We start from the raw sequence: 214,327 nt of genomic DNA, 5'->3' as shown, positions 1-214,327 counted from the left end.
ATTTGTATTTAAGCACCATTAAAAAGATGAAAGCAAGAGCTTTGTGTTTACCGTTATACGCTTCGTTTTATGTGTACAATTGGATTTGTCCCTTTTTTTAGTAAACAGAGCTAAGCACTTAAGTCGACTAGGATATACTCACACCCAAATTTAACAGACAGCTTTGTTATATTTGGGTATTTAGGTCTAAATCAAATAAGCTCATGATTTTAAATCGCTTTAGAATGAAATGCGAAAAATATCTGTACATACAGTGGCTCACAGCTTATTTCAATATAAATGTGTGCAGATTCATATAGTACATGGGCCTCATATACCCCACGCCATTTGAGTGGGACGGGTATACAAAATTAACTGTGCCTTTAATGAGGTGCTGACTTGTATGCGACGGCTTATAACTCCTTAGGGGATATTCAATGATTCATATTTGTTTCCACTTAAACATATAGTTTGGCCTGTAATTGTTACACAAAACGAATAAATTCGTGGGCTAGTCCTTATCGCATTCGTTGCCTGGGGAGATAAGAAAGTACAGTTATGCCAATCGTGCATAAACCTGATAAGTCGCGTGTAAAATATGAATTATGGCAGCTGCTTTGAAATGTGAATTATGCCACATATTGGTTTATATTTGTAATCAATATGTATATAATTAATGTATTAATCATACGAGAATGTGCACAGCACCTGTTAGGCGACGATTAAATACCCTACATTTTCATATGCAAGAAAATGTGTAATTTTTGTTAAAGAAGTATTATAATAAATATTACAAAATTTAATTTAATTATTGCCAAGGCCTACATTTCAACAAATATTCCCACTCAATGGATTTTTCTAACTTGCTTGGCTACAAAAATGTCCCGTTATCGCAATTGCAACGGTAATACCAGACATTTCCACATAAACAAGTCTCAATTGCCGACAACTTAAATACACTGCATATATCCCGCTGAATCCAGTTTTTGTTTAATTTTTGCATTTAATGATTTTGTAATTACCCATAAGTACAATATTATTTCAATGGCACTTTCTGTTTTTATTGTGCGCTATTTAAAAATGCAACGCTGCTGGTCGTCGGAGGGGGGTGGGGCGGATCGGCGGAGAGCGGCGGGCAGAATCAAACTGGGCTGGGCTTTTATTTTTTTTTAACACCACTTTGGCGTTACGTGCTGCGAAACCCTTAAAATAAAAAACTGTAAAGTGTTTACATGTAAACTGGAAAATTACGAACACACACATATAGATAGAATACACGTGCGCACACACACACCTACACAAACACACACAGAGACAACATGCTGTAAAATTTTTGCACGGATTTATTTCTTTTTTGCAATTTTTGTGGCCTGCTTTTGGAATATGAAAAATGCCTGCATTTCTTTGTTGCACGTGTGTATATATATATTAATATATGTGTGTATTTGTGTGTTTGTGTGTATTTGTGCTATTCGTGTGTGAATATTCGCGCTCCAATAATCGCGCAAAGCGTTGGGCTATTTACATGTATTGACCGTATGACTATAAAGTATGTTAGTTCAGTCTCGTTTTTACAAATTAATTTTTGATAGCAAGCATGAAAAAAAAACTTACACACACATTGCCCACAACTAACTGGAGGCTTGACTGTATAGAATTCTGATTCACACATGCATTTAGAAGAGGTTAAAGGGCAACGAGAAAAAACTGCTCTTGATAATTGCTTTACAGTGGCTGAGATAAACTAAAAATGTCAAAAAATTATACATTTTTCGACCACGGCAATATACATATAACATATACATATATATATACATATATAGTTCCTCAAGTATACATATATATATCTAGCGTATATTTTCTGAATTACTTTAAGCTATATTTTAATTGATATATAAATATATATATGTAATTATATACTTACGCAAAAATTAACGCAAAAATATTTTGAGTACATTGCCAATACAACTTGTTAACCTAACGAAATCAAAGCAAGGAAACAAGTAAGTACATGAAATCATGAGAATCGCATAGTAGGGAAATATTTGAGAATTAATTGTTGCAAAGTTGAGAACTAAAATTAGCCCATCGTAGGTATAAGATATGTATGCATATGAGCATATATGAGCATATTCACACACATATGTACATACTGGCATACACATGCACACATACATATTTTTCATACATTCGTGCACCGAAAAAAGGTTACTACTGTCTTTGATCTTGCAGCTGGGCTGTGCATTGAACATCCGTCAGTCAGTCAATCAATCAGGATTGTAGTAGCATTTTAACTGATATTAGAAGAGGTCACAAACCAAATGTTGTGGCCTTAGTTCTAATAGATCCTGAGATCGGAGAGGAAAATATAGTTGCAGCGTTTTGTTGGTGTTTGCTTCATAAAAAAACCCCGAGATGCGCTCAAATCTAGATATAAGTTTTGTATTCCGGAATTACAAGAACTAGAACGAAATACATGAGCTTTGAATATTTGTTTAAAATATATTTTATACAAAGAAAGGTTAGGTTCTGCCCACAGTGCGTGCTTCATATGGAGCCGCCAACAAGTCTGCGAGCTCTCAGGGTCACAATTGATCCGTTGATTTTGTTTTATTTGGTTTTTTGCAGTCTCTGACTGTGACTATTCCGCTAATTTGCAGTTGCTTGGCATTAGAAACACGAGCCAGGTGCCCGCCCAGTAACAGCTTGTTGCGGACTTCTACTATAAATATGAGTTGCAGCACGAAAGAGTTAAACAGTTGGTTGGCAAAATGCCCGAGGAGAGCATACACTCGCCGTTTAGTTCCGAAATACCGCACGCGTTCATCTACAATGATACCAGAAAGGGGACAACCCTCTATTGTGGACCCTATTTGAGGTCCATTGAGAGTTTTGCGCAGAAATATAATTATCAACTGCAGCTGGAGCACGTGGAGAACTTGCCAAAGAAGTCGCTGATGCTGCAGCAGATAGCCGAGGGCTATTACAATATGTCCGTGCACGGTGTGAACATCCGATCCATGTCCGAGGATCCCTTGTCGAATTTAACGCAGTACAGTTATCCCATCGAGGTGATGAAGTTCTGTGTGATGGTGCCGCTGGCACCGGAGCTGCCCAAATGGATGTACATGGTCTGGCCGCTGGGTCGCTATGTCTGGACATCCATCTTCTTGTCCATATTCTATGTGGCCCTGCTGCTGCGTTACATACACCGACGGGAGACTGTCACCCGCTCCTATACGCGGAATCTGCTGCATGCCCTGGCCATACTCATGTACAGCCCGAATATGAATATGCAGGTGCAGCTGAGTCAGCCTCCAGTGCGTATGCTGATCTTCTACACGCTGCTCTACTTGCAGGGCTTTATATTGTCCAATTACCACATCAGCCACATGACCTCCTTCGACATGAAGCCGGTTTTCGTGAAGCCCATTAATACGTGGTCGGACCTAATAGAGTCTCGGGTGCGCATTATTATACCGGATACGCTGCTGGAGGAGCTGCGCATTTTGCCTGTGGTGGACGTTTCCTTGCTGGATCCCCAGTTCGAGCCACGCATTTGACAGGACTATCAGCAACTGCTGGTTAAACCGCCGCGCAAGTACGCCTATGTGGTTACACAGGATGCGTGGGAGTTTTTGGATCGCCAGCAGCGTGTGCTGATCCAGCCATACTTTCACATGTCCCAGGTCTGCTTTGGTGGGCTCTTCAATGCGTTTCCGATTCAAAAGAATGCACAATTCGCCGACCGCTTGGATCGCTTCCTTATGCATGTGCAGCAGGCGGGCCTGTGGGATCACTGGGAGAATATGGCCTTCATATATGCGGTACGTGCGCGTTTCGCTCAGGTCTTTCTGGACACCTATCCCGTAGAACCATTGAACTTGGAGTTCTTCAGCACCGCCTGGATTGTTCTGATCTGTGGCCTGCCCATAAGTGCTGTCGTTTATTGCCTGGAACATTTGTGGAGCCGCTGGAGAACAATGCGAAGAAACTACAGGATCTATAAAGAGTTTTAAATTTAATACTAATACTATTAGTATTAATTCCAGTCAAATTACAGGGTATTTATTGGCCGTGCACTTTCGTGTAACCAGCAAACTAGCTTAATGGGAATGCATAAACATTTACATATGGGAATCCCTGTAACAAGCCCAACATTTGTCGCTTGTTCTTAATTATTGTGCTAATTGTTGTGGTAATTTATGATATGAATCGGAGATTAAGTTAAAACAGGGCTTAACGTTGTTATAATTGATATGTAATCGATGCTCAGAACATGTAATCCCTGGAGAATAAGTCTGATACACTTAAAAGGTTACGATCCTAGACAAAACGAAGACATTACGCATACGCCCCGCGAACGTCTTGGAGCACTGTCATATGTATATGCCGTATATATTTGTGTTGTTCCTCTTGCAATGGGCTTGTGCCTGGAATTTGAGGTACATTAGCACAATGCTAATGGGCTTTAACAAATTGGGTCAGTTTCAGGATTTGGTGTGGTTCGTTAGCCCTCAGCTGAACAGCGAGCATATGGAGAATGTGGACAAATTCATACGCATACTACACGAAGCCTTTGGCCTGACTCAAATAGTTATCTTCAATAACTCGGATATGCGCATGAGTCTGTCGGCTGTTAGGCGCAATCAGGTAAGCGTCGTCTTCACCACCGGCCCCGACGATCCCATCATGCAGGTGGCGGATAAGGTGCTGCTGGGCAAGCACTATTATCTCTCGGTGTTCATGATAATGCCCAAGGTGGACGATATGGAGACGGTGTATGAGATATGCCGCTTCCTCAACGACAAACAGTTTGAGAACTCTCTCCTGTATTTCGAGTCAGCGGACGGCATTAATCAGCTCTTTGGCACAAATCAGTATCCCGTTGTGCAGTTCGAGAATCGCACAGATCTGATGAAATTCATGCGGAGCCGAGCCAAACAGGTGCTCAGCGCCGTGCACGATGTGGGCGGATATCGTTTTGCTACGCCCATGCGCGAGGATGCGCCGCATCTGTTCAGAGTTGGCGATCGGTACGAGGGCAGCACATACCGCATCATCGACACCTTTGTGCAGCATCTGAACGGCAGCTTCCAGGAGTGGGCACTGCCGCCGGATGAGCTTGGCGGGCGTGCGGTCAACATGAAGCAGACCCTGCAGCTGGTGCGTCAGCGCAAGGTTCAGTTCTCTGCCCATGCGTATGCCCTGTTCATGCCGGACGATGAGCTCGAGAAGAGCTACCCACTGCTGGTGGTGCGCTGGTGCCTGATGGTGCCGCTCTACAACAGCGTCTCCACCTACTTCTATCCGCTGCAGCCCTTCGACTGGACCGTCTGGTTTTTTGTGCTCGGCGCTTTTCTCACGCTCAGTTTGCTGGAGCTGATCTGGCTGTGGTTGGGTGCGGCCCATGCGGCAGCTGGACCCACAGCCGCTCTGCTTAACTCCTTTTGCTACATCATTAACATAGCCACTGGGCGGCAGCTCTTGCAGCCGTCGTTTTTGCGTCTTCTGCTACTTTTAGCTGTCTTCTTTCACGGCTTCTTTTTGTCGGCCAACTACACATCCACGTTGGGCAGCATTCTGACCGTGAATCTGTTCCACGCACAACTCAACACAATGGAGGACATACTGCGCGCCCAGCTGCCCGTCATGATCATTGACTATGAGCTGGAGTTTCTCTTGCAGCTGCACACGGAGCTGCCGGCGGAGTTCAGGCAGCTGCTGCGACCTGTGGACAGCGGCGTCTTTGCCCAGCATCAGCTCAGCTTCAATAGCTCCTTTGCCTACTTTGTCACTGAGGATAGCTGGCAGTTTTTGGATGAGCAGCAGCGGCATCTGAAGCAGCGCCAATTCAAGTTCAGCGACATCTGTTTTGGCTCCTATCACCTGGCCTATCCCATGCAGAAGGACTCGTCGCTGTGGCGCGACCTGGAGTACTATACGTTCCGCGTGCATTCCTCGGGACTGCTTTACTATTACGCCCGGCTCAGCTTCGAGTCTGCACTTCATGCGGGCCTTGTGCAGCGCCTGCAGGAGACCAAGGTCTACACATCGGCGGGTCTGCAGCATCTAGCCATAGCATTCATATTACTTTTGGCCATGTCTGCGATTGCAACTATCGTTTTTGCTTTCGAAGTGTTTTGGGCACGCATTTGGCGCCCGAGCACGGACCAAGTGAGGCCTTAAATTGACCATTACCTCAATTTGGGCGCCCGAGCAGATACGGGATTCAAGTATTAATTAACCTCAAAATTAATTTGCACTTATTCGCGCAAGAACAGGGTCAATTTGTGTTATTGATTTGATATTGACCTCGAAATAGAGTCGTTTTTAATTAGTCGTCAAACTTCAAGTAAAGATTTTTCAGGCGTAAACTATAAATTGAAAACTGAATACTTTCAAAATAAATTTGCTTAAAACAAATAAAACGAGAAAGAAGGGCTATCTTCGACACGCCGAAGATTTAATACTCTTGCAGACCCAACCTTTTCATAATGCTCATAGTGATTTGCCCGTATCTTAGAAGCACATGGAAAATAGTTAATGCCGAGTTTGGCCAAGATATCTTGAAAAACAGAAAAATGTTCCATACAACTTAATTTTCGACCGATCGTTCTTATGGCAGCTATATGATATAGTAGTCCGATGTAAATAAGATTTTTCATAAATGGAGGAAGCATAGTAAAACTAATAAATGGCGAGGTTAGTCACGATATCTTGATAAACCAAAATGTTTTTCATATAACAACTTAATTTTTGACCGATCGTTCCTATGGCAGCTATATGATATAGTGGTCCGATGTTGATAGGATTTTGCATATATAGAGGAGCATAGTAAAACTCATAAATGCCGAGGTTGGTCAAAATATCTTGATAAACAAAAATGTTTTTCGTACAAGAACCTACTTTTTGTCCGATCATTCCTATGGCAGCTTTATACAATAGTGGTCCGATCCAACTGGTTTTGACATATGTACAACAGAAAAAGGCACTTCTGCAAAGTTTCATAAAGATAGCTTAAAAACTGAGAGACTATCGATTCGGCTGTTAAACCTGACCATGAATATATATACTTTATGGGGTCGGAGATGTCTCTTTCTATGCGTTACACATTTCACGACAAAAATATAATACCCTCTGCAAGGGTATAACAATGACTAAATCCCAAAGAAAAAAAATCTTTTTGCCCGATCACGCTCTTTGAAATTTTCAAAAATTTTTAAATCTCATAAGCTTAAATATTATATTTAATTACTCATATAAAAAGGTGAGAATTCATGAGATTAATCTTAATAAAATTGTTGTATTTATATAACTTAATATTTAATAATATAATTTTACATTTATTTTCTTCTAATGCTTCTGCGCCTTCTTAAGATCCTGCGCAGCCTGTTCCACAGCTTAAGGCAGTATTCTTTGAGCACAAGCTGATGCCACTTCATCTCGAGCACAAAGACGAATCCGGCGAGCACCAGGCCTATGCACCAGGTGCGCATCATGCTGGAAAAGAAACTCATGCTGAGTGGCTGCGGCTGCTCGATCACAATAATCAGCCGTATGAAGCCCATGTACAAAGCCTCCCAGAAAGCCTCCCACTTCCAGTGAAGGCCCAGGCCAGATTCCTGGGAGATCAGAATAAAGTTCTGAAACGGCGAGCGCAGATGCGAGTCCAGATGCATGGGAAAGACATGATAGAAGGGACCCGTACATATCTGCGTCAGCCGAAAGACGGGCACACGCAGATGCTTCTGCAGCATGACAATTGTGTCCCAACGATCGGTGGACACAAAATAGCCAAAGGTGGCGTTCAGCAGGTCGCGATGCTGCTGAATAAAATTCGCATCCGCGATACTCACTTGCTTCAGGAAACGCGTCGGAAACTGTTCCGATCGGCTACTAAGTGCATTGTACTCAAATGTCTGCGCCAATATCCTCAGATTGGTATCAATGATGTCCTGCACAGTATTCAGCTGTCGCTGTGGCGGCGCCGAGGTGAAATAGCTGGTCATTTTGCTGATATACATATTGGAGGCGACCAAGCCCATGATGCTGAATACCACGTACAAATAGCGCATGCGGCGCGCAGCTGATCGAAATATAAATATTGGCGGACTGTTTGTCAGACTGCAGATGCACTGCAGCAGAGCGGCGCCCAGATCACGCGGACGCTGCGGCGTGCATAGCCAGATGGCAAAGCTCATGTAGAGCATGGTCAGGATCAACAGCAGCCAGATATTGTCCTGGAGTGCTTCGCGCAAATAGAGCTCCTGCAGCGAGTCATTGCGATAGGGCACCATCAGGCACCAGTCATTGATGCCAATGGGATAGCTGAAGCTCACCGAATAGTTGCCCACGAGATCCGTGTAGGAGTGTATCAGCGTCTCGTAGACGCCCTGTGCCACCAGCTCCAATAGATTGGGCAAATCGAAGGTCTTTATGGTCAGATTGGCGCTCGTGTCCAGCATTGTGGCATTCACATACTGCAGAAAGCCCTGAAATAATTTTGCACTTGTGCCGTAGACAGTCTTCTGATCGGCTCCCTTGAAAACCCGTGGCATATCATACAAAATGGGCGTGCTCAGCGTATAGCCCATCATATTGTTGTTGTACTGCCTGTAGAAGTCCCAGGTGCGCCAGTCTTGAGTTTTATTCAAAATGCTAAGTTTTGGATACGGCGCCAGTTGGTAAACATTGTCGTTGATGGTCAGCAGGAATGTGTTGATGAACTGCTTGGCCCAGGCCCAGTGCAGCACATCCCGGAATATGTTGGAGAACTGGGTGAAGGTATCGAAGTTCTCGTGATACTCGCTGCTGGTCAGATTGGGAAAGAGCACAAATATGGTTTTCAGCCAGCGCATGCCCTTCAGTCCCTGCGAGGCCACCTCCATAATGGGATCCGTGTGATGCGTTGTGAAGATCATGACCAGAGACGGCGTGCTTATGAGACTTCTTATCGACGTATTCGAATTGGCCGAGCTGTTGTTGTTTCTCACAATTATGCGCGGCACTAGCGGAAACTTCAGCCAGAACCGATTGAAGAAATCTGTGCCTCTGGCACTGTTCAGATTCAGTTTCTCGGATATGTACAAGATGAGATTGTGAAAATGGTAGACATTATCGATGCGTTGCACAACGTTGATCACAAATTTATTGTTAATCGATTGCAAATGCTTCACAATTGTCGCATTCACGGCATCCGCCGCTGCCGTCGGCGTCGGGTCCACCGTTTCCTCTGACGCTGGGCGCAGTATGAGCTCAGCTGCCAGTTTGTCCATTTTCATGGAACGATTGTCGATTCGCAACTGAAAGCTGAAGGTTCGGGCACAGGCCAAGGCGCAATCGGTGCTGCCTTGCGTGTGGTCCACTTGTGGTTAGGCATTGGCCTATGGTCCGAGTGTTGGCTTTGATTATTGCATTCCAACGCCAACAAGTTTGACATTTTGGACAAATGCGCAACCAGCAACGAGCATTTTATTGGCTGGCAATCAAATTGTTTACATTGGATGACAGCACCGAAGACACAGGAGCGAAGCAGGCTTGCAGAGGCCTAATTAAAGGGCGCATATTATGACAGCATTTTAAACAGCTCGAGAAATTGGTTTTAAAATAATAGAGTTAAATGTTAAAACAGACAGGGTTCGAACCCCCCACAAACGGAAAAAGATGAAAACTATTTTGTGTAGCCTTTAAAATTCGCAATACTTAAGTTTTTATATGTGGCCCCTTTTTGGGCGCCAGCTTGCAGCGCGCCTGTGTAGAAAAGTCCACGCGCTGTTTAGTGTACATGTTTATTGACACATAAAAACCGAAAACCCCTTTTGCTTTTATCTCAAGTGCAAATCAGTCATATTCGCTATTTAGCCGTATTTATGCGGAAAGGTCCATATAATTGGACAAATCGTTGTAGGACATGCGATGGCGGCCCGCCGGACGGGGCCGCAGCGACTTAAAGCGCGCTGGCCCAGGTTTAAAGTGTCATTATTGTGCCGTTTGGATTTGTGGCCGTTGCAATAGCAATTAAAAATCACGCATACGCAACTTGCAACACATAGCACGCACAGCACGCACAGGCATTTGCGGCGCACACATTTTGTGTTGCCTACTTTTCAGCGCGCTGCTTAAATGAGTTAAGGTTGCGGGTTTTAAGTTTCTAAACGTTTGCTCGCCTTGCTGTCGACATCGACTATCCGTTGAAAGGTCGTGCGTTGCATTCTTCATTAGGTTTTAATTGCTGTGAAATTTCATAATTGAGCCAAATGCCAGCAGACATGGCCATAAGCATGGCATAGCTTATCGAGTTACGTCTTGGTTTTTCGGCCAGCAAATGCAATTAGCCACACAGAGCGCACACACACAATACACTCCCAATGCACACACACACACACACACAGCAGATAGATACAAAGTCATCCATATTGTTGCCGGCTGGCAGCTTAAAATATTTATGATTGATGCTGGCTAAGGTTTTTCGCTTGAGATTGTCCCTAATGCCATATTGGCAGCCTTTGCTTTTGTGGCTCGGCTTTTGTTTGCTGGATGATTTGTCAAATATGGCGATTTGATGCTTACGTAATTGTAATGCGCATTACTGTAAGTCAATTCAATTCGCAATTGTTGTCACATTTTCACACACAAACATACACACACACACATAGTTGGGCTCAAGTATCGTGCGAACTAAAGCAGCTGGCCAACACCTGAAGCCACACTTGGTGTGGGGCGACTTGAGGGTGGGACATGTGTTTCAGGAAAAAGGCATCTGCTTAGGCATAAGACAGCACTTCAGCATTTTATTTTTCTTTTATTCTTTTTTGTTGGTGGTTTTTAATGTGTGCGCCGCAAGCGCTAAAACACATTAAGCCAGCTTGTTGAGCCGCATTCGCCTTTTATATATATTATTTTTCTCTTTTAAATGCTGCTCTGTCGCACAGTGTACGGAGTGTCTTATGCCTGAAAAGTCATGGAGTGACAAATAAAATTTTTCAATTTACAGCCTTGTAAACATACAATAAAAACAAGTTTGTTTGCTTGAATTAAATTAATGCTTTTGTCGAGCGAGAAATGTTCGGCATGGATCTAAAATGTAGCAACAATCTTTGATTAATTTATTTATCTCATTTTTTTGCAACTACATACTCATAACATTACGAACATGAAGCTTAACTAAATATGTTTTTGGCGATCTTTCTATATTTAAAATATGTAATCACATGTTTTAAGTAATATACAAGTACTATCGGGTATACCCTGTCTAGCCCATGCCAATTTTTGTGCTTACAATTTTTAATACATCTTTTCAGTTCAGTTCCCGCCCGTGAAACATTTTTATCTGCCCGTACTATCTTGAACTCCACATTTGAAAATATATTTAAAGCACATCGAATAAAGAACTAAAAGATGGAATTAACGGTTTCCGGTCATGGTAGTCTTGTGGTGAGAATATTGAATCCCAAAAAATAAACTTGCGTCCATTAAACCATTTAAATAAATAAACCAAATAAATTCTCACAAAGATCTTTGAAAATGAGTTTCATCCCGATTATATACAAAAAAGTTGTAAATATTCTTTGACCCGCATTTTGCAGGTCTCAAATGAACTTTCTTAAAGATCATTGCGAATAGGCTTCCACCCGAAACTTTGCCCATTCCACCTTTGCTCCGCGTTTATCATCCAAGAAGAGTGGATTTCACGAAGAATGTGAAACATGTTTCAGGTGAATTTTCACTCAGATCTTTGAAAATGATGTTTAACCGATCGGATGTAAAACAAAAAACTTGCATGCAACCATTTTCCGCTAATTTACCACAGTTGCGGGTAGAATTTCCAAAAAAAGTGGAAACACTACTCATTAAATTCTTGAGTAAGGCTTTGAAAGGGAGCTTAAAGCCGATCGGACAAAACTTAAAACTGTCCCTCAAAAGATCTGTTAATCGTATTTTCCATTGAGGAATCTTGAATTCTGCGAAAAGGTAAATTACGTCTCAAATGATTTTTTATAAAGATGGGTTGAAACCGAAACTTCACCCTCCGAATCCTTGACCTTAATTTCCACCCTTAGAAATTGATTTCCCAAAATGTTTTAAGCACCAATAACTCAGTCAGTCAGGACAAACAGTTTTCTATATAGAGACAAATATATATTTGTTACTTCGTACTCACCATTAAATTCACACGTACGAATATTTTAGTAGGCGGGAGACGAACTTTTATATAAACACTGAAACAACAAAAAAGCAAAGATAATGAAAATTATGTTTAAAATGCAGCTTGCTTGCTTACTTGATTATATGAGATTGAGGTAGTAGACCAATTTCTCAGCACAACATGCACACATATTTAAAGTCGCAGTCTCCTCCAGAGTTGAAGTCACTTGAAATGTAATCTAATGGACTTACTTGAATTCATGAGAATCGCGTAGTAGGGAATTCATTTTGAAAAAGTTATGTATATGCATACATTCACAAACATAAATGCATACATAATGTTTATATAAATACATGCATACACACATGCATACATACTAACATACATACACACATATATAAAAACACACATATATACACGCACACATACATACATACCTACATATATAAACACACACAAATTACATATATACATGTGTGTATGAGTGTATACATATATACATACATAGATCCACAATCCATACACATAGGCATACATACGTACTTAGATAGAACAATTTAAAAGAAACTAAATTTTTTTTTCGCCGCACGGAAATATGTCGTTTCGAAATGTTATATCTCTGCGCGGAGATGTATTGTTTTTAGGTCGTTGGAGTTATGACGCTTTAAAAAGACATAATCTCGCTATGATCACGCCGGCGGAGTTATGTCGCTGTCAATCGTCATAATTTCGCCGGGAACAAAGCGACCTAATTTCACGGAAAACATTAACAGGGCGGAGATATGTCGGCGGAGTTATGTCGCTTTGCCTTTATATTATACTATATATTATATTGTATTATTATATTTTTTTTTTTTGTTATTAATATTTATATATAAATAACTTATTTATCAGATATGATGAATGCATTAAAGAAAATCCATATGAAATATACTAAATGTAACTTAGAGTTTTTCTCCAAACTTTGCTTTTAGAAATAAGTTTCTTTTAACATATTTCCAGCTCTGACCACATTTTGTAAATCTCACAGCTATAAACTAAATGTTCTAGTGTTATATCCACCCAGTCTAACGGACTCAAAATTGAGTTATAAATTTGCCAGCTCCATATACATTTTTTTTTATACATTTCTATCTGCTTTATTTTTGTGTTTTTTGTTTGCATGAAGTATCTTATTTCAAATTGTTTTAGTTACACTTTTTTTGTGCCAGCTCCAAGTCTAAATGTATCATGTGTAAATGTGTTGCTGCATGTGTGTGTGTGTGTTGTGTTGTGTGTGCTTTTGCCATTTCGTAACGGAAGCAAAATGTTGCGAGTGTGCAAAAGTAGTTGAACGAAGGCCCTCGAGTTGTTTCGTTGCCCGTTGCTCATGTCAAGTGCCAGCTGCTGGCCTCCGTGCTGTGTCCTTATGTGCTCATGCCCTCCATCCGACAGCTGGGCTGCACTCTCGACATTTAGCGCCGCCCACACGCTTACCGCCCCCAGAGACCACCGCCCAGCCGTCCGACCGCCCAACCTCCCAACTGGCGAGCAGGTGTGTTTGACTGGCACCGCAGCATGTGTCGAAACATTGCCAACCGCTGGTCGCGGTGTGTGTGTGTGTGCGATGGTGTGTGTGTGTGTGTGTGTGTGTGTGTGTGGCAGCAACTAACTGTTAAGCGAAATTACCGCAATCTCCGCACGTCGAACAATTTTTAATGCTGAAAAATGTATTTTCTAATTTTCTCGCACCAGAGTGTTTTTCCATTTTTCCCCTGACCAAGTTTATTTTGGCTTTGTCAGTTTTGCGGGCTGTGCGAATGGACAACAGGTGTAACTAATGGGCGTGTGTGTGTGTTTGTGTGTGTGAGCCCTCTGAGCACACCTGTAATATTAATGAAAAATAATTATTTCACCATTGAAACTTACTTTTTGCCAGCATGGCAATAGCTTTAAGACTTTTTAGCTTCGCATGTGCAACATCATTTTTTATAATATTTCTTTTTTTCACCATTTTTATTGAAGCAAATTTTTCTTGCTTGTTTTTTTCTCCACCTGGTGGATGCGCATCACTGGCAAATGCAATTTGCACATTAATATCTGAGCGCAGCTAATTTTCAATATGAAACCGACAAACTTGCAGCTTGGAAAGGCTTTGGAAAAAAGGCAATTTCCGCTTTTTTGATGCATTCTTTAATGGGCCCCGTTGAGCTCGGATAGGTGGCAAGTGGTTGCTGGTGGGGCTGGTGGGGCTGGCGGGGCTGGTGGGGCTGGTTGAAATGTGGCGGCAACGTAGCCGATATGCCATTATGGTAAAAGTTTGTGTGCCAAGGAAAATGTGCGAAAGAGAAAAGCACTAATAATGTTATTCGATACGAAGTGTGTGGGGCCGAATGTTAAACGGGACTAGAAATGACGTTGTGGAATTATGTATGATATATAACAGGGAGTCTAAACTTTCAATATGGTTGGATGAGGTTAATATGTAATCAAAATGAGAGAAAGGTTACGCTTACGCTGCCAGAGGATGTCAGGAAGTGTGCAAGAAGTTCGAGTTTCCCATTGGAGGTCAATGAATGTTAATCGTGACATAATTATAAATAAATAGGAAAAAAGTGTATACATATAAATTCATTAATTGTAAAATATCCTGTTTTTTTAAAGGAATTAAATGTTCACTTATATTTCATTTATTTAACTCATAATCTAAACTTTAAACAAACATAAACTAAAGGAAAATAAATCGGGGTATAATTTAATGATTATTAAGTATGCCCTAATTAATGAGTCTTACTAGTCACAGATGGATGTATATAGAATAAAAAAAATAAATACCTAAAATAATTTAAATAAAATAAGTAACATAAAAAAAATAACAAAAGTAAATAAATGAACAAAAATATATATAAAATGAATAAAATTTAAAATATTTCTTTAATTATGATCAGATGTATATCTTTAACGGGCTTTCTTATGCAAAATGTATAATATAATTATTTAAGGGCTGCTAACTGTATGAAATATATTTTAAAAAAAATAAACCCTCCTCCATTCTCAACTCTTAATTACATAACCAAAGGCACCGTACGAGCTGCTGCTTAACTTTATTATTATAAGCAGTTGGAAAGTTGTTAAGTTGTTGTTGCTTTGGCAGCTGCTCTTTTAAGCGGCTGGCATTTTTTTAGCATCTGGCAAAGATTTCTTCTCCGGTTGCCTTTTCTTGCTGCATAATTTAGCCATTTTATGCAGCAGCGAAAAATGTGAAAAAAGAATAAGAGGAGCAGGAAAACGTGGCTGTGTTTTCACGCCATTTTGCCAGCGTTTGCCTCTTGCCTCATTATCTCTTTTGGCCAAGCAACAATTGTTGTTTGCAGGCAGTCAAGAAATGTTTGTTAAATGACTGAAACTCAACTTTTTTCGGGGTTCTCCTTTTTTAATTATTTTTTTTCAGCATGATTTCTCGGCTGTTCGGTTGCTGCAGCAACGCGCTGCCCGCTCATTTAAGTGCAACTTTTTGGCTGCACTACAAAAATTCTTGTAATTAAACTAATGAAGTCATTTGCTGCTGCTACTCACTGACCTTTGCCCCTCGACCCCACATTTACGACTTGCAAGTCAACATTTCAACTATGCGAAGTTCAGCGCTTAATTGTCTAGTATTCCATATCAGGCAACAGCTAATGCAATTTGATAAACTAGTCTCAACTTTTCCATGTGGTCGCAATTGCCGTTCAGATTTTCCTTTTTACTTTTATTTCTATTTATTACGAGTTTGCAATCTGTGCGTTGTTAAGTGTCATATTTTGACATTGAGTAATATTAATTGAGGTTTCTTTTGTTCCTGTCGGTTTGTTGTTGCAGCCAAACTGTCAAATAAAATAGAATGCAATAAAATGATTTTACAAAAAACAAAAGCTGTGGTCATCTCCATCACATGTTGTATAATAAAGAGAATTATCGAACTGAAAAATTAATAAACTTAAATTTAAATAATTACAAAAAATATCTTTACGCGATAATAAACAAATTATCGGAAACGATGGTTTCTAAATGACCTGTATGCTGGAGAGCTTAAATAACCAAGATCTTGAAAAATGCGTAAGAACATGATCAATAACTGTTCTTTTTCTTTCAGCATTCAACATTTTTTGAATTGTGCTCTAACAGATTGTAAGTCAAAATTGTGATGTGCACATTTTTAAATGCCAATTGATAGCTGGGATCCGTTCGAGTTTGAAAAGGTGTACTCGAAAATCGGACCGTAATTAGCCGAGATATGCGAAAAAGTTGAATATTGCACAATTATAACGGCATCGTCTTTTCCCTGATAAACGGGATTCGATAGTCCTGGTTCGTATGAGTTACCGAAATAGGACAATATATATTCGAGATAGTCTATGTTCAATATTATTAAAATCTGGACGTCGCACAAATCGCATGCCTATGAGTATGCAGTGTGATTTCCTAGAAGTTTCTTCTGCGTGCGGAATATTAATATGCACTGGTATTCTATATTTGGATGCTCTGCAAGTATTTGGCTACTGCTTGTCAATGGAAATTTCGGGTTAAATAACTTTCTGATATCCATCATGAAAGTGCCACCAGAGAAAGCAAAACTTACCACAGCATGTTGCTGTCAGCAGCACAGATTGTGCAGCAGCACCTTGAACATGCAACATTTGGGAACTATGCAACAGAAGGCGGAGTTGAGCCAGCGAGTTGGCAAGTCGGCGAGTCGGCGACCACCCAGGGTAAATAAAAGTTTTCAATTTGAATTTAATATTTAATTTTAATTGTTATTTATTCGCATTTCGGTTTGCTTTTACAATATGTTTTCTTTTGTATGCATAAAGTTTGCTTTTATAACTTGCCACGGCTTACAATGCTGTCATATTACTCTGGTAATTGTTATTATTGTTTGCTGTATTTAAATGTTCTGGTTTTTGGTTATTCTTCGCACATACGATATTACGAGCACGAATACGATTACGTGTGATGTATGAACATTTTATATTTATCTTTTCTTTGGGGGGTTTTCCTCGGCTTTTGCTTTTGCTTTTGCTAACGTTTATTGTTGAGTTTTCCTAATTGTTGCCTGTAGATTTTATAATTGTTTGTTTTGTTTTGTTTTGTTTCGTATCGTTTTAAAGATTAGACAACATTTCTTGGGCCTCGAAGTAAACGTTTACCTTGCTTGTGTTTGCTTATGTATTTTTTTTGGCATTTCAATTTTATGTTTATGTTTTTAGTTTTTGTTTTTCATTAAAAATTAAATAAAATCTCATAATTTTGTTAACAAATGTCGCAATGCGCTTAACTAAATTGTGTTTATTTTGTTTTTGTTGTTACTTTTGTTTTTTATTTTTCTTTACAATTAAAATTTGCGCTAACAGTTAAAAATGGTCTCTTGTCGTTAAAGAGTTGTCTTTATCAAGCAATTATTTGTATTTAATTTATTTTTTTAATATTATAATTACAATATTTAGCTAATTTGACACTTAAAGCGGAAAAACTTAACAACTTTTTGTTGGTTGAGTTGCCTTTTTTTGTGTTTTTTATTTATTTTTAAATTTCTGCGATGATTTTCAATACACACTTAACAGCTATATAACATTTATTTATTTTATATATTTTTTGTATTATATTTATCATTTATTATATTCATTTTAGCTTGTATTGTATGTAGTCGTTACCGTTAAATTTTGCTACTAATAAAATATATTTGATGTATGTATATTATTATTATTATTATTAGTTTAATTAATGCTATTAAATTGTATTTACTTGATGTTCTTTTTGTTTTTGTTTTTCTTTTTTTGCATACATGAGCATCGCCTTGGAGTCCTACAGGCGGCAAAGTATGCTGTATATGCCACAGAGACAGTTGTTACGCTTTAAAATATACTCAAGATTTCTTTAAGTTTTAGTTTAAGTTTAAGTTTTACTTTTCATTTAGTTTAATTTAAATATGGTGGTATTTCTGCAGTCAGCGTTGAGAAGAGCATCTCTTGTAGGTGATGGCAAACATGTCTTTAGATATTGATATACCCTACATAAGGTAGCATTAAATATGTATGCATATCAATTTGCATTGGAAAAGGACTTGTATAGTTTTTTTGTCTGGTTTGTTTGTTTTTTTCTTTGCATCTTGTTGGAAGAGCAGCTGGTGGGTAGTTCTAAAACATGATAGATACAAAGTTATAGATACATCTATGAGATACTGGAATGCTTGAGTGCTGTTTGGTTGGCTTGAAATTAACTATGAATTCCCAGGCATCAAATGCAAGACTTGCTCAAAATGTACACACTTAACGTCCCAAATCATTAGCACCCGATAAGTTAGCAATTTTTTTTAATCAAGACTTGTGCCAAAAAGTTCTTTGGTAATACGATTGAAGCAGCTGTTAGCCTATTGCTTGAGACAGTTTTGCATGGCTTGTTAAATATTCTCTTAAAGTTGTTCATTTTGTTTGTTTTTTTTTTTTTACTTTTATACTCGACCAGGTTGCACCACAAACACTTACAAATCGTCTACTTACAAAGTTTTGTTACACAGTTTATTTATATATTTTGTTGTGGTTAGTTACTTGTCGTTTGTTGTGTGTGTTCACTGTATTAGCAACATCGAAAAATTTGTCCAAAAAGGATTTTTGCATATGTATATATATAAGATTATCCTGTATAAGTACATATGTGTATATTCTCTATATAGTATATATAGTATTTAATAGTTATTATGTATAATGTGTATATGCTGTATATAATTATCTTTTAGTTACAAGCACGAGTACATGCCGGGTACTCGAACTGTACGTTTATCGAACTTTCATGTCGTCTTTAATGTTAAATGTTCTTCTTCTTCTTGTTGTTTTTGTTGTTGTTTTTTTATAGTTACATTTATTTAGCATAGACACAATTTGTTCACAATTTTCTCTAATTTACTTTTATTTTGTTTTTTTCTATATTTTTGTTTTTCAGATATAGAGGCGGTGGCTTTTATTTGGACTCCATTTATACATTTAGTCAGTGAAATAAAAAATAAACAAAAAAATAAAAATAAAACACAATATATTTATAGAGCTAATGAACTGATCAAAATCAAGTCAAAGAGCTGTGTTCTGAATTTCACGTTCCCACTAATTGCAACAAAATTTAAGCGACATTGTATACTAAAGCTCCTTTAGAACTTGAGCATATCCGAAAAGTATGCTATATATATTTACGTGATTTGCATGTGAATTTGAAATTCAGAACATGGAATTAGCCTAAGAGTATGCTACAATAAACATTTACTCAATAATGTTTGCTTTGAAAAACAAAAATAACAACACACACAAACAAGAGTCAAGTAAATTGTACATAGTTAAGTGCATATGTGTTGTATATATATAAATCTTTAAATATTTTTCTTTATATATATATATATAAGTACATATATATAGCAAAATCACATTTGATTTGGTGACCAAAAAAAACTACATCACGCTTTTCGAATCGTTTTGTTAAACTTCTTCTTCTTTTTTTTTAATACAAATGTAAATTGAGTTAGGCTTGCCAAAGCGGAAGTGAGTGACTGTGCTTGTGTAAGAGTGTATGTGTGTGAGAGTGAATGTGTGTGTGTGTTCTGGAATTGATTTCGCAGCAATTTACGAGAAAGTTTCTTTTTGTTTTTATGTTTTGCAACTACTACATAAAGTACCTTTGTTTGTGGCTAAAGTAACTCTTTTTGCACATCGAATTTTAATTGTTTTTGGCTTAAATATTTAACTGTATTTTGTTTTTGTTTGTTATTTGTATACATATACATACATATATAGTATTTATCTATATATATATATATATATGGAGTATATAATTACACAACTACAGTTAAGTTTAACTTGAAATTGACATTAGGATCGTTTGGTTCGCACGCATCGGGAAATGCATTCAATCGAACTTCTTGTTGCTTAAATACACAAAATTAGATTTCTAATTACACCCGAATTTGTTGTAAATGATAAATAGTTGTTAGTGCATTTAAATCTATGCGTATGTATACTGTTAGTATGTATTTACCTTATTATATAATTGATTATTGTGCAGTTCTTGCTACGTTCGACCGAAAATAATTGAAAGACAATTGACACTAAGCTAAGTTTTAATTGAAGTGCGTTTACATTTAATTGGTGTAATTTATTGTTATTGTTTATTTATATATGCTTTAAGAACTAGGCTTAAATGTAAGTTTTACTTTTATGTTTACTTCTTCATGTCACAAAGAGAACGAAAACTAGTCAACCACATGGCAATTGGATCTATGAGCAAATTGTTGAACCTTTCATTTCATTTCGTTTCACATCTTTTTCATTTCCTAATCTGGACCTTTTCGACTTCTTTAAATGTAAATTATTGTACCCATTTTTTTTTTATATTTTGCAATATTGCTTAGTTTTTATATCTTTTTTTGTTCTTAGCGCAACACATTTATAAAAATATAAAACAAATACGAAACAAGCAAAGGAAAATAATACAAATTTGGTTTTCAATTGCCATATAAAGTTATATAAATATTTTATAATCTCTATTACATTAACTTTCAACTAAATGTTCAATTTTTTCAATATTTTTAAACACATTTTTCCATTCTCCTTTTTTTACAGTATTTTCATATACATATGTATGTATATACTTTTAATATTTACACTATGACGCATTTTATGGAATCGTGTGAGTTTTTTAAGTCTGCTTTTTATTTGAATATATTTTCAATGTTTTTTAAAGTAAGTTCTGCAATATCTTTTATCAAGGCTATATGTTAAATTTTATATTTTATTTATAAAGTATTTTCATCTCATTAAATATTTTTTTATTATAGTTTTACACGAAGCAACAAACTGGCTAAAAAGCTAAAATCATAGCAATTTTTATGAGCAAAACGTTGTATAAAATAAAAGAATTTATTTAAAATTGTAAACAAACTTTATGTGTAAGCAACAAAAATTTGGTCCCTTTACTTTGTGAATAATTAGAACTGTTTTCAGTAGCCGAGTCGAGACTCGGTACAGCTCTAATTATTCCATTTATATTACAAATCAGCTGAAATTGAAAAGTTTGTATCAAGATATATATATATATGTTTTAGGTGTAGTTGTAGTAAATAAGCTCTTTCAATATTTTCCAGCAATTTTAATATTTTTAATGCATTTTTGAATGACGAAATAAATATGAAATGGAACCAAACAATAGGGAGGGGAACAATAGATAAGTTAAATTTTAAATAAAAATTCAATTTAAAATCTAAATAAATAAATAAATTAAATGAATTTTTTAAATAATAATTGACTGCCCCTGAATTGTAATTTATTATATTTGTATTTAAGTTTTTATTGCATGGGTTTGGGTTTGGGTTGTCATTCAGATTCAAGCTAGAGCTGAACGTTTTTTTTGGTTTTTTTTCGTGTCAAATTTCGTGCCGGTTTTCGTGCCTACACGAGCTCATCTCTAGCGCCGACTGCTGCTGCTGAATGCCATCAATCAATGGTCAACGAGTTAGACACATACGACATGCAATTTAACGCCAACTACAATAAAACCAACCAACTAAAAGACAACAAAAAAAAACTATCTAAAGCATAGAATAAGCCAGCGAATAAATAAGAAAACGGCAGCCATTGTTGTGGCAACAAATAAATAAAATAAAAACTAAATAAATAGAGCTAAGATAAATATAGCATAGAAAACGGACTCAAACGGAATGACAATGGCAGTCGAAATACCAGGGATAAACCTTTAGCCACACCCCCAATCGCCCCCCTCCCACACACACACACACACACACACATACACACACACTCCTAGGCGGCTGGCCTGCATTTTAAATGGAATATTTATGTAAGTCGGTTCGGTTCGGTTTGGTTTTGCGTTCGCAAATGAAATAATAGACAAAGGATTACAAAACGGTAACAATGCAATATCTGCTACTTTACATAAAACTTAGGCTTAAGTAAATTATTTATTGAGCCAGACAGGGCTTAGGCTCTAAGGGTTGTGGCAACTGCGGGCACACGTACGCAAACATTCCAAGAGGTAGACAGACAGACGAACAGACGGACGGACAGTCGGACGGACAGTCGGACAGACATATGTCACAGCCAGTTGATAAATTGGGCAAATTGAACCCTTTTGGGTGCTCGTTAGGCGCCAGCTCAGGGCAGCTGGTTACGCAAAAAAGTTTTTTAAGTTGAACCCCAGGCTTTGGCCAAACTTAATTAAACAATATTAAACGCAAGTTGCCCCAAGAATAAAGAATGCATTCAAGCGTGCAGCAATTTTTACAGATCTAAACTGAAGTTTGGCAATTTGGACAAACTTGTTAAGTTGGCCAAATCGAAGCGAAAACGTGCTACTTTTGGTTCGGCATATGTTCTGTCAACTTTCTGGCTGCCCTTTAATCTCTGACACATTCGAGTGCCACAAAATGTTGCACATCAAGCGCTTAATTTGCTTTGTGACCAAATGACCAGCGGCTCTTTTATGTTCAACCTTTTTCAATGCATTCGCCAAAAATGTTCGCATCGCATTTGAATTACCCTGCACAGAAATCAACATAAGCAAGGGGTATGTTAACTAAGGCAACTTAAAGTGAGAGCTAACTTCGCAAATACTTGATTCTGCAGCAAAACTAACTCTTATTTCGATCTCAGCATCTCAGGACCTGTGAAAGTCAGACATATCCTATCCTACATAGCAGATCTATTACTTTACAAGTGCTCCACGGAAATGAACAAAAATATGTAAGCAATGAGAAATATGGAAGGACTTATTTGAAATTAATTTAAGGCTGCACTTTCGAACTTTATACAGGGTAACTCTTAGTCGTTGCCTTAAGCTGTTGCCGCCTAATTTTTCGCATCGCTTTTCTGCTGCTCTGTCACGCGCATTTTATTATTGTTTATTTGTTTGGTTGTTTTTTTTTTGTTTATTAGTTTTGGGCGTGCACTAAATTAAATTGTTGAGGTTATCAAATTTAATTTCATGTGGGTTCGGATTATTTACCCCTATTTTCTTTTTTGGGTTCAATAATAAATTCGATTACAAATGAAAATAATTTAATTTTACAATTCAATGCGCTCCATTGATTATCAGCCAAACCCCATGTGGGCTTAAATCTAAATAAAGAGTTTAGGCATTTAAGGCCGGAACTGGTTTTTCGTATTTGTTTCGATTTAAGTGAGTTTTGTTTTGGTTGGACAAATAGAAGCTCTGCTAAACAAATGTTTGCCTATAATGTGATTAGTTTGCTGTGAGGATAAACAAAAGTTATGTACTTAAATTAAAGTTATGTCACGTTAGCTACTGGCATTACTTACCGCATGCAGCAGGCAAAATTAGGTTTAAAAGAAACGCGCACTCAAGAATTTTGGAGTTGGTTTTGGCTAATTAAATATTGGAATATTGAAAAGAACTGAAACTTTTGTGAATGATCGTCTAGAACTTAAGCAACATGTTTGCATCTGAGCGCTGTTTGGATTGGTTTGTATAGGAAAGATCTACAACTGCATGAAATCTTTAAGGGTGATAATAATATTTACTCTAAAAAATATTTTAAGAAATTATTAAAAACAATTTCAAAAAATAACTTTGTAAAAGTGCGCAAATTTTAAAACTTTTTGAATACGGAAGTTTCCAAATGTTTAGAAAATATATTAAACATTATAAAATATTGACAAATTTTTCAGAAATTATATATAATCTATAATAATATATCTATAATTGGAAAATTTTCTTTGGAAATTAAATACTTTTTTTTTTAATTTGAAACTTGTAGTAGTTTAAAGTAAGTAGTAAATATTAAAAAAAAAACTTTAAAAATTTGCGCAATTTTTATTTTAAATTAAATTAAATTTAAATTAAATTTAAAAAATTAAACATATTTAAATTTGAAATTTGAAATGTTTCGAAAATATATAAAACATTTTTAAAAAATTCTTAAAATATTTTAAAGAATATTTTTGGGAAATTTTAAATTGTTGTTGTTGTTCTACATAAGATCGTATATGACTAGGAATACTTCGTCGGTTGTACATTGACTAGTTCTTGTAATAGAGGTGGTTCTTATTGTTGTTGTTGATGTTGTATTTGGTTGTATTTGAAGATTGTTTTTGGACTTGGTGACTGACTGTGGTGCTTGTAGTTGTTGTTGTTGTTGTTGTTATGCGGCCACTAACTGTACTTGTTGTAATGTTGTTGTTGTACTGCGTTTTGTTAACTGTAAATATGATAAAAGTATAGGTGAGTTTTTTTGTTTTTTTATGTGATTAAACATAAGATTTTGGTTTTTTATTTCTCGCTAATTTGTGGGAAATAAAACAAAGTTTTTTTTTGAGTTTTTTTTCTTTTTTTTTGTGTATAAGTTTAAGTATTTCATTTATTTGTTTCGCTCAAGATCAAAGAATTGTATTATGTATTGTTTTTTTGTTGTATTGTTGTTGTGGTTGTTTTTAATGTATTTCTATGAGATATTTCGTTTGCATCGAATTTCTCTTCGCTTTTGTTTTTGACTGTATTTGCGCTTAAATTTAAGTAAAGTTTTTTAATGTTTTGCTTACAATTTTTTTCGTTAATTTTTTTTGTGTTTTTTCTCTTGTCTTTGCACTACAGCGTTTTTTTTTTTTGTTTTTTTTTGTTTTGTTTTGGAAATGCTAACAACATTTAATAAATAGTAGTTTTTTAATAATTGTTTATAATTTGTCATACTGTGTGACTGTGTATGTGTGCGTGACTGTGTGTGTGTGTGTGAGTGTGTGTGTCTAAACAAATTTGCTGTGCAATGATAGAATTTTGAGGTAAGTTTCTAACTTTTTTTTGTGAGTTTGGTTTATTTAATTACCTTTTGTTATACGCTGAATGAATGCTATATGTGTTAGTATTCGTGTCTATGTGTATGTATGTGTGTGTGTGTATACGAGATGCAGAAACGTGTTTTTTGAAAAATTGTTCATAATCATTGAAAAGTTGTTATCAAAAGTTTGCTTTATTAGTTTCTTTTTAGTACGGATTTTGCGGCATTTTGTTTGTATGTATGATTGTATGTGTATGCTTGTTTATATGTATGTGTGTGTATTAAGTTTATAATGTAATGTTATGTTATCATATATATGCATATATATGTGTATAAATATGTATGAAAATGTTGAGTGTAAGCTTTAAGTGTAAGTGTTGTATTTTTTTTGTTTTGTTTTTTGTCTTGTTTTTGTTTTTTTTTTCGCTCTAAATAAATTACGTTACGCGTTTTCCACTAAACACTTAGAAAATTCAATTTAAATTTGTTGCTATGCGGTTGTTGCTGTTTTTTTGTTATTGTTAATATTATTAAGTATTCTGAACGCACACGCAAAGGTATGCTGTACTATTCAGCGTGTCTTGACAGTCGCGGCATAAATATTAGTACTACTCAAAACACAAATACGGTAAAAGCAAGCGGAAATAGTTGAAAGTGTTTCGTTTTCTTTTGTTTTAAAATTTAATTTAATTAAATTTAGTTAATGAGATTGTTTTTATTCGGTGGATTAGTTTAACAAGTGGCTATGTGTGTGTGAGTGTGTGTGTTTGTGTGTGTGTGTGTGTATTCGTATCTGTATGTTGCTGAAATTATAAGAACTATTTCCGCCATATACAATCGAGTCTAAAATTAAATTAATGCATTAACTAAACTAAAACGTTCAACGCAAATTCAACTAAATTGCATATTAACATTGCTATTATTATTATTAGTAAGATGAATTTGTGTTAACTAAACACAAGTCAAATTATATATTTATTGCACACGCCAAATTAAACAACTTTTCTGGGACTTCACGCTCTCTCTTTCTAGCTCTATATCTAAAGTGTGTTTGTCTTGTGTTCCATTATGTTGTGAGTGTGTGTGTGTGTGTGTGTGTGTGTATGAGTCTCTGTGTGTGTTAGTTTACAACCGGTCGATGTCCTGTGCTTTTGGAGTCACATAAATCTAGGAGTCGGTCTGCTGCTCGTTTTCGTCCACTCTGCTAAATTGGATGCCAAATATATCAAGTGAGCAATTGTTAACTAAAGCGCCTAATGCTTCTATTTGCGAGCTGTACCTACGTAAGCGACGCTACTGTTGCCGTTGGCTGCGATAAGATAACTTATCGATACTGTCGAAAATAGTTGGCTTTATGTCGAAAAGTTCTATAAGCGATTGCTTACTAACGCTTTAAATAGCCAAAGGTATAAATTCGATTCGCTCGTTTGATCGATATATTATTTGCTATCGATTAATATCGATTTGCTAGCCATATTTGCTTTTCTTTATTGTTTCGCATCGGAATTGCTTTAATTGTTAGTGAAAATATGTTCTTGAAAGTTTCTTAATTTAAAATACTCGCTCTTAAGTTTTAAAGGAATTGAAGTTCTGTTATCGATATATAAATCGGTGCTCTTTAAAACACTACAGTGTCGCTAAGGGAGTTCACATTTTGCAATTAAGCGCAATGAGACGTTAACGCACACCAACAAATAGGCGCCGCAAATGTATGCAATTATTACCATGCCAGACGCGCGCACAGCTACACGCACACTCGCACGCACTCACACACACACATGTAGTGAAATCGCCTGCGATTAAAATGAAACAATAAATTATTTGAAGAGGTTGCCTTAAATCGCAAGCAGCTCCCAAATGAGAGACACAGATGCGCAAAAGTGCGTGTGTGTGCGTGTGCGTGTGAGAGCGAGTGAGTGTTCGTGTTTGTGTGTGTATTTGGGTTGGTTTATGTGCACATATTGCAATTATGGGTAAAACTAAATACTGTTTGCTAAATTCCATGCCTAATACGCTAATACACTGAACAAAATTCTCTTCATTTTCGAATGCCTATGCTTCAAGTTTTTAATTTCCTTTTTTGGTTTGTTTGTGCACGAAAACTTGTTTGATAATTACTTGAATTAGGAAAGTTTCGGAATATATTATATATATGCGTGAGTGTGTCTGTGTATGTATGTGTGTGTGTATGTTTATATATAAATCGTATATTTAGTATAGACATCTATTTGGAGGGGGAAGTGGGGACAAAATTCATAGCTGCTAAGATTACGTAGCAATTACAGTACGTTGTGTAAGTTAATGTACGAGTATATTTTTTTTTCCATTTTTTTTTGTTTTGTTTTCTTTTTGGTATTTACTTGTTAATAATATGTTTTAAGATTTTTTCAAAATTATCACCAGTAATTACGCGTACGACTACACTATGCAGTTGTCCTTTTCATTTTTAGTTTTAAAACTTTGTCTGTGTCTGTGTCATGTCTGTCTGTGTCTGTGTCTGTCTTTGGTGTAGTTTGTGTAATTTGTGGTGTAATTATGTAAACGTTTGGTTATGTTTCCTCAACATGCCAAAAGCGAATCAATTTACGCTTTTGGTTTTTTGGGGATTTAATTTTAGCTTGCATTTAAAATTGACACGCGCTGCTTCTTTTCTTGTTTATTTTAAAAACTATATATAGGCATACATTTATATATATATATATATATATGTGAAATACGTATATATATATATGTATATATATGTGTATGTACATATATGCCACATATGTATGTGTGTATTGTATTACTATGCGTGTGTGTATGTACTCTGTTATATAGTATATAGTTTATATGTAAATATTTGTTTAATGTATATATAAGTACTTGTATGTATGTGTATGTATGTAAGTATAAACTATAAGCCTATAAGAATATAGTTGTAGTTGTATCTTTTATGCATTTCTCATATGTAGCATTTCGTTTGTTTATTTGTTTTTTTGGATTACTCTCAATATGCATATTCATCATAGATTATTATGAATTCGTTTCGGTGTACAAAGTTGTTGGTTTTGTTTTTAGTGTTTTGTTGTTTTATTTTCATTTGCTTCAATTTGTTTTTCGGAAAAACCAAAATCATAGCAAAATGTTTAGCAAGTAAAAAGTTCATTCATAGAAAATTGTTTTTGGCTTAATTTTTTGTTTTTTTAAGCAAATAAAATGTTTTTCATTGTTTAGCTTTGTAGTTGTAACTCGTGTAAGCAGCATGGTATTGGAATATTCATATAAAAACCGCCAGTGCGACTGAAAACGATTTCAAAACAATTTCCAAACATATTTTGTGGCATACTTATAGGCGCGGCAGCTAAAAGGTATCTGAAGGAGAATGCGGGGGAAAGCTGATCTTTTCCCTTTTCGGCACTGCAATCTGGTGAACTTTTTGTTATCGATAACGACTATCGATTACAAATATTGATTACTCGATAATTTGCGAACGTTTTAAAATGCATTCAAACGAATTCTGTTAGGCAAAAATGCCAGAAAAGAGAGGGCGGAGGGAAGCCAGATTCATTTCCCTTTTCAGCTCTGCAATATGTAAGAAATTTTCGTTATCGATACATATTGATTACCATTATCGATAAGTACCATCGATTGCTCGATTTTGAATAGATAATGAGCAAAATGTATATATCAGCAACTTGCTCATTTGGCGCTGGCAAACCGATAATTTATCGATAACTGCCTGAAGTAATTATGTTTTCAAAACGTTTCCAGTCGCAACAGGCAGGTTGTTTCTTTTTCTTTGTTAGCAGTTTTCAACTCGTGTGTACGGTGTCTGGTGTTGTTTGTTGTTGCTGTTTAATCATATTTGGACGGTTTCATCAATTTATATAATGTATATAATTTCTCATTTCTCTTTTATTTGGTTTTTGATTCTTGGTGGTTGTCAATTCAATGCTGAATAAACTGGTCCATTTTCTTGTTGTTGTTGTTGTTGTGTAATTGGTGTGTAGTATGCGAATTACAAGAACTAAGTAAAACCGTGTAGAGCATACGATTTGTATATCGCTCGAGTCAAACGGGGGATAAAAATATCGTTCGAGTTATTTATGTATAAACAGCACCTACCTTGTGCCCCATGCGCATTTGTTTTTTTTTTAGAGTTGAAAACTACGCGGCAATACAAATCGAAAAGGATTTAAACGATTTGCAAAAAATTGCTACAAAAAGCGCTTAAAATAAAATGCAAAATTGTGCAAACTTAGGCGGGGGGCGGGGGGGGTTATCTTTTAACAAATTCAATTCGCTGACAACCTTAATTTAACATAATTAATTTTCTTTTAACGAAATTTAGCTAGTCTTTTAATATACGATTTCCAATGTTTTTAAATAAAATGTGGAAAAATTGTTACTAAAGTTGGTAAATTTAATTTTTTTTTTTTTGGCTAATTCACGAACTGTTAACGCAGGCAAATCAAATGAAAATAATTTGGCTAGGACTCATTTAGTTTTTGTTAGGTTTGTTTATCAAATGATCCACACTTATCTTAACTCAACATTGCTTAGGTCTAGCATTGCATATTTTACATACAATTTTTTGCTGGGCGTTTTTTGTCGCTTATTTTTCTTTTATTTTATATTTTATCAGGGTTCGTTTTTGTTCTTAACAAATGGATTATGTTTTGTTAGCAGTTTTGTTGTTCAGTGAAAGTATTCTGGGTTTTTACCATTTTTCATTTTCATACATTTTTAATGCCTAATTTGTAAAATCGTTTTAACTTAAGCGGCCTTATAAATTTCGATATGTTAAAAATTCAGGATTTACGCTTTAACAATTTGGCATATCTTTTGGTATAGTTTAGTTTATTATCGTGTTTATCATTTTGTTGAAATAAAAAACGAAAGAGGGCTTAGGGCTGTGCGTTTGCTAGGATGTGGCTTGATGCGAGTTTATCTATAGTTTTTTCATTAAGCAAATTATTTGTCACGTTTCAATTCCTGTAAAAACATATAAAAAACATTCTTCCATGTCGTTACCGTATAGAGCTTGAAGTAAATGAATATATGAGACAAACAAATAGAATTGCTAAATAATTTTACATATACATATATATATTTATATCAAAAAATCGAGCGCGCATATTACAAACTTTGGGCACACAATAAACGCGTTAAAAAATAACAACAAAATTTAAATATTAAATAAAACAAATTATACATATAACTATATATAGATATATATATATATTTTGTTTTCGCTTTAACTCATAAGAAACTAAAAATAAAATGTTGCAACGATGTAAATGTTGCATTTTTTTAAGCATTAAATTCCATATGAATGGTTTCTGATTTTATTATATAAATTATATAGCTACCAAGTTGAATTGTTGCATTATTGAATTAGTTTATTATATTTTTTATTTTAGATTATTATGTTATTTATTTGTTTATGCACTAATTAGGAGCTTCAAGATCGTTGTTGCTTTAGGTTCTTAAGAAAATAAATTGTATGATTTAATTAACGAGATTTGCTTCTTTTATCCTCTGTCTATAAATCAATATGCTTTAATTGTTTAAATTAAGTACAATTATACTTAATTATAGAAAAATATTTTACAATTTATACGATTTACAACAATTTACATAAAACTAAGACGCGTTTAAAAAAATTGAAATAAAGATGAAATAAACGAATGAGCAGAGAATTGCAAATAAATTAAATAGAATTAATGAAGTGTTTGTTTTTATTTAATTAAAGCAATAATTGCACGTAGTAATAAAAAATGAAATATATATGTATGCGTGTGTGTATGAAAAATTCGTTTAACGGCTCTATATAGCATATAGTATTCGTTGATTTGCATTTAAGAACAAAGGTGTCATATAGAACTTCGCCCTGCCTAATATACAGACTCTAAAAATAATAAAAAATTCATTTTATAACTAGCTGCAGTTGCTTTAAAATTAAATGAAATTAAATGTAATTTATTTGTTTATTATATTTTTTTTTGTTATTATTCATTTAATCTAACATACGCCTTTGATATGGTTGTTACTGTTGCTTTTATTGCTGATATTTGTTTTTTTTTTAATTTATTTTTATTTATAGTTTTTTATGCGTCACGCCAAAATTATTTGGAGTTTTGAAATGTTTGGCTCTCTTGTCTTCTAAGCTTAAAACGCCTCAAAAATATTTGTATTATTTATTTTTTCTCTTTTAAGTTTTATGTATGTTTCTGCCTGTCTCAATTTCGCTCTGCACTTAATTGTAATTTATAATTTAATATGCTTTTTATGCATTAATTGTTTTAGTTATTATAATTTTAGTTTGTTTTAGTTTTGTTGTCGCTTTTTACATTTAGTGTAAAATTATAATTAATATAAATTTAAATACATATACAGCTCATACATATAAATTTATGCCTTTTTCAACCTTTGTAAATTAAGCACATAAATTAATGTTAATGTTCTTGTCTTTTTGTCGTTTTGTTTTTGTTAATATTTAATTTAAAGAAAAAATCATAATAAAAAGAAACATTGGCTTGTGCAAGTTTTTCCTTTTTTCTTTTTTTAGTTTTAGAAATTTGCTGAAATTTGCATAAACTAAAGTTAATAAATTTGATTTAAAATTGCTAAATTTTTGGTTTAATTTTACACGTTTTGCGCTCTCGCATTATTTTCCTCTTTTTTTTTTTTAAATATTTTTGATTCAATAAATATTTTGTTTTTAGCATCAGATTTTTGTCTCACACGTGAATACTTGTCGAAATATTGTCCAAAGAAATTTTGTTGTTGCATTTGTGTTTTTTTTTGTTTTGTTTTCATCCCATATCGTACATAAGTCTAAATGATATATAATTAACTAAAATATATATGTATATATATGTAGTTGAAAGTCAGTTGATTTCTTGTTTTTAATTTTTGCTTTTGCGTTTTTTGTGTGTGTTTAATATATGTTTTTATTATAATATATAAATTGCATATTACATTGTTTACAATTTGTTGTTTTGCTATAATTTCATCAAGTGCAACACACACACGAGAAACTTTACAAACTCAAAGCAAAAAAAAACTAAACATTTTCGTTTGTCAATGTTTTGGTGTTTGTTTTGTTTTCTTCTGTTTTGTTGTTTTGTTTTGTTTTTGAATGCAACTAAACAATTTTTTAACCTAATTTTTTTTGCTATTCTTCCACACAATTTCAATAACATTTCTTGTATGTTTTTTCTTGTGACGCAAACGCATGTAAAAGTGTTTCAGTTTAATTGTGTGCGATGTGAGTTCGGGTGTGTGTGTGTGTGTATGTGTGTGTATGTGGCTGTGTGTGAGCGTGTGTGTAGCTTTTGAACGCCGCCATTTTGTACATGAATGTGTAGGGATTATGTTTCAATTGTGATTCGATTTTTTTTAAATACAAGTAAATGGCGCGTTTAAAAGTTACATGCGTTTGCGTGTTGTGTTTTTTATCCATTAATTTTCTTTTAGTTAAAGTTTAGTTATTAATTTGTTAGTGTGTTGGGATTAGGTGTGCTTGTGTGTGTGTGTGTCAATAATTTAATTTTATTATTTATATATGTAATCAGTTTTCTTGTTATTCTTGACTACACTCAGTATGTTCGTTCCATCAATATTTGAATTTAATTTGTTTGTGTTTGAAATATTTAATATGCTTTGTTGTTGTTGTGTACGTCTGCCTCTCTTCTCATCGCGATCCAATATGCTCCACATAAATTCAGCTCCTCCAGTTCTGTATGATTTGTATATTTGTTATTTGTTGTCTGCTGTTGTTGTTGTGTAGTTGTTTGTTGTGTTGTTCAGCTGGTTGTTGGCTGCTTACACAATGGTAATCAAATCTCAATTGTAAATCTCCACCTTGACATCGCCGTCATTCTCCTTCTCGATCATGCCCTCATTGGCCGCATTGTTCCAGGCGCCGTTCATGCTCTTCGAAGAGGAGAAGCACAGCTTCATGATGAATGGGAATTTGGTGCCTAAAGTGTCAGAGTTGGATAAAAAAGAGGGGCAAAGAAAATTGCATAGTTATAGAATAAATGGGGTTCCTTCGTTGCTAAAAAGCTGTTTTTTATAGTATTGTTGTAGTAATGTGTATAAGTGTTGTATATCTGAATCAAGTTATTTGCTTTTCGCAGAGTTTCATGATGGGACGGAAAAATGAAAGGAAGCGTGGGTGGGGAGTGGTGAATAGGAGGGGTGTGTATGGGGGTGGTTGATAAAAGGAAATAGGCATTTAATTTCCACTTTGTTGCGCAATCAGAAAAGTTGGCCATGTTTATGACCGAAGACCCAACGCGGCCCTGATTTTATACGACGCCGCGTGCAATTAAAATCATTAAGTTGGCAGAAATGTACGTTCAGCAGCTTGATACCCTGTAAACTGTAAACAAAGAGCCTTCTGATCGAAGTAAAAAGTTCATGTTGGGTCTTTATTGATTAAGTACTTGAGCTACGTTTTTTTCATGAGAGCCTATATATAGGCCCTTCATTTTACCCTATTTCCATCATTAGAGGGTATTATAGAAAGGGGCTAGAATTGCCCGATAGATCGTTAAGGTACTTGGTAAACCGACTAACCGAACAGCCTAAGCGTGTTTTATGTGGCAATTAAATGCGGGAGCCATCATAAAAATGCTTTGGGTCCGATGCAATCAAAACCATTCAGATGTAAAAATTGCCAACCATCAGCAGAGCACACGCATACGACCACATAAATCTATGCCTGTGGTTGTGTGTGTGTGTATATATTCCCATAAACACACCTACACAGAGAGAGACAGCGTGTGCGAACGAGGGCTTGCAAAATATTTTGCTAGATGCATAATTTTTACAGCCCGAAAGTATGCAACGGCAGCTGTTTGCATTTAACATTTGCACTGCGTGTGTGTGTGTGTGTGCGTGGGCGTGCGCCTGTGTGAGTGTATTTGCATTCCTTACATTTTTAATTACTATTTACCATGCACTCGAGCGGGCACTCGATGCAGCAGCAACAGCAGCAGAAATGCATCAACAACAAATATGCAAGCACCCACCAAAATATTGACAAAATACATATACACGCACACATACACACACGTCTCCTGCTCGTTTACCTGCTTAAGCTTCACCTCGCAAGGCTTTCGTTGCGCTCAGGTATTTGCATAAAAGATTTTTACGCAAGGTGTAAACAATGATAGGCAGAATACCCTTGTGCAGGCAACACATTTGCATTACTCGGCAATGGCAACACCTGTGAAAAGGTGTGCCAATGCCAGGCCAATGCATGCCAATTATTCGGGGCAAGGCATTTCGCATAGACAGCTACAGCACGCAGCAGGCAACTAGGTTGAGTGAACGAATGCATATCACTGGAAACGATTGATTGTTATCGATTGTCGATAAGCATTCCATCGATTATTTGATATTGATAATAATTTAATTGGATTTTGGGAAAATGGAAATGGACCTATTTTATTTCTGATACATTGTAAAATCCAGTTACTAAAACAACGACCTCGACTGTGTTGCATTAGCCGCAACAAGAACTTTGGCATTGAATGCGGCTCAGGTGCCAATTTTCTAGAAATAATTCCCATAAATGTAAGTGAATGGGCAAATCGATTGGCAATCAAATGTTGATTATTTTGTGAACAGTTGCTGGAAAATGTTGTAGCCCATGTTGACAAGGTAAATAAAAGCTAAATGTAAACATGAAAATAATAATAATCGGAGCTTGCCGACAAAAATTGCTCTAGAGTATTTATGGTAAAAGTTTAATGGGTCGTCTAGCTAGAAAGGGAGCTACTGAGCAGATGTTATAATAGCTTTTGCCGCAGGAGTGGCTGAGGGGGGTTTGGGAACCCATAAAATAAAATAACTGGCTACCGAAATTGTTTATCTTAATTACCAAATTAAAATTTTCAACGCGACTCATAACTAACAACTTTTGCGCAGCCAAAGAAAATGAAAGAGCAAAAGTTTGGCGCGAGGCTCTGTTATTTGGTTGTTTTGAGTGGTTGGGTTTGGGGATTGGGGGTTGGTGAGTTTGTGGGTTTGGGGTTGGGTGTGTGCTGGGTTGTGTTTTGGTGTGATGGTTTAGTGGGCCGGCAGCAAATGTCAAGAGGCCATTGCGAGAATGGTGCCCTAACTTTTGCATATTGCCTACTTTTTGGGGTTGTGGTGGTGTGGGAAGTTGTGGATTTCTTTTTTTTTTTGCGAAAATTTTGTGTAACTTTTTTCTCAAATTCTTTTTATATTTACTGGCCATATGCACAAAATTTTTAAATAGCCGAATTTTTGATTTGTTTCGTTTTTTGAAAAACACTTAAACACAACACTATCTCACCTTTACCCTCAATAGGCAGATGGTTGCACTTCATGATGGCGAGCACGGCCTGCGAAATGTTGGGGAACTCGATCAGACCCGAAGACGAGCGCTCTGTCTTCAAGGGGAAGAGACGCACAGATGTGGCTGGCACTTCCTTAATGTTAAATATACCAATAAGCTGGTCCTCGGTCAGACCGGGCGGTGTGTTAAAGAAGTGCAAGATCTAATAGGAATACGAATATATATAAATAAAATAATTGAATTAAAATCTCGTTTAGCTTGCACTCACTTTGCTCGGTGGTTGAATGCGATTCTTGCTGGCCTGTGCCGGTGATAGGAATCGATTGTTTTTGGAGCCAGTGTACTCCTTGAAGCTGGGTGTATGATCCGGCAGCAAGAATGGATTAATCACCTCCGATAGGAAGTTCTGCTTTGAGAATGCAATCTGTATTTTGCCGCCAGTGCCAACGGGAATGTTATTCAAGTGCTGCACGCAACGTTCAACGGCAACCGAATCGCCCATTTGTACCATGGCGGTGCCCTCCTTTGTCTTCAAGAACTTGATCTGCAGAAGGGAAAACAAATACAATTATTTATTAGATGTTAATTGGGGTTATCCGTCTTGTTTGTCAGCTTAAAGGCTTCCTAACCATATTCTTTACCCCGAACTCAATTAAGAGCTTTAGCCCGAACTCTACCATGAGATTTAGCCCGAACTCTACCATGGGATTTACCCCGAACTATACCAGGAGATTTACCCCGAACTATACCATGAGATTTACCCCGAACTCTACCATTAGCGTTTGCTACAGCTTCAGCTTCCCAGTTGTCATAATTGCAACCGTCACCGCAAATGTATGTCGCAAATGTTATTAAATGCAATTGTGGCAGGTGCATTTACGTGTCTTGCACGCAATTCTGACCAACAATCATATTGACACTCATCGAATGTGTAGAGCTGTCTGTTGTCATTTGATTGAATTTTCTTGCAGTGTCTACCTCTTTACTCTTACTCAGTCCTTGGCCGGACCTCGTATAAGCCCGAACGTGGGGCAAATTTAGCTATTTTTTTATTGAATTCAATTTAAAATTTATTTCAAAATGAAATTATCTAATTGAATGAGGCCCTTAATTTCGCAGACATTGTGTTATCCCACGATGTGCCACATTCTATGAGTTTTGTAGAATATATATATTATGGTATATTTTGTTGTACGTGACAAATTACCAAAAATAGCGATAGAGTTTGAATGTCCTGTAGAAATCGGTAAATGCGAGTAGCATATGCTTATATTTAGCTATTGGAATTTGTAAAATTTAAACCAACCTATGGTTTTTTAATTTATAGCATAGCGGCATTTGAGTCCAAACACGTGTCAGTTGGATATACTTAAGGATGTGGTTGCGAAAATTCAATGGGCTCAGTTTGAACATTTTACAGAGCGTTAAACCGCGTTTTAAATTAGTAAAGTTTTGGCAAGGTTTTAAGTGCACTTTCCAAACTAATTGTTAGCATAAATATGTATAAGCCCTCAATTATTTGCGGCCAAGCCTTTTGGCACCTCTTTCGGCGGCGGCGGCAGCCATAAACTTAATTAACCAATTCGAGTGCAATAATTACACGACGGTGAAAGTGAAAAATCTATGGAAAATGTTGCAGGTTGGTCGTTTGGCTGTTTCGGCTGCTTGGCTGGTCGGTTAGTTAACTTGGCCGTTAGTTAACTTGGCAATTGAATTTGCAACGCGGCCAGCTACTGTTACGGCTGCTGCTGCGGCTGCTGCTGCGGCTGCTGCTGCTGCGAGGCATTGAACTCAATAAGTGAAAACGTGTTTTTGCACCTGCAGCACCAAATTGGCAGTGCGCAATATTTTGATTTTCATTTTGTTTTCAAATGCCGCCAATTTGGTGCATTTAAGTCAAGTTTTCCATAAACAAAAAAAAATGCGCTCACACAAATGTCATTTTGTACTGCGTGGCTTGTTTTTGTATTGTGATTTATTTGTTGCAGTTTAGCGGCTGAAAATTACCCAACTTGGCTTGGAGCTTGGGTCAACTGAGTTATAACTGCAGGCGGCATTTTGGCCAAATAATTGCAGGCTGTCTTAGTGTTATGGTCTTGGGCCAGTTTCCACTTGAAAGTGACAGGCAAATTGTTTGTTGGTTTTTGTTGCAACCAGCAGCAGCAGCAGCAGCAGCACAAACAACTTCTCTCATTCAACAGCAGCAACAAAAACAAACTATGGCAATCAAGTCAAGTGCCGCAATATTTTCTCAACAAGACATTTTTTATTAAGCTGAAGTTGTTAAGCGAAGCGAAAAAATATAGAACATTTGTAGAGCATAAAAATTGGGAACAATACGCAAGAAATGTTATTTTCTTCATATTTTTTGCATTCTTGCAATTTTAAACGAATATAACTTTTTTCTACCGTTTGCATTATTTCATCAATATGTTTAATATTATTTTCAAATTCTGTTCAAGCTAAAGCTAAATTTCCTCCATTTCTATGCATATTTTATTTTTAAATTATTTTTTTTTCAATTTATTTATTTTTATTTTTGTAATCTACCAATTTAATATATTCAAGAGAGATAATTTCAAATCAAATAAAATTAAAATATATAAATACACTATGCTCTAAAGGAATTAACTTATCTTGGCTTGTACACACACACACACACACACACACACCCTGTGTTTGACCAGCCAGTAGACTATTACAATTGTTTACATTACATAAAATTTGGATCTGCTTAAACGAGTTTATCCTTCCATAAAATATTCATTGTTTAATTTGCAAAAACAAATTTGCACATAATTAAGTAGTAAATAATTTAAATTGAATAAAAGTTCCGCTAGCAAAAACCGAAGGCAAACAGATTACAGTTTATGGTTGGAAAAATCATTGTTAAAATTTTAAGAAAGAAGCTTAACGTACAAGCGAAATATTGCTATCAAATGAAAGCAGACACGAGGCAGCTGCAGCTTATGCTATGCCATATATAAGCCCATATATTATATACCATATATATTATATATTTATTTATGTATACATATCGAAGCGCATACGCTTGACTGGCAGCAGGAATCCGAATGAATACGAATAAAACATGGCAGAGAGAGAGTGAATGAAAACTAAATGAGGCTTATCGAAAGGTAGGCGCCCCACACAATCCAGACACGAAAACCCAAAATAAAATTGTATATATAAATAAATATAGACCATAAATCAGTGAGGCAGAAAGCGTGCAGATAGCCCGCCAATTCCCAAGCAGCAAACAGCTAGCAGCTAAAACAAAAGGCATTTATGAAATCTGTGGCAAATGGTTAGGAGGGGGGGCATGCCCCATACGGCGACGTACGGGACACACGCAAAACAGGCGCCAGGACATTCACAAATCAAAGAGCGCTCTTCATGGCTCACTGGCCACTGGCCACCGGTCAGAGCTGGTTCGCATTGCGAGCGAAGCGACAAACATTTGGTGCGTGCCTAATGAGCTGTGCTGTTGCCCTTTGCCCTTTTCTGCCTCTCCTCCACAGCCCACCTAGCAGCTAGCTACCCGCTCGCACTTGCCACAAAATTGGACGCCCAGCAACCAATTCCCTATCAGATACTTGAATGCGTATGTTGCGTTAATTAAAACAATGCGTACAATTTAGCGAGTGTTATGATGCGCTGCGTGATACCCTGCACAATTTTTTTTTATTAATTTTACTAGTCGTTCTTATGCCTGGCTCCTTTATTAATTTTAGTAGATCAAAACCTCTTGAGCATGTGGTATATGGAAATAATTTTAGTTTCTTACTACGAGTTTTGTGTTTATTAGTTATTCTTATCATAGATGAAAGCATCTAAAACTGGTACGTTATTGAAAATATCTTTCTTTAGTTGCTTTGTACTAGTTAATCCATAGATCAAAGCCTCTGTCTTGGCTTTTTAATAATTATTTTGATATCAATCCTATCATATATTTAAGTCTATTCTCAAACGATTCAACTTTTTCTCTCAAGCTTAATACACCTCATGGCTATCCTCTATTTGTGTTTGCTGCTCAATGTGGCGTGGCGTCTGCTGCTGTTTGATTTAATTGCTCACGCGCTGGGCGGAAACAACAACAACATCAGTGGCTACAACAAAAACAAACCCGACAACAATAGAAAGAATATTGGCTGCAATGGTTGCCCAGGATTTCCACCAAGCCCAAATACGCACATCCCCAATTCCCAAGAGGGCAACATGACCCCTCCCCAAACGAGCCAAATGCCTTTTTAATGCGCATTTAATTGAGTGCGTGTGATTGTTGTTGTTTTTGCTGCTGCTGCTGCTGGTTGTTGCCAGCTGTTGTTGTCGCTGCTGTCTGCGTTTAAAGATATTACCGCTTTTGGCTTCTTGCCTCGCTTTTGTCAAAGCCATTTAACCTGAAAATCAATTTGGCCGATGACTTCATCGCAGCTGAAAAATAATTAAATCGATTTGCCAGGCGTTGCTCGGCACTTTCGTCTAGTTTAAAGCAAAATCAACACATCAGCAAAAGGTAGCTGGATAACCGCCTTGATGTGTGCTTTGACAATTACAGTCAGAAAATTGGGTCAGAGCCTGGACGCGGGGTACACAAAACATACTCCCGGGCTGTTCCTATCATCTACCTCATCTGTTGGTTGATTGCCCCTAATTCACTGGGATAATCGAATCTCCTTTTTTTTGCTTTAAGGCTGGGCAAAATGAATTCAAAATTTGATCAGGCTTGCCTTATGGCAAGCACAAGCTTTACATCAAATGCTATTATAAATTTTATCATAAGACCTTGTTCGAATAGGAAGAGTATTTCCGTTTCGTTATGCAATGCACACAAGCGGTATATATTTTATCGCTAATCTACAGCACATGCCTTTAAAATGAGATGCGCCTGCGATGTGGCTGGGACGCACATTAACACCAACAACAGGAGCCTCAAGTTCAGGCAGCGCACTTTGATTGAGTGCCCATCAATTTCTCATTCGCAATTCAAACATGTCGGACATAAACTGATGGAAAGCATACACACACGCGCACACATACATGCACACATATACATATGCACACAGACATGCTAGTTTATAATGAGGTTGGCATAGCACGTGGCTGGCTTCTTTAGAGCTCAATGTAAAAGAGAAAATGAGAGTGGGCGGAGCAGCTAGAGATTGGCCTGTGTCTCGAGAGTGGAAGTGGAAGAAAGAGAGAAGGAGCGTGAGAGAGAGAGGGGGCAATGCATGTTTTGTGGCTTAGCGAGAGGAGCCAGTGAATAATGTTTGCGCATAATCATTTTTAATGGCTAATGAGTAGTTTCCGTCTCGGACAGGAAGTTTGTTATAAATCTCAGCTGGGCGTCGGCCACCCTAGCGAACTAAATTGCCTGTGCCTTGAATTATCCTAGCCAACTATCCCGACTTCAATCCCTACCCCCAAGCACCACTGACCAAACATGTTGGTGACTGTCCGCTGTTTGCTTTTGGTTTCAGGTCAAAAGTTTTCTGCTTTTCTTTTTATTTTGCGCGTAAATTGCATTTAATTGTGGCTGGGCGTGAACAAGCACATAAGGCGGGGCGGAGTGGAGCGTGTGTGTTTCTGGGGTGCCCCACTGTGTGCGTGTGTCCGTGTTGTAAAGCGCCGTAAAGGCTAATGTAGCGCAATTGTTGAAAAATTGGCTAGTGGCGAATGCTGAGATTTATGAAGTGGAAACTACGCTTTAGATAAAAATGGTTCCATATGGTCAAAGATAAGCTAACTACAGTTACTATGTGACGTTGCCATATGGTCAACGAAACGCTGTGAATGTGAGAACTATAAAATTATCTGCTAATAAAAGTGTTGCGATATGGTTTTATACATTGGCGTTGCCATATAATTTGAGTGAATTTTGGAAAACGTTGCCATGTTGTATATACTTCTTTTTTTTTTTTAACTTTAAAGAGCAACAATTTATGTAACCTTTCACCTATTCCCAAGTCTAAAGATTTTAAAACAACTCCCCCGTTGTATACATTTATGTTGCATTCCTGCAGAAGCCTCAAGGGTCATGCTCTTTGTTTGAGTGAAAAAAACGAAACTGAACTGACTTCGTTTTGCGTTGTCCTTGTGCCCAGGCGCAATTATCAAAGGACGCATACACAGAGCGAGCGACTTAGTGGCAATAAAGTGAAAGCGAGTCGTCCTGTTGCCAAGGAACTTACTTTTCATTTTTCTTTTTACCATTTTCGACTTTGATGTCGCCGAGCTCGGTTTATTTCCCCCCATTCCTTTCAAGTTTTCTTTTTTATCGCCATTGTTAGTGGCAAGCGGCGGGAGGTGGGCGGCGACTGCGTGGCTCACAATAGTTGCGCTAAATGCTCCCCAAGCGCTCCGCTCGTACAATTGAGCGCCCATTTGAATTGTCATTTGGCAAAGGTATTTGGGTTTATTTTTAAAGGATACTTTCTGTATGATTTATTTTTTAGCGAGCATTTTGTGTTACTCTAAAATGGTATCAATTCTATTCGCATTTTGTGTGGCAAGTTGATGACGCTGCACTGATTGCTGCCGCGGGCGTCTTTGATGCGAGCACACAACCCTCATATAGCCCAACCCTTCTTCGCACATGTCCTCGAATTAATCTAAAACGCTTTATCTAAATGTGCTTTGCTGTGGACCAACTGCCCCACGTTTGTACGGGCCTAGGGGCTGCTTTAGCTTCTTGCCTGGCCTGTGCCTTCAATTTTATTGCCTTTCGTTTTATTTGCACATTTACAAATGGGAGTCACACTCACGAAATGTCTTGTGGTTTTGTAGCTAGCAACACTATTTTTAGGGGCCACGACAAAAATTCTTGCTGACGGCAAAACGAGCGGCGTCTTTTTTTCGTGTCATCTTGCTAAGTGCAAGTTTAAGAGCATTCCCGCCCACTTTTTAAAGGTCAAATATGACACAAGAGCTGTTCCTTCAAAGTAGCAATTCAAGAGATTTAAGTTCAGTGTTGTACTTATAACGTTTTTGTTGCGCAAAGTGGCAACGCCACGTATCAAATTTCGAACTATTTTATCAAACCCTGCTTCGTATTACAGCAATCTATTCTATATTCGAAATTTTTTCGCCTTTCCCTCAATTATCCACAAACAATTAATTAACTTATAGGCTTAACCAGAAGATCTGAACTGTCGCAAGTCCGAGATTTTCATTTTGTCATTTTGTGCAATTTATAACAAATTAATATAGTTTAAAGTTGGGGGAAACTTACCCGGGCAACATTGCCATACAGGCAGACCAAATTGAAGAGCTTATCTGTGTTGGAAGTGTCATGGTCCATGCCATAGACCATCATGACAGCGCCCTGAGGATGAAAGTGTAAGAGAAAAAAATGTAACAACAAATTAATTAAAATGCTGTCCAGATGCAGCAGGAGCAGCTGGCGGGTATTTGTGGGATGTGGCTTTGCCTCTGGCAAGGATTGCAGCGTGCGCAGAAATTGTACATTAAAATTAAAATTATATTTATGAAAAGAAATAAAGCTGCAAGCCAAGACAGTGGAGTCTAGAATGGGTGGAGCTAGGGGCAATAGGGGATATTTCGATACTCACCTGAGCCTGTCCTTGTTGAGCGAAGGCGACTGGCGCATTGCGTCCGGCAACAACGCCGGTTGGCTCCTTCATGAGGCCAGTTGGATGGATGGCGGCGCCCTTCCAGTTATCCGGCTGGGTGGGATGGTATTCGGGTGCACCGAATGGTGGGAAGGCGGTGCCTGGTCCCAAAAGTGGTGGCTCTTTAAATGGAACAAGATTGTGCGTTTGAGCTGGGGCAACAAGTTGTTGTTGATGGTGTTGTTGGTGGTGGTGGTGATGATGTTGTTGGTGTTGTTGTTGTTGGTGGTTGTTGTGGTGGTGGTGGTGGTGGTGGTTGTTGCGATGTTGTGTTTGTATTGTTGCAACTACAGTTTTTGGTGCAATTCAACAATTTGTTATACACATTTTGCATGCAACAACAATTTAAACAAGAATCGAAAAAACCAAAGAAAAATAAAAAAGAAAAAGCACATAAATAATTACGAGTTTATTAATTAAAAAACTTAAAAATATGCTTATATTAATATTACAACTTTTTCTATTTTATTTAATTTTTTTCGTTTTGTTGTTGCATGCAAAATGTTGTGTTTGATGTTGTTGAAGCGAGTCGCTAGCCAGTTTGTGAAAACTCCAATTTAAAGCCGAAAAAAAATTTTTTTGCCTACGCTTTCATTCGAGTCAAAGAAGCAGTAGCCAGAATTGGTAGCTGGGCCTTGGTTGGTTGTGGTTACTTTTTTATGCCAGCTGCGGCTTGGCAAGCCAGTTAATTGAATTTTTTCATTGCAACAAGCTGCAAGCCAAAGTACAGTGCATGAGAAGCGCAAAGAGAGGCGCAAAAATGCGCAGTTTGTAATTGCCAGTAAAAGGTTTCGGGATATGGGATGTCATAGTAAAAGGAATGTATTCGATGAAATTTAAGCAGCAAATGCGCTTTCCTCTCCCACTGTAACACACAATAACAGTATACCCCAATAGCCCATCGACAGGCCAATAACAAGGCAAGTCCAGCAAAGATTTACCGCCCATACAAAACCTCAACATACATATTCGTAACGCCAAAGCCGCCAACCCCCAATTTCTCATTTCGAATAGCGTTACAAACTGTCAAAATATCGCTGGGCAATGTGTATGTAGCATGCTAGCTGGGCACACTATAAAGAAAACGCTCCCAAGGCCTTACTTCATAAACTTTCAACGCATGTACGCAAAAGTTGACGCGATTTAAAGTCCAGATTTCAAACTTTTATCAATGTCACGTCAGTTACTGGAATTTGCATGCCACTTGACTACTGTCCTTCTCTTTGCTTCTCACTTTTCTGCTTTAAGCTGCGCTTTTGTTTTGATTTGATTTAGTTGCTGGGACCCAACACGCCAACGGCAACCGTTTGTTTACGCTGGTTCCATCGTCGGCGATTCTACCTGACAAAATATTTATATAAAAATCCACACAGGGTTGCGCGCTCAACGCTCGCCACTTGCTGCTATTTGTTTTTTTATGCTTGTTAGTTTTTGGCTTCCAAATTGGGTTTCGGCCCTACACAGACAGAGGACGAAGTGCTTAAACCTTGTGCCATTTAGATTGAAATTTCGCAAATATTTCAAATTTATACATATTTTTCAGAAGGATTTTTTACTTTTTCTACTTTTTAAATATACATGGCATTAAATCCTTCGCACCTCGCAGCAAATACTTTTTCTATTCGGTTTTAGTTCCAGTTGCCTGAAGCTATGACTGGGGCCAGTCAAAACTAGAAGTTCCTCCGATAAAATAAGCTTTTAATACGTTTACAGTTTGCATGCGAATTTTACTGCTTTAAAAAACGATGTGGCAAGCGCATCATCAAAAGCTTGCCAGCACATTTCAATTTAAAACTTGGCCTTAAGCAAATAAGCCATAGATAAATTTTTGGGCCACGGCGGCTGCTTCTGCTTCACCCACATGCTGAGCGCTAGTCAATAAATGCTCCTAAACTCGGAACGTGCCACAGCCTGGGGCAAGAGGTAAACATAGTCATTCATTTTAGCTATTGCCCCTCAAAATCAACCTCGCACAGAGCTTTAATTGAAATTCAGAGACGGGTCGCTGATTTGTTGCCCGGCGCATGGGGCGTATGCGTGACGCGAAGCTCAAGTCTTTGGCCAGGTCAAGTGTAAGAGAGAAAGAATTTCATTGCCCCGAGGTTGGGCAGCTGGCAGGCGGAAGCGTGCCTAAAATGTTTAAGCATTTTGCGGTACCGTGGGGCGGGAATTGTTGCATGCAATTGCTGGAAAATGTTCACACGCAAGGCGACGACGCCAACGACGTCGTCTCAGGTGTAAATTTTGCGCGCACACAAAATTATTTTAGATTATGAGCAAAGCGCCAGGTGGAAGTGGAAGTTCGGCGAGAGTTCCGGAAGTTGCAGTTTAGTTTTTATGAAGCGCAAAGTGTGCGATGGCAATTTAACTCCACTTGCTTAGTTGGGTTTATTTGCATGCGAGTTACTCATACGACACGTGGACCACAATTAGGTGCGGAAATTGCAAATAATGTAAACTAATGAAGTTCGACAAGAACGCCAGCGGTAAGTGCAAGTAATTGCTGGAGCTTCTACGAGGAGGTGTTTAGACAAAGTTCCGGCGAAGTTCGGCATCGAGGTGCTTAGAATGTTGCTAAGTGAAGTGAGCTATAGTGAAATTTGGCAACAGCGAGTGACGCAACAAATAGCTAACTGTAATAATTGACAGTCAAGTAAGTTTGTTTCAATGAAATTTCGGAACAAGGTGTAAGAATGTTGCTTGATGAAGTTTGGCGGCAATGCATAGTAAATTTTGCCAACAACGCATTCATGTCCCAAGGCGCTTGTCAAATGCGGCAACAGCGCAATAATGCAACAAACAGCCATAAAATGAACGACAAAATAAACATAAGATCAACCAGGCGCATTTTCAACATTACCACCAACACACAACAAGCAGCTATAAACGCTAGCCTACCCCCTAACCCACTGCCCTTGCAGCTCCTGCACCTGCCGTAGTGCAATGCTGCTTGCAGCTGTTGCTGCTAGTGAAAAATGGCTACGAAACGGGGCACATAGATCCATTAAAACGGGTGCTGCTGCTTCTGCTGTTGCCATTTAGGGGCGGAGGCGTGTGCAGGAGCCAAAAGCTAGAAAAATAAAATGCAACTCGTTCGGCATATGCAACATTTATGTGGCGTTTATTGCAAATGCACACGGAGCAGAAGCAAGAGAAAGAGACTGGGGGAAGCATTGACACACAGTTGGCAGCGTACAAAGTATTTATGCTGCAAATTGTTGCATACTTTGTGGCATATTGGCGCACTTTGTCGAGCGGCAAGCGGCAAATGGAAACGGCTGAAAGTGGGTCGCCCTGTTTGGGGTGTGGATGCGGGTTTTGAATATCGGATAGCTAAACAAAGCATTGTGCAAACGTAGCCAACCTTAATTGCAATTTGCTTAAATGTATGCTACACTATTTTTCACTAAGCCACTAACACAGCAGCCATCCCACACACACACACACACACACAGCCATTGCCATGCATCTTCTGCAACCCCCTCTCGTTGTTGCTTAGGTGCGCATTTTACTTTCGCTGTTCAATGATTTTCAATTTGTCAGAGTCAACTTTGCTGCGCAACTGTACCAAGAGTCAGGGCACACAACCCCTACAGCTATAACCCTACCTCCCCCTCCTTTCCGACCGAGCCCTGCCCTAACTCGACTCGTGCTTGTTTATCTGACTAAAATGCATGGCTGCCACGCCCAGTTGCCCGCCCTCACTTGCGCGCAGCACTCACTCACTCTGCTGTCATGTGACATTAATTTTTCCGGCAATGCGGTGCTGCTTTTCCAACTGCCCTCCCTCCACCCTCAGCCCACACAGTTTGCGCACGTCTTGCATAAACATTTTCATAAGCAGCTTCCAGATTGAATTTGTTTTCATAAGCCAAAACTATTATGGGCTGTTCGTCTTTTTCGGTGTGAGTGTGCCATGATACGACGACTACAACAGACTTTATAAAAAATATATTATAAAACATGTGTGTGCAGCTGTGTATGTGTGTGTTTGTGTTGTGCATGTGTGTGTGTGTGTGTGTGTGTGTGTGTGTGTGTGTGTGTCAGGGCTGATTATGTGACAATGAGCTTGATTGGTTTTTAATGTTGTCGATGCTCGGGGGCACAACAACTTCTTTTTGGCAATAGCATAGATATTGTGGGAGCTTGATTTAGTTGGGAAAAAAAATGGCAAATATTTACCGAGTTGTGTAAGCGCTCATCGAGAAACATGTGCGGGCATTTGCTTTTATAAAATTGACAATTTGGCTCAATTGAATCGGAATTTGGGGAGAATTTTATTCTAGCTTATGTAAAATATTTGTATATTCGATTTTAAAATTTATGTATCCTTTATATATATTATTTATTTTTTTATTTAAATTCTGCACAATTCGAATCTTTAAACCGAAAGCTTCAATTTTCGTTAATATATTCCTCTAAAAAAATTCCCATAATTCAATCCATTCGACAAAAAAGAAATGTAAAATACGCAACAATCAAGAAAACGAGTGAACACTCAAGAAGAATATAAAAAACGCGAAATTGTTATCACCAAAAAGGAAGATGAAATTACGGCAGACAAGAAGCCAGCAATGAGCCAATTTATATGCGACACGCGACCAGAAACCGAACCGAACCGTAGACCGATTCCCCCAAGTATTTGACTAAAGCACAAGCCCCCCGCACCCGCTGCCCACAGAGAAATTAGCCGAAGCGGAGAGGAGAAGGTTAAGAGGTTAGGAAAGGATTTTCGCGTGAGGTTTTTTGTTGGGCGCTTAACGAGAGCTGCGCACTCGTCCGCTCGGTGGCAAAATAAATTTACGTTTAATTCTCATGAGCTTAATTACATTTACGGTCGGATTTGAATACGAATAAACGGGTGTAATTGTTGTGCCACGCAGTCGTATCTCTCTCTCTCTCGGCAAATGCAAACAGGACGAGTTCTTAGAACAAGCTAATTAGACACGCAAAAGGGCATCGAAGTTGTTTCGTTTGATGTCACGTTTTTTAATATAATTCATAAACAGCTAAACAAGTGGTTAACTTTGCGCGTGTGTGTGGTGTGTGTGCACAGCAAATTGACGCAGCATTTGGCTTTGCTGCAGCTCTTTGGTCTGGCCTAATTAACGCATTGGCAAACACTTTCATAGCCATGGTCAACGCTGCACTTTAATGGCATGCAAACACACACACACACACACACACGCACAAACAGAGGGGCTTGTGTGCAATCAATTCACATATATACACACATACACAGCATTTGGGCACATTTGTGCCATCAAAGCTTAAAATTTGGTCCATCAACATTTCTATCCCAACATCATCGTCATCTCCATTGACTGAAGAGTTCTTTACGTATTGCACTTCAATTTTTGACAATATACACTCACTCTTTCTCCCTCTCTCTTTCTCTCACACTAGGCAGCTGTCTCGCCAAAAGATATTTGGCCAAAAGCATTCGAGTGCGGAGCATGAGTACCATATAATACGATACTAGTTTAGGGTCGGTTAGCATAGTCTGGGGATAGATTGTTAGTTGGATGATAACATGGCGTGTGTTGTTTGTTTGGGGTCCCTCCCCCATCCATAGCCACAGTTAGCTGTGGTTGCGGTTTGATATATCGACTTCTGTGGGGTTGGGGGTGGTGCTGCTCGGTTCTTTTCCATTTATTTTTGCCCAGCTTTTGACATTTTCAGCTGTTTGTTTTTGCTACTTAATGGATCGTCATTTGTGCTTCCAATAAAAAATACAGTGAATACTGTGCTACGAAAACCGACTAGATTTTTTATATTTATTATCGTTTAGCGCAACATATTTAAGCCACTACAAAAAACTGAAAACTTGCTTTTGCTATGAAGATTCACAATCCACAAGTTATTAAAAAGCTCGATTTAGGCCGAAAGCTCCCTAGAAAGCGTATGTAATTCACAACTAGTGTTGTATACCCAAACTTGCAATTGAAAAGTACCCTCAACTAAATTGAGATACAAAAACTGAAAGCTCCCTTATAATTCACAAATTATTGAACGTAACGAGTGAATACTGTAGGCAAATACTGTTTTATTTATTAAACAAATTGCGCAGCAACGGTCCAAAAATGGGCGACAATTCGTTTTGGTTGCTTAGTTGGGTCCTCGGTTCGATTTGATTAAGTTGCCGTTTTTTCATATTTTTTTTGTAGCCTGATAAGTGGGCAGATGTAAAAGCGAAAATCGATAATGCCTTTTGGCATTAGCATGCGCTTTGGCTACAAAAACCAGAGGGAGAAATTGATGGACAATTTTGATATTGTAATTTGTGAACTGGCGCTGGCTGCAACAGTGGCTGTGGCAGCCGCCAGCGCGTTGCAAGTGGCAACTTTTGTAAAATGTCAAACGCATTAGTTAAATGCAAAATTAATTGCCTCGAAAAAAAGCAGATGTGAAAACAAATTGTTGCTTACACAAAATCTAGTGCAGTTTTTGCTGCTCAGGCCAGCTGTGAAAATTAATTACAAATTATTAGAAGTAGCTAAGTGAGCAAGAAGAGGAAAAAAAGAGATGCCTCAGCAGCCGCTGTTGGCATAAATTAAGCAAATGTGACCACGAGACTGGCAGATGCGGGGGGGCGCAGTCGAAGGGTGGGCGTGCCTGGTAGTTTGCCTCATGAAATTATGAAATGGAACATTAAGGAAAATCATCAGCAACACTTAGCGGCAACAGCTAGGAAAAGAGGGGTAGGAGTGAGGGTGAGGGCTGGGGCAGGTGGAGTATCTGCTGCACAGTGGGTACATGGTCAATTACTTTCGAGCTATGCACAGGTTGGAATCAGAGGGAGCAGGAAGAGAAGATACTGTGCAAATTGTTGATTATGCGCAACATTTAGGCAACAATTTGTATGTAAATGAAGTGGAAGATGAGATATTGATGTAGCAATATCGAGCGAGCGGGGGCGAGGGAGAGCGAGAAAGGAAATTACTTAATTAATCGTTAGAAACATATTATAGACGACGGAGAGAGGCGGGAGAGACAGCAAGATCAAAATGGGTTATATAAGTATTTCCAAAATGATTTGCCTACTGAAAATGGAAGTTCAGAGAGAAATTTCTGTAAAGGAACGATTTCTGCGAAGAGCTCAACTAAAGACATGAGCAAGTGTCCATATACATTTGCTTTTCAATCCAATATTTCCCCATTTGTTTTTAAAATTTGCTCAATACCAATTTTAATCAATAGCCACTAACCTTTAATCTCTCCTAATGCCCCGCTTGACGCTGATGAATTGAGTTATTTTCGCCAAATACTTGGTAAGTTTAAAGTAAGCGTAGTATTAGACATGATATTATCTGTTGTACGGTCCGGTTGCAGCAGTCATCAATCACGTGCATTTGATTGAAGATAATCGACGCCATATTGCGTGCTGCCCCCAGCTTCAGTTGTGCCCCACCCCCCTTCCCCAACGGCTTGTAAGTCACTTGGAACAATATTTTTGGTTCAATAGTTTCATTCTAACATCTTGAGGCTGGGAGGTTATTGCCCATTAGTGCTCGTTAGTGTTACGGCAAAGAGAGAGAGAGAGAGAGAGACAGCTGGCGCTGGGCTGGCGGAGGGGTGGCGGGACGCGGCGCAGGTTAGTCGAAAAGTTGGTCAGGCGATGACAGAGCGACATTCTTCTTGTTCGACACGCCATCTAGCGACAGGCGGCAGCAGCAGCAGCAGCAACATCATCAGTTGGATGCGTGAGCTGCTGCTGCTGCTTGTTGACAACATTGATTGATCGCTTTTGATTGATTGATGTGAGACAGAGAGAGGGATTGAGACAAAGGCTCACAACTTTAAAGCCATTACGCATTGCCAACTTTTATTGTTTTATCAAAATGAATTTAATTATGGGCCTGTCCACTTGTATTACCAGAGCCCATCTCTCCCCCATTTGGTTAGCGGTTGCTCCAGGCGCATTGAAATGACCGCAACATGACACAATTTGTCATTTTCAATTTTATTGAATTACCATAAAATTCAAGCGACACAATTTATATATGTATTTATATATATATATATATATATATATGCTTTGGGTTCCCTCTTTCTATATAACTGCGGTTATCCAAATTTGTTGGATGTTGTTTCTGTTGTGGTTGTTTCCTTGCTATTGTTGCTTTTGGTATTTCACTATGAATTAATTTATTGTGAGAGTTTTTGCGGGATAGCAAATGATTTACGAGCGACAGGTTCCCAACAGCGTGGAATTGTTCTTTTTTTGGGTTTATTTTTGCGAGAAGCGTGTACGTATGGATATTAGAGTAGAGGTCAACTTTAATCTAGGAATTGTGGAAATAAATTTATGGTTAGGCAAAAATTTAGAAAGAACAGGTAGGTTTTTGCAGAAGGAAGACATTTAGAAAATTCAACGAATATTGTCCAATAAATCCCGAGGAATTTGGAGGTATTTAGAAAATTCAATAGGAATTGTCCTATAAATTATTTCAGATGTAAATTAATTTGGAAAGCCCTTGAAGATAGGTTTTATCTGCTTGGTTTGTATACTAATTAACTAAAAAGCAGTGCTCAAAGGGTTTTCAAGTGATTTATACAAAGAAAAGCTCGCCCACTTCAAAGTTAATTCAATTAATTTCAGCTGGGCCTCTTAATGAAAAACATATTGCATTACGTAAGCAAATATGAATAGCAGGGGTGAAAAAGAAATATGTACAGGAAAAACATAATTGGGAAGAGAACGAACCAGAAAAAGTGGACACACGCTGCCAATCAGCAAAAGTAAGCCACAAAACAAGCCAGAAAGCAAATAGAGGCAGATACGAGTGGGCGGTTGAAGAGTGGGCGGGGCGGACGCTAGAGAACTAACGGCAAACAACTTCACACCTACGTCTGAAATTAAGCAAAGTTGGGCGCAAAAAAAATATGAACACAGTATTATTTTTTGTGCTGGGTCAACAGCTGCGCACAGGCGAGCGGGCGCTAGATAAACAAACACAATTCAACTTTGGCTTTTTGGCTCTCTCTGCCACTGATAAGGCCCGACACAAGCCTGGGCGAGGGAATGCCGAAAAGCAAATAAAGTCGCGCATTTAATTTACATGTATGTGAGAGGGGCACCAGAAAGAGGGACTAGGGGGAGGGGGGTGTGCTTGGGTCAGGGTTGACAGCGACGACTGCTGCTGCTTTTAATGAACACACGCATAAATCTTGCGAGTGGTTTTGATGTTGATCCCTTTTCGGAAAAGCCATCAACAACTGACGAGAGAAATCTTCACACGGTGGCACAGTCATAAATATGCCAAAATATTAACATTCTCCCCTCGAACGCCCACAGATATGGCCCATTGGTATTTTTATGTATTTTTAAGTGTTTCCTTCTTTTATAGATATATAGATTGTGTATATGTGTATATATCACATGTATCTAATATTTTTTTTGCCATCTTGCCACCTGCGACATTTGGCTTGGGGGCGTGGCCAAGCCATCGTATTGGCCAGCTAAAATCGGAACAAAAAATGCTGTCCTAAAATAAACACAAGTGAGGCAGAGCGGGACAGAGAGAGATAGAGAAAGAGTGAGAGGGCAGAGCGAACGCCAGAGCAAGCGCAAGATTTTGGCTATTTATTTTTAGCGGCATTTTCTCAGTCTTGCAATTAAAATTAATTTATTTGGCAATTATTGAGCATTGAAAACATTTATTTTAATTATGGTGCAAATATGTTGGCAACGTGCGTGTGTCTGAGTGTGTGTGCGTTGGTTGTGCCTTCGCACGCGTGTGTGTGTGCGTGTGTTCGTGTTATTATTTAAATGGCCATTTCATATTTTTATGACATACTCTGACGAGTTGGGCGTAAAATTTTGTTGCGGCCTATTAAGAAAATCGTGGCTATTTGTTAGTTGGGCAAAATATGCCGGGGGAATTTTCCATGAGGGATTTTTATTGGAAAATGAAATAAAGTACGCCTAGCTTCGATATATAAATTAAGAACAAAAATGGAGCTCACTTCTACTCACAACGTAGGTCTCCAGTCGAATATTCGCAATGCAAATAATAATATGTCTATAAAGCTTAAATTCTATTACCCAGGCACGTGCGTTGTCTCACCCTAACTAATCGATACTCTACCAAATAATGTTTGTCCATTTGAATTTCCCCCCCTATGAAAATTGCGTGTGCATTGAATATTATGCAAATTGCAACAGGCAAAACGGAGAAAAAGAACATTTTAAAAATAAAAATTGATGGCGTCATGAACTTATATAGAAATTTTATAAAAGTGAAGAAACGTCGAAACTGCAAGACAAGACAAACAAAAGATTACTTAAAATTGCATTGCAATGAAAATTGATAAATTGAGCAGAAAAGTTTTTCCACAAAATTCGAAAATGCATTAATTTTTATGATGGCAGGCTTTTGATCTTTTTTTGGAATATTTTTCTCTATTGGAGCTAAGTAATTAATTGGCATAAAATAGAACTTCACAAACAGCTTCTGGCATTTGGTGTGTTTTAAGTAAATTGTGTATAGAGTGCGGGATGTATGTCCAGATGTACTGATATATATATGTATATAGGTGCAATGTTATAAAATTGTGGTTTAGTTTTGAAATGTACTTACGGCTCTCAAGCACAACAACATTTTCGGGTATAGAAAACAGCGACTTACCTGCAATGAGAATAGAAAAGGGGAAAGAAAGAAAATATCGTTTAGTCATTTTCTTCAAGAGTTTGAAAATTGATAAGATATCGTTTATATATTTATATAGTAAAGGAAGACACCATTCAAACAGTGAGTGAGTAGTAAGTACAAGAATTCAATTTGAATAGCTATTCAATGTGTTTAGCGACAAATGTTGTAAATTGGGAGCACAGAGGGAATTTAAAATTTAAAATATAAGATAAAGACGCTTTGCAACACTGCACACGCGCACGTTATGTAGCTGTCAACACTGCAAGTGGGCAGTGTGGCAACTCTGGCGTGCTTGACATTTGTTGAACAAAAGTTTTTAATTTACTTTTTCTGCTGCATCATCGTTTACAATCTTTCGCATATGAGAAAGCACTAAGAAATATGGCAACTCCCTTACCATTATGTTGAAAGCCACCCGGGCTATAGGCCGTGTTCATCGGCTGGCGCTTGCGATAGCCATTGGGATTGGGCGAACCGAGACCCATTAACTGACCGCCCGGATTACTGGCGCCCATCATGAGGCCAGCGGCCGCTTGTGCCTGACTTTGCATATAATTATAATTGTTCTTGTTACTGGCAAATCGCCGGACGGGCTGTGGCAGGCCGCTTAGCAACGGCGGCGGCGGCTGTTGCGGCGGCGGTGGCACCGAAGATTGTTGCATCAACGGCGACTGCGGTTGCTGCTGCTGCGGCGGATGCCACAAATACGCGCCCGTTGTGTTTGCCTTCAAGTTATCCATTACGTAACAATAAATGGTTAAAGGTTACAATTAACAACCAGGCACAGCAGCTCTTCAGCGTGCAACACACACGCAGTTTACTTTGCTTCTTAAACACACACACACTCACTCTTGCGGAAAATTATTCACTTGTAAATTGCCAAATTGAAAGATTTGCGATTAGCGGGAGAAACCGAGCAACGCGCGCGCACATGTACACAAAAGCACGAGAGACAGACAGTAGATAAGTTGATAAAGATTTTCTTAGATTTAATTTTACTTATTATTTGTTTGTTTCTTTTCTTTTTTTAATTTATATTTTATTTTGTATTGCCGAGATGACTTGAAGGAACTCTATTCAGTAAGCCGTCCCACTGACGAATGAATTGACACTGGCTATGTTCTATAGGTTTCCAAAATTTTCACAGCCTGCTCGGTTACCATTCAGGAATTAATGATTCAGTTCTCTCGTGCATTTCTCGATGTACCAAAAATGTGGCAAGGCCTGCTATTGTTATCGCATTATCGGATACAGATGATGTTTGCTTATTTTTCTTTTGTTTTATCGATAATCGAAGGTCCTGTGGTCTTAATTACTGTTGGTATATTAAAAATACTGTCAAGGCAAGCCTCTAACGGTTACACAGCGCCATGATTTAAAACGAAAACAGTGTTACCCTACTAGTATTTGTTATTAATCAGAAAAATAGTTAAGACTGCCAACAAATTTATATTTTTATGATAGTTTTTGACAAGTTTCGCATTTTTACACCAGATACACACTGAAATATATCGGTGTACTGCTTTTAGATCGTTCAACTTTCCTTCAAAGCAAGCTCTTTTATAAATTTGAGTACATAAGATAATCAATTCCTTTTGATTCTTTAACAGAAATATATAAATATTTTACAAAAATCTGTCTAAATATTTGTCTGTCTACTTAATGAATATATTTTGAGCGCAGGGCAGATGTCTTCGCCGACAATTTGGCTGTTATTTTATTTGAAACTTTGAAAATGCCATTTTGCGTAAATTTAAGTACTATTAAGTACATTATGCACATCAAAAGAAACTTCTTCCTTTTTTTTGTGCAGCCAACTTCCTTTGGAACTAATTTTGAATGCTTTTTGCTTAAATGCTTTTGCCCATTTTCGGAGTTTTCTATGGCTCACGTCGAGTTCCAACTTCGGGATCAGGTTCCTTAAACAAAAAGACACTTTGCCAGAGCGGTTGGCAGTCAAGAAAGAAATATTGCACATGACAAAGCAAAGTTGCAGGAGGTTGTTGCTGCTGCCAAAAAGCTTTAACCATGCCCAACAGATGCGTGTTGCCGCCCCTTTTAAAGGTCCATGGCATGGAACAGTGCACAGAGAGAATGACTCGACATGTGTGCGTGAGTGTGTGTATGCGCGTGTGTGTGTGTGTGAGCGTGCAACGTACCCATTGTGGCAAGCGCCAAAAATACCAGAGTGAGAGAGAGAAAGAGAGAGCAAGAGAGAGGGAGGCAGAAAAAGAGATGGGTAGCTTGGCAGCCAACGCATCGGTAAAATGCTGCAAGAAAATTTGCAATGGCCAACGGCATAAAAAACGAACAACAACTAAAGCAACGCAGGAAACTTTAACCACAATTGCAAATGCAGTTTTATTTTAATTTTTCTTTTTTGTGCTCGTGTTTTTTGTTGAAAATCAACAGCAGGTGACGCAAAAACATCAAAATTGCATTAAGTGCCAGCGCATTACAAGTTTTATAAACAAAATAAAACTGAAAAAAATACCATTAATTGTATTCAAAATTAACACAGACAAGGGGGCAGCTGGGTTTAGGAAAAGGTAGAAATAGAGCAAGAGCAGGAGGGTGCACATCTCGGGGTTCGTAGAGGTCAAAGGTGTGCGTAATGCTGTTAAAGAACACAAAGGAAAAGCACTTTAACAGCAGGTTATTTTACTTTATGCAAGAAAATTGCTTTCACTTTGCGTGTTGCCGGTGTTGCCAGCACGTTCTATGATGACTCGCAGTTTATATGTGTGTGTATAAGTGTTGCCATCACGCATGATAAAGAAAAATAAACTGAGATTAAGGGATTGTGTACTTAGGTCCGGGTAAGCGTCAAGAATTAAAGCACGGCTGCCGACTTGAACAGGTTTTGAATATGGGAATTCAAATTCGAATGGATTTAAGGAAAAAGGTTTTAGGTAAATGACAACTTGATGAAAATAAAAAATCTATAAATCGAAAAGCGTTGCCAACTTGTTGGAAATAAAATAAGTCTGTCAAAGTCTAGCGCGATCTTAACATATTAGAATTTCGGCAATCAATGCGTAACAGTTGCGACCCATTAACGGTCTAGCTAGACTCTAGCATAACTGTACTTCGTTACACACACACACATACACACACAAAGCCTTTGCCAAGTGTTATACCTTTCATGTTTAAATCACAAAATGGCCCGCCTAATGAGAACTGAAATGCATTTCATTAGACGACTACGAAGTGCCAAGCACTTCAAAAACTTCAGTCAGCCCACCGCAGAGGCTCCTGCTGGCAGCCACATACTTGACCTAGTTTATGTAGCTCAAAGTGCGTTAATTGCTGGCATAGCACGGGTGAGGAGCAGGAGAGGGGTTCAGCTGACAAGAGGCGACGAGCTGAAGCCTTTTTCAAGGAGGCCAACGGTGCAAGTGTCACTTGTTTTGGGAAATTTGATGATGAACTATGTAATCCGTTTGGTTAACGCTGTCCCCCCACCACTCCCTCGAAAACCAAGCCCATAGATCACTTACAAGCCATTAGGCAAGCATTGAGCCTCAACAGCGAGTGGCATGCATGTATCTTATAGATACGCAAGATACAAGTAGTTTCTTTTTTTTTCGTGTCACACATTTGTGCCGCTCAATCAACGAATTCCTTGAGCTAGCACGAATATAAACAAAAGGAAACGAAATGCAACAATAGAAGAAACATAAAACAATGGTCAAAAACATATCTGAAACATTTTTAATGAAGTGTATCTTATATAGAAATTAATTAGACACACAGGCAAAGTATTTCGCAGCAGACAAAAGTGCGGTGTGAATTTCAAGATATGTATTTGCCACATGGCCACACTCACTGACTAGCAAAGAGGGCGTGGGGGTTGGGGGAAGGTTGCGATGGGGTGTGGGGGGTCTGTGTTGTCATTGCCTTTACAGGTGACAGCACAAGTTCAACACGTTGAGCGAAAACAGAAACTCAGCTGGTTGCCTCTCGGCTGCTTCATTCATTATGCTTATTAGATTTGCCTGTCAGTATAGAGCAGGGTGCAGGGTTGTGCAGGGGCCGCGGGACGACAACAGGAATGGACCATTGTTATTTTGGCATATTTATGGTGCACACACACACACGCACACACACACACATCTCACAAACTGAGACATAGCACAGCCTCAGCATTCTAGACGCAGTGCTTAAATTTAATTAGTTTAAATTTATTTTCTTCTGCTATAATTTGTGCGTCTGGTATTTTAAAAATGCCTTTGTCTATTTTAATTATATATTTTTCTAGGTTTAACAATGGTCAAGGTTGAGAAACCAGCAGATAGATAATACACTAAGTGTACTAGACTATTTGAAATGGTGCTCGGGCGTAAAAAAATGTGGTCTAAATAGTTAAATTCCTGAAAGTATTTTATATTAAATCAAAAATGCCTAATCAATGCCTAAAATCGATCAAGACATAAAAAAAAGAGTATAAGAGAATCAAAATAAATCAATTTTTAATATTAGTTTTGTCTACAAATGTCCCCACAAATTAGATCCGGAAACAGTTTTTCATTTGAAAAGCTTCTTTTCTTTAAATGAATTAAAATAAATTAAATTAAAAAAATTGTTTTATCTAAATATGTTATATCTAGCAGCTACTATCTTTTTTATCAAGCTTCTTTCCATAAATATATTGAAAAATTAAAGTTCAGAATAAGTTTTATCTGCTAATGCTCCCACAACGTAGATCGACCTGTTTTTCTTTGTCTTTTCAGTGGGTTTTTCATTTTTATAATAAAACTGTCCGAGCCTTTTTTTTAGCATTTTCGTAATTTAGTTTAAGCTGTCGACTCTTAAATATTTATGAAAATTGTGTGAACTCTTCTAAGCGATTTTTCTTCATCTTTCAAAACTTAAGCGCTTGCAAAGTTTCATATAAAATGTTATTTGCCCATTTGCCCAGCTTAAATATCTTTGGATTTTATCCAACACTGTTTTTGGCATTTACTTCACTTCCTTTTCGACCACTTGTGCAGTGTTGGCCAAGACAATGTGCGATTGGCATTTGCTACGTTTGTTATGGCAACCAGCGACATTTATGGCCAAGAGCTGACTATCAGCATCATGACGATGGCCACAGCGACATATCCTCTCTCTCCCCTGCCCACTCTCGCTCCATCCGTCTCTCTCTCTTTCTCCCTCTGTGTGTGGGCTAGGGCAACTTTCGCTGCAACAATGTTTTTTTTGCCCCCATCTCTGTGGCAACTCTTACGCATATTTCGATTTGAGCTGCTGCGAAAATAAACAAATAAAAGTCATAAAGCGCCCCTCGCTGCTTTGCTGCTTACATAAGACGCTAGCTTTGTGTATGTATGAGTGGGGGGACTGGGGGTAGCTTAAGGGGTTTCGGGTTTTGGGATGTGGACATTGGCTTTGATGAGCGTGGTTCAATGGCTCTATGGCAGCGCACATACTAAAATTGATTTCGATTTCGTTCGCAGCAATAACAACAACAAGATCTAAAAACATGTTCAATTGGCGAAAACCACTTTTGCCTGGCTGATTGTTGCTTTTATTTGCAGCAGCAGCAGCAGCCAGACTGGAAAACTTGATTTTCAAGTTGCGGGAAACGCATTTTAGCAATCGCGAGTTTCCCAGAGCTGTCGTCGTCGTTGGTCGTCATCCACTTTTGGTCGCATGTTGCTCTAATTGCATGACAAACTCTTGCCAACTTTCACACACTTTTTGCCGTGCCGAGCTTAAGCCTGAACTGGCCTTTGGCTAGGCAGCTCCCCCTCATCCGGCACTCCAACCACCCCCCCTCCCCCCTTCATAACTGTCACATATCACCGGAAAAAAAGTGAAAATCTCTGCCAGGAAATTGTTGCTGAGCATCTCCCCCCTCAACCAAGACAACAGCAACCCGTATAAATCTCTTACGTAATCTCAGCTTAAGGCGCTCGTTGTCGAGGAAAAGGAAACACGGCCGCAGTTCTAATTGAAAATGGAAACAAACAAAAAAAAAAAGGAAACAAATTAAAAGTATATGCACCAGCGGGGCGAATAAATTCTGCTGTGGCGAACATATTTTTAAATTTAATTATTTTTCTAGTAAATCTTTTCAAAACTAAAATATGTTTAAATAAATGTCACTTGATTGCATAAATTTGAGTAATCTTCAAAACGTTGACCAGATTTGATTGACTTTTGTTTTAAACAGCAAATATGTTAAGATAATTTATTTAAAAATTTCACAGCTACATATTTACGTAACCATCACTCAAGTCCCACACCACAGTCGAGTCTTTAGAAATCTAACAAAATATATTTGAATATTTTATCGAATCAGTTGCGTATATAAATGTGTGCATAAATATTTAGCAATCAACTTGCTGTCAGTTGAAATTAATACATTAATTGCAAAAACAGCAAGGGAAAATGCATAAATATTTTGGTGACATGTGAAAATGCATATGAAAATATTGCCAAGAGCTGCATTTCAAATGTCAGCAACAAATACAAATATATCTGTCTAGATATATAGGTATGTATATATGTATCTATATTATGTATACTTGAGTATATATAGAAAAACTTAGCATACATCATTGCGATTTAAGTGTCTGCATATTTGCTTTGCCGCAAGTAAACAAATGGACAAATAAACAAACGGACAAACAGACGAACAGACGTACGTAGCCCCTTGCATAATTTGCCAATTTTATTTGTGTGAACAATTTCATTGAAATGAGTGAAGGAAAAATGCAAATACGACTAGAAGATACCACGTAGCCGCCTATTAATATAATATTGTAGTTCTGTGTTTCTTCTTTGTTTTATAGGGCAACAGCTTATATTCTTTTCAAATCTCATCTGCTTATGATGAACAAAATCTACCTACCAAAATCCTTACTCTAGCTGCTGTAGTAGCTGAGTTGCCTGGTGTCAGCGCCACTTTGCTAGAGGGTATGGAAAATTATAGTAAAAACGATCAACAACAGCGAATCATATATTCAATTTATAAACACGCGCTACGACCGCGAGCATTTCGAAATTGAAAATTGCTTTTTCACTGCTAAAGATTATATTTATGATGTAGACCAGGCCAGAAACAATTCCAATACAATTCGATGCGATGCGATCTGAACAACACAGAGGCCAACAAAACGGTTTTTCATTAATTGCATTTTCATTTATTTCTTTTAGTTTTCCACGCCGCCAGGGGGCGCCAGCAAAACAATTTGCTTTTACACATTGCGATATGGCAGTAAGGTCAATGTCAGTGAATTATATTTAGTTTGTTCAGCAGCAAAACGTTGCGATGTGAGGTAAACGAACACACAACAAAACCCTATAAAAAAGAAATCAGCAAAAAAAGAAAGATAAATCTCTTAACCCGCAGTTACAATGCAATAAGATATGACTAGCAAGTGTTATATACCTCATATTGGGAACACTTTTTATTATATCATAAGGGATTTCTGATTTGTTATACCAAATAGTCAAGAAAGCCACAATAATCAAGAAACCATATAAAATTGCCATTAAATAGCCTTGAAAAATTGGGGCGCTACGAACGACCGTTTTTTGCTTTCATTCTATACTCGAACACAGCAGGAAGATCACGATAATCTTAGAAGTATTTTAAAGGAGTCACCACAAAGAATGGTAAATTGTTTTACGGTTTGTATGCGCCATCGCAGAGAAATTTACATCCCAACTTTAACCGTGTAGCGTCTGTTACTGCTCCTCATTTTCTTCTGGGGCGGCACAACATACTTTGTTGCGGCCAAGCATAGGAGTGCGATGGAGCATTGCGTGGTGCGAGCCGATAAGGATGACCTTTTGCAAACGGCTGCTCTTGCAGCAGCAAAAACAATTCTTGCGCAAGTGGAACAGTTTAACGATGGAAAGCCTCTCAACACCCAACTGGCCATCGATATCAGTGCGGTGATAGTGAAGGGGCTGCTGGATGGCATGTCGATCAGAGAAATGCTTTGGAACGCAGTAATATGGTGTGACGTTAACAGTCCAGGTGGAGTCGACAATCCCAGCGTTGGAGGAAGTGGACCCGATGGCGATTGGGATGTTGGACCCGAAGACGGACCAGGCAGTGCACCCGCAGGCAATGCACCAGCAGGAGGTGCACCCCCAGGCAGTACACCAGCAGGAGGTAAACCCCCAGGCAGTACACCAGCAGGAGGTGCACCCCCAGACAGTACACCCGCAGGAGGTGCACCCCCAGGCAGTACACCCTCAGCAGGTGCACCCCCAGGCAGTACACCCGCAGGCAGTGCACCAGCAGGCAGTGCACCCGCAGGCAATGCACCCGCAGGCAATGCACCAGCAGGAGGTGCACCCCCAGGCAGTACACCAGAAGGAGGTAAACCCCCAGGCAGTACACCAGCAGGAGGTGCACCCCCAGACAGTACACCCGCAGGAGGTGCACCCCCAGGCAATGCACCCCCAGGCAGTGCACCCGCAGGCGTACCAGGAGGAGGTGCACCAGCAGGAGGTGCACCCCCAAGCAGTACACCTCCAGGCAGTGCACCCGCAGGCAGTGCACCCGCAGGCGTACCAGGAGGTACGCCCGAAGGCGGTGCACCCGCAGGCAGTGCACCCGCAGGCAGTGCACCCGAAGGCGGTGCAGGTGGTACACCCGCAGGGAATGCACCCGCAGGGAGTGCACCCAGTGGCCCTCCCGGTGGTGATGGTGGTGGAGAAGGAGGTGATGGAGAAGGAGGTGATGGAGAAGGAGGTGGTGGAGGTGCACCTGCAGGCGGTGCACCCAGTGGCCCTCCCGGTAGTGGAGTTGCACCCCCCGGCGGTGCACCCAGTGGCCCTCCCGGTGGTGGAGTTGCACCCCCAGGCGGTGCACCCAGTGGCCCTCCCGGTGGTGGAGTTGCACCCCCAGGCGGTGCACCCAGTGGCCCTCCCGGTGGTGGAGTTGCACCCCCAGGCGGTGCACCCAGTGGCCCTCCCGGTGGTGGAGTTGCACCCCCAGGCGGTGCACCCAGTGGCCCTCCCGGTGGTGGAGTTGCACCCCCAGGCGGTGCACCCAGTGGCCCTCCCGGTGGTGGAGTTGCACCCCCAGGCGGTGCACCCACTGGCCCTCCCGGTGGTGGAGTAGCACCCCCAGGCGGTGCACCCAGTGGCCCTCCCGGTGGTGGAGTTGCACCCCCAGGCGGTGCACCCAGTGGCCCTCCCGGTGGTGGAGTTGCACCCCCAGGCAGTGCACCCAGTGGCCCTCCCGGTGGTGGAGTTGCACCCCCAGGCGGTGCACCCAGTGGCCCTCCCGGTGGTGGAGTTGCACCCCCAGGCGGTGCACCCAGTGGCCCTCCCGGTGGTGGAGTTGCACCCCCAGGCGGTGCACCCAGTGGCCCTCCCGGTGGTGGAGTTGCACCCCCAGGCGGTGCACCCAGTGGCCCTCCCGGTGGTGGAGTTGCACCCCCAGGCGGTGCACCCAGTGGCCCTCCCGGTGGTGGAGTTGCACCCCCAGGCGGTGCACCCAGTGGCCCTCCCGGTGGTGGAGTTGCACCCCCAGGCGGTGCACCCAGTGGCCCTCCCGGTGGTGGAGTTGCACCCCCAGGCGGTGCACCCAGTGGCCCTCCCGGTGGTGGAGTTGCACCCCCAGGCGGTGCACCCAGTGGCCCTCCCGGTGGTGGAGGTGCAACCCCAGGCGGTGCACCCAGTGGCCCTCCCGGTGGTGGTGATGGTGGTGGTGGTGAAGGAGAAGGGGGAGAAGGAGAAGGGGGAGAAGGAGAAGGGGGAGAAGGAGAAGGAGAAGGGGGAGGAGGAGATGAGGACGGGGAAGGAAACGAAGGAGGAAATGCATATGATGGACATTCAAGTTATCTCTGCCTAATCGAAAATGATTACCTAAAATGCTACCGTTATGATTACAAGCCAGATGAAGATATATCTGTTATGGAGCATAAGCCAAGAACAAAACCCTCCAAAAAGCCAGTAAAAAAGGACACAAAGACCCGGTCTGGAAAGCAATATAAGAGGAAATCATCAAAATCAAGGAAACGAACCGCAACAAATGTGGACTTAATGAAAAAACTAACCGGTTGAGTAGGCGGAGAGGCCAATAAACGTGCTCTTCGATTTTCAATATATTATGTATAAAAGAAGGTACAAATATTATAAAACTATCAAAAATTGTATGTAAAGTCCACAAAATGAAAGAGTAATAAAATATTGAAAATATGCTGATAAATTGGATTTGCCTAACGTCTTGTACGATCTTCCATTCATTCTTCCAACTTCCTTTGTTTGGATCCATAAAGATAATCCAACAAATATTAGTACTTATCAAGATTTTGGAGCAAATGGTTTTCAAAATAATTATTCGTTTATTTTTCCCTTGTTTTATATCAATTTATCGACAACTGTCTTCTGTATATCTCTAGAAATCTCTGTTAGGCTTTTATCGCAGTCCAGGCTCCATTAAGTGGCCATTTCATAGCGGGCCATTTATCAAATGTACAGCGAATGTGGCCAAAAACGCAGCTTCAGCCAAGACACAAGGTTGGCAAAGGCAAAAAAAAAGAAAGAAATAAAAGCTGGCGCCCTGAACACATGGCACGTAGGCAAAAGCCACGTTTGTCATAATAAAAGTTACTTAAAAATTGCAGCACAAATATCTGGGCGCACATAAATCAATGAATGTGGCGCGAATAACGCGGCGTATGCGTGATTTATGTCTGTAGAGTGTCGAAAAAAGTATGCATAAAAGAATAAAGAGGAAGTAGCATGTGTTTAAAGTAAGAGACAGCAACTGACTAATTACGTATACGCCGCGTGCTGCTCGCAGCTCTTTTGAGATTTTAATTAGCCGCTGCCACTCAGGCCAGAGGCAGCATAGCAAAAATGACGCATTTATTTGAGTTTCACCCGCAAACGAACAAACACAAGTCAAAAGCTGCTGCTGCTTGATAAACATGATGTTTCTTAGTATCACAAGCTGCTGCAGCATGGGCCCAACTTCCGGCTGCTTTTGGGCCAAGTGCAAAAGGCGCCCCACAGTCTGTCTGGGGCCCAATATTTTGTGGGCTAGTGGAAATTTATTGCTGCGTTACGCCTGCGGGCTATCTAATGAGAAACAAGAAGGTGAAGCTTAGCTAGCGCTTCAGGTTGCCGAAAACTAAATACACTTTGCACTTGTTTAAATTTTCATATGTGATATGGAATTGGATAGTTTCATAGATACATTTGTAATTGCCGGGACCCTAAATTATAATTAAATGATTTAAAAATAATTATAACAAAACTATTGGCAGAAAAGAGCATATAAGACTATCTTGTGGCCCAACAGTAGAGCTTTCATGCCAACTTGTTTTTAACACCCATAGTTAGGGTATGGAAAAAGCCTTTGCTGCGTTTTCATATTTAATTGCGTCGTTCTTGTCGTCGCAATGTTTATGAAATATTTTTGTGTCAGTTGCAGCAGCCTCGCCTTGTCAGAGCCAGCAGACCAACAGCTCAGCCCACTTCCCACCACTTCCCCGCCTGGCATATGTGTCAGCGATTTTAATAAATGTTGGCATTGCCAACTAAACCGAAATCTCTGGAGCATTCATTGGCTGCCAGCGGGAAACAAAAGTCGATAAGCCGCAGTTGGATGCAACATTTTTCCTTATTTTTAATTTGTTGATTGCCTGCAACGCTGCAACAGCAGAGAGTTGTGTGTGTGTGTGTGCGCGGGAGGTGTGGGGGTTATGTAAAATGGTAAAAACAAAGTGATTGCAATTTTCACGCTATTTTTGGGGCATGTAATTGACTTTAGCTACGGCCATGTAAGTAGGCAAACCAAATTTGAGTAAATGGCAAGCCAGGAAAGCAGCAATCAATACCAAAGTGAAATATGAGGTGAATACTTGTGAAAAAGAAGCGATCAGAGAAGCATTTGATATGTTTAAAGAGCTATTGAAGAACACACAAAGAGAGCGGATCGATATAATGCGAGAGCATTGCAAGAACATATAAAGAAATCAACGGGAGAAGTGACGACAAAAGTTATTGGACAAATATGAAAACAGATAAGTTGAGAGAAGCATGAAATGATAAAAGAGATAAAAACCCCTAAAAGAAGCGATCAGAGAAGTAAAAAAGATACGGCAGAGGCGAGAGAAGCCTAAGAGGACACAAAAAGAAGCTCAAAAGTAAGAAGAAGTATTCAAATAAAACAGAGCATAAGTACTGACAAACACAATCAGATAAGTGAAAAGCAATTAGAGATTCAAGCGAGTGGCTGCTGTCACTTATCCTTTGCTTCTTTCTAAACAAAGTATATCTACATTTGGTGCTATTTTATACAATTTCTATGTTTACTATATTTCTATTCATGTTTAATTATAGTAGGGGCTCTGTTTGCTGTGCTCAGTTTTTGCACATCGCTTCTCGCTTCGCTTAATTTTAAGACAGCTTTTGAGTGTTCGCGTAAGAAAGCACACACACGCTGTGGTTGTTGGTGTTTGCCACTTTACGCTTCGCTTCTTGCTTTGTGTCTCGCTTCGCTTCTTGCTTTGCTTCTTGTTTTGCTTCTTGTTTCGCTTCTCGCTTCATTACTCGCGCCTACTCAGACATTAGGTTGCTCAAAATGTAATTACTTGCCATATTGTGCGCCAGCACTTAAATTCGTTTAAAATAAAAGCGTTTTCTTATTTAGAATTAAGTTCCTATCACAAATTCCTGTAAATTTACTTTCATGAAATAAGCTGTGCCCCTTGCTCCGACTATCTGAAGGCATTTTCAAAAGCAAATTTGCCAACATATGTAAAAGAATGCGAATTTCTAAGCTGCTGTGCAAATTTGTGGCCAACATTCCGAATAGCACAAAGTATTCCACCAGCAAAGTACTCCCCTCTTTTGGAAAGGAGAAGCTACCCACGCACTTGCTTAAAATCTCATTATGTAAAGTACAAAGAGAGAATATGTGAAGCGAGAGAAAAGAGCAAAAACAAAGAGCTGAGCAAAATGATTACCACTTTTACTTGGCTTGCAGCAAATTGAATTGATTTTAATCTGCATGCACAGCGCATGAAGAAGCTCCTGCAGGAGACAAGTCCCTCAGCGAGCAGTCTGCCTATCGCCAGGCTCTTGTGCCAATAAAATTTGCATTCGAAATCGCTTTTCAAAAAGTGGGAAAAAAATACAAGGGGAATATCCAGCAAGCAGGGTTAGCTAAAGCACACCAAAAATGAAATGCTCTTTTTAGACATTTGATTTGCATATGATGTAGCAGTACATGATGTTCATATTATATAGATTCTATCAATTGTCGAGTTCGCTTAAATCTTGAACAAGTGAGTTTTTCATGAGAGTTTAATTTACGAGTGATTCTTGCTATGGTAACTATATATTATAATCCTCCGATCCGGCCCGTTGGGATTTTATTAACGGGGCGACTACTTTGCATAGTCATAGACAGTCGGACATGGCTCGACTGCTGATGCTGATCAAGAACATATATACTCTATGGACTTGTTACACATTTAATGACAGAATTAAAATACACTCTGCAAGGGTATACATAAACTGGCACAGGCGCAGCAGCTAAATTCTGCGTAGTATCTATTTCATGTGAGTGTGTCTGAGTTAGTGTGTGTGTCTTTTAGGGTGAATTAAATTCTTGCCAATAAAAAAGTTTAAGGAAACAGACAGCAGCAACTTTTATGCGTGTGCAGAAAACGATAAGAAAGCCTCTGCAGCCTAACAGCAGGCTGCTGCCGGCTGCTGGGGATTTTTTCCAGTGGGAGTTTGGGGTTGGGGGCGTGGCTGTTACGCTTGAGCACAAATAAACTTAAAAGACATATGAAAATCAGTTTTTGAATATTGGCACAGGCCAAACAGAGTTTTCTGCCAGCTTTTTGTCTGTGCGTATCCTGCAACAGCAGGAGTAACGCTTCACTTGAGCGCTGGCATGTGGCCAAAAAGGGGGGCGGGGGCGCAAACACTCAAGGGTAGATCATTAGATGGTGTGTGTGTGCGTGTGCGGGAAGGGGAGCGAGTTGGGCGTCGATGTGTTTACTTAACTGTGGCTCTTCTAGTCAAGAAAACAGCAAGTGTAATTCAGATTTCTGGTTCATTACTTTTTTCTAGCTCAACTAATCAATGTGTATATTTTAACGTTTGTAGCACTAGTAGATATGTTCTGTAAATACAGATGTTGAAATCGTGAATAAATATGTAAGGATGTAGTATAAAACAAAAGCTTAGGCCAAACAAGTTTGTTCCGATCTACCCAGAAGAACTCAGAGACTATAAGAGCTAGAGTTGGGAAAATTATTATGTAAGTGCGCATATACTCTACTTATTTTCTAATAACTCGAAGTGCTTGACGACATCGCCAGTCATATCCACATTATTCAGTAATAAAGAACCCTTACAACAAGAGAAAAAACGGCCTCCCTTTACCAAGAGTCGGTTGTAGAGTATCTTTTGCTAGTCGAGCGGACTCAACTGTGGACTTCTTACTAATTTTTAGCACCTGGCCTGAATTTCAAGCATCAATTTTAATAAATTTTTAGCCACACAAATGGCTCAACCTGTTGGCCTGTTGAAATTTCTACTGAAGATCCCCCGACGTGACCATTGGGGGGTGGGGCGTTTAAATGGCTGTGTGTCTGCGGCAAATTCCGGCAGTTTTTGGCGCATTATTCATTGTGCCAAATGCCACTTAAAACGCAATTACCGCAGCCTCACAGAGAGTTGAAATGTTATTGCGAGCAGCCCACGCATCGCTGCTGAAAACATTTTGAAAATCATTTCAGAAGCAAACAAAAATGTTATATATATTAATGCTGAAAATTTTCAATGCAAATTGCGCGTGGCCAAATAATAAAGCAAATGCGCCACAAACTCAAAACTAACTAAAACGAATAAAACTCATTCACGAAAATGAAAATAAACGCATAAAAATGCTTTTCCAAGTCAACAATTTGTATTACTGAGCAGAGACAGGGGCAGGCTTTCAATTGGGGCACAAAACGTTTACGAATGACGCACAAAGAGGAATTGCCAATATGAAATGCCATCGAGCGAGCAGGCGTCCGAGAGACTATAATCATAAATAAAACGTAATATAGGGAATCAGAAGTGAGAACTACACATCTATTATTAAATAAATGCAGAAATATTACTAGATATATTCACTATTCAATACACGTTAAATTTTTAATTTAAAAAATCAATTGCTTAAATCCGCAAAGGTTATATCGTTCACACCGTAGAAGGCGTTTAACCCAAAACACAATTCATTAGTTGAAAATTCCCTTTTCAGTTCATGGAACTAGTTCGTTGAGCGAGAGGGCACGTCATCAATTAAGAAAACCCTTTTGCCAAAATTAGCGCACTCAATTAATTTCCAAACAGTTTTCCCAACGTCGAGCAACGCCAACACCATAGTTCACAGCGGCCATGCCTCCCACGCACACACAGATCGCCCAATATGCACACACACACACACACACACACAGAAACACACACCTTGACAGTGAGTGAAATTTCAATTAATCAAGCTGTGTGCGGATGAGCGAGAACGGGGTAAAATGCTGCACATTGGGCACAAGGTGAAAAGGAAACGCGTTTTCGGTGCTTGGCGAAGGGGTAGGACGAGTAGGGCTAGGCTGGAGGCGGGCGGGGGATGGGGTTAGTTAACCCGTGTCGACATTTAAGGCATAGCGAAATTGATGGCAGGATATGAGGTTGGGCGAAGGCGGTGGAACGCGTAGGTGTATTGAAATGAAATATTGAAAAGCAAAATAGAAGTGAGCAGAACTAAATGGGTATATACGACTAGCATATACTCTCTATCCCTCTATAATATGCCTAAAAATGCATATCCATAGCAAAACTAAAAACTTGTACTTTTAAACAATAATTAAATACAATATTGTAGTAAACAAAACGAATAAAGTAAGCTTTGATCAGCGTATAGCTTGAAATTGACTTGACAGCCCCGCACTTGCCCCTATGCCCGCTTAGACATTTATAAAATTATACGTTATAACAGGGTATCTGTCAATTGATACGAAAATACACTAGAACTAGCTGCACGACTTGCATATTTTTTGTATTTCGGTGGCTGCTGCTGCTGTTTTGCAGGTGGTGATTAGTCATTATTTATTTTAAAATCAATTAGTTTGCCTTGAGAGGGACGCAGACATAAAATTCACGTCTCATTTAGAGGCAAAAAGCATTTTTGCACATTATTTCGTTGGCTTTCATTGAGCGGCAGCACTTTGCGGGTTGCTTTTATGTGCTGAGTAATTTTCTTGCGCAAAAATACAAATACACAACATTTTGCATATCAAATTGGCGAAGTTCTTTACAATATATAAATATATCAAATAACCAAGTTTAACTTTGCACTAATTGGCAATTTAGAAACATTGTGGATCATGCGAACTGAATGAAAAACTAATTAAATTCGACATTCAAAGGAAAATGTTCCTATAGCAGATACCAGCGAGTATTAGTAAAATTGACAGCAGCCGCCAGAAAAGAAATAAAATAGTTCAAAATGTGGCAAACGTTGTGCAATTCGAACGAATGAGGAAATTAATGCTGCTGCATACAAAATGAAGAAATCATCATCAACATCAACATCATCATCGTGAAGACAAAAGTGTGCAAATGCAAATGCAAATGAGAATGTCAAGAACTGAATACTAAGTAAAGCCCCCCGAAAAAAGAAATAGACAGCCAATGAAATGTCAACAATTGGCGATAGAGCAGGAGATAAATAGCTACTAAATAGAGCGGGATGAAGAATGAGAATGCTTTCTCTCGCACACTTTCTCACTCTTTCTCTCACTCTGGTGGCAGCAGCTCACGTAGCCGTAGGCGAATGGGCAAAAATGTAAAACAGGAAATTAAATTTACAAGAAATTGCACGAAATCCAAAATCAGGGGGCGAGAGTAACTGTTGCATATCATTTGCTCAGCCGGGGTCGGGCTCTCGAGTGGGAAAGGACTTTGCTTGAAAGTGCTCACAAATTGCACAATATTGTGGCTAAAATCGAGAATAAACGAATTGGATTGACATTTGGTTGCGCTGCAAAGGACAAATCAGTTGCTACCAAATTGTAATCCCAAAGAAACTGCTGGCATGTCAACTGCAAAGGAGCACAAAACATGCAACGAGACATAAAACGCAGCTAGTTGACAGCACTTTTCAGGAAATTTAAATAGTTTGATATTTATAAAGAGCTATAAAGAGGTTGTCCTGGCTGTGTGTAAGTCAATGCACAGACCAAAGCATAAGAGTAAGATATCTGAACATTTTACTCAAGTTTCCTTTGAGTCGAAAAGTGCGCATCAAGACGTGATTTCTGAAAACTCGGAAGCATATGTGAAATCATGAGCCTGATTAGTGTCTGAGCGTCGAAACAACAAACAAGAAATCGCTGGTTCAACTATAGCAGCAACTATAGCACTTTTTGTATAAGTAACTGCCTGAAGTAACTTATTCTCAACATCATATTAGTTTCTGTGCCGTAATTTGCTCTAGCAAACAACAATTTAAAGAAGTTAAATAACTTTAATGCCTAAATTTATTTATTTGAAGGCGAACAGAGAAGTTGTTCAAAGGTTTGAATTTGATGTAAATGTAAGGAAGCTGCCAGCATGTTGAATTGTCTAAAATGTACTAAACAAATTTAGGCCTAAAAGTAGTAAATAGCTTCATTATATTTTATCGAAAAAGGTAGGCAGTATTCATGTGGTATTGTCATTTTATAAGAACATTGAAATCAAATTATTTAATTTAAGTTAATACTCCCAATACTGGCCATAGCTACGCACTTTATGGCACGTTAAGCTGCCAATCAGATTTCAGACAATGAAAGCAAATATTGATTGCCAAATGCAGCTGCTAGTAGATAGCATCACAATAGAGTGCGTTCCTTTTGAAGATGAAGCAGCAGGAGAGGCTTTCCGAAAATTCCAAATTTTTGGCCAGTTGAGTGGCTTTGAGCAAAGGACAGTGCATTGTCTGTGCCCCTTTCAATTAGCTTGTTAAGATCGAAAAAGTGCAATTTGAGGCTGATGGAAAAATTGTGCAAGTAGAAATTTTGAGAGCAAACCGAAAAGCATCTCGAAGCTGAGCTGAGCACTTGATGCTGTGCAAGATATTCGTCCGGAATGTTGGTAAGGCAATTAAACATGTGGCAACAGCCTTTTTGTTGCAGTCAACAAAATTAATCAAATGAAGCAAGAGTCCACGCTCAGTGGTGTGTGTGTGTGCCACATAAATCAGTCTCGCCCGGAAAATAGTTTTGTTTAAATACTTGCCCCACACCCTCCCTTCCGCCCTCTCTCTCTCTCTCCACCGCACACGCAGAGCAGTGTGCGTTGAGCAGTCAGAAGTCAAGAGTGCAACATATATCAGGGTCTGGCAGCCAGAGTTGCCAGATTGCCAGAGTGCAGTATAATAACGCACTAATTTGCATTCAGCTGAAGGCAAAGCTGGCAAAAGGACAACAGCTGTTCTAGGGGAAAGGCAGGGGGAGAAAGGAGGAGGAGTAGGAGCAACAGCGGCAGCATTTAAAACCCATGTCACATATGTCGACAGACTGTTGCAACAGTGGCATGCCACGCCCCTGCACAGCATGTGGGCGGTTGTTGCAGCAAATGAAGCTGCGCAGCAAATATTATTTTTTAATGAAATTCCATTTAAAACAAAATTTATGCTGCCACACACTGCTGGACGTCCGTCCAAGGTTGGTCTTAGCCCAGCCAACACGAGGAGGCGGCAGGCACAGGGAGACCCAGCGTTGAATCCAGGAACAGAAAGAACAGCGAACACGAACAGCACGAGCAGCAGACAAAATTAGAAGCTTGTGCTATTAGGTCGCGCGTAAAAGTTTAATTGAATAAGTTTTTTGTTGCTAGCCAAAAGACTGTAAAGTGGAGCAGGGAGCAAGGAGGGGGAAGGGAAAGGGTGAGCAAGAGTTGCAGTTCTTGGTTTTCTTTAGTACTTTTGTCACTGCATGCAATTAATTTGAGTAGTTTATAAATGTAGCAACCCAAAGGGCTGCGACCAAGAGGACACCCTGTACTTGAAATGTAAACTATGTAATGTTATAATATCGTAGAAGGGTTGATGAAAGGGTTTGACAATACTTTAATAGACTCTCAGGAATATACTCTGTGCTTGGTTTATAAAATTCACCAATAGCATACTAATCTTGCAGATGGCCACTCTGCGCTTGATGTATAAATTATGCCAATATTATATCAAACTCTTAGGAGGACACCCTGTGTATATTATAGTATCTTGAGTAACTTCTGTATATATTATGCAACTGTTATGGAACCTTTTGCAACCAAAAACTAAGATAAAATAAAAAATTTGTTTATTAAGTTTAATATCAATCACATATTTTTATTTTTATTTCTCTGTAATCTTTAATCTACATATTTTTTTCAAACTTGATCTGTTTATGATAAGATAGTTAGACTTCTATAAACCAACTATTACATCAGTTCGAATACCGTTTTTGCAAATTTTTTTGTCTACAGGGTATTCAAAAGCTCTTAAAGACTTTCAAAATTTAGCAGTTAGTTTTCTAGGGCACTAACTGACGTGACTGCTAACAGCGTTGATTTTTTTATTTTTTACTGCAGTCGCCGTTCGCAGTTTCCCAGCTAATTCAATTTCCTGGCCATTTGGCATTGTGTTCGGGACAAGTCTTGTGTTGTCTTTTGTTACAGTTACAATTTTCCCAACGTCAGCAGTTAAACAGTTAGCATATTGCGCAACAATAACAATCATGAAAAGTAGCCGCAAGGCGGGCTGGGGTAGGGTGTCGAGGGGTGTGGGTATCTATTGCTCTTGTTTCTTGGCTTGTCGGCCACTAAAATTGTCGTCGAAATTAAATGCTTAGTTGAGTTGACAAGCGCCGATGACAGTTGCACAATGTCCGCCACAGTAACAACTGTCAGTTGTGTGTGTATATGTAAGTGTGTGTGTGTGAGAGAGAGAGTCGTAAGCGATGTGGCAACGCCAATTTATGTCGCATGCATCTTTGAACGCTGACAAGTGGCATGATAAAAGCATGAGAAAAGGCAGCATGAGAAAACTTTTTGCAAGTGATTGCTTGGGGGCCTGCATTTTGGGATTTGATATGAGCCCGAGGCTCTTTTTAAAATATAGCGAAAAAGCTAGGTCTGGGAGGGCTAAGTGTGGCATTTAGGGAATTAGGAATTGCATGGGACATGCTTACGATGAGTGACTTTTTGGGGTCATTTGTGCATTTAATGCATACTGTAAGGGCTCACTATTGTTTGCTTGCTTGAGTGTTTTAAGCGAATTCGACAAAGGTATTGTACAATTTAAATTTTCTGTCTACTTCAGAGCTTTAAGAAGTTTACGAATGTGGCCTTAAAATTTAGTGTAAATAAAAGGCTCTTTAAATGTTGTCTGCATGAGAGTCTTAAAACGTTTACGAATGTGACATAAAGAGAAATTGTAAAATAAAAGGCTCCGTAAATGTTGTCTTAAAACTTTTACGATTGTGACAAAAAGGAATCGTAAAAACAAAAGCTCTTTAGTTTTCTAATTTTCAATTTCAACCACAAAGCGACTGAAACGTTTCCGAATGCGCTACCTTAAGTAAATGAAATGCCAAGCATGAATATAATAAATCGAATATTTGTAGTCAAGACTCGATACCATCGAATACACGTGCCTTGATGTATCGATACCTAAGAGGGTAACATTATGATACATTTTCTATCCAAGATCTGAACTCTGAGCTTTCAATTTTGAAAGGATGAAGTTCGTCTTTGATTTATGTGATTAAAACCAACGCTCTAGAGTATTTCCCTGCTACGATTTGCACATGAACGTCTGTTCTATCCAAAATCCATGAGCAAACTTGTACAAATTAGTCACTGGCTGTGCTGTAGATATGACTAAATGTGTCAAAGTCAAAACTTCAGACGAACTGACCACCATTCATTTGCTCACTTTTACAGCAACCGAATGGAGGAGGTTGACATTTATGTATATTGTTTGGTCAATCAGAAAAGCCGTCCCGAGTGGCCAGTCGTCCATCCGTCAGTAGGCACTCAATCAAGTTTTTCAAGGGGCCATCAATGCCACTGAAAGCCACACTCAATTACACGCACTTAACACAATGCCAGAATGCAGACCATAACGATGAGCGATAAGGACGATGATGTTGATGATGATAAGAATAAAATTGCCTGACGATATATGTATTTTTTTGCAACAAGCTGACAATTGTCAATATTGTCAGAGATGAAGATTTTGACACGAGATATAAAAGCCCAAAAGCTGCAAGTGCCAAAAATGCGCCAATTATCGCAGATGCAATAACAAAAGGCTTTCCCCACACAGAGCAAAATAAAATAATAAAGCAAAATTATTATCGGCTCTGAACAACAATGAAAGATGGAAGCAGCTGAGCAACGCGATTGGCTCTGAGCCTGACAAAGAGGCTAACAACAATGTGGCACCAGCAGCAACAAATGTTGCCAATATTTTGCAATAAAATGATGGTCCAAAAAATATGAAGTGCTGATGCCAGCTATACACACGTACACAAACACACGTACACGTACACGTACACATACACAACATCTCATCAGATATGGCAGTTGAGAAACTTGACAACAATTTGAGGTATGTCGGTAGCAATCAGCCCCGCCCACGCCCGAATACTGCCTGCAGCATAGCAATTGAAAAATACTCAACCACTGAAATCGAGCTCAAATAAGTAACTTTTAGCTACAAGCCAAACAAGAAGAATGTGCTGTAAATAATCAAGCATATATACGACGAAATTATGCCCTATTGTTCACTAGAAAATTCTCCTTTATTACATGAAACATTTTTTGCCATTTGTAGATGAAATTTCGTAAGTCATTCAAAAAATTTTAAAAAATTTATAATATAAAAGAAATTTTTATAAAAATGTATAAGATATAGTTCAGCATATCCAAGCAACTATTGAATAAATGTATCTAAAACATATATTTTTCTGAATGAGGCACATTTAATTCGCTGCATCCCAAAAATAATGAGTATAGCTCTTATAATTCTCGAGTTACTTATGGAAAGCGTCTGCAGCTCTGAAACAAACTGATTCACGTTTATGCTTACAGGGTATACGAATTGTGAATTGCAACAGCTGCTGCCACAACAAAAAATGTGAAACAATTTCTTCATCCATATTTCTAGTTCTTTGCTAGTTTTCTTTTCGTTTCTTTTATTTTTTGTCTGATAACTTTCAAATGCAATGCCGCAGGCTGTTATGGCATGGCAATAATGCAAAATACAGCAGAAGCAGCACCAGCAGCAGCAACTGTGGAGATAAAGTTGCGAGTGGAAATGGAAATATAGAGGATCGTGTCCTCCTACAATGACGGTGACTTGACGTTCAATTTCTCATAAAAGTTTCTTTGGCAGCTGTAACAACAAAAGCAGCTGCAGCAGCAGCAGCCGCAGCCGCCTCAACAAAATGTATGACACACAATTCAAACTTGAGAATTGCATTTCATGTTTCTGCATTTTTGATAACGCGCTCAAATCGAAATGGCAAAAATGGGGGGAAAAACGAATTTTGACATGTTTTATAATCAGGCGAAATGTGGCAATAAAAATGTAAATAATCTATTACATTTTTGATATTTAATGTGTTTTGTAAAATAGTTTTGCAGTTTAAAGCAAAATATAGAAATATTTTGTACTTTTATTCAAGAGGCCGATCTGATTTTAATTGTCAAAATTTGGATTAAATTACATTTAAGTTCAGGGAAATTATTTTTATTATTTATACGCTCTTCTTTAATTATTGCTTAATATTTTAAACACATTAATAACATATCAAGCTGAGCTTCAGACCAAAAGTTAAGCTATAACAATATGTCAATGGGTTTGGTTTTTTAAAAAATAACAAAGTCCGTTACGAGTACAAATATGCGCATAAATGAAATAATAATACAAAAATAAAACCGTGCAGCACTTGCATTAAAATTAAAAACATTTCCGACTGCGCAGGAAACAGCTGTAAAAAGTGGCACAATGCGATGTCGCAGTGCCGTTGTCAGCTTCCGGGGGCGGAGGGTGTGGCCGGCCGTCCGGCTGGAGATGGCTGTTGGCCATTTTGTTTTTACAGGCTGGGATTTGTGAGCCCATTCAGACAACGAAACATTTCGCTGCGGCCCATTGAGCCAGTTGGGCTTTGCAGCCCTAACGCGCGCTGCCTCTGGAGTCCCCCGCGGGAGCTACAGCACAAAGGCAGCTGCTGGGGAATGGAGCAGGGGCTGGAGTTGGGGAAATGTGAGCGTTGACAGCTGCAGCTTAAAGGTGTGAATGATTGCTGGGCGAGAGACGGATACGCAACAACAATTGCGCTCGGCATTTTTGATTAGGCAAAGAAAGAGCCCCAGCGTCGCCGCAGCCCATAAATATGTGAATGATAATGAATTGCAATTGGAATTGCGTTGGGGCTAAAAGAACTTGGCCCGAAGCAGCCGAGGATTATTCATTTTGAGTGCGACAAAGAAAAAAAGGAAGAAGAGCTAGTGAATGTGTCTCTTTTCTGCATTTTAATGCAGTCTAATTAACTTTTGGGCAACTTTGCGCATATTAAATTCAAGCAAAAAAATGAGAAAAACTGAAAAAAAAACAACAATTTAAATTTAATTAACCTACGGCGCGCATCTGTAAAGCGAAACCACAAAATGTAAAGTTAACAGCAAGCAGATTAAAAAGTTTACTTTTTATTTTTAATAAAAAATGCAGAAAACTTTTAATAAAAATCACTTTAGCGTTTCATTTGCGACCACCAACAACAACAAGAACAACAAAAAGCAGAAGACAAATATATTTATATATATGTAAAGAAAACTTTGCGGTTAAATTAAAAAATACTTTTCATTGTGGTTAACAGCGTGGCTGAGAAAAAGGCCAAAAGGCAGCAAATGCAGCACAGCTTTGTATAATAAGTACTATATTGAAATTTATTTGTATAAAAAAATAAAGAAAAGAAAAACAAGCAAAGGAGCATAAGAAAAACAAAAGCAAAGCAAAGCAGATTTGCATTTTGAAGCCAGAGCAAAATTTAGAAGATAAGCAAAGAAACTGCAGACAATAAAAAAACATTTGCTAGCCCCAAACAAAGAGCTGCCGCAAAAGTAGCCGAAAAGAAAAACTTATACACAAAAAATAAAATAAATAAATGAAACCTAGCACGTAGCGAGGGGTTGAAGCCAGTTGCACAAGAAACGGATTCACTGGCAAATTAAACACGAAATTGAATTCTGCTCATCATAATTTCCCCAAGGATGCTTATTAGGCCAGGCCAGGCCAGACCAGACCAGACCCGTCAGGCCAAACAAAGCCCCCAAAGAATTCATTTGACGAGTCAAATCCACAAGCTGGCGCCCCAAAAACCGAACGACGCCAAGCTTTGACTGCTGCATTGTCATAAGTGCAACTGAGACCAGGACTTGATATTATTTCCTTGATTAGGCGTGGGAGAGGCAGCACCAACAGCAGCAGCAACGGCAGCAAAGCTCAGAAAAACATTCAACAAAAGTTGAACGTAAGAAAATATCAAATATGCATAAAGGCATTTAGTCGGAGAAAAGCAGGCAAAGCAGGCGCCCCCTATAAAAGAAAATTGAAAATTCACATGGAAAACTGCAAAATTTAACAAACTTTTATGCGTGGCAGCTAAACAGAGTTTGCTTAGAAATTAGAAAAGTTGACAGTTTGTTGCCAAACTGCGGGAAAATGTGTTGGACAAACGTTTTAAAAATAAATATTTTACTGCTTTTGTTAAAGTTGAAAAATAAATGATAATCACATAAGATGACTTAAAGTATATCAATAAAAACGAGAAAGCAAGGATATCTTATTTTAGACATTTCCCTTTAACAGATATATGAGCATAGTGCAGCTCGAAAATGGTGAGTTTTTTAAAATATCTTTGAAAACGTAATATTTTGCCTAATATTATCCTACTATTCCACCGATCCGTCCTATAGCAGGTATACGACATAGTGGTTCGATGTTGCTCAGATTTTGCATATACATATATGAGGATCATAATGGAACTAGTGCATCGAGTTTAATCAAGTTATATAAATACTAGAAAGGTTTTTATATCAGTGTCAACTTTTCGATGGATCTGGTATAATCCGGCCGCCTCGTACGCATGTACTGCGTGCAACAGAAAGAGGGACGTATGCAGAGTTTCAAGACGAAACTTAAAACTGAGAGACTGTTTGCATAGAAACAGGCGAACCGACGGCAGGAGGGACAGATGAACATGGCTATATCAACTCAGCTGCTGATGCTGATCTAGAATATATGTTCTTATTAGGTTTGGAGATTTCTCCTTCTACGCGTTACACATTTCATGACAAAATTTTAATACCCTCCGCCAGGGTAAGAAAATAAAGACACATAATACTATTAAACCAGTAGATAACTATAATCGGATTTTTAAAATTTTTAATAAATAATTTGAATAGATATTTAAATGCTTAAGAATATATTATTAAAAAATAAATCTATATAACATTTATAAAACCAATATGTAATTATTACCGATAAGTAAAATTTTTTTAAATATACATATATTTAAATGCTTAAAAATGACATCAATGAAAAACAAAGCCCATAAAACTTATAAAACCAATAAGTTAAAAGTTAGTAATTATTACTGGACCGTAAAAGTTTTTATAAAATATTTTACTCCTTTTGTTTCAATTCATAAGTCAATTTAATCAAAGCTTACCTCAGAACGCACATAAATCAATAAAACAGAAATAAAGTCAGTTTGGTTTAGTGGTCAGCAATAAAAATGAATTCCAAAATTGAATCTCAATTTTTTGTTGTTAAAAGATGATATATTACAAAAATTGAACTCCCATTTTCAATTTACTTTATTTTAATTTTGCACAACAAGTCCAATTAAAGAGTTGGCTGTTCTTTCGGTAAGCAATTAAATTGTACATGTTCAACAATATTTGTTTGCCCAACCCAACGAAAATTGCTATAAAAAAATATAGACAAGAGTTTGCCGGCAAAACCACAAGCATTTAAAAAAGCTCAAGCATGTGAGCGAAACGGATCCAAAGCAAACAAAGCGTAGTAAAACTAACTACAATAAAGATGCGGGAATGAGAAAAAACCACATGTATTTCATGGAATTTTCAAGAACTTCTAACTTCCAGCAACCCCCCCACCCCCACACGAAAAAGAAAAGTGAAATCAATTGAATTTGACTTAAACTTTGACCCGCAGATCAAACAACAATGGCAAAAGGCGTGGCCGTAGCCAATTATCACACACAAAAACAGCATTGAAGAAAATTTGTGTGCAAAACTTTTCACTTTTGGCTACTATCAAGGAAAATCAAGGAAAATAACTCTGCAAGAGGCAGATGAAATAACATAAAGGCAAGAAAAACAGTGCAAAAGTTTTGCGCAACTCCCCCTAGAGCAATAGGAAAAAAAAACAGAAGAAAACAAACTCCCCACAGAACAACAAATACTTGGCATAGGGGAGCTCTATGTAAGTTGTGCAGATACAACTACAGCTGAGCCATAGATACAGATACTTACGCATAGATATAGCTATATTCCGACCGCCACCCTCTCCGCTCTCTCCCCCTCGCTGAGTTCTAATTGAAACCAACGGCAACGGCAGAACTTAAGTTCAACTTTTGCCTCGAATGCAATTAAAACCAGCAGCCGAGCGGCAGTCAGAGACGGATTTTTGTTTAATCTTTTTACATCAAGAGTTTCTGTCCCCAAAGCACTAGAAACAACAACAACAGCAACAAATTCATAGCACAAACTTTCTACTTGGCTAATGCAAAAGCAAAGCAATGCTTAAAATTGTATTTACGCACAAATTAAAATATCAAGGCTAAGAAAATGCTCAAGCGCAAAATTATGGTACGAGCCGACGTCGCGCCTAAAGGCAGCTTACATAAGTCTCTAAAAGCAGGGGGAGGGGCAACAGCAAGTGGGGGGCCGTGCGGGGTTTTGCGGTTGCCTAGTTTATAGTTTTGCGATTTTTAGATAATGCAAAAGTTGTAACTAGGTGCGGCCTCGAGGCGCTGCCTGGTTTTACTTTTTATCTCTTGGCCTTGCCAAATGAAGCCCAACACAGCAGCGGCCTGTGCTGGGTTGGTTTTGGGATCAATAAATAAAATAAGCAAATTAGTTAGCTGTAAAATGGGCGTGGGAATATAGAAGAAGAGTTTTAATAAAAATAGTAAAACTTGACTATAGTTGAGTGAGCCTCGTAAGCGATTGTTTTTCTTTAAGAACTCTGAACCGAACCTGAAACCGTTTGGGAATTCGAAGCTCAGAGCATGAGCATCATTCATTTAAATATTTAAGCTGTCAATTTTGTTAATTAAAATTTTTTTTGGCAGATTAAGCCAGCTTAAAGCTTTTCACACAGCTTCGAACACGTTTTCCTTGGAAAAAAAAGAGAGCAGCAAACGCAGATCTTAAACCACTTGGAAATTAGAAGCGCCCAAACTAAATTTAATTTCTAATCAAAATAAATAACATTTGCTTAAAAATAAAAATTTGAAATATATTCATTTTAAAAAAATTTTGTGTTAAATATAAATTTGTAAATATAATATTGTAATTAAAGTTTTATAAATTTATTTAAAAAAAAAATAAATATTTTATAAATATTTTTTTATATATATATATTTATTTCGTTTGCCAAGAATTGGCCAGCCATATAAACAAGATTCAGCTCTGTTTTCATAAATCTTGAGCTATATTTAGTATGCCCAAATTCTAAAGAATCCAATATTTATTGAGGAGTCTCTATTTAAAATTTTCACACAATCGTTTCGCAGAGCAGGAGCCCTCCTACTCTGACATTTTGTGAGTAGCCGCAACAAAACGAAAGCCACAAAATTTTACAATCAACTTGAATGCAATTGAATTCGAAGTGTTTGGCTCATAAAAAATCAATTAATTTTGTACTTCACACGTACAGGCACACACACACTCAGATCTGGAAATCGATTACCACATTGGGGGGAAAATTAGTGGGCGTGCGGTGTTTGGCAGGCCACAGAGTCAACGAGAAAATGAATACACATGTTCCTTGAAAAAATATACGTGCTCTCTTTCTAGACCCGCTCACTCTCACTCTCTCTTATTGGAATGTGTTTTCTTGCTTTAGGGTTTTGCCATTTCCTTCAGCCAGTTCTTTGCGTTTGACACAATTTTCGCAAGCCAATTGGCAAATACCAGAGACTTGAGCAATGTGCATGAAATCTGAACTTTCAACCGCTTCACAGCACTCAAATCCCCCGCCCACCATCCCTACCGCCCAACACTTGATCTGCCGACTAGTCGAGCACATTGTCACGTTTAAGGACCTCTATGAAACGTGTGCACTTCGAGTATCTGTGGGCTCTGTGTGGATTATTTTGCAGCTGTTTTTGAAGACCAAAACACAAATTGGGTCGAGTGCTGTACCAATGTTGATTTAAAGCACCAGTTTTACTTTTGGCCAAGTTAATTAGTATTATTTGTTGTTAGCTCTTAATTTCTTTTAATTGCTCGCATGTCACAGACACACACACGTACACAGCAGAAGAAAGTTGCCTGATGGAAATGGGAAGTGTAGGGGCACAAATTGTAATGATTGCAATTTTATGAGGGCTCCTAACGAAAGACACGCTCAAGTGCCAACAATTAGAAAAGTTTACCAGGTAAAAGAAAAGAAAAGAAAAAACTCTCAGAAAAGTAGACTTTTACTCTACGCTACGACTGGAAGAGTGCTGCATTTGACATACTAATGAATTTATGTAGACAATTTGCTAAATGGCATGTGAACTGCTTAAAGAAAAGACGTGGGTAGAGTATGAAGTGGGCGTGGCAAGTCTGACATGGGTATGTAATGGGAAGAGCAACAGAGATGCTTTGAAACAAGAAATTGTTGCACAAAGTCGCACAACTGCACGAAACATTGTTTAATTAATGATGTAATTATATAAAGGTAAATCAATTACTTTAATAATTGTTGGCATATACATACATTTGAAGAATGAAAGTCAACATGTAATTGCTTTTATTAGTAATTGTGGATTAATTATCAGAGTAATTACTTTTATCAAGCATAATTACTTGAGTAATTACTTTGTGTACATTAAGTGGCATGGGCAGAAAATGTTATTCATGCTGTAATTACAGAGTAATTACTTTAATAGAACACAATCACTAAAAGTTATTGAAAATGTAGTGAGTTTTAATGATTATTTATAATTAATTTAAGCTAATCAATTGGAAATAAGGATTATATTCAGATATTTTTGACCCTATAACTTGAGTAATCATATAGAGCACAATTACTCAAGTAATTAAAACTTGTCAATTAATAATTACAAGTGTAATAGCCTAATAATAGGCTCAACCAACTCAAGCTCTGCTAAATGGTCAACAACAGTAACAGAAACAATAACTTCACCTACCTCTATAACCGATCCTAAGCCCACAAGTAGCACTAAAGAACCAAATTGTAAAAACGAAATGCTTAAAACATAATTAAATAAATATTTCGAAACAACCTGAAACGCACGAGCACACCGTATACATTTTGGGGGTATAATGGAAGAAGGCGTTGGAGGTTTTTGGGAAGGGGGTATGCAGAAATAAAAAAGAAAAAACTTGGGGTACAACATTTGTCAGCTAAACAGAAACTACAAATGAATAGGCGCCTTCTACTCACTGTAGGGCTGAGGTCGTGTACCGTAAAGAGGCTCCTGCAGTAATGGTGAGCGACCATTTCCGATCTCCTTAACTGAAATGAGATAAGAGCAAACGGCAAACAATTTGCGCGTGATAAATGTTTCCACAAATTTGTTGAATTTGTTGGTTGTTGGATTTTGTTGGGTTGCTTTTGTTGGATTGATTGAGTTGAGTTTAGTTGAGTTGAGTTGAGTTGGGTGGAATTTAGTTGGGTTGAGTTGCGTTTGTTGTGGTGTGTCTGTGTCTGAGTATTGTTTATTCATGTTGTTGTCTTCTGTTGTTGTACACTAAAATCTAACTAAGAGAAACTGTTTTGAGAGTGTGTTTGTTGTTCTGTTTAGAGAGTTGGTTAACAAACAAACGAAACGAAACAATGGCCAAAAAGAACTAAATATATGTTGTTATTGAACCAGGGGAGCACAAAACCATATTAAAATAAAAAGTTAGCATCACATATCCAAGTCCAGTTCCAATTTTAATAGCTGCGAATTAACATAGAGCGCCAAAATATGCAACACACCACGCTGGACAAAAGAGAGAGACAGATGGAGAGGAGCGAGAGTTGGCCAGACCATAAGAGAGAGAGAGAGAGAGAGAGCTTTAGAACGAGAACTGATGGATGCAAATATATATCTATACATGTATAAAATATTACGGGTCGTTCGCCCGGCTCAGTTGCTGCTACGGTATTCATTGCCTTTTGCATGTCAATGAATCAGTTTTTTTTTTTTTTTTTTTGTATATGCCATATAATAAAGAATATAAAAAACAAGAACGAGATAAAAAGAAGCAAAATATATACGAAATAAAAACCTGACGCAACGTGTAGGCAACTAATTTCTTTTGAGTTTTGAGGCAGGTCAGTACACAAAAACAACAACAACCAGAACAACCATAACAACAACAAATACCAAAAACTTGTGAGCAACGCGTCGTCGTGTTGAATTTAAAATGCGGCACAAATTCTTATATAACAACATTTTGAAGTGAATTAATTTATGACAGCCAAAAACATTTTTAGCCAAATTAAATGAATCGCTGACCATTTTTTTCCGTTTGCGCTCTTTAAGACGTTTATTAGATAAATCAGCGAATTGCTGACATATGAAACCCAAATTGATGATAGAAAACTCAAAGGAGGGGGTAGAGATTAGCTAATTGGATTCAAGTGAAATTGGAAACATGATGATAATACATATACTAACGAACACAAATCAGGCCTCAATTCAATAGTTATATATTTACACAAATCGCAAAGCGTGTTTAGGCTGATATTTATAATTTTCAATATTGCTAGTTGCAAGTTTTCAGGGCCGACGAAACGAACTGACCAACAAAATCGAATGCGACCTCAATAATTGCAGCTTGTTTTAGCTTGAGTTTTAGAACCTGTTCTACAAATGCTTCAACAATTGCATAAAAACAAGAAAAACTTAATTTTTATGTGCAATTATTTGCTGGCAAATAGACTTTTATGGTTAAGTGGGCTAATGTCTTGCATTGAATACGAATTTTAGCGACTTTTAAGGCGAAACATTCAAACATATTCTGACTGACAATTGACAGCAGGCAAACATAGTTAAGATTTAATGCATGTGATAAAAAACAGATCTAATATTATGTAAGATTTAAATTATGTTCACTAACCATGAACCACAAAATGATAGACTAGCTGAGATATCGACTGACGTTTATGAGAAAAGTTAGTTTAATTATTTGTCAAAGGAGACTGAAATTATTGGATGACAGTTAAGGCATTTAATGGTAGACAAGCTAAGATCTGGGGCTGCTTTAGAATACAAATATTTTTGATAGGAAAAGAAAAGTGCACAGTTAAGAAATCAAATCTCTTAATAATTCTGGTAAGAATCGCATAGAGAGATCCAAACTAAGAGATTTGAGCGCAGAGATTGGTTGAAAGCTGTCAAAACTTCTTCATTTATGATATGTTCTAGTTAGATATAATCCATCAAAAATTATTATATCTCAATGTAAAGGCAAGGGATTATAGACAATTTTCGATTTCCTTCAATTCTAACGGGCTGCAGCTAAAATTGAACACATATCATTTTAGTTGGTGCATTTGCTTAACTTATGCTTCTGGTTTAGGTTGGGGGCCTACGTCGACTTTTGCACTTACAAACTATGATATCGTATTTGGTAGGTAGTTATATTTAGTATAGAGTGCTTCAACTGACTCACCTCCGTCACAGTAGTAGCTGTGTGTGTGTGTGATAATACGCGACGTTGGTCGACGTCATCGTTTCTCATGACGCGCTCGCTCTCCACATAAAACGGTGCACGATATATTTATTTTTTTTAGTTTTTCAACTTTTTTCTCATATATGTTTTGTGTACCGTTAAAAACTACATACATATCGAGCGACGAAAACCAACGGGCCCGTACATACAACTTCTCTACATGCCCCAAAAATCGTTTTTATAGCTATATAGTCACATTACTTTGAACAGATCCCAAATGGTAAATGTTTTATATATATATATACATATATTTTTTTTTATTAATATATATATATTAATTTAAATAAAATATAATCGTAGCTTGATTCGAAAATTGTGGTTCATGGCATGATATACAGAACAAAAATTATGTATATATATATGTGGATAGTACCAAAAACTAATTTAAATTTTTTCAATTATTTCGTTATTTTTTATGGATTTGGGCTTTGTCAGTTTCTCTCTGGCAACTCGTCGGATTGTCAACAGCAGTCACAGCAACAACCACAATTGGCAACATTTGATTCCGATAACGATAAGCGGTAGGCGATAGCGATAACGATAGATAAATCGATAAATCGCTGATTTCTGTTCATGTGTGTTATTTTTTGGTTGTTTTTTTCTCTTTTCTCAGTTTTATGCAAAAAATTCAAAAACTTTTCAGCGTACACCGCTCAAACATTTCAAGGATCTGTTCAAATTGTACATTCTATAGCGACTACGTATTGGGGCTGTAGTAGCTGCAGTCGTAGTACTAGCAGTTCTGGTATTTGTCGCTGTAGTAGTTGGTAATATTATGTGATCCGTTCGAGTTTCCAAATTCCAATCCGTATATGTTATGGCTGATCCCGCGCTGTCAACATCATCAGCATTAGCATCATCATCATCATTAACATCTTTAGTATTATCATGATGCTGATGATCATCATCATCAAGTCCAACAACAACAATTCTTGTGAGTGGGTCTGCGTCGCTGCCCGTGCCATGCATCCCTGCACACAGACAAACACAAGCGAGATAGAGATAGATAGTAGAATAGTGTTGGGTAATTGTTTGGTTTTTTATTTCAATTTTTTTGTGAATTTGAGATTGTGATTAGAAAGAGAGAGAGTAAGAGAGAGATAGAGAGTAATAGATACTATGTGAGAAGACATATACTGAGTTCTTGCATTATTATTATTATTATTATTTTTTTTTTTGTAGTATTATATATATCTTGTCTGCGAGTTTTACGTTTATATTTTGTTGTGATGCTTAGTCCTGCCCAGATATAGAGTTTGAATATATTGTCTATATTTATATATATAGACATATATAAAATATGCTTGCATTTTCGTGGTTGGTTTTTGAATTTTTTGTATAGATTGCATAAAATTGAATATATATATATATATATTGTATTTTTTGACTTGCTTAAATTTGGTGCATTCTTTTTTTTAGTTGCATAACTGTTGTTGTTGTAGCTGTTGTTGTTGTAGTAGTAGTAATAGTTGTAGTTGTTGTTGTTGTTTCTTACTGAGGGAATAGATACATTTTTTATCGGGTTTCTTTCTGTTTTGGAACTTACACACGCACAACAAAAATAGTAGTAGCAATAGTTTTATTTTTTAGTATGTTGCTTCTGCTTCTTTTAAAGTTTATTGTTGGGTTAAGTAAGAAGTAAGTAAGTAGTTAGTTAGTTAGTTGAGGTAGTCAGGCAGGCGAGCGAGCAGGCGGGCGAGCAGGCAGGCGGGCAGGCGTAAGGGCGATTTTAATGGGGGGCGGGGGCGGGGATAGCTGCGGTTTTAACATTTTGATTGTTAGTGGGCGCTTATATAAAATATATCGAGCTTTGGGCTTGGTTCCAAGTGTTGTTTTTGTAGTAGTAACTGTTGTTGTAGTTGTTGTTGTTGTTATTGTTACTACCTTTTAAACACTGCCGTAAAAAAGAGAAAATTTAAAAAAATTATAAAACAAAAATAAACTTGTAAGACATAAATTAAATGCATAAATTTGTTAGTGAGCTCTTGACTGGGCGCGCAGTTTATTATTTTTTTTTTCTCAATTTTTTTTGTACAGTGCGAGAGCAAAAAGCTGATTGCATCGTGGATTTCATGTTGTTGTTGTAGTTGTTATTGTTGTTTAATAGAACTGAAATTTTGGTTGTTGTAGTTGTTGTTGTTGCTGCTGCACTGAATTGCTGCTGCGATTTGTTAAAAATTTGCTTAAGAATTCTGTTGCTGGCTTTTTGGGCGCTGTTGCTTGTTGTTCTTGTTCTTGTTGTTGTTGCTGGCTTGATGTTGTTGTTGTTGTGGTTCTTTGTCATATAATACACAATGTTTCTTTGTATCTGTTGTTGTTCTTGTTGTTGTTATATAATACAGTGTATTCAATTTTTTAGTAGTAGCGGTGAAAAGATTTTCAATTTTCATATTTATATTTGAAAGAGTTGTTTTGTTTTTTTTTCGGGTTAATTGTTTTGTTGTTGTTGTTGTTGTTTTTGTTTTAGTAGGCGCTGTGTTGTATTTGTTGTGTGTTGCATGTTGTTGTTGTTGTTGTGGTTGTTGCTGGCTGGCTGCTGTGGTTGTTCTTGTTGTTAAATGAGAGAGTTTTGTGTTGACAGGATAAAGATTTGTACGTTGAAGTCGTAGCTGCTTCTCTTATTTGTTTTCACTAGTTTTATTTATTTATTTTATATTAAATGTATAAATATTTACCATTTGTCGAGTAAGTAAAATTTTGAAATGTTTTGCACAAATAAAAAATATATAGAAAATGTTGGCATTTATTTTTAAAATAAAGTTTTGTTGTAAAGATATGTTTTTCAAAGTTTTTATAGCTGAGAGAAGAGTATTTTTGCTTATCAAGTTAATCTAAGCTTAAGTTATAGATTTTAAAGCTAGGTTTTTTTTTCCGTATATAGCTGTGTGTAATTGAATGAGAGATATTGTGTAAATGAGTGTGTAGAGTGGTTTTATAAATACTTGGGGTTAGTAAAGCCGGAAGAAACATAAAATAGATCAAGCCAAACAAACAGATCTAAAGGCACGAGATTATCAATCATGTGATTCATATATGTGAGAGTTTATCATACACGCGTTTTAGGGTCGGTTTAGCTATATGTGTTTCTTTGAGTGTACAGTATTCAATCAGCTTTGATTGTTTACATACGCTTTCTGATCAATCCATAATTCTATTAGTCATGTGACATATTATTTAAAAAATAATACTTTGTGTAAACTCCTAAGTTTCAGCTCGAGTAATTGAGTAAGTTTACCTACTATAACCTATCTTATCAATCAATCAATGAATTAATCATTCAATTATGCAGTGATCAACTAGTTAAACATGTGATCAAGTTTTGTAGTTTCTTTGTTTGATAGTGTGCATTTATATGACACATAAAAGTCTCATCAAGCACTACATCAATCAATCATAATGCCATGTAAAATACTGGGTACATAAAAATGTTGTATTGAAATAGTTAAACAGACAAAAAATGTGCTTGTCGCTTACTAAATTTTCATAAACGTTGTCAATCAATGAGGTAATCTTAATTCACTTTCAATGATTGAACCCATCGATTGAATGCTGCCAAATATGTGTATTGCCATGCAGGTATTCAATTTTAAATCGTTTCTAAGATAAGCTTTGTGTAATCAATCAACAAAAGTTTGATAAACATGTTTTTGTTTGTTTCGCTGATTTTAAGTTCTGCTCAATTTAATCCAATGTTGGGTGACAACCTCAAGAGTTGACAGCACTTTTGATGCGCCACATTAGGTTTGCGTAAAACAAAAACCATGTAACCAGATTAGATGATGGCCAAGCGGAGAAGAGGACACAAACCCAAAATGTATTCACTGGGCACACACACAGAGCCAAAAATTTGGTCAACACACGCGCAGACACAGGGCGGAAGGAGGGGCAGGGAACTATCATAAAAACCAATTTAATTGGATCCGAATGCTAAAGTTGACGCCTACGCAAAGGCCATATGAAAAGGCATTCACAACAATTATACAAGAGACGAAATGTCCATGGTAGGGGGCGGGGGCTGTCGTAGGGTTAGCCATTTCGGGCCGGCCATTATGGCGAAATGCGAATAAAATCCCCATATCGGAGAGGGTATAAAAGCAAATTATTCACACTGATTACATGAAGTTTGCCGCTTGACATAAAGTAAGCCACGCTGAAAAATAAACCGTTATAATTACGTTGCGTTATATGAGGGTGCGGGTGTTTTGGGGTGGTGGGGGTGACTACAGCCTCTAGCGCAGCATATGGCATATGGCTGAGAGCCGGCTGGGCAAATGTGCCACTAAAAACAAATTGAGGATCCAAAATAGCGCAAGGCTCTAGATAAAACGAAAATAATCAGCAGGCAGCCAGGCTGAAGGACTGCTGGCTCCCCACACTCCCCCCCCCCCCCCACACACACACAGACAGCCACACACCCCCAGAAAATGTCGTGTCATAAAAATAAAGTGGCAAAGAAACAGCGCAGTGCCTTGGGAGCGCTTCTTGGGTTTGGGAAGCACTGCAGGAGTTGGCCATGAGACTATGGCAACGGAGCGGGCAAACAAATGTTGATTTAGGATAAGCAGCCAGTCGTCAGACGGAGGGACGGCGGCCCAGATGAAATAACAAACATGTTTCTTATTCCTTTTATACATCCTTCGATTGCAATTTAAATAAATAACAAGTGGAAATATGCTCAAGCTGTGCTCAAGTTGCGCGACTAGCAGATGCGCAGCAGTAAAATTGTGATGTTGTGGATTAAAATATATATAATATATTTCTTTTGTGTGTATTTGCTCGTCTATATGTGTGGCTTAGAGTTGCCAACTGCCTACGAACACATATACCCCATTTGCATCTTCTGACTGCTTACAGGGCAGACCTAGCTGCCGCAGCAGAAGTCCCTTCGGTTGAATGGCGCTCACAATAATTGAAATCACAGGCGAAAGCACACACACAGACAGGGTTGCCAACGCAACGCATTAGGGTTGCCATTGTCATTTGCATACATAGCCAGACGCATGTGTGTGTATGTGTTTGTCCCACATGAATTATTTATGCTCATTTAATTCGATAGTTGTGTGCCATCGCCTGCTGCTGGTCACACAATAAAGCTGGGCACACCTTTTGTGGCACCTCCCACCACCACCCCCTCTCAAACCAAGCTTCCTTTGGGCATGATTTAATCATAAACGTAAAGTAGTTTTGTCATGTTTTATGTCATCCGCCCTTTTCCTCGCCCCTTTTGCACCGCAGTATTCAAATTGTTCTGTTATGCGACTTTTTAATGTGTTTCATGGTTTTTTTTTCTTTAGTTTGGTTTCTGCTTTTGATGACTTTTGGCATTTTGGTTGTTATTTATATTTGTTGTTTATTTTTTATTGTAATTTCTATATAGTGTGTTATATACCCTGTAGCTAAGGCAAGCTAATGGGCATGCCAACTGAAAGTGTGTATTAAAAAGCTGAGAATCGAACATTTTAAACCCAAAATCCAATTCTCAAACCTAATTTCAGCAGAGTGCAGTGCAACGTTTACGAATGAAGCACAAAGAGCAATTGATAAGCTGACTACTCACGAGAGCAATAAAGTGCATGCCACTCGTTTTTAAGCCAGATAATAATACATATATTAGTTTTATATTTACATTTAAAGGGTATACGGTAGTCTATCTATTTGCAATTTGGGGCTTGTCTGCTTTATTGTGCTGCTTTGTTATTGTTATTGTCATGCATTCATAAATAAATAATGACATCCATTACAATGCAGGTTATTTGTGTGTTGTGGTTTTGTATACTGAAGGCAAAGGGCGCTAGGAGCTGAGGTCGCTGCTGCCAGTTTTGTGGTTAATTATAGCATAGTTTTGGGGGATGGCTTTCTTTTTTTTTTTTTTTCTTTTTGTTAGCTGATACGACAATAGCACAAAATGGTACATGTGTCAGCTGTTATGAGTTTCCCAGACGGAACTTTTACTTTGAACATTCTATAATATAGTTCTATAATAGTGATTGATCGGATGACAAGGGGAAAGGCGCTGCAGAGAAGATTTGAAATTAGAGTTTTAATAATTAGGAATTCGATAAGTCATGATATCCACGAAAATTGGAAAAAATATTTTAGAAATGTTTCTCCGTTAGATAAGTTTAAATAGACGCATTCCAGATCTCAACTAATAACAAAGCTTGACAAGAAAATATTGTAAGCCGCGCAAATTAGGTTATAAAAATCATATCCAAGTTTCTCTCTTTAGTTAAATTCTGTGTTCAATATTTAAAGCCTAACAAAGTTTGGCATTATCAAATTATTCAAGCAATACCCAGACATTTTAAATAGGCTGCCAAATTTTTTATTAGATAAGTTTTGCGCACCATCAGAAACTATGTGAAGGAAAGCCGGCCAAAAATAAATTCTACTTCACAACAGCTATCTTCTCTAATATGGATTGCATTTGATGGGCCTATAAAAAAACCCTTAAATAGCCTTTACGTAGCCAATGGCCGACCCTAATTAGCTGGCAATGTCTAATAGCCCAGAAAAACGACAACTGTCACGATGTGGAATGAGTCAAATGGAAAGCCCGCATTACGTAGACGTAAGCTAGCAGCACGTATTTGTAGGTTTGTCAAGTTAAACTAAAAATCGAACGTCCTTGGGTCAGGAAAACTAAAAACGGAACTCAAGCAACTCAACGAATACAAGAAAGAAAAAAAAAACAATTTGCAGTCAAATAAAGAGAGAAAACACGACGACGAGCAAGTTGCACACAAAGAAGCAAAACGTGGAAACACATCGCGTGACAGCACGAAACAAGAGCCAAATGCGATGAGCATAAGAATCCATCTGAATAGCCGCCCGTCCCTACCCCTCCACACTTAAACTAAACAGGATAACGGAAACGGAAGCAGAGCAATGGCCGAGGGGTTGGCTGGTTGGTTGGTTGGGCGAAACCGCAACTAGGATGCCATGGAAAATGAGTGGAAAATTAACAAAAACGCCAACCGCGCATAGATAAAACATTGCACGTGAAGTGACTGACTCGGGGGCTGCACACAAGCCACTCGTAAATATGCAGGCAACCTGTCCTAACAGCTACCCTGAAAAGCCAGCCCCAATGTAAATATACAGCTGTCTGTCTGTCTGGCCAGGTTGGTTAGCCGCCAGCGTCGACCCTGACGCTTGGCAAATGCAAATACTACACAAATTTACTTAACGTTTAGTTTAGGTTAGTTTAGTTTTTAGTTTCTTATAATACTTGATTTTATGATGGCTGCCGTCTACTCAGGGGTTCGAACCCCAAACTTCATGCTAAGTTCATTTATTTTTCGATGAAAGTGTTTTCTTTTCTAGAACGGGGGTTTGAACCGCAATCTTCGCGGTAAAGTTCGTTATTTTTTATAGCTCATAGCTTGGTTTCTTCTTAGAAGGGGGTTCGAATTCCAAACTTCGCAGTAAACTGTGTTTTTCGTTCTTGGACTGTTGGTTTTTTGGTTTAGTTTTTGGACTAGTTGCAGTTAACTTGTTTAAGAACTACTTTTGGCTTGGCTGCCATTTCAAGGCAAGTCTTCACTGTTTGCTAGAAGGACAGTTTTCTTTTTTGTCGATTGTGAATACTCTTCCCCTCTGCTCACCTCCCATCGCTATAGCTTATGCAAATGTTGTTTGCATTTTTCACTTGATATTTAACTTTTTATCGCTTCTGTTTTGTCTTTTCCTTTTAATTGTCATTTTTGTTGTTGTTGTTATTGTTATTATTGTTATTGTTGTTAGTCATGCAAAATTTATGGCTCCGCGTCAGTAGTGGGCGTGGCCTGTCAGCAACAGCAGCAGCATTTTAAATGAATTCTATTGATTGGCCAGACCCAGAGTGCAGACCAGTTTATAATGGCTGTCGTATAAGGTCGAAGGTCAGCATAACTTGCCACGGGGAGGGGGCTGGGTTTTGTTTAAGGAAGTTGAGCTGCAAGCGAATGGTAAAAGCTCTTTGAACATTTACTTATGGTAAAAGTGGCTAGTTAGCATATTGATTTGCATTCGATTAGCAAGTGAATGGGCAAAGGCAATGGTCTGTCTTAAGTTGGTTGCATAATTTATCCAAACAAAGCAAAGTTTTTCTTCCAAATACACGAGATTAACTTTCAGAGAATTCTTAGAAATCAATTACGGTAAAATCTAACAGACCAGCATATTCATAAATATTTTACTTGCAGGAAATTCTTGGTAATCTTGGTAATTTCGCAGAACTTTAAATGCTAGCAATTTAGATGGAAATTCCAAGTAAGCTCTGTGGAAAATGATTATGATTTTAAAAAATGTTTGTGGAAGCTTAGAAAAAATGTGTATATTAAAATTTCGAATACGTGTTTCAGTGATTTCGGGAATTTCACCCCCAACCAAAATTTCGGAAAACGATTCTATATAACTTTTCTGATTACCTTCCAACTAATTTTCAAAAATCCTTAAGAAAATTAATTTAAGAAAACGTTGGTTTCAACTTTTGATTCTGAATTAGATGCACTTCAAACTCAGTTTCAAATGTCGACGTAAAATATATTCGTGGGATGTGAAGTTGAGGATAGTAACCGGAAATTTCAATTTCTCAATAGCGGGAAATTGATACCAAAAAAACTTGAGCGGCGAAATAACAGCTAGTATATATTTAATTGCAGTGATAGCTAGCAATTATTTAAAGCAGGTCTCATTACGCATTATAGTTGGAACACTCCACTAAAATGCTATGTCAACTAACCAAGTCGAAAAAACACATCAAACAACCAGTGGCCACAGACACAAGCTGCAGCACAGTCGAGAACAAAAAAAACAAGCAAACAGAAATGTGGCGCCGCCTATGGCCACATTTCAGTGTGGCATGTTCATTATACGACAGCCAAAGAGATGGTCTCTATGTGTCCGGTCCTAATTTACACGCCCACATAATGTGGCAAACGGCAGCGAATGCCAACAGATGCTGCAACTACTGACTGCCTGGCTGGCTAGCCAACTGGCTGGCTGGCTGTGCCGCCAAGTTCATTCATTTTGGCATTCATTGATGGCAACTTTTGCTGGGGCAAACTGCTGCTGGACTTGGTTGCAGCTTCATATGTTTGTGGCAAAAACAGACTGAGAGAAAGAGAGACAGAGATTGTGGCAGAAAAAGAGCTGAGTGCTGCAAGCGACGCCAACGCCATGCAACAGACACCGCAGCCTCGCACCGCCCACCTGACGTCTCGGCATGCAAATGCAGTGCAAACAACAAGAACAAGAACAACAACAACAAACAGATAAATCCAAGGGACAGCCCACAGTCAAAAGTTTGTCCAGCTACAGCAACAACAACAACAACAGAATATGACAGTGGGCAATTTGGCTGCCGTCTGAGTTATTGTGGCTTTGGCCACTCCAGCCGTTTGTTCTTGTTGTTGTTGTCGTTGACACTTGCAACATTGCCGTCATAGGAAAAGAGGCAAGCGGGTGTGTGCAGCGGGTTTGCATGTCGCACAGCTGGCAGATTTTCTGCAGTTTGTCGGCCTTTTGAAGTTGCTGCGTCCGTTGTCTGACGACCCAGCTGGCTGGCTGGCTGGCCGGGGCAAATTGCACGACAACGTTGCCGCCGCGCTGTCTGCGACAGCAAAAGAAACAACAACAACAACAGCAACAACTACGCCAAACTGACAACAACGAACCGACGCGCACAACGTTTAATTTTATTTTTATTCAAAGTGAAATATAAAAATTAAAAATGGCATTTAACGCGCGCGCAACTTTGTCGACTGTCATAAAGCGAGACATGTGCCTGGCTAGCTGGGCGCAGGGGGTTGGCTGCTAAGAGGAATTGGGGGTGTGCAGCAGGTGTTGCAGCTTTCATTTGATGTGGCCAATATGGGTGGCGGTGGGTTGGGGTGGTCTGGCGTGGGCGTTGGCTTCTGCTTTGCTAACTTTGACGCCGCGCGCTTGAGCATCATAAATGTTTGATGTTGTTGCTGCTGCTTGTTGTTGTTCGTCGCTTGTGTCAGTTATGCGTTTTGAGCTTGACAGCTTTGACTGTGGCAATTAGAGCTGCCACACGGCGCTGGCATAAGCCATCAAACGGGTTATTATGTATACGACCCCTGCGACAAGCTTTAAGCCGGGAAAAAAGGCTTCAAGCCGGGCAGACGCTAAAAAAACCAACAGATATCAAGCATGCGACATTTAGCTTATGCAGAAAAAATTTAAAGAATGGCAAATAATAATTGCTAAAAAGGAGCAAGCAAAAAACTGCTCGGAATTCAAAGTACTGTAGCCTAAAAATGTATACACATAAAATATAACACATCCGCCAGGTAACACAGCTTCAAGGCAGACCTTAGACCTGCGGGTGTCCTAAGACAATGTATATAAACTACAATTTTCTTTAATATTGCGCATACGTCAAAGCAGCCTTGACGAGGATCAAACTTTCTACGAACTGCTTGCTTTGAAATATTAGGCATACGACAGGTGAGCCCAAAAGGTTGCAGGTAAGCGTTGATAAAGTAGAAAGAAATTTTCTTTAAATAAATAATACGTATACGCAATGTAGAGCGTGCTGCGCATTTTATTTTGCTAGAACTTGGGCATTGTGCGAAAAGTCTAAGTAAAATATTAATCATACGCCAGGTGGCGGCACAGTACTTAACCAGAAATTACGTATGCGCAGCGTTAGCTACGCATAATTGTATATATATGTATATATATAAATATATGTGAGAAAATATTTAAAATGTATATCCCTCGAAATTCTTGGCTATATAATTAAAAAATTGAAAGAAGGTAACAACTAAAAAATAATAATAATAAATAAACATAATAAAAAGACAAATTATAAATATTAAAATGAGTGTTTTTTGAATATTTTAAGATATGTACAATTTTTTAATGTTGTGTTGAATTAAAAAATAAAAATTTAAATTTTTTTAATAATTTAGTGTAAAATCAAAATAAAAATATAATTATAAATATGTTGAAAATTATAATAAAATCAAAAATAAATCTATAAAGCCTGATATCTTAAATATTCAATTGTTTCTGTAAATCTCAATAAAATTACGCATACGCCTTGTCGTACATGATGTTTATATATGTTATTTAGTTATTTTGACACCTGCAATACACGCGTACACACACATTAAACTGAGTGTCAAAGTTTAATCGCTAAATAAATTTTAATCTAAATTAATATATGTTCGTGTGTGTGTGTGTGTGCCTGTGTGGGTGTGGCAATTGAAAAAGTTTACAAAACTTGTATGCTGCCTAAAAGTTGTACGGAAACTAAAAAAAAAACTAATATAAAGCCAACTAATTGGCAAAATAGAGTTTATATATATATATAATTATATATGCATATATATTTTCGCAACTCTCTCCACATGTGGGCAATAAAAAGCAAGTGTATGTGTGTGTGAGTGTGCGGTTGAGAGAGTGTGTGTAAACAGTGTTTATTATGGGGCAAATGCAAATGTTGTTCAGTGTACTCATGATAGAGAGATATAGTTGTATAGTATACTATGTAGGGTGCATAGGTACACTTATAGACTAATAAGAAATAGTAGTAAAAAATGTGAACGCACTTGGTTGAATCTCACCTGTGCTCAGGGTATAATCCCAGCTGGTGTCTGTCTCATTCTTATAAACATTCAATTTCTCCGGCTAGAATATATGTATATATATATATATATATGTATTTTTTATATAAACAGATATAGCTTTCGCACTGATTTTTCGGGCTCACTTACCTTGGCAAAATCAATTTTTAAAGTGCAGCATCCAGCATAGATGTCGGCACCATTGAGATTCTCGCGTGCACGTGTGGCCGCATCGAGGCTATCAAATTCAACCATAGCCTGTACGCCGTTCTTTTTGAAGATGACGATGCGCAGCACTTGTCCATGTGGATTGCAAATTTTATGCAAGACATCCTGCAGAAAGCACAAAAAAAAGAGAATAAAATCAGAGATTGAAGCCATGAGTTAACAACAAATTGAAAGCCTCTGCGCGCTGGCTGCAAATTAAGCGACATTCTGCAGACCCAACTGTCATACGCAGGCCATATACAACTCAACCAAAAATATCCACAAAAACAGCCACCAAAAAGCTGGCATCAACCGTTTTTGCTTTCCCACTCCCGCATTGTCCTGACTAATTAATAAACGAGCAGTGCACACAACAGCAGCACACAGAAAACAAAAACAAAAACCCGAAAATGGCTATGAATGCAGTCACCAACACACACACGCTCAGATACACCACAAACACACATATCATACACACACACAATGCAGTGACTGACATTCCGGCCTAACCAATTTGCAGTCTGACTTTATACCCTAGCAATGGATCAAGCGCAAGGCAGCTACATGTTTGAATCAATAAAGTTTATACTATCCATTAGTGTATATATGTTTATATTTCCCTGTCTTGCCCGTGGAATACATTTTCTACCAAGTATACGCCTGTGCAAAATTTAAATCTACCCGTACCATCTTAATTTTCGCTTCTTTTTATGTGTTTAATGTTTAATGTGGATCGAATATATAAGCAAATGTCAGAATCGACGATTTCCGTATTTTTCATCCAAGATCGGCAAGCTTTACGAAAACCTATCAAATAAATTCTCACAAAGATCTTTGAAAATGTGTTTAAAACCTAGAAACAAAAAATTGCAAGTCTTTCGCCAGATTTCCACAGTTGCGGGTGGAATTGCCAAAATCGCTGAAGACGTTTTCATATAATTTGTATGTAGGGCTTTGGAAATAAGTTTCAGGTCGATCGGACGAAACTTAAATGTACTCAAAAAATATTTTAGCCGCATTTTCCACCGTGAAAGACCGAATTCTGCAAAAGGTGTGAAACACGTCCCAAAAGAATAGCATCTCGGATATTTATTTGCTTGCACCAATTCTTCGATATATATTTTTGAACAAAGATCTTTGAAAATAAGTAAAAGGCCCATCGGATGGTAAGCATAAAAGTTTCCCCACTTGCGGGTGGAATTTCCCAAACCCCTGTGCAGCTAAATTAATATTTATATATTTGCTGTTCAAATAAAAAATAAGAATAAAGGAAAAATATGCAGCGTATTTGAACCTCAGCCATCTGTAGTTAACTGCTTTTTGCGTGCTTTTCTTTTGCTGATGATGATAATTGGAATTATTCGTTTGGCTGGTTTACAGTTTACAGTTTTGGGCCGCCCGAAAATTGTTCTCGGCATTTCGCTGACAGTTGGCGCAGCAAAACTCATTAGCATAATTTAATAAGCAGTTATTGTCTAGGGCCAAGTGCGAGAATTTCAGGCAAGAGCCTAAAAGTACATTTTCCAATTAACATTTATAAATTTTCGAAAATTACGTTAATGAGTTTTCCAGCAGCCCGCCAGGCAGCAACGTGTCTTAAGGCTTAACAACAAAATACATCATTCTATATGTACATAGACATATATATAATTTTATGTATATAGAAGGGGGACGGAGGGTGAGTTTATGTGAATTTATGGCAAATTATAATGAGTCGTTCTTGCCATGGTAATTTATGTTAAATTTAAGCTGCGAAATTTTCGTCTTCGTCTCAATTCGTTGCTTTTCTATTTATTTCATTTAAGAGGCCAAAATATTCAAGAGGATTTTGGTCTGTAATGGGTTAAACGTTCAATTTGTACAAGTTTCCTTCAAGGGGGCGGGGTGGGTCGATGATTGTCTTTTGGCCAAGTGCTGGGCGCATAAATCTTGTTGAGAGCTGTAGCTAAATATATATTTTGTTATTCATGAAATTCATCGATAAGTTGGCGCAACAAATTTTGCGCTCTTGTTGAAAATGTTTGCACAGATTTTCCAATAAGCAGCCCGGGGAGTTGGCGGCCCGGGGAGTTATGGGGATAGGGGCGGTTGGCATGGCTCTGGCAGTAATTGACAGCCAAAGAATGGTTGGGCGTTGCGATTGGAAGCTTGATTAAGTGGCTTATAAAGGCACAGCGCAGCCTATAGAAATATTTTTTGTTGCTTGTTTTTGGTTTTATGTGGGCTTAGCACAAAGTGAAGATTAAAAGCAGCCTTGGGTGGGTCTACGGGTGGGAATTCGTCGTGTGTACGTACTCAATTTGTTGCTTGAAAAGTGGGATGAAATTTATTTTAAAATAACACAGTTCGGCATAGACTTATCACTGAATTATTAATAATAAGCAGCTCAAAATTTTTTTAGCTCTCAGCAAAAATCAATTAAAATTAGCAGAATTAAAAGAATTCTTAATATTATATAGTCAGCTAGTTAACAGAACTTTCAGCCCAGCCTCAAGATATGTATTAAAGCTTGGCTTTAAGAGCTCCTGGCCACTTGCCAGTTAACTTGTTGGCATTCCACAGACATTCCAATTGTTTTGGAGCGTTTGCCATGCCAACGGCATTTGCTTATGCATTAATTAGCGTTGCTTGGCACACACACACACAATCACACACACACACACACACAGAGAGAGAGAGAGCACTTCAGTCATGCTTAATCCTCTCCAATTACCAAGAAACAATGGTTGAGCAGTAAATACGCTTAAGTTACAGAACTGACATTGGCCATACTGATGGGATAATCAGGCGGAGGACAATCCATTAACTACGGCAAAAGGTCGCTCCGAGAAATACTTTTAGCCAAAGGCACGCGCCAGCATCCATTCATTCATTCAGTCAGTCTTTCAATTCGCTGCTCGCTCATTAACAAGACTCATTTAATTCTTTTGCTACTTTAGCACTTTTCTCAGTTGCTCAATGATTGCGACATTTACAATAATTGCGCACATTTTCGAGCATCATCCGGGAGGCCACCCACATGTCCAGCTGCCCAGCGGCAGGTCTAGACTTGCTAACTTGGCGTCTGCTCCACGCAAATTGCAATAAATGCAGGGAAAAATTGTGCAACTTGCCACTGGCTACTGCTGCCCCAGCAGCAGCAGCAGCAGCAGCTACGTGCAACCACTTCCAACAACGCCAAGAAGTGAAATGCATAACTATAAAGCGCACTGTGCACAAAAACTAATTAGAAAAGTTCTGTGGTAAGGACTGGGGGCTGTTAGAGAGCGAAAAACTTGTTTTTCTTCCAATGAAACAAGCTGTGGACATCACCAGCTGGCAAGTGTTAGCTCAGTGTGTGTGAGTCTCTGTGTGTGTTTATCTGTGTATGTCTATCTGTGTGTGTCTATCTGTGTGTGTCTATCTGTGTGTGTCTATCTGTGTGTGTCTGCCTGAGTGTGTGCAAAGCGATGAGCGGGCATTATTAATAATTAAGTAATAGAACACACACTTTAATATGCTCGCAAAGTGTGAGGGTGTGTGTCTATGTGGGCGTGTGTGTGTGCGACTAAATGAAAATGTGGCTCATAAAATAGCGACAAGCTGCGAAAAACCTAAGGCATAATGTGGTCTGACTTTCAAATAACTAAACAGTTGCGATAAAAATATACCAGGCAAAATCAAAGCTACTAAACAAATATAACAATATTTTTCAGGATAAGTAAGGTATAATTTTTTGAGAAAATTAAATAGAGGAGAGCATTGAAAGCATTAAAGAAAGAAATCAATTTAGTTTGATCAAACTGATGAGATATTTAGCCGAACAAACGTATGCCCAAAATATTATTATTGCCGAAAAATATTTAAATTATACTGAATTCATAGTTGCTCAAGCTTTTTAATAAATTATAGCCGTTAAAAGCAATCGCTAAGTTTTGTAGAATAGTTTGTAAGATTATGGCAAATAAATCTCCAAAATCGGATATTGTGAAAGCCAATTCCTGAGAGAAGCGCTGAAGTTTATGGAAGTGTATTCATTTTGTTGAACACTTAAATCATTTCTGCATTTTTTTATTTACGGAGTGATTATTTATTCCCAATCTCTCGCCAGTAGCTGCCCATAAATTAAACGCAATATCAAAACAAAAATTCATAGAAAATAGGCAAACACACAAAAGCGAATGAAAAAAATTTTCAATTTCCATAAAACGGGGCTAAACAAAATATAAACACACTCAATTGCAAATGTTCCGCAGTAGTTAAGGGGGCCGAAAACTTCTGTGACCCACTGTCAAAGCTGCTGGCGAATACAAAAAATAAAATAAAAGAAAAAGTTAAGCACGAGCCACACGCTGAAATTAATAAACAGAACATGAGCAAATCAAAAGGCGTTGAAATAAAAGAACAAAAAAATAAGAAAAACGCGGAAAAATATAAGCGAAAGCGCAAATAAAACGCGTGAAAATTAAAATGAAAATATTAATAACACACAGTACGAACGAATCGAAAGAAAGAGACAGCTAGATAGTGTGTGAGAGAGAGAGAGAGAGAGAGGGGTAGAGCTGTGGCAAACACGAAACTGTTATTTAAAATTAAGTGCTCTCTGTGGCGCGCAGGATAAATACGTACAATTTTATGAGGCACTACAACTGCGTTGCAATAGCCGCAAGGATACGACGAGGGAGTGTGGCCGCAGCAGCAGCAGCAGAAGAAGCAGAGCAGAAGCAGGCAAAATATACAAAAAAAACATACAAAAATAAATTAATATTTTATCTAGTGCAGAGATTCCACATGCAATGCCAGGACCACGCCCCCGGGCACGCCACCCTCTCTCTGTGCCGCCCACATGCATTTTGTTTGGCCATTTTATGGCCATCATCAAAAGCGCATTAAATTTTTACTAAGGCATCAGCCCCCCGTCGACCTCAGCCCACAGGCGCACCCATGGTCAAGCACGCCCCCCCCCCCTCACTAGACCCAGAGGTCTGTGTCCAGGCGTGCTAAATATTAAATCAACCACAACAACAAGGAAAGGGCAAGCGCAGGTGAGGGGCGGGGCTTTAGTGCAACCCGCTCGTGCAGCCAAGCGACAGGCAAACAATTTAAGCCGCTTTACCAGGTTCGTCAACGTCCAGTGGTAAGCCCAGCCCCCGCCCTTTGCCCACATTTCACATTATTGTTTGGTTCTGATAAAAATGCCGCCTCATAAAATGTCCAGATTCTACGTATTCTTCTTCGTTTTCTTGTCTTTTATTTTGGGCAAGCGCATTAAATATTAATAATATTGTGTACTTAGTTCTAATATCAACATTTTAGTGGTCGAGCTTGGCCTTTATTTGATTATCACTTACGAGAGAGACCGGGAGGGAGAGAGAAGGAACCAAATGCCATAAAATTTGCGATTGATGTCATGTTAGGAGCTATATGAGTTCCTGCTCTGAATACACAACAAGACTAAAGAGGTTAGCAAGAAAATGAAAGAAAAGCCTTACGACAAAGATTGCGAGGGGAACGAAGCTATTTGGTTGAGCTTTGAGCTTTAATAAATATTAAAGTCATGCTACGAGCAATGTTAGAGCCCGCTCTGAATACACAACAAGCATTAGAAGATTAGGACAGGTTTGAAAGAGTTAAAAAAGACAGGACAGAGGTTAAAAAAGCTTTACGACATAAAGATTGAAAGGAGAATGAAGCTAGTTGGTCGAGCTATGAGCTTTAATATATATTAAAGCTTAAAATAAAGTTTAGCCAAACTGTAAATATTTATTCATTTGAAATTTCAATGCAATAAACTATGCTTCAATCGGTAAATAATTAGATAAGTTCTTGTCTAATTCTTAACAATAAACCAAGCTTTAATCAGTAAATAAGCTTTAAGCAAGAAGGTCGGTAGAGCTGTTCTTCTTATTAAAGTAAGCTTTAAGTTTAATTAAAATTATTTGTACGCAATAAAGAAGATGTAAAAAAGTAATTTTAGCTTAATGTTTCAGCTTTAAGCTCTCGAGCAACTCAATGAGATTAGTTACACGCGTTTTTTTATGTTGAAGTAAGAAATTTTAGACTGACCGATAAGCTTAAAGTTTTAATTAAGCTCAGTAAGACGAGCTGCACAAGTCAATAAGATTCTCTTAATCTTAATTCATGCTTACTTTTACGCCAGTTAAGGCTTTTATTATTAGCTAAGAGTATGTACAGTTTTTACATCAATGTAATCAATCAAGAGCATGTTTAGGACAACAAGCTGAAAAGTGAAAGTGTTTTTTTTTTTCATTTGTTGTTTAGCTTTTACCGATAGATGCTGTTCAATTTTCTGTCCAATGCTCAATGTGTCGTAATTTGATTTGCAAGAGTTACTCGAATGCAACACGACGAACTTCGCCTTCAGAAACTTGCCACACCAGTTAGCCAGGCTGTCAAGTGGTTGGCTAACGACTAACGGCACTTTGTGCAGGAAAAAAATAAAAGCGAAAAGGAAAAGAAGAAGGCAAAAGCAGAAGAAAAAGCCAATGGCCCAAACGTAGACGCAGTTACTCACGGAGCCATGGCCGAGGCTGCAGAGACTGGGAAGCGACCTTTCTGCTGCCGCGCTGCTGCATTCAGCCAAAAGTGTTGCAAATTACTCGTAACCGGTTTTTAAAGGGCTTTGAACGAACGGCCCGAGCAGAAATGGGTCAATAAGAAATTCAAATGCAGAAAAAACAGAACCCGAAAAAACAAAAAAATTAAAATAAATTGAAGTGCCTCGACTTGCCCCACGCTGCCTGTTGAATTTGTGGTTGCGTCGCAAATTTTAACAGTTCGTTGACTCTAAAAAACTGAAACATGGTCAACAATTTAAGCGAAATTAGTGCAGGCAAGAGGGAGCGAGACTGAGATAGAGAGAGGGAGAGCGATCCGAAACGTGTTTCTCACAATGCAGCTGGCCAAGACAAATGGCATAAAATATCAAGGCTAAAAAGCGCTTGGATCGTTGACAATGCCAAGAAGCTGCCTGGCAGCAGCAGCAGAAAATGCACAATTTATATAGCCAAGATTTAGTGACTATGAAAATCTTTTCGCCTTGCTGCATAAAAAAGTGCAGATAAAATGCAGCTTTGCTTGTGATACACCAAAGCCAGGTATGGGAGCTCGACAGCCTGCACAAGGAATTTGTGACAAGCAGCAAAAAGAGCTTGTGCGAGTTTTATGCTGAGAACTTAGTGTGTGCTGGCTTAATTTAAGCGAAATTTGTGAAGCTACATTTAAAATTTAGACACAAACTTGAAGTGTTTAGCTCATCAAATGCCCAAAACAATAGTTCAATTAGCTTAAAAGGAGCTTTCGATGCAAGTTTTGAAAGCAAACTCAACTGCTTTGGCAGAAACTATCTGGAAGCTCAATTAAGCTGAAAACTCACTTAACATAAGTACAGCGAATTAAACATCTTTAAGAGCAAGAAATAAATGAAGTTTAAAGATCAAGCTCTTCCAACCAGATTAAAGAGCAACACATAAATTGACTTTAAAGCTCAAAGCTCTTCCAATTGTACACAATTCTAATTTCAATATTCTTTACTTACTAGAATAAATTACACCTTAAGTTTCAAAGAATTTATAGCTAAAAATTAGCATCACAAATATATAGAAATATTATCTTAAGTACACAATTAAACTTAATTTATTGTTTCTTTAAGATTTTCAAGGAGCTTTCAAACTCATTTCTCAAATCTGCCCAAACAAAGCACTTGCTTCAATTACACTCAAGCACAGTGTGCACAATTTGTAAGCTCATGTCCCTGGGGACCATTCAGCAGACAAGGAATATATCAATCTTAAGAAGCTCTCAGCTTCTATTTGTATATCTATTAGCACTTAATTGAGCTATCTATGACTTGTAGTGCCGCAACAACCTGGCCCAAAAAGTAAACTTCACACTGCGTTGCCTCAATTATGTGTTAATGTTGATATTTTATTGCCGTCTTTGCAGCTGCCACTCATTTCCATTTTGGCCGGCATTTCTCAATGTAATAGCGCGCCGGAAATGTCTCAGTTTTTTGCCTTCACTTCCTCGCCTATCGTTTTGATCGTTTTACAGGTCTAGTTTCTGTTTCTTGCGACGCTTTTCCTTTGACTTTCCCGGCGCTGACACGTGTTTCCAACAATGTTGCACGCCTCGCGCGGCCGTTCACTTTCTCGGGTGAACATTATTTTATTCTCTCTTTTTTTCAATTATGTTTTTCCTTTTTTCCCAACTCTATTTATGCACACTTTTGTATGGCCTCGATTTTCATTTTTGCCCGTTTTCATAATTTGCATTATGCTAATTTATAGTTAGCTGAAGTTGAGCACAAGAGGCGTGCCCGCGCAAATGAAATGATAGCAAAATACAAATATTTGCTCGCATTATGATTTGTTTGCCATCGTGACTCGGGCATTGAAAATTTTCATTTCATTTTATGTAAATTTGTCAATTTATCGAAAATGCGAGAGGAAATGAAATGTCATCAAGGCTTTGGGCCATTTTAATGGAACGATTTAATGTTTGGATTTGCATATTTTATTAAATTGTTTCAGTTATAGTTTTTTAATGAAGACTTAAACTCATTTTCCCCACTCTTGTGCTCTTGAATCCTTAAAAGTTTCTCTTCTTTGTGCGAAATTCTTAAACGTTTCCCTGGCTGTGCAACTGTAACCCTTCCTCTTGAAGATTACTCTTTTTAATACTACTGGTTACTACTTCGAAATGATAATGTTTGTTCGTAGAATTAGGAATTTGCAATTCTTCATTCCTACAATTGATTTAAGTACGAACTACTGAAAGTTAGTATAAAAATTCTCTTAATACATAAAAAATATTTGTATCATAGAAAAGAAAATTAATTAAGAACTATAACAGGGTTCGCAGAATCTTTATATAAGTTCACTACTCAGGCTTGAACTCTACTAAGAGAATGAATGAAAATATTGTCCTTAAATTTTTATGTAAGTCCAGAGCTCAGCTCGACCCCACTGAAAGCCATAATGAAAACATTTTCTTTACATTTTTTGCGTTGACTTTTGCAACATCATTCACACATTTCTTTTGTGAAGTTCTTGAGTAATTTTCTGAAATATTTTATAGCCTGCTTATTATATTTTAAGGGCTTCCGCCTCCGTTTTAAATATACTTCTCATCTTTTTCTCTTTTGTTAAATGACTTCCTGCGTTTACAGCTCCCCATTGAAAATTTCTTTTTGGCTTTCCCTTGTTTTCTTTTTATATAAATATATTTTTTTCAATTTGTTTTTTAATTAAATTTGAAATGCAAATGACTTTCATGTTGCGACACCCCCTTAAATCTGTGTGTGCGCATGTATGTGTACCCATGAAAATATAGAGTATAAAGCCCAATGACCCGGCGGACATAAAAATAAAATAAAAGAACGCAACTCGTTTAATTTGCCAAATACTTTGGCATCCTTATCGCACCTTAACGCAGCTCTTAAGTAGCCGGGCAAAGAGACTGCTAATTTTTTTTTTTGTTTTTTACACTCCCCGCTCTGCCGACGACGACACCACCTACTGCCCGTCTGCCAAAGTGGGTTTTACAACCAATAAAAAGAATTTTATGACCACAACATTAAAATGTTCAAATTGAAACTGAGCACAAAACAAAGCAGCAACATGAAAAGAAGGCAACTACCAGGACAAGACCACGACCAGGACCAGGACCACGACCCGGGACAGAAACAGCCGTGCCAGAGTACGGCAGGAAAGCGGGGACTAGGGTAAGTGCGCCGCAGGTCTAGTGCTGAGAGTTCGACTAGAGCACAAGATATACTTTGAGCCAAATTTATGTGGCACAAAGAGGCGGGCATACAGCAGAGCAAAGCGTTGAAAGCAAAGGAAACGGAAGTCGGGCTAAGTAAGGAAGGAGATGAACACAAGTTCTGGATAGAGAGCTAAGAGAGGGCGACATGTGTAGCAGTAGGCGGGGGGAGGAGCGCCTGTCAGCAGCAAACAAAAGTCCAAAGTCGGCAGAGCCCGCTTAATGTGTGTGTGTTTGAAGTTGACTTAAAACTGCTTGAAAATTGCAGCACAAGAGGCCAGTTCGAGCGTGAAAATGTAAACAAGCCGAAGGCACAAAAAAAAAAAAAAAAAATTATATGAAAACCTGAAAATGTGTGTCGCAAAACGGATCGACAGAGCAGAAAGACACAGAGAAAGAAAGATGTTGGGGGTTGGGCGAGGTGCAGGGGAAGAGAAGACAGCAAGCAAAATCAACAGTTAGTCAATGAGCCTGAAAGTGGCCAAGACCAGAGAGGGGGCTAGGTGCAAAGGGCAGCAAAGCAAGCTGCTGCAAAGGGTGAGTAACAAAAGCAAACAAGGAGGCAAAAAGACAGAGCGAGAAGAAGTGAGATTTAGGGAAAGGGGCAGAAGAGAAAGAGAGAAGCAAGATCTCACAGATATATATAAAGCGCAACAGCTCCAGAAGAGCGAAAGAGTGAGTAGAGAGCGAGAGAAAAAGAATACACGAGATCTTTGCAAATTGAGATATTTTATAGCTAAATCAAGCTATTTCTAGCTACATTGAGCTGTTAATAACTCTCTCATTCGCTCTTTTATGGGCAAATTTAGGTATATATATATATATATATATATATATTATTTGAATAACAAGTACTAGCAATTATTTTTATCGGTTATCGATAACGAAATTTTATCATCTTTTACTGACACAATCCTATGAATAAAGCTGCCAAGTTAATTTAGCTATTTTTAATATCGATTTTAAAGCGAAAGCTGGCAACACTATTTCTTTGAGCTGCTGTGTGCCCTGGCACAACCCTGGTGGGTTGGGTTGTTTTCCTTTTTTTCCAGCCACATGGCACAGGTGCTGCCACCACAGAGCTGCGAATGGCAGCAGAATGTTGGCGTTGCCCGAAGTTGCACAAGACAATTATAAACGTAATGGCAGTCCAAGTGAAAAAAGGTGAAGTAGACTAAGAACAAGTAAAAGAAGCTAAGGAAGCAGACGAGGCAGAAGAAGAAGTAGAAAAGTATCGTTAGCCGCAGTGGACGCAGGTGCTGAGCGCATAAATTCTGTTTAACAATGCGAATGCGATGGACACGAGCCCAGAGGGGGCAGACTGAGCGGGGGTGTCGTTGGGTTTTCAGATAAAGGTGTTGCCGTCGGTCGTTAGGCTAAAAAGCTAACGCAGTTAATGTGCCAAGGGAGGCATTGGGGGCGTGGCAGGAACGGAAGGTTGGAGTGCGTGTGTGTGTGTACACGACACAAATCTACGACATGGCATTAGAAGCAGCTAAATGTAAACTTCCAGCCAGCTAGAAGGATAGAATATGTGGGTGGTAGATTAAGAGAAGGCAAAGGATTGAAAGAAAATTTTTAAGAAAAACCGAGAGAAAAATTATCTGTTGCGTGGACAAAGCATGCAAAGAGGTTTCTTTGTTTTTTGTTTTGATTCAAAAATCAATTTTCGAAGCAATTGTTTCTATGCGCAGGAGCTCGACATAAGTTCTGAGCGCATCATAAGAGATGGACCATTTACCAATATAAATTGATATATATTAAAGAACTTCAAGCCCGCAAGATCCGTGGGTCTTATTAATAGGACCCGAAACTACTACCGAGTCTCGGAAAATCGAAAATTTCGAAAAATCCCCGAGAGTACTTCCACAAAATTGTGAAAAAAGTCTGAAAACGTTGTAATCCAAATTTAGTGTTTGGAAATAGTTAAAATTCTGTTATTATTTTTTTATACTGAACGCATTGAATAGAAATCAATTTCGGGCGGGATCGAAGCCGACGGATTACATTTCAGAGTGGGATTGCCAAACAACCGAGATGGTATTCAATTCTCTTAACCCAAGCTCACCTTAATTTTACCGCACATTCGAAAATTTTCGCTGCATTGAGTAGTACAGTGCTTGGATAAATGTATTTAGCTTACAACTCTGCGACGCCTCAATCTAACTAGCACTAAAGACCGTGTACATACACACACGTGCGCAACATTCGGCTGGTAACCCCGTTGACTTGTTGTGTCTGTCGTTGACGTGGGAGGCGCAGCTGAGTGAAATTAGCAGGCAGCACGAGCTAAAGAAATAAATAAAACGAACGACAGGCAGGCAAAGGCAGTCGCAGGCCCGACTGTAAAAATAAAGGATAAACTGGGACTATTGCAAGAGCAACAAGAGGCAGAGCATATACTGGCATCCTGGCATCCTGGCTGGCGTCGTGCGCCCAACACTTCTTTAGTAATTCATAGAGAGGGTCGTAAAAGTCGAGTCAAAGTAATTATGCGAGAGGCAACAGCACAGAAACAACAACAGGCTAATAACAAGAAGAAGAAAGGATGAAGAAGAAGAAGCAGAAGAAGAGCAGTACATGGCATCCAGGCTAAGTTCCGGCCGCCAGCTACATTCCCGGGCAGACCCATTTAGAGTGTTCGCAAGAGTTGTTAAGACAAATACAAGCGTGGGCAAACACAGCCCCCATACACAGTCCCCATATCCCCTCCCCACTCCCACCTTTGACGACGCCTCTGATGAGTTGCGTTAATTGAGTGGGCCATGCCTACATGTGTGTGTGTGTGTGTGTGTGCGAGTGGGCGTGCGCCTTCAACTAGGGGCGTGACTGCTGCCTGTGCGCGTTAAAGTGGCAGCTGCTTTCAGCTTTCAACATCAAGTGGCAAATGCCACCTAGGAATATGCAACAATTTGGTGCAGGCCAAGCACATGGATTGCCGTTGGGAGGAGTGTAAGAAAGTGGGCGTGGTTAGCGCACATCAATGTGTACACGTTGTAATTACAGTTCGCTTTTAATTCTATAATTTGCGTTCACTGCCACAAATTGGCCAAGCGCAATCAGCGAGCGATTGTAGAAGATGCGCCAAAAGTATCAGTTAAGGGTTAAGGAAAGGGGCAAGGGTTACCAATAGTTAAGGATAAGGTCCTTCAGCAGCTTGCATAACCAAGAACAGAAAGTATAATAACTAAGATGCTGAACACTTTACTGTATATAGCATAGTTGATGGAGTTCACGGTTAAACCCGGTTTTGGGGAGTTCCACCCGCAAGTGTGGAAAAATGGTGAAAATCATTTGTATGAAACTTTTTTGTATACCATACAATCGGCCTCTGACTAATTTTCAATGATTTTTGTTCACACATTCATTCATTTCTGTTTCACACTTTTCGGAAAATCCATTCCTTCCTAGTGGAAAAGGAGTTCAAAGATTTTTGGGTTAAGTTTTGGTGGGTTAAGTTTCTGGATCAAATTAATTTCTAAAAATCTTTATTCTATATAGATCTTGATCTATATCTAAGATTCTCTTTTGTTTCAGGTATTGGTATACACTATATAAAAAGCTAAGTTAGCTAGCTCAGAAAATTATTTGTAAAAGGAATATTAAACATGAATTTCCCAGAATTAATGAAAATGTTATACTATGTGACAGTATTTAACTCCCTCAAGTACTGTTGGATCTATAAAATCTAATCCAAAATAATGTATTACTTGATTAAAATTCCCATAATATTAAATTGCCAGCTACAATGAATATTTCAAACATAAATTATCTCAAGTCATTAGGAACAGCAATGCTCTCAAATTCAAAGCCGATCCAAAGCCGAAAATCCACTTGAGTTTCTGGCAAAAGCCAATAGTTAATCCGGTAACTCAATTAAAAACCATAATGCAAAGCTAAAATTACCAGCTGCACAGCAAATTTAATTGGAATGCGGCTCATTAAGCATATAGAGATTATTTTGTTGTGCTCGATGCAATTAGGCAACAAAAGGACATGCCAACCGAGGCAAGGGTATACGCAGCCAAATCGAACGCATATTGACATTAATTGAATGAACCAATATGGACAGCTAGTTATTGAAGCCAGGGGACAGGCTGTGGGCGGGGAACAGGCTGTGTGGGGCTTTTCCAGCCGACACATCAGTCAGCGGATTGTCAGAATTGCGCTGCCAACTTGTGAGCGGGAACATTGATTTGCCTTGACATTTGACATTTGGATGCAGACAGGAGAATGGCATATAAAATAAAGAAAACCACGAAGCGTGCCTCAGAATTTGACATATTGGATGGCTGATGAAAGCCGTCCCCACCCCCCGCACAACCGACACACCATCACCTCCTTGTCGCCCAAGCGTGTCGGCTTGTGTGTTTATGGTAATACGCGTAAAAAGCATGCAAATTTCTTAACTACGAAAAAAGCACGAAAAAAACAGGAGGTAAAATTGTTGAATACAAAATTATAGCGCAGACATTGAGTGTCCTTCGGTATTTTTGTGTGTGCTACGTTGCGTTGTCCACAGCCTGGCTAGGATTCATTTCCACACCGCATATATGAATATAAATGTTGCCTTGTTGCGGTGCAACGAAAAAGCCTCCCACAGCTATTGAGCTATAATATAAACTGAGCAGTCGAGCAGGTTGGGGGTCCACTCCCATATATATATATATATATATATAACATTTTTAGGGTGGACCATTCGGCAATTTAGTACATTGTTTGCCACGTGGGCGGGCAAATGGACAGTGAGCACAGCTACAACAACTACAACAAAAACACAAACAATGGCGCTAAATAAACTATGCAAGAAATCTATGCAAATTTTATGCAATGCTGAAGCATTTAAAAATGAGTTGCTGCTGATAGCTGTGTGCGTTAGGCGGGGGGCGTGGCTGTGCAGTCAGCGGGTGTGCCATAATAGTTAAGGCAAAAGCTCAGATATTTCAGATATGCGTGCGCCAGCAAGAAATGACGAGCAAAAGGGCTCTTACAAAATTGGGGTGGAAAAAAAGGGTAAAGTAAAGTCACGAAGATGATACAACGCTTAAGTGCTAAAGATAAAGATGAAAAATTTAAGAGAGAAAACTTTAAAAATATTTAAAACTGTCAGTTAAAGTTTTAATATATATATTTTTATGAAAATTCGATAAATTCTCAAAAGTTGTAAGTAAAATGTTTAAAATTGAAAACATTTATTTCTTATGGTTTAAAATATTATAGTATGACCATAGGATTTAAGCTCTATGTGATTCCAGGATTATATACTAGAAGATAATTCAGCTGAGAGTAACTATAATTTTCAAAATTGGAATAAATCTTCTTATGAAAGAAGATTATAATATTATATTACGACTATATGATTTCAAGATCATATACAAGAATTTATAGAGAGACAAACTATAAGGTAGAGAGAAAGATAAGGCAGATTTACAGCTTATGGCTGAACTTATCTAATAATCCACGACTTTTTATAGTTCCTCATTGCCAGCAATTATTTTCATAGCTTTATATTATTCAAAAGGTAAAAATATATACGAGGTGAGGGAGAGAAAGAGCGAGAAGAATGAAAAGAAGGGTACCCTTATTTACAGGTAACAACTAAATAGCATGTATTATCGGATAAAACTCTCTTTTCACAACATTCATTTCAAGCATCTTTTGTGGAGCTTAACCTCACGTCAGTCACGTAGAAATCACCTTTTGTCACACCTAACCACACTCTCTCTCACTCACTCTATTATCCTTTGTCATTGTCAATTATATAAACCAAGACATAATCAACGAAATGCAAGTGAAGCAACCGCAAATGCAGCCCGCTTTCAGAAGGCCTCTCTTCAACTCCCCAACCCCTTTCAATTCCAATTACGTTGACCATAACAAATGACAGAAAGGGTTACACTTTAACCCTAGATATATCTATTTTGCATCCGACTCTGGCCTCAAGTCATTTACTTTTTCTCTCGCTGTGTGCAGCGATTTTAAAGCTGACCAAGTCAAAATATTTCACTGGTCAACTATTCCGAACTGCGGTCAACCGACGCCCCCCCTCTCTCTCTCTCTCCCTCTTTCCCACCATTCCCTGCCTTATCCACAATACAAACATTAAGAGGGTTTCGCTCGGACTGAGCGGAGAAGAAACCGCGCTTGCTGCTGCGGTTGCAGTGCAATTTGTGTTGCATTGTTGAAAATTTTTGGTTACAAAGACTTGAGCAGCAGATTTTTTGTTCGTGTTTTTAATACCCTGTACAAATGCTATAATGAAATAAGGGCATATAGCATACTACTCTGTACGATTGATCTCTACTAGCCAAGCCATGCTGAGTATATTATTCCAATCATCCATTGCCAGGCCTTAAGATAACTGAGAAACTTTCTGAGCTAGTCAGGAAGTTTGGTATGTAGGCAGCATTTATCATCATCGGTAGCTTAATTTAAATTCATTTGGTGACACCTTTTCAGGAAAAGCAAAATAAAATAAGAAATTCGTAGCTTTTATAAAACTGTTTATAGAGTATCAAAAAGTCGCGCTTGCTCAACCAAGGCATTCTAGCTTGTTTTTTCTTGTTTTCTTTGAGATGCGGCTGTGTCGAAAACAAATGTTGCCTTAATGCTGCGGTCAGTAGTTGTCCGAGAGCGAGAGAGCGCGAGCAAGAGAGACAGGAATAGCGACAAACACTCAACTTCTGCTCCTACTCTTTATAGCCCACTGTGGCTTTCATTTCCGGCTAGCAGCAACTGCCATGCAACTTCCTGCTTTGGCGCTCGCTTTGGCTAATGTGATTGCAAAATGGCGTGCATCCGGTTGCTGCTGCTGCTGCTGCTCTTGCAGTTGACTCTTCCAAGTTTTAGCCAAAGCCAAAAGTCACTTACCAATTGATTTCCAACTGCACGTACAAAGACAAAGAACCATTTTATTGCCAGCTATACCCGAGGGAGTGCTAACTAATGCGTGCGTCTTGTCTTTGGCTTTGGTAATAAACATTTCAGAGATTAATTGTTTGAATAATCAGTCGTTGAGGGTTGGTTGGCCACCCCGAAAGCTACTGATTTACGTGTCGTATGCGCAATATTTATGGCGCATTCCATTTAATTGTGCGTTAGAATATTTACGCACACTTCTGGCCAAAAGCCTCGACACTTGAATTATTAGCAGACATTAATTTTTCTCCACGTTCTCCCTTTGAAAAGGCTTAGCCAAGCATTAGGCATTAGTTGGAGCGTTGGGACTTTTGCTCTTTCTGACACTTGCCGTTGATTGACCGTAGAAATTCAGTTTGGTATAAAGCTTTGACTGAGGGCAGCTTTTGCGGTTTATGTTGTGGGTCGACAGCGTACTTAAGTAGGTGAAAAATGTTTTAGGTCGCCGGGGCGAGTGTCATAGCTCTTGATAAGCACACTTTGGTTACCTTGGGGCATAGTTTTTGTGCAATGGCCAACAGATAATGACAAGGGTTAAGATATGCCTCTTATAAATGAACGAAATTCAGCTTGGCTTTGCCTATTTTTTGTCTGTGTGTAAAAGGCAAAGTTGATATTTATTTAAAATATATTATACAAGAAGAAATGCCCAGCAAGTGGCTGGGTCTAATAATAAAATTGCCTCTCGTTCCTTTAGGCATTCGCCGTAACATTTGAATTATAATTTTTAACCTCAATTCAGTTTCCATTTCCTTACTTTTCTTCTCTCATAATTTGTTATTTTTTGCTGCGTGCATTATAATAAATTAAACAACTGATCGAAAAAAAGAAAATAACAGCCTAATGTGACTTCCCACGTGCTGGTCCGATGCTCAGCCACGCAGGCGTTTTCACCCATTTGAAGCTCGAATTTTCTAAAATTCCGCTAACTTTCCAGTCAAAAGGAAGCTTCAGTAAAATATAAATTTTTATTTTTTTTTTTTAGTCAGGACAAGCTCTTGTATATACAGAAATTATTTAATATTGGTCTCCTTTACGGAAGATCCTAATACTTATCCCTCCGACACTTCAGAAGTCATAGATCGTAATCTGTTTTTTCCCTTCCTTAAATATGAATATAAATATTATAAATGTGCCGCATGGAAGATTAAATTCAACATCAGGAGCATAATTTATGCTCGCTAAGCCCACTGTCAACAACAAATAGTACAATTAAATACATTTAATATGCCGCGAGTAACACCCGCTTACCGCAAAGCCTGTTACCAAATCTACCAAAGAGCGGCAGATGACCAGCTGGCCGGCTATCTGTTCGGTTGGCCAAATTAACCAAATCAGCTGAAAGGCACACAATAAATGGGCTTAAAATCGCAACTTAATCAATGGGCCCAAGCAATTGGCGTGCGACAAATTTTAATTTGGATAATTAAAGCGCGAAAAATCAACGGGGCGCGGCCAGGCGGTTGGTTCGCATACAAAATGGCAATCAAATGAAATAAATGAGCAGCGCTAATAAATGGTTTAACACGGCGTATACGCAATGTGGTTGATTCACAGCATTTGAGCATTTTAGCCAGCTGCATTTACATTTCGGCCCGGATAATTAACTGCCAGGCGCATAATTAAAATTCGTACATTTTACTGCCGGATGAATGGACGGCATGAGCCAGACAAGGTGCATTGTTTAAGCCCGACTAACCGAACCGGCTCACATGTCAGCTAACAATGAATAAGCTTCCCCCCACACACACCCCCTTTAACCACAACTAGGCTCAGCTCATTTGTTGACTGACTTTAGCGCTTGTTATTAGTTGGCCGTGGTGACCATTAGAGCCAAGTCGTGTGAGTGATGCATATCACATATCACATGTGGGTGTGCATACGTGAATGTGTGTGTGTGTGTGGGTGTGCGCTTGCACTATTTGCGGTTTTAATTATGCGCCCAGTATGGACACAATGGCACAATGAGTCGCATGCGAGCTGCAGCTGCAAACTGATTGAAACAAATGTTGCAGGCCAGCCAATATACACGGACAAATACCCTATGATTTTAAATGAGAAGAGGGAATGTTGTTTTTAAGTTACACGTTAGAAAAGAAAACAATTATAATTATAATTAAAATAACTATAGTATATTAATATGAGTGACAATCTATGGTTAAGATATTTTATGCTTCAACATTTAAAACCATTTATATCAAAACAATTTACAGGGTATTAAGTTATATGCGAGTTCAACAATGTGTCTGGCCTGTTGTACTAGTTAGAAAATTCGGCCAGCTTGATTAATGGGAGGATAAACCAGCTGCGGGTGGTCGGAAAATCTGCTGATGAATATTATTGAAAGTGGGCGCCGACTGATAACCGAAATGTTTAGCAAAGCGCAAAATTTTTCATTATGATTGCATATTTCGCATAGGAAATACAATGGCAGCCAGTGCAACTGCAATTTCATTTCCGGAAAAGCGCAGTTTTCCCATAGAACATGCAGAAAAAATAGAAGAATATTGCAAAGAGAGAATTGTAAAATAAATGAAAAGCAACTGAAAGGCCGCCCGAATGCAATTAGAAAAGAAAACTAAATCAAATTAAAAGAAAAGAAAACTAATTCAAATTTACGATCGGTTTGAAGAATTCATGAATTTGAGCAATACCGATTATATGGTAGAATATATTATGGATATTGATATATATGCATAGCAGGAAATATCTGAAAAATGTTATACAATATGTTCAATGCTTACAACTAGAAAAGAAAATATAAATTAATTGCCAATGAAAGAAATCCCTTAAGCCAACTAAAAGCATTTCCCAAGCAGCTTTAAGAAATAAACTAAAGCCGAATATGTAAATCTTTATAAGCCCCGATATCATGGCATGCCTGCTAGCCAAGGCTAAGCATCCCTCAAATCTATTTAATGCCAATCAGTCAGAATTTGGTGTTCATTTTGACATTTCAATTGTGCCGCTGCCTCTGCCTTTGGCGAAGTCCAATTTTATAAAGCGTGTTTTTTTTTGTCAGATATTTCTCTTTTCAACATTTTCAATAAATTTTCATGCGCCAATGGCGTCAAATAGCTCTCGGCACCTCACTTACAGCCGCCCATTTGGCCATCTCTTGTGCTGTGGAAATGTCATGTCTATGTCAAATAAAAAAGTGAAAATAAATTGTGATAAAAATAAAATTGTATTGTGTTGACTTGCATTTGACAACTTAATGAATTTTCCGCCCATTTCATGGGTGGCGTTGCGCCAATGTAATGACATTTTCAAGTAATTCATCAGCATAAATCATTTTTGCGCGTTGAGGACGCCAAGTGGCGCCCTCTAGCGTTGAGCGCGGCAAGCATTGAGTTTAACCCTAATACGTGCTATATTTGTACGCGGTTTATGAGAAAAGTTTTGCAGCCAAACTGCCGAAAAGAAGAGCACAAAAAAATGGCCGCTACGTGAGCGAGCCGGAAAAAAAATGAAGGAGAAAGAGGCAAGCACACGTCCTGAATATCTGGCAACGCTGGCCAGGCTGAAACATATTTTTGACAATGTGCAAGTTTCTGGCTCATAGAATATGCTCGACGGCAAAGAACTTTTATTTTATGTGGGGCCGAGCAACAGCAACAAGAAGAAGAAGAACAACAACAACAACAGCAACAACTACACTTCGAACAATCTGGCATCACATGAAGTGCTGCAGAGTTGCCCCCTCTCGTTCAGGAAGTATGTGTAGATTTTACTTGTAATTTGCTTTTATGCTTTATCGCTCGCTTGATTTTTATTATGATTATTATCGTGGGAATTACGCAGCAAGTTTTAGGGTCCTTATTTCAGAGCTTTTCCTCTTTCATTTTTTTTTTGTTTGTTGTTGTTTGTTTGTTGTTTTGGCCCCTGGAGGCCAAAGATTATACTCGAGTGTTGTTTGTGTGAAATTTTCTAGTGATTTATTGGGTCAGCGTTGGATTTGCTGTTGCTGTTTGTACTTATATTTTTGATGTGTCTTTGATGGCTTAAGCCTGGCAGCTTGTTTGTTGATAAAGAGCAAAAACCAATTGATTGGACGCTCTGACAGCCTCCGAGTGTTGAGTTCAAGAGATTAACTAGGCAAAGCCAATCACAAAAGGCCAAGGCTGGGATATACTTAATAATTTGCTTATATCTAAAACTCACGCACAAATTAATAATCTATATTTAGATAGGCAAGAGTTTGTGAACCAATGGGAAACTTACCTGAAAAGAGAGAGAGAAAGAAGAAAAATAATTTTAGTAATATATAAAAAGTTCAGCTGAATTTTTAAAAGTTGTATATAAGCAGACTCTAGTCGAAACTGCTCGACTAGCATATACCCTGTAATCAGCTCTCAAGCACATCAAAAAACAAAAAGCGCACTTTGTATTACAGTATGTTTATACTTATGTCGAGAGTATAAACTTAAAGCGCACGACTTTAAACTACCCTATACTAAACTCTAAAGTACCCAAGCCATAAAATATAGTTCCTAAAACTAACTATATGTTTAATACGTGAACGTGAAAGTGCAGATGATTAAAATTTACTAATTAATTTGACACAAACATTAAACAAATAAATATTTAAAAAAAAATAAAAAATATTGCCATTTGTTATAAAATAAATAACAAAAAGTTTTTTTAAAATTAAAATCTAAAAAACATTGAAATTGAATTTTGATTTGAAATTCATTTTATTTAAAAAAAATAAAAATAAAATAAATTTAGAAATTTATTGTTTCTTATATATTCTTATTATTTACAAAAACTTTAAAATATTAAAAAAATTAAAATAAATAATAAACATTCATATTTATTGTCATTAAATATTTCTTAGGCAAAAATAAATTAAGCCAGTAAAAGAGAGCAGGCATTAACTGGAGTTGCGCCGAAAATCAATTTAATATTTTCGCAATTCAATAGAAGTTGGAAAATTATGACGCCATTTGAGCTCAGTGTAAATAATATTTTAGTGACCTATAAAAAAAGAAAGAGTTACGAATAAAAATTAGCGAAACCTGAATGCCGGAAAGAGACAAGCATATATGTATATATATATATACCGTTGTTGCAGGTGTCGTTGCCACAGCTGTTGTTGCTGTCGTTGGTGTTGTTGCTTGCGTTGGTGTTGTTGCTGTCTCTGTTATTGTTGTTAAAGTTGTAAGATCAGGTGTAGTTATAGTTGTTATTGTTGGAGTTGTAGTTATTGTTGTTATTGCTGGGGTAGTTGGAGAATCTGTTGTAATTGTTGTTTGTGTTGTTGGATTCTCTGTTGTTATTGTTGTTGGAGTTGTAAGAGCTGGTGTAGTTGTTATTGTTGGTGTAGTTGGGGAGTCTATTATAGTTGTTGGTGTAGTTAGAGTCTCTGTTGTTATTGATGATGGAGTCTCTGTTGTTATTGTTGTTGGAGCTGGTGTTGTTATTGTTGTTTGTGTTGTTGGAGCTGGTGTTGTTATTGTTGTTTGTGTTGTTGGAGTCTCTGTTGTAATTGTTGTTGGAGTTGTAAGGATTGGTGTAGTTGTTATTGTTGGTGTAGTTGGAGAATCTGTTATTGTGGTGGGTGTAGTTAGAGTCTCTGTTGTTATTGATGATGGAGTCTCTGTTGTTATTGTTGTTGGAGCTGGTGTTGTTATTGTTGTTTGTGTTGTTGGAGTCTCTGTTGTTATTGTTGTTGGAGTTGTAGGGATTGGTGTAGTTGTTATTGTTGGTGTAGTTGGAGAATCTGTTATTGTGGTGGGTGTAGTTAGAGTCTCTGTTGTTATTGTTGTTGGTGTTGTTGGAGTCTCTGTTGTTATTGTTGTTGCAGCTGGGGTGGTTGGAGATTCTGTTGTTATAGTTGTTAATGAATCCGTTGTTATTGTCGTCGCTTCAGGTGTTGTTGCAGTTGTTGCATCAGTAGCGCCTGACACATCCGTTACAGCTCGTACCACACGATGCAGCCGAAAAATGCTCAAGCCAATATCCTTGTCGAGATCATAGGTATTCGCTGCGCTCAGGACGAGGCATGCGATGAAGCCGAAACGTAGTGCGAACATGTCAAGAAGTTAACGTTGACTCTGAGACTGTGCTCACTGCCAGACAAACTCATGGCTTTTATGATTGACAAGAACAAAGGCTTCGACATAACATTACTGACTATGATTCGCTCCGATCGCTATGCGGTGTTCCTATTGAAACGTGTCTCTCAAACTCAGTTGCTTAACTCTAGTATTCTTTTACTTTCTCTTGGGAAAATATGTGTTATCTCAGTCGAAAACGTGCTGGCGAATATTTTTTATATATATAATATTTATAATATAATAATATACATAATAGTGTGAGCTCATGCTGTTTTTAATTTAATTATAGCAATTATTTGCATTAAATAATTTACTGAGTAAGCTGCAGACAAAATAAACTTGGCAACCATTTTTTCTCACAATTCTATTTATCAAACTAAAGTCAGTTTTTTAATAAAACCTTTTCTTTGTATTTTCATTTTTGCTATAATTTCTGTAATTAATTTTTGTTTGTATAATTTTTTCTTTGTGCTTTAAATATTTTAATATTATGTTTGTCTATAAAGTTATCTCTTACATTTTATTTTTTTCAAAAATCTTTTTTTTTTTTTTTTGTGGAATATCGAAGAGAATTCCTAGGAATTTAAAACAGATTTTTATGCTAAATATTTTTAAAGATCGCATGACGCATATTCGTTGTCGTTTCATATTTAGTTTTTTATTTTGGTTGTAAATTTCCTCAAAAGCTGTTTGTTATCCTTTTTCTCTTTAGAATCATTTCGTTTATGGCAAAGTGCATCTAATCGATTTCTGGTGTGGCCAGCGCTTAGTTTCCCAGCAACTCAATTCCCCATTTTCAGCTGCTGCACACAAAGAGCCTAAAAATCTAGAGCCTTTTTGTTGTGGCAATTGCCATGCAAGAAGCGTAGGCGAAAACCACTAAAACCACAAAAGGCTCAAAACCGTAAGTAAAACAAAAAACAAAACAAACTTATACTTGGACGGCACAACTAGCGGACATGTGAACGTTGTTTAGCACTGGCAAAAGTGGTTCCAGTTCGGCGGAAGCCGAGTGTGTGTGAAAGCAAAATGTGTGTGTGAGACTGTGTGCGGGTGTGTGTGAGTGTGTGTGGCAGGCAAAAAGCACAGCCAACAAAGTGTGGAAGAGGCAGGCGAGCTGCTGCAGCGGAGCTTGCCACACAAAGGGGCCACTAAAGAGCTGCCTGTGCACACACGCACACACACGCGTATGTTTACATGTGTGCCGAGGTGTAGCTGTGTGTGTGTGTATTTAACAGCAAAGTCAAGCACTTGTGATATGCACAGCACAAAATCCAAATTTAATGACCAAGTAAAATAGACACCAAAGTCGTTGCGAAGTGGCAGCTGCAGCAAGTACCCCGTGTAAGCGTGTGTGGGAGTGTAGCTCTGCATGTGTGTGTGTTCGTGTGTGTGTGTGCATGTTTGAGGCGTGGCACTAATGTTAGTTGAATGTTTGCATTTGGCTCGACACACGCTTTGTTATCGACATGCGTCCGTTACTCGTGCTTTGCTTTTTTTTTGCAATTGGATATGCGCCTTTTTGTGCCTCACGGCTCTGTTAATGTTGACAATGCGCAGCCAAGGACATGACACGTGGCAGCAGGCGGGCACAGCGTGGGGGTGGGGGGCAGAGAAGGCGCCGCAAAAGCTTGCCCGGCTGCCCTGTGCCCGCCTGCTGTCTAACTGGGCATGCTGTCCATGTTGATGGAGTGTTGTCATGGCGCATCGTTAACTTTGCAACTAAGTTGAACACACACACACACACACCTATACAATAAAGCACACACATACAGCGTGGCTTTCAGTCCTTTTGGCCGCTGGCAAAAGCCAAATGACATTGACATCGACATCTCGACATCGCCATCGACATCTCGACATGGACATGCAACATCATCAGCATCCATATTCAAATTGTGGCGGAACGGGGCGGGGCGGGAAAACTTCTGCTGCTGCTGCTGCTCTGGTGCCCCTTTTAACTCCTCTCCCTCAACCCTCTTCCTCTCCTGCCTCCGCCTCGCACACATTATGGCAAATTATGACATTGACAATGCCCTGGCAATTCCACCTGGCCATAACGCGTCGTAGCTTTCCTGCCTCACCACTTTCCACCCTTCCATCATAAAGGTGTCACATTTCTTAACATGACCCCGTTGCCTGCCATCATTTTGCATGCAATTTGTTGCGGCATGCCACATACATTTCCGTCACATCTAAATAAATATTTCATGAATACACGAGAGCTTACACACAAAAACAAAAGAAAAAAGAAAACTTGTGTTAAACTTAAAGCCAACTTGGGGCGAAATATTGTAGTAAAAATAAGTTTGACATCCATTAGTAAATTGGAAAGTTTCTCTTCAGGAACAACAAGCTGATCCTCAGATCAGATCGATATTTACTTTAAGAGAAGCCAAGCCGAGGGTTTGGAATTAGTTAAAACTTACGAATAGAGTATATTGAAAGTTGTTTTTAGAAAAATTGTTGCTTGAATTACTAAAAAACTACCTATATCATCTGATCCTGAGTCAAATGTGGAGACAAAGAAGAGCTGGTAATGCAGTCAAATCTAGCATTAAGTTTTATACCCTATCCAAGTAAGATATTCCCCTTTCGCGCAGTTTCTCACTGCAGTTGAGCAAGTTAAAGACACAGAGCAAAAAGTGCTGCATACTTAGCAGCGCGCCTGTCACTTGTCCTTGCTGTCATTTTCGCTGTTGCTGCTTGCTGCATACTGCTTGTGGCAAGCCCCTCTTGCCGCTGGGGCAGTTGTTAAGTTTTATTTTGATTAAAAATGCGTTGGTTGTTTGTGCGCTGTGCACAAAGTAAATAAATACCATAAAATAAAAACACGCGAAACAAAAACTCAAGTAAAAATGTTATTAAAAATCAAGCAAAAAGATTTTCGCAGAACTTTTGTGTTTGGCCGGCCACGTTTTTAGTTTTGTTTCTATTTCAGTTGCTGTTTTCCTTTTTGTTTTGCATTACAAATGACCTTTTTTTTTTAGTTTATTTGAGTTTTTTTTGTGTATTACGTGCGAGCATTTTAACATTTCCACATTTTCATTGCGCCCGAGCTGATGAAATTTATGTGCATATATTTTTGTTCCTGGCGCGTTCATTCATGCGTTTCGGGTCGAAATTCAGGCTACGTAAAGCCCAGCTCTGGCGGACGCGTTGCAGAAGCAGAAACAGCAGAAGCTGCAGTTGATTTCGTGATTCATGCATAATTACGAGCGTAGTAGAGTATATCTATATGTATTCATAGAACGTCTATTTTATATGCCAGGCATATAAATCAACAGAAACGGCGCACAAATGTCAAAAATTTGATATGATTCTCATGTTGAGCTCCCATATATACATATATCCCTGTCTGAGGGATTATGTTGCATAAGACCCATCAAAAGTGCATTTAGATATTTATGTGATTTCATTTGAATTAATATGCATACAAATATTGACAAGAGAAAATATGTCCGCTATGAATTTTATATATATGCATATGATATTCATTTTGGCATAGATAAACATAATCTCACATGCTTTTAGAACATTTTGAAACGATTTTCAAATATATCGGAGAAATATATAAAAAAAAATATTTTTATTTTTGATTTTAATAAATTAAACCCCGAATCTCGAGCTTGCTGAATAAATATTTTCAATTTCATGCTAGGTTTGACGATCTTTTCATTTTATAAATCTTAGTTTAGCTGGCTTGAGGTGCGGGTTTATTAAACTGAGAGTTATTTTCAGTTAACTTTAATTCTTTTTAAAATAAATAAAATGGTATTTTATTTTAAACGATATTTAAATATTTTAAACTAAATAAGTGTGTTTTAGGCCAGAAGTGGTCAGAAGCTCAGCGCCATTGCTAGCTTAAAATATACAATTTGCCAGGTGAATAGTCGACAACCAAGAAAAAAACCTCAAATAATCCCAATAGAAATAGATGTGTACTTGATACGATATTTACACATTCCACATACATCTGCAAATCAGCTAACTAAGATTCTTTTATGCAGTTAGTAATCTAAGCATACTTTTGTGTAGTTTTAAGTTTTTGTTTTAAGTGCCTTTTACTAGCTGAAGTATATTTCATATAAACTGCATATTCTCTGACATGCACAATGGAGCACACTTTATTTTTGCTTTATAATACTTCCAGCTGCAACTCCTGCTTAACTTTCTCGCTTAACTCGCAAATTGTCATTTGGGCATTTTTTTTGGTAGCTATTCATTCAACTAGACAGCCGTTTAGAGAAATTTTGAGTATGTTCTTTAATTCCATTAGCGAAGTTTTCTACACGGGACAGGATTTTTTAGGGGGTAGGTTGGGCGGAACGCACAAAAACTTTTGGCATTAAAAACGCCCCTCAACTGCCCCGTCGCAGTGTTAATGCTTAAAGTGTAAGCGGTCAAAATTCAATTAAAATCAAATGTGTGGCACAGCTATTGTTGCGCTTAACTTTATGTGCAAAGTTTTTTGGGTTGAGGGTCAATTGAAAGCAATTAAAAACGGTTGAGATATTCTGTAAATGTGCGAATAAGCCAGAAATTGTGACAAAATTTGAAAGCAGCAGCAAAAACCTCAAGCGTTTTCAGTTGTAAAACTGTGCTTGGGATTAGGGCGAAATATGGTACATATGTATATACATACATGTATATATGTATTCAGGGGGCGTGGCTGTAAGCTGCTCATGTGCTTAGCTCAAGTTTTGAGTTTTGGCTTTGGGTTTAGTTCGCGGCTTTGGCTGCGAAGTCACGTGGCCAAGTTTCAAAGAAACGCAAAATTTCTTGTTATTATTATTACAACTATTCTTGTTTTTTTGTTGTTATTCTTAAGCTGATGTTGCTGCTTCTACTTTCAGTTGTGCTGCATTTTGTTATTGTTATTGTTATTGTTGTTATTGTTATTATTATATGCCAGCGCGAAATTGTTTTGCTTTTGTTGTTGCATACTTTTTGGGGCGCCTGTTGAACCAGTTGATGCTGGCGTATGCCATACAAAATGGCTGCCATTGCACAGGCTACACACACACAAAATGGCTGCCGGCTGCCAGCTAACAAAAGCAATTGCAGCATATATATGTATATACGGGGCGTGGCTGTGGGCTATAACAGCAATCATTGCGTGCGAGGGCGTGTATTATACAAAGATCTATATCGTTGGGAAGTACGAGTAATTAATAGCTGCTGCGCACAAAGGCGCCTAAATACACACACATGCACACACACACACACACACATAGACGTTGTTGCAGCAGCTATTGTTGTTGTAGTTGGGCCCCAGTAATTAAAAGATTAATTTTTAATGTGCGCTTAGTGCAAAGCGGCGCTAGAGATTGAGCATTTGCCGCGGGCACATAAAAATAAAAAGGCTTTTAGCAACTGCCATCTACACCCCCCCCCCCCCCCCGCGCACACACACACACACAGACATTGTAATTTATGCGCCATTTCAGAATTTTTTTCAGCTGCCCAAATTGCAACTTTATGAGCCAAGATTTTTGTGCTCTCTCTTGCTTCCTGCTAAGCATTTTATCCCTGTCTCTCCTTTTCTTCGCTCTCTCTATCTCTCTCTCTCTCTGTCTCCCTCACTCTCTCTCCATCCCTCTCTTTTCTCCCTTTTCTCTACCCAGCCTGGTTAGCCTGGTTTTGTTTAATTTTTTATTAATACGCGCCCGAATTTTCCGCCTTTTTCACCAACTTTTTCTCGCTTTTTCGAGTCTTTCCTTTCCCTTTTTTTTAAAATAATTTTTCGGTTTTGCTTGCAGCTGCAAACTAAATGTGCACACCTTTAAATTGTTAATGCAGTTTGGCATAAGCTTATTCCATTTTTGTTTTCCTTTTTTCGCCCCCACTTGATTAAAAAATCAGCAGCAGAAGCAGCAAAAGGTAGTCAATTTAATATTTAACAACAAAATTAATATGCTTATATATTTGATTTTCTCTATACATTTTTTGCACAAATGAAGAGCGCGTCCAAGCGCAATTCGATGGATTGTGTTATTATTATAAATAATTGGCATGATTTTTAAATTGATTTCCGCTTATCGTTTGAGCCAATTAGATGTCAGTAAAAACTGATACATTAAATATTAAATCAACAAAAGTTGTTATTCAACGAAGTGTTATGTTCAAATTGATGAGAGTCTTTGATGTGCATGCTCATATAAATGCAGATTTATAAAAAGCACCTGACTAATAAGTTTGGTACAGAGATTTTCCATAAATAATTGCCCCCATAAACATTTTAAATCAAAAGATGCTTCGAATTTGTTTAAAATTTTATTTACCATTATTTAATTGAAATTCATTCTATTTACTTTTTAATTTATATCGCTCAGGCAAGCCGACAAGACAAGTTTTATCTATATAACACCTATAAATAATTTTGAAATATGCACAAAACTTTTTCAATTTAGCTAAAATGTAAAACTAGCCCACTGAAAAGCCGCACTAAGCCTCAGCACAGCCTGAGCCACATTCTGCTAGTTCTTCAACTTTTGTTTAACAAACATTAATCGTAAATTCTCTGGTCGTTTCTCTGTCGCTTATCTGTCTGTTCTCATGGCAACACTCCTTGTTATCCGTGTCAACAGTAGCCGCAACAGCAGCAGCAGCTTTTTCCTGTGCGTGCACTATCATTAATATTTGAGCATGTTTAAAGTAGCCAACACTTTTTTGTTGTTGCTTTTATTTTGCTTTTATTTTTGTTTGCCAAAAAGTGTCAGAGACAAAGCGCGCATAATTAGCAACAATACAAAAGCAAGTAAACAACAAACAAACGGGGCAGCAGCAGCAGCTGGGCAGCTAATTAGTGAACCAAAGTGGGCGTGCCCAAAAGCTAGAGAGAGAGACTTAAAAAATGAAAATGGAAAAAAAAAACAGAACGTCGCTCAACCAAATAAACTTGACAAATTACACGCTCCGTTTGCGCCCCACCAAAAATAACTATACTACATAAAAAAAAAACTCAACCACTTTCCCGCTTACCAAATTGCAAAATGAGGCACACAGTACGACACAGATTTGGTAATTGGATATAACAATAAACAAGTCAAAGGCAATTGCAATGTGCAACCAGTGACCAGGTAATGTGTCTGTGCAAGGGAATTGTCATGGGTGCAACTGGGTGACAATCACGCGGCCGCTCGAAAGTGTCGACCCAAATGAAGCGCTTGCATGTGTGTTATTGTTGTGATTGTCATGAAAGTTAACCAAGCGTATGACAACAACAGCAGGAACAGCAACATCGACAACAACTATAAAAATCTAGTTGTCATATATATGGGTCCATAATTCGTGTGTAGCTTTTCTTAAACATCAACTATAAACAACTGCCCGAACTAATAACCGCAAAGGTCTAAAACTTGATTAAACTGCGGTTAATGAGCCACTCAGTAAACCACACACTACCAGACTCTTTCAAACCCCCCCCTCCACCCACGCCCATAAAGCGACTACATCTAGAGCTCTGCTCATGGGGCATATCAGCTAACGCAAGGTGTTGCACATGACGATTTTGTGGCTTGAGGCGCACCGTGACTTTGATAATGGAGAAACGCGACAGGTTGAACCACAGCAACAAGATTCTATTACAACTGCGGGGGAGCAGGCCAAGTTCGGCTAGCTACTGATAAATGTTATGGCAATGAAATGCGGTTAAAATATATTGTGAAGGTTCCACACAGATAAGCTGACACTGAGAGCAGCTGTGACATTGCAAAATACATACGAAATTAAAGCAAAATGAGCCCAAAATTGTACTGTACAAAAAGCAAAGTTATTTAAAAGTTTTCTGCACCCAATATAAATTTAAATGACAAAGTGTCTTAATTGTAGACATTCTTAAAAGTTTAAACTTTTCAGAATTAATAAAAAAATTATTTTTAATTTATTTTAAACTTCTCTGGAATCAAGAAAAATGTTTCATAAGTTTTAGAATATTTAAGAACGAATTACTTAATTATAGAAACATTTTCAATGTACATTTTTACCGACTTTTTTTTGTGCCTTCAACAAAAAATCATAAATATTTTAGTTTAACGAAAACGAAAAACAAAAGTATGTGGTCACATTTGCGCATAAGCCGGTTGTCAATTCTAAGAATTAAAAAAAAAAACAAACAAGAAATCTTTTAGAAAATAAATATACCGTACAGCATTTGCATTGCTTGTCAGTCATAAAACTGTCAAAATTTTGGGTACTCGCAACCATTTTGCTTTTAAATAATTCCCAGGCAACGGTAATATTTGATTAAAACGCACACCGCTTCGCATCGTTACAAATTATGTTATGAACTAAAAAATACTTTAGATGACTACCATAAAAAAGTTCAAGTCAAAGAAGGTCTCCAATCAATACACACGTTACTTTGATGTCAAAAACCTATTGCACAATGACAAAAGCTACAGGGTGGCCGATTCCACCAAGGAAATCGGATCACCGATGAACAAGCGAACAAGAACTGAGACCTGGTCACCCGGTCGATCCGTCTCATCGGCGATTCAATGGCAGCCCATTGACAAGGCATTTGTGGAGGACACAAGAGGCAGTCCATATTTGCTGCTCTCCGAGGACGATACGCTGATCAATGAACACACGAAGAAAAGACGACGACAGCCCACCTGCCACAATGTGTTGCATGAGCCGCGTCTGAAGCTAGATCCAGCGGGCATTGAGCCTCTGATACGCGGCATACGGATAAGCGTATGTGTTGAGCATACCCGCTTTCCACTCATCGCCAAGGTAACCAAGGGCATGGGCCTGACCCATGTACCCGAGCATCGTCTGTGGAACGTGCAATGGTGCGATAATACGCCCCATTTTGATCTATTAAAGAGCATGAAGCGCTTTCAGCAAATCAATCATTTTCCCGGCATGAGCGAGATCTGTCGCAAGGATTTGCTCTCGCGCAATCTGAATCGCATGCTCAAAATGTATCCAGGCGATTATCGCATTTTTCCCAAAACCTGGCTGCTGCCCACCGAGTAAGTACACAAACATAGTACTGGACGAAATTAATCGAAATAAGTTCTATTTAGTACCTACGATGTGGCCGTCTATTCGAACAAACACAAACGCACCTTTATACTCAAGCCGTATTCATCAGGCCAGGGGCGTGGCATTTGGCTTACCAATAATCTGCGCTCTGTGGGCAGACAGGAGAAGCTCATATGTCAGACATACGTTGATAAGGTGAGTGAGGGGGCGAGCGGGTGTGGTGAAAATGTTGGAGAGGTATATTGCATTGGATATATGATGTATAATATATAATGCGCGCTTATATCTCATTTCTATCTCAATTTTCCTTGATATACTTAGCAGGAAGCATGTGGGCTTAGCTCTCCAGCTCAGATCAGAGCTTCTCCAACAAGAGTACTGCTTCGCTTCATCAGGAAAGTCGAGCAACTCTTGCTCTTATTTTAGATATCATATATTTTGTTTACTTCTGCCACTTTATACCCTCTCTCATTTTATATTATATTTTTTCATATGAAATAGTTTTCTAGGTAGTCGCTCACAATTTAACAAGTAAATAAATAGAATAAAATAAAAAGTACTCCATTAAAATAGCCTCAGCTCCAGTTCTAATCATTCTTAATTTTTCTTTCTTCAGCCATGCTCCATTTCAGCACAAACTCTTTCTCTAACACCTTGTTTAACCATCATCTCCTTTATTTGCGCAGCCCCTGCTAATCGATGGTTATAAATTTGATTTGCGTGTCTATACACTGGTTACCTCAGTGGATCCATTGCGCATATTTGTGTACAATGAGGGTTTGGCTCGTTTTGCGACGCACAAATACAAGCCCCCGGCACTGGGTAACAGTAATAACATGTTCATGCACCTGACCAACTACTGTGTGAATCGTCGGAATTCGAACTATGATGCGGGCAGTGGCAATGATGGTGGCTCCAAGCGAAAATTGAGCGCCTACAACAAGTGGCTCGTGGACCACAACTACAGCGTGGACGAGTTCTGGGCAGCGGTGGATGATGCGATTATCAAGACTGTGATTAGCGCATGGCCGGTGCTCAAGCATAATTATCATTTGTGTTTCCCCAAGCACGACAAGATTCAGGCATGCTTTCAGCTGCTGGGCTTTGACATACTTGTGGATTGGAAGCTCAAACCGTACATTTTGGAGGTCAACCATACGCCGAGTCTATCTGGCGGGGAGCCCGTTGACTATGAAGTGAAGCGCCCGTTAATACGGGATACATTGAATTTAATTAGCACGCCGCTCGTCGATAAGGAGGAGATTATTCGCGAGGATCGTGCACAGCTAAGGGATCGTTTAATGAGACAGCAGGCGCATCGGCGGCGCGCAACCACCCCCAGCAAGTCGGCGGTGACACCGCAAAGAGCCGCCGGTGGCGCTGAACTGAATCAGGCATGTTCCCTGGGCGCCTTGGCCCAGCAAATTGCCTGGGAGGAGAGCCATCTGGGCAACTATAGACGGATTATGCCGCCCACAAATAGCGATCGAGTCAATTATTATTTCAAGTTCTACAATCAATTCAAAGAGGTGTCCATGTTCAAGGAGAATAACACAAGCAAGAATCGTAATCGCCTCAATCGTGAGCATCTGAAGCAACAGAAACTGCAACAGCAGCTGTTAACCGAACAGGTTCAGCTGCGTCGCTTGCGACAGCGCAAACAGAAGCTGCAGCATATATTCCTGCAGAACAATACACAGAATTTCTCGAGTTTGCTCAAACAGAAACGCATGGAGGCGCTGGCCATAGCCAAGGATATACATTTGCAAAAGGCCAAATTATTGCAACAAAATGCGGGCAAGGAAAGGGTGGGCATTTGGCAGATGGTTGACAAGCAGCAACTGGAATCGAATCTGGAAATGGAAATCAATCCGGACAATATGATGACAACTGGCGCACGCATACGGAATAAACGCAGCATGACCGTCATCAAGTCCCGTCGACGCACACAACGCCGCCAGCTGCAGTGCCGTGCAAGACGCGCACGTCGCCTGGAACGGGAATCTCGTCTCGATGCCGAATTCCTGGCCAAGCATGCGGTTAGCCATGCGGTCAGCGGACGGCTGCAAGCGGGCAGCTCCAAAATCATGAGCTCCAGCTCCAAAGCGGGCCTCAACCAGCAACAGCCACAGCAGCAGAAACTGCAGAAGCAACAGCCGCACCAGCAGCAACAGCCGCACCAGCAGCAACAGCAGCACCAGCAGCAACAGCAACTGCAGTTGGCTGACAAGTGCAAGACCAAGCCCCGAGCCAAGGCCAAGCTTAGGACAGCTAAGAAACTCAAGGGCCCCACCAAGTTAGCCAAGCAAGCAGCTAGCAACAAGGAGCTGATGGATTGGATGCCGCAGCCTATCAATGAGGCCGACAAACAGCTGCAAGTCGAGTGGCGCACACAACGGACGGCGGCTGTCAACGGCGGACAGTTCAAGGAGGTGGTGAGTAGACAGCAAGAGTTAGGAAAAATAAGGCAATCCGGAACTCAATATGCTTAAATATTGAAAAATATTCTTAAATATCCTAAACCAGCTATATAAGGATATCAAATTAAAAATGGTTTCTGATTGATTTCGGTTACGTTCAGAAAAGAAAAAAACAGCCCGAAATAACCCTAGAGTGTAGAAATTCAGAAAAGCGAGTGAGAGGATAAAACTTCTCTAAACACAATTTTCCTCATTTTTCTAAGAAATTATTTTTTAAAACAGAAAAAACTCATCATTGGGTTGCAAACTATTGCTTTATATTTTTTAAAACTGTTGAAAATATTTGAAAAGTATTATCTGAAAATGAAATTAGCCTTTTTTCTAAGCTATAAGAAATTCGACATTACCCTTTCTTCGAGGTTATAAAAACCTCACTCTATAAGGCTTTCCTAATTCACTAAAAAATATATAATGTTTTGTAGCTCTTCCATGAAATGTACGAGCGTGGTCATCTAACCAAAAATGATATTAAGCAGTTTCCGAATCTTCTTTATCGCATACTACGAAACGAAATAAATAAAGATGAGCACGTAGTAGGCGACTAAGCACATAAGAAGCGTGCTCTTAAGAACATTCCACAATTGGCCGAACCGACATTTGTTTTTATATTGTAGTAATCAAAAATTCTAAGTGTAAGTAACAAAGTAAAGGTTAATCAAAACATAAAACCATTATTTTTCTATTATAATGTCCTCCGCTTCTTAGATTTTCAGTTAGTTTCCTGGACGAAGACTTTAAAGCAAAATGGTGGATAGATCTAATAATTCCCAATATGTATGTTGGTCGGACGGAAGTAAAGTGAGCCCCAATTGCGACTCTGGTGGAAGCATTTATAGTAATGGGAAAAAAATATTACAAAAAAAATACCGCAAATGGAGGGTAAAATATACTACAAACTGTCATATGTTATATGACTGACAAAACAATAGTAAGTCAAAATTATAAAGTGTATATAAAATAATTGAGCAATAGCACTCAGTTAATAATGATATTGTTTAATTATTAAATATAACTAAACCAATAGAGGACAATTTTTATTTATTTATATTTTAATAAAATGTTTTAGAGGTTTAATACACTTTGCAGATTATATGTCAAATATAAAATGCATTTTATTGTTAGTTAATAATTAATGCACCATTTTTCGAGTGAGCATAAGTTCGACATTTCTATAGTATTAAATGTGGACTAAATTCTTACAGAACTCGATATGGCATGATAATATTTGTAGCCCAACAAATATTCAAATGTTCACATATTTTTACTTTACTTATATGTAGCTATTCAGCCTCATCTATAAACCATTCGAAGCTGCTTTGACTTTGCAATTTTTATTCAGAAACATAGTTTTTTAAGCCCTGAAAAAACTTTTAAGCAACCCGCACAAACGGCATCGATTTGTCAAAGTGCTTGGCAAAAAAGGCAACCTGCTAAAATACGACATGGCCTCAAACTTCAATAAGCTAACCCTAACCCGTAACCGTGCCCGTGCCACAGCCCCGAACATCTTGAGCTTTGATGCTGTCGCATGCATAAACAAAATGCAACACAATACGCGACGTCTCGCAGTTGCATGCAGCTGGGGTTCAAAAGGGGGCAGCAAAGGGCTTCGAGTTGAGTATGCTTGGTTTGGTATAGTCTTCAAACTTGCATTATTGAAAACTGCACGGATACGCTTTTAGCAGCCATATATGCAAAGCAGCAGCCACAATTTTTTCTTTCTTTTAACTTGCAACTGCCACAGCCGCCAGCAAATCGCGGCGGCGGCAACGGCGGCTGCTGCCAAAGGATCTGCTTTGGGTTTATGGTCTATGCTCTATGGTCTATGGCTTTAGCTTTGGCTTTAGACGTCAGCGCGTGTCCTGCGTCCTGTTCTTGTTTTCCCTGCTGCAGCTGCAGCTGCCTCACCATGTGTCACATATTGAAAATTGTGCAGCTGTTGTCGTCGCTGCATTCTGACGCTGACGCTTTTCGCTGCCTGCCTTTTGGCCAACACAGCGCTCTGATAAGCCATTTCAAAGAGGTTTTACATATGCCAAGCCAAGTACCGCGCGTTTGCTCAAACCCTTGCACAACGCATTGTGGCAGCTCCTGCTGTTGCACACGCTTAATATTTGATTGAACATTGTTGCGCCTGCTGCTAATACTTTTATTGCATACTATGCAGCTGCTCCATCTGCTGCCTCTTGCTCTACTTCTTGTTGTTGTTGTTGTGAGCAGCTTAAAGTTCAAGTTTGCGCGCTTAGCAGCTAAAAGTTTTCCCTGCCACCACTTTTCCACATATGCAGCAAAAATTTTCCTTTTGATGCTTTTAGTGTCGTCTTATTAAAAACTTTTTAATCTTATCTCCGCTGCTACTGCTACTGCTGCTGCTGCCCCCTCCGCCTCCCCTTCACAGAGCTTCTTTTTGTTCCCTGATAAGCTTTCAAAATTCCTACCATCTATTCCTCAGTCTCTGCCTCTATTCATTTTGCTCTCCATCTACAACAAAGCTGCGGAAATGACTGAACCATTGCAATGGCAAAAGTTTAGCTCGTCGTACACTATGCTCTTTTTGGCATGTTCGGCTGTCTGAGTGGGCATGTCTCCATGTGTGTACTTGTGTGTGTGTATGTCTACATTGTTGACAAAAGTTCAGGCTGCTATTAGAGGTCGTTTAGCTTGCGATTAGTTCAGCTAAGTCAGTCTACGTTGCTGAAGCTTCCTGCCTACTTTGCAAGTTTACCAAGTTCTTTAGAATTCGGAAATGTCTCAATTTGAAAATGTGTAAGAAACAAATAAAAGAAACTTTAATCACATTAACTTTAAAGTGTTTTAGCAAATGTTTTTTGGCAAAAAGCTGTCGTAGCGCATTTAATCTTTAAATAAGTTCTACCCATCAATATACCAAACTATCGTAACTCAGCCAAAACTCAAGCAAATTTCTTTAACCTGGCAACACTTTACTAGAAATACTTTGATGACATTAAAGAATGAACATCGTATCTACTTACTAACCTATTGCAACTCAGCCAAAACACAAGATATATTCAGGGCAAAAGTATTATTCAACTGGTTATCAAATACCCTCATAATATTATAAAGAAACTATGCTTTAATCTACGCACTAACGATTCGTATCTCAGTGAAAACTCAAGATAAGTGTCTGCAACTTGTCAGCCAGATTTCTCACATCCGTCACCTTTTTTTTTAAAATTACTCAAGTTGTCAGCATTTTAATGCATATTCTTTTGGCATATATTTATTAAGGTGTCGCCTCTGCAGAATATTTGCTCGTCTCGCATAACACATTTTCCTTACATTTTCCGCTTATCAGTCATAAAGCGTAATGTGCACTTAATCTTCATTTGCACTGGGACAACATTACGACACAGCGCCTGCGAAGTGCATGCAGTGAGAAAGACATATAAGAATTCGGGTAAGTGTCTGTGTAATGGGGAAGGGGGAGTGGGAGCATGGATTACTTCAGCTGCAGAAGCCTTTTAATTTGTGCCATAAAGGCAAAAAGGAATTGCTTAATTCCATGACAAACACTCGCAGCAGCGTGAGTGCATATAAAGGATATGGCCCAGGAAAGACAACTCTTCCCTTCCAGCATCCAAAATCCCACGGCGATGACTTGAATCAACAAAAGATTTATGCCAGACAGAGAAAGGGGACTGAGCAGAGGGGTTTGTGGGTGGAAAAAAATCTACAAACAGGCCAGCCGTATATAAATCCGGCAAGTCGGACTTAACGCAACACTGAGTACGGCAACAAGAACAACAACAATAGCAGCAAATCTGTAAGGACGAAAATAATGCCCAGCAAAAAGTCAGTCAGTCAGTCAAAGGACGGGGGGCGGGGCAGCACTTGGGGGGTTATTTGGAAAAGCTGTGACAGCTTTTGCTTTTTCCATTTTTTTTTTTGCATGCGAATTAACATGTCTGGCCTGACTGAAGCCTGTGCTCTATATCCCTAGCTATAGACACCAATTGTATGTATATAAACCGCTGTGTATGTATGAATATATGTTGTATGTATGTATGCATGTATGTATGTATGCATGAATACATGTATGCATGAAGACATGTATGCATGTAGAATGTCTACATGTATGCATGTAGAATGTCCATATGTATGCATGTAGAATCTCCAAATGTATGCATGTATTCATGCTGAATGTAGACATGTATGCATGTATGCATGCTGCATGTATGCATTCTGCATGTAGACATTTATGTATACATATATGTCTGCATGCATGCATGTATGTATGTCTGACGACTGGTACAAATAATTTGCAGTTTTACAGTTTTTCAGCGCTTTTATGCTGCATGTTTTCCACTTCACAGGATTTTATGTGCCACACTACGCTCAGCTCAAGTGTTGGAAAATACAATTGCCAGCACACATGCCACATACACTGAGCGAAAAAAAAAACACGTTTCCGCATTTTTGATGTTGTTACATATTTTTTTGCTACTGCTGCTGCTTTTGTTTGTGTTGTGCCGCCAAATGTTTTGCCTTTGCTAAAAAGACAATAAACTGTGTCAGTGCGGGCCAACAAAAGTGTAAATATGCGTATCATGTATACCCTGTACAGCAGCAGTGCTGTGCATATTTGTGACGATACTTCTTACGTTATAGCTTATAGTGTACATTTTTCCAAATGAGTTCTTTATATGGAAGTGAAAAACGCTTTTAAAAGAATTAGTCGTAATATTCGACTTATTTGGATAGTAAAAACAAGAGTTAAAAAGTAATACCCTATATGACATCTAATTCTCTTAGTTTTCTCAACTTCAAAAATAGAATATATTTACTATGCAAAATCTGGAATGCAATAGTAATAATACAAATATATTTCAAAAATATAAAACTTTTTTAAATTTCTATAAAGCCAAAAACCTTTAAAACTCTTTAAAATTATCTACAATTCTGTTCATCGTTTAATGTATAAATTTTACAGGGCATTTAAAAATTCGGCTGAATTAATATTTGCTTAAGATTCTTAAATGTATAAGTAACTGCAGTCGGTTTTCTTCAATCTGTAACTGAGCTGGGCTTCAAGTTTTTTTTTTGAAGCATTGCAAACACTTGACTACTTGATGCATTTTTAATGCTTTTTTGTTGCAGTGTTTTTTTTTGTAATTGTTGTTGATTTTGTTGTTGTTGCTGCTGCTGCTGCTGCTGCAGGTTGTTGCACGTCTAACAATGCACTCTGGCTAAACACTCAGCTACACAAATGCTTAAGCGAAATCTGTTTGTGCTTGGGCTATTGCATATTTGTTGCCGCTTTAATGTCACACACTTTCTAGCTAAAAAGTAATATATATATATATATAGATATATGTCCAGAAAACCACAGAGCGAGCAGGCCCCAAGTGTTCACAAAAGACACACACACACAAAAACACACACACGTGCCGCAAAGCCAATGAAAAATCCTCTATAATAAAAAATAACAACAACTTGAAGCGCCCTCCAGCTGCCACTTCTTAAGCACGCCAAAGAGGCAACAGTGTGGCAAATAACTGTTGTCACACCAAAGACCACACACACACAAACACATCTATCTATACACACATATATATATATATATATATATATGTATTTATATCCTTCTTGTTGAGCTCTACTCAAGTGTGTGACAAGTTTTTGCAGCCACTCACAACAAATTGCCATGGATTTCAGTTTTTCATCGCCTTGCCAAAAACCTTGCTTCTAAATAGCTTAAAAAGTGTGGTGTAACTATAATCGACAGGTAAATACCCTGTAAAAGAACTACTTTACATTCATAAGCGTGCGTATACTACTGCTTTTACATTCACATGCGTGCACACACTTTAAATTCTAGTTCTCCGATATTTTCCAACCTATGATTCTTAATTAAAAAGATATTCTTATTTCCATTTTAATTTTGGGTTAGTATGTTTAAATTGCGCAAGATCTCATGTTTTATATAGAATATATATATTTCGCTTATAAAAACCAACATACCAAATTTTCAGGCCCCAGCTCTAACTTACTCTGAGTTCAATGGGTACAAACAGACCTAGTTTAAGATAACGCCTATTTGTACCACACAAAAAGTATTAGAAACCTAATTCGAGCAACCGTCGACCCTTTCTGTATATATAAAAAGCCCCTTTGTCAAACACTTTATGATTACAGGGTATACATAAAAGATTGTGCGCTTTAAGGCTCAGACTAGGAATGAGCAACAACAATGGCGACAATAGCAACAAGAGATGTATAGAAATATAGTATATGAAATTAAAATTGATGTACATAGTATATGTCTATATGATGTATATATAATAATTTTTGTGTGTACTTACAACTGTGATGGGATAGAAAGGATTTATGATGGTGAAGAGTAGAATGTGATTTGGCCGTGTAGTCTCAGGACGCTTTCTCCTTAGGTCGTCGTTTGACTTGTTCAGTAGTGCTTGCTGCTGACTCTGATTTTGTGTGGACTGTAAATAGTAATATATATATACAGATATATAAGTATTTGATATAAGTGTGTATGCAAGTTTAGTTCAGGTTTATATAGTATATAGCTAACAAATAAAAAGACATATGTATGCATTTAATATACATTTAGACATATCTCGGTGCTCCGATTTGGTTTATTTTGACTCAAAACATACATCAAATTTGGCATATATAAAATTACAAAATTGAAGCTAAATTAACGCATGTGCCTCAAACTCCTTTGTCACATAGGTGCCCAGCAGAAAGATGATTGAAGATTTAAAAACCATGCGATAAAAACTGTTCCGATTAAGAATTTTATATATATTCGAGCCAATTGCTTTAAACTGGTCCACATAATTGAGAAAGCTGCAATAGTTTTTCGATTAGATGAGGTGAGTTCGAGGAGATTTTTTCGTTATATTATTTACCGAGTTACAGCAAACATTGTTGCTTGCTTTATTTTCATTTATACTTTCTTTTTTGATTTTATTTGAAATTTTGCAAAGATAGTACACTTACGTTTTAGTTTAATTTTTCTGAGTAACTGAACAATTTTCGTTTGTTTTTGTTTGAACATGTATTATATTGAAACGTGACTTGTAAATCGTAGCATTGGAGATTTCAAGAAATATTTTCGTTTGACCTCAGTTCATAAAAGCCAAATACTTTTAAGCTTTATACGCATTCCTCTATTCACTTTTCTCTCAACTAAAAAATCAATGCATTAAATGTCTTTGGCCATTAGTTGCCAGACTTCATGTCAAACCAGCTGCCCGCTCACTGACTGCCTGTCAAATGCTATGCACAACACATTTTTAATGGCCCAAAATGCAAGTTTAGCCCGCTAAAACGAATTGATTTTTCAGCTTTTCAAATTATTTTCGACTTAAATGTTGTTGGCTATTTATTTGTGAAAAATTCAAGTCAAAATAAAACAAAGTTTGCGCACAAGTTTTTCACGTTAATTGACGCTGTCAGCGAAATGCGTGCAAAAATAAAAAATAATAATAATAAGTAAAAAAACATGGCAACAAAAAGTAGGGCTATTCGATTGTTGTTGCGGGCTAGCATAATTTGTTTGAGGGGACTCTATAAATAATTGCGGAATTTAGGTAAAACATGTTCATGTCACGTTCAAATGTCAATCAACGCTTGCGAGTTGCACAGGCAGGGCGGGCGCAAGTGGCAGACTTTTTCAATTTTCGCAGGTGAGAAAAATGCTAGTACGCTGTTGCTGCACATGCAAGAGAAACTAACGAGAGGGAGAGAGCAAGCGTGGGAGAGGGAGGGAGTGAGGTGTGCTAAGTAAACATGGACAGGTGGCGGCTGATTGGTGGAGCCGGCGAAGCTTGTTTTTGGCCTCATAGACTTGACACCAAAATGCCAGACATGCGCCGATATTCGCGCTAATTAACTGGGTTATATGCCAGGAAATGCTGAAAATGTAGCTGAATATGAATGTATATTTGCTCACGTGAAGCGGCAGGCGTTTTGTATACCCTATATTGAAACTAAAAAAAGAAATAAGCAATATATATGGCTATTCGATAATGTAGAATGCCAACATTAAATATATATGCTGACGTTTTATGAGTTTAACTAAATATTCTAAAAATTCACAAATGATTGTGCACTTAACAAGAAAAGTTATGCCAGCAATAAGGGCCTAGGCCTTCTTTAAGATACCCAAGAATATGATATAAGAGTTGTGAAAAATATATAAAATTAGAGGTAATGTGATAGAGGCCTAGACTCTAGAAATGAGATAGAGTCTAGGCTTACTCAATCTCATTTCGTCTAATTTAATTTATATTGTTCACAACTCTCCTTTTGCGTCGGATTGTAGAGTATGTTAAACCCTTTCTGTGTCTCACTTTATCAACTATGTAGTAGTACGAAAAGGATCTCATACTTAACACTAAAAAGTTCTGCCTGCCTAAGGTTCATATCAGATCCTTGGGTAACTTCAAGACTCGCTCTATCTCATTTCTTCTTTTAAGTCAGCTCCTAAGGTATCATTAAGGCATTCTATATCTTGTTTTACGCATTATCTTATAGTTTAAGATTGATCACATTTTTAGCCCAAAACTTTATGCTTATATAAGATTCATATCAGATCCCAGGGTATCTTTAAGACTCGGTCTCTATCTTATGTCCTCTAATTTTCTCAATTTTTATCTCGGTTTTTTTGCAGTTCTTGCATAACATTTGTTTTTTTTTTTTCCTTGAACAGCAATTCATTAACTAATTAGCGTTTGTCTTGATTAACTTTCCAACACCATTTTTCAGCTCCTCCAGCGTTTACTGATTTTTGTTTTCCGCTGTTACTGTTTCTGCTGCTGCTGCGACTTTTGATGCCACTTTCACGTGTAATTTTTTGGCTTTTTATTTTAGTTAATTTGCTGAATTTTTCACAACATTCCCGCCAGCTCGAGTCGAGCTCACTTAACCTTTTTTTTAACATATTATTTTATTTTATTTTTATGCGCTGCTTTTAAGTAGCTCCCAGTTGAAGTTTTGTTTTCTTTCCCTGCGCTTGTAATTAGGTTAATGGATCGCTGGCTGCTGCTGTGACGCATTTTTAGCCACCCAAAGCTGTAGCTTTAATGGGCCAAAGGGTTGCGCGCCGACGAGCTGTACTTTAATAACACGAGGGGCTATCTTAAGGTCACGAGCGAGCTTGTAAATTGTTCAAATTAATTGACATATGTTACTGACAGCTATGGCTCACATGATGAGGCTGTTGAGTTTTTACGCAGCTTGTTCTCGAGCTTGTCAATTGAATTTCTTCAATTTATATTAGGATTGCTTAAGGAGAATCAATCTGGATATTTCTTCAAATAGTTTTTAGCCAATTTTATTATAAGGGTTTTGAAGCAATCATTCGCAATATGAATAATAAGTAATTAATCTATTACTTTTCGAGATTTATTTACTCAAATTTCTATTTCGATTTTGTAAGGAATAAATCTGAATAAGAAATTAAGTTTTTTAGGAATCAAACGGAACATTTTTAGAAAGATTTATAACTAATTTTTTAAGATTTTGTAAGGAATCCATTAGAATATTTCTAGAAAAATGTATAGCTTCTAATTCAGGTTATGTAAGAAATAGATTGAAAAATTTATGGAAAAAGATATAATACAATTTTCGAATAGCTCTCCCAGTTTTCTGGAGATTGCACAAATATGTACATATTATTCCTTGAGGATACACACATTATTCCTTTAGGATTATAATATTCACTTTTAGGCTAAACTCTTAAAGAATTAGTAGGCATAGCTCTTAGACTCTCATTAAATATTTTCAACAATTTTTGTAGAGTTTCGTTTGGAAAAAGCCGAGTTATATCATGACTCTCTCATGATATACCCGCACGAGAAGCCTCAAGTACAAAGAGTTTATCATGTGCCGCACAGCATAACGAACTATCATTAGCAATTTTCGAATATTTCCACATACACATATACATATATAAACAATTCCAAATGGGCCCAAGTGCCCACAAAATCTGTGTTTACCTTGTAACATAATCTAGCAAGCGTCAAGCAGCAGCGCGAGGGGCTTTAATCAAAAAAGGAGAAGGAAGCAAGAAGAACAAAAAATCTCAACCGCTCTTGACGCACAATTTGTATGTTGAAAAACCCAAGGCGAGTCTAGAAAACATTTGTTTTCTGTCAAATTTGCCTTTAATAATAATAAAGATCATATATTTTGCTGTGCGCACAACGCCCACCCGCAAGGAGAAGCCGACGTTGACACTGGAAACTGTTGATTAAATTACAGAAAGAAAAAAAATTTAACTAAGTGGAAGCTGTAAGCGAAATGATTGATGGATGTATGCCTGACCGGGTTTGGGCTTAAGTGCATGGCAAGGGAAAAAAAATTATTTCAAATTTGATTTTGTTTTATTTTATCTAAATTTTTTTTTATGCTGCTATTCGAAAAGTTGTTCTATTCGTATTTTGGTTTTCCTTTTCTTTTCTAAAAAGCATTTGAAACATTTCTGGCACAACGGCGCGAACGATTTGAAAATAGCCGCGCGGACGGTCGCCGCGGCGGTGTCGCGGCTGCATACCACGGCGCATTTCAACTCGAACCGCAACGAAATGAAGATGAATTACCCGCGAGCTATTCGCCTAGGGCCTACACAGACGGACAGACAGACAGACGAGCGGTCGGACGCACTCTATGTGACGGGGGACAGAGCAGTGCAAATAAGTTTTGCATCGAGCTAAAAAAGATTTGCACTCACAGTTGATCAAATGGTCAAAAAAACACGCTATAAAGTGCGCGGCGACATATCCAACGGATACAGCTAAAAAGATACAGATACAAGCGACAGCTAAAGATACAGATACATTTACAATATGCTTAAATGCATCTTTGCCAAGAAATTTAAAAGAAAAGCAAAGAAAACTTGCGTCGAGTTGAGTTGCAAGTTGAACTGCAGCAAGTTGCGAAATCTCACAGATAAAGAATCGAGGCAATATAAATAGCCAAGATATATGGCCAAAGAGTCGGTCTATCATGCTGTCAGTTCGCTTGATGAATTGACATTCATCAATTTGACTAGGAGAATATGCAGAGATCTATATAGAACTATACATTGATTTGTACATGATAATTGCGAGGTGCAAATTATTTGTGGGCAAAGTGTGAGAAACGCATTCGATGAGAAACAAAAGGAAATTACAAGCAATTCATTATAAACATGAGATGAACGAGAGTTTACAAATTATATTTAATTTATTATTTGATTATGTTCATTCAAGGTAATTTTCAGATATGCAGTCGGGATTCTGGTATTAAAACAAAATATATACATAGATAGCTCAATATAAAAAATTAAACGTCATTATTCAAGCATTGAGGATATTTTGAGTGGCAGTTAGAAAAATAAATAATTTTGTGACACGAATCATAAAAAAATTTTAAAAATTCAGTTTTAGAAATTACAATAAATACAATCATAAAATAAAAATTCGACTGGGTTAAAACTAAAAAATAATGTATATACAATTTTACTAAAAATGTTATATTTTTTTGTTTATTTATTTTTTTGGATTTTCAGAATATCTAGAAAGATTTAGTTCGGCTTAAATTAAAAACTCATCCTTTGACTTTTAAGAGGTTTCACAAAAAGTTATAAATATATTCATTTTTGAAAAGATACAAAAGAAACCCATTGGCGGACCTGTTTTGCAAAGCCTCATGAGATTTGTCTAGTTTCAACAAAAAAACGTTGCATTAAATGTTGCAGCTCATTAGACTTGCCACAAGGCAGCGAAACCCCTGATGCCGCACATCTGCTGGCGACTGTCTCAATAACTGACAGACTGAGTGAATGACTGACTGACTGACTGATTGACTGACTGACGACGTAAATGCTGTCGCGCTGCTGTTGCAGCTAGCCGCCGCATGCTAGGCACATGCTGCTGCCCTTCATTTTGATAGGCAACGCCGCCCAAAAATGTTCAAATGCAAATATTATTTATTTTTTATTTAGTTTGTTTTTTGGCTAGAACTGCGTCAGGCGACAGCAACACGCGAGGCAGGCGGCATTTGTTACTCGCAATTAGTTTCACTGTATTTTGCCAGCAGACGCAGCATGCATCAAACTGTGCCCCGCCTGCCCCTCGACTGAGCAGCATATGTGCGCGCGCGAGACGAGGCCGGCAAATGTCGAACGAGAATTGCACATGAAATGCAATTTACAAAATGTTTTCTTCAACGTTTGCATTGCGAAATTTAATTAAAACACAGCAGCCGCAGCAACAACAACAGCAACAACAACAATGAAATTAAATGCTGCAGTTGAGTGAGCGACAAGAGCGCCTGTTGGACTCACAAGTTTGTCTGCCTGATGCCTGCCTGCATTGGGCAACTGTATTTGGCCAAGTCGCTGCATATTGGGCCAAATAAAAAACATCAAAAAGTCCAAGTCAAGTGGCAGCAGGCCAGCCAGACACACACACAGAACACATCCCGAGAGAAAAAACAAATACTAATTTTCACAAAATAATGAAGCAATGTGTAAGTTGTGTAAACGCAGCCGCATTCGCATCTGTAAGATACAAAATTTGTAAAAACCAGGCAACAACTTGCTGTGGCATCCATCAATCATGTATGGGGCCAAGATTTTAGATCTTCAAACCTTTTAAACAATATCAGGCAAGAGTTCGTTTCGCATTCTATTGGCATTGCTCAGCTCTGCCCAAATGCTGTATCGAGTGTGTGTACGTGTGTGTATGCGTGTGTGTGTGTGGCCAGAGCACGTCAGAGCGTATTGGCCCGCGGGTCTCATCAATGACATAAGTACAATATGTGCACAAACACACACATATCAATCTATCTATTTGTACACTACACACACACACACACACGCACCCACGTGCACCACACCTATATGTAGCTGTAGCTTTTGTATTTGTATCTGTATTTTTTTAGTTTTTGGCACAAATCTTTTTGCTGCTACTTGGTAACAACTACCCCACGCCCCCAACCGCCCTGTACCGCTCCCCAGCCGCACATTCGCAATGTGCTGTTCCGGCCAGTTCATTTCTTATCTAAGTCGGCAATGCTCATTAGTCACAGCATGGGGGCGTTGCGGTGTTGGATCGGGTAGGGGGTGGGGCGGCGTGGTAACATTACCCCGCAACGCGTGAAGCATTGAAAATTGTCATTAGTTCAACGTTTGATTTTCTTCTTTCATTTTGTTTTCATTATTTTTTTTTTTGGTTTTGTAGCTCGTGTCGCAGTTGCTTTGCCCCGCCCCGCGTACCCGCTCATACCCTCATTTCAGCTGTCTGGCATCACACTTGATTTTTGCGAAGGGTGTGCGTGTGTGTGTGTGTGTGTGTGTGTGTGTGCGACATGCGACAATTGTGTTGTTTGTGTTTGCTTTTCAAATGATTTTCAATTAGAGTTCACAGATTGCCAACACATTTTTCCTACGAGCAAAAGGCGTGCAGAGCTTAAGATTGTCTCTGCGCTTGCCACAATTGGGATTTATGTGGCGGCTTAAGCCCCGCCATTGATGAAGAGGTTTACCAGTTGCGGTAAATGAAGAATGGGCACAAGTTGAAGAGCTTGAAGCAAGGAACATCAACAAAGATAGGGAGGCAGAGATAGCGAGAGAGATGGAAAGAGACTGATGGAGAGAGAGAGAGAGAGAGATGGATAGAAAGAGAGGAAAGAAAGATGGAGACAAAAAGAGATAGGGTGAATATGGAAAGGGATATAGAGAGAGAGAGCAATAGCGAGAACGAGAGAGAGAGAGAGGAAGATAGAGGGAGACAGAGAGTGGTAGGGACAGAGTGGAAGGGAGAGAGAGAGAGTGGAAGATAGAGATAGTGAGGAAAATAGAGAGATAGTAAAGAGAGAGAGAGATAGTGAGGAAGAGAACGAGGAAGATGGAGAGAGAGGAAGACAGAGATAGAGGAAGACAGAGATAGAGGACGACAGAGATAGAGATAGTATAGAGATGCAAATAAAGAAATATAAATATATAAATAGAGAGAGAGAGAAGGAAATAGATCTCACGTGAAAACTCAAACCCCATTTTTAAACATTTTATTTTCTTCACGGGGTTTGATCGCTAAACTTCGTGCTCAGCCCAACGCGCACTCAAGCGACCATTTTTAAGAATTAATTATCAAATTTATTTAGAAAAACTCTAGTTTTTAAGAAAATGAGTTTTAGGTAAGTTTCTTAAATTACAACAGGAAAACTTATATACAAATATTACCAAAATGATTGCAAATTTTTACCAAAACAAAGGATAGAGCCTTCAAAATAAATTGCAAAAAAACTAAAAACAAGAGCTAAACACACAAAGTAAAAGGAAAAACAACAATAGACACGTTATTTATAAACAAAGATAAGAGAAATTGGTATTGCAAAGCACATTAAACGAGCCACAGGAAAGTGCAACCCCGCCTCAGTTCTATTAATATAAACAAAGTCGAAGACACCGACCCTTTTTGCCAAAAAGGTCACTCAATTACAGACACGGCATAACTTAACCCCTTGACCGCAGGGGGCGACCACAAAAGAGAGCCAAAAAAAAAAAAACAGAAGAAAAATGTAGAAAGAAAAACAAGTCGGGAGTGCACGACTAAGAAATACCCTGAACCCTCTTCTATCAACACCTTTGCCTTAACTTCAATACAAATCAATTAAAAAACCACAAAGTTAAAATTCCTCATCTCTCGATAGCTTTAAAATGGAAGATACTTGACCAAGGAGATTAGCTCAAAATACGGTATGTCGATATCGTTATTTATCGATTGCTTGAAAACGGAGCAAGTTGTCGATCATTAGAAACAAACTGGTACTGCCCGGCCACTAGGAAGACATACGTTCAGGATTCTAGCTCTTATAGGTCCTGAGAACGATGCAATCGTACATACGAACGGACGAATGGACCAATAGACGGACATGGCTAGATCGACTCGACTATTGATACTGATCAAGAATATATGTTATAGCACCCGGAAATGCTTCCCACTGCCTCTTATATACATTTACACACAAACATCATGCCCTTTTTACACATTTTCAATGGGTATACAAAAAAAATTTGTGTATGCAGAGATGGTCTCGCCAGGCCGCAGACAAGCCCAACCCACCCACCCAGCAACCGACCCATGCCCAGCCATAAATCCATCCATCTTTTCAACAAAAATTTTCTTTCCTTTTTCTGTGTTTGTTTTTTTTTTGTTCTATTTGTTGTTTGCTGTTTGCTGTTGATTTGCGTTTTCGTCATTTTGATGTCAGTTCACTTGACGTGCACAGAAGAAGAGGAAGAAGAAGAAGAAGAGGAGGCAGCAGAGGCTGAGGCAGCGTCCAGCATGTGAGTCCCTCTATATAGACAGGCCTGAGGCAAGCGTTGATCACTTCTGACAACAGACTTTATCCCTTTCTCTAATGCCCCTCTCCCTCTCTCCCTCACCATTTCTCTCTCCCGCTGCCTTTGCTTAGCGTTTGCTCTTGTAATTTATGTGGAAAATTCTGTCGTGGCGCACGGCGCAACATAAAACAATTTTCATTTCGTACACGCATATATCTGCCTCTGCTTCTTTCTCTACATGTGCTGCTTCCTCTTGCTGTTTTCCGTCTCTTTTTTTTTCTTTTCTCTGCGCTTAATTTACGCGCCGCTTTTCATGTGAAAATCTTTACTAATTCGTCTGTTGGTTTTGCTTTTCGCTTTTCATAATTTTTATTTATGGAAAATGCTTTTAAAACCGCATAAAAATGCCTGCCCAGCTACGCGTGTGTGTATGTGTGTGTGTGTAAAAATTGATTTGCTGTGCCTCAGAAAACAACAAAAATAAAATAGTATCTGCCAGATACAATAGCTAATTGAGCTACACATTCGCCCACAAATCATTTAATTAAATTTAATTAACTAAAATTCGACTAAATTATGCATTTTGTGTTGTGGCTGAGTAGCTGGAGCAACAGACAGCGGGCAGGGAGGCAGATTGTCAAGGGGCAGGGAGCAGAAGGCAGCGACACAACACAAACTAGGTAAATTATAGTGAAACGTCAACGCAACAAATCTCCCAGATTTTCACACAATCTGTGACTGTCATGCGTTGTGGGAAAACGAGGTGAAAAGTGGGGGGCAAGGGCAGCTGAGGTGGTAGCTGACCTTCTCCTCAACCCGGTGGGCGGCGACGGGCAACAATTGAAAATTTTCTGTGAGTTGTTTTCTCTTCATACGATTATTTGCTGCCGTTGTTGTTGTTGTTTCTGTTGAACTCAAGGTGTTTCAATTTCTTTGTAGATGAATTTCGTTTTTTCTTCAAATTTTTCTTTTTTAGCATTTTTACGTCAATGCCTGAAAAATGTGCTCTATATTTGACAAAAAAAAAAACGCGCATCATCTACGTAATTGAACTACCTCATGAAATTTTTGTTTTATACATAATTTTGTGGCCTGACAGAAATTGAGCATAACGGATCATGTTGAAGCATCTTATATAAATCTTTTAGGCACGTGTCGGCGCCCACTTTGAAAATAAATGTGACAGAATGGAAATATGTGGTATTATATATATTCTACAACTACAATAATTATATGTGACTTAATAGTCTATATATATAATATATATACTACTATACTTTACTATAGTATACACACTACGATGTATATATGGGTCAACTGAGCTGTCTTTAGAATGAATAACTGTAGGAAAATATATCGATATGATTATTGGGCTTGAAGAAGCTTTGCTTGACCTCTTAGATTTGAACTACTGCCTGTAACAGGCAGCCTCTCTCCGGACAGACAGAGGGACAAACTAACATGGCTATATCAACTCGATTGTTGATGCTGATCTTGAATATATCTACTTTATGCTTTACACATTTCATGACCAAATCATAATTCTTTATACAAGGGTGTACGAAAATATAGCTGTTTCATTTAACTCTATGTGATGTAGGTAATGCCTATATCTACTCTTTTTAAAATTAACTGAATTTCATTATTTTTTATCTTGATTTTATATATACATTAAATATATCAGCATTTAAAACTCAAGATCATACCTAAATTTATATTTTTATAATATATTATATTCATTGCCTTTATCTCATATTGATTGTAAGAACTGAATTTATATTTTTATTATCGTGATCATGTTTAAAATACATCTGCATTGAAAACTTTACTACTTTTGTTACATATTATTTCTATATATTATCATCGATACACATTTATATGTATTCAAAAACTTGTATTTTTTTCGGAAACTAATGTTAATCTTACATAAACCTTTTATAATACAGCTGCATTAAAAATCCTCTACATTCAACCTCATATAGCCAGACTTAATGCCGAGAATCGTCCAGTATTAATCTCTTATAACCTCATGTCTAAATATCTCACGGAAATTATTTATATCGTTTCAATTTTCAATTTTCCTACGATCTAGATACTGGCTACAGGCCTGAATACATTTTTAGCCCCTTATGGTCTTTCACTCTAGGCTCTCTGCCAAATTCTATATATGTATATATTTATATATACAGATATAAAGCTTTTGTGGCAACTATTTGATCAAACAGGCAACAATATTTGATTTAGTTAAATGCTACGTTAATGGATATCAAAGCGAAAAATTCTTGAAAAATTCCAAAAATTTTAATGCTCAATTATGAATGAGTTTATTTATGTTTTTTTGTGTATCTCTCAAGTGCTGTTTGGGGGCAAAGTAAAATGAATCTTTTAAGTTGCTTACAAATTCCTGCATTACACGCAGACTTATCGTAATAGCTTTGTAATCCGCAGCTGTCTCGTTAAAACATCAGTTTGCATGAATCTACCTTGGGCAAATCTTGAAAATCTTTATTTAATGCGCTGCTTTCTTTATTTTGAAGTTGATCATTTGCATTGCCCACTTGGCAACTTAAACAACCACTAAACCACACACAAACACACACACACACACACACGCAGAGCCATAACGACGGCAAACACACATTTTCCGGGAAAATTTCTGCTCCGAAAATACATTTTGCGGCAAGTGGAAAACAGCTCAAAAAAATGTAGATGTATATATATATATATATGTGTGTACTTCATGTTGTGCTGCGTGGAAAATTTATAACAAAAGCAATTGCAGCGCTATAAAAATTACATTTAGCCACATCTCCGACATAGATCCATAATAATCAACACCACCTGCGACGATGGACGAGATGGACGACTGAGTATGCAAGCAACAACAACAATGCTTCCTATCCGACTCCCTCTCCTTGCCTGCCGCCCGCTTTCATCTTTCAACACCCACTTTAATAGCCCCAAAAGTGCGAAACGCGTGCTGCTCCCCCAAGGAGCACACTGTGAAAGGCGGGAGGGGGAGGGGCGCGGAGGCATGATTTCACTGCTAGCCGGAAGACTCGGCCACATAACGCTGGGCAAATATTTACTTTTCTTGTGCAGCCGCAACTAAATTAAGTTTTCAACTCAGAACTGGAATTCCAGAAGCCCAAAGCTGAATATTTAAAAAAAAAAGACGGGAAAGCAAGGATATTTGCGGCATGTCGTAGACTTAATACCCTTTTAGACATTTGACTTTTGCAGATGTGTGCATTTGATGGAAGTATCTTGGAAAAACAGACCTTTCTATGATCGTTCCTATGGCAGCTATATGATATAGTAGTCCGATGTTAATAGGATTTTCATATATACGAGGAGCAAAGTCACTTTTATAAATGGCGAGTTTGGTCAGGATATCTTGATAAACAGAGAAGTTTTCTCAAAAGAACTTACGTTTCGACTGATCGCTCCTATCGATATTTCTTAAGGTAGGTTTATGATATAGTGGTCCGATCCTTTCAGTTCCGAAACATAAACCAAGACGATCTTCAAAACTGAGAGACTAGTTTGACAGACAGACATGGCTAAATCAACTCGTCCATTGATGCACATCCTCAATTGATATACTATGTAATGTCTATGTTTCCACTTCTATGCGTTGCACACTTCATAACAAAATCGTAATACCCTCCAGAAGGGCATTTAATAAAATCCGTGTTAATCATCGCACAAGAAGCAGAGCAAAGTGCAGACACACGCCCACACACCTGATAGCTTCAACTGTGCCTCAACTTGCATTAAATATTTGTTTGTCAGCAATTTGCCAAAAAGTTTTTAACTCTTTATATGTTGCCCCTTCCATACACCCTCCCATCCCCCCCCCCCTCGATGGCCCACAGCTTGTGCAGCAAATTAACACATGTCTCTGTTTGTATATTTACTTTTATTCAATTTTGACTTTTGTTTGTTTTATTTTTGTTTCTCTTTTTCTGCAACATTTTTCCAGCTGTTGTTGTTGCCATTGTTTTTATCAATATTTAAACATACTTTTTTTTGTGTGCTTCAACCTTGCGGGAATCGTTTAATTTTGTGTAAGGCAGACATTTATTTATGCTGTGGGAGTATTTTAAATACCGTAGATAGTCGGGGAGTACCTTGTAAATGGAATTGGAATTGAAATTGGATAAAAGATTGCAGTAGCCTGCTTTTGGATCGGCAATGAACACAAAGATCAGGTTTCAGAAAACTGTATCCTTAAAGTTTGGTATAGCTTGGAAAATTGATATATATAAAATATTTTACTGAAGCAAGCATTGGACTGGCGAAAGGAGAAGTCGCTGTTTTAAATTCAGTAGATATTCCCTTATTGATGCTATGAACGTAATTTAAACAATGGAAATTCCATTACTTTATTATAGAATATCTATTTAAACTATGGCAAAAGGAGCAATCGCTGGTTCTAATTCAGCAGCGAATGCCCTATTAAAGCTAAGATCGAGTTTTAAGGAATGAAAATTCGATTACCATATTCTATTATAATATAGAATACCTATTTAAACAAATACTAAAAAAATGGATGCATTCTTTCTTAAATGTTCTTCAATTTGCCTTATGAATGCCCATCTATTTGCCTACGCTTCAAACAATAACAAGCTAATGAATGGCATTCTTTGCTTAAAATGCATTCCACTGATTCCACCCAACCCCAAAAAACTCTGCTCTATCAAAATATTTAACCAAACTATGTATAGCAAGCACTTCAATTTGTGCACTTCGTAGAGCATTTTATGGCCGACTTTTATTTAGCCCACATATTTGGCATTTTATGCGCACATATATATATATACATACATATATATAAATATATCCATTTATAAATATTTAGATTGTTATTTTCATAGGTGTTTGTTTTGCATGCCAGTACGCTGTTGTTATTGTAGCTGGTCTTGTGAAATTTTCTACTGATAACACCGCATTGAGCCGCAGCACAATTTAAATATTTTACGATAAAAAAAAAGAACGAGCTGAGAAGTGAAATTTGTTATTTGTTTCTGCTGCCGTTTGGTGTGAACGAACTGTCAAACGTTGTTTTCGCTGCAAAAGTGAGCTGGCTAAATAAATACCATATCTTTTATCTTTTATCTGCTTACAGGCAGAGCATATAGAAAGCATTTGCCATGGTTGGCTGCATCAAATGCAATCAACAGTAATAAAAACAAATAAAATGGGGCCAACGATACGGTATTCAGTATTTAATTGTATATATGTATATAGATATATATCCTATGGTATTATATCGTAAACTTTAAACATATGTCTGCTATCAGACAATACTTGAGCCCACTTTATCAGTCGAAAACGTGAGCGTTGGCAAATTTTGCAATCTCTTCCGCTAGCTGCAACATATTCAAAAAGCCAGACTATAGAGATCGTATAGCTTATTCGGATATGTTTAAACAAAGTTATGCGCCAATATAACATATATAGATATATTATATCTATAACTCAAGACAAGAAATTAACAAATTTGGAAATTTCGAATTTAAAGAAGGATTTGCGCTTAAGTCGATTTTAAAAGCTTCAGTTATTTTTTGATACAATTATTTTAGGAACAGGTCAAAATAAATGTACTAAATAAAAAGTAAAATAAATTAAGTTAAGATCACATAATGTGACAATGGAGGACATTATTTATTGGTAATTTTCATTAAATAAATTTATAAAAAATTAATTTTTGAATTGATAATTTAAAAAAATAATTTGTTATACATTCATTAAAAATTATTTAATTAATGAAAAAGCATTCAAAATGTTCATTCATACATTAGTTATCGAATGCAATTAATAATTAAATTAAATTAATTAATAAATGAAAATGAATTCTAAATTAATTAATGCAAATGATTGCTAAAGTTAATAATGAAAATGAGTTCTAAATGAAGTAATGGAAATTGATTGTTTAATTAATGAATGAACATTAATTCGTTAATGTAGCTATTAAAGAGATACTTGTTTTGTAATGGAAAAAGATTTCACATTCGGAATAAAAAAGACCATGTGTGAAATTACATTTAATTACAAATCAAATCAAGAATCAAACAGAACAATTGTCAAAGTTATTTATGACTTTAAAATCGCAATAATCGCAATTTCTGGATGTCACCCAGTCTCAAATGTAAGGCCCGTTTTTTTATATAAATCCGTTTTTTAGCATGACATAATAAAACCAATGCAATGTACTTAAATATATATTTTTTTGCAACATACCAACAATTAATTAACATCAATTGACAACATTGAAACTTACCTAAAACGAGAGAGAGAGAGAGAGAAGGAAAATTAATAAAAAAATATTATTTAACATATGCTTAAATGCTAATAAACCATGTTTAACAGTTAAAATTTGTATATATATATTTTTTATAGTGATCCAATCAGCGCGACAATCGAATTACTATAATTAATCACGGAAAAATATATATATATATAAATATATATTTATATATACATATGTAAAACCGAATTCTCGCTGACCTCAACGGTTAATCAATGCGGCACTTAGCGCAATATTTTGATTATAATTTTATTTATGGGCCGACTTTTTTTGTGGCATATTTGAAATGTGCGTCGCACGTTTGATTTTCATGCGGATGGCATTAATAACATGTATAAATAAAGTATATTTTAATTAATCGCATTCGTAATCAATTGCAATTGCAGCCAAAACCCCAAAAAGAAATCCATGAAAAAGTCTACCTTTATATAAATCAATGTTTTTCTTTCATTTTTTTTTATTGGCCATGATATTTTTTCTGCCAATGCAGCAATAAAAATTGTAAGCTAACAAAAAAACAGAAATAAATATACAGAAATTGCTTAAAAAAATAAATAAAATAAGGTAAAATACGACTGAATAGACTATGCGACTAACAGATACCCTGCAGACGGATGTGAGGGTATATAGATGCTTGAATAAAAAGATGTGTGACTAAATATATATATTAAAATATTTACATAATAAAATATATAAAAAGTATAAATTTAATAAGCGTACATGCAAAATCTTGAATGTATAAAAATATAACAGGAAGGAATGGATATATGGATGGAGAGTAAAAAAACTATATTTGACTTTATAAACCTAGAGATAATAGGAAACGGGAAGAAATGGATAGATGGATCGATGGAGATGAATAATATGAGCAATGCGGATGAAATCTATATAAAATTTAAAGGTCTGCAAGAAAATCTTTACTGACATTGTACCTTTTCTGCTATGCCGTATCCTTTGGCAGACATTACAGGGTATGCCAACTCAAACGTGTACAGTACAATCCTGTATCGTGTGTATATCATTTCTATTATATGTATATATTATATATGATATACCTATATATCCATAAGTAAAACAGTTTATTGACTTTCAACTTAATGCCCCGGCAGCAAAAAGACAAAGGCAAAATTTGATAATTCAATTTTCCATAAGACAAATGACAAATGTTAATTGAATTTTGATTTGCGACATGAAAATTTAACAATTGCAATCATTCAAAATTAATCAGTTTAATTGCGGCCAAGATGTGTGGCAAGGCTTAAATATGTGATAGCCTCAGGTGGAGAATTTCTCAATTGCAAATTCATATTTAAATGCATTTCCTTAGATTTACTTATTGAAAATATGTTCATGCAAATCAATTTTCGATGCGTTTCAATAAACGAGTTAAATAAAATATTTTTTTTTTTGCAAATAAAATGCCAAATTCGATTCGAATCTGAACTCGAATTGGGTCAATACATTTAAAAGCACGCAAGAGGAAATGAAATCCGAACAAAACGATCCGATTTTTTTCTCTCTTTTCGGACAACAACCAAAAAAATGAACGTTGCTAAATAAAAATGCAACAAAACCGAAAAACGTTTGCGGTACAAAAAGAGTTGAGCGAAGAAAGTAAAGGAGGCAGGCATGCGAGGCGGGGAAGAGCTACCACAAACGGGTGGAGCAGATGCCATTGCCAAAAGCAACAAGGCAAACAGACACAGAAAATGTGTGAGCGAGAGAGAGTGAGAGAGACGCACATAACTTAACCCTTTAAGTGTCAGAATTTGTGGAATTTTGCAATTTCAGATTATGAAATAATTTATTATCTTTAATGAAGTAAATTTCGAAATTGCATTTAAAGTGAAACGGAAATGTGTTTTTGGTACTGCATATAATATATATAATGCATGTACGTAAAGCATATAAGTAATTTTGGCTGATTTTGTGTCATTCCACCCATTTTCCACTATATTCAGTGAATATCTATAAGAAACTTCTATCTATGTTCAACTTTCATTTCATTTCCACACCTAAGCTAAATTTCTGTAAATGGTGGCTCAAAACTATTCGCACTGTTAACTTAACAGCGTCCCTTACAGTCGTTCTCAGTTGCAATTCAACAGCTATGCAGCAACAGCAGCTAACGGGTTAAAAGCTGTGTCAGGCATTATTGCATTTCATTGGCATTTCGCAAAGCGCAGCTCCGAAAACATGTTTATGCACACACACACACACACACCCAGACACACGTGCACGCACACAGCGCCGTATATAAATAAAGCCCCAGAGCACCGTTAGCAACGCCAAAAATAAAGAAGGAATGGCCAACAAAGAAACGTTGCCATAAGCAGAAGCATCAGCTAGAGTACCGAAAATAAAACCGTAAGCGGCGTCGCGACGGTTTGCCAAAATGCAGTCGACGTCGACGCTGTGCCTGTTGTCAATGCACATGGCACAGCGACGCACTCCACAGGCACGCTCTTTCTATATCTATCTCTTTCGTGCGCTCACGCATCTTGTATTAAAGTCTGAGCTGAGCTTTTTGAAGAGAGACGCGCTGCATATGCGCATCAAGTGATGACGTCGCCGTCGCCGTTGCTCTGGTTGATGTTGTTGTTGTTGTTGTCGTTTGTTGACATTTGTTGTTGCTTTTTATCTTTTGAGCTGTGCGCGATCGTCGCAGACAAGCACACACTCGCACGCAAGTAAACAAATATGTACATTGAAAAGTACTAACATTTAATTATATTTGGCGCGTTTTTACTGTTGACTTATTATTATTATTTTTTAGTAGGTCAGCGAAATTGTATTTTTCGCACAAACGCCGCTGCGTCAGCGTCGCTGTCGCTGCGCTATTTATTAATGCTCAATCGCTGCAGCTGCGCAAAACTGGATTTCAAAAGCAGCAGCAACAACAAGGAGAACATTGCATTGAAGGTAAACCGGCGCATAAAAAAGCGAATGAAGAAGAAGCGAAGACGAAAACTGCATTGAATTTGTATTTGACGTTGCATTCGAAATAAAAAAGGCTAAAAACGTGTTTTGTGCTGCAGTTCAAGAAAACCAGCAAAAAAAAAAAAAAACATAAAGTAAAATTTCCATAAAAAGAGCGCAAAGGCAAAAGCTCTCAAAAGAAGTCGACCACAAAGTTCAAGCACCTGCCCAAAAGAAATATATACAGATGTACCTATAGGTATATATATATCAAAGAAAATAAAAAACGAGCGTACGTTAAATAAAGAAATAAATGAGTAAATCAACAGCAGCTGAAATGCGGCTACCATAACAATTCCATTTATTTTATCTACGTACTTAACTGAAAAAATACCGCTACAACTGCGACGCCGACAGCGACGCCAGCGTTGCCGTTGCCATATGAGCAATTGAGTAATTACAATCGACAGCGCAGCAGCAGCCGCCGCAGCAACAACGAAAACAAAAGCCGCCAACACCACACACATATACGCCCCAGCAACAACAGCAACAACAGCGCATTGCAGACCCTATAAATAGCAGTGCAAAAGCAACAAAAGAACGCAGCAACATTTGGTTGTTTTTGTTGTTGCTGCTGGTGCTGTTGTTTTAAAGAGATCCAAGCAATTAAAAGTTATGATAAACAATTTTTTCCATTCGCACACGCACGTCAAAAGAACCAGAGAAGAGAGCAAACACAATGAGAGAGTGGATAAGAGAGTGAGCACGCCACAGCTACAAAGAGAGCGCGCGCATATGGGAGAGAGAGAGAGAGAGAGAGAGAGCGGCGTGCGTGTGTGTATGTGTGGATCGCGAGCGTAAGCGTAGAAAGCCAAACGAGCGTGGCAAAAGAAAGCAGCAACAGCAGCCGCAAACACACCAAATTTTTTTCATTTCTGCCAGTGACGAAATATGCTAAGGGGCATGACTTAAAGCTGCACAGCTAGCGTCGCTGCTAACGCCGCTGCTGCGCCTGCCGCTGCTGCTACTGCGGGATGAGTCAAAATAACAAAAAATATATAAAACAAAAACAACAAAAACAAAATGCGCGCCAAAAATAAGCGCAAAGAATTGGCATTAACAAATTACTCAGCAATGCCAGGCACTTTGTAAATAGCAATTGTAATAGTCATACAAGAAAGGGTAGGTGGGTTAAGGGGTTAAGGGGAGGGGGAGGGAGAAGACAACTGAAATAAGCTGACATGTTGAAAGAAACAGACAAATAATTAAGTGAATCTTTACATAGAAAATACTAAAGAACTTTGTATTTATAAATATATCAAAATGAGTTGGCAATTTCTTATGTTTTTACCAAGAAAGGTAACAAAGGGAAGTGCAGGAAAGAAACCAAAACTTGGTTATAATGCAATTGAGTTTAATAAGTGACATATTATTGCATTATTTTGTTAAACTGATGTCCGAAAGCTAGAAATGTTGTTTAAACCTGTTTTGTGGTGAAAACATCATCAATTTGAATAGATCAGCGCGTATACCAACCTTCAGCACTATAGTTTCAAAAGATCCTAAGATATAAAGTAGTTTTCAATAACAACTAAATTACAAGTATACAAAAGTATACTCTTGTAGTGGGTATCATATTATTGTCATGAAATGTGTAACGCATACAAGGAGACATCTATGACCCTATATTGTAAATATATTCGAGATCAGCATCAATAGACGAGCCGATATAACCATGTCCGTCAGTCTCTTTCTATGCGAACTCGTCTCTCAATTCTAAAGCTATCGTCTCGAAGCTCTGTACAGGTATGTCTCTCTTATGCAGGCAGTACCGAGATATGTCGGAACAGGCCAGATCGAACAACTATATCATAAAGCTGCCTTAGGCAAGATCGGTCTACGGAGAACTTGTATAAATATTTTTTGTTTATCTAGGTATCTTGACCATTTAAAAGTTTCACCATGCTGCCTACATATATCCAAAATCTTATCAACATCGGACCACTATATCATGTTGCTGTGATAGGAACAATCGGTCGAAAAGTAGATTCTTTTATGGCAAAATATTCTGTTATCCAAGATATTTTCATCAAACGCAGCATTTACGAGTTGCACTATTCTCACACAACTGCAAAACCGTAGGGAAAATGTATACAAGGGTATTAAATATACGGCGTGCCGCAGATATCCTTTATTTCTCGTTTATTCTGCTTTCTGCAAAAGACATTTGATATTCGCTTATATTTATATAGATATTTTATTATCAATATTTGTGCATTCAATTGCAAATTGTTAAGGCTAACAACAAATATGCATTAATCGCGCAGCTACACGGCGTATTGCTAATAAATTAAAAACAAATTTCATTGCGAATCAAGTGCAGCTAAATAAATAAACAGCATAATTAATTGCAGCGTCAACACATATGCATAATTATGTTCATAATTTTGATACAACAATGCCATTTAGCTGACAAGCTGACAACTTGTTGTATTTGTTCTTGTTGTTGTTGCTGTTGTTGTTGTTGTTGTGGGTGTGAATATATTTATGATAGCATAAAACGTTGTTGCATTCACATTTAAATTTATTTATTGGGCCAGCATAGAAAGAAAAAGAGCTGACGGCACGTAAAATGGGGGGCGTTCAAATTTGTAGGCCCTCTCCCCTCCGCCACCAATAAAAAAAATAGGGGCACTAGTGGCAAGTGGCAAGTAGGCTAGGATAAAGTAGCAGGGTCAGTGGAGTAGACGTTGGCATGTAAGAGACGGGCAGGGGGTGGGGGGTGGGACTGTTTGTTAGTAGATGTAAAGCTTGGGCAATTGGCTTTTTTTCATGTCGCAGTCGGGTAGACTAATTAGATACAATTTCCAGTTGCTGTGGCATGCCATTCTAAAAGCACGTTTTCTGCCCAGTTAAAGCAGGCAGCGGCGTAGGGCAAGAGTTTTGACAGGGGGTTGGGCGGGGGGCAGCTCGATAAATAGCGTACAGCGGCGATTGCTGCAATACAAAACACGTTTTTACTTTATCGTTACCGTGGCTCGCGCCCTCCCCCCTATGCCTAGCTCCTCTACATTTATTTACCTGCCCGCGCGCTTTGTCACAGGTGAACGTGTTGTTCTAGTTGGCAATTGCACACGTTACAGGTAGTAGTTGTAGCAGCTTGTAGATACAAACAGCGCGCACATAGATACAAGCACGGCGACCAGATACATTTTAGTTGGTTCTCTCTCTCTCTCTCTCTCCCTTTCCCTCTCGCTCTTTCTTTCTCTGTGCGCAGCAGCAGCTCATTGTGCACCGATTCTGAGCACAATGCACAAAAATTATTAACTTAAGTATAGCGAAAAGAATGTAAAGAACGAGCGTAAAAGATACTGCTGCGACATATGTCTTTGGAAGGGAGGGTAGCCGGGAGTATCAGTTAAATTTGATATTGAAATTATATTGATATTATATTATATTTTTATGTTTGTTTTATTTTCATATTTTATTTTATATTTTTATGTTTATTTTATTTAGTTTTTATTTTTTTTCATTTATGATTATTTTTCTTATTGTATTTTATTTTATTTTATTTTTACATTTTTTTCATTTATGTTTATATTAGATTTATAAGATTTCTCTCTTGTACCATGAGCTGCATTTGGTTTTGAAATATAAAAGAGTATTCCAAACCAAAAATTCAATTTAATGTAATCAGGAAATTGTAATTATGTTCTTGAATTTAATTGAAGCACTTCCCAAGAATATTAGCATAGTTAAAAACTATTTAACTGAAGCTCTTATGGGTCTTGTTATTAACTCGCCCGGTTACAGCGAGGCGTAGATAAGTTGATGATTAATTAATAGACTCTCCGTTGAGCAAAAGATCGATTCTTCAATGAATTCCCGCTTTGGGGCAGAGATAAGAATTGAGTTGCTCGTGCTCTCTCTTTATCACTCTCTCTCATTCACTCTTGCTCTGTCTTGCTCTTGCACACTTTTATTCTTTTGAACTGTCAGCTTCCTGTGCAGCAGCTCAAGACAAAATTGTGAAACGGCCTGAGGCACAAATTGTGCAGATCATTTAGTTGCCTGGGCTTTGGGCCACGATCATTAACGTGGCTCAAGTGTTAAGCGTCTGCAATGCGCAGTCTGCAGATACACACACACACAGACACAGACACACACATGTGGCAATTGACTAACGTCAAAGCGAGCATTAAAATGCTCCGCAAAGACACAAAAAATAAACCAAAAAAAAAAAAAAACAAAACTGGGCAAAAGTAAAGCCAGAGACGGGGGCCACACGTCACTTGACGACGTTCAAGTTCAATAACCTGGCCAACAGTTACACTCGCGCACACACACACACTCACACGCACATACACACACACGCACACAATTACCAAATAATGTGCCACATGCACATGAAGCAAAACGCCGGCAAGGAAAAGAAACAACAACAAAATCTCAAACGAAAAAAAATTGAAACTAAAAAAGAAGCAGGAGAACCCACAAAGAAATATATGTATATATAAAAAATAAAGTAAATTGAAACAAAATATGCGACGCCGTTCGCGTCGCGCCCGCCGACTGCTTACATAACAGCAAATAATGTTAAAGCAGCGGTAAAGCAAAGCACGAGCAGCGGCAGAGCCAAAGCCAGAGCCAGAGCGAATCAGGAAGAGAACGCGTGTGCGAGTGGGAGAGAGAGCGAGCGCGAACGAGCAGTAAGCACAAATAATGAGAAACAATAACAACAAAAAATTCAACCAAAAAAACACAAAAAATAAAAAGAAACGAGTAAAAACGTTTCCAAAAAAACACAAAACGAGCAATCGAAATTACATTCGAAAAGGGGCAAAGCCAAAAAATCGAAGAAAAAATACAACAAAAATCTGGAAATACAAAAACTGAAAAACTGATCTGTATACCGCATAAATTCGATTTGAGATACAGATACAAATACACACATATATATGTATCTGTGTGCTGCTTTTATTTTGCATTTGTAAATTGTGAAAGACTCCCTTTTTTTTATGGGTGGGGTCGTTGCTAAATAGAAATTGGGCAACTGTAAACGATTCAATCAGCAGGGCAATAATCCATTAGGCTGTTGATAAACATATTTTCCTTAAGTATCTGACAGATACTGACGGGTTTTGTGTCTGTGGGGCATTGGAGCAGATACTTCATGGGAGATGGCGCTATAAAAAGTAGACCTTACAAAAGAACTGCAATTACAAAAGTATCTAAGACACAAACCTACCTGCAAGATGCAAAAGTATCTGCCAGATACAAAAGTATATAATAACCTTCTCGATAAAACGTGTCTACCAGACACAAGAGGATCTACAACCTTCAAAAGTAACTGAAAGTACAAAAGAATCTGATAGCTGCCACTGTGCTGGACCCTATTGTATCTACAATATACTTAATCTACAATCTACAAAACTGCATACTACAAAAGTATCTATAGGTAAAAAGAACCTACGAGCTAAATGAAAGTGTAAAGATACAAAAATATATTCCAGATACAAAGGCATCTTCAACCTTCAAATGTAACTTAAAGCTATAAAAGAATCTTCTGTCAGATACAAATGTATCTACTAGCAACTAAGGGTTATACAATCTTTAAAACTAACTACAAACTACGAAAGTATCTGAAAGCTACTTTGGTATGTGCAAGATACAAGCGCATCTTTAAACTACAAAACTAACTGCAAAATACAAAAGTAACCGAAAACTGCAGTGCTGTTTCCCAGGTACAAAACTATCTATTAGGTAAAAAACTATCTTACAGATACAAAACTATCTTACAGATACAAAGGTCTCTAAAAATCTGCAAAGCTGGAAAAAGTATTTGTTAGCTACAAAAGTAACCGCAAGATAAAAAAGTATCTACATCTGAAAGCTAGCAATCCTCAAGGCGTACAAACTGTAATATATGCAAAAGTAGATGCAAATTACAAAAGTATCTTTGAGTTACAAAAGTAACGTCAAATCAAAAAACTGACTTGAAAGTAACTAACAGCTACATGAGCTCTTCATGTGCGATTCACAATAAATTTCTTGCACTTGACAATGGTAAGCGCTAACGAATGTGTTGCAAGATGCAAAAAGTATCTGACAGATAGACACTCAAGTTTTAGTTGCAGCAGTCTGCAAAATAAGAACAAGGTGCATCAAAAGTTTGGCGGAGCAAAGTCAAAAACAGTTTTGTATGGTTTTCCTTTTGCTAAACTATCCCAAAAATGATGACAAATAAAAAGTAGCACAAGCATCTAAGACTTGGCACAGATACATTTTGGGCAAAAAAGCTGGCCGCTTGCGCCGCCAAAAATGTTATTAGTCAGCGGCTGGCAGAAATAATAATTAAACATTCAACAGCAAATCAAAGCATAGATCTGGCCAATCAGAAAATGTTCAACGCAAGCTATAAGATACTTTCAACATGTTGTAGAGAACTTCAGAGAGAACTACAAAGCTCATAAGGCGCGTGCAGGCAAAAGTTATTGCTCCCTTTAAGGGGCTTCGGGCTGCGGTTGTTGGTGGTCGCGTCTTTTGTTAGCTGAAAATATTTCACTCACGAATTTCATTTCGACATAGGCTAAAATATATATATATATTAGAATTCTTTGGGCGTAGGGAAAAAAGAAATGATGAAAAGGAATGAAAGCAAAGCGAACAACAAGATGAAAACGTGGCGCAAGCAATAATCATAATCAAAATAATGCACAGGCAAGAAGTTGTAGAAAACATGGGCCAAAACGTTTGTAATGAGTCCAAGTGAAAATAAACTGGGATAAACCAAAAGGAAATATGCTGAGGGTGGCGCGCAAGTTGGAGAGGGGGGAGGTGGGCAAAGCATGGCAAATGAAAAACTAATTGTAGCGTAGCGAATTAGGCAAGCATCGAAGTTGGTAACAGATGAAGAAGGAAACGGAATTCAGAGAAAGAACTACGACAACGACAACGACGAAAATAAAAAGAAAGATGAAAAAAAACGTACTTTTCTATGCAAGTCACGGCTTAGCCGCAGGCTGACAACCCACCCCCCTACAAAAGCCAACTTCCCCCCACCCAGCTTTCTAGCTCAACACACACTCACAAGCCTGTAATTGACGCAAGTTTCGAAAAAGTGCTGCAACGGCAGCGATTGGAAGCGGGGGGGCAGCCGAACGACGGGTTGCCGGTCGTGTGCGTGGCATATTGAAAACAAAAGGCAACGACGAATCAGTCAGTCACAGATAAGGCAAGGCGAGGCGAGGAGGGGTGCGCCAGGTAATAGAAAACCGTTAGCAGCCACTGGTAATTGGCATTTAAAAGTATGTCGCACACCAAAAAGAAAAAATAAAACAAACAGAAAAAAAATGAAAAAAAAGAAACATCGAAAGCCCGATGAGCTGTGCATGTGAATGACATGAAGGTGTCAAGGCAGCCAATAGGGGGAGTACAGCGGTGCTTAGGGTGCGGGTGGGAGTGGGGGTGGGGAAAAAGTATCTGACAAATGGGATGCACTTAACTATGAGATACTCAAAGGATATTCGACTCGCTGAATGACAGTGTTACGAGTCCATAGATAAGACAGCAAGTGAAAGGAAAACAAATATGAGTGCTGTGATCACAGTACGTAAAACAGTTGAGACTAAAGCTGTTGAGTGTATGATGATTACTTTATGAACTCAATAAAAAGCCTACATGAGCACATTCAAAAAAATACTGTGATTACGCACAGTACTATGAACATATAGATCACACTTCTTGTACAGCTTATATATCAATATATTATATACATGACATAAAAAATAAAGCCATTCTTCAAATAATTTCTCTCTGGGACACATATTTCACAGTACTGTGTTGGCATAAAAACAATGACCTGATTCAGACAGCAAGTTAAAAAGAAGCAAATAAATGCTGTGATCACAGTATTTGAATCAGTTAGGCTGAAGATAAACAATGATGATTAAAGCTAGCTCAATTAAAGAATTGAAACGTCCTATGATTACCCATTTCACAGTACTATGAATACATACTATTAACTCACGTAGCACAAAAACGAATACACAGTGAAAAGCGTGTACCATGTTTCACATGTTTGGAGAACTGTGATCACGCATAAGCCACAGTACTGTGCTCCATTACAACAGTACTGCGATCACACACCACAGTACTATACTCATGCACCACACTATGATCATGCACAATACTATGATCATGCACTACACTACTATGTTCACACATCACAGTTTATAGATCACACCCACATTACTATGATCACACACCACACTGCTGTGCTCAAATACCACAGTACAATGATCACTTCCTACACTACTGTGCTCGAATACTACAGTTCTGTAATCAGATACCACATTACTGTGCTCATATGCAACAGTACTCTTCTATTTAAGCGGCTCTCCACATTAATATGATAGAATAACCTTTGCTTTTTATTCAGCTACAGCATTCATTATTCAATTGCAACTTACACATGAGTCCAGTTGCGTACTCGTAAATGCAAAAGGATGCTATGCAGAGGCATTTAATTTGAACTTGACTTGTTTGTCTTCTGACCTCACACGCTGGCTTCAAGCACACTCACAGCTATATATTTGAGTCTGAGCTAAGCTTCCAGCAGTTCAACACTTCTTCAAACTACTTTTACCACAATATGACAGAAACCCCCAACCACCACACACAGTCTTTCGCTCTTTCAGAACGTTTTTCCTCAAAAATATATTGCTTCATTAATGCAAGTAGATGACCTCGTTCAACTGTTCCATTTCACAAGCAATTCGCCAGCATCTTAACCGAGCTTTTTGCACACTTTCCATTCGTATATATAAACATGTATATGTATGCGACAGATGCAGATGCAGATACATACACATATCTGTAGATACAGATACAGTTGCTGGGGTACCAAAAACAATATATGGCCACATGAGATGGCAAACGACAATGCGCCATATATCAAATTATATAAACGTGTACTTAAAAAACTACACTTCCGACCTTCAAGAGAGACCCAGCATGACATCCGGGCAAATACACGACTCGTTGCGCTATATACATACACACAAATGTATATAGATACATATTGTATCTGAGTGTGCCTTGTAAGTAAATGACAAGAAAATACAAAAAAGTAACTGTAAGAAAAAAGAACAAAGCATAAAGAAAGCGGCGAGTGTAGGATGAGGTACCGGGGTTGATGGAGCGTGTGGGGTTAGGTGGGACTGACAAGGGGGCGGAGAGAGGACTGCATAACACAGCGCGACATAAATTGAACTTTTTGCTGAAACTTGTCGCAAGCACACAAAAAACGCGCGACGTTTGAGCAACAGAACGAGCGAGAGAATGGAGAGAGAGATAGACAGCAGGCTAAAGGGGAGAGAGTTGCTCTCTCTCTCTCTCTCCCCCCCCTCAATGTGCCCCCCTCACCACTTGCGCGTCTCTTAGCACTTGAGGCACGATTCATAATTTGTTGTAATTGGAGTTTAAACCGCCGTCCGCCCAATGCGACCTAAACAAAAACAAAAGAAAAAGGGGGGAAAACCTTGGGTAGCTGTTTCATATTTGAAAACTCTTTTGTCTTTTAATTTAAAAGATTTTTTTCGGGTCTGGAAAATTGAATAAAAAGGTGCTACAATTGATAATGCCAACTAACAGCTCATTAGACTCGGAAAGAAAGGGCCGAAAAAAATTCAATTTTTATTTTAAATGAGATGAGATGAAACAACATTTGAAAATGGCGGAGAAACGTATAAACACGGGCATTTTTTAAGAATGAAAATGAGAATGAGAATAAAACATAATATTAAAATTTTACGTTTTTTTGTTAAAGTAAAACTTCCTTTGATTAAAATTTTGTTTTTAATTAGAAAAAAAAAAATGTATAATCAAAACTAATGTTGCTTTTTCAAGGAAGTTAAAAAAAATGCATTTCATTGCAAGCAATATAATTTATTAATATTTATTTGCTATGAATTTTTTTTATTATTATTATTTTTATTTATTTAATTTTTTTTTTATTATTATTTATTTATTATTACTTATTTATTATTATTTATTTGTTATTATTTATTTATTATTATTTATGTATTATTTTTTATTTATTATTATTGCTTTATTTATTAATATTGTTTAATTTATTACTATTGTTTTATTTAATATTATTATTTATTGTTTTGTAATATTATTATTAATTATTTAATTTTTATTATTTATTTATTTATTATTATTTTTTTTATAATTTTATTATTATTAATTATAAATTATATATGTATATCATTTATATTTTATTAAATTATTTACTTATTTATTAATTATACGATCCAAATTATATAGATTTATATAATTTTAAAAATCATATAATACATATAATTTAAATCTTGTAATAAATAAATAAGACTATGCTTCTATGTATGCTTCTTATATATTTATTTTTAAATTATAAAATTACAAAATAAAATATATGTATAATTCAATTAGTTAATTAATCTTTTATATATTATATGAAGATAAAACTTAGAGGATCTTCCCTTTATAAGTAGTATATAAATATAAGTATTATTTGTTTAACATTAGCTCTTATATTGAAGGAATTGCAGTTGCCTACAAAAGATAGTCGAGAACTTTATAAAACTATTTAAATATGCCAAGAATTTCTGCAACAACAACACTAATAATAATAAAAAAAAAAAAGCCAAACAACTTTACGACTTTTTCTTTGTAGGTCAAATAATAATATTATTCCTAGCCGGCGGGGCTCATGAATTACTGATAAGTGCTGACCGAAATATGAATGAAAATTAATTTGTAGACAGCGCGTAGAACACAAGAAATGTCTAAATTGTTTTGCAGTTGACCAATATGGAAGGCTGCGGCAGTAGCAGCTGCTAATTTTGTATGCCAGTCAGGCATGAAATTCATTTGCTGGTCTCTGCCGCTTTAAGTGTGACCAAAGCAACTGTAGAAAACAGCAGCAGCAACAATAATAACAGCAACAAGAGGAAAATGCAATCAGACATCGATACAAAAGAGAACAGCAATCAGTTAGTCATTTCGACAATTGCCCGTTCAAAATTCCAACTAAAATATTGTTGGCAACGGAACTGACCGCAAATATAACAGACTCCAATTGGGATTTTTTGCATCGTCCACAGCTACGGGTGGATATGTGATACGGGCTTTATTACAATCAAAGACAAATTGCATGCAATTTGATGACGCTCAGCTGGCCAACACTTTTATTACCTCTGCCCCAGCAGCAGCAGCCCCCCTAATCGGCCAACAATCGTATACTAACTTGGCTTACTGGTATCAACTTTGGCTTTGACATACGGCACTTTTGGCTTACACCGACGCAGCTTAGTTCTTGGCCATCAGATCTGCTGAGTTGTCTTTCCTTTTATGCCAATTCATTCATAACTAAGCTGATACACACGAACGCCTTAGCCTTAAATAATCATCATCATCTGCTGCAAATTTCAATTAGTTCAATTACAAATGCCAAAAAGCAACAAAAAAGGGTGCAATCTACATATGTTAGTACGTGTGTGTGTGTGTGTGTGTTTACACAGACAAATCCACCCTTTTTACGCACAACCCTCGACTCGAACAACTTTTAGCAATTAAAACTTTGTGAAACGAAGAGACAATAAAAATCAATTATTGTTAATAAAAGCGAGTGGCAAGCCAAGAACAAAAAGTAAGAGGCATATTCTGTTAGTCAAAATATATTCAGAGTTAAGAGTGCAGCAAACATTTTTCAATAAATAAAAAGTTTAGTTATTCGTCCCAAAAAAATGTATATAATCGTGAAAATATTTTTGAGATTTTAGAAATATTTCTTAAGTTCAATTAAACGTCTAAATAAAAAAAAGTAATTGAACATTGGAGTTTCAGTTATAGAAATTAAAAACTTAAATTTTTTTACAATATATGTAACAATAACTTTAAAAACTTTTGGAGAGCGATTGAAAAATGTTGAGAATTTGAATAAGAATAAAAAAATGTTAAGCAAAAAAAATTCAAAATTTTTATTTTTCCCATTAGGTTTTTGAGAGCTTAATAAATTTTTAAAAATATTCCAGTTTTCCAACAGATTGTTGAAATTTCGGAAATAAAAAACACCTTTATTTATAATTGGTTTCAATCATTTTTTAATCATGTTTAAAACTATTTGTGAAAGCGCCTGATAAAATTTTTAGAATTCAATTAAGCCCCGTTTTAATCTTCTGAATTTATAAATTGGATAAGTTATTAAATTTTTTGTTAATTATGTCATTATTTAACTGTTTGAATATAGAGTAGTTAATTGATTTATCTTCTACTTATTTACTTGTTCTTGTTCTTAGATATCACATATTGCGGCTTTTTAATTACTTCTTTTTATACACATATCTAATCCTGTTACCCTTCCAAGTTGAATATATAAAAAAGTTTCTCAAAGCACTAAACGCATTTCCAAATAGTAAAATAATCTTGAAAGAAAAACACCTTTAATTCAATATCAATTAATTTGAATAAATATTTATGGAGCAACCCTCGCGCAATAAAGACCACCCCCATATCGAATGATGGTCAAAAATGCAAAAGAGTTCCGGACGTTGTCCGGGCGATGCATTTAATTAAAAAGAAAAAAATGAGTGGAAAAATGGGGAGTGGGGAGGAGACACAAGGGGAACACCAGCATATAGAGTAGAGTCCAATGACGGATGCATTTCTGGCAACTGTTCCCGGGGCCTTGGACGCACATAATTTGCAAAAGACCTTGCGGCATTTCGGTGGGTAGTTGGGCGGCGGCGCTTGGCGGTTTTGTGGTGCAGACCAGGTAAGCTGCAAATGCTTGCAGCCAAATGGGGAAAATTGTGAAAATTGTGTGCAAACGGGGTGGCATTTCAGCAGCCGCCGCCGCCGTTGCCTTTGCCGGCGGCAAATGGCCTCGAAACGCACCACCGAAAAACCCGCTCGCACATGATTACTTCATTAGGAGGGGGTGGATCCAGGCGAGTGGAGTAAGAGCGGCAGTGGGAGCTGGAGTGGTGTTGGGTTGGGAGTGTGGCAAAGGATGCTGAAGAGAAGCGGCATGCACAATGCAAAGTTCCTGTTGCTGACTAAGCTCAGGCACAGATCCCAATGCTAATGCTGCCTCTTCACATCGGTCAGACGAATATGCAATCTATTTTTAACTGTCTGGCGGGGGCAACTCTACAACTGGAGGGGCATACTGATGAGGGGGGCGGGTTTTGGTGTGTATTTGCAGTCTACTCTGCCGCTGTGGCGCTGGGGAGCATGCAAAATTTATTTGCCATGGCTGTTGATGCCACTGACGCCGCGTGCGTCACGCAGCCAGACGCAACGGCGTCGCCTTCTGCTGCTGATGCTGCCACTGCTGCTTGTGTTATGCATTTACGGGGCGGGGCGGGGCGTGGCACCGGGTGGCTGTGCACTGGAATTGGCTGTTCCGTGTGGGGCGCAACTGCGGATCTGCATAACAGCAAATTGCAAGCTTCGGTCAAAAATTGGTAGCTTTGACAGCGAGCTGCCGCACCGTGCAACCTCATGAAATGGCAGAGGATTCATTTAAATAAGAGAGCACAAACTTTTCTATATGAATTTCATAATAATAATTGCCTAATGCATGTCCTTTAATCTTTAAAGTGCTTACACTTCTTAAAGCTTCTTTCGATTTACTAAACGCCTTGCTACAGTGTTGTAAAATATACGATTTAAGTGCTGGACAGTGCCTTTATTAGTGCTGCAAATCATTCAATTAAATGTTGTTAAATACATACTTTTAGTGTTGCACTGTGACTCTTTTCGTGCTGCAAATCCAGCATATGTTAAATAAACAGCTACTAGTTTACAATACTTTTCTCGAGCCAGTGTTTCAAAATGAAATTTCAGTTGTTGTAAAATGCAACTATTGCTAGCCGTGTCTAATGAATACAGTATTAATGCATACTCTTTAGATAAGCTTAAAATTAGATAAGTGCGCTTGCAATAAAAAAAGTCAAATATTTTATAAAACTTTTTTCGAGACAGTGTTGTATATTGAAATTATAAGTGTTTTAAATTGCAACTATCGCTGACATTGTCTTAACCAAAAGAATCACTTAAGGTAAGCTTACAAATAGATATCTCTGCGTTCTTCTGAATAGCGCCTATTTTTTGCAGTTTTTGCTAAGCTCTGGACTTTTAAGAAAATGCTACCCTAACGACATTTCGATACATTGATCGATACTTAGCTAGCTTCAGAACTTGAGCCATATTCTTTAGAAAAACGTAGCATGACCTTTACTGCCTCTGCCAAAACTTTTAAAAATCCCTCAAAAATAGCGCCTGTCGTCGCATTTGTTGCTATTGCGGCGCCTTTCATTCAGACATACCCACCCGCCCCTTTAGACCCCAAAAACCAGAGACCGGAGGCCACAGCTCAGTCAGCAATAGACACCGAAACAGAGAGCCAAATGGCAAGAGCCGGCCGAGCCACATGTTGAGGTTTGGAAAAATCGATTTTGGCCATTGCCAGTGGCGCTTGTTAGAGCAAAATATTGTTTCGATATTGTTGTTGTTCTCCATGTTGTTCTCTATGTTGTTATTGTTGTTGTTGTAGAGTGTTGTCTGCTTTTCGCCGGCGCCTTATCTCGGCATGCCGATAAAAATGTTGTTGTTTGTTTTCGTGTGTGTTTTTTTCCGCCCGTATATGCAAAAGCCACAAAAATAATAGAAATAAAAGGCAAAAAAAAAAAGCGATAGAATAGAAGTGGAAGCCAAATGAGAAAATGTTCAATGGGCCGCGGCACATTGGGCTGAAATTTGATGCGAAATGTTTTGGCATGAATATGACGATATTTTCCACCGCGGTTGCGCTTGTTGTTGCTGTGGGGAAATTCTTAAACATACTGAGAGATAAATGTTGTTGTGGCGGCCGCGCAAAGTATGCAACAAATTTGCTCTTCACGAGGCCAATGGGGTGTGTGTGCGTGTGTGTGTGTGTATATGTGTGCATCTCATTTGGCATTTGAGCTGTTGCTTCCGCCTGTGCTCAACGCACACACACACACACGCGCACATACACACACTTGACTTGACAGCGCAATTAGCACATGAAGCAGCATCTTCTCGTCATTTCAAGAGTTTTGGCCATGTTGCTCTTTGGCCCTTTGCTTTAGCCAAGCTTTAGTTGTGAGGTTCAGGCGCAGGCCAGGGCAACGCCGCTTGCCACTTGGCATCGTTTAAGCTTTTCCTTTTGCTGCGGGCGCTGCGAGCTGCGTACGTGCCTTGGAAAAGCAGCGTGTCTGTCGCCCAAAACGTGCTAACATGGGACACCTGCCGTACTGCCCTAGCCCCTAGAGAGGCTCTCTCTTACTTTCTCTATCTCTTTCCCTCTCTCTGCCTGCATCCTGCTGGTGATTAAGTGCACTTGGCCTGCGACGGATGCGCTAAAAAAAATATATACGCATGCAAAAGTTCAACACGCTTAACTGCACTTGCAGCGGGTTAAACGTTTTACAGGGCTTAAACAGACCCGAAGAGGTCCTACAAAATGGCGGATCAGCAAAAAATATATTTTTTTTTAATAGCTGCGAAGAGAAAATGCGCTGCAAGTGCATGCTAGGCTAAGTGCTGTAGAACTCGGTAGCTGCTTTGGCGGGCCAAATGATACAAGACTTGAGATTCGGAGATATTGACAAAAAATTTATTTTAATATTTTAAAATTAGACAAGTGTGCGCTTGTAAAAAACTTTTAATAGCAAATATATTACAACACTTTTCTCGAGCCAGTGCTTCAAATTGAAATTTTAAGTGTTATGAAATGGAACTATCGCTGCGATTTTCTTATGATCTGAATGAATCAATTTTTAATAGATTTGGTTTAGATTAGCTTAGGAAATAGAAAATATGTCTGCGCTTTTCTTAAACCGCTTTTATTTTTTTCCAGTTTAAAAACTTGGGTTTACTTTTAAGAAAATTATTTCGATACATTTATTAAAACTTCTCTGACTTTAAAATTTGAATTTCAGTTACCATCTAGTTGTTCGTGTTTCGTAATGCAAATATTTATATATATAAATATATGATCTGAAAATATGCGTCTCAAAACAATTGTATTGCTTAAATAACTTCTTTAATAATCTGTTTCACAAGCTTTTATATAAATTATTACGTACACGTTACGTCCTGCGCATTTTTTTAATAATTTAGAAAAATGTAGTTCGTACCTCAAAGCATATTAATATTAAATGATGTATTTTAACTTTATACTTATTTTGTTTCCGAACTTACACTTGGACTCAAAATGGACGTTAACCGTCTTGAAATTAATCTCTGAGGCGTTAAAACATCTTCTGTAATCATATTTTTACAATCTTTCATATGAATTGTTACGTAACACGCTACGTTACGCATATTTTCATTATAATTTAGTCGAACTTTAGAGCATATTATTTTATATCATATATTATAACTTTCTGTTTATTATCTTCTATCTTAGGTTTCATTATGCCTTAAAATATACGCAAACCGTCTCAAAAGAAATAATTGAGTCTGGAAAATATATTCTTTCCAATTTTTTTACTAGCTTTATCATAAATTAATACGTAACGCGCATTTCCTGAAAATAATAAAATAATATATTTTGAGATTATGCCTAACCGTTTCTTTTCCTTTCACAAAGCAAAAAATCATAACTCTTCCCCTGTTTCCAATTTCTAATGGCCACAAAAAAAGTGCTATCCATTTTTTGAACGTGAAAAAAGAAAACACATACTTATCACAACGTATAACAGTTGCAACGTCCTTGGCAACCGTTAGAAATGTAAATCAAATGGCGTCCACCCTTTGCGCGGACTGCATGAAATGTAATTCATATGACAGTCGCAAGTACGGAAAGTACTACTCGCTGCCTGATAACCTTAAGAGCCTCTTGCAAACTGCACTTCAACCCCCAAAAAACAAAAACAACAACAACAACAACCACGGTCGAAAACTTTATCACGAATATTCTGGCTCTGTGGTTCTGGCCATCCCCTGTAGCCTATCGGCAGAAGGGTGCGGGTACTGGGCTGAACTTTTGGGGTGAGCGAGCCTTCAGAGTTCGCCCCCAAAAAAGTGATTGAATAGACCAACTAAACCAATAGATGCGATAGGAATGTGTGCCTGCGCCTTGCAATCGCCCGCTGATAGGGGTGGCTAAAGTGGAGCCAATGCACGAGTATGTTGAGCATTCTCGCAGGTAATTATTATTATTAGAGATTGGGGTTGATTGAGTCTATGGGAAATATATATTGTGTTTGATAGCATTTGAAGACAACTCAATAATGTTTTAATAAAATAGGGAAATATACGAAATATTCACATATATATGCTATTAATTAAACGATAATAAAGAATTTTATCGAAGCCTAATGTTGATCGTCCGTTTAAAATATACATAAAATATATATAAATATACATTTCATCGATTTAATTTATCGAAAGCATTGTGATCGAAAAAGTAGTATAATTTTTTTTGGATATTTCGATAACAAATCAATTCATCGAAGCAAATCATATAAGCGAAGAGAGTATTCTGATTTAAAAGATCGAGAAAGTAGTCAATTTATGCAATTTATTTTTTTAAATTTAGCTAAAATTATGATATCGATTTAGCTTATCGATAACAATAAAAAAATGATGAGGGATGTAGTCTGATTCAAACTTAATAAGAAATACTAATATCCATTTAGTTTATTGATTATCAATCAATTGATCACAACATAATGTTGATCGAAAAATTTGTCTAATTTATATTAAAAAAAAAACATATGTATTTAATTTGTCGATAGTAAATATATTTATCGCAGTATTATGTCGAGCGAAAAAGGTAGTTCGGTTCAAATTTATCTACCTTGTATAACATTAACAAATCGACAAAACATGTTGTGATTGAAGGAAGTCTAATAAAGTTTATATAACCATATTTTATTTGATCGGAGAATCTAGTTTGATATAAATTTAATAAAAATATCGGACTAGTCAGACGCTTCTGATTTAAACATAATTTCAACTGGCTTTGTCGATAACATATACTTGAATACGAATAATCGATAACTTGTCTTTCGACCAAACTTCTCGAAAGCAATCTAGTTTGTTGTTATGATGTATGATAATGATAATTATGTCTTAGAGCCTTTTCCTTTCAAAAATCGATATTTATCGATTAATGGTAGCTTAATATCGTACTCACCCGAGCATGCATGGTGACGTCGTTATCTCCGGGCTGAACACCGGTACGTATCTTTTTATTCTGGGGTCCCTCGCTGACGACTATGGTGGCCCCGCCACCAGTAACACTGCTTCCTGCGACTGCTCCACCTACACCACCACTACCGTTGCTAGCACCGTTATAGGGCATTGTGGTCGCCGTGTTGAAGTTAAGCGAAGCCTCCGTCGTGCTGAATAGACTTTTTTTCGATAGAATCTTGACGTTTACTTTGGGCCGTAGCCTTTTTTTTTAGTATAAACTGCAGACTTTAGTTATTGGACACGGAATGATCCTTGCACTAGGCGCAGTTGCTGTTGTGTTTTTGGGTTTTGTGTGTGTCTGAGTGTGTGTTGGGTGTGTGAGTGTGTGATCGAGTGTGTGGTTTTTCTTTTGTTTTTGGTGTGTGGCACTCACTTGATAACGGAGAACGTAACACAGAATGCACCGGACACGAAAGACTCCACAAAAATTTTGGAGAGAGGGTTGACAAAAATGATTGCTAAAATGTTGATTTAAACGCGCACGATTTTCAAGCTCTTCTTAGACGAAGAAGAGTTGTGAATATTTCTTAGAGATTTATTTATCTTAATGTTTGATTTATTTTTCCTTTTCAACACTTGCTTCAACTTGAACTTTCAACCGCATTTGACGTTATCTTCTCTTTCTTTTCTATTGCACTTTCAATTTGCGTGTTGAACGAAATTTTTTATTTATCGCTTGCTTTTTTGTTGTTGTTATGTTTGTAGAATCAGCTGTAAATGGGAGGAAAGAGAAAAGAGGTTAGTAAAACAGGTGAATTAAAAATAAAAGAAAATAATCAACATACAATAATTGAGTGAAAATTCTCTATGCAAATTGCGGTGATCGTGGCGGGAAAAACTTTCTAATGCAAACGGAAATTAATTTAAGTATGCAGTAAATATTTATTCAATGCCAAATGAAATGCAAGCAGAATTTTGTACAGTGCACGCTCGTCAAATCAGAAAACTTGGCGTATTAAAATTATTAGTTTAAAGTCTTATATTTATAAAAAAAAAATGGTAATTTCAATTTCTGGAATTTACTTAAATAAAAAATCACTTGAAATTGGAATATTTTGATACAACAAAGAAAGACTCTTAAAATCTTATCAGAATTTGCATGTTTAAAATAAACTCTTATATAAAATGTTATATAAAGTTTCACATTACTTTTTGAAGCATGCAAATTCTATGGGATAAGTTGCTTATAAGACATGGCATGGCAATACATAATTGAACTAATTTGTGATATATAGGCTACTTTATCTTATTTCCTTTTATCACAAAAGTGGGCTCAATTAGACACTAAATTATCAACAATCATATCAATCATATCGATTGGCTTTCAATAGGCAAATTTTTGCTTATCACTAAAACAATAAAAATATGCCAGAAAGATATGGAAAATGCAGCTAGTTATGTAACATAAATAAAGTAGTTGAAAACATATGGAATATAAGTGGAAAAAACGCAATGCTAGATCAAGCAATTGGACAAAAAATAAATTAGTTGATATTTTATTTAATAAGCCAAAATTGGGCTTGGAAACAAAATGAAGGCAAGAAAATGTGAAACTTTCAATTTGAGATCTCTTTGATATAAAAAATAAGTTTTCATATATATTTAGGCGTAACGTTTACATGCCAATATAAATACATAAAAATATGTGCATATATTTTATGTGAAAGTCAAGAGAGTTTTCACTGCAAGTGAACAGAAATCAAAGCACACAGGCTATTTCAGCTTGTTTTAAACAATTTTACAAACGCAATTGGAAGCTTTTTATAATAAATAAAATATAGTCTGATTTATACTTATATATATTTATTCTTATAGCCTTTTTTGTATTCTTTTTTTTTTTTGGCAAATTATGATATGCTGCAACAATGGGAAATTCTTTCTAATTGGAGAGCCGAGCGCATAAATCAGAGGCATAAACCAGACAAAAATACAAAGCACGCACACAACACAGACTTCAATTGCAGAAACAACCCTCGTGAAGCTGTCGACATGAAGAAGCAGCAGCAGCAGCAGCCAAAAAGCGCCGGCAAAACAGCAACGTTTATAGAAAAGAAGAAGCAAGAAAAAAAAAAGAAATATGGCCGAAAATGTCAAAATGAATTCGAAGGATAACGGTAACAAGGCGAACGGACGGACTGACAAGTGACAGGCTAGAAGCAAAAGCAAAAGCCAAAAGCAACGGCGAATGTGCGGCGGAAAAGCGAAATGGAAACGAAATGAAAATGAAACACGGCCAGCGGACAACCTTTAACAGCGGAAAATCGCGTACAAGTAAACTTGAAAAAGTTGTTTCTTTGGCTGCGTTGCCAGCCAGTTGCTGCAACCCTTAAGGGGAAAAGTGGGAAAATAGAAAAGCTGTAGAATGAAGAACGAGCGTTTGCCGCTTGCCGTTGCCGCTGCTGTTGATTTCTGCTTTGTTTGTGGGGGCGCGCGTTGGCCCAAAATGCCGGGGGTTGATTTTTCATTAATGAAACAAAAAGCCGCGCGGCGCGCGCTGGAAAAGCGAATGAACTTTTTAAGCACAAGACAACAAGCACACACGCACGCAGTCCGTGCGCTTTTCACACTGTATTTTATTTAGCCTGATTGCTTTTTATTTCATTTTTGTTAATTTTTTAATTTTATTTGATTTTATTTTGTTGCATACCGCTCTTGAAAATGGCGGCGAATAACAACGACAACAAAAGGGCACACAAATTGTCTGCTTGCAAATTTAGTTGAAACTGTTGAATTTCTCAATTTGTTGGTTCACACTCAATAATACGGCTAGAATTTGTTTATTTTTTATTTTTGTTAGCTGCTCAGCACATAATTATAAAATTTTAAACTATATGCACATATTGTTTTTTTAAAGTTTTTTTTTAAGTTTTTTTTTGGTTGAGTCGTTGCGAAAGAAAAACCTGCACTCTGTGAATTTTAAACTGTCAATGGGCTCTGAGCATTTGCAATTGACAGTTCGCTAGACGGCGCCTACTTACATTTGGCTTTGGCAATTGACAACTGAATTTGCTCTCGCACACACGCACACATACATATGGCGTATGCGAAATGTAACTGCTTTTTTTATATAGATATTTTTTATTTTTTTGTTTAATTCTTTATTTTTGTTGTTGGGAGTTGTTGTGTGTAAGTAATTTTCATCCGTTATATTGAAGACTTCTGCTGTTGTACACTTCGGCGCCGCGCTGGCGAATGACGGTCAAATAAGAAATGAAAACCTGTGAGAGCGTTGAAACGTCAACGTCGGCTCTTTTGTCGTGTGCAGCAGCAGCGGCAGCGGCAGCAGCCAACACACGAGCGAGCGGCGGGCACACACACGAAGCGTCAACGCCGGCAGCGACGTTAGCAGCAAAAGAGAGCCCAACATACAAGCACGTCGCACAGGTAGCCGCTAGGCAGCAAAAGCTGCGGCAGCGGCAGCAGCAGCTGCACACGTTTTGATAGGGGTTGCAATGAGAGAGGAAAACAGTAAGAGCGAGAGCTAGAGCGAGAGGGAGTAAACGGTGGCCAGAGCGTAAACCTAGAGAGGACGTGGCGAACAGGCAGGCAGTCGCAAGAGTAAAAGTACCTTGTCCGTTTTTTTTTTATGCTGCCCTTTTTGTTTGGCTATTTCGTGGGTGGCAAAGCAGCACCTACCGGTTACGTTTTGTTGTTGCTGCTGCTGCTACTGGTGCGAAGCAAAACAGCAAAGCAAACGACGCGCTAAGAAAGCTACAAATTTGCAATACTTTTTGCAAACGCACAAAGCACACTTCACACACACGCAATTACACGTGTATATATACACGATAATGAACACAAATGAATATGTATACAATGCAATGTAATGCAAGTGCAGGCACAGCACAATGAAACGGTAAAATAACACTTTCACCCGTTAGGCGTCGGCTTTTCTGCTTACCTTGTTTTTGGCTTGTTTTCTTTATTTTTTTACTCCAAATTGTATTGCTGCTGCACTTCAATTAGAATTAATACGAAAATTGTTTTTATTATTTTATTTTTTGTTGTCTAAATTCGCATTAAAACGATTATTTTCTGTTGTTTTGTTACTGCTATCGCGTGCGTCTGTCCGCTTGCTGCTTACTTCTCAGCGGCCCTTTTTTAATACAACACAAACAAAACGAATGTGGCGGCCAGACAGAGACAGAGACAGAAACTGAGCAAAGGCAGTGACACAAATGACAGAGATAGTTGGCACTAAAAAGCAGCGAGAGTGTTGCGAGAACGAGAGCAGCAACAATCGAGTTTGAGAGTTTGTTATGTGTATATGTATGTGTGTGTCTGGTCTGTTTGTGTGCGAGTGTGTGTGTGTATATGTGACGTAGACGTCAATGCGGCGGGGCGAGAGAGCGAATACAGCGTACGCAATGGAAAAACTGGCGCGGCGACGACAACGACGACGCGCGGAAGTATTTAATTGAGCCCAAAAAACGTTTTTAATTTAAATTGATGGCTATATGCAAAATGCACAAACACACGCACGTTAGTATTTTCTACTGCGTTATTGCACAATACAACTATAACAATACACAAATTGCCGTCTCTCGTTGTTGCTATTTAGTTGGATTTGGTTTCGGGTGCGCTTTTCTGCTGCTACTGAAAGGTTTTCAACCGTGCGCCACAGTGTCTCAATTCGTACTGAGAAAATGAGCGGCGTGCTCAGCAGTAAGAAACCACATTTGCCACATAGTGTGTGAGCAGTCCGGCATGTGTTCGTGTAAACGAACGCTCTCTTACAAGCGTGCGCACCTCGCACAGTCAAACGAATAGAACAAGCACACAAACGCACGCTCGCAACGCAAGTGTGCTGTTGCCTGCTGTTGCTGAGAGCGTAACCAGAGCGCGCAAGTGAAATGTGCTCGCTCTCGCTCCCACTCTCCCACTCAGCGCTGTAATGAGCGCGCCGGAGCGTCGTTTTCAATGTACATAAATATACGTGTGTATGTATTTTTTGCTTGTATATGTGCGCGCTTTGCTCAATGCGTTGGATTTGTTGTTTGTGACTGGCAAAATCGCGCACAGTGGGCAAAGTCTGTCGAACATGTTGCATGTGTAGCTAAAACATATGTATTTTAACATTTAACTTGTCATGGTATATGTTATGTTATTATAACTTTTTTATTAACATTGTTAATCAATCTAAAGTTAAATAATTAAAGCATACATTCAAATTAAAGAAAAGTAATATATGTTGCTCATATTCAAATTAAGTTATAGGCTTCACATAAAATAACAAATATATTAAAATAATTTTTGTTTACGTAAATTTACTAACCGATAAGCACATTATCGATAAACCGACTGATTGTCAGTTCACACACTACATAGGCAGCTAAGAGCGCATGAATTTTGCTTTGCTCTTCAATGAACGTTTCTCTTACATTTACGCTCTCGTTCACCCACGCGCAACAACAACAAAAAGTGCGCTTGGGCAGCTCTCAACTCGTTGCATTTTCATGCATTCGCATTTAACAGTTCCCTCAGATTGTTTAACAGCACGCTGTTAAGCAACAGTTGAACAGCAGACACAGCACTGGGGCTGTTAACAATAACAGGCATGTTGGCATGTTAATTACATTTATCGTTATTTTGAATGAAGATAAATTTAAGATGATTTAAGATGATTATAATATGTTAAGGAAAATTAAACGAAAATGTGTTGGGAAAAATATTAAACGGGAAATCAAAAGGATATAGGTATTTATTTTACATAGACTTTTATTTGATAAAAATTTTAATGCTTTTGCTAGAAGAATTGCGAGTTTTTTCAATCGTTGACTGTGTCAGAGCACTGCATTAACGCTCCCCCAGCTGCTCTTATCAAATGTGCAACACTCAAAAAACAAAAAAAAAAACACAGTAAAATGGTAAAGGCACAAAAAAATGCAGCATACTTTTCTTCTTCTTCTTTTATATTAGATTTGCGATGTGGGTAGTAAGCGCGTGGGAGACTGCTGGATAACAATGGTAACCGGGGCAGTCAAATAGCAGGACATGTCCGTGGGTCTGCCTATCTCCCCCTCTTCTCCTGCGCTCTTAAGTCGCATATACACATGAATGCCGCTCGATGGCGATGGTTACGTGTTTTCCACTTCAATCCCCGCCGCTTGGCATTGGCATCCTTTCGCTCGTGCCTGTCCAGGGCTCAGGCGCTTTGCTTAATGCCAAAGTGCAGGACAGCAGCAGCAGCAGCAACAACAACAACAACAACAACAACAACAGCAGCAACTGCTGCAAGTCGCCTGGTAAACAACATAAACTATTTAGTCTATGTATGCGTGTGTTATGTGTGTGTCTGTGGGGGTGGGTGCTTCTCTGCATGCGTGGGCGTGGCCAAGCATTGGTAACAAGCGTGGGCTTCAACTAGCTTCTGGCCTATACCCTGCAGGCACAACCAACAATCGTGGGTGTATCTAGTCCATTTAAAGAACTGAGCAACAGGCTATTCGGGAAAAAAACCTGTGAAGTTTTCTTTAAACTCTCATAAATTTGCCACAAGTTAAGAGAATTTTAGACTTTAAGCAATATTTGTCAGGGTTTTACCTCTGGAGTCGGCATCTCAGTTTTCGGAGTATTCGTAAATAGATTTTTATTTTAATTTTACATATTATTGTAGAGATTTTCAGACTCAATGCAATTCTTGTTAAGGTTTTACTTCTGCTTCGACATTGAAGTTTTGGGAATATCCGTAAACAGATTTTTTTATAATTATTTTTATATTTTGTGATCAATTAAACATTTTCTATAATAATCAAATAATTTTGACTGAATCGCATACAACTAAACCAACTCCCAGTTAGTCCCTATAAAGTGATCACGAAATGTCTATAAGTTTAAGCTAATATACATTATATAAATATTTAATAATAATTATGTTTATTTAATATTAATAATAATATGTAATATATAAATTAAAATATATTGATTATTTTAAATAAAAACTTATTTTATTTGATTTAAAAAATCGTTTAATTTTAAATTCTGGAAAAATACTGAGTGGTATTTTCTTCGCAAAAGGAGAATTGAGCATTACTTATAGACCTCATGTAATTGAGCAGCGAATATAACTCTCGTCCGTCTAGTTAACATATTTATTTCTATATAATTCAAGGCCGAGACGATTTCATTAAATCTAAATCGAAATGGCTTAAACCAAACCCTCGCAGAAAATAAGCAATAACCTTTATATATAATAGCACCTATTTAATTTTTTAGGTATTTCAAAATGAATTTACGTCTAATATTCGTCGTTCTTTATGCGCATTTTATCGGACCAAGACATCATAAAAAAAAATCACGTACAGGATAATGCTTTAATTTATATCGTTTATGCTTTAGGCAAAACTCTTCTTACTCTTATTATAAATATGTATATATTTTGTCAAAGACTATTATCTGAGGCAATTTTAGGTTTAATTAAGGTGAATTACAGGGTATTCGCTATTATTTTAAGGGAAATTTTGGGGAAATAAAGGTGAAGTACAGGGTATTTTCTATTATTAGAAGAATTTTAGGATTAAGTACAGGGTATTCGCTATTATTTTAGGGGAAATTTTAAGGAAAAAGGATGCAGAAGAATTTTGAGTAAAATAAGCTGAAGTACGGGCTATTTTCTATTATTTTAGGGAATATTTTGGTTTAAATAAGGTTTTTTTTGTAAATGTTTAATTTATTAGATCAAAAATAGTATGATTTAAATGATGTGAAATATTGGGTATTTGCTTATATTTTAGGTTAATTTTTGGGTTAATCGAGGTAAAGTACAGAGTATTTGCTATTATTTTAGGGTACAGGGTATTTACTAATATTTCAGGGGAAATTTCAGAAATAAGGTGTAGTACAGGATATTTACTATCATTTTGGGGGAATTTTGGGTTAAGTAAGGTGACTTATAGGGTATTATTTAAGGGGAATTTTCGGGTAAAATAAGCCGAAGTACAGGGTATTTGCTGGTTCAGTTTTCCAAACTAGTTCTAGTTCAATTCACTGAAGTAGTTCAGCAGTAATATGTTTAGTTTGGGACTTTAGAAACTAGTCCCTGAACTAGTTCTAGTTCAATTCATTGAAGTATGTAGTTGAGCAGTAGTTCATTAACAGTATTTAGTATTGGAACTAGTTGCGAATTGGAGTTCTTTTATGGTCTGGTTTTTGGTTATTCGAGTCCCAAATTGCTCGTTTATTTAAATACCAACAGTGACGCCTACACAATTAAAGAAGACTTTTACGGGGTATTTTTAAGTCGCGTATTTTACGTACACCAAAGCTTAGGTCCACCCTTTGTCAATTGGAGCAGAACTCTGCCAATGTTTGCATCATAAAATATGGATTTAGTCGTGTGTATGCGGTGCGTGTGTGCGCGTGTCTGTGCGCGTGTGTGTGTGCGCGTGTGTGTGTGCGCGTGTGTCCAACGCTCGAATGCAACCTATCGATGGACAGTATGTTGCTGTTGCCATAGTTGCCACACTTGTTGCAGATTGCATTCCATGAGGTCTTCTTCTTCTTCTTTTTCGCTTCCTTCTTCCTCTTTGTTATGGCATACAATTAAAAGTAATACAAAATATGGGATCAAGCAGATTTCTTAGCCATAGCAAACATACTTTTGTGCGCGCACTTGTTAAATATTGGGATATTCAGCAGTTGCATAGCAAGCAGCTCTGTGTCGCTTTTAGAGATTACAGCTATAAAAACAGAAAGTTTTATAGTATTTAGAGAAAAATTGGAGAGAGAAGGAGCGAGGGAGAGAGTTGTTTAAGATAAAACTAGTCTTAAACAAGGTTTGAAGCATTTTTGTCTACCTTATTTAAAACCGAATTGGTTTAATATAGTTCCATATCTAGGTCATATTGCAGCGAACTTTACATATAGATATAAAAGCAGAACGTTTCATGCTATTTTTAGAAATAGAATCTTATGGAGAGAAAAGGAACGCGAAAGGGTGTTGTTAAAGATGGTCTTAATTAGTTTTAATTCGATTCTAATTAGCTTAAGATAGTTCCATATAAAGTTCATATTGCATTGAGAATAAATAGCTATCAAAACAGAACGTTTTATAGTTTTTAGAAGAGTAAATTTAAATGGAGAGAGATCGAGGGAGGAAGAGAGTTGATTAAGATGATTTGATGATTTTCTTTAACACCTTCATCGAGTCGAATTAGTATAAGATAGTTCATAATGCTTTGAAATTTATATAAAGCTATAAAAGCAAAAAGTTAAATAAAATAGTTAAATAGTTTTTAGAAGCGTAGAAAGAAATGGAGAGAGAACAAGCGAGGAAGAAAGTTTTTTGAGAGGGTTTAAACTTTGTTCGCATCCTATTTAAATCGAATTTGTTTGAAATAGTTCCATATATAATTCATATAGCATTGGGCTTTGCTATAGAACTAACGCCTCTGGAGTCCATCTTGATAGCGGCCTCACATGGAACAAGCGCATCACAAATGTCTGCCATAGTCTACGTCAACAATTAAAAGAGATGACTTGGCTCCTTAAGGAAAACAATATGTTTTCTCTGAGCAACAATTTTCGCTTGTACAAAGCCTTGCTTTCCCTAGTTTGGTTCTATGGCATTCGAAAAAATGCTTCCTCTAGGCCAAGGTTCTCAGACTAAGTACTTAAGCACCTTAGTAATTCCGCAACCGGGACTGGCAAGGGATCCTAAGGTTTGCTTGGTGGGCGATCTTCTACGACTTCAGTCCACCAGCTACGAGGCCTGCCTCTCTGTTCACCCTAATATACTGATAAAAAGGCTTTGCAGAAGAAAGAGGCGGAGACTTCGCAGTATTTACCCCATCGACTTCCGAAGCCGCGTAATTGGATGGATATAGGCTAAAATCGAACAATAAAAACAAAGAAGACGACTTAATACTTCATGTTAAGTAAGTTAATACCCTTATCGTAGCTCTTATTTCTTGCATCTTTGTGGTAGTTCTGTACGATAGGTGTTCAGCCAATCTTATACAAATTTTCACCTAAAAGATTGCTAGAAAGCAATGGAAGCTTAGCTTGGGATAAATCTAGAGATACTTAAAAGTAAATTCTTGATATTAAGTTAAGTTTTCACTGAATATGTATTTGATGCGCAATATGAATGAGTCTTCCGGGTCTTCAATAAAAGTAGTCGACTTGTATAACCTTCTATAAAATGAAGTTTTCCCAACTTTGGGGTTATAAATGCTGGCTGTAATATCCAACAAGACTAAGGAAATTTTTAAGGGAACTGAACATTGTCATATGTATAACTAGAAAAAGTCCAGATAATTTTATTATATCATCAAGTAAATCACAGTTGGTATCAAAATCTGATTAGCTATGGAAATATCACTAGCTTTTCAAGCGTATCAAGAAAAATGTATGAAAATTTTATAAAACGTATTCTTCAAAGACAGTTTTTTAGCCCAGTTTGTATTGTCTTGTGATACAAAATGAAAGTCGCATTCTTTCTGTTCTTTACTTTTGCCGTTGCAGCTGCTCTGAAGGCCTGCCCACCGAATCATATACAAGTATTTATAGATTGTATTCCAAGGCGAACAAGACCACATACAACCAAACGATTTGCAGCAAGACGGGCTACTTTTAAAGCTCAATCACATGATGAATTTTATAAATTATTCAAAACTTAAATTTGATACAAACATAAATAAAGCAATGAGACTCTGTTACTGACAAACACAAATGAATTTCGATTATTATAGCTAAACAAAAATAACTAAGCTTTCGCGTAATATTGTTATCAAGCGTAATTAATCTTGAAATAAACTTAAGATTATTATTTAAATATAATAAACAGGACCTGCACTTTCCTCGCAATTTTCAAAAAGTTAGGTATGTATTCATATAAGTTACATACTTGCAACTATACATTTTTCCCTCGCTCATTCGCTTGGTAGAGATCAAAAGGCACTGATCGATTCATACTTGCTAAAAATGAAAAATTTAAAATAAAATATATGTACAAAAAAAGCTTCAATTGATAGGTCGATTTTAAACTTTCTTATCTTTACCGATGTTTGTTTTTTGACGATGTTTCGATTTAAATCTCTAGATTCTTTAAAAAACATAGGTATTCCGAACATTCAACAATATCATCAGTGGAAACAGCAGAAACTCTTAAAGCATATAAAAATATGTCTCATCTTTCGATTAAAAAATAACCAACTTACTTTTGAGCTTAAGATATAGTAAAATAAGAAAAGAGTGCGAACTTTACAACTACTTGCATATATATACATATACATATATGTTTCTTTACATTCAATCAATATTCCAATATTTCTATTTTGATGCACTGTAGCATCAAATTTTCCTTGACTTTTCTCTTATGCGATGTAGCAAAATGGTTTTGGTTTATTTTCCACATATTCACTCGGTTCGAGCTTTAAATAATAAACTTAAGTCGTGCGAGTGCAAAAAGCTTAAGCTTATTTTGCTAACCCAAATCGGCAACTTTCACTTGACTTTTAAGTGCAAGCCCCAACAGCAGTCAGCCTCCCCCTTACTCACTCTCTCTCTGCCCCGCCCCCTAACAAGCAAATGCAAAATCTAATGCACCTTTAAATGGCTGAATATGATGAGAGGATCTGTGCTGGGCGGGGGTGGGCTGGTAATGCGGGATCCAGCACTCAGGCATGCCAACAGACCCCCAAGCCTTGTTGTGGGCTGTAGCTGTAGCTGATAAGCTGCTGCTATCAACGCCTTACGCCCAACCCCCGCACCGCACTTGGTACACATCGAGCAGCGCAGCATCCGCTTCCGTTGCGCTGCAGCGTCAGCTTAGTATCCTGTTTTGCCAGATTTACAGCTGAAACTCCTTGAAATACCAGCTGCACATGTGTGTGTGTGTGTGGGGGGGGGGGGTGAGTGGGCGTGGGTGAGTGTGTGAGCGTGGGTGTGGGTGTGTATGTTTATCTGTGGCGTTGCCGGAAAGTGAAACGTTTATGAAAACGTCCGACAAGCCGTGCCACAGTCCTGCGATGTACACAAACACACACAGCCCCCCCTCCCCGCCATACACACATATCCCTTGAGTAATGACCTTCTTTGGTTTCAGCTATGCTAAATTTCATATTAACTTTCATCGGTTAATTTCGCAAACTGAACAATGCTTCAAGAATTTAATATTCTACCGCTTCAAATGACCAACTGGACGTAGGCAAAGTGTGAAGCCCGTTCTTGGCCGCCTCAGCCGCCAGTTCTGACACCCTGGCTCTGGCTCTGACTCTGGTTTTGGCCCTTGTTCCAAGATAAACAATAAAGTCTTGACCCAGTTCCTTGTTACTCGCTTGCCTTGCCCTTTGTCATCATCATCGTCAGCAGCAACAGCAGCAGCAGCAGCTTTGACATGGACAAGACACGGAGCAAAAAAATAACTCAAGAAAAACTGATAAAAGTAGAATAATTGACTGGCAGATATCCTGTAAAGACTTATATACAACATCAAGCAGATTTTAAGCTCCATCTTACGACAAATTCCTTATGTTTATACAAACAAAATTCTATGCATCTCGCTTTTATAATGCCTGAGTTCAATGAAAGGAGACATCGGAGAAAATACCAGGATACAGTTGCTACATACCAAAAATGATGTCTCTAGCTGTTATAAAATACTTGACCTAAAAGAGAGGAGAAATCCCAATATTTTAAATATACTTGATCTTTGTATAAAACAGATTCAAATTATTATGTCTGTGGCTCTTAAAATCCCTGAGCTCAATGGGAGAGTAAAAGCGAAGAAAATGCCAAAATTATTAATATACTTGATGTAGAGTACAGATCCGACATACCATGTCTCCAGCTAATATGATTCCTGAGCTTACTGGGAGAAGAAAAACGGAGGACATTCCAAAATATTATATACACTTGTCCAATGTATAGCAGAGACCCCCAATACCTTAGTTTATGTCTGTGGTTCTTACGATTACATAGTGTAGTAAAAATCCGGCATGCCAAATATTATGTCTCTAACTTTCATAATACTCGAGTTCAATAGGAGGAGAAAATCGTATAAAGTCCTTTAAATATTTAACAGAAATTATGCCTCGATCTCATATAAAAGTCGACTTTAATTAAAGGAGAAAACTGGAGAAAAGTAAAAATTTTAAATATATGTGAACTTCATATGGCATAGATCCCACATACCAAATATAATGTCCAGAGATCCGTGGGTACAAATGATAGCATGCAGTAAAAATATCAGCTGAAATATTTTTGCTAATCAAGAGTATTATAAAAAACCATTAAAGGCTCTTATGAGCTCGATTTAAATATTTGCCCCGCTTTAAGATATACTCTAATACGGTTTGCTGTATATAGGGTATAGGGAAAACGAAAATTCTTAAGAGTTGGGTGAAAAATCCGCCAACTTTACATGCAGAAATGTGCGCTAACCCAAAAATTGAGACAGCTTTGCCCCCGCCACACTCTCTCACACACACACACACACACACACATAACCCAATATATTTGACTATATTTCGTTTTTTATTTTTCCATTTTGGTGCTGTACTGGGGTCTGTGCATGGAATATGTGGGGGTGGCATGGCAAAAGTGCAGTCAGACAGCCATTGGATCATTTGTCTTGGCATTGTTGCCTTTTACAGATTTCTTTTTCCTGCAGCTTTTTATTGCCGCTGTTGCTGCTGCTGCTGCTGCTGCCGCTGCTGTTGTTGCATGAAAGTTTCGGCAACGTAATGCTGCAATGGGGCTTATGGGTTTAGGCAGCTTATATGACAGTCAAGTTGGCAAAATCAAAAGCCAAAGCAAAGCAAAAATGAAAGCACGCAAATAGTACTTGCCAGTTTAGTAAGTTTTAAAGTTAGTTAAGCAACGGCATTGGAATAAATAGACAAAAGCATTTGAGTGAGTCAATAGGTATTAGAAATCGTTTAAAATGGGATGCGAAAGAGAATAAAAACAAAAGGAATTGCATTTTTTAGGGTATATGAAAAAGATTATCATTAACAACATAAATATAAAAAAAATAAAGAAAAATTATCTTAATATCAATTATATAATTATATCAATTATATATAAAAGCACTGATAAAAATATATAAAAAAAAATCAAAAAAATATTATTTATCTTTTCATAAAAAATATTAAGACTACCTTATAAATTTTAGTCAGACTTATAAAAAGATTATTAAAAAGCCCTGAACAAATCATAAAATCTTTATTTCCATTAAACTTTCTCTGCCCATAATAGAATCTTTTAAATTAATAATAAATAATATTAATAATAAATAAATATGAATATTATATTATATTATATTCAGTACAGATAATTTAAATTATAAACACTTTACGGTCAAATATAGTTAAAGAACTAGAAGTTTTGTGAGGGACAATAGAAATATAAAATCATTATAGCAAATAAATTTAACTTATGCTTTGTTTATACCTAACATATTATAGCCAAAATCGCTGGCCGATTCTAGGCACACAATTAAATAGCAACAAATATTAATAAAAATTAAAATAAACGAAGTAGAAAAGAATATATTACATCAAAATAGTTTAATTTTTAATTTTAATAAATTAAACACCGGACCAGCTAATAAAATATACATTGTTTTTTTTTATTTATTTTTTGAAATTTATTATCATTATTGTTTTGCTAAGAACTGGACAGAAATTTGGTATTAACATACTAAGAAGGGTATATATATATATTATTTTAATAATATAATCCGAATTTTAGTTTAGTGATATATAATTTTATTTATTGAAATAATGTTGAAAATAATAGTAATATTATAATTATTTTATAGAAAAAGCGCGTTAATATATATATATATATATATATAACTTAGAGGTAAAGGGTATTACGCAAACTTAAAAATGCAACGAAAACAAAAATCACGCAGGGCACAAAAAAACTTTAAAAGAAATTTCACCAAAAATTACACTCTCAAATACACACACACGCAACGAAAAAAAAGGAAAGTTAACAGAATCACGGACCTGACTCTGACTCTGACGCTGGCTGAATGTTCGCAGCAAATGAAGGTGTCAAAATGACAGGCAGACACCAGCAAAAAAAAAGGAAAAGGGGGAAAAGACGGAAAAGGAAAATGCCTCGCACACACACACACACACACTCGAATGGACGCCTGCCTTGCTGGACGTGCTGTGGATGGATGGATAGCTGTGCTGCAGTTGATAGGATGGGAGCCGGGCCCCGGACTGTCTGTCTGTCTGGCTAACTGTATAAACGCCAAAACGACAGCAGCATTTGCTAACTTGCACCATCAACAAAAGAAAAAAAACAACAACAACAACAGTAAAAAAAACAATAGCAAACACTCGTGCTGCAACAACAGAGACTACATAATTGTATCTGTATCTATGTATCTATAAGCTGGCCCCGTGCATTGTATTGCAGATACGTGCTCGATGGTCCAGCAAAATGGCGGAATAAAAAGAGAATGAATGAGAAAACCAAAGCCAGGGCTAAAAATGATTTTTTTTTGCATGTGGCAAGACGAATGACAAATGCTCTCACGTTAGTATTTAAGAGTTATATTTTTAATTTTGTTAATATGATAATAATAATGATAAAGTTGAGAGTGTAATAAATAATTGTTTAAATTAAGCTTACAAATATCCTGAGCTTATTTCAATGACCTTTCAGCTCTAAGCAGGCATTAACAGCTCTTGTAATAACATAAATGTTTTTCATGTTAAAGAAAATGTAAATGTTGCTCATGTTACGTAAAAATTAACAGTGTGAGTTATCAGAATAGCGAACTGTATGTAGCGAATTATAAATAATATTTTAGATGAAAGTTTTCAGATAAAGCGTATATATTTCGTAAAAATCCGAACAATTTTATACAATATATAATCTAGTATAGAATATTCAAGTTAAAATCTATAAAGAAAATGTAAATGTTGCCTATGTTAAGTAAAAGTTAACAGTGCAACGTTAACAGAATATATAACAGAATGAAGCGAATTCTAAATGATATTTCAGTTGTATTATACTTTTTCAGATATTCATCGCTATTGATCTTAAAACTCTCTAACAACATATAATCCATGGTATATTTTATTCAGGCCCTATTTATGTAGTTTAAATGCACTCTATAAATCTTAACAGGCTATAACAGTTAGACTAAAAATATGTGGCTGGAGCTCAATAAATTATTTACCTTAGTTACTTACATTTTTTTGGTAAAAATAACCTCAACAGCTCATCAATCTTTTTGTTAGCCACCCCATAATATAGGGTATATACACAAAGAATGACAACAACAACAACAAAAGAAAACGCTTAAAGACTTTGGCGATGGCCAACTACTGACATGATGGCCAAATGCCAAAGAGGATTTAAGTTGTAGCGAAACTTTAAATGAGTTCAAGTTTGTAGATTTAGATGCCACGCCTCCCCCCACCCCCCTCCTTTGATGGGTGTGTGCTGATGAAGCGTAATGATGATGACTTTGTTAGATTGATTGATGTGCAGACAGAGAGATTGAGCAGGGGGCGGAGCAAAATGACTATTTACAATTTGCACTTAAAAATTGAAAAGACGCCCACAAAAATTTCCCAAAAAAAAAAGAAACAAGAATTGCACATTGCTCATACGTCGCGTTAGCGGCGCTTTATAAATTTAGAATAAACGCATCTGACGCTGCAGATGACCAATTAAATTTTCGTTGAGAAATATTCATATTTCTGTACTTTTTTAATGTCACTCATGAATCGGAAATGCCGTCAAGGTTTGCAGTTCAAGAAAAAATATTGTATTGCCATAGAACTTGGTATTGCCAGTCGCAATGGATCAGTGGACGGGCGTACATCGGGCGTTTATAATACGCGCCTATTATAGAAATAACGATTCCATAAGCACAGCACAGCGAATGTTCAAGAAACAGTTTAGCATTTATCAGATACCGCCCACAAATGTAATCAAATCCTGGCTGCGGCATTTCGAATGCACGGGCTCCTCGCAAGCAGGCGGCTCGATAGCGCGTTCCTCCTCCATTCCTGTAAGATCAAAACATAGATCGGACATAGATCGGAAAATAATAATTTTGTATTTACAGCAAATCTTCTGCACCATTTGCAATCAGTGCTTGAGCAATGAGAAGAATTTCAGCAGCTCAATCAAATAATAATCAGATTCAACTATTTTGTATTAATTCATCAAATTTGTCTAGTATTATATTCTATGAAATTCCTTTTACTCTAGTCTTATGCTTTGGTCATTTTATATAATAAATTGACGTATTTTTTGCTAATTAACAAGTTTGTTGAACATTTTAAATCAACACTTTTGAGTGCCAGCTTTCTGAGCATATCAAACGCTCGACATTTGTCTCTTTGAGGGGGGGTTCTCGCACATTTGTTTGTCATGCTTGGCAAAATGTCTTCGATACGGTTGCTTGCCATCAAAATTGTAAGAAAAGCCAAATTCTTTTGTCGAAATTGTAAGTGACTGAAAACGAAATATTTGCATAAACATGCGTTTTACTTGATTGTTATCATAGGACTACAAAATAAGAGATCTACTTGCACTACTTAAATAGCACAGATATAATTATTTATATAAATTTATATTGCAATACAATCGCATGAGCTGAACTGTACATATATTGTGTTCAAATGCTGCCAGTTAAACAATTACGAATGCGACAAAATGACAAGGCGGCAATTAAATCCCACTTTCAATAGCCGGTTCCTCTTTATTTCGAGTTCGTTAACGTTTTGCTTAAAGTGGTGTAAAATATGCTTTCCTGAATTTCCTCTTCAGAACTATTAATTTCTCTATCCTCTTTGCACCGTATTCGTAAACATTTTTAGATGCATTCAAGAACTTACAGTTGCTTTTGTTTCGTGTTCTTAAATGTTTTGCTTAATGCGGTATAAAATATGCTTTATAGTATTTCCTCTTTGGAAATTAATCAATTTCTCTTTTTTCCTTTGTTAAATCTTACAATATTTTTTTTTAAAACGTATTTGCAAAACAACTCAAAATGTTGAGAGCCTGAAACCCAGTGTTCAAATTTCCTCAAATCAAACTTTATATATGCCTGAACTTCATAAAATTCCGAAAAGCTCTGTTTTAAATAGATTTTGGTAAGTCTGTAAACGCAACGCAATCCATATAATTTAACTCATTCCCGCTGCAGAAAACCTTTTCAAATTTTTTATAGAATAAATAAATTAAGATGTTACCATGGTATCGCCTGCGACCGAAACACTGGTTCTACTTTCTATGCAATGATCCCATTGCCGGAGAGTTCATGAAGTGTAGCATGATCTTCATCTGTAGCGTGCTGCTGCTGAGGCGTTTGGGGCGTAGTTTTCCCGCCCTGACGCAACGTATTGAAAAGTTGTTTAGTTCCTAAGCGAGAGTTCTATGCGAAATGGCATGATTTGGTTTATATGTTACGAAATTCGTTTAGGTTTATTAAAATCAACTTTGTAGAATATTAATAATTGTTTCTATGGAATTGCTTAAAAGCGGCAAGTCAATTCTGTAACTCTGGAATCGAGAGAGCTGCCGACTAGGCATTGGCATTTCTCATTTCTGAGGATTATGATAAAGAAGACGTTTCCGACTCTATAATGTATATAAAAGTATATATATTAGAAGGAGATATCTTGGAACCAAAGAAATAATTCATAGGGAGAGACATCTTCGACTCTATCATGTATATATATTAAAAGGAGATATCTTAGACCAAAACGATTTTCGGCTGCATAGTATATATATATAAGAAAAAGGTATCTTTAATCAAGTATTTGTATTCTTGATCAGTATTAACATGGTCTGTCTGTCTGTTTCAATGCAAACACGTCCCTTAGCTTTATAGTTAATGTCATTAGACCTTGCATCTATTTGTATATTTGTTGCAGGCTGTACATATATGGGCGGCGGCCTCCTGATCGAACTACTATATTATTTAGCTAACTTAGAAATAATTGATCAGAGTCCTTTCTTTCCTGAAAACCCGGATTTTATTAGTTTCACTGTGCTCCTTATATACAAGCCATATCTTTTAAACATCTGACTACTATATCATATCAATTTCTAGCAAGAATTGTTCGCAAAATCTGATTTTTTTTTGGAAAATTGTTCTGTTTTTCAAGATATCTTCACCAAAACCCTGCAATTACGAGCTTCACAATGCTACTCACATATCTGCTCCAGCCGTGTGTCATATGCCTGCAAGAGTATTTCATTTTCGACGTGTTCTTTCTTTTTACGTTTAAATTTAGATTTAGTTCCGTTTTCCGAGGCATTTCTTTTATGTTTAACCCAGTTTCTTAGCTTCCTTTGGCCAAACTCTGTTTAGTTAAGCTAACCAAAGCAATCGAAAATCCACAAGAGCTTATATATCAAAGCATTTCTACTTATGGCATTTGCCTGGCTCACAAGCCCCCCAATTACTTCAGCTATTCTCCGGCATGGGCAGCTGTCAGTTTGAAGTCAAGCAAATCCCAATATTAACTTTTGCCATCAACAGATACTTCACATATCATGTTTTTGCTTCTACTTCCCCCACTCTCTTGGCATCTTTTAAAATGTGTCCACTTCAAGGCGATGTCATCAAGTTGTCAGCTTGTCATATCAAATGAGAGATATATAAGGATATACAACTATATAGCTGAGTAGGTATTTTCATTTTGGGGGAGGGGAGAAGCTGCCGAGCCTAACGTTTATTAACGGTTAAGTATGATGCTTACAGATTACAATCGGAAAATGCGCATAAGGTTTTACGATACAGCCGCAGGCGGCATTAGTTTGAGTTATATGCGCGAGGCATATAAAATTAGGTGCCCTCCCGCCCGCTACCCCACATGAAACATATAATAAAAAAAATAAAAAATCCCCTGAGAGAGAGGAAGGATGCCGGAAAGCAACGTCAACGGCAGAGGCAACGGTTCTGGTATCATAATTTCGAAATGACAGGTAATTTGGGGCAACAACAGGAGCAACAGCATTGGTTGGGGGCGGCGTGGCAGGAAGACAAGAAATGAAGTGCGAGCGCCAAATGGGAAAATGATGCGAGTTTATTAAGTACCGTTACTCAAAATGTACCCAAAATCCTCACAAGAATTTATGATGCGCAATTTCCCCCGCCAAGAAGAAAACTGAAGAAAATTAAACGCGAAAAAAAGCAAAACCTAACAAATTTATATTGCAAATACATGAAGTGCTCAAGTCTTTAGTGGGCGCGAGGGCGTGTGAGATTGTGGGCGTTTCGTCTAGCTCTAAATGATTTAAGCACACGAACATGCAACTAATGAGTGCAGGTTCTGGCAGGGAAAACCAGCCCCAAAGCTGCTCCACACCTGCCCCTGTCCATTTCAATCAGGACACTAGCCTGCCATAAACTCAGCTCAGGTGTGCGTTCAAAGCTTTAAATTTCAATTGAAATTTACAGCTCAGCTACGTGTAGCTGGGAAAAATACCAAAAAACAAACAATTGCTTGTGGTTCAAATGTCCTGGGAGATTTTATGGCAAAAACGTGGCGTGGACAAGTTTAGTTCGCATTAAAACTGAAACTGAGATGTCATTTATTTAAGGCACAACTATGATATATGACGGCAAACAGAGGCTTTCAGCTGACTAAAGATGATATTTCGAAAACTTTAAATCAAGAGTGGAGAAATGCAGCTGTAATTATGTGAAAAGAAACTCGTCTTATTCTAAGGTAGGTTAAAGTATCAAGAACTAAATAAATACGTGTTCCAGCGTTTTTGAAAATTACAACTTCTTACAATTTATTAATATAATTTATAAAGTATGCAAAATTAATAAGAATAGCCCGTGCTTTTATACTTTGCTTCTTTTCTGCCTTATTAATAAACCTTTTTTTTAACAATTGGAGTTTTTCAAACATATGAATAATTATTATAAATTATCCTTGATATACTAAGGTATGTTTTGTTTTAAAAAATATGGAAACATTTGATCACCTTTGATAAAAGCCAAGAGTTTTTAATGTTTATTAAAAACTATAATCTGGCAGATATGATGCGTGTATCATTTGAATCAGGCCCTACCCATTCCCCCTCTAATAGGCGGATAACTCTCTTGAGCGGACTAAATTTCCCTTCTGTACTATCTAGTTAATCAAAATTTTATTTGATGTAATTTCCCTCTCGTTTTCTTGTGCATTTCGCTTTCTTAGGGCCCACTTTTGCTTTCAATTGCACTTCAAAGTTTTGTCTAGTTGAGTTTTGCTTGGGCTTAAACATATATATAATATTTAAACCCTGCTAACCCTGCCACATAAATCATTATGAGAATTATTTTGTTCTCTCTGTTTAACGATGTGCTGTTCAAAATGTTCGCTATTGATGCGAAAATATTTATTGTAACATATCTTTTCATAATGTGGGATTATCTAGGCGCATGTCTTGCCAGGATTTATGTGTGTTAAGAATCAAATACACACACACAAACACACACACACATGCCAAACATTAAAAGGAAGAACAGGAAGTGGCAGCTTTAAGCTCTTAGGAAATTGAATTCTTAAGCTTTATTGTTTTACTGGCCTGTGCTCCCCCCTCCCCCTTCCATCTCTTACAGCTGCCTCCCCTGAAGCAGGCCCAAAAAGCAGCGCATGCAAAGCAAGGACCTCCTGGGCAAGGACAACGAAGTGTATAAAACTGCAGCAAAAGCAATTTTCATAAATATTTAATGGATAACGGCGCAAAATAAGCAGAGGCCCAAACAACAGAGAAACAGGACTCGCCAGACATTACATATATGTACATACATATATATATATAGATACAATTGTACTGACATTGTCAGTGGATGTATTGTAATGTATCGCATAGATATGTATATTATCTGCACATATGCCGCATATATGGCAAATATATAAGTACTCTGTTTCCTACACTCAGAAAAGCAAAACGCAGCCAGAAATTAGAGTATTTTTGTAGAAAAAATAGCTGAAACATTTTTCTAAAAATGAAGAAAAGCTTTTTTAAATGAAGAAAAACTTTTAAATCACCAGAGTTTTCTTTCTAAAGAGCACTTAATTTATGCAAATATATAATATATTAATTATATAAAAAAATATTTTAAAAATATTTATAAAATATTAAAAAGATATTTTTCTTAAAAATGTTTATTTGAAAAATATTTTTCTCTTAATAGTAAATATTAAAAAACTATTTTTATAAATATTAAAAGGATATTTGTTGTTTGAAAGTTAATATACAGAAATATTTTTCTGTTAAAGTATATACTAAAAAAAATGTTATCTTTAAAAGAGATTTAAAAAATATATTTTCTCTTAAAAGCAAATATTACAAAAGGTATTTTTAATACAAAGAACATTTTTTTGAAAAGTTGAGAGTAGATATTTTACTAAACGTAGAAAATTATTGCCCAAAATGTAAAATATTTGTTTAAGAGTTACAATTTGTGGTATTTTTTTCTTAAAATGAGACAACTTTGATTAGTTTCCTATCAATTTAGGAACATTGTTTTTTCTACGTGTATAGTATGCAGTATATATAAATCTCGGCTTTTGGTTGGTATCATTAAACGGGATTTCGCGGCGCCTGTGCGCAAGCTGGCCAAAGTCCTTCAAGAGAAGGCCATTACAGGCGGCAAAAATCATAACAATAAAAGCGAGACAGGCGGCCAGAGGTGGGTGGTGGGCGGAAAGTGGGGGTAGCTGCTCTTACTTAATCGATGATGATGAATAATTGATTCGTGCGAAGCGCCCAAGCATGGAAATGAAAATGTCGGTTGCCTGGTAGATTGCTGCCGTCTACTTGCCCCCAACCCCGCTCCCTGCGCGCGTGTATATGTGTGTGTGTGTGTGTGTAACGAGTGGCAAATTTCAGGAAACGGAAATGGCAATTGCAGGCAACGCAAATGTGAAGTTGTGCGCTAAATGAAATGCCAACACGGCAAGAAACACGGAAATAGCAATGTGGACAGCAAAGTTACAACAACAGAGCCAAAGAAGGGCGGTAACAGATAGTGTTGGAGGGGGGAAGAGAGCGAGAGCGGGGGGAAACTGCAAAAAAAAAAGAAGGAAGACGAGTGCCAAGTTACACAATTCGCTGGTATTTAAATTTGATTCTCAGTTCTCTATTTGAATGGGTTTGAAAAGTGGGCGGAGTGAAGCAGCGTAAAAGTAAATGCAGCGAAAGTTTCTTCGATCAAGTTTAGGGGAACCGTTGCAAAACTATTGCAAAATAGTTAAGCTAAGTACTTTTAGCCATTATTACAAAACGATATCGTGGCATACAACTAAATTCAATTTTTAATTAAAAAATGGAAATTTAAATTAAAATGCGAAGTTAAGTTTTTAGCTTGTTTTAAGAAGCGAGGGCAAATCCTCTTCTATTTTTTACGTAACGCTCGGTTCGTTTATCTTAAATACCATAGAAACAATACTAGATGTGGGCAGTTATTATTGCCTATATAATAAGTGTGATGCGTGCTAGCCAATTCCAACTATACTTATTCTTTATACATATGTATACTTAAGTCTGTAGCTAAAGAAGTCTCTAGACAAGGTTTCTTTCATGAAGGCAGCTTTCAGGCTGAAAAAATTGCTTTGCGTCAGCTTTGCGTCACTTCGCGGCTCAAATTAATCATTAATCATTAATATTCGGTTAATTAACCTGATTTTTCACACCTGCGAACTAAAGTTCGATTCGAAACTAACTTTCAAACTAATTTTCAATTAAACTATGCAATTTATATTTTTTTGTTGACATTCATAATCTTAACATTTTATTTATTTTATAAATTTAAAACTCTTTCAATAATACATTTAAAAGAAAATTTTAATTTGTTATCAACTCGATTTTGAATATTGCATTTAAGTTCAGCTGTTCTTACATACATCTAAATAGTTCGAAATTATCGTTTAAAAGTCTATCAATAATAATTTTAAAAATATAAATAATATTTTGTAATCAATCTTTTTTTGAAGAATTTTCCGTTCAGGTTCAGCTGTTCTTGCATAAGTCAAATTCGGTTCGACTTAAAATTGTATATAATATCTTTTATAAATTAGAGAATTCATTTCAAAACAATAGTTGGAGCAATTAAAAAATTTAAAGGACTGTCAGTCATAAAGTTAAACAGAAAAATAAAATTTTGTAATTAAACCTTTTTCCAACAATGTTCATTTCGAGTCAGGCTTAGGTTCAACTGTTCTTTCATACATTCGATTTTACTTAAGATTCGTGTTTAACATTTATTTGAAATTGGAAAACTTTTCATAAACTATCGTTAAAAAGTCTTTCAAAATTAAAATTATAAGAAATTTAAATTCCTTTAATCAAACATGTTTAGAATAATTATTTTTAGGAATTAGAAAAAAAATGTATTTAATAAATTAAATCTTCCAAAAATTAATTTAAAAGAAAAAAATATTTTACATCAAACCTTTTTTCATCTTCGCTTAAACTTGTTTGATATATTTAAGGAATTCAAGTTTTTTTCTGAAATTATCGTTTAAAAAGTCCTTCAATAAAACATATTAAAAAAATAAATAAAATATTAAAGTCAATCTTTATTGAACAATCTGCATTTCGCCTTAGGTTCAGCTGCTCTTACATAAATCTAATTCGTTTTAACTCAAAATTATAGTATAGGCTGCAATTGTAGGAACTTTCTCGGGCACTTAATATGTCTCTAAGGTCGAGTCTAATAATGTTCGCTAAGGAACATTACAGTTAGCAACAAAGTGCCACATAATATGCAATTAATTTGTGATGCAGAACACACACACATACACAGGGAGAAATGCAACTCGAGCTATGTTCAATGCATAAGAACAATGCACTTGGGTTTGGGCTAATGAAAGCCACAGAGCTGGCTGCTGGCAGGGCTTGGCCATGCAAAGTGCAACTGCAACAGCAACAGCAAGAGCATGAAGATAGATGGCATAGATATGCCGAGCGTTGCTAATAATACGCATTTCGCTTTAACGGGACATTGGGGGCAAATCTGGCATGCAACTTTTGTATGTTGCAGCAAGCAAGTTGCTGCTGCTGCTGCGGCTGCTGCTGATTGCGGCTGTTGCTGTCGTCGCTGTGGAAAGGACAACGACAACATTGCTGCCACTGACTGCGACTGGCTGCTACTTGGGCCCTGCTCTCAAAATAAATTGCAATTTTATCGCGTATAATTCAATTAAATGATTTGGTTTTTGCTTTCGCTGACGCTGACGAACGATTCGTCTGCAGTTTGCTGCCTGCTGCTTCTTTCACTTTTACGCATTTTCCTTGATTTTTCTTCTATTTAGCTTCTTTCTTTTTCTTTTCTTTTCACAGTTGACACTCTCGCTGCGCTTTTTGGTGATTTATTGTGCATTCGCTTTGTCTTCTCTATTGTGTCTGCTAAAAATAAGCGTCAGCGCCGCACTCGACTGTATATTTAAATTGTTGGCTAAAAATCGACTGGCAGCCGGTTTGGCCACAGGCCCTACACCAGGCTCCCCCCACTCTGCACTCTCTCTCTCTCACACTCTGCCACAGAAATTAGATTTAAATATTTTGGCATTTTCCATCAATTTTCATATAATGCGAAATGGTTCTCCCAGCTTCCTGTGATGTCAGTTTGCCTTATGTGAACCTTTTGTTGCATGCAAGAATGCGGCATGCTGATAGCAGCTGTGCAGCAGCAGCAGCTTTTAGTGGCAAGAACACATTCGATCCGCCAATCGAAGCAGCAGATAGCCAATCCTTTTACGCCCCTTCAGCCGCCAGCCGCCCACACATTTTCAATCATTTATGCAGCAATCAGTGCCAGCTTCATTTCCACACGTACGATTACTCACTTTTCCATACATGGGAATACCCTACACTATAAGGAATACCGACTTCCATATATTCAGTCATATTCGCTTCAATTTGTATAATTATTATTTTATCATTTTCTATTATTGCACTTCTTTATCTAAATAATAACAAATTAAATAAATTTTTGCTGGATTTGACCCAGTGACTTCCCGCTTATAAGTTTGACTCTCAGACGTTTTGGACTGAGTGAGTTTGAGCCAGCGACTTCTCGCTTTTTAGTTAGACACTCAGACGTATTGGACCAGCGTAGAGCACGAATTAGTTATTCAGTTAGAAAAAGCTTTGTGTGTCAAAAAGATTGTAGGAGCATAAAAATATTTAATAAGTTTATTGTTAAACGAAAAATTTTATTTTTATATCAGAGGGTTGTCTTTGCCTAAGAAAATAAATAACTAACCATCTAATAATTAAATCATACGAAACACACACAGTCCATACACACAAATACACGATTTAGTAGAGCATTCAAATACACAGTTAGCCGCAAGCCACATGGCAAAAGTATTCAATTCTCTGATTTAGTGGCCAAAATCAAATTAAATCAACTGCATAAATTGACTTTTAGTGCATACCAAAAATAAAAGTCTGTCAAAGTGCCAGCAAATATATATGTATATATATATATTCAAAAAACAGATAAGCACAAAAAATTGAAATGCAATCGATAATAACTGACATAGATAGCTTTTTTTGTAGTAAAACAAGCACGCGGCTGAATACAAAATGAATATTTGCTAATTGGTTTTAGTATTTAATTTAATTTGGCGTCAAGCACGAAAGCAACTAATAGAAATGTTCAAGAGTAAATGAACGAAGCTTTAATGCTCTCTGAAGCATTTAATTTAATTTTAAATAAATAGACATTTGACTGAAATGTTTATAAAACTCATGATTTACAATCATTCTTCACTTCCAGTGTCAATTGTTTTCTATTATGTTTCGAATTTGAATTACTATAAATTGCAATGTTTAATTCTTATTGGCAGATTTAAAAAGCATGTTAAGCTCAATAAATTTGCTTAAAGGAATACAGTTTTGTATAGACATATGTTTAAAGTGTGAATCGATCTCTTTGGTTCAAACTTATGTTGACGCTTCAACGAAAAGAAGCATCTGTACTAAATATATGTTACATATGTAGCAGGATAAACACACATAGCAACATAGATATACATTCATACATACATCACTCAGTCCCATATAACATTGTCATTCACACACTTTAACATAAACATTAACATTATCACGCGAGATAACATTATTGTGGACGAGAGAGTGCAGTTCTGTATCGCCCGACGAACAATAAAGAAGTACAAGAACTACGCTGTGTCTGGTTTGCTATTCGGTAGAATAACTGTAAAGCCTTCCACACATAGCTTAATTAAGATGCTAGTTCGTAAAGAATAGTTTGCTGCATAGTGGGATTTATGGCTACAATGGCATCGCTCATTCTTCTCATCATTTGAATATATTGCATTAAGCAAGTCTTTTTCAATGCTTTACACAGCTTGTTAAAAAAATATAGTTTCCTCTACAAGGGTATAGGAATGATATATTTAATAAAAGCCTGACTATAAAGCATCACAGTGTTCAGGTTTGTTTCCATAGCAATGTTTGAAATGGTTTATTTAATTATTATTTCACAAAAACAGATTATATTAAATGAAATTGGTCGTGAATAGATAGATATTTTTATATATTTTAAATAAATGTATTGCATACTTTTGGGCTACGAGTAAATCGTGACAATGAAAAAATATATACATATAATGTTGTCATGAAATGTGTAACGAACAGAAGTAGACATCTCCGAGTCCTTAAAGTATATATATTCTAGATCAGAATCTGTAGACGTGTTGATATAGCCATATCCGTATATTTGTTTGTATGCGAACTAGTCGCTCAGTTTGAAAGCTATCGTCTTTAAACTTTACATAGATTCGACTTTAGGCAGTACATATATTGGACCCAGATCTGACCAATATATCAATGCCATAGGTACGATCATTTGAAAAGTAGATTCTTGTATGGCAGATTGTTCTCTTTTCCAAGATAATTTCATCAAATTCAGCACTTGCGAGCCTAACTATTCTCACATATCTGCAAGACGGAAACGTCTACAAGCGTATTGAACCTTCGGTGTGCCGAAGATATCCTTACTTTCGTCTTTATATAAAAAGACAACTTAAAAAGTAGACTTTTTTTTACAAACATCAAGCAGGCCTTCAGTTTGAAGCAGTCAAGCAGCTAGATATATAGAAAAAAAACGCAATCTCCAGTCATAAATTATAAAATAATATATTAAACTATTTGAAACTATTGAAACAAACAAAGAATATTAAATATATATATAAGATATCGAAGCATGGGTACCGCCAGTCTGGAAGTACCGGAATTAATTGCCTTAACCGGTAATAACAATCATTTGGCCTTGCCAGATGTGAAGCGCATCACGGACATTCGCAAATTCATGGATGAATCGAAGAATATCAATGGCAGCTTCGAGAAACTATCTGAATTCATTTTGGGTCAGGAGCAACAATGCCACGACATAACGAAACTACTTAAGGAGCAAGTGCAGATCAAAATGGATGCACTGCGTCAGGTGAAGGAGGATATGCTGGAGCTACAGCGTCAACTTAAAGCGCCAGGTGCCAGCGAACGCTTTATCAAGGGTCACAAGGTTCTGGTCAAGTTCTGCGATGAGACGGAAATGAATGAATACGAAGTGCCCGATGCTCTGGCCCGCTACAGCTTGAAGATGAGCTCACTGTACGGTGAAATACTGGCACTGGACAGCGATGTCGACTATGTGGCCTATCTGGCCAGCATTGCCAGGGTAAATAAGGATTATGTCGAGGACTGGCACAGACACGAAAAGATCGAAAAGGCCAGAAAGTCGGTGATTAGGAATAAAAGCGCCGGCGATGCCAAGTAGCTGCAGTTGCTTTAAAGATCTACGATTATAATCTGTATTATCTTTTGAAGAGGTTTTAGTTTATCGACACCATACTCGTATTATATGAGGGCTAAGTGGTACCATATAAACGTGTACTAAATTGTAGTTAATATTAAATTAAGCAATGGGAGCGGAAGTCTTGGCATTCTAAATATTGAACTTAGGTGAAATATATCTTATCTAATGCTCAAAATTGATTTTATTTTTAAGTACTACAAGCAACATTTTCTGTAGAACGAGCAGATATAAAAAATTGAATTTCATTAAAAAGCTGACTATGGACGTGAAAAACCAGGTTCACGAAATGAACGTCCAGGCAAGAAGGCGGTTTGTGGTTTGTTTATCATATAATTTTTAGATAGGAAAAATCTTTAAATTTCTTTACGTTTTCTAACACTACGCACACAACATCTTTTAACTTTACAGAGCACTGCATGTGGGGCCTGCTGCAGCTCGTTTTCTGAATTTGCATGCTCCATTCATGAATAATCCGTGTGACACTTGCGTTTTATGGCTTTGCATAGTTTGCTATTGTTGTTGTTGGGAATCAAAACCAACTGCAGTTAGTTGGTAGGAGGCAGGAGGTACTAGCCAGCAGTAGCCCAACAGGTGGCGCTGCCAGGCAATTTTTCATGCTGAATGTCGGCGCTGATAGCGAAGCGTAATTATTATGCTGGACTCTCTCTGCTTGCATAACAACAACATGGCGGAGAGCCAAAGAGTAGAGCGGGGAGGGGGGAAGGGGTATATGGCTTGTAAATGGCTATGGAAATGCGTTTGGAGTAGTTGTTGCTGTTGCTGTTGCTGGGACGCATAAACGCCTCTAGGCATGCAAATAAGGATGAGAAACATTTAGATGCAAAGTTAAGCAGAAAAGGAACAGAGTATCAGGTAAATGTCGAAGATTGAATACCCTGGAGGACATGTATGAGCAGATAACACATACCATTGTAAATACATACCTATGCAGGATATATCAGAAGAGAGCAAATATATATTACAAATGGTCAAATAATTTCAAATCAAAGAGGCGTAAATGGGCATTCAAGAAAAAAAAAATGAAAAGGTGCAAAAAATAATCAATATAAAAAAACGAAATATGTATATATTTAGAAAATTGTGTTTCTATTTTGTTTTGAATAAAAAACCGCGGACCTCGAGCCAGCCAAACAAATATTTCAGAAATGGAAACCAGCATTAAATTAAAAGAAAATATATATATATTTAAAATATGCGATATTGTTGAAAATACACATTTCTTTTCATATATAAATAATGCAAATATTTAAAAGAGGAAAACAGTTATCAAAATGGTGTTAAATTAGTAATTAATAATAATATAATAATAAAAATAAAATAAATAATAATTATATTCATAATGAAACACTCAATAATAATAATTATAATTATAATAATAACAATAATAATAATAATAATGCAAAAATCAGGTCAGGGAAAAGCCTATTAAATATAGTTTTACACACAATTAATAATTATTATATGAATATAATGGAACAATATCATTATTAATAATAATAATAATAAATGAGGAAGAAGAATAATAAATAATAATAATAGCTATGAAAGCATTAAAAGAGGTAGAAAAAATCCCCGCATTCAATATAGGTTTCATACAATAAAAATAATAAAGAGAGAGGAAACTCCTAATCAAAAAAGTTTCACATATAAATAAAAATAATAATAATGCTGTCAAAAGTTAAAAGAAAAAGTCTCAAACCCGATACCCCATATAAATAACATTAATAATTATGATGCAAACATTTAAATAGGGAGAAAAAGAACCGTAATCAAAATTGTCTACCAAGTGGCGGCCATGTTTGTGCACAACTGCAAGATGGCGTCCGGCATCCGTTATAACGCCAGCTACCTAAGCCCAACCCGTAAGCCGCCCTTTTAGCAGCACTTCCGCAACACTTTCGCTGTAGCTGCCACCAAAACCCACCCGCACTTGTTGTTGCCGTTGTTCTTGTTTTTGTTGTTGGGTGTCTGCTACAATTCCGCTTGGCAAAAGTTTGCCTTTGCTTTGTTGTTGCTCTTGTTGCGTGTTGGTTGTTTTTGGGCCCAGCTTCCGTTGTCGCCAGGCTGCTCAACTGCAACTTCCTGGCAACCAGCAACCCCTCGCCCCCTCCGTGCGACAATCCACTCTTCATTCTGCCTGGCCAGCTGGCTTATTTAGCTTTGGTTTAATTTGACAAAACAGCGCATTTAAGCGCTGTGTAATTTACGTAGCTGCTGCTACGCCAGCTGCCTGCTGCAATGGCTATGGCCAAAAGGTCAAAGGATAGCGTGAATAATGCAACAAACAAAAACAGCACCAACAACAACACGACAACAATGTTGCACAGTTTGCAGAGTGCCGCTTACAGTTTGCTAATTGAGTTGCAGCGCTGTGCAGGTTGCCTAATGTAGGTAATTAGTGTTGCAAGTTGCCAAAAAAAAAACGAAAGAAAATTGAAGCTGGCCAAGACAACAGCAGCAGCAGCAGCAGCAGCAACAACAACCGCAACTGTCACAGCAGCTGCAGCTGCTGTCAATTTGCATAATCAGACAACTGGCACCTAGCGGCAACTTTGTCTCTTTTGAGGGATTACGAATATTTCGCTTTTCGGAGACTAGATTAACAAGGAAACGATTGCAGCGCCAAGCAAATGTGATTTGCATTCTTAAGTTCCTCAAGAAAGGTGCCCATTAAAGTTTGATAAGAAGATTTCATAAACATGTGCATCAGCATAAACGAACGAGTTGATCTAGCAAAATATGTCTGTTTATCTCCATTCCAGAGACTTAAGGTGTAATGGGGTTTCTCCCTAAAAATATTATAATTTATTATTATTTTATTTAGAATGGTTAGGCACCATATTTCCATTCCAGTAACTTAAAGTCTGAGGCAAAAATAGATCAAATTTAATAGATAAAAGAATAATGATTATGGTTAGGGACCTTGGAGTGTAGCATCTCATATACATATCAAGAGCGAAGCATATTTTTTTTATTTCCACAAAGTCAATACATTTTGGTTTTAATCTCAGCATGAGATTTATAGGCATACTTTTCACGCAGATTTAAAGACTTAAAGACGTCAATTTTGATATATTTTTAAAGTACTCAGGGAATAAGAGTATTTAAGTTCCTCCCATTCTTTTATTCGAGTAAATATTTAATTATTATTCAAATTATATACTTTATTTGGTTTGCCAAGAATTTTGGCTATAACGTGACAGGTATGATTTATTTATAGAGCCCCCGCTTTATAAAATAGACAAAGTTTAAGTGATATGTGGAAGAGATCTAGTTTTTAATACTGCAGCAGGGCAAGGTGCTGAAGTCTTTTCATCCGGGTGATAGGACGCGTATAATTGCATATATTTAAATGTCAACAATGTGAATTGAACGTTTTTTAACGATCAGATGAGTATTTTTATACCCTGAACCCATTAAAAATCGGTAAACAGGGTATAATGTATTTGTGTAAATGTATGTAACAGGCAGAAGGAAGCATCTCCGACCCCATAAAGTATATATATTCTTGATCAGCATCAATAGCCGAGTCGATCTAGCCATGTCCGTCTGTCCGTCTGTCTGTCTGTCCGTCCGTCTATCTGTCTGTCCTTCTGTCCGTATGTATGAACGCAAGGATCTCCGAACCTATAAGAGCTAGAGATTTTTGAAATTGAAATTTTAGCTGTAGGTCCTCCTAGTCCCCGCGCAGATCTAGTTTGTTTCCGATATTCGATAAGTTGCCCCGTTTCCAAGTAATCGATCCAAAATCGATATCGAAATACTGTTTATTGAGCAATTGCGGCAAATAATATGAGCTAGAGTCACCAAACTTGAAATGTAGCTTCTAGAATAGTATATATATATCAAGTATCTTTCATTTTATACCTATCGCCTGTTGGAATAAGAGGGTTCAGGGTATCCCTTAGTCGGGAGCACCCAACTAGAACCTCTTACTTGTTTAACTCTTTAACTTGTGCAAATCATAAAATGAATTTCAACAGCTGAATATTGAGATAAAGAATATCCAGGCTATCTTCAAGTCCAAATTATTGTTATACTTCTTAATTAATTTAAGCGCTTTCTTTTTTCATTTATTTTATTAACAGTCTGTCTTTAACAAGACAAGTAAGTTGCCAGTAAAATATACTATTATAATATAACTATTTTGTATGTTAGGTTGAAGTTGAATTTATTTGATTTATCTATACTAGAGATTGAGAATCTGATTTAAAGATTTACTGATAGGTTATTACGCTTTTTAATTTTAAATTAGTATTATTTTATTATGTTAATAGAAATATTCTTATATATTATAAAGGACTACAGTTAAGTTTGTGGAATATGTTGAAAAAGTTGCAGTTTCCAGTTTCCACCAGCAGCAACAGGGCGTAAATGTTTTTATGCATCGGAAAATTTAAAAGTTGACCAGGTAGAACTTAAAGTTTTGTCATACAAAAAGCCTTAATTTGTGCACACACATACACACACCCACATGAACACACGCACACGCGCAGTTGTTATGGCAACAAACCAAATTTTATGGTTATCCAAAGAGTACGTGCAGCAATTGGCTGGCAAAAGCAAATGCACGTGAGCAATGGGCCAACAAAACGAGCGCAACTTGCCACATGTGGCAAATTAAGTTAAAATTAAGCAATTAATTTAATTAGTGCACTGCGTACGGGGGACACACACACGCACACACACGCGCGTAGTCCCAATGTCACTTGCCACACACGCATGCAACAGTTGCAATTAAGCAGCGCGCACACACACACAGTTATAGTTGCAGTTGCACTTGCAATTGCAGCTGCCGTCGGCCATTTGCAATTGCGGAAATTACAAACACAAATTAATGTATACACGTATATGCAAAAGGCTTACACACATATATACATATATGCAAACGTCTATAAAAAAATCATTTACCGTGAATGAATTTAAGATGAAAAATGATTTTATTGCGCGTACCTCTCGCACCTCGCACCTTGCACTGGCACCTTGCAAAAAGTGGCAGGCTGTAGTAGAAGAAAAGTGTTGGGAAATTCATGCATCAATACAAAATGCAATCGACTCCTCAATTAAGCAAATAAATGCAACGGCCAGCACAATTCATCAATTCCAATTACAGACATTTTTAACGAAAAATTACATTCCAAAAGTTGAAAAATAATAATAAACAAAACAGAACACAAATTGTAAATGCGCTCTGACAGCAAACATTGAAAGTGTTTTAATTTTATCTAAAGGTTGTTTTTGTTTTTGTGTAATTAAGCGTTTAAACGAAATCAAAATGAAAGTTGAATATGAGCGCAATTATATAAAATTGTATTCAAATAAAACTCGCAGATATATATTTTTCAAAATACATGGGCTAGCCGGGTAATGCCTTTGGGCATAAGACTATTATTTTCCTATACTCATTACACTTCAACATTCTAAGCTCTAACTTGTTTTTTTTTCAACATTGTTTTTTTGCCCCGTGCAGCTCCGGGTAATTTCTTCTAGTAATTTTATTTTAACAGCCTATGTTGCAGCTTGGTTGTTCAACCTTATTTTTTTGATCTGCGCAACTCCGGGTAATTTCTTTAAGTAATATATTTTCATTTCTTTCTCTAATTTCCTTAACATCAATCAACATAATTTGCGCCAACTGGTTAAATTCTAGTAGCGAACTGTTCTATTTGCTCACCTTCTTATATTTAATAAATTCTCACGCCTATCTTAGCTCTTAAACTGAAGTGTCAGAACTATTTGTGCTTGTTGTCAACTGTTTGCGCTTATGATTATATGTGGTTGGACATTATTAGTTGGTCTGGGTACATTTCATGCTGACCACTCAACACTCGAATTACATGGGCACACATTGCGTGCGGCCAGCCCTCAGAGTTCCTCGAGCACCTCAAAGATGGCATTCGAGTGTTTGCATTTGCATAGTGCATGTAAATATTGTGACAGTTGGAGCATTACCCAAACAGGGGCTCTAAATGATAAATGAAGAGAACAGTTGAAACAAGAAGCGAGTGTAAGAGGAGAACTTGCTTTGAAATTAAACATAACTTTTTGGATGAGTGTTGTAGAACCAAATAATTATCTGAATTTCATAAACTATTTTTCTCTATAATCTTATAGAAGCTTTATTTTATAATCCCTTTAATGAACTTACTTTTTGACTCTTCAGAAGCAATAATAACCGTATATAATACAAAGTCAAATGAACAAATATAAAATTTGAAAATTGAGGCTGAATTTAAACCGGCAATCTCTGGCTTGCTAGTTCAACGCTCCGCCACCTAAGCTGTGCGGGCTTATTTGGCTGATTATTGTACACAGTCTTAGTACTTTAGACCCAAAAGAAAACTTCACTAAAATTGTCAACTTCATACCCTTTACCTCCTAGGCCAGTCAGGACAAACTCTTTTGTATATAGAAGGAACTGATTCTGTACGTTTAACATCATCTCGTCTTTTAACCCTGGTCACATAAAACTAAGGAATTGTCTGCCCAACTATATTTCTACATTTGGCCTGCTTGATAATCATGTGTGTGCAGAACTTGTTCAAGTTCGTCAGCAGCTGATATTTTCAGAAGTTCTTGCAGCATCCAAAGTAAGCATAAAATAATATCACACCTTGGCCTAAGTAGGTGCCATCGAGCCAGAACCTTTAAGTAGAGCCCTCCAAGCCACTGACCAGCTCAGTTGCTCGCGCATCGTTCAAGCCAACAGTTGTTGAAAGCTGAAAGTGCCAGAGAGTTGGTATTTGCGAACTCAAGAACTGGTTTCCCTCAAATCGTCTCAATCTCAAGTCAGAATGTTGCAGCTGTCGTTGATGCTGATGTTGATGTGCGGCCTGTTGCAAGTCCAAATGCAGCCCGTGGAGCAGGCGGCAGCCACGATGCCAGAGGACAGTGAAGCCGCTCGTGCGCTGTACGATCAACGGCAGACGGGCAAATACAATATACACGTGAGCATCAAGGATGTGGCCATCATAGAGGTGGATCAAAGTGAGCTGGACGATGTAAGTGTGTAAAGGAATGTGGCCAAGACAAGTTGGACAAGAAAGAGCGATTGTTTTTGGCAAACCGAATTTGAAATACTCTTGTAGAATTGTGGCTAATGGTTTTGCAGACATGTGAGGAGATTTGTGAAGCCCCCAATTGCTCGTATCTTGAGAAACAGTAGTCAGATCTTGATCAAATATAGCTTGTATATGAGGAGCACGTGGAAACTAATGTATGTCAGCTCCGGTTAAGTTATTTGCAAAAACAAAAGACGTGCTTGTGTATGAGCTCTATTTTCAATCAATCATTCCTCTGGCAGCTATATGATTTAGTTTTTCGATGCGGTAGGTTGTGGATCTATGCAAAGTTTCAAGACATTAGCTTCGACTCGGCTCTTGTTACTGATCAAGTACAACGATCTACTTTATGTGCTCCGATATGTTAACTTTTATGCACTACAAATTTAAAGACAATATCATAATACCCTCTGCAAGAGAATACAAATGCGTGTGTGTGCAGCTAACGAGTTGACGAGGCTAAAAATAACTTCTTTATTTTTTGCATTTCATTAGGAATCGTATATTGCGGAGGACGAGGACTATTACTATGATGATAGTGCGCTGACCATAAAACCCATCAAGTTTACCACCGATGCCAGCACAGCGACAACAACAACAACAACAGCTGCAACTACAACACCAACACCAACACCAACAACAACAACAGATCCGCTGCCTTTGAGCACAGCAGCAATTGTTGGCATACCAACGCCCAGCAGGAACATGAGCGCGTACAGCGCTCAGCTCTTGGCGGACATTGCTGCCACACAGCGTTTGCGGCCCAAGTCAAACAATTTAATTATTATGGACACGCCCATTGGCGGCTCATCAACGCTGTTGCCCAAATGGTTGCATGCGCGCTCCAAGGATGAGCCCATCACAACAACAACAGATGCTGCCCCCATGCCCGCCAATATCGAGTATACGCCCGCTCAAGGTCACGATTCGCCCATTTTCAAGGTCAAAGTGCAACGTGCAGCGCCCGCCGAGACGCCAACACGTTGTCGCGCTCATCAGTACCGCGATGCGCAGGGCAAGTGCCGCACCAAACGCTCCGGGTCCATCTTGTAAGCGAGCTAATAAAAAGAAAAATACCTCATAATCAGCTTATCACATGTGTCTTCTCTTCCCTATACACCCCTCTCACTTACTCTCTCTCTCTCTTCACTCGTTTCTTTGTCTCTTCTCAGAAGAAAGCTGTTCAGCATGCTGGTGTCGCTGCCCTTTTCAGGCAATCGTCATGCTCATCATGGACATGGTCTTCAGGTGTCGCCTTAACTTGTGCCTCAAATGACTGCGCACTTTTACTCTTAAGCACTCTAATTTGGTATTATAATAAGAATTGCCTCTAGTTATTTATTAAGTGCCTGCAATTATCAATTTCATATGCTTGATTTATAATTAAAGCCTAAAATACTTTGACTGACTTTTCAATCGGTGTTTTTTTGGGTTTCAAGCTATTAAGAGCTTATCTAGGTATTCAACTCTTATTTCTAGATATAATTTGAAACTATTTATCAAAGTTTGGAACCGCCTTCGTCATATATAGTATATAGATCAGAAATTGGGGAACTACCAATAAGTACATATAACAGCATTTTGCTTGACAACACAGGCGAAACATGTTAATTATATTTTGTTAACACTCATAAATTTTCAATTTCTTTGTTGTTTTTAAATAATTATTATTGCCTTTTTTCTTGTGAAATTACTTTTCAACTCAAAAAATATATAAAAGTTATCAATTTCTGTCAACTTCTGCTTGATTTGATCCAGCGTCTTCTCGGTTGCTAGTAAGGTGCTTAGAAAACAAAGTCACACGGGTTTTCAAACTTCATTTTTGACTACCATAGCCCCCTGATAGTGCTCACTTTGGACTCAAACGGCAGCTTGTGTACAAATTTAAGCTTCCCAGCTCTCCAAGTCGGGACAAAAACTTTTATAATTGCTGATATAAAAAAGTTGTCAATTGCTGCTAGGTTAAAAGCGGCGACTTCTCGCTTGCTAGTTCGACGTTCAGAAATTCCACGCAGGCTGATGTCGTCATTTTTCCCACAACTGGAGGTGTTATATGCCAAAAACCTCTTTTTACTGCTCACTTTGGACTCAAAAGGAAGCTTCTGCAGGACAAAAGCTTCAATAAACGTTGATATAATTAGCTGCAATTCAATTCGTAAATTATAAATTCTTTACACAATACGCCTCCTAATAAATTTCTGTCATCATTTTAACCTCGGCAATAGCCTGCATATTAAAACAAATATTTAATATCATGTACATAATTTGGGCGTCTAATTAGGCATACAAAATGCGGGCCGAACAATCAAATTGTTCCGGAGTGCACAGCTTATTAGTTAAATATTATATGGTTCATACTAAACAGAAGGCCCTTTGGCATTTTACTTTGTGAATAATGCAAGCAAAGCTCTGGCAATTCCACATTCACATGTGTATTTAAGTAATTGATTGTTGCAGAAATTTTTGCATAAATTATAAAATAATTTGACAAGTCAAATTGTGCGGTCAACTAAATTGTGACAGCTTTAGAGAATCTCGAGAAAGTGTTTGGCAAATAGAATTTCAATTTGAAACGTTCATAGAACTACTCTTATTATTAAATAAACAATTCATTAACATTCACTTGCAATTTCAATATGAATTAAGCAACAAAAGGAATCAATTTTTTTTAATTAAATGCCATTGAAATAATACGTTTTGCATGCGTTTAATAAAACTTTAGTTGAAAGTGTGTAAATAAAAAGAAATAAAACTTTCCATTGAGCTATTCAAAAATCAATAAGAATAAATAATAAAAGTCAAAAATGAATAAAAAAAAAGCCAAACACTTGAAAATTTATGTTATTTGTTTTATTTAATATACTTAATTTCAATTACACAATATTGCTTGAGTTGGGAGTGCCCGACTAGGAGATACCCTAAGTCCAAGGCCGAGCTTCCCTTTCAATAATTCTAGCCTCCTATTATACAAAATGCATTCTTTCGCATTTTAAGCCAAATTCTTATAATTAGTTCAGGGCTTACATATGGCATACAAAAGTTTGTTTTCACAAAACATTTTCAGTTTGGGTAAATGAGGAAGGCAATTATCTTTATATACTATACGAGAGCCTGGGCACAAAGTTTGGTGCATCTAGCTTTTATAAATTTGGAGTTGTGCTTAAAAACCCCTATATTACAATCGATATTTATCGATACTGAGAAAATTAGAGAAGATATCGAAAGCAAATGATAGATATCTTCTGGTAAAGGAGAATATATATTTCAAATGTTAGATTTGGGTATTTATCGATACCATGAGGAGGAGATTTCGAGAGAAAATTGCAAGTGTTGATATTTATCGAAGCCATAAAAATTGTAGGAGATATAAAAACAATTAATAGAATCGTTCGGCGTATCGTAAAGGAGAATATATATTTCCAAATTCATGCCTCGATATTTATCTATACCACGAAAATTAAAAGAGATTTCGATGGCAAATAATAGATAGAGTCTCTACGAGAATACAAATTTCTAATCTAGTCTCAAGCTTCTATATGGCTTCCGAGATTCACAGAGACGAACAGATGGAGCCTTCTGCCCGTCACAAACTTATACACAAAATTAGTATACTCTTTTTAATCATCTTTAATGGTATACAGGGCATGAAAATGTAAACATTAAAATAAAGCTTAACATTTCATTGCAGCTATAAATAAATAAATATGAGCACATATAATTGAAAAGCTAATTGTAGCGAAAATAAACTGTAAATTGTTTGAATATTATTAAATATATGTTATTATAATTATACTATAGTCAAATACCAACAAAGCTTATTTGTTTTAATAGCATTATTAATTTTCGCTCTTAAAATCGAACAATAATTTCCATGGAGTAGAACTAGCGTCATCGAAATTGAATTTTCGGCTTTAATTTGGCAAAGGCATGATTCGACTAGTCCAATAATAATATATGCGCTCAATCGTAATATATGCGAGAGTCGGGCCTATTGCAAGTCCATTACGAACCACCTGGCTGGCCATTGAATATGCCAACAACGCCGAAGGGGAAATGATTTGCATGATGAAGAATATTCAGATGGATGTGGGCGTGGCAC

General features: G+C 37.6%; 11 protein-coding genes and 4 long non-coding RNA genes across 32 annotated transcripts; 11 read left to right on the top strand and 4 right to left on the bottom strand.

Annotated features, from left to right (window-relative positions):
• The first annotated feature begins 2,750 nt into the window (after nucleotides 1-2,750).
• Nucleotides 2,751-3,549, top strand: Ir56b (Ionotropic receptor 56b). Its single transcript, XM_064680623.1, has one exon. It carries the CDS (start codon nucleotides 2,751-2,753, stop codon nucleotides 3,540-3,542), a length of 792 nt encoding a protein of 263 aa, XP_064536693.1. The 3' UTR covers nucleotides 3,543-3,549.
• An 813-nt stretch (nucleotides 3,550-4,362) lies between these two features.
• On the top strand, nucleotides 4,363-6,346 carry Ir56c (Ionotropic receptor 56c). The gene has a single exon (XM_064680506.1). The coding sequence runs from the start codon at nucleotides 4,363-4,365 to the stop codon at nucleotides 6,166-6,168; it is 1,806 nt and encodes a 601-aa protein (XP_064536576.1). The 3' UTR covers nucleotides 6,169-6,346.
• A 979-nt stretch (nucleotides 6,347-7,325) lies between these two features.
• Nucleotides 7,326-9,257, bottom strand: Ir56d (Ionotropic receptor 56d). The gene has a single exon (XM_064680622.1). The coding sequence runs from the start codon at nucleotides 9,255-9,257 to the stop codon at nucleotides 7,326-7,328; it is 1,932 nt and encodes a 643-aa protein (XP_064536692.1).
• A 21,451-nt stretch (nucleotides 9,258-30,708) lies between these two features.
• Nucleotides 30,709-178,985, bottom strand: sm (smooth). Of its 17 annotated transcripts, XM_064680567.1 has the most exons (12): nucleotides 178,268-178,285; nucleotides 174,308-175,077; nucleotides 137,860-137,997; nucleotides 97,264-97,446; nucleotides 97,099-97,177; nucleotides 83,253-83,324; nucleotides 53,462-53,509; nucleotides 42,819-43,000; nucleotides 42,479-42,571; nucleotides 35,516-35,791; nucleotides 35,251-35,449; nucleotides 30,709-32,896 (listed from the first exon to the last, which is right to left on the bottom strand). In XM_064680567.1, the coding sequence occupies exons 2-12, from the start codon at nucleotides 174,473-174,475 to the stop codon at nucleotides 32,760-32,762; spliced, it is 1,575 nt and encodes a 524-aa protein (XP_064536637.1). In that variant the 5' UTR covers nucleotides 174,476-175,077; nucleotides 178,268-178,285; the 3' UTR covers nucleotides 30,709-32,759. The 17 variants fall into 17 exon arrangements, with proteins under 17 accessions (XP_064536637.1, XP_064536641.1, XP_064536636.1 ...); XM_064680571.1 differs by lacking the exon at nucleotides 83,253-83,324 and having other exon boundaries at nucleotides 178,268-178,282; XM_064680566.1 differs by lacking the exon at nucleotides 178,268-178,285 and having other exon boundaries at nucleotides 35,245-35,449.
• On the top strand, nucleotides 61,080-63,568 carry LOC135427168 (basic proline-rich protein-like). The gene is made up of 2 exons (XM_064680617.1): nucleotides 61,080-61,159; nucleotides 61,226-63,568. Exons 1-2 carry the CDS (start codon nucleotides 61,157-61,159, stop codon nucleotides 63,566-63,568), a joined length of 2,346 nt encoding a protein of 781 aa, XP_064536687.1. The 5' UTR covers nucleotides 61,080-61,156.
• On the bottom strand, nucleotides 118,867-120,041 carry LOC135427121 (GATA zinc finger domain-containing protein 15-like). Its single transcript, XM_064680545.1, has 3 exons — nucleotides 119,914-120,041; nucleotides 119,070-119,872; nucleotides 118,867-118,983 (listed from the first exon to the last, which is right to left on the bottom strand). The coding sequence occupies exons 1-2, from the start codon at nucleotides 120,039-120,041 to the stop codon at nucleotides 119,173-119,175; spliced, it is 828 nt and encodes a 275-aa protein (XP_064536615.1). The 3' UTR covers nucleotides 118,867-118,983; nucleotides 119,070-119,172.
• TTLL6A (Tubulin tyrosine ligase-like 6A) lies at nucleotides 128,184-132,559 on the top strand. 2 transcript variants are annotated; one of them, XM_064680535.1, is made up of 6 exons: nucleotides 128,184-128,298; nucleotides 128,370-129,043; nucleotides 129,098-129,251; nucleotides 129,743-131,491; nucleotides 131,959-132,168; nucleotides 132,242-132,559. In XM_064680535.1, exons 2-5 carry the CDS (start codon nucleotides 128,370-128,372, stop codon nucleotides 132,079-132,081), a joined length of 2,700 nt encoding a protein of 899 aa, XP_064536605.1. In that variant the 5' UTR covers nucleotides 128,184-128,298; the 3' UTR covers nucleotides 132,082-132,168; nucleotides 132,242-132,559. The 2 variants fall into 2 exon arrangements, with proteins under 2 accessions (XP_064536605.1, XP_064536606.1); XM_064680536.1 differs by lacking the exons at nucleotides 128,184-128,298; nucleotides 128,370-129,043; nucleotides 129,098-129,251 and adding an exon at nucleotides 129,572-129,587.
• LOC135427116 (uncharacterized) lies at nucleotides 138,109-138,602 on the bottom strand. Its single transcript, XR_010435988.1, has 2 exons — nucleotides 138,430-138,602; nucleotides 138,109-138,367 (listed from the first exon to the last, which is right to left on the bottom strand). It is a non-coding gene; the product is annotated as an uncharacterized LOC135427116 (long non-coding RNA).
• LOC135427088 (uncharacterized) lies at nucleotides 141,288-142,820 on the top strand. Its single transcript, XR_010435983.1, has 2 exons — nucleotides 141,288-142,730; nucleotides 142,788-142,820. It is a non-coding gene; the product is annotated as an uncharacterized LOC135427088 (long non-coding RNA).
• A 10,415-nt stretch (nucleotides 178,986-189,400) lies between the features above and the next one.
• Nucleotides 189,401-190,030, top strand: LOC135427172 (uncharacterized). Its single transcript, XM_064680621.1, is given in 4 exon segments — nucleotides 189,401-189,600; nucleotides 189,603-189,642; nucleotides 189,685-189,864; nucleotides 189,994-190,030. Coding segments are annotated over 4 exon segments (393 nt in total). The 5' UTR covers nucleotides 189,401-189,464.
• Nucleotides 190,031-191,136: 1,106 nt separating this feature from the next.
• LOC135427138 (uncharacterized) lies at nucleotides 191,137-191,819 on the top strand. The gene is made up of 2 exons (XM_064680559.1): nucleotides 191,137-191,353; nucleotides 191,411-191,819. The coding sequence occupies exons 1-2, from the start codon at nucleotides 191,141-191,143 to the stop codon at nucleotides 191,477-191,479; spliced, it is 282 nt and encodes a 93-aa protein (XP_064536629.1). The 5' UTR covers nucleotides 191,137-191,140; the 3' UTR covers nucleotides 191,480-191,819.
• A 457-nt stretch (nucleotides 191,820-192,276) lies between these two features.
• LOC135427119 (uncharacterized) lies at nucleotides 192,277-192,806 on the top strand. Its single transcript, XR_010435989.1, has 2 exons — nucleotides 192,277-192,443; nucleotides 192,497-192,806. It is a non-coding gene; the product is annotated as an uncharacterized LOC135427119 (long non-coding RNA).
• A 684-nt stretch (nucleotides 192,807-193,490) lies between these two features.
• LOC135427107 (uncharacterized) lies at nucleotides 193,491-194,497 on the top strand. The gene is made up of 2 exons (XR_010435987.1): nucleotides 193,491-193,982; nucleotides 194,060-194,497. It is a non-coding gene; the product is annotated as an uncharacterized LOC135427107 (long non-coding RNA).
• Nucleotides 194,498-202,436: 7,939 nt separating this feature from the next.
• Nucleotides 202,437-203,321, top strand: LOC135427065 (uncharacterized). The gene has a single exon (XM_064680491.1). It carries the CDS (start codon nucleotides 202,535-202,537, stop codon nucleotides 203,105-203,107), a length of 573 nt encoding a protein of 190 aa, XP_064536561.1. The 5' UTR covers nucleotides 202,437-202,534; the 3' UTR covers nucleotides 203,108-203,321.
• A 6,640-nt stretch (nucleotides 203,322-209,961) lies between these two features.
• LOC135427171 (uncharacterized transmembrane protein DDB_G0282483) lies at nucleotides 209,962-211,281 on the top strand. The gene is made up of 2 exons (XM_064680620.1): nucleotides 209,962-210,168; nucleotides 210,724-211,281. The coding sequence occupies exons 1-2, from the start codon at nucleotides 209,962-209,964 to the stop codon at nucleotides 211,279-211,281; spliced, it is 765 nt and encodes a 254-aa protein (XP_064536690.1).
• The last annotated feature ends 3,046 nt before the right edge of the window (nucleotides 211,282-214,327 follow it).

The sequence above is a fragment of the Drosophila montana genome, unplaced genomic scaffold (genome assembly GCF_035044405.1).
Source record: "Drosophila montana isolate Dmon_TW-CO22-7 unplaced genomic scaffold, ASM3504440v1 contig_2127_1, whole genome shotgun sequence".
Taxonomy (NCBI): Eukaryota; Metazoa; Arthropoda; class Insecta; order Diptera; family Drosophilidae; genus Drosophila; species Drosophila montana.
Note: the sequence above shows the minus strand (reverse complement) of the source record. Positions and strands in the feature narration are given on the sequence as shown.

Coding starts and splice junctions, on each gene's coding strand:
- Ir56c (XM_064680506.1), top strand. CDS start 4,363: ATGTATATGCCGTATATATTTGTGTTGTTCCTCTTGCAATGGGCTTGT.
- Ir56d (XM_064680622.1), bottom strand. CDS start 9,257: ATGGACAAACTGGCAGCTGAGCTCATACTGCGCCCAGCGTCAGAGGAA.
- LOC135427065 (XM_064680491.1), top strand. CDS start 202,535: ATGGGTACCGCCAGTCTGGAAGTACCGGAATTAATTGCCTTAACCGGT.
- TTLL6A (XM_064680535.1), top strand. CDS start 128,370: ATGACTACCATAAAAAAGTTCAAGTCAAAGAAGGTCTCCAATCAATAC. Junction 129,044..129,097: donor ACCTGGCTGCTGCCCACCGA/GTAAGTACACAA, acceptor AGTTCTATTTAG/TACCTACGATGTGGCCGTCT. Junction 129,252..129,742: donor GTCAGACATACGTTGATAAG/GTGAGTGAGGGG, acceptor TTATTTGCGCAG/CCCCTGCTAATCGATGGTTA.
- LOC135427121 (XM_064680545.1), bottom strand. CDS start 120,041: ATGTTCGCACTACGTTTCGGCTTCATCGCATGCCTCGTCCTGAGCGCA. Junction 119,873..119,913: donor GTACGAGCTGTAACGGATGT/GTCAGGCGCTAC, acceptor CAACACCTGAAG/CGACGACAATAACAACGGAT.
- Ir56b (XM_064680623.1), top strand. CDS start 2,751: ATGCCCGAGGAGAGCATACACTCGCCGTTTAGTTCCGAAATACCGCAC.
- LOC135427171 (XM_064680620.1), top strand. CDS start 209,962: ATGTTGCAGCTGTCGTTGATGCTGATGTTGATGTGCGGCCTGTTGCAA. Junction 210,169..210,723: donor ATCAAAGTGAGCTGGACGAT/GTAAGTGTGTAA, acceptor GCATTTCATTAG/GAATCGTATATTGCGGAGGA.
- sm (XM_064680563.1), bottom strand. CDS start 174,475: ATGCCCTATAACGGTGCTAGCAACGGTAGTGGTGGTGTAGGTGGAGCA. Junction 97,178..97,263: donor TAAAAATTGATTTTGCCAAG/GTAAGTGAGCCC, acceptor CATATATTCTAG/CCGGAGAAATTGAATGTTTA. Junction 42,572..42,818: donor CTCAACAAGGACAGGCTCAG/GTGAGTATCGAA, acceptor TTTCATCCTCAG/GGCGCTGTCATGATGGTCTA.
- LOC135427138 (XM_064680559.1), top strand. CDS start 191,141: ATGGATCAGTGGACGGGCGTACATCGGGCGTTTATAATACGCGCCTAT. Junction 191,354..191,410: donor CGCGTTCCTCCTCCATTCCT/GTAAGATCAAAA, acceptor TTGTATTTACAG/CAAATCTTCTGCACCATTTG.